Below are 243793 nucleotides of genomic sequence, written 5' to 3'. Positions count from 1 at the left end.
CTCACTAACAAAGTAGCACTGATTTACCTGCACTAATTTTTGTCTCCTTACTTTATGTCATCTAACCATGGCCACACTATGAAATGCCTTGGCCAGGAGAGATGGAGGCAGCCTAAAACTCAATGGATTTAAAAATAAATATCGTGGCATGAAGAAGGATTGTAGTCGCCTGTTTTCTGAGAACTTGTGCCTGCCGGTTTTACCTGAGCTGCTATAACTCATTGGTGAATCTTGGGTACCCTGTCTCTGCCACATCCTTGGTGGCTCCAGCATTATTGCTTCTTCTAACCCAAAACTGGGGCTTTTAACTGAAAAGTAGCTTTACACTACAGGTGATTCTTCTCCATTCCTGGAGTGCTGAGCAAATAACGGCTGCTACATTTTCTAGGTACTCTTTTTGGGCAAAATTCACTTTATTGCAGGTAAAAATAATAATTTCAGGCTGCACTGTGTCATGTTCAGAGGCATCTCCAGCAGTGTGTCCTTGCCAAAGGAATTTCTCTCCCTTTGAGGTTGCTGCTGTCAGAATAATGGAAAAATTTGATTAAAAAAAAGACTTCTGTCTGACTTCACCTACTCCAAGCCATGCTCTCTACTGGACTGATTTTAGGTCAGGATGCTCAGAACCCTTTTGAATCCTCCAAGGATGAAGACTGTATAACCCCTCTGGGTGATCTGTACCAGTGCCTCCCCTCTGTCATTATTACATTTTTTCCTCTCTTACATTCCTTACATTCCTCTTATGTTCCTTATTGCAGCTTGATTTTCTTTTTGGTCCTTTTTCTTTGGCTGAACACCTGGGAGGTGAGTCTGGCTCCATCTTCTCTATTATTCCCCTTTCTAGGTAGTTGGGAAGAAGCTCTTGGGTCACTGTCATGCTCTGACCTTTCAGGCTAACACAATCCCGAGCCCTTGGCCCTATATTCATACTTTTTATGCCCCATATCTGAAACCCTATTGGTAGCCCTTCTCTGGAGCCTCTTCAGGATCCGCACTTGGACACAGTGCTCCAGATGTCTCATGCATGCCAAGCAGAGGGAAGGGTCACTTCCTTTAGCTGCTGGCCACTCTCTGGCTAAAGCAGGCCGGTGCATGGTTAACCTTTGCTGCTGCAAGGACACACAGCTGACTCACATTCAGCTTGTCCTCCACCGGCACTCATCCCCCAACCAGCTCCACCAGCAAAGCTGGAAAGTCTTGAGCAGTTCCTTAGGAGACCACATCCTTCTTCCTTCAGTTTGCAGATGCAGCCAAACTGGAGGAAGAAGGAAGGGAATTTGCAGGTGCTTCCTTTACAGCACCCACTTTATTTTTTTTATTTTTTTTTTTAACCTGATTTCAGTGGTCTGCCTTGAAAGCCCAGCTCTTTGGCACATGCTTCAAAGCCTGAACCTCTTCCCAACTTCAGGAAGGAGGAAAAACAATTGTATGATTGGGGTAAGTAGAGAGTGGGACTACTGCAAGTTGAAACATTGAACTCGAAACATCCCTTTCTCTTTAAGCAGAGGAGGAGGGAGCTTGCTGTTTTTCAGCTGATCTGTATCTGATAGGTACAGGAGATGCCTGGGGCACAACTTTGGTGCTAATTAACAGCATTAAAAAATAAACATAACCAAAAAGCTATTAAATCCTGTAATTTTATTGTATATAAATTTGATGTTGAAATATACAATAGGGAAAACAATCCCTAAGTTCACGAGTCTGATTCTATTTACACATTTAAGGAATGCATGGTGATAGAGTGCTGTAGCTGAATCAAATTTCTGTTCATTTATGAAAATGGGGGTGCAATCTTTTTACAGACAATTTGTTTTTGGGCAACATATACAATTTTTTTTCAGTAAAACAAATTTAATTGTTTACAGAGCAGTGTTGGCTGTGGAGTGCTTGTAGTACACTTTCAGGCTCAATAGCAGCAGGCAGGTAATGCATTTGTTATGCTTCACCTTTATGAATATTAAGATTTTGCATTCTGCCTTCTGTGCTCTTAGGTGAGAACTCCCTTGTCAGTTCTCCCTTGCTGAGCCCTTGGCTTCCACAGACATGTGGTGCAGGTGGGCATCTGAAATTCCAGCTTCTCAGTCGGGGTGGCCCGAGTGGAATAATTGTATTTGTAATAATGGAATAATTGTATATGTTGTTGTAGATGTTCCTCTTACCTTACTAATAGTTGGAATTACACCTGAAAACCTACTTCATGTACTTCACTGAGGAAAGTAAAAGTGTGAATAAAACCACATTGAGATTTATGCCCTTCAGATGGGGATAGTAACTGCTGTAATCAGGCTCTTCTAGTCCAGAGCCCAGTCTGGGTTTTAACACAGTTTTCATCCTGACACTGCTTTTTAAAACAAGTTAACAGTGTTTTTTCCCGCCATTAGGTCTGTCGTCACAAGTCATACTTTTTTCTACTTTTTGGAAATGTAGATTTCCAAATCTCCAATGTTTGATCTATATTTTGGAAATACAGTGGCATTTTGGAAATATAGATCAAATTATGGAAGATGTTTTTTACTGAGGCTAAAGCAAAGGAGCAGAATTTGTGATAATGCTTCACATTTGTTTCAGTTTTAATTGATGGACTGTAGTAATGTTTAGAAAGTTTGACTGCAGTAGCATTTCTGAAATTTGACAGCATTACAGAACTGGTCGTGGTTCAAACTGAAATGTGCAAACCTAGTAATCTAAAATTAGGGTTCTAAATTCGTATTTGGGTATTCAGTTAAGAACTGACACATTTACCTGCCGTTGAATTCACTAGAATTCAAAAAATAATGTGGAAAGACAGTTTACCCTTGGCTACACTTGAAGTTAAACTGAGTTCAGTACCAGCTGTAACTGCTTTATCAGCAGTGGGTAAATTTGCTGGAGTAGACAAAGCTTCTGAGTTTCTGGGTTTTTTGCTCAATAGGAAGCAAATTTATGAACTTCTTTTCGTGTTTGACTGTTACAACTAAATCTATTTATTTCTGTCTCCCAGATGTTTTTTGGAAGCCAGGAAAGATTTAGCAGTCTTAGCAAAAAAAACAATAATCGTTTTGGAAACATTTCACAATCCCTTTTCCAGTCAAGATTTTGTGCTGCACAGAAATAAATTAAGCGGTGTTTTGGGGCCCCACGCATCCACTGTCCAGCTGTTGCAGATTTTAAGATGCACTGCAGTTCATGTTTTTGGATAAGGCTGGACATAGTAAGTTTCTGGCTGGGCTCTGTGAGGTAAAGGCACCAGAAAGGATGGGCAAGAATAGCTGCTCCCTTCCTTCTGAAAGAGAACAGTAGGAGCTGATGGTTCCTCTCTCACCTTCACTGCAATCTCCTGCTTACATCAGTGGCACTGTGCCCAAGAGTGCTCAGTGCTGCAGAGGGACATGTTTGGTGCCCCTGCTGGCATCTGGGCAAAAAGGAAGAGTGCAGAGGGCTGTCCCCCTGCCTCGTGATTGGGGTTGACCCCTGGGTAATGTCTCAGTGTGTAACAGATGGACTGGGCTGTGGTAGCATGGACTTGATTTGATACATGATTTTTCTTCCATTTGTTTGCACTTGTTTGAGAGGAGTCAGCTTTTGCCTTGACTATAGCTTTTCTTCAAGAAAACTTCTTTACTGCTTTCTTTCTTGCCATTTTCATTTGCTCTATGGTGCCTTGGGGTGATAAGTGATAATTTTCTCTCCTTTGGGCTTTTGATTCGAGCTTTTCTTGTACCGCCTGTGTTTTGCTCATGGCTGTGGCAATAAAGATCTACAGGACTTGGGCTGAGGTCTTGCCTTGCTCGATTTACCAGCTCATACTACTTAAAAAGCCAGGATGCCCTTATCTGATACCATCTTCACAGTGGCTTTCCCCGAGGTTCTGCTGTTTGTTTCTATTTCAAGTCCTCGAATTGAACAGCAGTGTGCCTCAGAAAGTATGAGCTGTTCTTATACCTTTAGCCACATGTGCTTATCTGGAATTAAAATAAAATCAGACATTTGTTCAAAGGTTTTTGCTGTGATTATCAATCAGCCTCCTGGTTGCCATTGCTAAGACAGAAATTTCTGCCTTTTGGGGATAACTAATTAATAGGATTGTGTTTGTTGTCTTATCCAACAGTGAACATTTGAAAGCAAGTAGAAATGTAAAAATAAGGAAGTCTTGAAAAACAACTATTCAGGCTTATGCCTGGTGGAGAGTTGATTGATGTTAGTAATGAAAACAGTTTGTCAGTTTTGATAATGAGAATCTTTAATCCCAAATCTTGTACTCCTTTAAAATAGCAGTCAGCAGGATACTTTCCATATAATGTACTTTGGGAATTCAGCCCTCACAGGTAATAAACTATTAGAGTATTATATTACAAAATGCAGCTTTGATAAAAAAGCTCTCACCAAACCCATACATTTACAAGTTTCTTACAGAAAAGAAAATTATATACATTATTTGGGAAGGTTTTTTGGTGAATTTGCATTGAAGACACTGATCCCCACAGCGCAACTGGAGGTAAATTATGAAGCTGTAGAAAAATTGTATTGCCATTGCTGCTACCATGGCAGGAAAAACTGTGGGTCTGTTCCCCAGGGAGACCACGAAAATGCAGGTTTCTGTAGCCAAGAGCACGTAGTCATGGTTGTTTCCCATCCTCAGTAGGGCCTGTGAGACAAAACAGTGCTGAAGAGGGGTACCGGCCAAAGGAGAAGCCGTCATTCCCTGTGCTCCATCCTCTGTGTTGATGTCCTCCAGTTGCCATATACAGGCAATTAAGGATATATATATATAAATGCTTCCAACATAGAACATCTCTTTTGGGTTTTTTTCAGTTCATTCAGAAAGGAAAGTTGCACTTGCAAGCTGATCACACATCATGGTGCTGCCAGCTGCTACAGTGAATTCCTGGGCTGAGGTCTCATGCTGGCAGCTTAATTTTCAGTCCTGTTGTTTCAGGTGCTGCCACCTCCTTTCCTTTGGGAAGGTCAGGGGACAACCTTGCTTTAGCACCTCTACCTTTGGCTGTGCTTTCAGGAATGTTGCATGTGGTGATGATTTCCAGCAAACTGGAATTGGTGCTGCTTCCAAGGGATCTCAGGTGTGTTGTATAAGGAAACTGTATTACTGAAGGCTTGAACCAAAAATCTCACTAATAAAAATACATATATAAATGTATATATATATATATATATATATAATAAATGCAGTGAAGAGAGACAAAAAGAAATGGCTCATCCTAAGTCTAGTGAAAGCAAGATCCAGGAGTTTTCCACTGGGCTTGTTATCACCCTGTTACTTAGGAAAATAAAAATACTGATTTGGGTAGGGAAAGTAACCTTTCTGTCTCACCTGATTTGCCATTTGAAAACCTTGGCAAGATGAAGTCAATTTGATCTTGAAATATTACTTGGGAGAGAAAATGAAAATGTTTGATTTAGAAAATTTTGAAAATAATATGGCAAATGTTTAAAATCTGTTTTGTTCATAATAATTTTTATAAAATTCATTTGATAAACCAGCATAAATTTATTAATGATTTGGATAAAATTCAATATGTTTTATTATTGAATAAAAATTAAACTATAACAGAAAAATTGCCTTGGCCTATGAAACCATAAGCTGTTCTATATTCAGTTTTTATAATTATACTTATAAAGGTATAAAATATGCAATCATGTAAATAATGAAATCATTAACATTTGTTGACTATAGAGACATTAAACACACTAAAACAGTGAAATTCTGGAAATGCAATAGAGCCACACTCTGCAAAAGCTTTTAATATCTTCAAATAATTTCAGTTTTACTTTTGAGTCAGAACTGCCTTCCTGCCACTTTCCAGTGTGTAAAAATTTAACATTTGCACTATCATCTCTTCTCTGCCTATGTTCTAATTGCTTGTCAGGCAGAAAGTTGTCTCTGAAGTATTGTCCTCTTCATGACAGACAGAGACGTTTCCACAGGATCTGCCAAAGATGAGATTATGCTGTAATTTCCTCAAACAGCTGTGTCTGCTTCATTATGAATAGAAGCTGTTGGGGACTGTATCCAAACCTTAGTTCTCACCCTTCCAAATCACATTAACAAAATTATCACATGCCTGGGTGAGCACTTTTCCATCACGTTTAATTAATTCCAATTGTACATTACCCACTCCAAAAGGTTTATTGCTTTTTTTTTTTAATAATATCCTAGTATCAGCTTTCAGCTTCTGTCACCATTAGAAACAGTTCTTCATGAAGATTTGGGCTTCCCAAGGAGATATTCCCACCTCCTTTCCTTCCAACGCTGTGTTTGTTTCATCTGTGGGCTCAGCTCTTGGCAGTGTGCAGTGCTGGCACTGGGTGTGGTGGTATCTTGTCTCCCAGAGAGAGCCCCAGCAAGGCTCTGCCTGGTTTGCCAGTTCTCCCCAGTGGCATTTCTTGGGACAATTATGCATATCAGGAGGCATCTGTTCATGCCAGTTTTCTGTAGTAACTGTAAAAACTGCATCTGTTTCCCACCTCATGCAAATATATCCCTCATCTTCTTTCATCCATCTCCCTGCATCACTGTGCTGGTCAGACAACAGGAGTGTCTTTCTCCTGGGCCAAGGTTTCTTCCTGAGGGTCTTTTTCTGCAGGAGTTTATCTGTGGGTGTTGAAATGCACCCAAGACTCTCATCCTTTGGATGTGTGCTGCTTGTGCAGAGGGCAGCAGAGCTGGAGTTTGTGCTCACCCCTTGTCCAGGATGTTCCAGGCATTTAAGAACTTGGAGCTTTTGGTCATGACAGCCTCTGAGTGAATGGGCTGGAGATTTCTCACTTTGTGCTTTGAACAGAGTTGTGATCAAGCAGTCGTAGCTGCCTTCTATGACAAACACCCCATCAGACCTTCTGACTCCTCTCTGAGTCACTGCCAGGTGGGCTGGTGCACAGGTTCCCCCTATGTATCATAGAATCATAGAGTGGTTGGGTTGAACAAGGCCTTAAAGATTTTCTAGTTCCAACTCCCTGCCATGGACAGGAACTCTTTCCACTAAATCAGGTTCTTCAAAGCCCTGTCCAACCTGGCCTTGCACACTTCCAAGGATGAAGCATCCACAATTTCTCTGGGCAACCTATTCCAGTGCCTCACCACTCTCACAGTAAAGAATTTCTTCCTAATATCTGATCTAAATCTCTCTTCTTTTAGTTTAAGACTATTTCTCCTTGTCCTATGAATATCTGCTCATGGAAAAAGTCATTCCCCCTCCTTTTTGTAAACCCCCTTTTATTTCTAAAAGGCTGCAATGAGGTTCACCTCTCTACTCCAGGTGAACAACCTGCTTCTATAATCCTATTTTTTGGGCAGCACGACCCAGTAGCCCATTGGGCTGAGAGCATTTACCTTGCAGGAGTGGGCAGCTTATGGAGGATGCTGGCCCAGGGCTGACTTTTTGCAGACTGCTGGCTCTGCCCCAGCAATTAAAAAACCCATTGTTTTTTGTTGTTTGGGTTTAGTTTGGTTTGTTTTACGGTAGTAGCAAGAGGCATCAGTTCAGTGGCAGATGGTTAATGAAGTGTTCAGGTGTTTCTCATACACATTGTACTGAAGGAGCAGTCAGTCTAAGCCATGAACAGTGTTACTAGAACACCCAGATGTTTTTAATGTACCTTGCTGTAAAAATTCTGGTTTTAGACTCTCGGTACTGGGGTGGGTAAGCAGCCGTAACAGCCTTCATTAGGAAATTTTTAAAAAGAAGGTAAAATTCTCAACATGTTTCAGGTTTTATTTCTTTATTTCCATTTTTATTTGTACACGTGTTTTAATAATTCCCTTGCATATTTCATAATTATTGCTGTTCTATTTTTGTGACAAATTGAAAACATAACAAACAACCAATTGTCTGGAATTCTTCAGCATTTTTCTTTTTTCAATTCCTATTGAGGATAATAATATTTCTACACTGCTTGATTAACCAAAAAAAGCACCTCTGTTATTATTCAGAAGCAGTCTGCTGCTTTCTTTTTCCAGACAGTTTTATTTTACAAACTGGAGCTCTGCTGATGCAGTCCCTGCTGCATGTCCTGGGGCAAAAACCATCCAGCTCAGCTTCTCCTTCTTCCTGATGTCTCCAGAGGTTAGGGTGAGACCTGCTGGCCAAATGTAACTTGGAGAGTAGTGGAGGAACTGCAATATCAGATGGGAAGAAACTCTTGTAGGCTTCTTTCCTAGATCATCATTAAATGGGCTCAGGTTTAAAATAGAGTCTCATAAGAGATAAACATCTTAGAAGGAACCTGACACTGCTGGAGTTAAACAGAAGTATTTAATTGTGTTTCTGGCTCCTTGAACTTTTCTTCTCCCTGTGGGATTCATAGCTAAACATAGTCTGGTGGATATAATTTTGTTTTGCTGTCTAGCATGTTCACATCAGTTTGTGATGGGTTTTTGTTTTGTTTTCACAAATACAGTTATTGCATCTTGCCAAGATGCTGTGACATGGAGAGCTATGACTTCATTTTCTACTCCCAGTGGTTCAGAGGGGATATTTTTACATTATACAGTATAAAGAAAATTTTATCCATACAAATCCTTACATATACCAAGTGTAGTCTTTAAGATGGCAGATATATTTCTTGTCCAGAGTCCCTAGTGATATGCTGCTAAGTGATGTAGTGTTGTCTTTGTTAGGCTTGGGACTCCTCTTACTCCCTTCTCCTGTGCTGAGAAGGGCATCTGAAGAGTAAGGAAGTTCATATCCCTCTCATCCCAGAGCATTCCTCCACAGCAGAGAGTGACTTCAGATGTGTGTATGTCAGCCAATATCAATCAAGAGATATGAGTAATAAAAAATAGAGGAAGAGCCAGCAGAACCCAGACACAGCTGAGTCTTTTCATCTCACTGACTCCAAAGAGCATAGTGAAGTTGAGCCTGGACAGTGCCATTTAAAATAAAGTATCTTGCAGAAAATCCAAGCCAAAGCTTCTTAAATAGCAGCTATTTACAGAAGAACGATCAAATCTAAGGTCCCAAATGTAACACTAAACCATGTATCCTACTTCCAGATGGGCTTATCACAATATGTTCAATCCATTAACTGAACCAAGCTCCAAAGTTTGTGTTCCTTAACAGGGAAATAGATTATATTTTTATATTAATTAAGTAGGAGTCCTGTATGTTCTATGGCAGAATGGAACCTTGTATTATTTACAATCAGAGAATCATTTTTCTGTGTAGTTATTGTAATGGTAGTCATAAAACACGTTACAAAGTCAAGCAGGCAATATTCTGCAAAAAAAAGAAAACATCTTTGGGTAATTGTATGGATGTCAGTTGTAAGAATGTAATGGGTTCTTCAAGTCTTTGATATCCCTAATCTGAGACTGGATCTCATGAGAAGAGATGAAATTGGAATGTTGGGTGCATAGAGTCCATATTGTCAGTTTTAAGGGGTTAGTCTCAACTGGCAGCCTACTGAGGTTGAGCAGTGCCCCGTGTTTGAGAGGAGCCAGGGCCGACCTTCATGTAAATAAATTTGTACTAGCTGCATTAAGCCAGAGTACTCGGTCTGGTCTCTGAAGCACACCAGCATGGCCTCTCTACACACTGTGTGTGAAGATGCTCTCAGTGAACACAGGGACCCAGAATGGCACCCAGGTACTCTAGACAGAGCGCTGGACTTACTCAGCACTTCTAATTAGTGCCCCTCTGAGCCCCTGGCTAGAAACCCAGCACAGCTGGGAGTATCACAAATGCTTTGAATTCCAGCTTCTGGGAATTGTGGAGCATGCTTCAATTTCCAGTGTCCATGTTTCTTTATGATGAAGGGTATGAACACACAGGGTACAAGAAACAGAGAGTAAATTTAGGCATGGAAAATAGACAGAAATCTCACCTTCATCTTGTTGGAAGTGATAGAGGACAAAATCTGGGCTCCCGAAGGCACACGTGTGAGGGAGACAGAAGGACATGTGCTGTATTTGGATCGGTATATCATCCTCTCTCTGTACTTAAAAATACACACATTCATCTGTCTCAGAAAAAATACTTTTTTTACTTTGCAGGCTTCCAGCCACAGCTTTTGCTTTCTTGGAGTCTATAGATCTGGCTAAGAAATGTCAAAGGAGATGGGGTGTTAGCACAAGAATGGCAGTGATTTCTACAAGGCAAGAAGAGAAACCCATAAACAACTTCTGTGGACCTAGAATTTTATTATTTATGGCTAATCTATACAGTGATGCTTTAAATGCTTCAGTAGCCACTCTTGATGTAATAAGTGTTGAAGCAATATGTGAATGTTTAGACCCTCAAGACTAGATCCCACCCTTACCTGGCTATTTTTGTCTTTTTCCAGTTGTAAACCTGTGTGTCTTATAAACAGTAACAACCACTCTTCTAACAAGGACAGTTTTTGCTGTGTAACTTCTTGAGTCAGAGATCTGTGCTACACTAAGAACCTTTGCTGGGAGCAAAGCTGTGACTGAAACAGCATTTAAAGTCTTTGAAAACACTCTGTGCTGGGGTTACACCTGGGACTGCTGTTGATTTTAACTTTGGTTTAGTTAGCATGATTTCTGACATCACTGTAATGTTATCTGTTTGGGTTTTTTGTTTTATTTGTATTTGGGTTTTTTTTCCCCCTAGGTTGGCTGGATTAACTGGCTCTCATTCAGAGGGAACTTGGCAGATCTATTTTGCTTTTGTTGAACCTCTCTACAGCACATCATAAAGATTTCCTAGGTCCAGAAGCTGCAGAAGAGACATCAGACAACTGAGCAGCAGAAAAATGTGACTCTGAGAAGAGACTTCAAGCCTTCTGATGATGAATTTTCTACTGATCAGTTCTAATTTAAATATATAACTGAAGCATGCATAAAAGTTAACCTGATAGGGAAAAACACCTTCTCATTAATTAGAACTGCCAAAACCAAAAAGCAGTCACCTGAAGCTTCAAAATGAGTGCCCCACTAGTTCCAAGCAAGTCATGTTATTCCCAGCTTCAGGACAACCGCAGTGAAATAAGAAACAATAATGAAAGCATAGTGAGTGTTGGGGATACCAATGCCAACCAAATTGTAACAAAAGTTAGAACCACTGACGGGGATGTTAAGAAACATGATTTGACAGATGAGAGTGGGAATATATACTCTGGAGGAACAGGGAAGGTGACTCATCTGCCTACAGACCAGAATAAACTTCTGACCTTCAAAGACTCTCGAACCTGTCACACCAGTGCACAAGAAAGTAAGCTGCCCTCTACCACAGGCAGGGAAATTGGGAAAGATTGTAGGACCAGTGAAGCTAAGGATATATCAAGGCATATCAGGATTAGCCGAGGACAAAGTCTGTCCAATTTAAAAAGTAGCACAAATGATGCCAGCCTGGAGGTTGTCTCCAAAGGTGATATTGACTTCACCCAGAACTTTCCTAAGGGAAAAATGTCCAGGACTGTGGAGGTGGAGAGAATAAAAAGGCTTTCTTTGGGAAGACCAAGTAAATTTTCTCCTCAGCCTGAAACATTTGTAAAAGATGGCGTTGGCCGCGTGTCATGTAAACGTCTGCTCTCTGCATCATTGGACTCCATCGACAGGTCTCACCACTTGGTAGGAAGTACAGAGAAATCCCAAAAAACATCCACGGATCATTTTCTTGGGATGGTGTTTTGTCCACTTGACAATACCTCAGAGGAAAATACTGTATTTTATTCCAAACCATCTACCTCAGGGAACAAGAAAACAAGTAAAGCAGAAAATGTACCAAATGTTAGCATTGAAAGCACACTGCATACTTCTCATTCTCAACATTCAGCTGTTAAGCTCAATGAGGTTGCTAGTAAATCAGAAGCACAATTAGGTCAGGGTGATAAAAGTAAAAAACTGGAGCTTAGGACTGCACCATCTCTACAATATAAAAATGCGTGTCCACAAAAGATAGAGAGAATTATGCTAGTAGAGTTCCTGGGATGTCCAAGAGCTGAAAATACAGCAGTGCAGGAACAGAAAAACTCTGTGTCTGACATGTCAAAATTTCAAGTATCCCATTTTCAAGACACCTGTAATAGAGTAGAGGACCCATTGTCAAGCCAGGTAGTAACTCACCCTGATGATAAATTGCAAAATGATAACATCACCGTCAGAGAAGGGAGAGGAAGCAATGACAGTGACAGCAGGGCAACCAGCCAGGCTGATGAGGAATATTTTACTGATGAGGAAATGGAAACAATATTTCCACTCACCTGCAGTAGTAAATCCAGCGTCAAAGTGACACTGAGGAAAAACAAAAATTTGCATGAAGTTGACACAGGTTGCACTGAAGCAGTTGGTGAACAGATATCTCCTATACATGATATTAATCCACCTGACAGCAAACCCTTGAAAGTTAATGAGAATAAACTGATGCTAGTAAAAGAAAGCACTGAGGATGCTGTTGTGCCTGCTTCTGATCCCTCAGATCATCACAGAGCACACAGTGCAGAGACAGTGTCAAACCAACAACCTGACAGCCACAGCAGTGACGTGGAAACCTCAAATGTTTCAGTTTCAAGTAAAGAAACAGCTAATGTACAGAAAAATCCTCCAGAGGAAACACCAGAGAGCTGTAACATTCCAACAAAGGCTGATGTCTTTTTATGTGTCCCTACTCCTGTGCGCCCGGTGGCAACACCAGATGTTGATGGTCAGTCCACGCTATCAAACAGTAATTTGAAGGACCTTTATGCACTTCATGATGACAAATTGTCACCCTCCTCAGTCCTACCTCCCATTGACAGCACACAGTTGTTAAACATATCCCCTAAAGTGCCTATCAAGACTGCTTGCAGCAGCGCCATCCCAAAACCTATCCTGGTCCACCCCAAGGGCTCCCCCACAGAAAAGGCTGGTGTGGACAGTGACTGCAGTGAAAAGCTGGAAGAAGGCTTTGAGATAAAACCTGCCATCCCCCGGCCCAAACCTGTGAGACCTAAAATCATCACGTACATTAGGAGAAACCCTCGCTCAATAGAGCAGCTCGACCCTTTGTTCGCGCCGGCAGGGCTGCCCTTCGACGGCCCCCCGTGCAGCGTGCCCATCTCTGCGGAACAGAAGGCGTCCAACGGAGGAGAGGCAAAGCCCACCAGCATCCTGTATGACAAATTTAAGCCTGACCTCCAGAAGCCAAGACTCTTTGGTTCTGGACTAGTGGTGTCAGGAATTAGGCCGCCAGGTCATCACTTCAGTCCGATGAGCGAGAAGTTTCTGCAGGAGGTAAGTTTCTGCAGCTTAGACAGCTGCTTTTGTATGCCAGGTGGTGATCATTTGCTTATTTGCTGATGCCAGAAGTTAGTTCTCAAACCTCAAATAAGATAAATCCTAAAACAATGTGTGATCATTAGGAATAAACTGTTTCTGGCACTGACCCTGTTGTGATATCTTAGCTGTTACTGGAAGTTGTCACTGTGTTCTTCCAGTATTTTCCAGAAACTTGGTCACCTGCTAGTATTATAAATAGGGATATTTAGAAAGAAAAATACATGCTGAATTGAATAAAATTGAATAATTTTTTTTTTTTTTTTTTTTTTTTTTGCTTCCCAGAGAATAGCTTTGGGAAGCGATTATAATTTGCCCATACAGACTTTTCTTTCCTAATGGGAAAGTTGGCAGGATTTTGTAGACAGAGCACTAGAGGTCTAAACTAATTCCATTCTGTTTTGCTGTATGGAAACCTAGGGACTATCAGAACTCTTTGGATTATACATATAATACAAAAGAAGATTTAGTTTTGACTAATTTAATGCTGTTTCTTACACTGACGTGCACCTCAAAAAATATTTATTTTCTCTGGAAAGCCATCCTGAGCAGCCAAAATGTGATGGAATTCCCTCTAGATGCCTCTGGCTCCAGATATCTCACTGTGTTTCTGCCTTGCTAAACTGGGCAGGAGCCTTGGGTTCCCAAAATCCCCACTGGGAGGTGAGCACAGTGGAGGAAGGATGCTCTTGCTTGGTAGGTAGAGAAAGGACAGGGAAGAGCAAGCTGTGTCATGTGCTCTTGCATCCACTGCTTGGGACCTGTGGTACTTCAACAGCCAAGCTTTTCATATAAACACTAAAGATAACAAAGGTGATTTTATTTGAATGAGTCTTTAAAAAAAAGGTATGTTTTTTGCTCTGTGCCTTGTGCTGTTATTAAGGCTATTTTACTCCCTACCTCTTTCTACATATGCTATAGATCCAAGAAACAGCATTGAAATAAATTTAGTGGCAGTATTGGCAGTCAAAACCTGGCAAATACCCAAATTATGATACTGTGTGTGAGAGTAGATTGACCCTTATGGCGTATTTACCAGACACCTTCTGAAGTGAGCAAAGATTATAGTTATTTCTCATCACAAACACAGAAAGAACAGTGCTTGCTTTTGTCTTCTGACTTTAACTTCAGTTTTCAGCTCTGTCCCTTATATTTTATGTCCAGAGAATGAATTACTAAAGTAGTTGGGAGATTGTCTGTTCCAGCCATCATTATTATATCTTCACAGTCGCCTTGTAAGGTGAGGGGAAATGGTTGGATTATTACTGTTTAATGCTTGGCAATGGAATGAAAGCTAAAATGACCCAGACTCTGCACAGGCTGTTTGACTGTTTTTAGGTTGGCATGATCCTCTGAAGACCACAGGTGTCTGTGAGAATTGGGGTTCAGATAATCAGGCAGGTTCAGCAGACACATCTGTGACCCAAGGACAGATTTCTGAGCACTGCTGAGGACTGTTTTTAGCACAAGAAGAACTCAGGATGTGGCAAGTCTGCAGTGTGATTTTCTCTAGACTAGGTTTAGAAGTAGGACACTTATGGGCTGCAGAGGATACAAAGCATCTTCCCCTGTTCCTCCAATATGACCTTTGGTGGGTATTTCAGTGGGGGAATATCTGAACCCAAGCAAGCTGCTTCTTCAGAGAATCTGGAGTGACTGGAGAAGAGACTGAGAAAAAAAAGACAAACTTGCACTAGGAGTTTGCATTAGCCCAGGAGTCAGGAGCTAATAGCAGATGGTGGAATCTGCTTTCTTGGACTGCCACCTTAAAAGCAATTACCTGGTTGTCCTGCCAGCTGGAGGAATACAAAGGGGCCTGATTTGGCTCAGAGAAAGGAAAATGATCAGTCCATGGAGGTGAACAGATGCTTAAAAGAGCAGCTGTGCACAGTATGGGCTAGTAGCAGATGAGGGATTTGTAATCCAAAAGAAACCAATTAGGGTGCATTGAAATAGATCAAAATCACTGAGCTGAAGGGAGAGTGTGGAAGACTCAGAGGTTTTGGAGACAATGAGACTGTGGCATGATGGCCGCTGTCTTGGTTAGAGAAAAAACATCCTGGACTGACCTATTTCGCACATCCAGTATTGTCTTTGGAGAGCTTTGATTAGCATTTTGTAGCTCCTTATATAGCTGTGACAGTGTTAATAGATGTTGAGTCAAACCTGTAATCTAAGCATCATTCAGCTAAGTGGTAGGAACAATTAAATATTAAATATTACCTCTGGGTGCCAGGCATAGAAGAATTAGGAAGGCGCCATCTCGGACAGGAGACTCCAGGAAAAGGCCTGGAGAATCCTATGAGAAAGACACAAGGGCTGCCTCTGTGCAGTGGGAAGCCTGCAGGGCTTCTTGAGCTGCCTGTGCCAAAGCCCACTCAGGGCAGCTCAGACAAAAATCCCAACTCTAGCATGAAGGCAGTCCAGCTGTGCTGAGGGGTTGGGTCCATAGCAGAGTGGAGTTAAGGCTGAATGGGCAGCCTTGCCTGTGGAATTGGAAGCTCCCCCCAGTGCTTTTCTTTAGAACATTGGCAGAGTGAGTAGATAGATCTTTCATGCCCATCTCCATCAAAAAAGAAAAAAAAAAAAAAAAGAAAACTTCTCAAGGGGAAATGCAAAATGCTTAAGAAAACCAGTCCTTTTCCAGAGGAGGTCACTGCTGTCCACATCCTTCATCACAACGTGGGCTCCCCATCTCATTGTGGACCTCACCCTCTTCTAGTCAGTGCCAGCAGGTGTTTGTGGGCTCTTTGTTCTCCCTCTTGCCTCTGTGGGAAGTTACAGAGCAAATCAAGTTACAGGGACCCAAAGTCTGTAGCTGTCCTAGTGAACTGAACAGTGGGATGGCATGGCCCCAAGGCTCAGGAGAGGTTGTCTGTACTGCTGGACTGGGAGCATGCTCCAGCTCAGGATCCAGCTCTACCAGAGCGCGCTCACCCAGAGGCTGCTCTCAAGGACCAGCATGGATCAGCCTGGAGTGCAGACTGAGTTTACCTGTACAAGTACAGTCTGTGCACTGTCAGAGAGTGGTCACTGGCCATTTTCTTCACTATTTTATGGCTGCTACCAGGAGCCCTGATCTGGTGAGGGCCTGTAAGGAGGTCTGGTGATCACCAGCTCTCCTGCCTGCCTCACCAAGACTGTGCCAGCCCTGTTCAACCTCCTCTTTGGGTCTGTTCCCCAGCACAGACATCATTGTGCTCCAGAGAGGATGGAATAAAGTCTGTTGAAACAAAAAGCCTGCTGAAGTAAAAAGGAGTTAGGGGAGTCGTTTTATATATAGTGAAAACAAAATTTTCTCCCCTTGATCCTGTTATTTGAACTGCCTGAACTGATGTTTCCAACTCTTTTCCCAAACTCTTGCCTGAAGCAGGCACTTGACAAACAAATTATTCCTCGAGGCATTAGTGTTTGATGATGTTATAAACAAAGTAACATGAAGGAAAGCGTTGGGCATCTGTACCTGCTGGCCACGCTGCCAGCTCTGCTCAGGAATACACAGCCTGCGGAAATTCCTGTATTCTCAAAGTATTTGTTGCAAACTTTTCTGGCTCATTCTAACAAATTCATTCATGGGTCTATGGGTAATGAGGAGACAGCCCCACAGAAGAAAACTCTGGGCTGGCCTTCTTGGTGGTCAGGCTGCAATAGATCATTTCCTAGAAGTCCCTCATACAAAAATCCAGTACAGGGTGCTAGCAGGGATCATACTAATCCATATCTTTCTGAAGCACTTTAAAATGGCAATAATTTTATACAATTCTATTGAGACCAGTTGAATTTTACCTTTCACGGACTCACAGTTAAATAGAAAGGAAGAAATAGTGTATCTTCATAACAAGTTTATGTCCTTCAAAACTATGATCTTCAAAAAATAGCATCTGATTCTTGAGAGATATTTGGGCAAATTCAGTTGGACTTAGTTATCTTAAGGGTCTTTTCCAATCTAAATTATTCTATTCTAAGTCCTTCTCACTTCTCTCAGCTTGAGGTTTTATGCTTGTGATCTATTGGTTTTGTGTCCATGTTTGTTGCCTTTCTCTGTTACTCCTAGCATACTGTCAATAAAGAAAAAGAATTGGGGTGAGAGAAGTTTTGAATAAACTGACACGGTTTATTAAAAATGCTTATTTTCTATATGTAAAGATTTTCTCTTTTCCTTACACTGAAATACTTGGCACTGGTGTTTAACTTTCATTTAAATATGAAATGATAGTATGCATATTGTAATCTGATAGAAATAAATTTATCAGGGAGACAGAAGATAACTGAGGCTTATCCACAAAAACAATCTCATGTCTAGAAGCTGAAAGTAAGAAGCTAAACATCTGCAGTCCAAGCCTACAGAATCATTCATACTATACAGCAAAAAACTGCATCCTAACTTAAAATAGGTCACAGGAGTATAATAAAAAAGGAAAGAGAAAGATCTAACGACAGGGAATAGGACTGCAAACAGAGGAAAAAATATAGGGCAAAACTATAAAGCTCAATGTTTGTTGCATCTGCCATCCTAGTTCCTGTGCAAAGGCCTCAAACATTCTATATTTCATAGTTTAAGGCCAATCTTGTCTCTTAGCATATTAAAGATTTGCTAAATTAGGATTAAAGCTCTTGAAGGAGCTAGGATCAAAGCTTTTATAGCCAATGTTGAAGTGCATATTCTAATGCTTATAATTGCTAAATAGAAATTGATTTGGCATATTATATGCATCATAACTTACAGCAGACTTAATTAATTGTCAGTTACATTTCTTCCTAGGTAGCCTGTGGCACTTTTTGATTAATTTTAAAGAAATTTAGTTCAGATTTTCTATTTCCTGTGCTTTTTTTTTCTTTTCCCATGGCCTAAATGGGATGACTGAGAAAATATTCACAGGTCCTTTCTACATTATGATGATACTGCTTTTTATAAGAAAATGGTGAAGAAGTTGGACTCTACTCAGAAGAGCAAACTGTTCTTTGCAAATGTAAGAGATGAAAACTCTGCACTCTTGTCCTGAGTCATGAAGCAGCACAGAAAGATGGGAGTCATAGCCCAGCTTGAATGCACAAAGACGCAAGGGCTGAATCATGGAACCAGGTCATTCCTCGAGTGCAAGCTCAGTGCTATGAGCCAGCTATGAGCTGGAAATACTTGCAGCTTGGGACTCATTCTGCTGTTCTTACAGTAAATGCCCATTAAAATACTGAGAGATTTTTGTCACTGATTTTAACAACGCAGCGTCTATTTGTGATAAATAGTAAATGTTTCACATTTGCAAATCCGATAGTTTTTTTTCTCCAATTCACACGGGCAGATGGGTTTTATAGCTCTGATTTGGAATATTCAACAGGCCTCTGAAAGCATAAGTTAGGGAAGTGTGCTCATGTCCACAACCAGTTGTCTTTCCGGGAACTAGAGAAGGACAGATTACAATGAACATTTTGCAGTGAGAACATACTGTGAGGCTTTTTTTGTCACAGAAATTATTTGGCAGTACAGTTTCTCTGATAAAATGTACCCAAAACACCTCCAGCTTTATTTTTAGCTATCTAAGTTAAAACCAACTTCTCCCAGAATTGGGCAAGGATATTTTAAATAACTTTTAACAAAAGTTCCACTTACACACTCTCTTAGTGTATCTACGTCTGTAAATAATATAGCCTTTCATGACTTAATAGTACCCTCATTTTCATTAATTGAAGGTCTTTCATTTGTCCATTTTCTTTTGGGGAAGGCATCAGTTCTTTATTTGGGTGTAGTTGCATATTGAGAGTGTAATATGCATATCCTTGAAGAGCAGTTCATAACTTTTGGAAAGTTTGCAGTGCTCTGAAGACTAGATTCACAAGAACCTGGGAAATTTAGCCTTTATAAGCAATTTGGAGCTCCATGTTGTCTGGGTTTATTGATTTCTTGTGTAATATCTGTGTTGTTGATTTCTCTGCAGGTTGGGGACAGGCCTGCGAAGGATGAATTTTGCCCTCCACCGTACAGTCACTATGAGGTGCCACCAAGCTTTTACCGATCTGCCATGATCCTGAAGCCACAGTTAGGGCTGGGTGCGGTGTCCAGGTTGCCCTCTGCCAAGAGCAGGATTCTCATTGCCAGTCAAAGATCCTCAGCGAGTTGTCTCCATCAGCAAGGAGAAATAACAAGTGCTCCCAGCCTCTACCATCCTGATGCTTCAGGTAAAGAATGACCTTTCCTTCCTTTCCCTTTACTCCAGTCACCATTAAGATACCTTTTCTTTTTGGAGACAAAAAAATTGCAAAATGAGCAACATTTTGACCTGATACTACAAAGCTCCAACAGCACTCTTTGAGGTGCATCTTTTTATCCTTCAGCAAGGCTGACTAGGGAGTCTGGGACTTGTCCAAAGGTTGTTTAGCAGGTCATTGCCAAAGAAAGAGAATAGTTTTCAAAAATAATTCTCATTTTTCACCTCTTTATCTTCCTCCACCTTGTAAATGCTGAAAAATCTTTGGATTTGTTCTGGGGAAGATAATGGGACATTTTCTTCTGTCATGAAGACCCCCTGTTCAGTCTGGATTTGACATTCCCCACCATGTTGTACTCTGAAAACCTGGACAGTGTTCAAATGTGCCAGCAGAGATCTTGATTCTCTGAAGGCCTGGTGTACACCTCTTTGGAGACAACACTTCTAATACCTTTATCTTCCTAGCTACTGCCCAGCTCAGCATGACCCTGGGCAGAATTACAGGGGAGGGAAAAGCACAAGAAAAGCTGGAAGGAGAAATATCACAAGAAAGAGACAGTAATTACTTCTACAAGACACTCCTTAGTAGCCTGCAAAAGTGTGGAGGTTTAAAAAATGCACATTTCAACAGAAGCAAGTTCAGAGACAACCGAAAATCGGTCATTGCCAGTGAAATGTAGCAGCTGTTTAACAGCCCAGAACACTGCAGAGATTATTAAAAATGGTCATAAGGGCTAAAGTTAATTCATGACTTAAGGTTATATGATCCCTCCTCTTGGCCCCGGATGGGATTCCTTCTGACGTATGCTTATTTAACCTGTTCATGAGAAGCTATTTATAAAAACCTTCAATATGAGATCTTGGAGCCTCTGAAAGCAGGACTACTCCAATGCATTACCTATTTCCAAGTTAAAAGTGTTCCCTTGTGTTTTGCCTAACACCCTTTGTTACACTTTGTTTTTTCTTTCATCTGGAGTGGTTGTGGGGTCTTTTCCCCCTTGCAGGTATTTGAAAACTCTTACTGTGTCTCCCCAGCATCTATTTCTCCATACTGAGAAGCAGGAGAAATTTAGAAAAAATTAGAATGGAAATGCACCAGAGCATCTTGACTTTACCCTGAGAGGACAGCATCAGTAATACAGGTTGACAGGATTTGGGGTTTATCAGAAAATCAAGGTTCTCTGTAATATGGTGCCTCTTGCCAGTCTCCTTTACTATCTGGCCCTGCATCTGGAGTTTATCTTTGCTGATGCTATTAACAGAAGCTGACCAAACTCAGCTGTATGTTACTTCTGAGACTCCCCAGGATTGCAGGCTGGGTTGTAAATACCATTTCAGCCCTGTGACTTGAGTTCAGTCAGCACTGAACATGGGAATCCAGGTGCAGAAAGTAATTGGATCATAATTTCCATTTAAATGAAACTGCAAGAGGGTGTGAGTTCAGGATATGAGTAGGGTAAGCCCTTGTGTTACAGGAACCAGTTTGGGAGATAGATATGAGAGAAAATGCAAACAGGATCCATTTTCAAAGAAATGTTTTTTTCTGAACCTCAGAAATTAATACAGCCTTCATTTTTATTCATCCATCACCTATCCATTTTCTACATTATCCTGCATCATTGATGCTAGCAGACATGACTTTTCTTTAGCCACTTTTAATACATATGGGAGCTTGTCTTGCATGTATTCATTTACTATCTTCCTATGTTATGTGACATTCTACAATCCAAATAGGATCACCCTATCAGTCCCATTTTTTGTTTGTAGTACTGCCTTTAAAAAAAGCCAGTACATGGAATTGTGTATGTAAGTGTCCTGGTTTAAATTGCATGAGCTGTTACTGTGATTCTATTCCACTAAATTTATATTTCTTAACGTTTTCATGTTTCTCAAAAGTGTGGGGTTTTGTTATTTTTTATATTTTTAATTTTTTTTTTTTTTTAATCACAAATTATTTTTTGGACCTTTCCTGCTTTGGAGGTCAAATTTAATTAATGGCTTTCCATAATTTGCTTCCTACAACTGTTGTTTTGCTTGTTTCTCTCTAGTCTATTTATACCTCGCTGTTTCAGAAAGGGTATTAAAGATAACTCCTGGTAGACCAATAATCTGTCTATCATCTCTTTCAGGACCCCAAAGTGTGTCTGATCTGGTATTTGGGCTCTGACTGTTTTTATGGATTTTAAATTACACAGGACTTGTTCTGAAGAGGTTGCTAATGTCTCCAGTTTTTCACTGTCCACCTCAGGACACATTGGTTTCACCTCTGGCATCTCGCCTTCCATTTTCCTTGCAAGATGAAGAATGTGTTTAATTTTTCTGCAATACCTTTTTCTGTTGAAAAGTACTTTTCATTGTTTTCCTTTGGTTTAATGCCTCCTCTTACTTATCTTTCATGTACTTCTGAAATCTTATGTTTGTTTCTTTACATTCATTTATTTTTGGTATTTTATTTCCCAATGATCCATTCAAGATTTTCTTATAATCACCTTTTCCTTGACTAAAACATTTTTCCATGTATGCCTCAAATGACTTAATCTTCCTCTCAGCAATGTATAACTTCATAGGTCAGCTTACCAGACTTTTTGTCTTTAATACTTCCTTTTAAAGAATTTCCTATTAAATTAATTTCCTATTAAATAATTCCTTTCAAGAAGAATGAGTTGCTCATGAAAGAGGCAGAGGTGACAGAAGGTAGGACAAGACTGGTATAGGAGTGCAGAGGCATCAGAGGACTGATTCCTGTGCCTGTATCCACAGCAGAGCACACATGCAGACCAGAGATGTGTTGCTGGTTGCTGTGGAGGGGATGGATGGGACAGCAACCCCTGGCATGCCGGAGGTGTTGGGGTGTTAATTGGAGGGGCTCATAGTAGGTCCAAACACCTTTTATCCATCTGTTTTAAGGTACCAAATGCCATTTTCAACCACTTTCCCTTAATTTGGCTGTTAGCTGTAGTATTATTTGCAGTATATTTGATCTGCATCATTGGTTCTGCTGCACTATTTGAAAAACAAGACTAAACACAGCTTTGATGGAGTCTGCAAACACGAGCAAATGACATGCATGAGCATGTGGTCAGCACCTGGGATGCAGAGCCAGTAAGGCTTGATCATGGGTGTTGTGGGGTGTGAGAGTTAGGGTAGCCTCAGCAAAAGCAGCTAGGGACTAGAGGGGTATTTTTCTGTCAGGGATACCAGGCCTGCCTTCAAGATTGCTAATCAGCATCTCTTGCAGCTTGATCCTGAGCTTTTAATCCAGTTTCCAATCCTAATGATAGCAGTCCTGCCCTGAGGTAACAGAAGGATCTAGCCAGTTGCTATCCCGTGACAAAGTGTGCAGGACTTTTAAACTGAAATCGCTGTGGCACAGTATCGAGGACAGCAGCAGTGCCTCATAATGAGGATTTTATTCCCCTTTGCCATACCATTCATAATACAGCTGTCTGGTTAAGCAGCACTGATAAGCTGAGTGGTTTGGCCCATGTTACAATACTAATCCTCATAAAACTGACTCTGAAATAATTGATAATTAAATCCCTGAACTGCTGTGATGGACTGCAAGTATTATAAGTGCTTTAAAAAGGGTTTTGTTAGTTTTACGTTACGCCAAGTAGAAAGTAAAATAATGATGAGTGCTCCCTCAAGTGAAACCTCTAAGTGATACCTAAAGTGTAGTTAGATCAACAATCCTTCTTCATCAGTAGAGTATAGGACATGTGGTGGCAATGGTAGCATTAAGCAGTGCTGCTCCTTCAGGGATGCTTTGCCTCAGGTGGGTCAGACAAGCAGCCTGACTGTAAGAAAAAGCATTCTGTAAAGTAGGTAAAATAAGAAGTCATTTAATTATGATATAGGTGCCATGGAGTCTCTGAAAGCTTAATATTTGTTTATTTTTATGCAAATAGACTCTGTTCTTTCTATGGGAAACTTGTAATTCAAAACAAGCGTTGAAGCATACTGTGTCTATAACATGTAAAATATTAATATGTTTTCCTTGGTTATAAAGACTTCTTGAAGCAAGTGTGTTAGGATTTGCATTCATTAGCTGATTATTTTGATGGAATTAATGTCTGATTTTGAAAAGTGTAACAGAGATCTCATCATTAAAACTTCACTTTAATTATGCTCATTAATTTAACTTAATTCTACATTTTTCAGCAGTGTTTAGGGTATTTTTTTCTCACATAGAGAGTTAATAAAATGTTACTTCCTTATCACCTCTCTGTGTATTAAACTTGTCAGTCCCGAGGGTCTAGCTGTTCCTCTCATTTCTAAGCAAGTCAGCTTTCATTGAAGTTAGAATTTACCCATAATTCAAGACTGCAATATTTCTCATTCCTTGGACAGACACAGATATATGCATTTATTTGTGTCTTTGCATATGTATAGTGTATTTCATCTCAAATGCCACAACATGTACACAGCTTTCTCCCAGCAGGAAAGCTTTATTTTCATGTTTATTCTCAGGAATAAGCAACCCAAGAGTGGCCTATTAATTGAACATGTAAATTAGATGTGATGATAGAAAAGAGGTTTTGAGGACACTTCCTGAAATGCTGCCTTACTACTACTCCAGCTCTGTCAGTACTTGCAGTCTGAGGTACGTGAGTTTGAACTGGCAAGCTTCTTAAACATTTAAGGAAAGAGGGACAGTGGAATAGTTCGGAGAGGAGAATGTTCTCTGTCCTCCACTAACCTGCAGTGTTGTCAGTTGGCACTCTCTTTTTTCTTCGAGAGTGCAATCTGACTGAATTTCATTTTAAAAAAATAAAAACTAAGTTGCAAAGGGACACACACACTTCCTCATGAGTTTTTTAAGGACATTGTCATCTTACTTGAGATATCACCATCTGCCACCTCTCTGCTCCAGTTACTGTGTCTTCAAGGAACTAAACCTCATCATTTCAGAAGGGTTGTCTCTATGACAGTGGTGCCAAGCTGTCATTAATAAGAACAGTATGTGGAGCAATCTGGGTGTAGGAGCAAGTAAATATTTCCTACCTTGCCTCCTTCCTGGTGAGAGGCAAGGGTTGTCTCTGGCTGGACATCCACAGCCCTTCTGAGCAGCCAGTGAGCAGCAGCTGGACAGATGAGATGAAGCTCCAGTGTAGAGAAGTGTTCTGGCTGCTCTGGGCTGCCAGTGGAAAGTGCAATGAGTGGGACTCACGCACAGATGATTCCTGTGCTGCACGGTTTTTGAGGGATGCCATGCTTTTCACGTTAGCTGCCAAGCGAACACGGACATTTGCAGCTTGAATGAATTGTGACATGACAAGTTCTTGGGGTGTTGAGAATGTGCTAACCAGCCTTGGTTTGCCTGGGAGCTGGGAAGGCACAGAGCAGTTTTTTGGTGCTTTTAAATCTGAATCACAAGGAGGTGAGCATTTCCTACCATATGACGGTGGACTGACCCTTCAGAAATTAATCAATATTCTGCAGTGACAACTGTTTGGCCTTCAGAACTGAACTGTCCTAGACTTGACAGTATTTGGATGAGAGACCATCAGGGCAGCTGGGCCCAAATTGCTCACTGCTGTTTAGGTGTGAATCATTAAAGCCTCTGTTTCAAAGCCCCTTTCCTCAGTTCTTCTTCAGAGGGAAGTTGTTATGTCTATACAGGGAAACCACAAAGGTAGTGGCAGACTAGGTATCTCACTTTTGTGATTTGTTTTTAATCTGCAAAGATACCAGTGTTTGGGTTAACTCTGAGCTGGGTTAACTCAGCTTGTATTATCTCTGATGTGGTGACATTGGAGGTAAGTTTTTTACCCCAGATTTCCCAATATGAAATGAGAATAGTGATGTTCAGATTGTCAGTAAGTGAGAGAAAATGACATCTAATGATTAAAGTTTTAACAGAAATGCTGGTTAAAAAAAAATAAAAAATAAAGGGAAAGCAAAGAAAACAAAAAACCCTACCAGATAAAAAACCAGATAACAAAGACTTGCCAAAAGTCCCTGAATTACAGAGTTTTAACATCTTGAACTGCTACACTTCTTCATAAGAAGATATCTGTATAACTCATTTCTTTAATTTTTCATTCATTTCAGCTAAAACATTTTTCAGATTTGACAGAGAAGTTACATGAAAGTTGCTTTTTACCCATGCACGAAGATGCAATTCTGCGTGCAGTGGGGACGCATAAGAAGTGAAGTTCAGACTTTTATTAAGTCTCCCCAGGCACATCTACTTTGTGTCAACTCAAAATGTTTTTATGTTTCTGGATGGGAACAGCTTGAAGTGTCATAGAAAATCACTTGTGTGCATACAGACAACAATACTTAATTCAGGCAGTGAGACAACTAGAAAGATTTTTAAGCTTATTTTGGCAGATTTTTATTAAAATAAAAGCTGCTCATTAAAATAACTTTTGTTTTGAACTCACAGACCTTGTTTGCAGGAGTACTTCTATACTTTTAAGGAACAGAAATAAAGCAAAAAACATGCATGACAAAACTTGATGATGTTTAGAATAGAAAATGCATACAATAGGCTGATGTCTCATGTATTTTAATGAGAAAGAATACACAAAATTACTTAGCTTTAAGGATTTGAATGAATCCCTAATGAGGATAATGTCCTGCCCCCAGGTCCTCATGGTACAGAGGAACTGGATTACAAAGAAGAAAAGTGAAAAATAATTTAAGGATAATGATGAGTTCAAGATGCAAAATATTGTTAGTTCAGAGAGAATTTGAATTGAAGTTATAAACTAGAAACACACAAAAAAAGTATGAGAAAAAAACACTGACTCTTCTGCCCATGTCTGGAAGAATGACTTTGAAGGAAAAGTAAAGATGGTTGGGCAGTTTGTCACCAAAACCCTTCTGGTTTTAAGGAAATTCTTTCAGTGACACTTGTGCTCAGTTACAGAGCAGAGAGTGTGCAGAGAACAATCAGTCTGGGGGCTTGATGTGGGCATCCCTGTGGTTGAGCTGGGGACCTGGGAGTCCCAGGTGAGCCACACTGCCTTAGGCCATGCATGTCTGAAATGAATAAAGCCATTTCTAACTTTATCCCACTGTCCCAGTGGAATTTCCCCTATTTTGTTGCAGGAGGTCTGTGATATTTATAGTTTGTTGCTGTAAAATGGAAATATCTCTCCCTCCACGTAAGTTTTCTCTAAAGTTTTCAGAGATGCTTTAGAAAAAGAAACCTCAGCTTATGTAGTCTAGGTGCATTTTTTGGAAACCTGTAAAACCCACGAGAGACAGCCCAATACCTTCTCCCTGCTGCCACTGAGCTGGGCAGGTTCCTTGCACCTGCAGCTGCTCACCACAAGTACTTGGCTTCAGACCTGGAGGGTGCCTGGGCTTGGTCCTGTCCCAGATGCAGCACATGGAATATTTTGCAGTGAGTAGGGAAGAAGTCTGGGTGCTTTGCAGCTAACCATAAATTAGCTGTAGTAGGCCACTGTCAAAGCAGCACTGCACAAACCTGGAAAAAACTGAGGGTGACCATCACTGGTTATGTCTTCTCTGTGCTAATGTGCCTGCTCTGCCCTTCACCTGCACCTGGAACCCATGGCTGCCTCTGAGCCCCTCTTCACAGTGTCCAAATGAAGCCACATTCAGGATCATAGTCCAAAATTGCCTCTGCTGGTGCCAGAAAAGTGAATGGGGACTTTAGCAGTCTTCTATTGCTCACTATAGATATTAGTTATTTTTATCTGGGTTACTCTGCACAGCATGTACTTCTCTGGGCTGGCAAAGGTAGACATCCACCTCCTTGAGTCTTAATAAAAGCCTCAGCCTGGGAAAAGTGGGTACAGAAATGCATTTTTAAGAGTCAGGAGTATATAAATTGTTTTATTTGTTGAGCAAGAAGCATTTTTTTACATCTTTATAGGAATGTGTTTCATAGGAGAACAAAACTCTTTTCAGCTTGGTGTTTCACCTATTTCTGTAAAGGCTCAGTTACGTTAAACAAAGCTTAACATTAGTATTGTGATGAGGTACACAAGTATCTTTCAAAATCCCTGTAACATTTTACTGCTCAAAGGAGTTAATCTTGTTTTCTCTAAAGTCTTCTCAAAGTGAAATGCTTCATTAAAATTAATAAGGCTGTGACCTACATAGTTTACAAAAGAATTAAATACTGTAATAATATGACCATATTCTTACTGTGCAGTTAATTTGTATTTTTCTTTATATTATGAATGTTCACTTCTTCCTTTGAAGTTTGTGTCAGGCTAGTGTACAAATAGTGTTCACTGAATAAGAAAGGAGAAAGGGTGACTTTGTGGCCTTTTCTGGCAGAACACATTGATAGCTTTTAATGCTGCCTTGTCTCCTATCCTGCTGGTCCCGCTTAAACACTCTAGCATCAGGTTTTGGGGAGTGTTGTTAATGTTTTTTTTAAAAAATATGCATTTTTGCTGCACAGCATTCCACAAGCAACAGGAATCTGGTATTCTCAAATCTAGGAAGCTTTGTCCAAATTTTTGTATACTTGAGGTCTGGAGTCACTTGGTATTCAGACCTTCCAACCAAAATCTTTGGTCCTTGACCTTGAAGGCAAGACTGCCATGATCATGGACCTTTGGCCTGTGAAGGAAAAGAGGAATATTTAAACCTGTGCTCTGTATTTGCCTAGTAAAATTTACCTGAGCAAGAGCAGCAGAGTAGAGCTTGGGACAGAAGCTGAAGACAGATGAGTGGTTTGTAACCACAGGCAGACACCACAGCTGAACTGCTGCTGTGGTCTAACTTCAGGTGTTAAAAACCTTCTACTGGCACTTGCCTGAGACCTGGTGGATGTCTCTCACATGGGCTGATGTCTTAACAAGGAGAAGTCCATCACTGGAAATGGCCAGTGGTATGTTAAAAAAGTAGGACTTTACAGGTCATGTCCTTGTTCCCAGGCTTGGCACAAGAAAAGGGAAATTTTTTTAGTAGAATTTGAAAGAAATACTTCAAGGAAGTGTTTTCTTTGATGAAATACAAAGAAGTCCTGTGTACTTGAAGAGGATTGTTGCTGATCTACAATACTTTCCAGAATTGGAGGTTATGCATAGCGTGTTTGTCTCTGTGAGTTTTTTTAATTGGCACATAATAAATGCAAAATTAGAAAGTGATACAGCATTGAAGAAGGTAACATTGAAAGAAATTTGTACCAATGTTGGACTATGTTACCTGGCTGGAAGTTTGAGTTATGCCCCATAGGTACTTGACACATTTCACCTTTTAAAAATGATTGTGACTTGTAATTTTTCCACCAAATATCTTTTCAATGCAGCACAGAATAAGACATCATTGCAGTCTGATCAGTCGTTAAAACTTGTGTTCAGTCTTAATGCTGCCTTTATGTAGCTGGGAGATACAGGTAATGGTCAGCACCTCCCAGTTAATTTATTTAACAAAAATTTCATTCTTTTTCCTTCTTTCAGTTGATCTTAAGAAAGGATCATGTCCAAGTGCTGCAAAATCAAATCTCCCCAAGCCCTGCCCATCTGGACTTCGTCCTCCAGGTTATTCACGGTTGCCAGCAGCTAAGCTGGCCGCATTTGGTTTTGTCAGGAGCTCCAGTGTGTCCTCTGTCTCCAGCAACCAGTCAAACGACAGCGCTCAGAGTGACCAGAGCAGGACAACCAACCGTAAGTCCCAAAGGTGTTCTTCTTTCTGGGGGGATAGTGAACATGTGTGTTCCAGGATTGTCCAGACTGTAGTTTCCACATAGTTCAGGACTAATGGAATCTGTGCAGTGCTAGCTAATCTCTTTTGTGCTACTGACTTTGGTTTGGTATCTTGATTGCCCAGTGGTTTAAAAGTAGTAATAATAATTATTAAGTATTAATAAACAATCACTAAATTCTAACAACTATTTAAAATATTAATAGTAACAGATAAATAGGGCCTGAATGGTGAAGAGGTTGTTTCCCTGCTATGGAGAAAATTCCATTAAGAGCGAATCTGAGGCATTCTTTCTTGTATTTTTTTTTTAATCTGGAACATCCCTTCCTACAAGCTGAAACTGTAAATAAACAGAGTGAACTGTGTTTGGCAAGTAAATGGCAGCCAATACAGAACAGGACAAATATTATCTAAAATAAGAGATATAGTCTTTTGCATCTAATTTTCTTCTGCTTCTTAATATTCAGTATAATAAATTTAGTTTAGAAAATTGATCAAATAATGCCAGTGATATGAAAGGGGTCAGGACTGATATCATAGTACATCTACCAGACTTTGAACAATCCCTATTTTCTGTAGAGGCTGTTAATTTTGTTAAGTAGAAAATAATACCCACTGGATTGTGCAGTCCTTGGGAAATGTGTTCACTCCTTGGGCTCAGAGCAGAAAGGGGGATTGAGGGATTTTCATGCCCATTTTTCTTTGAAGACTGGATTGAGCCTAAACTGTGTCAATATCAAAGCAAGTGGTATCAGCCCAGGAGGGGAGCAGTCAGGGCTGCCAGGTGACATGAAGCAGCAGAGGAGACAAGATGCTGCAGGCTCCTGAATCTTTCACTGTTTGTATTAATTTCAAATTAATTGCAATAAATACAATTAATATAGTTTAAAACCCTAAGGATTTTGTCTTTCCCCTTAACATGGGGTGATTGAAATGCAAAAGACTAATGTCTTTAGGGACTTTTAACTTTTCCAATGCTCCCAAGCATGCTTGTATCTTGTTTCACTGTTGGACTGATCACTCATTTTTGGTTTTTTCCTAATAAACTTTACTTTGAGGTTAGCCAACCCCTTTCACTTTGTGCTTTTACCCTACATTTATGCCTTTGGAAAACTTCTCCTTTTATCTGGTGTTGTAATCTTTCAGTCTTTATTTATATAAAACCTGTGTTAAGGACAGAATTACCTGATATCTGATTAGATCTAAACTACGTCTCTGCAAGTAATATTGTTTAGCAGTTTCAGGTGGGAATCTGAAAAAAATGGCATCTGTAGGTACAGCACTATCCTTGAACACACTGAATGTATACAGGTTCATACAAATCTAAAAACAAAATACTCCAAGCTGCTGAATTTAAATCAATTTATTTATATTTAAAAAAAAACTGTGGAAGAAGCATTAGCAACCTCAGACATAGAAAGTTAAATCTGATTCTCCAGGTCCCTAGAAAGAAATTGATTTCATTTATATATTCTGGTGTATTTTTGTATTATCTTTGTACATTAAGCCCATAAAAAGTGAAACCACATTCCAATCACTGGAAGGATGTGAAAGCATTTGGTTTCAGCTGACTCAGCTGAGGATGATAGTGCTCTTTAGTGTTGGGATCAGGTTGTTGTGACCAGCTTGTGCATATTTCAAGATCACTTTTGATGGGTATGGAAATTACCCAGGGGAAGTGTTCTGCTTGTACAAATTCATGTAGAGATGAGCTCAGCCCATTACCTGATGAAAAACAGCACCTATAACTTTGCCCTTGCTGCCAAGTTAGATAACTCATGGAAGCTGTTGTCTGGTTTCCCTCCACCTCCATGTGAGAGCAAGAGAATGAGCCCCTCCCAAGTGTCATGCCCTCTCTCCTGTGACATGCTGTCTGGCCCAGAAGTCTGTTCTTTAGTTCCAAAAGGATAATGCTTCATCCTGGACAAAGGTGAGGGAAGGAGAAGGTGTGCTGCCAAGCAGGTGAGGGCACATCTGGTGCCAGCCCTTGGTAAGTCATGAAACAAGGTGACACCTAACATCACCTGCTTGCTTTGGACTCCTGTTCATGGGCCAGATAGGCAGGATGAAAAAATGTTTCCTTACTGTTAGTTTATTAACTTTCATAGAAATGTTATTGGTATGAAACTCTACCTTCTTTTTCTATTTATAGTCTATGTGCCAGCAAGAGTTAAATTAGTTGCCCAGCACCCAGGGAGCACAAATTAGTTGCTTTCCGTTCTACCGCTGCTTATTTAACACAGAGCAGCAGTGCACTTCAACATGCACAGAAAGGATGTAGGGGAGAAGTATTAGCTCAGGAATCTTAGCATGACATATTATTTCATCCCTTCACTGTCTGCTGGAAGAACAGTTTTATTTAAATTAAATAAATAGCTGATTCTGTAGCTACTACCTGAGATCGTGTCTTTGACTAAATCAGGTCTCCTGGAGGGCAAGAAAAAGTTTTACTGTTAATTTCCTAGCTCAGTAGGGCAGAAAAATGCAAAATTATCTAGCTTTAGAAGTCTTCAAACACGCATAACACAATTTTCTATTTAAGCAGCATCTCTGCATGTCACAGAGACAAAAGTAGTTGATAATATCTTACAAGTGTGAATTTGTTATAAATAGAGGAGCTGCTACTGTTGTAAATCAAGGGGCTCGTTTCAAAATCATGACATATTGTAGGTTACTAAAAAGCCAATGACTGTGGCAGGTGAGATGAAAACACTGGTTTATTTTAGGGATGGAGTGTTTTAGGATAAACAGTGATTCTTTAAGGGACCCTGGTGAGATCCTGTTCTTGCTTTTCTCTCCTCTGCCAGATGTCTTGTGGTGCTAGTTCTGCCTAATCACATTTCTTTTCAGAAGTCCCAGCTAGTGTCTCTGTCTAGGGAGTAAAGCCCTCTTGTTTAGAATAAGGAGACATGATGTTTGTGTTGAGGGGAAGTTTGTTAATGGAGCTGCGATGTGGAAGTTTTGCTCTTCACCAGATTTCTCCCTTCCTGTGACCCCTCTAAAAGCAGTAAGCCTGGATGTGCACGGAGCCTGTGCTGTGCTTCTTGGTTAACTTCCTGGCAATACCTCACCCATTCAGATGGACTCAATTAACTGGATTTGAAGCGGAGGGACTGTTCTCTTTTCCCATGGTGAGACAGGATACACTGCTCAGTACTCGTCTGCTTGTCCTCGGGTCTTTCCTGGAGTTCCATCCCGGGATTCTGACTATCAGCCAGGCTCCTCTTTGCCAATAGCATGCCAACAGCAACAGTCTTGCCACCAGCTGCTAACCAGGATCAGTTGCAACAGGGCCCTGCTCCTATGAGGTGCTGCCCTATCTTGTGTTGAGACTGAAGGGGCAGCTCTGGGAAAGCCCAGGTTGAGGTTCGGCTCCAGGTCCTGCTGTGTGTACTCCACAGATCTGTTCTGTGCCACAGATAGGTTTGTCCACTAATATTCTTGTTCAAGATTACCTGAAAAATTCAAATTTAGCCCCGTCTCTGGTGTACTACTTTTAAGGTTTTCAAAAAATGCCTGATATTTTAAACCATTATTCTTTATTTAGAAAAAGGGGGTTTTGTATGTCTAAAAACCTATTGCTTGTTTATGGTCTAAATTGACTGGAATTGAAAAATTGAGATACTTCAGTCTTAGAGGAGTGTGAATGTATTCTGCAAGATATGAGAAAAAGTGAATGACAAGAAAGTCATGTTAAAGTTGAAACCACTATGATTTGGAGTAGAGAGAAACAATTGTGTAAACAGAAAGAAAAACTTCCAATTTAAACAACTTATAACTTTAGTAATAACTAAAGTTATAAATAACAAAAAGTATAACTTTTTGTATTAGTAAAATACTTTACTAATACAAAATACTTTGTGTATTTTCCTTTGGAATTTTAAATGCACTGTATGGAAGCTCTCCCTCTGTCTGCCCCAATAAAACTTGCATGAGAGGTTCATGTCATCCACCAAAGGCCCACAGCTGTGGTTCCCAGTACAAGATTCCCAGTATTACCTTGTGATTCTGCAGTGAGGTTACACCATCCTCAGAGTGTACATTCTGGTTTACTTCTGTTTTACTGGTTTAAGGGGCTTAGAGTCCTCTCGCTTGTATCTGCATTTTGAGTGGTCAGCTGAATGTCCTGCTCACACAATTAGCTCTGTGTGCTTCATCAGCATAGACTCTAACTTGCTGCAAGTGCCACGAGGGAAGGAGTTTGTCAAGCACTGTGGAAGAATGTGATGTGTGGGGGATTGGAAGAAGGGTGGATTGTTTTGAATGAGTTAAGGTATGCTAAGTGCTGTGAGTTCAAATTGAAGAATGTCAGTATAATGTTGGGAAATACTTCATAGTCATAAGGTCTACTAGTCTGTTAAATAATCTTCCAACTCAAGTAATGAAATCTCTTTTGCTTAAGATTCTTTAAATAGAACAATAGCACAGTGTTAGAGGCAATTCTTCTCTGTCGACGTGCTAGACTAAAAGACATAATGCTATTCAATACCTACCCACAGCTCTGAGTGCTGAAGCAATTTTTTTTGAGACTGAACAAGAAAATGGTGATGAATATTTCAAAACTTGTTTTAGTATCTCATGACAGCTATTGTTTTGTTAAAAATTACAGAAAAATGAAACTGCATGTCTTATTGATGTAAACCTCCATGATCCTTCCTTCAGTATATATATTTCTCACTGGTTTTCGACCTTGCATTGCTTGATCTTGCTACATGTTGAATTTCCATTCTAACAAACAAAAATGTCAAAGTGTCAGATTCAGGTGGGTGGAGAAATGAAGAAATTAGAGTGAGCACAGAAGCCTAGAATAGATCCTAATTGCCTCCAAAATGGGTAAAACGTTCAAAATTGTCACATGGTAGACAGGTATACCAGTTGTTCTTAAATACATAAGTATTATGTAAATATGAATTTTCCTGCATGAAAATACTTTCCAATCATATTTCTATGACTGATTTTCTGTTCAGTTTTCTACATGACAAATTCAATTTTTTTTTTCCTTCTCATCTTGTTCTGATATTAATGCCTTGATGGAAGAATCACTTTATGCCATCATTTCACTGTGAATAGGACTAAAATAGAGCAGTATTGAGATTCTCAGCTTTGTGGGGTGAAGCATCTGGAAAAGTGCAGTGTGCCAGCCAAGAAGAGCAAGGTCTATAAGACATTTTAGCTGTCTTTACTGAGCAGCATTTACTTTTCATACTCTAGTTGCTAATGATGGGGAGAAAATAAGTTCAAATACTTGGGGGTGTGGGCACAGGGGTTTCTCTGTTTGTAGAGATTGAAACAACAGTGCTGAGGTGTAAGTTGGCTGTTTATTTCAGGGGCTTATGGTACTTGTAACAGTATTTTAAATGTGGTATTATTTTAATAGCTTAGATAATGTCTTTGCTATCTCCATTATTACCTCTTCCCCTGGCCATCAGAACACATAGCAGAGGGGAGCAGCTCCACACTGGGAGGACCTTCACCACCCCTCGTAATGAATAAGTAGAGGCAGGAAGATCAAGCCGGTTTGGAAATGCAGAATTACTTTTATATAAAGAAGCCAACCTGAAATATTTAAAGAGGTTTCAGTTTTGCTGAGCTTAAGTTTGTCAAAACTGAAGAAATCCATGAAACTCTGAATTCTGCAAAGCTTGCTTTTTATGACCAAAGAACTATTGAAAGAGTTTTGCCAAGCTCTCATGCCAGCTCAACTTGAGTGCTTAATCATCGTGTTTGTTATTTTTATAAAGTGCCATATAAAATCTGTGGTTTTAGTGTAAGAAGTCCAGTCTGGGAGATTCTGTGTCTGTGTTCTAAAATTGTCCTGGCTCATACGCGGCAGCTCCAGTTCCAGTTTTTGGCACTTATTTCTGTCTGGCTTTTAAAAAGTGGCTTAAATTATCCACCTCACTTTGCTGTCCGTAAAATGGGGTGGGAGAGTACAAATGTTGTGCATGTATTGGGTAACGGGACGACGAGGAAGAAGCAGATAGTGACAAATCCTCTTTCCTGGCCCATTTCCACACAGGATTATTTGGCTGATTATGCGCACCTAATTTAGTCATGGCGACTCTCAGTGTTTAATCTGCAGAGGATAAAAAGTAGTTCAAAGCACTTGCACACCAGGCTGCCAGACACCAGTTTCACTGGAGAAGGCAGGGCATTGCCCCAGGATAAGATTATTCCCATTACAGACACCCAAGGTGTCTCCGTCCTTTGACTCTGTGGGAAGATGTTGATTCAATAATCAGTGTCGTGAATGTCGCGACTGTGGGAACCTGCTCAGTGCCCCTATACTGGGAGGTGTCATCAGCCCCTTCTTTGTTTTAAAGGTGTCCTGTGGCTGATTTTGTGCTTCCCTGGTTAATAGGAGATCATGACTATGATTAACTTCATTAATTTCTTAGAGGAATGCAAAGAAAGCAGTGAAGCTATATCTAAAACATATTTTTTTTTTTTCCCCAATCTTTATATCACATTTTTTTAAAACATCTATTCTTCAATTATCCTGAAGGGTATTCCCTCTGGTAGTGATGTGAGAGAGACATGAGGAAGAAGAGAGTTGACGGTGCAGTGTGAATTTTACAAGGAAAAGCCTCAGTCAGTCCAGAGCCAGTAACAGGCACAAGCACAACTCTCGTCTTTCTGGGGACACTCAGCACTTGCTACAGTGGCACTTAAAATGTCCTCTTGAAAATGTGAAGGCAAGCAGCAGCTGGAACATGTCTGTCACATCCGAATTAAAACCCCTCTTAAGAACAGAAAACTCACTATAAATTGTCTCCTTTTCATACTCTAATCTTCCTATTCTATCTGTTGAGGGGGGAAATACTCATTTAAAAGTGAACCCTGTGGGTATTCATTGAAATGGATTAATCTTTTAATTTAGCCCAGAGAAAAATTAAGGAATAAAGCTTTGAAGAAATGGGAGCTCATCCGTTACTCTTTTTCTTTTTTCTTTTTCTTTTTTGTTTTTCCTAATTTTTTCATTTCCCCCCCCCCTTGCTTTCTAGAGGAATCACAGTTAAAATATTCATAGTCTCCCACTAATGAAGTATGACCTTGCAGGACTTTTGAGAAACTTTCTACTTCACCATGTCCCTCGCATGCATTTTATTTTAGTTTATAAATCAATATTTAAAAAGATTTAATTCTGGATGTCTAGCTGTGGGGCTCATCACTGGCATATTCCATTGACTTCATCTGCAGTTCTTGTGCTTTCTGAAATTAAAGCTTGTGGTAATCTAGATGCATTCAACTCCACAAAGATACATCTTCAAAAAGCACCACATATTGCTTCTGGTTCAGTTCTGCATTTTGTATTGTCTGTGAGGTTGAAGCTAGTGAGCCCAGTGAGGCCTTCTGGCTTTGAAATCTTTAAGTAAATCAAACAGTTGCCTGACTGAACCAATTACTGTCAGTGACAAAAATCATTACAGACTCTATGATAATAGGCTTTCTTCCAAAGACTACTTTTTTTTTCCCCAAAAATATGTATTAATTTAAAGATACAAGAAGTTTTATATAGTAGTTATGAGCCAACTTTGAGTCACAGTGAGACAAGGGAAAACATCTGTGTCACAGTTTGGAGTTGTGCAAATTTTGAAACGATTTTTTAAATTATGTTTTCCCTTGTATGATTTCTGCTTAAGGTCAGTGAGGCTGTTATCTTGTTTTCCTAAACAAGAAGGAAATAAGCTTGAGGTTCAGTGTTTCTTTGATCTTTTGCAACAAGGACCAAATTTAAAAAGTGAAACTGAGATGATCTCCTTGCAACCATATTATTAATAGCTGTAATCAAAAGTAAAATCTGTGAATCTGTCTCACGCACAGTTCAATCCAATTGCCTTACCAGCAATAAACAGGACTGAAGTTATAAGTACTGTAAATATTACTGGCAAATCACATTTAGACCAAAAGGTTTCAGAAAACAAAACTGGCCTCCTTATAGAACATGAAAAATCAATTAACAAAATGGTATGCTCTTGCAAAATGAAGTGTGGATAATGAACACAAACAAATGGGGATTTGGAAAGAGCCTGTAAACTGTCCCTTTTGGGAGGGAGAGTGACTGATTAGTTGAGGAGAACCATGGTGGATTAGTGCAGGTATGTATTAACAGTGGAGCAAAGGAAGACAAACTTCAAAGATGTTTCTAATCTTTGATCCCATTAGGAATCCTGCAGAAGACTTGTGAATTCTAATTTAGTAGCGTGAGAAGTGTTACAGCCAAAAGAGTGCAGCACTATTTTTAGAGGAAGAACTTTTTCCATGTAGAGGTTGCACTGGAATATCACTCAGGACATTTTTTTCCATCATACTAAACTAGTCCAAAGAGGTTAAAATTGAGGTCATTTATGTAAGTCTTCCAGTTGCTTTTAAGAATATCTGAAATAAAGGAAGGAATAGAATCTTTTGCAGCTTTCATTATTGCCATGAGTCTGTAAGCTGTGATCCAAGAACTTGAAAATTGCAGTTTAAACAGCTTCCTTCTGGCTTGATGCTTGACAATCTCTAGAGGCCCGGACAAGATTACATGAGGCTGTAAACAGCTCAGAATGTAGTGGTTCTTTGTCTTGTGACAGGTGTGAGACCATAGGCTCCCAACCTGAGATTTCCAGAGTTAATATAAATGCTGTAAGAAAGCTGACTAAAGTCTGAAGCAAGTAAAACCACCACTGGCAGAAAAATGACAGCCTGAGACCCTGTAACCAAGAACTGAATAAAACAGGAACAGTTGCACAGTCATTTCCTCCAGAGTGGGAGTTATCAGAAACTGTGGGCTTCTGGCACACAAGACGTCAGTGACACCACCATCAGCAGCAGCAGCAGATGTTCAGTCCCTTGGAGATGAGCCCAAGAAATAATAGTATGCTTCCCATGAGGCAGCTTTAAGGGTCTACCTGTGGAATTGATGTGGTTGGAGGAGAAAGGTGCTGCCATTTCTGTGGCTTACAAACAAGCCTTTGACTCTCTGTTCCCTATGGCAAGGAGTCAATTAAGCTGGGCTACATGGTGTAAATCTTTAATGTACGTTCTTCCCAACTTCACAATCTGCTCCTCTGTAAGGAGGACACAATGTAAGTTGCCATCACTACCACAGAAGGCTAAACAGCCAAAAATACTTATGCAGAAATATGAATATTTAGGATGAGAGAATAAAGTGCCCTGATTCAGAGGTGGGAGCTGGACCTGGTTGGAAGAGCTGTCCCATATAAATCTTGACACTGGATGGTGTGTCAGTGGTATTTGTCTCAGGATGGGGCGCGTCACTCACTGTGTGCTGATGCACCAGTCGTAAGGGCACTGTTATTTCAGTGCACACCGCCTGGGTTGGGCCATTAGGCTTTGAGCAGTTGAGCAGTGTATGTTTCTATGTAAAAAGGTAAAAACTGCAAACCAGAACACAATGGAGATGGATGCATACACCAGCCAGCTGCTGGACTGATGCCAGCAGCAACTTCTAGCAGCACTAATGCTGCACAGTGGACCTCGGTGAGACAAAATGAGGCCAGATCAGTTTGGTTTTGTGTGTCACGAACCTTTCTCCAGCTGAACATGACACCAGTCTTTTCTATTTGTTTTCTTATTTAAAGTAAGCCTCCCAAAGAAGATGAATTCCATTGTAGTCCTTAATTAAACTACCACAAAGAAAGAAAACAGCTTCTAATTTGCAGAGAAGAGTCAGGAGACACCCTTCTACCTCACCACTAAGAGCAGAGAATGAAGTTAAATGAAGGTAAATGAGTTGCCTCGTACCAGTGCCGTGCATCTCGGAAACAGTGTGCATTTCTGGTGCCCTGATAGCGAAATATTGAAGTTTAGTCAGTGGTTAACTTCCTGTCTGTCACACAATTGCAATTACACTGTGCTCCTGCCAGCCATTCCTGGAAAGGTATGCACAACCTCCAGAGAAACTAAGCAAAACTGAGTGAGGAATGCTGAGTTTTGAATAAAACGGCATGTCTCAATCAAAACAACTTATGGCCAAACCTCAGAAACTCTTGTATTGTCTTCCCCTGCTGCTAAACTGTATGGAATAGTGTAGGCTGGAGTTCAGTCTGTGCCCTCAAGTGTATGGTATGATTTTGTGGGTTTAAATGAGAGAATTAAAAATGCATCAATTTTAACCAGAATTCTTCTCCTATAATATATATATATATATAATTTATTTGATGCTTTTTATAAACTCTTCTGCTCAGTTCTTACTGCACAAGAGACAATCTACAAATTAATACTACTTTTGTAATCTGAGGAAAGGGGATTTCCCAATGAATGTTATTGCAATACTTTTATTTAAACTGAAGGCCTATTTTTAGATGCTTGGATGTGTCCTGGGATAAAACATTCTTTCTCTGGCATGTTCTAATGTTGACTGAATGCATTATGTACTGCATCTAGGTATCTAAGGAATTTTAATTGTCTCAGAGGTACACAATAGTGTTTTAGAATTAGGATATTTATCACTTGTCACAGCTTGTAAATTTAGATACAGAACAGGCCTGTACACTGTCAAACTGTGTGGGAAAGAAGAATAAGAGGTAGCGTCATGGTCTCTGTATGCCTTCCAAAGAATATTTTGGAAGTATGTTCTAAAAATGTCTAAGATGTATTTTAAAAAGGTGTCGTTTAAAAAAAGCTTAAACCTGAAGGAAAGATGCAAGAAAATTTAAAAGAAAAAGAGCTGATGCTAAGAAACTGTCTCTTGTGCACACAAGTCAGTCCCACTTCTTTGGCAAAGCGATAGCTGCTCTAAGAAATGTACTGAATTATGTATGGCTTACCAACAGTTCTGCTCTGGAGCTCAGTTGTGATGGCTTTGGGGAATGTGTGCACTCCTGAACTGCCATCTCTCTACCCATTGTGTGAATCAAAAGCACCTGCAGATAAAAAATTCAGATTAATTGAGAAAAGCCTCTGAGCAGCTCACTGAGTGATAGAAGCTTGCTATCAGTCACAGCTGGAAGATAAAACTGTGGACTGTCATGGTAAACAATTCACAGCTACGATTCATTTGGTATTCCCCACTTTGAAACATGCCAGCTATCATGTTTATAAAAAAAAAAAAAAAAAAAGCCCAGCTTTAGACTTTTAGACTTTTAGACTTTTAGTAAAACTAGTCTAAAACATCAAAGACTGGTACATTTTAAATCAGACTGGCTTTTTTGTGGAGCCTACAGTTTTGTAACTGTAATTTCTGATTTTCTTTTTCTTTTTAATTGGGTTGATGGCAAATGTTTCCCTGAGTGGTATCTCAGCAGCTGTTGTAAGGAGATTTCTCTCTTAGCCAGGGTGGTGGGAAGCATCTTGGCAGGGTTGAAGCAAAGCAGCAAGGTTAATTTATGACTTTCCCCCTGCCCATATAGCCACGTATTTGGGGTGATTTTCCTGCTAAAATACAGTAGATTGCCAATTTATAGCTCTTTAAATGTGGCAATTCTCTTAGTGTTTGATTCCAATATGCCTGTGCACTATCTCTGTTTTGCTGTTTTTCTCTTATGGCTGTAGACAAGGAACTCCCTTTCATATTGGTGCTGCCCATCACTTGCATGGCACTCAGTGATGATTTGGAAAACTGGTCCTAAATAAGAATAGTGGTAACATTTGACTCTATTACAGCAGACACCAAGCTTCACCCTGCTTTTTTTTTTTTTTTTGCAGTTTGTAATTAGCTAATGAAATGTATATGTAATTATCTTTGATAATGCTTCCAGGAAAATACTGTATGCTTATTTGCAAGTTTACCTCACTGTATTTTAGAGGAAGTTTTTTGGGGAAGGAAGCTCTGCTGGAGTTTTTAGATGTTTTTCACTGGGTGGATTGTAAAGAAGTCAGGGTTTTCCCTGGACTTGGATTTCTGAATTTTTTGCAACTTCCATCACCAACTCAACATCCTCCCACTGCCTGACATAATGCCCCATCACTTGGAGCCAGGCTAGGTGTGCTGGTATCTCACATTGGTAGCGCAGGCTGGCTGAACCAATTGTGGTGGACAGTGTGCTCAGTCACATTAGCCCTGGGAGCGTGCACAAATCCTGTCTGTGGCTAACAAGATGCTGCTGCCTCTGCCTGTGAGTGTGGGGGTGAAGAGCCAGCTGCTGGTACCTTCGGACCTTTCACCTCGTGCAGCTGCAGCACACGGAATCTGGGGGTTTCACTGCACCAGGAGTGCAGCTGAGAGCCAAACACTCTCAACTTGCTTGATCCCTGTCCTTGGCTTGGCAATGGACCTGATAATATTAATACAATTTTGCCTTGAGAGTGGGACATGAGATGTAGGAACCTACTGCAGTAAAATGAGCTAGGTCGGTACAGCACTTAGTGTGTTTTATGTCCCCCAATATGTAGTACATATTCCTGCATGTCAAGTTGTATGTTATTGACAGCATTTTGTTACACTTAGAATAAATACATTTAATAATAATATATAATTATATATATTATAACTTATATATATATAAGTTATAATAAATTTCACTTCTGTTCAGCATTATCTTGCAGACCTAGAGATAAATAAGCCACAGTTGACACTACGCTTCTGTCTCATTCTATTCTGCTTAGAAGATTTTTAACTATTCAGTTCTAGCAACATTTTAGCAAAGATACATGAACCAATCATGTTCTATAAATTATTGTTCATCTGGTAAGGGCTGGGGGACTTTAGGTTTTACACTTTGCTTCTTTTGCAGTATTGTCCTGGAGATGAAGCAGTTTTTCTGGTAGTGATTCAAAGGAAATGGATACATGGTATAAAAATTGTTAGAGCAATCTGCAAGTGCTGAGAGATGGGAAGGGACAGCTTAGCTGTGGGTGGTCCTGGCACCCACCCTGCATCAGGAGTCCTAAACTGCCCATGAGCCACGAGGGTTTTCAGCACAGGTCTTCAAGACAAACTCTCCAAGGACTCAGAGTGATGCATGGGAATTAAACAGTACAAGTACAGGGAGTAATTAAGGGCTTAAGGATCACTTGCACTCATACTGACTTGAATAATTGTTTTCATTGGCTTCATAAGGTCTAGTCAGCGCCGTAGACCTTGGAAGGAGAGGTCTCCAGCAGTCTGCTGCAGCACCAGCTGGGAATTCATATCGTCCAGGGAACTTGGGGACAAGGTGTTTCCACTGTGAGTGCAAGTGGGAAATCCAGCAATAACAGATAAAAAGCAACCTACATTTTCAAATATCTCACTTGTGTTTAAAAAAGCCCCCACAACAGATTATTATACACTGGAAGGTTAATCTGTTTACAGCTGTATAAAGAGCTCCAGTTAGCAGAAATATGGAGAACCTCTCTATATGGTAGTGCTAGTACCAGCTCCACCGATTCTGTAGAAATTGCCTGCTGGCTGAAGGGATGCAGTGTGGCGATAGATTTCTGTGTTGCATGATATGGCTAGACACAGAAACCTTTATTTTAGGTGGAAAATTCTGTTCAGTCAATTTTTTGGCTCTTAAGCACAATTTAACACATTCATATTTCTAAAGAAATTTCTGTCAAAAGCTCTTGGTAAATGATAATTTGTTTTCTTCCAGAAAACTGTTGGGAGGCAGGCAAGTGTTGCTTGCTATCACTGCCCTGTGAAAAGGAGGAGCTCTCACATGAGCCACCTTGGAGCATGTTGGAGGGTTTAGGTGGGATATTTGAAGCCCAGGTGCCTTCAGCTCTCTGAACCTGCTGTGTCCCACGATACAGAGACCCAGAGATGGGCTTTCTGGGACCACAACAGGGAAGATGGCCACCAGCTGTGGGAACAATGCACTGGATGAGAAGTTCACCAAAACCATGTCATGGGGAGCATGATAATGCTTTGAGACTGTGTTAGAAGTGTTCTGACACAAATGTCACACTTAGCCACTTGTTCTCACCTCCAGTGGAACAAAGCTCTGCTTCCTGGGGAAAGTTTTAGGAACATTTGTGCTTTTATATGATGCAGTGATGTCCCCTTCAGACTTCCTGAGTTGGAGGAGAACTTCCATGGGTATGTTTCAGCAGTGAAGTAAATATAATCCTTCATCTCTGTAAAGCTGGCTTTGGCATTTATCATATCAAAGTATTCAAATTTATGAAACAGTTTCTTGGAGCTCAGTTAGTCCCATGGGTGACTTTTTTACAGAACCAGCAGCTGAGCTGCCTCCCTTTTAAAACTGCACAGGGAAAAGAGAGCACTGTGTCATGTGAACTGCAGGGAAATTAGAACAAGCTAATCAAAAAATTGCAAAGATGGAAGTTAGATGTTAAAAGTACTTTCATATAGACCACGAGACATGAGCCTAGAAGCATGGTCCTAATGTGTACTAATACTAAATACTAATAATACTAGTAATACTACTAATACTAAACTCTAGTGCACAAGTACAAGTATAGCTGGAATGCAGCCAGAAAAGACCTTATTTGATAAGATCCTTTTCCATTAAAAAATGGTAATGAATATATGTATATATATAATATATATACACATATATATACGTATATATAATATATATATATATGCATATATATGTGTGTGTATATATATATACATATATAATGAATGTATATGTAAGGCCTTTCACAAAGCCTTCTCAGGGAGATCAGAGATGTAGGGTCACTGAAACAGGGCAGGGGCAGCATGGTGAGAAGTCCTTGTTCTTGATGGCTGATCAGTAATACTGAGCATGATTTGGGGCAGATTTTCTCTACTGTTGTTTATCACGTGTAAAGGATGGACCTTGACTAGGAAGCTTATTTCTTTTATATTTTTTGAAAATAACTCATGACATCTAACCTAAATTTCTCTTGGAAGAGTTTATACCTGCTTGTCTTGTTCTATCTGAGGAGGATGCAGAGAATTGCTTCTGCCCAATACACATGCAGAGAATTGTTTCTGCCTAATACATATTTGAAGACTCCTGTCATGTCTCATCTCATTTCCCTTCTGTAGAAATGACTCAATCCATGTGCTTCAGCTTTTTCCTATACCATGCTTTCAAAGACCTCTGATAATTTTCTATTCCTTACCTTTGGAATCTTCTACTTTGCCTGATTGTGATTCCCTAACCTAGAATAGTTACAGAAAACTAATATAAATCCCACTTCTTAAAACTTTTTATAATGGAAGTCAATCACCTGTCAAGGTCAAGGAAATTAAATCTTTCAGAGCTGATATGAACTTGCCTAAGGATACCAGTCAGAGAACAGGTGGAGTCAGGAAGATGACCCAAGGCCCCAGCTCCCTAGCCAGTTCCTGTGAAGACTGGCAAACACACTACCTGCTAGCCTTTCCTTTATTTCCTGGAGAAATATACCATATGGAATCGCTAAAAGATCTGGACTGCCCCCCAGACTGGTCCTTTTTCTTGCAAAATGTGAGATGTAGAATACAGATGCCTCTTGTATTTATGTGCTGACTACTCTTGGTATGGCATTCACCCAACTGAGCTCCTACAGCTCTGGTCTCTTGCAGGTTGAAGGCATGACAAATTAAAATGTGCTGTATCCTCTTCCCTCTCACCTTCAAATATTTCCATATATGAAGATGAGCATCCAAGATTAAGTTCTGTTCAGGTAAATTTGTACCTTTTAGTGACAGATTAGAGAAAAAAAAGCAGAACGTTTTAAAAAAAGAAGAGCTGGTATATGCTGCTTGCTCTAACCAGAGCTCACTTCACCAACACAAAAAAGTAAAACTACAAGTATCTCTAAGAGGTAGTAGGAGAGGTGGCCCAGCTGCAATTGCAGGAAGTTATTTATTTCTCATTATTGTGCAGTAGTGAGTATATTAAGATGTTCCACCTTCTCCTTAGCTATATGATGTTTGCTGAACCACAGCACATCTCAGCCACACTGAGTAAACATATGCTTATCTATCTGGTTTAAAAATGTTAAAATAGTCTACCTGTTATTCAGCTGATCTATACATCTTACCTTTGTAATGGCTTAGGCATGTTTACTTTTTTTTATTGTTTGTTTGGGTTTTTGTGGTTTGGTGTTTGGTTTGTTTGATTTTTTTTAATAAGATACATTTATTCATTTTCTTCTCTGGTCTATTGAAATAGTTTAACTGTAATTTAATATGCAGTAACTTTGTTACTAGTGAAAATCAATGAATTAATTTGATACCATCAATTCCTTTAACCTACCCAAATCCAGAGGGACCTGAGTGCAAGAAAGGGTGTACTAATACTTTATGAACATGCAGCACTTGCACCAGCACACTGCTGATTGAAAAACACAGGAGATTTTTCTTCAAAGGATTCTGAATAAAGCCTTTGGTCCTGTTTCCACACGTGGGTTCTTTTTTTTTTTCATTGTCCTAAATACATTTGTTAGACTACCTCATTTTGAACTGTAGCTGAAGCTACATTAGAGAAAAATTTTGCGTGCATTTAATACATCACTGAGAACAATCGAAAGTTATATATATATATATATATATATATATATATATTTTACCTGATAAATATCTCAGCATTTAAAATCCTTCTCAATCCTTGGATTGTGCTACTTAATCTCTTAAACATGCTTTTATAATTACTTAAGAATCCACACACTGGAGATCTAATGACCCAGTTGTGCTCTGCACTGCCTTATGTGGCAGTTGATTTGGGTTTTGTTAATCCAAATAATTTTTGAACCCTGTGAACATACTCAGGACTTTGCAAGTGCTAATGAGCATTGCTTGCAAGCTGACCAAATGGTGTTGTCAAGCCAGAAGCTCTATGATGGGTGCACAGCCCTGTGCTGCACACAGTGGTGGTGAGCTCTGCCTTAAAAGAGCTTTTAAATGTAGCTTAGTTACTAGGAAATGTGTGTGCTGGAATATGCAGTGGTATCAGATACTGAGGCGAGAAAACTGACTGGAGGTTGCCTGAAAGATTTTAACTCAAATAATAGGGCTTTTTTTTTCAAATGTAAATCTTCTCTACAATACAGAAGAAAAGTAAATGCTTTTCCTGCCTTTGAGGTACAGTGGTGGTCTTAATGTGACTTAAACTGCACTTCAGGGTAGTTGTGGTCTCTGAATGCTTTATTAGTATCACTAGTTACAACCCCTTTCTATGACCCTTTACCTGTGAACTATTTTTGTCCAGAGAAGGAGGAAAAAATTATTATGATATATTAATTAATTTATGTCTAGTATGTATCTCTCCTGAAGTAATAGAGGTGTGTTTATTGGTATGAATGCACCAGTATAAGTCATCATAAACCCCACTGTATGAAACTGTTAAAAGCTATTTGTTACTGGTAATAATATGTAAAATATTTATCAGCACCTTTCAATGTTTTAATGTCTAGCCTCATAACTAGCTGGGCTTAGAGAGATACTGCCAAGTTAAATGTTCCTTCTCTATGTTTCAAATGGTACATTTGGTAGTTGAAATGAAAGAATGCAATAAGAAAAGGAGTTGAACTTACTGTTTGGTGTTGCTTACAGTAGTCCAGCCATGTGGATTGATTAGTTGCCATCTAAGCAATTTAATTTTAAACATCCTATCAGGGCATTTCTGAGATGTGCCTTGCACAGCAGCAGCGCTGTTCGGGTTTCTGTCCATCCTCAAATCCATTGCTGTTTGCTTAAAAAGCTCTTCTGTTTTCTACACCACTACCCCATTTACCTGCTTCGTGCACACTTTGAGACCCAGCAGGTCACTCACCCTGTCTCTGAGTCCTCTTAGCACTGATGTTTTCATGCCAAACAAGTATCCCAAGCCACTGCTGGGAGAGATGAAAGGAGCAGCATTGTCAGTAGTGTGATACTGTTTGCATAGACAGCTGAAGGAGTGCTGGATTTTCGAGGCATTTTGGGCTCACCTTATCAACCTGTCTGCATCAGCAGATGGAAGGCAGGCCTTTCTAGGAGCTGCATAACTGGTGACTGCTGCTAATTATCATACACTGAAGTGAACAAGAATTATTTCTGGAGAAGCAAAATGGTTTGTTTCCAGGTCTCCAGTGCAACTGACTGTGCTGGACTGAGTTGTGGCGCTGCTGGTAAAGCCCACCATGATCTGTGCTTGCCTGTTGTGAGCTGCTGCTGGGTACACCTGCAGTAAGGGCACACCTGCCCTGAATATTGCCCTCAGCTACTTCCTCCTCTGAAGACACATCACATCCTCCTCCTCCTCCTATCCACTGCAACAATGTCATTTGAGGTTCCTCCTTGAGGTCAGACCAGTAGTCCTCACTGTCCTGTAGCTCTTGCACCATCTGGAGCTGAAGGCCTCCTCAGAGAGCACTGACTCACCTGCATAGCACAAGAGTCATGACTGTCATTCCAACTTTAATGTACTCTTTATGTCAAGGGTAACTAAACCTGCTTTCTTCTCCCATAAGTAGGGTTTGGCAATGAATGAGCCCTTTAAGCTAGTTTGCAAATAACTGCACTATAGGATAGAGAATTCTTATGGAGAAAAAGGGGAGTTTAGCTATATTTACATACAGATAAACTATCAGTTTTTCCTAGAGTCTAATTCAGAAACCAGAGGTAGGGCAGGGTACTCTGTATTAATTAGACCAGCTCAGTTTGCTCATGAGCTTTTCTTCACTCAGAGAAAGTCAGCTCCTTCCAACACTCTCTGAAGTCAGTCATAGTGTGGTCAGAATAAATGGAAGTACAGCCCCTTCCCTTGCAAGAGCCTTGGGGATCTTGCCACAGCACAGGGGGCATTAAAAAACTCCCATGTCACTTCTTGCCTTCTAAAGCAGCTGAAATGTAGGCAGGGCTTCTGTGCCACAAAGCTCTGCCCTTAAAAATACCATAAACAAAAATCAGGACTGTGAACCTGTAGTGCCTTGGAGATCTGCCTGTGAGTGCCAGAGACAGGAGGCTGCTTATACTGGGCAAAACACTGCCATGTCAAAGGCATTAAAATGATATGTTTACTCTATAAAATGAACTTGAAAGGTTCAGCTTTCCAGCCTCCTGCTCAGGTCTGGCTAAGTATTGTCTGAGAAAGCCTGGTTGGGAAAAGATTTGTTTGGATAGGGTGACTGAGGGATAGTTTATTAACCTCTGAGAATAAACGTATTTTCATTGTGGAAGACTTTTCAGGGTTTTGTTATTTGTTTGGTTTTTTTGTCCAGAAAAAGATTCCTACCACAAATGAAATAGATGAGCTGTATTGACCACATAACGAAGAGTAAAAGGCACAAGAAGATGCTCTGAGGGGGATTCATTTGTGTCACTGTAGGTTTCTTGTGCTGACTTGGGAAGCACAGGAGATCCCCTCCACCTTGTTTGACCGTATGATGTCTCCAATGCCGTGCAGATGTAGCAGGGGCATTAAGATGTCTAAAAATTACCTTTAGACACCTGTGATTGCATGGATGAATCTTATCTCAAGGAGAGAAATTCAGATATGCAGATCCTGGCACTTGCAACGCTCCCTGTGTGCAAGCTATTTGTGGCTCAAGCAAGAGGAGACGTGGTTCAGTAATGGTCAGAGAAACCTGCCAGAGCTATGAGCCTCCTCCTGAAGTCACTGCTGGTTTTAGGCCTCCCTCACTTTGCAGGGCACTTTTTTGTTTTATCTTGTACGAAGAAAGCAAGTGAGTAGTAAAGGTAACTAAACTTACTCTCTATTGAGACAGCTCTGATCCATTCGTACCTTTAATCCTGATGGTGTGGCTTATCTTTAAAGATGAGCTATAGATATTGGTTACTTTTGATTTGCCTGCTTTCCACTCTGTTAGCTTTCTGTCTGTCATCATAGATGATGCACAGTTCTCTCCAAAATTTGTTATTCATCTTTAGCTGTGCATGCTTTAAGGCTGAATCTATTATTTCTTGTGCTACATGGCACATCGGAGATAGAGCTTTCCTTGTTATGAAAACAGTCACTAATCAAGTGAAGATTAATGGAAAGATTGTTTCTGTGCATATCAAGAGTTCCTGTAACATGATATTTTCCATGTTAATATATTCAGAAACTGGATTGCAATACCCCCAACTCTGGTATTTTTTGTCCTCTCTTTTACACCCATGTACAGGTAATGTACTGGGCTGTCACCTCCCCCCAGACAGTTGCTTGTAGTAGCGGCATCCTGAACCTCTGTACCTGCACATGATGCATCCCACTTAACCAACCCTTCATGAATCATTTGTCCTTTAAAGCATATGTTTTATTCTAGCAGAACATATGGTCTGCCTTGATCTGCTTTACATTCTATTTGAAGCAGCCAAGACTCATTCCTAGATGTTTTCTGCCTTATTAGAGTCATTATTGTCTTTACCTTTTTTCAGAATGGAGTCCAAAAATTTATGTTTTTTCATTCTGAGTATGCTGCATCCTTAACAATTATTTTTGAGTCAGAGGTGTCCCAGCCTCTCTTAAATTTTCCACCATATGTTGCAGAGTGAGGAAGAATCTTATCAGTTCTCAGGAGAGTTTTCATGCACTTATGCCCCCAAATTGTGCCACTGAATCTCTTGGGTCTTCTGACATGGTGTGAATAAAATTATGAGGGCATGTTTTCAGTGGCTAGCCAGAAGAGCAGCTGAGGGCCTTCATACAGTCCTCCCTGCTGCAGTGAAGGGCTCTTACATGTCTTGTTTTGTTGCCCCCTCTCCTGTAAATGAAAATGCAGGCAGCAGAAAATGGTCAAGTCTTCACAGGTCCTGGGCATGGATCTGGTGGGGAAACATGCACAGGGATGTGATTTCTTGCTGAATTCAACAACATGCTCTGGTGGACTAGAGGGACATGCTTGACTTTATGCTCACACTTGAGCCAGAGGGACAGCTGCTTGCTGTGGAGATGTTTTTGCCTATCTGTGCACAGGCTGCAAGCACGATGTGAGAGCCATGCCGAGGTAGCACTGGATGTCTTTGGAGGACTTTGAAGCCTCTTCCTCAGAGTCTTTGTCTCTATCAGTAACATCAGTCCCTGCTCCTCCTTTTCCTGTCTGACTTTGTAAAAGATGCCTACATTTGGTCCTTCACTTCTGTTGTGGTGCTTTTACTAAGAACACCCCAAGTGCAATGCCATTTTGATTGTTCACACAGCTGTGGAAACATTTTTTAAAGCCCAAAATGATTAATCTTGTTTAGCATGTGCCACATACATCTGGCCATACCAAGGCAACCTGATACTGCTGCAGGGACAGTGCTGCAGTGACTTGGGGGCACCAGGAGGCCAAACTATTTCTTTCAGCTACATAGATTACACAGTAGAAATTCTGCAGTAAGAACCAACTATTTTTCATTTTCATTTGTTGTTGTTGTTTTGAACTCATTTGTTCTGTCTACCTGCCATAGTAACAATGTGCACGAGCAGTGCCTCACCTGCTTGGGTATGCCCTGAAACCACTGTTGACTTAGTCTGTCCCCACTGTTCCTCTTATTAATTTATAGTTTATTCAGAAAACATAGACATTTGACTTAGGTGCCTTTGGGTCTTTTGGCTGGCTTCTAGCCAAGTTTGCGTGTCAAGGAGCCTTCCTTTTCCTCTGGTGCAATATGTTTGTGCTGGTTGCTAAGCAGATTACCTCCCAGCTGCATATTTAACAGGAGTGAGAATGGTAACACAGAGTTCGTGCTGGAGAGCAGCATGGATTTATTTTTTGTGTTAAGAAACAGTAAATAAGGGACTAAAATAATGATAGCTGCTGTTTCCCAGGATGGATTTTTTATGCATGAAGTCCTTGAGATTCTAATACTTGCTCTATTTCGTGAGGTGTCTTTGTTTCTGTTAATGGCCAAAAATGTTTGCACAGGCAGCAAGAAAGTTCATCTGAGGAAATGTAAGTAATGTAGAATTTGTTATAAAATAGATGTTTCTTAAAGGTTTACTATTTCCCTCCAACATCTTTTAGGCAAAATCCTGTTGGCACCTGTGCCATTTTATTTCCCCTCTTTGTGTAACCCTTTCTGTATGAATGCCTTCAAATATAGCTTCCTCTGCTGAAGAATTAGCATGTTCTCTAAGCAAAGAGATTACTGATCTTCTCATTTCCCATTCATGCTATTTCTGTATAAAAATGTGATTATACTGATTGCAGCTTCCTAGTCCACAGGGCTCCTCTAAGATGCATATCATGGGGCAAGAGGAGATCAGGCAAGGAGTATCCTCAGGCTAATCTTGCTGTTGAAATTGGTTTGAGGAAGAATGTTACCTTAAGAACCCATAATTTTAAGTACTTTGGGTTTGGGGGGATTTGCCTTTTAATGTGCCTAAGCTCTGGTCAATGCAAACACTTAGTAATTTATAATATTTAGTCCTTATATTCTTGTATTCTTATTTTGTTTCTGCATCTTTTATTTGATGCTACAAGACATCAAGGGCAGGAGCTTCTTTCAGCCCACTGGAAGTTCCAGCCTAGTACACACATAGCTGTATAAATCACTAGATAAGTTCAGAGTAAACACATATTTTCAAGTTGCACTTCTAAAAATGAGGAACTTCTCACTGAACACACTGGACTCCAGCAAGGCCTCTTGTATATAGGGACTGATAATGATTTGGTTGTCCTTGGAGGAAAATCTGCTGGGAAGGGTAACAAACAGCCTGAATTCATCTTGCCACTTCTTGTCATGCTCTCTGAATCTCATTCCAGCAAAAGGGCACTTGTGAGGGAGGCAGAGCCACAGCACTTTCCTCCTTGCTTTCTTTAGGCTGATGTTATATTGGGATTTTGGGATGCTTCCAGTGGCCAGCCTTCTTCCACTTCTCCACAGAGTGGCCTTACCATGTGCCCTGCTCTTCACACAAAGCTCAGAGGTGCTGTCACTCACTGCTGCTGCTGCTGTCCTCTGCAGAGCACAGCTCTTGCTGCTTTGCCTGTGGCACAGCTAATGATGCACATCCAAAGGCCACTTCCAATTTCCTCAAGCGGGGATTTCTCTGTCATACATTAACGGTGGTGCATCCAGCTGAGTAAGAAGCATGTGCTCTGTACAGCTGAAATCAATTTATGCCAGGGACTAAATTGTCATGTTTGGAGAGGGAAAGCAGGATGAGCTCCAGTAAGTTTTCCGGTATCTATTACCTCTGCCTGCAGGACTGTCTGTGGGACGACCATGGCAATCATGCATTCCCTGATTTATTGCTGCCCATGTCTGGCCTCAGCAGTGGTGGCATTGTTGGCTATTGCTGTTCAGCTAAATCAGTCAGTCTTGGCACTACAAGCAACAGTGGGAGACACTGCTGGCCAATTTCCCCAAATAAAGGGGCACTTGCTTGCTGATGAGTCTGGCCAGTGTTTTGGTGGGTCACATATTCTGGACCAGTCTTGAGGGACCTGCATTGCTCAGGTCTGGGAGGGGTCAGCTCTGACCACACAGTCTCATCTTGTCCATGTGTCTTATTTCCAAAACCAGTGGCACTACTGTTGGCCAGATCCAACCAAACTCATCAGAGATCGAAATTTCATCACAAAACAGCTACAAATAAGAGGTAAGATCTTACTGATGCTCTTACTGAGGCAAAGCCTGCAAAATGAGCTCATCATCTTTAATAGCAGAAAAACCTCACAGGAGAATGGCAGTGGAAGTGCCCCAATCTGCAGAAACCTTCATTAGAAGCACTGTCTCTCTCAGACACCAGAGGGTCCAGCCAGAAGACAGGAGGCACCAGACTGCATTAGCTACAATGCTGATAAGATTTGTTTCCATTTCACTTGCATTTGGAATCACCTAATTGCCACCAGCTAATGCTCTAGTCTTCAAAATCTTGTTCCTTTCATGCATTTGAGAAAGCTGGAAAAAAAAAAGTCCATCTCTTAAATATATACAGTCTCAGGAGTTTTACCCTTCCCTGTTCTCCCTCTGAAAAGTGAACTATTGTTTCACATGTATCCAAAACACTGAACAAACCGATAGCAGACACTGAGAGGAGAGAAAAATAAACAACACTTGCACAGAAAACCCTTTTTCTCAATTACCTGTTCTTATCACACTGAGAAGAAGGTAGACAATATTATCATCATTGCTAGCATATTTCTCCCAAATGTGCTGGCTAATCAGCAAATACAAAGGTGAACAGTTTTACTTACTAAGCATTGCCTCGTGCCTACCTTCATTAAAATTTATCCACCATTGTTTCACCCAATAATCCACTTTGATTAGATCCTCCTGGAATTCCTCTCCATTCTCAGTCATTTTGTGTAACTTAAATAATTCTGTTCCCTCAGCAGATTCAGCACCTTGCATACTGTTTCCTTATCAAGCATATAAAAAAAGTTGTTGAGTTGCAGAGATACTGAGAGCACCTACAACTTCATCTTGGCAAGAAAACAATTTACTCTTCCTTATCACTTCTTTTCTCTTTTTCAAAACTCTTGCATTTCCACATACAATTGCAAACTTCCATTCATGTTCTCCCATGGGAGACTTTCCCAATAGACTTCAGTAAAACTAAGCAAATGTATGGCCTAGTAATTTTGTGCCTTCATAGAGCTTTTCCAGCTTTATTGCAGCTAATGTATTTTGACAGAAATTTTGCTTTTATTTTTCTGGGTTACTTGTGTCTTCAGTGATCTTTTTTTTATTTTTAGATGACTGTATTTTACAGTGTAGAGTGAAAAAAGGTGTATTGCAAAACAATGAACAGATTCCTATTTATACCCCACAATACAAATATTTAAAAAGACAAAACTACAGTGTTGATGGCCCTCACCATTCTTTCTGTAAATGAATCGGGCATATCCATTGCTGCAAATGCTGGATTGTATTGTTGCAAATCCAGTTAGCAGAAGTCCCAGATACCCTCATTTACAATGATGTCTTTGTGTCTTTTCTCTTTTCAAAGAGTATTTGTGTTATTTGTAATTTGTTGCCTACCACGCATTTAGCTGTTCGTGTGGTGATTAAAGAATATTAGCAGAGTGCAAGTTTAGTTAATGTTCTATGAAATGAAACTGGGCCAAAACTGTCTGAGGATACCCAACAATGTCAAGATACAATTTTCCTTCCACATATATTGTTATTTTAGATGGTGTACAAGTACTTTAGAATTAGAAAGTACTCCTCCTCAGTGATAGAGAATAGACATAATTTTAAGTGAAAGAGGTACAGAAATATGGATAGGCTACTTGCCAGTTGCACTAAAGGCAGATTAATACAGATGAGTTTGTCCTGTGCTGGCTTTCAAAGCTGTTGGTGTGACCTGTTGCGCTGTTGGTTGCATTTGTCTCATGAAAGTTATCAAAGGCAGGTCTTAGATGTGCAAAACAGAAGAGAAAATAATCTTAACCTCCTAAATGTGGAGCTGTCAGAGCAGTGGTGCACCAGCTGTCCCACAGCAGAAAGAAATCTTCAGGTCCAAACTTGAGAGAATTCAGGAAACCACATTAGGGTAAGTTTTATTTTCTTAGTTCTGTGCATCTTAGCTGTCAGAAATAAAAGGCTACTGAACTGAGTCACCCTGCTATGAGGGTGTATGTTGCTTGTGAGTGAAATGTTCAACCAGAGGAAAGCATCCCATCCCTGGCAATCTTTTAATATTTCTCAACACAAAAAGACTAATATTGAGAAAGTAGAGCCTACCAGCCCCTCAGTTAAAAGCCATAGGAGAACCAATACTTTAGATGGTTCCAGCTACTTTGCTAGGGTTGTTTTTGTTGTTTTTTTCTTTGTTGTTACCTGTGTCAGTGAGCACCATAATATAATATAATATAATATAATATAATATAATATAATATAATATAATATAATATAATATAATATAATATAATATAATATAATATAATATAATATAATATAATATAATATAATATAATATAATATAATATAATATAATATAATATAATACAATACAATACAATACAATATATAATTATTTTCTCATCTGTATGTTCATCTCTGAGGAAGTTTCCTCAGTTTGTTTACTGGGCTGTTTTTGAGAATCAGCCACAAATGATTCCATGCTGGCTCAGAAATATGCCACTTCAGCACTGTTCATGCTCACAGTGGTTCAAGTAGCTACCATTTAAATGCAATGGCAAATAACTTCTCAACAGTCATGCAAAAAACAATCACCATCTGAAATATTGCTACCTGCTCTGCTTGTAGACTATTTTGTGCCTGCAAAATAAAGACAGCCTTAGTATGTACCTGTAATATCTTGTCTGTAATAGCGAATAAAGGGAGGGTTTGTGTTCACTGATTGGTGCTTGTTCATAACACTTGAATGTGATCGGCCTCACACTTCTTAAGAAAAAAAAAACTATGAAATTGTTTTCAGTTGGTCTTGTTCTCCCAGCCTTGTCTGTGCAGTGTTTTGTGGGTTAGTTTGCAGCAAGGTTTGATATTATATGATTATAAGTCTTACAAGATTAAAAATAATTCTTTACTTCTGACTGGAGCAAGTTCAAATTGATTAACTGATTATGATAAGTTATGTCATCATTTGGAATGGTTTATCAGTGCTGTCAGTATTTTTTTGAAATAAATCTGCAGCATTTCTACCTGTTCCCACGCCAGGAACTGAATGTGTCTTAGAAATCACAGTAAGTGAATAAACCAATTTAAACACTTAGCAAGCCATGCTTCTAATGCCAATAAGATCGAGCTGTTAAAAAATGAATGGGAGATGTGTAGGGATGTCCATGATGGTATTCACAGTCCTTGAAAAAGATAGGTTTTGAAAGTACTGTTTATGTTAGGATTTCTGATCCCAAGACTGAGGCACATCTTATTTTTGAATCGCTCAGCTGTTATCTGAGAGGAACTTTAGTGTTGCTTCCTACTCAGCAGCTCCCAGCAGAGCATCTCACAGCTTCCAAGCAACTATTATGAAAAAAAGCTTCCCAATAACTCCTCCAGCGTACTGAAAAATAGAAACTGTAGAAGCATAACTTTGTCCCATAGGTTCTACGGTGTGTGCTGAGGAACAACAGGGTCTTGGTCTGTTTGTATAATTAAGATCTGAAATTCAGGTCTGTTGGGTTCTGCCCTCCTGGTGCTTCATCATTGTCTTTGGCACATGTACCATTAGTACCTAATCCTTGGTCCTTCTGGGGCATCTGGTGATTTATTTGCTTTCATTTTTGGATTCTCCTTCTTTCTGGCATATTCATTCTTGTCAGCCCCCTGCATTACTGTATTGATCTTTTACTCATTATGATTCTGTAATCTGTAGCCTTTTGCTTGGAAGCTATACTCAGAAAAACTTTTTTAAAACTGAATGGTATTTGTTTATCACTAGGAGTAAAGAAATTGCAGAGAAAAGAGTTAGGCCCATCAGCCTTACCAGACAAAGCCAGCACAACATGTTTTCCTTCTAGCTGTGCCCCAAAAATAGGACCCTGTCTTTTGGAAATCAGGTAGGTGAGGGCTTTCTGCAGCAAGAAGATGGGACCAGACACATTTGACAAGTTCTGTGGAAGGGGAAGTTGAGGCAATATGTCTTCTATCCTCCAGGCATGGAACTCTTCCTGCAGTTTCATCTCTCAGCACATCATGCTAACCAGACAAGCAGAGGCCCCTGTGGTACATATGTGTGTACAAAAGAGAGGAATAAACAGATATCCCTGAGGTCTTTATGCTTGGAAGCTGTAAATCTTAGAAAGTTTATTTTACATGTCAGCAAGATCATGTTCTATCTTTAATAAAATGAAGGCAAGGATTACTTCAATTTCCTTAATGTCTTGTGAGACAAGCATCTAATTACCTTCCTGTCTTTAATTTTATTTTTTTTTTTTAGTCTGCTGATGAATAGAAGTAAGGAAATTCTGCAAGGTATTTTCCACTAATTTTTCTCTTGCTATCTGGATATCTCCTTTGCCCATCCATGCCTTCTTTGTGCATTCACTTGAGGAGTTGTTCTACTGTTACAGTTTTAATTATTCCTGGTATTGTAAAACACTATCTCTTATTTTGTATCTTGAATGCTCTCAATTATAAATCAGCATTATTGTTATGAGAATCACTTGGCACTCTTTATGTTCATCTACAAATATTAATATGAAAGTATAAACAGATTCTCTTCAAAAGTGATTGTAGATAATATATTGTAATTCTCAATAAAGCAAGGTATGGCAAAAAGAATCCTTTCCTTCCTGACATTAGCTGTTGAAAGAAAACTGGAAGAGTTTTAATTTCCTTGTAGTTGTCATAAAGGGAAACCATTGGAAGCTATGTAATCTTAATGTGATCAATTTGTATGTCCCGGTTTATTTAGGTAATTTGTATTACATCCACTACTGGAACCAAATGGAGTAACTTTTGTATTATGGGAAGGGAAAAGATGCTGTAGTTTGTACACATAATGATCTAGCTAGGGGAATTAGACCTGAATACATCTGTCTTCATAAAGATGGAGCAGGTCGAGGTTGCAAATGCCCTAATGTCTGGACTATTGCTTTTAAGGACCAGAAGATGAAGAGTTCTCCAACCTGCCAATCAATCAAAGACTGTTCTTTGCAAGATGACCAATAGCTCAAGATGAGCAAAGAAGGAACAGGGAAACAAAATTAAGTCCAAGATGGATCCTTTTCACCCACCTCCTCCTGCATGTAGTTTGCACCCATTAAAGAACTCTGCATGTCGTATCTCAGGGGATTAATAATTAATGCATTGTTTTTGAAAGGCTGCTGTGTCACTGCAATTATTTTAATTTATATTCTTTTCCTGAAGGGATTAATTTCCAAAAAAATGTTATAGTTCTTTTGGACTTCCTGTAGCTCTTGTGGGAATCCACAGGAGTGCTATAACCATTAGCTTAATTTCAGAGCTGAAAAAGTTGAGCATCTCATAGATATGCAGGAACAATGCCAGTAGTTTGCTTAAAAGTACTCAATCTAGATGTAGGTCAAAATATTAAGCAGAACTTCATAAAATTCTGTAATATAATGCTTAGCTGTCTTTCCAACCATCCCTCATTATTTTGCAGTGTCTATAATTAGGAAAGTTCAGTTTGTGGGGATGAAGCCAGTCTGCACTTAAGGCAGGAGCACAAATCAGTGAGTCAGGGTCAGGATCAGGTTTGGACACCATAACCAGGGACAGGCCCAGCTCAGTGACCTTCAGGCAAGCCCATAGTGATGAGGCAGGTGTGGTCAAGCCCCAGGTGACCTATTGGCTAGAGTTGTGCTCTGTACCAGCTGCTCCACGGTCAGGGATGGGCATGGCTGTGACGCTGCTCTGCAGGAGCTCTGGTGGAGACCCAAGGCAAGAACCTCATCATGGAGACAGCTCCAAGAGGAGGAGGGCAGCATTTGTACAGGATTCCTCCAGCCCTTTTTTCACAGGATCCTCACTGGATGTAAATCCAGAGGAATGAACAGAAGAATGTTTAGAGTTGCTGTATATCATTGGATTAAACTAGATGTTTGGAGTTGGATGACGTGAAAACAGTAAAAAGGACAGGAGGATACTAATCATTGTCCACAAGTATGAAAAAAAGAACAAAGCATTGTGTCAGGACAGTAGAAAAATATATGTAACTTCCCTAAGGGATATAAGCAACCTTATAGAAAGAAAAATAAAGGTGGCAGTCAGAAGAGATAAAATCCAAGAATCACACACCTACAGCCACATAACCATCTATGAAGGAGGTTATAGAAGTCTGTGGCTCAGAACATTTTTTAAGTAGCCTCAGTGAAGCTTTCTACCTCCTCTGCTAAGGGTGAATCCCTGACTGAATATAGCCTCTCACCATTTGCTCCTTTGTTAGAGCTTTGTTAGCTTTTTTAGAGCTCTGGACAATGATTTCCGATTTTTTGTCAGACAACTCAAAATATTTTTTACCACTGAAGCACTGCAAGAAGAATCTTTATGAAATATTGCTGGGGTTTGAAAAATGTTTCCACTGTGTACAGCCTCCTATTAATTTCCAGAGTCAGTAACTAATGGACACTAACTGAAACCAGGAATCTTATGTCTGCTATTTGAAAACATCAGTGAATAGATATTTTTATCTCCTCTTCCTCTTCCAGTTACAACAAGTTTAGTAACTTAATTTCTTGTATTTTGTTATATATACAGCCATAAATTCCAGAGATAAGACAGAGACAATAGGAAGCCTTACTTAGTAAAATGAGCCTACAGGCATACAGATGAGTGCTTTTAATGAATTTCTTGTCAGTATAAAGAGAGTCTGCAAGTAAGTCTTGAAACTTGTGTAGAAATTTGTGAAAAAGAGTTGCTGAGTGCAGTTAGTTAACATCAATTATTATTATTATTATTATTATTGCTCCCAAATCTCAAAGGCCTGTATTAATTGTGCATGATTAAGCATACTAGTTTTGTGTTACTCTGTCATAGTAAATGGTGTAGTCTGGTGGCATTGTGCTGGTAGGACAAAATACTATGTTTTCAGTTCAACCCATCAGTGTTTTCCCTTTCTCATTGCCAACATCAGTATTAGCTGATTTTAAACTTTATAGAGTAGTAGAATATCCTGTGTTGGAAGGGACCAAGGGTCATCAATGTCCAACTCCTGGTCCCGTACAAGACCATCCCCAAGAGCCACACCATGGGCCTAGGAGCATTGTCCAAACACTTCTTGAGCTCAGCCAGGTTGGTGCTGTGACCACTTCCCTGGGGAGCCTCTTCCAGTGCCCAAACACCCTCTGGGAGAGGAAACCTTTTTCCAATATCCAACCTAAACCTCCCCTGACACGACTTCAGGCCATTCCCTCAGGTCCTGTCCCTGGCACCACAGAGAAGAGATGAGAGCCTGCCCCTTCTCTTCCCCTCACAAGGAAGTTTTGGAGTGTCGTGAGGTGTCCCCTCAGTCTCCTTCAGACTGAATAGACCAAGTGACCTTGGCCTTTGCATCTGATCAACAATCAAATAGATACTGCTACCTTCCTCCTGCTGGTACAGAAGGGCTCTTTATTGCTTGATGACACTTCCTGAGATAAGGTAGAAACACTTCTGTGCACTGGATAGCAAATATGTTGGGAGTCAAAGCACCTGGTAGATCATTTTATTAAGGAGGTAAAACTAAAATTTCTGTTCTCTCATTTCTCATCTATAGGGTGAAATTAGTAGTATATCTTTATTCTGTTGAGAATGCTTTCCAGTTAGAAAATATGAGTGTTCTGGCAAAAAGGTTTTGAACTGTCACTGGGCAGAAAGAAGAGGAAAGATTCTTCACTTATTCTCACAGTATTGTCCATGGAGGCTGTTCTCACTGCTTACACTAGCTTCTGACTGTGAATAATTGCTTTGGTCCTTTGGGGATAAAAATCCCTCACATCTGCCTGATCTTTCTGCTGTGGTGGAGACAAAACACTATCCAAAATACTGAGTTTTCCCATCTTGGACTCCAGTTTCCGTGTAAAGGCCTCAGCATTGGAGCTATGTAGTTCAAAGTGAGATCAAATAAATAAAACTGCACTGCTTGCATTGACTGGTGATATCTTGTTAGCAAAAAATGAAGTGTCTGTAATGGCCATTTTACATCAGCCTGACACCGCTGGCACAGTTGGTCCAGGATATTTATATTTACCAAAAATGTAAATTCCAGCAGAAACCTGCAGGGATTGTTTTGAAAGGTCTCTTTCCTTTCAGAAACAATAATGAGAGGTGGCGTTACACAACTATGTACTCACACTTACAGAGATTTTCTATTAATTACTTTAGGCATCTGTCTTATCGCTTTTCCCCTACTGTGTATTTTGCTTCTTCACCTTTTATCTTCTGCGTAAATGAGTAAGCTAAATAGTAGGTATTCCTGTATAAAATCATAGGAAAATTTCTGTCTACCTCCCTGCTGAGATTTCATGGTTGTGAACATTTAAGGTAAAGTGAAATTAAAAAAAAATTAACCCAGAAAGCTTTAAATGTTTATTCAGCCTTTATAATTCTCCAGGTCCTTAATGATTTAATTCAGAATGTCATTGACAGATACACCATTCTTATTTGTCTTAGCAATTCTTTAAAACAGCTCTGTAGCTGAGAAGGACAAGCAGTCTGAGTGATAGAGTATATGTAATGCATTTTTTCCCTCTTCTTGGGAGAATTTACCATTCAAAGTGACGATCCATGTTTTTTGCACTGGAGGAAGAGAATGCTGATAATACACTACAGAAATGAGGGGATGATGTAGCATTCAAACATACTAAAGCAACATTTACTTCCTCTTAAGAGCAAATCTTTTCATGGACTCTGCCCCACATAGACCGTGGCTTACCACTGGCTTTTACATACTCATGAGCTGTTCACAGGTAATTCTTGTGGCCAAGGCCCTGGTGTTTGGTCACTGGGCAATCAGCATCTCTGTCTGGAGATCTAATGAGTGGCAGGGGTCTGGGAATTTGACACAATATTGAGTAAACGGAGGCAGGGACTGACCCCTGTCTCAGAAGTCAATCAGTGTGAACTGGCAATGTGTTACTGGGGACTAGTTCCCTCTGTAGCAGAACTGTGTTGGAGACAAGTCATTGGAATAGCCAAAAAGCGTAGTTAGTAAACTGAACTAATCATTAAGGACAATCAAGAACCCAGTGCTTGAGTTTGGTCCTTGGTACTCTTTTCTTTTATTCTTTAGAGACAATTCCTAAAACCCAGGCAGAGCCCGTAGGCAAGGTCTATCCCACAGAGAAGGAAAAAGACCTCTATGAAAGCATCACTGCTTCCTGAATCAGTATTATTCCTGGAGCTCTCCCTCTTCTTGCTTCTTTGATGTATGAGATTTTATCCACCCAGAAATTCTGGGATGTACCTCACAGTCAGGAAAGTGATTCAGTTCAGATTTATGCAGACTGGCCTTTCTATGTAACAGCTCAGGGCAATATCTACTAATCTTTGTGGGAGCTCCATCTCCACATATTGCTCTCTCAAGTCCTGGTGTAAGACAACAGCACTCAGAAGATCAGAGCAAAAGTAAATCCTGATATAGAAAGTATCAGGATGCACTGTTGTCAGAAAATGTCTTCTCTGACCAGTTAAAATAGATTGGCACAGGCTGCAGTCCAGGGACAGCACAGAAACATGTTCAGCTGATCATGTGTTGGTGTCTTCTTGAGATGAACAGCCCACTATACTCCTCCGACCTGTGTTTTCCAGGTTGCTGATGAGGTGCTGGTAGCACACCCAGCTCACAGAGACGCACTTGCTTTGCCGTAGCTACGTACAGGTGCCTGACCTGGAGCTGAATTCCATCCTTCCCTCTCTTGCAGAGTAAATCTTTGAAGACCAGATCATGTCTATTTTTGTGTTCACTTCCAATTGCAGGTCAAGGACACTGGGATTTTCTTTTGAGAAGGTCATATATCTTGCTTGTGGTTCCAGCAGTGCTAGCATTGGACACGTGGCTGTCAGGCAGATTGATATGCTCAAGCTGGCTGGATAATCATCACACCAGCCCCGCTATTAGATTGTATCTGTCTCAGACATGCATATCAGCCACATCTCCCAGCTGCAGCACAGACATATATATCCATCCACAAGAGCCTGGAGGTAGAATGTGGGGGCTTAACTGGGGTATGGTTCAAATGAGCTCTCCTCCATCAAGGCAGTTTCACGCTCATTGTTATGGCTTTTGTTCTCAGGCGCTGGTCTGCTGGCACAGGTCTTCTCTGGGGAGCTGTCACTGACACTGTCACTGCACTTGCTGTCAGTGTGGCATTTGTTAATTTTGAGGGAAATCTGGGCACACACGTCTTTCTTTTCTGTGTTTGATTCCCATAGCAGTCACTCCCTCGACTCCTTTTTTTAAGAGGCCAGATGTTTTCCTGTGTCTATTTAATTACCCGAGAGGCATGCACCATTTACTTGGCATAATGTGCTTTGGTTTTCCTGTACCACGTGTTGGGGTGCATGCTTCTCTTCCATTTCTTTTTACCTCTGAGATTACTGGAAACCAGTTTACTGACTACAAAAGGAAAAGGGCCTGCCTGTACTTTGAATATTTCTATCCTTGAAAAATCTTTCACATGCTGTAAGCAGTAGTGTTCAAGAAAATCAGCGAGCCATCAAAAATAGAGCAGCAAGTAGTGCGCTCCATTTATTTTTGTCTCCCAGCTCCCCGTGCTGGATTAGAAAACATTAAACATTCTAAACTTTGGAGGCAAAAAATGAAATCTGGGCTCAATTCTAAATCCTGACTATACTAGAAAAAGATAAATCAAACTTGTATACTATTTGGTGATGCAAAAATACTCAGTGTTGTTTAAAAATGCATAATTTGACATTGTTTTGAACTCTCTTGCCATTAAATTAATTCAGCCTTGAGGAAATACTTTAATAGCTGCTTGAAGCAGAGAATCCAAAATACTCTAAAATTTCATGATCCAAGTCACTCTCAAATCTGTTCCTGTTCTCTCTTTCCCCCTCCCTTACATCAGTAAAATGTCACACGTTAGAGAACATTTTCTGTTTTCTTTTGAAGTAAATAACCTATTGAACATTCCATGAAACTAAGTTGATATCTGAAAGATACTGTTTTAAAAAAATGTATCATGAGGGCTTCATGGCACCAGTTCCTGTGGTCCTCAAAAATGTCCATTAAAGCTGATTCTTGATGATGTTTATCCTCATCTGTTTTTTTTGCTGTTTTTTTTACTCAGCCCACACTCTGGTTATTACCTATCACAGCTGAAGGTTCACCCCTTTGTGCTGTTCCTTCACATTGCAGTTGCTGTACAGTGTCATTGGGGTTGGAGTCTGCCTTTTTCTTTCAAAGGGAAAGAAGTAAAATTGAAATAAAATACATCAAAGAGCAGTTCTGCAGAATGGAGGCTCAATTTGTTTAAATGCTGATATGGACTAACTGCAGTTGTTATCCCTCACTGCTTAAATGAAAACATTTCTTTCTGTTCAAAAATGTTATCAGCTCCACCACAGCAGAATACTGGCAATAACTATAAGGACAGCAATAACTTGTAGCCAGTGTGTAATCTGTTCTTGATGTGTGTGTAATTGATAAAAATTGCTTTCAGTTGGTAACAATGAAAGAATACACCATGCTCCATATATCTGTCAGGATAGCTTTGTACCGGCTTTTGATGATCTTTGGAAGTGTTGCAGTAAGACAGAAGGTCAGTGCACTTCATTCTTTTTAAATGAGTTTCCATATGGTCTTTAGTGTGTAATATGAAGGGTGAAGGCACTCTGGGCTTTCTGAGGAAGCATCATTTAGGTTAAGCTAATGCTAGCATGTAGGGATTGTTGTGAAACTCTAGTCTGGTTGCTTGTATAAAGAAGGCTATCAGCTAGTACTCAAGTGATTCTTGTTTGAATAAATCTTCTCTGTCAGAAAAGGAAAAAAAAATCATGAATTAAAGATGAAAGAGCCAGGATGAGTGAGCATGTGTGTGATGACAGAGTACTCTGTCTTACTGGCAAGAAAAAAAAGAGAAGGATCAAGGGATCAGGGTCTTCAAAAAGGGTGGGCAGAGAAACATCCCTGAGGGAGTCATTTAGGTACAGCAAGCAAAGGGTAGGAGTTATATTCCCGTCTTCTTCTCAAGGTCCTCTCTCCCATGCAAGGAGCAGCTCTGACCTCCATTCCTGCACTGGTCTTTGTGGTAGGAGCAGCTGTCTGCAAGAGACATTGTGCTGATTCCTTCCCTTGTCATCTGGGAAAAGCTATTCCTCTTGTTTTCACACTGACTAAGATGGGGTAATGTTATTCCATGTGTTTCTGGGACAGGAGCACACTGGGATATCCATGAGAGTCAAGTTCTTGTTCCTGGCACTTCCTTTTAAAGGGGTCATTTGCCTCTTTGGTAAGACAACAGAGTCTACAGGCATAGGATATGCCAGCTCCCTAAACTGCTGGCACAATATACCTAAAAAAACTATTGTTCATCTGGAGAAATCAGGATTAGTATACAAATTGAATTATTGGTGAGGAACTGGCCAGATAAAAGGCAAGGTCAAGTGCCACTGGAAAAGGAATTGTTAGGCTAAGGTGAAGATATTAATAGAGTCCTTCTAAAACTGATTTGGGGACTAATCTTATTTAGTATTTTAATTTCTGACCTTGGTGTGGGGGTTGCTAATGAAATTTGCTGACTATCTCAGGTGTGAAAGCTGCATCAATAAAGAGATTTGTTTATCATGCAAAGAGTCAGATGACCTTGAAGTCTCTAGTAACAGAAGTGGGATGAAATTCGATTGTACAAAAATACAAGTTCCTGCACTTAGAAATTAATAACAGGAATTTTTACTATGAGCTAAGAGGATCAGCTGGAAAAAATGGGAAGATCTGATTGTATTTCGTACCCTGTGACCATTAAGATAATCAATGCTACATGACTCTGAAAATATCAGAAACAATTCCAGAGATTAACAGAAAAGATTGTTTCAGCAGATGAATATGAACTCTGCCTCATAAGACTTTGTCAAGACTTCCTTTAAAATGAATCTTAATCCAAAGAGATTATCTCCAGCTGGGACAAAGGTAGAAAGGCCTGCTGGTGGCAGGAAACTGTTCATAGCCACAAGTGAGAGGAAATTCCCATGTCTTCTGATAATTTGGCAAAGTGAAAGCCCAGAGGAGGTATAGCCTCCAAGTACATGTAGGTAGCTATTTAGTGACCAGTGATGGTTGCTTCATTATGGTGGATCTATTTAATTTCACTTTTTGAGTACTGTATTATTAGAAAATACTGTAACAGAGCACTGCAGTTACAGCTGAACATTTAAGCTGGTGTCTGGAGAGAAGTGTCCACAAATTTTCTCTGGGTTTGCTTTTCTTTCCCCTGATTTCCAACATAAATGTGTCCTTCACCCCAAAGATGCAGAAAAAGGGCTACTAAAGCAATCAGAAGAATGAACAGCCCAATATATAAGATAAAACATGAAAGGTTTGTCTTGTTTAGTATTAAAAAGTCATGTGTATAAATATTGTGATGGGAGGATACAAGTGAGGATAAGGAAAACATTAAATGATGGACCATGATGGCTTGAAAATATATGTCTGCATAGAAACTTAGACCTGAAATTTTAATAAATTTAGAATTTAGAAATCAGAAGGTTCTTAATATAAGAAAGAGACTTGGGAGGAACTTCTATGTAAAAATAGCTAAAAAAGCCCCACACTTTTTAAGCCTGTGATAATGTTCCTAACCATATCAGGACAGTGAATTTCAGTACACAGATTATCCATTCAGTCTCTGTATTTTGCTATTTGTTCCTACCAAGGTTCGAGACACATAGTTAGGCCAGAACATTTTTAAGTATTATAGGATATCTCAGCAGCATTGTATGAACAGAGATTCTCCTGCTTTGATTTTTATACATACATAACAGTCAAGATGATTTCATCAGTGCTTTCATTCATCTTAACCTACTCAAATATAATGGAAGCTGCCTACGTTTAGAAAGCCTCCTTTTCAGAATCACAGATGTTCCTGTGTATCGTAATTGTAACTCCATTCCTTGTCTTATTTTTTCAATGAGTAGAAATAATAACACATTCATAACAATTTTTAGGCTATTGCTGCTTATGTCCAACTGTGTCAAGGTGGCAGAAAACTATTGCTGTTTTTTCCAGAAAATGTGAAAATAATTGTATGTTCGTCTTTTCAAAGCCTCTTCCTTTTAGCCTTTTAACTTTTGGATTGATTTTTTTAATTAGTATTATTTTTACTGAAAGGGAAGGTAAAAGGAAAAAAAAGATAGGCAGAGAGAGGGGAAAAAACCCTCAAAAGATTGAGATCCTGGGAAGTGATGTGTATTCCACCTGCACCACCAGGTTGCACAGGGGCACGGAGCATTTCTTGCAGGCTCCTGATGACTCCTAGGGTGGCTGGAGGAAGAGACCAGCACTGTTCAATCCTGAAATGTCTCTTCCTCAATAAATACTATTAAACTGGGGAGAAGTGAACACACACCCCAACAGAAAAAATACCCCAAAACAAAGAAAACAAAGCAAATCAAAAAATCAAACTTCAACATCCTTTCTTTTTCTGATTTAGTCTGTCATGTATACTTCAGTCACTTATTTGTAATAGCAAGATTTATCGTTTGTTTATTTTATGATGCCCACAAGTTGGTATGCAATTTGTTTTGAGTACCCCAAAAGCATCTCTTGGCCAAGTTCTCTTGTCTACAGTTCAGAAGTCTGAAGTTCAGGGAGATCTGAAGTTATGAACTTGTGCTATTTTATGGGAAGAGATGTTTAATAATGCCTCAATGACTTGGGCAACAAAACAAGAGCTCTGACTGAAAGCAGCAGTAAACACAAAAAACACACGTTTTTTTTTCTTTAATGCAGAGAAATGCATTGATTTCTGCATTAAGTTTAATGTTTCCAGAGATAGTTTTCAGAGGTAATTTAAAATAAAAATTGTCTTCTAGCCATATTGGCCTGTAAAAGACCTGGTGGACGTTATAATGTTATTGTCAGCAGCACATTAGACATAAACAGAGGGTGTTAAGATCTCTGAAAAAGAAAGGAATGCTCCTTTCTTCAACCGAAGAGCAAGTTATCACTACAGAATACAATGAGGGAAACAGCCACCCCCTTTGGAACAATCCCTTTGAGGCAATGTACAAAGCAGATCATGCAATTCTGAGATCCACTTTGGTGATAAGTTACTGTTCTTTAGAGACTGTCCTATCTCTTACAAGCTGAGCGTTGTACAATTCAAAAATGTGCAAACTGAAGTATAAAGGGGCTGATAAGGAGTGATTTATGGAGGGAGATTGGCAGAGTTCAACACATTCACATCTTTTGAGTCAAAGACTCTAGATTTGATAGTTGCTGGGGATTTTTCATTGCTTTCTCCCCAACTGAAAATCTGTGTAAAGAGCAGGCTAAATAATTTACACATGGTTAATATTGAAGTAGCGAGTTATTCCTTCAAGGCCAGCATCTCCTGGCTGCCCTTTTATGCTCGAATGGGTTCCTTTTCACACACTGAGAAGCCTTCAACAAAGCACGCAACCAGCAGTCCCCCTTAGGTCTGGTACCATCTAAAACAGAGACATAAATCTTTCCCACAACCTCAGCACATATTTCCTCACTCTTCTCTTCCTTTCTCATTCATAAATACAGTAACTGTTCACACCATTCATATTCATCACTGTTTCATTACGAGTCACACTCTATAAAACAGGCAGAAAGTGGTGTTGGACTTCCTAATGCTTCCCAACCGGTTTTACTTCAAATTATAATTACAAATTTCTGTTAGTTGTTTTAATATTTCATTTTGTTGGTTCAGTGTGAAGGGATCTTCTGGCCAGTCTTGTCAGAAAGCTCTGTAAGCTGTGACAATAGTACAATGATTAATGGCTTTAAACAGAAAGAGGGCACATTTAGATCGGACATTGGGAAGAACCTCTTCACTGTGCAGGTGGTGAGGAACTGGAACAGTGTGCTCAGAGAAGATGTGGATGCCCTATCACTGGCAGTGTTGAAGGCCAGGTTGGATGGGTCTTTCAGAAACCTGGTCTAGTGGAAGGTGTCCCTGCCCATGGCAGCGGGGTTGAAGCTAGTTGATCTTTTGGTACATTCCAATCCAAACCATTCTACTATTTTGTGAAAATAGTTCTTCCACTTCCTGTATTTGTGATTCTTACTAGCAAATAATTTCCAATGCCTGCATGAGGAGCTACTGAGAAGATGTGACACATCATTTGGATCATAATACAGATGTGAAGAGGAGCTGTAAAGCGCGTATGTTGCATTCTGTTATGTGTAACATGGATTTTAAGTATACAACCACCAACGAAGTTACATGTGTGCCTGCATGGACTCATGGACATGTGAAAGGTTGTCTTAAACAGCCCAAAGGAAAAAAATCCAAAACACATACATATGACTGCTCTTTGAGCTGCCCCAAGCTGGTGTTTATGACTTTTTAGTGCCCTGCTTTAGTAAAGCAGAATGCTTTATATGACAAATAATTCTGTAGAATGGATCGGAAACTCTTACTGTACATCTTTTAAGTAGTCATAATCCTGATTTATAGAAACATGTTTTGGCCTGCACCAGCTTAATGCAGCAATACTAGTGTCTAATTTCTCCTGGGTGTAATTTTCATTTGCTATAGGAGAGAAGTAAATGCACAAAGGAATGAGTGAATCCATTCAACAAAAATGCATTGTACATGAATACTTTTACTGGCTGGAGAGTTTTCTGCTGTGTCTAATTGGCCATGTCATATTGTATTACAAATTTCCTTGATTTCAGCAGTTTTCATAGTTCTATGAAACTCTATTTGCTTGAAGATTTTTCTCTTTTGTTCTGTATTTCTTTTTTTCGAAGTAATTTTCCCTACTGGCTCTTAGTTATAACTTGTCTTCTAGTTGCATTCAACTCATGATGCTCGATTACACGCCCGTGTCTATTATCTGCTAAATAATGCATGCACACACATGCACACAGAACCCACAAGCCTGCACATACATGGAAAAGCAGAAATTATTCTGCAAAAACTTATGTCCTGAAGAGACATGTTAAGAGGGACTGACAAAATGTGCTAGTTGTCTGCAATTATGTCTGTTGTTCTATATCGGTAATTGTTTAAAGTTCTGTTATCTGCATCAGATATATACCTCTGTCTGCCCCTCAGTTACTAATGACTTGTTTGGCTGAGAGCCTTAGAAGAGAGAGCCCCTTCCTGCTACCTTCCTGATAATGGCTTCCCTAGATGAGTACTTACATGTCGGACAATCCCTGGCTGTGCTTGTAGAGTGTACGGAAAGCTCTGACTGACTTCATTCATAAAACAAATATATTATCTGATATCCACTCAGGGTATTTCCTTGTTTATCCTTGCCATTGATCTTCAGCTTAATTATTTCTGTTGAACTAACTCTAGTTTCTTCCCAAAGAAATTACATATTTAACTTGTCCCTTCCAGCTATTCCTAGTCTTTCTTGTGCAGATTCCCAGTCCCTAATGAGATATTGCCTTCTTCTTGTACAAACACTCCTATAAATTCACAATTTGCTGTATCCATGTGTGTATTTTCTTAATTCTCTCTGAATTGCTGGATTATGTGTTCCCAACTTGTCTTTCCACGCTGTACTTTGGATAACCTGTTTCTGATCAATCTGAGAAAAATTGGGAGGCAAATTTCTAACATAAGTTTTGGACGTTCCAGTTTTCTGTCTTCACCAGCTTTGGATATGTCCTTCAGGCTCAACTTTAAGAGCTCAAACATTAAACCCTGAGCTCCTCAGCATGAGTGCCTGCCAGTATGAACCAATAGGCTGTTCCAGAAACCTTTATAGGCGTTCCTGGTTATTTGGTTGGTAGCCTACAGGCAGTTCTATGAAAAATAAGTGTCTGAGTGTAACAACACACAGTATTTTTAGATAATTATCCTATAAATGGCACTGAGATTAGCTCGGCTGTTTAGAGCATGATGCTAACAAAGCCAAGGTTGTGGGTTAAATCCCCATATGGGCCATTAACTTAAGAGCTGGATTCAATGATCCTTGTGGGTCCATTTCAACTCAGAATATTCTGAAAATAAAAATTAAATTTAAAAAAAATAATTTTTTTTTTAAAGTTATCTTTGTAATGCTTTGTCCCTGTTATCACTTGGTGGACAGCCTGCATGACCACCACGAGAGACAGGAGGTGAATTGGTACTGAGCTCTCACTGCTCAGTGAGCACCTCCAGGATGGTTCCTGGCACCCTGTTGAAACCGGGATCTGAAAGGAGCAGTGGAAAACCAGGATATGGCTGTGTAACTAAAGATTGTATTTGTAATCCATTTGCACAGGAGGATATAATTAATATTTCCTTGGCAAAGTTTTCTGCAATATTCTTCATTTTGCAAATCTAAACAGCTTTTTGGCTCTCATGTTCCAATTACTTGGTGCAAATATGTTCTTTTTTCTAAGGTCTTCTTTGTTGTTAAAAAAATGTATAAATCAAATGGTTTAATTTAGAATGAAATTTTCTTTAATATATCTTGGTCTAAACACTGGATTTTGAGCAAGACTTCCATGACATTTGCAAACAATTGTAATAGTTTGGAAAATAAATATTCATCTTCAACAAAATACTTCTAGTGAAAAAGGAGAAAAGTGGGGTCTTTCTCAGAAAGAATTGTTTGCAGACGCAAGTTGAGATTTTGGAAACCTGGCTATAAATGGCCCATGCCTTTACAAGGTAGAAAGAAGCCAAGTTCACAGAAAAAAATTAAAATAATGAGGGAAAGAAATGTTTCTCACTACTTGCAGTCCATTGTTGTGAAAGAATAATCATAGTCTTTCTAAGGAAATGTATGTTTTGCAATTAAAATCTACTTAATATAGTGATTTAGCAGCACATCAGCCTGTAATAAGCAGAAAATAGGAGGGAATTATCTGTCTTCTCATTGTTAGGAAGCCTTTCTTTCTGTACGTGAGAAGCGTGAGAAATTCTGGGGTGACTGCAGAGGACGGGTCATGTTTAGTATCCCATTCTGCTGCAGGCACCAGAGATTAGCTGACCTCCAAGGTCATATCTGATATTCTCAATAGACTGGAGAAAGATGCCCTGGCTGTGTAAAATGCTGTTAGTTATTGATATCTTCAGTTTTGGGGAACTTGGCATTCAAATAAAACAAATTGGCCGATGAGAATCAAGGGTGAAACAGTATTGTGCAAAACATCATTTTCCACCACTAAAACACATCTTTTTATGCATGAAACCCTTGCCTGGGGTGGTGGTCGAGGAAGCAATTGTATGATAGCCTCCTTTTATCAGACAGCTTGCTTTCTAGCATGGTCAATTTTCCATAGCAATCCATCACACTGAAGCACTGCTCCTCTGAGCCCCACAACACCACGGATAGCTATGGCAGCAGGGAACCTAATATGTAATTACTACAATGACATCCTCCACCAAATTACATGAGCTGGTCACAAAGCAAGGTCACAGAAAATTAGTTATGTTCTTGCTGCCACAGTAAAAGGAGCTCCAATGCCTGACACATTTTGCATTCTAAATCTTAAGCTCTGCATCTCCCTCTCAATCTTTTTTTTTTTTAGTCTTCCAAATTAAAGTAATATTTTAACTACAGGGCTTTGAAATCAAGAGTTTATATGTTGCCTTTGAAAATATTAATGTACTTAAATGAGAAAAGCACTAAGAGGCACAAAATCTGTTTGTTCCTGTACATACAAAAAGTACATGAAAGCCTTTCACACAATTAAGTAGATTTATTGTTGTTGCTGTTGTTGTTGTTGTTGTTGTTATGTGTTTTTTTCTGGATAATAAAGAAAAAAGAAATCTAATAAGGGAATCAAACAAACAAGATGTTCTTTATGAAGAGAAGCTGATAATGATTGCTTGAAGACTTCTGTTTTCTTTTTTTTATATTGATATGGAACAGCAGGTGATTTCTTTTAACTGTGAAGAGTACAGTAAATTAATATTGCCAAAAGGCATTGAGGAAGACACATTCCACTACTAATAAAATATTGATAAACATGTGAGTTTTTTGTCACATTAAATATTCTTCATATTTGCTACCCTAGAAGAAAAGCTGAGCGCACAGCTTTTAATCCAGCTACCATCTAGTAACGAAATCTCATTTCAAGGGTTGAAAACAGTTTGGAGCAGAGGCAATTTTTAAAAGTTGCATATCCTTCTTCAGTCTTTTATGCAGAGTATAAGCCTACTTGTTTGGGTGTGTGACTGTATGAGAGCACACCAGTTATAGAGATGAGAGTACTTGTAGCTGTGCACAAAAAAACTGAACCTGTCAGAAGAAAAACCAAAAGGTTTAAGCTTCAAAGGCAAAAGAATTCTTCACCATTGTAGGGTAGTTTCCTTGTATAATGTGTGGGCTCAATCCTTATCCACTGTCTGCTTTCCAAATCTCTAATGAATTTGTAGCAAATAGCTGTAGCCAGCTCCAAACACAAAAGCAGGAAAATTTCTCTTTATCACTGATCTTTTCATTACTTGCTGGAAGAACACATCTCACTGACTGCTTTAAAGAGACACTCTTCCAAATATCATATCAGAAGGCCTTGTGTGGGATGCTCATAGGAGGAGGGATATGCAAACTGCAACCATTTGTAAAACATTTGGTTTGGGTGATGTACCTTTCTCCCAAAGTAAGGGATTTGGTTTTGCACTCCGGGTGACTCTCCAGTGCGGCAGTCAGTTGCCTTAACCATAAAATCATTGTCCTTTCTCATCCTTTACTCTCCTGCCCTATTGACTGACAGCCTCCCAGTAGCATTGGCCAACCCTCTCATCCAGTGGAGTGGTGGTAGACATGGGTTTTCCACATCTGCAGCAAACCCTCAGAGTTCTGCACGAGAACAATATGCTGCAAAGGGTTGTTTCTCACTGCTCAGCCTGGATTTATTGCCTGAGCATGATCCAGCCTGTGGGCTGAGGGAGGCAGTGCTGCTGAAGTAAAGAAAAATACTGAAACCTTTCAGTTAAAAAGAAACAGAGAAATCTAATAAAGTGATGGGGGCGGGGGGGGGGGAATATTCTAAGTTATTAAAGTGTATTTATGTGACACATTTATGAAAGTGGGATTTTCAACAGAAAGTGTCTGCTCATCCTCACTAGCAGTGCCATCTTGGCCTATATATCACTTTTCTAGTTGAGGTGCAGTTGGGTTGGAGATGTCCCTCTATCCCTCTGAGAGGCTGCCCCCGAGTATGGATGTAGCCATGCCTAGACACACACAATTAGGCTCTGGTAGTGTCTCATAACCTCTTGCCCATCAATCATGGGGGTTACCCTGGTGTCACATCCTCTGGAGAGCTGCAAATGACTGCAGTGATAGAAAGAAAATAACTTGAGAAAATGTGCTTCCTCCGCAGGCTGAGCTGGGCTTTGAGCAGGACGGCTTCCCTCTCTCTTTTCAGGGATCAAAGAGGGCCTGCCTACTTTGTAATCCACTGCTTCTGTCGCCTTGAGAACACAGACACACATTGCTTTGTGATTCATAAAACACACAATATCCAACCTTGATTGCTTTTCTCTGTTTCTGTGGTGTTAAGCTCAGAAGAATGCCCCACAGGGAACCTGGTTTGATTCCTGGGTACAGTTTACATGTGGCATCTGGGACAAGTAAGCTTTCAAAGCCCAGCTCTTGCAGTGCAAGCACAGTATAGTGAGTACCCTACCAAGAGTCCTGTGTGTTGAACTGGGCTGTTTTTCTCTTCATGGAAGATAGGAAAGGGTTTTCAGAGCATAATAAAACATTTGAAAGCTGGAAAAACCACATCTGTTTAAAGAACACCTTTTCCTAGTAGTGCCTGAACCGTGAAGATTGACAAGTTTGAAATCCTTACTCCGGAAATATAATTTCTTTTGTCATACATTCCCTATTTGTACCTCTTAGAGGTTTGATTTTGTCACACATGAGTTATTTTCATGCTCAAAAAAATTTTTAAGAGATTTGTTCAAGATTATGTAATAAATAATTGATTTGTCCCTGATACTGTATTTTTAATCTAGCTGTGTTTGGAGCACACCAAATACACATTTTGAAAAAGCAGCAATCATTTTAACCTACTGCTGAAAGTAGAATGAATCTCAGCTTTTTGTGAACTGTATTTTCACTAACCAGGACAACAAAGTTACATTCCAATAGTGACCAGTCTCCTGTAGGGCATTTCAGAAGAAAAAGTTAAGGACAACAGAAAGCAGTATTTCATCCTAAAGACTGGGAGTGATACAGCCAGCCACTCTCACTGACTACGGACCTTTTATATTTCTCTTCCACTCCTTTAGGCTTGGATTTCCCTTATTATCAGGGGATACTCCACAGATTCTTTACTGGTAACCAGAGAGGGAATGAGACATTATTGATGATACCCTTTTAAAGAAAGTGTGAGGAGAAAGAAGAAAAAGCCTGCTATTTTGTTGGGGGTTTTTTTATTAACTTTTGCCTGTTTTTTTAAAATAAAAACATTTTTCTGTTTCAGACAGAAAGCAAAGTGGACCCAATGGTATAATATCTGGAGATCCTATCGGGCTTCATGTAATACTAAAGCTATAAACCTATCTTTGCTTTAATTAAACTACTAAAGCAGTTAATCTTTTAACCAGAAAAATTGTTGCTCTGAGGTGAAAGAAAGGAAGGAATCATGATCAGTTAAGTCCCTCATCTTTAATTATTTAGTATGCCATAGCATTTATGTGAAGTTTGGAATTTTTACATGTCTGTATGTCAGAGGACTTGTGAGCTATGGCAGTGTGTTGGGGGCTCAAGAAGAGGACGCAGCTCTCATGTCCCTTTGGTCTTGGCTTTCAGGCTCTGCTTTGCTGCATCCTCCTTCCAGAAGGACTTCGCTTTCTTGGTGGTATGGAATGCAAAGGTAGCTCAGGTTGCCATGGAAACCTTAATTTTGACTTCAGTGGATGGTTTGTTGGTTAAGATTTCCATCTTTAAAATTACATTAATTTTTCAAAGTGTGGTTATTTACATAAAGATATTTCTTTTGAAATGTTTGAGCAGTTCAGTAGACATTGTAGGAATCTAATTCTGAGTAAGAGTTTCATGCATTTGGGTATAATGATTAAAGACAAACTACAGAAGGTGACCTCTATTACTCTTGATTGTTTGAAGGGCTACATGTTGGTTTCTCAATATATTTTCATAATTAGGTGGACACCCATGGATTTTCCTTCAGGTTGGTGACATCAATGAAAATCTAGAGAATTTTGCCTGTCATCAATTTTATACTTGTTACAGTTTTGACAGAAACTGCTTTGAAAATCAAGCAGCTATACAGCTCTCAAAAACAAGGCTCAAGTGAAATATTTTTCACAGTTTCAAGAGATGCAAAACTGTGACTTTTGGTAATTTCTCAATGCAATGTTTTGTATGGTAGCAGCATGACCCATGTCCCAGTCACTAAGAATCACAGAAACAAAATTGCTGTGGCATTTTGGAAATGCAAAGATTAGACCTGAATGTTGGAGTCTGAGTTACAGTGTGTGCCCTTGTTTCTGATACTTAGTTCTAAGATACAGAAAAACACTGAATTTCCTATAACATGAAATTCTTGAGCATGTTTTCATGGTGATACATGAAAACAACTCTTAAAATTAGATAGAAAAAGCTTAAAGTGTAAATGCATACATTAGAAAGTTTTCTTAAGTCACTGGGTGAAAAAGTTAGTTTAGAGAACAGAAGACCAGATCGAGGATTTAGGGTGTTGTCTCTTGTCCTTCTTCTTTCTTCTTCATGTTCTTCTTCTAGAGGTTTTTGGGTAATAGTAAGTGATTGGTTAGAAAATGCCACAGTGTAGCACATAGATGATGGGTTATTGGGTCATTAAGAAAAATAATATACGTGTCTATTGTTAATTGGGTAAAAATAGGTATAAAGGTAAAAGAACTGCGTATTTCAGGGCCATTTTGTGCATCAGACATGAAGTGAGCCACAAGGCTTTGTTTGTACCATCAGAAAAAAGAAATGTACCAGATTACAAACATATAACCTTGTGTAGCCAGCCTGGAGAGACCTGTTAAGTTTTGTGATGACCTTCTAATAAACACGAGAAACAAGATTCTAATGAGCTCGGGAGTTTTATTCAAATCATAAGAACTGAAATAAGCAGGGCTCCCCATGAGGGAGGATCCCAAAAGAATTCAGTCCAAAGGAGACTGAGAAATCCAGGAAGAGAAAGAAAAATACAGAAGTGCAGCAAAATCAGAGAAAGAGAAAAAGGATTTTTTAGAGAAAAGTTACACCTGAAGAGACACAAAGTTCTCATTTAAATTCAAAGGACAACTAGTAAAAATTGTCATTTTTTTAGATCCCATGACTATTTTTTATGAAAACTGAGTTTCATCCCTTCAATTGAGACAGAAAAGAGACAAAAATTCAACATCTATAAAAAATAAGACTGACTTCTTAAATATCAGCAGTTTGTAATTTATAAGAGGCCATACCTATCTCCAATACCACTCATCTAGGTGGTACCCACCTATAAAGCAGCACCCACCTTCCTTAGAAACAGAAAAAAACAGGAATCAGAAAAATTGTGGAGTGAAAATAAGGCTGGAGGGAAATGGGGAACAGAGCTAAGAGGTGTGAGATAGTGACTCATTTGTCTAAGACGTTTTTAAGGTTAATTCTGTGTGGACACTCAAATCCTGTTCAATGCATGATTGGAGGCCATGAGCCACATCAGCACAAAGTGGCTTTTCAAGCCTCAGTCATGGGTTTGACTGAACACACTGATCTGGAAGGCCATGTCACTGTCAGACCTATATTCACTGGAGGTTTGCAAAAAATGAACCTCTCCTCCAATACACCAAGTTGAGAATGCTCATTGCTCTCACTTGCCAGTGTTTTTTGGTTGGGAATGTCCTGTAGCACTGGATATTTCTATAATCCATCCATCTGCATAGCTGGCATCATGTCTCATTTTTGTGCCTTCCCCACTTTATGTGCATTCTCCCAGCTTGCATTTGGAAATTTAAGAGCAGGCTGTGTGTGTTCTCGGGAATGCATGAGTGCATAATCTGTGTTTGCTGTATTTCTAATGCTCCCTGACTGCTTCTCATGTTAACCTAGTTTGAAGCAAGTACTGCATGTCAACACAAAACTGGTGACTTCAATGTCAAAAATCTGTAAGGACAATATATAATCTCCAAATTCACTTCTGAACTACAGACTGTGCTGTAAAAATCAGAGGGGTTATATGAAGTTTATTGAAACATAAGGGCTCAAAATCCCTAATAATGTGCACAGACTGTTGTTGATATTAAGTGAAGTGGCATATGAGCTTTATTAACTTTTGCATAACAACAGCCCTCTGCCACAGCGTGATCTTGCAGACTTACCTTCTTCTCTGTCATCACGTGTTTATGAAATTGTCACGGACATTCTTCCCCCGAATCATATCATGAGCCACCAGATGAAAGATTATTGCAGGAAAGACGATTAGGAAAGGAGGATCTTGAGTAGTTTGTATGAGCCATGGACATTGTTGATAAGATTTATTTATATTGAAAATAAATTGTCTTTACTTTCTGCAGTCTTACTAAAACAGACTCAAAATGATTGTGCTGTTTAAGTTTAGATAAGTAGGTAACCTTTTTTAAAACCACAGTTGTGTAATGGGTCCTACACTGAAGTTCCCTGTAAGTGATCAAAAGGCTGAACAAATTAAATACTATTTTCCAGAGGACTGAAATGTATTTAAATTTCAGGGAATTTTATTGAACCTAGTGTACATTCTTTTTCTTCCACTCTCTAAGCACAGGACTTGGCAAAAAAATAACTGAATTGTTGACTCAATGGACATCTGATCTAAGAAATTACTCTTTCTCTTGTTCATGGCCTTGGATTCACTAGTTCATGTCTACTTAGACGCAAGAAGTGATTTAGAACTGATAATTAAGGGAATGTTTTATAATCTTAGAGTAGACCTGTCTGGTGGGACAGGCTGCACAGCTCTGACAACTGGTACCTATGACATTGATTGGCGTTGCCAGTATATGTAGCTTGAACTGTCTTGTACTTCGTAGATTTTCAAATCTCCATGTGATTAATTTGATGCCCCTGACTGAGGCAGGTGAGGGTAGGTGACCTCACTGTTGCTGACCACAGATCACTGCAGTGTTGGTTTGGTTTGGGGGATTTTTAGAAAAACTGTAAAAAATTGAAAGGATAACTGGACGAACTGTGGCAATGTGGCACGGAGACCTTTTCAGTCTGGTGCATAAAATGTACAAGTGTGGCTGTGTGAGGTGGAAAGATTTCTGAATAATATTGTGGTGTACCAGACCTGTGCCCACATAGCACAGCTAGTCATGGATGGTAAGTTTTTTAAAGGTTTTCAGAGCCTGGCAGAGACTAAAACTGAATTTGCTCTTTAAATATTGAAGGGTCAGAGCTAGGGAATTGCTGTGGTTAAATTGTGGTATTTTTTGAATTGCAATGCATTTGGGAAACTAAATGAAGCAATACACCAATATCAGAATTAGTTGTGTAATTTTTTATAATTGCTTTGCTTATATGAGAAGAAGGTTTAATTCAAATTATATATTCTTAAGAGAATCCCCTGAGGCAGCTACTGGCAGAGACCTCCACTGAAGACTGTCAGTGTGCACAATACCACAGGAATTTTGAAAAATTTGTTCAATCACTGTGGTTTTTCACAGGACATATAATATTTTTTAAAACTAAATAACTAGCATATTTAGAAATATATGAAAAGCAGTGGAAATGGAGTCTTCACACATAGGGTGGCAAAGACATTAAATAGAAGGAACCATGTTAAAGTGGGAAAAAATAATTGTCAAAACTAAGACAGAAAACAACATTATCTTTGACAAAATTAACAACAGTTAATTATTAACTCATAGGCTGTAATGCCCCGACAACATTTTTTGTAAAACCATTTTCATTCTCCATCATCTATTTTCACTTGGTGTGAAAAATGATGCATCATGAAAAATGGTGGAGTCAGAAACCACCTTCTGATCTCAAACATCTATCTGATTCAACCCAAAAATAAAAATTACTTTATCTATTTATTTACTTACTGCCCTAGCTACATTGCTAGGTTTTTCCCCAGTGCTATTACCTGGTGTCAGCTACTGCCAGAGCTTCCCCATGTCCTCAGCACTCCTTGAGGCTCCACAGACAGCTTCCTCTCCCTCCCTTTCTCTGCTCTCGAAATTTGGGAATGACAAGTTCTCACATTGTGTCCTGAAAGCTATCAAATGCTATTTAGTCAGAGGTCTGGCAGGCTGAGGCAAGAAATGTGATTTAAAAATAAAAGAAAAAAATCCAGGAAATAACTCCTGGCTATGCAATCCCAGTTATACTGCGAAAGAGCACAAGGTTTTTGGGAGATGCTTGGCTGGTACCTGCTCCACACAGCTGCCCCTGAGCGGGGTACACCAAGCCCTGGCAGTGATGACAGATGTTCAAGGGCAAAAAAAATCCCTGGAGATTTCAGGGGAGGATGAAGAACTGTGGAGGTCCCATGAAACGATGAGGGTCACCAAGACTATGTTAATAAGGGCCTGTGCCAGCAATCTGGGAGGAGGTGTTGGACTCCCTGCACAGGACAGGTTACACTGGTGGGGTTTGGGGATTTAAGAAGCCCCCAGACACATTTTTTTCTGAAACACACAAATGTGCCCAGCTTCTGAGTTGCCGCTGAAATGCCTCATACACAGCACCTCCAAACCCAGGTCCCGTGCCAGGAGCATGAAAGGCCCCCCAAGACAAAACTGAAAGGGGAACAACACGTGGCAGGTCACAGTTTGAGCTGGGGAAGCAAGGACAGGCTTGGAAAGTCTCAGACCTTGTAGTCCTGTAAGATTTCCCTGGTGTTTTTATGGAAACAAGGTGCTCATACTTTTAACTCTATCTGGGAATTATATGTTTTGCTACAGATAAGTAGACTGTTGTAAAACAAATCCATCTTTGAATCCAGCATGCATGCAGGTTTTATAGGATCTCAAATTTAAATAGCCATAGCATGTATTCCCCAGGCTTTATCAAATGTGAGCAGATCCAAAATAATTCTCATTTGCATGATTTTATGTTTTGTAAATGAAGATGCTATAAAGCATTGGTGTTTCTTAAAGACTAGGTGAATTTTTTTGAAAACACATGATCCGGTGTTTTGTAAGCTGAAATATTTGTGTATTTGTGTTGTCATAGCCATGGGTGGTATAAGGATATAAAAAGGCAAAATATTTACAGGGAAAAGGAACGTTATGTGTGTGTGCATATATATGTATATATTATTTATTAGAATATAGATCAGAATTGGGGGAAAAAAATAAGCAATGTTTCAGACACATAAGATCTTCCTCAGGGCTGATATACATGTCATAAGCTTTGAACTATATTTAAACTACTTTGAGCTTAAGTTGATTATATTAATAGTTAAATGATGTAAAGGAAAAAAAGTCCTTGGTACTTGAATACTAGAGGTTTATCTTAGATAAGTGAGACCTGAAAAAGGCATTAGTTCTTCTAGGACAAAGAAGGAAAAGTAATAACCAGCTGTGAAACAGCAAGCATCTATCTGGGAGTGAGCGAAATTGTTATGTGCCATAAAGTCACCTTCCTCTCCAAGTGCATAATTTTAAGTGTCCACTTGAGTTATGAATTTCAGTTCCCAGACTCAGCTTTTGAAGGTATTTTTAAGACTTTTGTGGGGCCATGGACTGAGAAGTCCGAGATGGAGTGGCTATTCTGTGAAAACAGATTTCCCACTGACAACTGGGTATTTCTGTTCTCTGTCAATTATCTAGAGCATCCTTCTTCTAGTGTAGAGTGGCTCATTTTTGGGAGGGTATCCAGTGCACTGGGTAAAAGGAAGCAAATCCAGGGCTGTAGGATGCCCAGACTGTTACGTTTTTGGTGTGGAAAGCAGTTACTGAAAGATCTACTGAAAGATCTCTGGCATCATTCTGATGACATTGACAGATTTGAGGTTTAGGCGATCTCTTACATGGTGCTGCACTTTGGCCTTCAAGGAATTTGTTTCTGATGTTAAGATTGACAAGTTGAGAGGGTTGCCTGGTTGCCAAGAAAGGCGGTAGTGGGAAAAGTTAATTTATGACTGTCCCAACTATTTGTTGATTTTCCCCCTCCCTCCTTTCCCAGATGTTTTGTGATGAATAGAAGCACATAACCATTGGGGTTTACATTTTGTATTCTGTTTGTATGTGCACTGTCCAAGCTCCAAAACCCAAGTGCTTGTTGAGAGTAGGAGCAATTTTCTTCAGAAAATTTAGATTGGTGAGGTGCATGTTGCCGGTGTCCTCAGAGCAAATCAAGGTTGATATAACCATGACTGGTTTGGTGTATTTGCAAAGCCTCTTGGATTTGTGTAGGTTGGACTGCTGCTCTGTGGTGGCTGAAAATGTTTAAGCATTTGATGTTGTGGTAAAACTGACCCAGATGCAAAGCCATATATACAGTTGGGTTAGAAAGGAGCAGAAAATTAATTGGGAACAGCTGCCCCACCTACAGTATTTGTTAATGACAACATAAGAAAGTCTGAGAAAGAGCTGGGAAAGTCTTATTTCTTAAATCCCACACCTTTTGGCCTCCTTTATAAAAAGCTATGTTTGTTTTTTAACCTGTTTTTATAGTTCAGTCCTTTTTTTTTTTTTTTCCCTAATCTTGGGCTCAGCTTCATTGTCCATGAGAGCTGTTTTGTCTGTGTGTCCCTTTGTTAAGTGCAAACCAGAAGTGAAGTGGATAAAGTTGAGATCAACATAGGTGTCATTTCAGATTACCACTTTCAGTGCTGCCTGTAAGGTTGCACAAAGAATAAAAACAAAGTTAAAAGTGTTTGAAGATGGAATTGGGGGACCTATTTTGGCAGGGTCACATTTAAGAATAAATGCTGTAGAGAGTGTCCTGAATTTCAGCCATTTCTCATCTGCTGTGATATGGGGCCAGACCTTCCACTTCCTGTCAAAGCCTACAGTGGCTCTCCAGTGGTTAATCCCATAGGTGTCTGCCCAGCCCCTTAACTGCAGCTCAACTTCTGGTCTCCCAGAAAGAAGCATTTCCATTGTATCTCTGTTGGAAGACATTTGCTTCTTGCTTTCTCCAGCCATGAACAGCTCACAAGAGGTACCACAGGTCCTGCTTCTGTGTGGAGGTTTCCCAAAAACAGTGGTCTCCTAATCAAAATTTCTCCTAACAATGATTCATTTAAACCTAGCAGTCCATTTGAGGACAACTTAAACACACCAAAATTGGGAAAGATTTATATTGAGGAAAACCTCTGACTATAATGAGCCAACCTCTGCCTGTAAAGCATTCATAAAAGAAATTTAAATACATGTCAGCAGCAATACTAAATATTGTAACTGGCATTACTATTAGTGTAAGCAGAGCTAGTATGTATAAAAAAAATATCCTTTCTGCTATGGTGGGCTAACAGCCTTTGTCTAATTATTAATATTTTCAGTTGAGGGAATTTTGATATGATGAATTGCCTATTACTTGATAAGACACTTTGGATGCAATTTAAATTCAATGTCAGTTCCACTTCAATAATAGGCTATATTTTCACCATTTTTTAAATTTACCTACTCGGTCCTACACATTTACTATAACGTATGGCAAGAACAATAAAAATCCAGAAGCTAATCACACCCTGGACTACTGCTACTGCCTAAAGCTTTGTTACTTGTCACAGCTGGCATGTTATATATGGGATGAACTAACAGCAGTCATAGTGCCAATAATTCTCTATTTAAAAAAAGTAGGTATTATGCAAATAATTTGTTTTACTCTCTAAAATGCTCCCTTTTGCATTATATCTAGGTTATTGTACCTCATTGATACCCTGTTCTTGTGTAGATGCAGTGTTCACTATCTATCATTTTAACAAATATATTCAAAAGTCTACAAGATCCATGTGGCTCATATGAGTCCAGTCCAGCCCATGAACTTCTGTTTAGTTTCTCTTTCCACCTCTGCAAGGGTTTTGATAATTTTTTTCTGAAGCAAAAATTATTTGTCAATTTAAATAAATTTTCTGATGTCTTCCAGAGCTTAGCAAAGGACTTAAAATCATTCTCCTAGGAGAGTGACCATGGAGAAAATAATGATGTGGATATTTTCTAAGACTGTAAAGAGTGGTTGCATTTTGTCGGTAGTAATGCAGGGGGAAGAGAATGGATTGGTTAAACAAGGGGTATGTTGTGGTCAAGTGAAAGAGTGGTTTATTCTCAGTATAGCCTAAGATAGAAACAGATGAGACTAGGAACTAGTACAAGTTTCCTTCATGCTTGTGTACTTGATTAGTCATAGAGAGGCTGAAGAAGTGCTGCAGCATGGGATGAGGTGCTATAATTGCGGTGGGTAGCCCAAGAGGAGGAACAACTTCAGACAAAAGCTGCAATATCAGGAAAAATAATGCTCTGTGTTTTGGAACATTTAAATTCTGTGCTTTTCTGATGCAACTGCAGATTGTGTTATACCTGTGGCTTCAAATGTTTCCTGAAGGAAGCAAGGACTGAGCACAGGGAAGGGAGGCTGCTGCCAGGTTTCACTGCAAGCTGCAAACAGGACTAACCTGGTCCTGGGGGGCCAGCAGCACGCTTCAGCCTTGGAGCAGCACTGCTTTCAAGGAAAGCCCTAGGAGGATGTGGGGGTTAAGCATTTAACCTCGCAGCTGGGAGGCTTTATTTGCCATCTGGCTGCACAATTGGGCAGCATTCAGTTTGTCCTAAGGCAATAAACCTCTGGGGAAAGAGGCACCCTGAGGTATTGCAGCAGGAGGAGAGTTTTGTTGCCACAAGGGCCAGGACCTGCTGCAGGGACAGACAGACAGTGGAAGTGGACCACACTAGGATCAGAGTAGTGGGGAGCCTTGTTGAACCTGGCTGGGGGGAGCAGGAGGGACGAGAAACTCTTTTTGCCCTGCTCAGCATGGCTTGTGCCCTCTCCCTAGCCGTGGTGCAGGTCTGGTGGCTACCTATAGTCTCCTGCACGCTGCTTCCACAGACAAGCCTTGCACTGTGTGTGCCTTGAGCACAGATGCTGTTTGAAAGGAGCCTGCTGGAAGGTGGAGTTTTAGCTTTGAGGTGTGGGTGTCTGCCAGCTCAGAGTCAACTCTGATTCACTCACTGTCATCAAAGCAGTGACTTTTTAACCTGTTCTAGACTAATTGAACAGAAAACATAATTTCTAGACTGCTTTCACCAGCAGAAGATGACTCGTTGTCTTATGAATTTAGGACTAGGGTGCAGTCAAATTTTTGATGTTGTACCCTTAAGAGGAATACACCTTGCTTTGGGACTGCACACCTTCCCTCTGCTTATTGAACAGGTGCCTGACTCGATAAAGGATTATGACTTGAGCCTCATTTAATTCCAAAGACTTGGCTCACAGATAAATATACTTATTTGGCTGTGTATCCTTTACTTTTATCTCTTTATAAGATCCTTTTTCACAGACAGACCATCTTCCTGATAACACCCATGCTTTAATTGCAAACATGTATAACAGGCAAACTGAGGAGCACTGTGCCGGTGTGAACCAAGTGCAGTATCTGAAGGTCTAATCATTTTCTGAAGAAGCTTCAGTCCACTGCAAAGGTCAATCTATTAACACATTGACAAGTGCAGGGCTTGACAGAATCCACAGCAAACTAGGGATTTGTTCGTGGTTCCCTCCCAGCACTGCTCTCCACACTTACCCATCCACTGACTCCACAACCCTGCTCACTGTGAGCAGAGGAATCACAGCCAAGCCCTCAGAGGGGCCAAGAGAAGCACAGCAGTAGTGTCATGGGCAGCAGCAGTGGGGCAGGCAGTGCTGTCACAGAGGTGGCTGCCTGTCTGGGATCTACCCAGGAGGACAGGAGGGGCAACAGACAGGGGAATGTTGCAAGTCCAGTTTGAGCAACTGGAAGCATGATACCCTGCCAAGGAGGTGCAGACTCTTCCATAGCCACTGTCCCTTTTCCCTACGAGCATCTGTGGATCTCAAACAGCCCTGCAAGAAGCAGATGACTGCACAGGTTTGCAGCTCCAGGGCAGCCTGTTTGTCAGTGCAGCAGTGCTGGTGCTCTCAGGTCACCACAGCACCAGGCATTGCGGTGAGACCCTTGGCTGCCCTCCTTACTCCAGCGCCTGCTGCTTCAGCAAGACATACCAGGTATTGGAAAAAGTGGCTGCATTTAAGCCTGCAACCTGGCACTTCAGCCTCAGGAGATAGAATTTTAGGGATTTTTAGGGATTTTAGGGGGGTTTGCCTAAGCAGCCGTTGCACCATTTTTTGCAGGAATGTGTTGCATGCACTGGTTTGTGTGCACATACAGCACCACAACCTACTGGGCTATGAGGGAACTGTGGGGCTGAGTTGGTACCAGGTTACACTGCCAGAGGGTGACTGAGATGAGATTATATCCTAAGACCCTTTTGGAAGTCTTGCTCCTACCTTGTATTTGCTATGAGCTTTCCAGCCTCCTTGAAAAATAAGTGGATGCTAATTTTATGTTCCCCTCCTGCTGTTTGAGTGATGCTGAGGTGCTGTGGCAGGCTATGAATGGGTGCTGGGTTCAGGAGGGCTGGCAGAAACTCCCTAGAAGATTTGCTTCCTTTGTTTCTCTGTTGTCACAACATTAGCTTTTGTCAGAAACCTGCTTGTTCCAAGGTTTTAGGTTGCTAAATATTGATGATGTCTGCACATTTATGGTGTTTTGAAGCGTCTGGGCTCCCAGCTCCCTGCTCTGGAAGGACTGTCACTGCTTTGAACCTTGCACACAATTTAAGAAATCAAACAAGAGTGGAAGAGTCATGGCAACAAGTCACTAGACACAAAGGTGGTAGGATCAAAGAGAATCTCTCATCTGCTTTCCTGCCTATGACCTCACATAAACACCTCGCTCTTAGATACTGGCTGCACAGACGCGTAAATTATTCAAAGCAACAAACAAATTAGATACTGTACATGCCAGAAGAGGAAGAAAGTTAACAACAAAAGCCCTAGCTTTGAGAATTGTTTGGGGCAATGGAAGAAATGGAAGTCAGTAAAACAGTTGGTAAAAACAGATATCTAGCTAAGCTAATAGATACAAATAGAAACCACATGTAACTATGGCCATAAGGACCCAAATGCTGTGCCAGAATCCTGTGCAGAAATCCCTGCTTCTGCAGAAGTTAGTGTTGAGCTTTCTAGAACATGATTTAATCTCCCAGCTTTTCACAGGTGTAATCTTTGCTGCTTTTGGAAAGGAGGATGAGGGAGTTAAATGCAAATTGTGCAAATGTGAGGCATATCCACCTGAGTGTGAAGAAACAAAGTTGTGCCAACTAGGCCAAGGGGACTGTGAGGAGATGTAGGAGGGGATGACACTGTAGGTATAGGAAGGCATTCACAGGATCAAAGGGTGTTCCAATAATTGATTCATTAACTAATGAAGCCCAAATTAACACCACTCTGCATTAGGTCCGTGAGACACAAGGGTTTAGCCCATTGCCTGCAGCAGTCAAGCAGTGAGCAAGGATTCCCCCATGCACCCTGCCAGCCACCACTGCCTTCACCACACAGCTGGTTGTGTGCTTGCTTTCTGGGCACGTATCCAAATCTGCTCTCTCAGAAGTGTTAAAGGTGCCAGTGCAGCTTAATTCACCGTGGATGCTGGCCTGAAGTGGCACAACTTCAGGACACGAGTCCTGCCATAGGTGACTGATCAGTCCCCCGGGTCCAAGTGATAATTAGATGTGAAGGTTTTCCTCAAGATCCAACTGGAAAAGCCCCTGGGAACTAAAGGCAGATTGGAGCCCCTTGCCACAACTGCAGACATGGGATGGCTCCATGGTGTTTCCTGCTCTCCAGTTATGGCAGTCCTTCAGCTGAATGGAGAATGTGGGTGCCTGCCTCAAGTATTGGGGCTCACTGTTAAGGTGTCTGGGTGGCATATCTCTAACATGGCTGGCATCAAATTAGATGGGCCAGAGGTCTGTTCCGGTCTCAAACGTTTGCTCAGCAAATTTGGTTTGGGAAAAGTGGTACAGAAGGCCACAGAACTGAAATGCAAAGCAGCATCTCCTGTTCATTTTTCTTCTGTTTGTCACTGTGTCATCTTTAGATTTTAAAACTGGATGAAATGGGCTTCTATTGCTTGTCTTGCTGGACTTCCTGAGTTTTGAGTCGAGCTGTCAGTCTCAGCCCTCATCAGAAATATTTTAAAGTCTTATATTTAACTGCAAATTTGGAAGTCTCTACTTTTCTTCAATTCTAGTTCACAAAAGCATATGATGGCAATTTTTTCAGAACAATTGATTTCTGATTGCATGAAAAGTGAAAATCAATCACTTGCCCTAACTAACCTTTTAAATCAAATCGGGTTTCCTAATATAGTAATCTTTTTCAGATCATGGTTTGCATATTGTCTGCTTTAAGCAGTGCTTCTTGAGTGGTCCTTATTTTAAAATAATCCACACTCCACTTGCAGTTTTCTAATGTGAAGCCTTTTTTTACTGAAAATAGAAAGGCTAATGATTTTTTGGTTAAATTTAAAACATGCATGCAGCCTGAGATTCATGCTAGTGAGAAAACCATCATTAATATTATCACTTTCCAAAGAATGCTTCCCTTTTGGAAACTTTCTTTTGTTTACCAAATGACCCAGTTTATTAAATAAACTTTTTTTTCCTTTGCACAAAATGGATACCTTCCTCTGTAAGTTTTGTAAGATTTGCTTAGGTTCCTATGCTTCAGAAAATGTTATAATTCATGAGTTCAGCATACAGTGACCTGAAATATTCTTTACTGTGTCACATCCTCGCTGCAACATTAGCTACTTGTACAGTACATTTTGTGCAATGTAAGCATGAGCCTATGCCCTCAAACAAACACGAAGGGTCATACCAGATGTCCTGGACCTTCCAGCAATTTATGTTTTACAATATCATATTCTTAGTCAGTGCTTAATCATGAGTACATAGATCTTAGATGACCTTGAATTACTTCCATTAAAAAATAATACGTAGTTTATTAGAGTACATCCACCTCAATGAAATATAAAGCCAACTAGTTAATTGTTGTCTCAGGCTTTTGTGTGTGGCTAACAGTATCTTTGTTCATGGTTAATTCCACCGTTCTTTTTTGTGTATTTAATGGTTTGGTTTTTTTCTCGTTGGTATAAGTTCTCCAGGCAGCTAGAGGTTACCATTTCTGCAGGTGGAGAGGGCACATCCACCTGAAATGGCAAGGTGCTGAGGACAGGAGAAGTACCTGAGGCCACACACATTCCCTTCGGCCTGACTTCCTACGGACATGAGTCTCAGACAGTCACACGTGTGTGTCGGCGGTTCTTGTAGTTCCTTCGAACTCTGAATTTGACAGGGGGTTAAGAACTTTTAAATCTCTGCAAATTTCCTGAAAGTAAACATCTCTGTAGAGGGAGAGCTACCCTGTAAGTGTTTGAACAGAGAGAAAGAGAAAATTATGAGCTCACATACTGTTAGGCACCAGATGATCTGCGTGGGACAGGGCTCTTAATAAGTATCCCAGCTGTGAGAAAATGTTGCGCTTTACTCCATCACTGCAGAACCAGAGGTGCAGAAAAAACCCAGTTATCCTCTCCTTTGCTCACGAAATAGCATCTGTTGTAACTATGACCAGTTGTGATAGCTTTAGTTTCAACTTACATACAGAAGCTTTCTTTTGGAAGGCAACAAGATTCATTTTTTATTAATACTTATTTTATGCATTTCCCAGTTTGGCAGCAGAAAATGCATATTCATTGAGACTACTATAAGAGGGAAAATTGCTTATTTTATCTTTCAAAGATTAGATCCCCTCAGTCAATCAGATGATTGAAAATGCATGCTTTTTTGGGTTTTGTTTTTTTTTTTTTTTAATCCCATAACATCCAATTAATTTAGTTTAATATCTTGCATCTAATCATACGATGTATCTTCCTCATGGGTGGAAACTAATTTGTGCTTTACCAAAACATGAAAATAAGGGGCCAGTCATTTCATTCTACCCCTTTTTGTCCTAAAACACAGCTGGTGCTCTTGGTCAAAAATTATATTCCTCCCAGTTGAGATAGCAGTCAAACTGGTCAGTCACAAGAGGCCTGTTCAGTATATTGTGCCTGTTCAGTATATTGTGCCTGCTTTCATAGTTTTTGATTCATAGCTTCTTTCATAGCTTCATTTTTCTTATTAAATATTTATAGTTAAGAGAATAGACTTTTAAAATGAAATTGCTTGCTGTGATTTCACCTAATGGCTTCATGCTTTAAGAGAATTAATCCATGAAATATCTTAGATTTAGGGAAGATTGTCTCCTTAGGGTAAAGCTCAACTCTTGTGAATTGCATTTGATAGCATCAGGGACTTATAAGTCTTGATAAAACTTCTGCTTCAGAAGCTTTCTGACATGGAACAAGCAGACCTTGTTTTGTCAGACAGAATAAGTGATGAAAGGTTTTTACTTTTACAGGGAGTAAATTCCTGTAAATTTCTTACATCAAGTTATGATATGCTGATATCCTCCGAAGACGTGACATTTTATCCAAATCTGTACTTTATTCATATACATGTATGAATAAAAGTCAAGAAATCTACAGTTAAACTTGTCAAAAATCATCCAGAATAAGTGGGTTCTCTATGTACAGTGACATCACAGTTGTCCTAATTTTTCTTACCGTGACATGTACCTACTACAGTTGCATTATTATAGTTGCATACAAACCCAGATGGAGCATCAGCCTGACCCACTGCAGCAGATCCTGTATGCTCTTGGAAATGTAGTAATTTGAAGGTCCAGTCTCAGGTTACAATCCAGCAGAGCAGTAAGGCAGCACTTAATTGTCCCATTTAAACCATTAATTTATTTGGGCATTTATATCTAAGCATGTGCTAAAGACCTAAGTATGTCCTGAGCTGGAGGAGGGCCTTCTGATGGTAGATTATATTTAGTGTTAGTCAGCCCAGCTTCAAATAGTGGTATCAGCAGCACATATTTATTCTGTTTTATTGGCACTTGGCTGCATTCTAGTTTCTTTGTTGCTTAGCAAAACAATGAGATCAAATATTGTAATACTTCATGCATTGCTGGATCAAATGGTGTTTTACAGATGAATAGAAAGCTATGTTTTGTCATCTCTGCATTAAGTGTCATTATCATTGTTTTTATTATTATTGCCCATTCTATTATTTTGCAAATGAGATATTAAAAGCCCAAGGAGATTAGGTTTGAGATTCATCCATCCTAATTAGGTATCTCAAAGTTAGACTGCCTCAGTCTGCAGTACTCACCATAGGTTTCTTTTCTTATCAACAAAGAGGAGCAGGCAGCTTTTGAAAACTCAGAAGAGAGTTTTGCAGATATCTCCTCTTCTCTGCTGACCATGAAGAGATTGTGGAGTCATTCCTTCAAATTGGTAGTCAATTTTTCAGGGAAACATTTTTGCTGAGTTCACAGTGGTCACAAAAGTGTCACTGGCAAATGTGAAAACTGAATTCAAATTTGGCTTTCTTCTGATCTATGCTTTGGACCCCCCCACTGGTTCCTGGGTTTCAGGATATTTCATTTCAGGACTCTGACTTGGTAACTTTTTTCTAATTCAGATTGGACATGAATGTCCAATGCCACAAAAGACCACAAACTGTTATGAGGTGTCAGTGAGTGGTACTTTTCTGTTGGCAACTTTAGAGATACCTGAACATAAATAAAGTTGGGGAATCTTTGGCTGCTTGGTGCACATCTGCTCTAGATGACTACAGCTGGATTTATCAGTATCAAATATTTGTGAATTTTGTAATCCTTACTAAAAATCTTGATTATGCCAACTAGTATGAGATAAAGCTTGGTGCTCCAGTGCTTTGTTTTGCTCTTGTTTATGTGATTCTCTTTGTTAAACATCATTTTTCTGATATATAGAACAAGGAAGCAATCTACTGCCTTCCTCATCCCCAGGGAAGGAGATGGTGGAGTTGCCAAAATGGGTTTTCCTCTGTGGCAAAGTGATGGTGAAAAGCTGAATTTGGAATTAGGGGTTTCTCCTACCAGACTGGGAGACAACCACTGTCCCCCAAACCCCCTTCATCTCAAATCTTGCAATGCTTAAAAGTTGATCCTATTAATTTGAGTAATATTTACAGTTAGTCACTTATTGCCTTGGAATGGAGTCCCATCATGGCATTACAATAAACTTGGATGTGTCTTCTGACTCTTGGCTCCTCTCTGGGCAGGTTTTTTATTTCAGCATTTTTTCATTAGTCCAGGAAAAGCTGAAGACAGGGAAATCAGTGAAGGTCACCTCTTTTGTCTCCTTCTCTCTCCTGTTTCCAGGACCACAGGGAAGTGCTCCCTTTAGATGTAATATGATGTTAAAAGCAAATGAGGTCTTTGTGTGTTTTCATGGAATCACAAAATCATCAAGGTTGGAAGAGACCTTGAAGATCCAGTCCAACCATCAAACCAGCATAATCCTCCGTAAAACATATTCCCAAATGCCACATCAAATGCTTCTTGAACACTTCCAGAGATGGTGACTCCAGCAGTCTCCTGAGCAACTTACTCCAGTGGCCAGCTACTCATTCAGTGTAAAATCTTTCCTAATACCTAATCTGAACTTCCTCTGGCACAATTTAAGGTCATCTCCTCTCATCTTTAACTTGAGACAGGTCAGAAGAGACTGACCCCCACCTCACTACATCCTTCTTTCAGGTAGTTGTGAATTTTGCTCAGATCCTGCTGAGATGTGGGACAAGTGAAGGGAAATGTCACCTGGCAGTTAACCTGTGCAGGGACAAGGGCAGCACTGAAGCAGTTACAGAGGTGTGGGGCAAGAAAAGTCTAGCATCCTCATCACAACCTTCCTCCAAGCACTGCTGTCTTTCCCACAAAGGAAGGTCATTATAGGTCACATTTGTATTTTATGGTGTCGCTGCACATGTTGTTGTTCTGGTCTGAGGCTTTGATGACTGTGCAGCAGCAGAATGAAACATGTAGTTTTTTGACAGTATTGATTTCCAAAAATAAAAGCCAGTCACTGACCCATGGCAATATGCTTTTTCCTTCACTGCAGTGTGCTGCACTGGGCCATGGTCTCAGTTCTTGCAGGACCATTTCGTGCTAGAATACAGAGAAGCTCTGAGTAAATGAGCAAAACTGCAACTGTGTCCTGGTTGAATCCTAGTCAGAAACTAAGCCCCACGCAGCTGCTCACTCACTCCCACCAGCAGGATGGGGGAGAGAATCAGAAGGGTAGAAGTTAGAAAACTCATGGGTTACCATAAAGGCAGTTTAATTGGGAAAGAGAGAAAAACACACACAAGCAAAGCAAAAAAACCCCAAGGAATTAATTCACTGCTTTCCCATGGGCAGGGAGTTGTTCAGCCATCCCCAGGAAAGCAGGGACCCATCACACTTAGCTGTGACTTGGGAAGTTAATCTCTTCCTCATTCGGGGGCTTTATATACTGAGCATGATACCACGTGGTCTTGCATGTCCCCTTGGTCCATCAGGGTCACCTGTCCTGCCTGTGTCCCCTCCCAACTCCTTGTGCACCCCAGCCCATTCACAGGCAAGGCAATGCAAGCAGAAAAAGCCTCGATGCTATGCAGGCACTGCTCAGCAGCAGCCGAGGCATCCCTGCGTTATCAACACCATTTCCAGCACAAATCCGAAACACAGCCGAAGAAAATTAACTTTACTCCAGCCAAAACCAGCTCAGTCAGGCTAATTATTTCCTGGATCACTGGATCAGAGAGATTGAACAGATGAATGTGTTTTGGTTTATTTCCAGAGAAATTATTTTCTTTTAACCCTATTTTTCATATCTGACAGCTGATATCAGTTCAATGAATGACTCCTGTTTTCTTTGCAAAACTACGAATTTACAGTGTACCTTGTAACTAAAGAACAATTTTCAACATATTTGTAGAACACTCCCACTCCATCAAATGCTGAATTCAATTTCACTGGAAACAGTTCATCCTCTAGCATTTTTGCCACGTTTGTTATTTTCTTATTCCATTATCTAGGGTAAGCAGACTGACAAATTTTCATCTAAATATTTTCCAGATGATATGAATAATTAATTTGACGAAATTACAAACACACAGGCAGAAGCAAGTAGCAAAGCCAGAATTTAAGTACCCAGCAGGAAAACAAGCAGTCCTTTGTTTGTTCTTCCAGCTCAGGTAAACTAAGATGTCAATCGTTCCCTTGTGCCTGGTGCGGTGCGTGGGAAGCAGCGATCCCGGAGGATGCGCGGGTTCGGCTCGGGCTGCCTTGTCAGGACCGGCGCTGCCCTCCCGTGGCCGCGGCCCTAAATCGCTGTCCTGCCCGGGCACCCGCGGCTCGCAAACTTTTTTTTATACTTTTTTTTTTTTTTTACTTTTTTTTTTTTTTTTTACTTTTTTTTTTTTCCAAGGCGAAAGCTTGCAATAAAACTCCCCGAGTTAATTCCTGATGAGCATCGATGTGTGCGGGTCAAAAAGGAACGCGGGATCTCGAGAAATAACTTTTCTCTGCGACTGGGCTCTGTGTATCCAGATGATTTGTGTGGTTTTGCTTAGGCTGGTTGGTTCCCAGGCCATTTCCAATGCAAAGGTCTGTTTTTCTTCTCCATGACTGAAGTCTGTATGTAGCATGGCTCAGTGAGGAAAGCAAATGACTCATCCCTCACACTCAGCACCCCTCCACAGCACACATATGCCTTCACACCAAGAGAGCTGAGGAGAAAGGATTGAAGAAAGTCAGGGGAGACCACCCACCCTCTCTCCATCCAAAGCCTTTCCTGGTCATTAAGGCTTGGTCTTTATATTGGACTCCCTCCAACTGCCTGGGAGCCAAGCATCTTTCTCAGAGAAGAAAGAATGCATGGGGATCAAAATGTAAGTAGAGACTGACTGCATAAATCAAATACTTCTGTGTGATGTGTGAACTGGCTGCACACTTTGGCAGAGATCTTAGGAAATGCCCAGATGCCATTTAGCTACTCCTTTGGGATATTCCTCAAAGATCTGTTGTCCAACGGGTGCTCTTCACTTTCTGAGGAGCCAACACCAGCACGTGCTCCAAACTGAAATATTTGTGCTGACTTCAGTGTCAGGAAAACACATTCCCAGCTGAAAGGTGGGAAGGAGGAAAGTGGGGAGGCATTGGGGCCAGGAAAGGGCGAGCTCTGGGGCCGAGCAGCAGTGGGCAGGGTGCAGGCAGAGCAGCACCATGCTCCTCATGTGGCTGAGCCGCCTGGAGGGGCTTGTGCAGGTGCCAGCCTGCCTCCATCTTCAGCATATTCTGTTGAACACAATTGCCTGTGTTTGCCTCATCATCAGAGGCGTGCTGATTGTACACTGAAACGGCAAGATGTTCAGAAGTGCAAAAATGTGGATACAGAGAAAAAAAAGGAGGGACTAAAGTGTGATGCTGCTGTGGTGAGTGCTAAAAGGTTTCATGGGCACAAAGAAAGACTAGAGAAGCCCATAGAAGTGAAAGCCCTCTGTGGCTCTGCGCAGATAAAGCATTTTTGAGGCTGGAAAAGACATGGGAAGAGAGGAATTTCACTCTCTTTTGCTCTGTTTCTGTGTTCTTTCTTTATTTCTCAGTCTCTGCTGCTGATCAGTGAAAACAAAACTGGGTTAACTGGGTGTGTTGTCTGCCAATAGGGCTGATGTTTTGTTCTCGAGTGACCTCCCCAAAGCCGGGGCTTGATGTTCTAAAGATATTCAATTATCTATTGTTGCTCTGCACCCATACTGCAGGGATGAAAAAGAAGCACAACCAGTTTCAGCCTCGTTGTGCTGAGGGCTGTACAAACTCAAGAGCTCTCACAGTTCAGCTTTGTTTCTTACTAAGGTGTTTGCTACCTTTGAGTGCTCCTATTTAAAACTATGACATAGATACACTTACACAGTTTTCAAAGAATTGTTGTTGCCACAGTTGTTTCTAGATATCAGATATCTCTGTAATTGTGACTCTTTTCTATCTCTGTTTCATGCTGTGCCTCTGAATTGTTTAGAGGCAACCCGAATTATTTCCAAGCCCTGCTAGGGAGGCCCATTCTAGGTACATAAAAGAGCTTATATAGACTGCTGTGTTTGCAAAACCACTTGATGTGTAAGCAGTCTATGTGTTTACATAAAGGGAAGCAATAAATAAAGCAAACTTTCATCTTGAAGGTTAGCAGTTGTCAGATGTTGAGTTTGTATTAAATATAGTCTGGTACTACTTATTTATGCAATTAATAGGTGACATCTGATCTGGATGGTGGGAAGGACAGTGGCTGTGGACCAGGGAGTCTCTTCTCGTGTCACTGCTTGGCTAAGCCATGGCCATGTTGCACCCCACAGCAACCAGCTTGTGGCTGTAACCCTTGCCAGGTGACAAGGCTCCTCCATATGGGGTTAACCCCATGTGCTGTAGGTGTCCCCCTGCAGCCATCCTGGCTGCAGGCAGCTGGGAAATTGGCTTGCAAACCCAGTGGTGATTGCCCAATACCGAGGGACCCAGCTGCTCTCCCTGCACCTGGAACTTTGGGAAGGCCCAGGAAGGAGAACCTGTCAGCAGATCTTCCTCATCCCTTACTGGACTTTCTTCTACTTCTGGGGAGCAAATGGAAAACATAACCCCGTATGAGTTCCTTGTATGCAAATGTTTATGTGCAATGCAGGATGCTGGGTGGCCCCGGTTTTGTGAGGGGAGCCCCCAGGGAGTCCAGGCCTTGAGGCTCAAGTAATCTGACTGAGAGACTTGTATTTACCTTCTGAAAAACAGTCAGAAGTGATTGTTCCACCACATAAAGAGTCTTACAACAACTTTGACAGATACAATGGAGGTTGACATTGGGTCATAATCACATTGAAGGCAATCATAAGGCTTTAAATTAATAAGACGTGTATTAAGCATAGTCTGAAAGCACTCCCACTTCACTAATCCACTCAGAGTTACAGCTTTTGAAGGAATCATGTAGCATTTAAGTTAATAATTTAATTCTTAAAAATAGTTCTTTTAATAGCAAATGTGTGACAGCTGAACTTATTGTCCAGCCTTCTAATTTAGGACTATATTCCTGCTTAAATTGAAGTGTCTGTATAGCATTACAGAGGCTTCCCACAGCTTACCAGTTGGAAAGCTCAGATCCACGCTTCCTTTCCAGTATCAGTGCTGTCATTTTGACAGACACAAGGAAGGGATTTTCCTCCTTCCCCTGGGTCTCAAAAGCCATCCTTCTTGTCCCAGGTAATGTTTCACTTCTAAATGTGATCACAGTGACTCAAATGTTTGGGGTTTCTCTCTCAATTTAGTTTCTTTTTCATGATTTCCCAAGTAAACAAAATCTATGCAATTCAGTGGGATTAGTCCTATATCAATTCTCCATCTCTCCTGCATTTTGAACTGCTCTGAGGGAATTCTCCACCACCAGATTCTACAGATTTCACAGAATTAGCAGCTTACTACAGACCAAGAATCCAAATTAGTACTTTCAACTAAGAAAACTCCTATCTTGTGGTGTCAGTGGTGCAGAGGCTTTCTGGCCTTATAGAATAAAACCTGCCACAACACCAGAACCTGAATATGAGTTAGAGGCCTTGACAAGACAGTGAGGGTTCTCTGTGTCATTTATGAGACCTTTTCAGGAGGGAAACACTGAAACTGCAGACACAAGGAGGATCCACAGGTTGGGGTTCATGTTGTAGCTGATGGGCAGCTGTGAGCGTTCTGGGAAATAAATGGCACTTGGGTGTGCTGCCATCATCAGTGCACTGGAGATGTATAAAGCACACAGCACAAAAATTCAAAGGAGAACAGATTACATTAGTCCTCCTATTCACAGAGCAGACTGTTAAAAAATAAGTAGTTAGGCAGAAGTTAGCGATGATACTGGCATTGTTAAATAGGGATGGTCGTCCAGACCAAAGCACAAAGAGCTTTTTGATTTGTTGCAGCTCCCTGCATTCTGTTAACAAGAACAAGAAGATGAAATACTGTTGAGGAAGCACCAACACCACCTCCAATTTACCTAATTTAGAGGTTTTTCAGCAAAATGTTACATTTCCAAACTCACAGGAACCCTTTTTTAAACTTATTTTTTTCCTAAATCTTAGAGAATAAAAAGAGGATAAGAACCCTGTGCAGCAGTTAAAATTTCATTATGGATTTGAACAAAATCACAGACCTTCCAGAGAAACCAGTGATATCTGTTGTGCTGATTAATCTGAAAAAATCCTCATTGTTTTTCAGCCTTTCCATTGTCTTTTCACTGTATAAACAAGAACACAAACCAAAACGAACTCCAGAAGAAGTTCATGAAACTGTGTCATGTAAAACCTGAAGAAAAATTTGTTACCACTCATGAAAGATGAAGCTGTTTGCTTTTTTTCCCAGTTACTGAGAAGCCACTGACTGTTTTTGAGGTTGGGATTCTGGTGGAGTGGATTTTAATTTCTAAAAATGGCTATGCTTCACTTAGAAGATGTACGGTCTGTAATATAAAATATTACCTCCATGTGTGCCTTGTGGGGCTTGTAGTCTTTCTTTCTCTCAGACAATATTTTTTATCCACCAGGACCCCCCAAGTCTTTCTCCTCAGGGCTGTTCTCCATAAGTTCTTGCCCTGTTTTCCAATTTTGATGTAGTAAAGAGTAATATCCTTTCTGCAAAGAGCCTCAGCGGTATCTTCCACTCTTTCCTTCATCTATGGGACTTTGGAAATTTGGAAGGAGACAGATGGGTATGGTGCACTGTCTTGTTTCCCATATCCTAAGGCACTTACAAATAATATACATGCAGTTTTAACCAAAATTGGCTTTTCTGCAGAACAGTAAAACTGCTGTCTTCTCTAAGAGCTTCCTTCTTTGTCTTCAGTATCAGTGCCCAAAAGCTGTACCACCACTCACGCATTTAAATGTCAGGGACTAAGTCTCAAGTGTCCTGAGATATCTGTTCATGTTTAACTGAGAGAAGGAGGAGCTTTTCAAGCACTCCTTAGGGCAAATGCACCTTTAACCACCATGTCATCAGAGTAGTGTGGTGTGATATCACTGCTCATGCTGTTTCAGAAAAACCCAGGATATTTCTTTAGAAGGAAGATCTCGGAGATGCTCTCAGGCTACATGTAAGTGCTGAAGAAGGAAGTAAAAAAAATAAAAAATGGAAGCATAGCGTAATCATTTTATTATTCATATTAGTGTAATTCTTTTACACTAACTGAGATTTTTATATAACCACTTGCCTTCAGGATTCAGGAATATTAGAGAAGCACCAAGGGCCACATGAGGGTCCTGTCAGGTTTTGCCATCATGGAGGAGAAGGAAACTCTGCAGAACCAGCGAAAGAACTCAAAGGAAGATCTACTACTTAGACTTCCCTAGGGTCTCTGCCAGTTGTTAACAGGTCTAAGAGCTATCAACTCCTCCTCCAGGGTACGAGGCTTTGGAGACCTTTTCCTAAAACTGAAGTACTATCACTTCAAAATTCACTTGAATTACAATCTTCAGTAGACAACACTTTGGTTTAATATTTCTGCACTTGTACTATACATGCAAAGTTAATTAAATGTGCCTGATATACAAAAGGTTATTATTTGTGTTGGTATAAAATACTACTGATCTCCTAACTGTACTTCTTGCCTCTTTAAAATAATTTGCATTCATTCACATCCCTACCCACTCCCCACATACACAAACCTGTTCTCAATCCTGTGAGTAATTCCAGGTGTCTTGAAAAAAATACTTGCATTTAAAATGGTACAAAATGAGAAACTGTGTTTTACTCAATAACCCTTATACTACATGTATGATTAAAAAGCTTTTCTTTTGGTAGTCCCTTAGAAGTCTTAAATACAGAACAATTAATATGGAGATGAAGTTAATAGGATATTTCTCATTAATCCCGCAGTTACATTTCCATGCCAGAGATGGGCATCCTGTTTAAGAAAAAGAGAAATGGTGAGGGTACAGGTAATTATTTCTCTTCTCAAGGATCTTGCCCTTTTAAAAGCAGTGGATTTAGAGGAGCTATTTCGTCCAGTGTTATCAGGTGTCCCAGCCAGGCCAGGAGCAATCCACACAGTATTATATCATGCCAAAATGGATGTTGCAGTCATGGATCCAGCCTGGCAGCAACTTGCCCACTGATGCAGAAGACCAGGAACCAATTCATTATTTTTCTATAACTTGTTTAATTTCAACAATACCATGATGTAACCTGCTGACATGGGAAAACACAGCACCTGCCCACAAAAGCCGCTCAGAGAGGGCTCCCTGATGTCAGAGCATGTGGCAAGACCACTGAGGTGCTGCAGTCAGATGGGGAATTTCATGCCTGGCTGCCCAGGCTGTGTTTCCACTCTGAAGAGCAGGTTTTCTGAGTAATCAGACAGGTATCTTTCACATTTACAAAATCAGCAAGAAATACATATCTAAAGCATAAATATGCTTTATATGCAAAATACCGTAATTTATATTTAAACTGTCTGACCAAATAGTGGTGTATAGTCCTTACTTTAATGCTGGCACTGGAATTCGGGGTCTTTTGATTATTCCCTTTTCATAGAATCGAAGAATAGCCCATGTTGGAAGGAAATGTGTAGATCATCTGGTCCAACATTCTGTGGAAAAGGGAGCCTATGTGAGACCACCTAGCACCCTGTCCAGTCACATCTTGAAAAACTTTAGTGATGGGGACTCTACCACACCCCTGGGGAGGTTGTTCAAGTGACTGATTGTTCTTGTTGTAAAATCATTGCTCCTTTTGTTGAGATTAAACCTCTCCCAGTGTAGCTTGCACCTTCGTCTTGTCTCCATGCGGCTCCTTGTGAAGTGAGAGGCTCTGTCCTCTCTGTAGGAGCCCTTCAAGTACTGGAATACTGTGATTGGGTCCCCCTGAGCCTTCCCTTCTAAAGCAGGTAATAGCTAATTCCTTCAGCCTCTCCTCATAGGGCAGGTTCTAGAGCCCTTGATAATTTTCACAGTTCTCCTGCGAAACTTCTCCATTTTTTCCATTTTGTTTTTGATCTAGGGGACCAGAGCCGGAGACTCTGGAGTATTCCATGGCTCACTTTCTCTTTTACAGAAAATGTATCTCCATTTCCTCTTCTTCTCTTTATATAATTCTGAAGGAGTTTGTAGTCATCCACTATGGTTTCCTAGTCCTGAGAATTTTCCCAAGTTTCTGTAATTCCTATCACATCATATATCTCAGAGTGGTCACAGAATTGCAGTTCCTCCTGTTTGTTGCACAGACAATGTGTGTATTTGCCTTTAGAAAGACTCAGGGAGCATTCCACAGTACTCTGGTACTGGCTGTGCCTGTGGAAATCCAATTGTGCATGCTCCAGTGAAATGGTCTTACATTTTATTTCTTATCAGTAGCATTTATTATAATGAAGAGAAGCCATTCAGTTTGATTCTGATCAAACAGATACATTCAAGTATGAAGGGGAAACGAAAACTGTAAAAGGATCAAACTAACCAAAGTTTTGATACTTTGTCAAGTAGAAAAGTTAAATGACTTTTCTGTAAGGTCACTGTCATTTTTAAAGAATCTACCTCCTCTATTTAACCTTTGTGGTTTTCAACAGAATTTTAATTTTGCATACTTTAAAGAGCTTTCATTTTGTGAAATAAATGCAATTAACTGTCTGTTCCCTGCAAAATATTATGGGTCAAGATTGGTTTAGATTACTTCAGTTCATAGAAATATAATCATAGATAAAACACTTTGAAAAACTTATTTAGCTGCATCACCAGGTCACTGCATTTAGTATTGCTAGTTGTAAGATTAGTGTATTGCAAAATAATTGAATTTTGCTCAAAATCTACTAAAGGCACTGGTTTTAGTAATCATGGGATAAGGAAAAATTTTAACAGTCACATCATAAAAAATTTATGTTTATTCTTCATGGATAATGCCATTTATAATAGAAGCCTGTTTTGTTTGTGTTTCTCTCTCCTGATGGTTTTGAAATGCAGTTTTACACCCAGGCTCCTCATAACTGACAATATTTATTAAAAAAAACCAAAACACTGTAGTTTGATTGAACAGGTTAAGATGTTTTTTGAGGAAGACATTTAATCAGCAGAATTCTACAAGTCAAACTTATTTTTGGAGTCTTAAAATATACAGTGTAGCCAGTGCTTGTGTTAAAAATAAAGCTTTCCATTGAAAAATGTTTCCTGACTGTTGAAACTCTAGACTACACAAATAATTTATTTTCCAGATTTATATTTTGCTATAGGTTTGGGGATTTTTTTCTGTATTACATCCAAAATAACCACAAAACACAGACCTAGACAGGAGTCAGCCCAGAGAAGAACCATACATGTTTTGCATTACTTACACAGAAGTTTGTGAAAATTAACTGGGAAAAGCAAGTTCTCATGTTTTTTTCTTGAAGAGCATGTTGTCCAATAGGGTGAACATGATGCGACCAAAACAAATGGCTGCTCTGAACGGGTTAGAAATCTCCCTGCCTATTTCCAAAGCACAGATTTGGTGCCTATCACCTCCTTTGTCCTCCAACCAAAGCCCTGCTCAGCATTCATGGGAGGTTCTACTCAGCTGCTTGCATCCTTCATACTCTGAAATGAAGACATCTGTGGGTTTGAAACTCCTTCAGGGCTGAGATGGTGATTAAGAATAAGCACAGTGAGTTAAATTTGAATGTGAAATGAAGTAGGAGTTAAGATCCTAAGCAGCTTTGAGGATCTGTGCCTGAGCTCATAAAATGCAATTAATTAGTGACTAACTGGGGACTCTCTAAGGCTTTTCCATCCTTGAGGTTTCGGTATGACATCTCCCCTCCTTAGCCTGTGTCACATGCTCTAAAGTCATCATTATGCCACGTAAGGAGTCAGACACATTTACCAGCTCTTTGATCTAGTGTAATTCCATGTAAACCATGTGTTGTTGTGTGTTTGGCAGGGAGGGAGCAGGACTGAACGCTACCAGCCTTAAACACTGACAATTGTCAGGGCATTGCTTAGCCTCTCCTAATCTGCTGAGCTGTGGCAACCAGCATGGGTTGCTAAAGCTGGTGGAAATTCATTATCGCTATTGGAATGTCATTAACACTTTCCCAAGGATTATATATACACCTTTAAGTGTCAAAGTACTCCAAGCCAGTGCTCAAGCAAATTAAAAGAAGTGATTCCAGGGAAGAGGCATTTATTGATGACAAAATGCTATGAGGGCCAACAGATGTCAGTCCTTATAATAGGGCAAGTGGCTCTAATTTGGCACTTCTTGCCATCAGGAGGAACCTCTTGCAGAGCAGATGTCATTTCTAATCCTGTCTTTCATGGGTGCCTGTGCCCTGTAGGAATTGATATGCCAGCTCAGAAGCAGGCTCAGTGTCATGAAAGCAGATGGTCATGAGCACAAGTCATGCTACAAAACTGGTGCTTCTACAAGTGTGGGTGCTGAGACCGAAGGACTACCCAGGAACATCAAAATCTTCCTACACAGGAAAATTCCCTCCAAGTAGGCTGATACATGCCATTAGTATTTTACTGGTAGTAGAAAATTGATGTTATCTGTATCTTTTTTCTGGTTATTTTAATTTTTGGCCAGCCTCTGGTGATCCCAGAGGTCATTCTGGCAGCTGAGGGCATCGGATCATACATGTGGCTTTGGCAAAAATCCCTCAATGCTTGGTGTTACTTTGAGAGCTCTACAGTGGCTGGGAATTTTGTGGTGTAGGGGACTCCCCTGCTGGGCAACAAGGGGGAGAAGTGGCACTTGGACATATATTCGTCCATCTCCTCTTTAAGACAGTGCATGACTGTGTCAGACAACACCTGAAAGTAAATCGGTGCTCCTATTTTTCTTCACATGCTTTTTGCTTGGTATACATAGTAGTCTTTTGCCTAAAACATTCAGCCTAAATCAAAATTTTGTTGTACCAAATACCTCAGTTGCTCTCACTGGGATCAAATATTGGTTTTCTTACAAATTCAGCCTTCAATAACAATTAATTTCAGTAGATTTAGTGAACACAGGATCCCAGAAACCCTGTTGCTTGGATATAGCTGCTTATTTACTCCCCTAAAATGAACCTTAGAGGAATTTAAATATTCAACGGATATGTAATATGCTCTTAACTTTTGTCAGCAAGGAGAGCTTCTAAAACATTATGAGTATGTGCTTGCCTTCAAGTGTATCTCAGGTTTTAAGAACCAGCCCTTACTACAGTTAATTGATAGTAATTACAGAGTAAGATCAGATTAGTCTGATCTGATCTGTTAGAAATGTTAATCCATCTGTCTAGGAGAAGCTTACAGCAGGTATGTTTCTCTCATCTCAGTTAGAGAAGCAAACATTTCCCCAGTATATAATTCTACTGTGTCAGCTCCTCTGAGCACCACAAGGGACACTTCAGTGGAGGATTCCTGACATGGGATGTTTCTTGTCACTGTGATCAGAGTCATACACTGAATGAGGAAAGTTTGCAGGGAATATTTGGTCATGAATGACCTTTGATGGCTCAGCTCCAAGTAGTGCCAGGAGATTCCTCTTAGAGAAGGCAGATACGCAGTGATTTCTGAGTCCCATTTTAAAATGTCTGTGCAGCCCAGGTATCTTTGGCAGGATTTGGCAGACAACTTATATTATCCTTTCTGACAAATATTACAATTGATCAGCAAAATACTATGCTGTCTTTGCTCCATGTCCTAGGGGGTTTTAATCAGCCAGCCATGCAAAAGCTCTCAGCTAGCCAAGCAGCTGTAGAATCCATCAGTGGCAGGCAAAGCCACCACCGACATACAGACTTTATTACATAATAAAATGCTCATCTTTCCTCATAGAGATGCAACACTTCATCAGAACCCAAATAAAACGGGTTATGTGATTCCAAAAGTCTGGCATAGTCAGTGAGTTGTCTGCAATTCCCAGTAACACATACAGAAATTTTACTTTGCAGTGAAATTTTCACCTTGCCCAGTGAGGCTTGTAACACTTCAGGAGGGAGCAGCACGTGGATCCACTCAAGTAAGAAATGCATATAGCTGGATCCTAAAATATATATTTTATATGGTGATGTGAAATTAATTAGTTAGCATTGATACAAGGAGGTTTATCAGCAGAAGGCTGTATTTCTGCTATCTATTATGTATGAAGGGCACTGAAGATGGGTTTGTGCCAGAAAGTAATCTAGATTTCAAAAAATCAGTGTCATCAAAACCAGTATATCATGTAAAGGAAGGGGCTTCAATTCCACTTGGCAGAGGCAAAACATTTCCACTTTTCTTAAACCCACTTTGATGTGAGACTAAGTTGAATGACCTCCTTTGCCAGTGACATGGAGCATACATGGCCCAGCTCAGTGGATGCTTCTTAGCTGCAAGTCCAGCTGTTCTGGTGAGAAAGGGAAAGCCTGGAAGCCAGGCTAAGCCCAGTCTCCTGATCCCTCACCCTATTCTTCACACTTGTGGCCATGTTTTTTTCTGCTCTAACACTCAGGAAAAGCTGCTATGATCAGCCTGGGTGGTGTCAGGATGAGACACTATTTGGCCAGCTTTTGTTTAGCAGTGTAAATACAGTCTGATGGACCAAGCCTCAAATAAAGGCCATGTCTGCAAGGGCATCCTGCTGGAAGTAAGATTACCAGTGCTACCCTGGAAGCTCAGCTGCCACCTGAGTTAGGAAAGCACAGCTTGAAGAGGCGGTGCTTCCCTCTGCCCTACCAGAGACACCACCTCTGTCTTTTGCTTGCCTGGATCAGCTGCAAGTGCAGGATACAGCCTTTGACTGCAGAAGCAGTCAGGGCAGGTGGAGGTGAAGGAAGAGCCTGCCAGTGCATCTGCACAGAGCTGCTTTTGCAGCTCTTCCAGTGGTGGTCAACCTTGCAAGGCTCTCACCCTTCAGGTGCCCAACAGCTTTCTGCAGAGCCGGGTCCAGGGGCCCCAAACCATCTGACAGCAGGTGACACAGGAGAAAGATGCTTGGCTTTAGGACTGGAGGACATGAGGAGAAGGATGGACGTGCACACAGGTGTGCTACAGGTGTGTTAGTGTACAAAAGCCATGGCTGATCACAGTTGTCATTAATCATTACTGATGGCACAAAACTCTCTCCCAGTCAGTGAGAGGGCTGCCTCAGAGGTAATCACTGGCAGTGCAGAGACCCAAAGCTATGTAAAGCTGCTCTGAGAGGCTCTCTAAAGCTGTGCTGAGAGGCACTGCAGATTTGGCTCCTTATTTTGGTGCAAATTATTAACCTGAATAATTAACCTGAATTCAAAATTGAAGTTTCATTTTTGAATGTAAAGACTTCTGAAAAATCAGCTTTTATGAAGGCACAAAATTAACATTTTACAGGGAATTATTCCTCAAACATCTTTGTCTGAGCCAAAAAAAACCAAAAACAAAAACAAAGGCAGTAGGAAAAAAGACTTTAAGCTAAGTAAGTTAGGCTCAAGCATTGTATGGACATCAATTCTTAAGCATCTTCTTTTCTGGATGGAAAGGAAACCTGTCATGAGCTAGTGTCTGATCTCTTGCATATTTGCCTGCTAGGAAATACCAGGCACTGTCTCTCTGCAGAGACAAAAAACCCAATGAGCCAACTAGTAATCTTACGTGCTATCAAAACATCTTAATAACATGGTTAGCCCTCATGATCACACCGTCCCTCTTGGTCCATAGCTTAGTTTCAGCTTGAGCTACAGAGCTCAACTGTATGTTCAATGGTGTGTCTTGAAAATTACACTGTGAAACCTCATATTGAAATATACCATGCTGGACTTCAAAACAGCAGCCCTTAAAGTAGTGAAATAAAAATCTCATTTGACAGGTTGTCTATCTGGTAATCATCCTATAAAATTTGCTTACCACTTCACAAGTAACAATCAGGAATAAAGAATGGGAATTTCTTGAAGGATGAGAAAATGTCCCAAGTTAGTGAAAAGTGTGTCTTGCAGGTTTTGGTTTTAAATGTCACCTGATTATTTCCAGCAGTTTAGGTATTTTTCTTATCAGATCATTCCCCATGGCAGTGGCTTTAATTTCACTTTGTGCTTGTACTTCTGCTTGAAAACTGGGGCACAAAAGTGCAGCCTAGTAAAACCCAGAGGAATAATACATCCCAGTGTTTTGCAGGTGAAAAAAAGTCATCTCGGCCTCATTTATCATCAGGTTTTCTGCTCACTTCTCTGTCTCTGCTGTTTCTTTGCTGTGAGATTTGGACAGTGGCTCAAATCCTTTTTTAAAGTTTCTTCAGTTCTGTGACTGGGAAGTGATTTGGAATTGCCAAGTGGGATCACTGATGCAATAACTAGGTGTAACTTCCTTGTCATTAACTCGGCATCGAGTAGTGTCCAAAGATCTTAATATTGGAAAGGCTTTCCTATAACCCTGGGTAAATGCTGGTCCTTCACTGAACATGCATGATGCCAGCACGTTCCCAGTGTCTTGCGTGCGATTACAGCTGTGGCAGGAGCTCTCAGCTCCAAGCCTCCTGCCAGCACAGGGAATGCTTGACCTGCTGTGAAGAGCTGGAAACTCACTCCATGTCTATGAGTGTCATAGGCTGCACGCAGCAGCCCGCAGGACAGGGAGCCACACTCATGCTCTAACACTCCTCTGCAGTTTGTTTGTCAGCAAGACCTGTAGGCATTGTCAAACGATGCAAATTCTCCAACAAAAGGAGACTTTATTGCCCTTGATTGCAGACAGGGAAATCTGTAGCTGTGGGGTTCCAGAACACAGCCCTTCCTATCATTGTCTCCTCTCAGATCAAGGCCTGCCACACAACACGGCCTAATTAATTTCTCATCAAATGCAGAATTCTCCCCATTCACATTCCTGCTAGTTCTACAGTTATATATATTATCATATGTTATTTCTGTCCTTTTTTATAAATATTTGTAAATAATTTCAGAAAAGGAACAAGAGGCACAAACTTGTAGTGGCACATACAAGAGAGCCCTTCTTTTCTGAGGGTGAGGTGCCCCAGAAATGAGCTTCAGCCAGATGGTAAAAAAGAGTGGTAACAGATATTGAGAAAGAGTGGTTCAAAGACATCTAGGAGCAAGTGGGCTTTTGGTGATGGTTTTCTTCAAATATGCAGCCCACAATTTGTTCCCAGCCCTAATTTCTCAGTGTCTACTGGCAAACAAATGTAGGGGAAGAGTGGCTGCAGCTGGGACTTTCCAAAGTAACTGCAAGTCTTCAAAGGAATATTCTTCTTTTTGGTATTTTTTTTATTTTCAGAAGCAGAAGAGTAGGATTCCTTGGGGCTTATAGTGAGATGATAAAAGTGAGACTGAAGGCCTTTAGCCCCAGCAGAATGCTCTACTGCAAATTCAGCAGTGCTGCTCCTCACAGAGCACAGAATCTGCAAAAATGCAAGGCCTTTTATGTAGCAGCCCCCAGACAACTCACCAGGTGCTTCAAAGGCAAGCAGAGTCTCCCCTGGCTTAGACAGAATGCCAGAGTAGAGTAGGAGAGAAGAAGTACAATACAACAAAAGATGTGGTCACCTGGAAACTGTTCACCCACTGCGCATCTTGTGTTTCTCTACAGGCTTTTACTGAGAAATAAGAGGTGGTATCATGGAAGGGCAGAAGCTACTGATTCACCTGTTGCAGATAATAGTGGGAGGCATTATTTCATGAGGGACTAACAGATGGACCATCTGATGAATCATCTTTCTGATTTTCCTTTAAGTTTATTCCTTAAAGTAAATTAAAACCTTTCTTTTCCTCCTAGATCATGAGAAATAGGCATTCTCCTAAGTCTTTAATTTAATTACTTCTTTGAATGCTATCTGAACTCTGGAATCCAGCACTATGTGCAGCAAGGTGAAACTCACCTACCTCTGCTCCTAGGGAACTGGATGCTGCCCTAGTGATATCCATGGAAGCAACAATGCTTGTTGGAGCATGTTATACACACATGTGTTGTTGTTTCCCTCTGTCTCTTTCCAATTTCCATCTATTGTGAGTGAAGAGAAAAGTGGGGACAATGTCTCTTAAGTTAAACATTGACCTTATCTCAGCAAATCCTAAGTGTATTGATATTGCTGTTGTGGTGAGTCGACCTTGGCTGGCTGCCAGGCACCCACCCTGCCTGATAGTGAGTCTCACTATCTCACCTCCTGTACAGGACAGGAAAAAAAATAAGGTAAGACCACAGGTAGAGACAAAGACATGGAGATCACTTACCAGCTGCTGTCACAGGGAAAAAAAATTGACTTGGAAAAAATTATTTAATGTATTGACAATTAAAATAGAGTTGAAAGGTGTAAAACAAAATGAACAACTAAAATAGCTTTCCCCCACCACTTTTTTCCAGTCTCAACTTCACTTCCTCCTTCCCAATTCCTCTACCTCCTCCATCCCATATCCCCATTGAGCAGCACAGCGGGAGGAGAATGGGGGTTGCAGTCCATTACATCTCTCTGCCATTTCTTCCATCTCACACTTCTTCCTGCTCCTGCATGGATCTTTACCCAGGGCTGCTCTCCCTCAGGATAAAACTGATACAGCGTGGTTCTCATGTCCAGGCCCACAGCTTCTTCCAGGGCCCTGCTCCTGGGAGGGCTCTCCATGGATGCAGCTTCCTTTGGGCCATGTCCACCTGTCTTCCTGTGTGGAGTTCTCCATGGACTGCAGTGTGAATATCTGCTCCACCATGGTGCAGGGATTAAATACCTGCTTCCCCATGGTCTTCTCCCTGTTCTGCAGGGAGCACCTGCTCCCTCTCAGCCTCACACTTCTTCCCTCACCACTCACTGTAGGGCAGAGAATGAATGTTGAAAATAAGAATAAAGGGTTTCCATTAAAGAACACTTGAACTCTATTTCTCTGCAAATAATGAGAAAAATTTACTCTTCAAGGTTAGTGCTTCTGCAATGGAAACTTAAAAACAGCTGAAGGAAAAAAATATATTTTCTACAAGTGGTGTTCCCCAAAGTGCCTGAGTAAGCATACATATGAGGCCACTTCAGGAATAGCCTCAGGAGCGTGGTGCAGACAGCCTGAGGTGGACACACGTGCTGCAGCATCCCCCCGGCACCTGGTGCAAGAGGTGCCCTCGTGCACAGCTGCAGAGGAGATTGGGCTAAGTTGGGCCAGATTTTCTGCTGTTGTGACTTTATGGAAGCCAGCAGTGTTTTGTCACAGTTAATTCAACACATAAATTTAAATGTTTGTTACACAGGTGAAAAATCCATGTAGTTTGGATATGCAACACCGACCTGATGTGCTGAGGGGTTGTTATGTGCAGAGCTGTGTAAAGGTGACAAATGCTTCAGGTCTTTCTATTCCTGTATAGAGTACACTACACTGTTTTGAGTTTTTAATGTGGCTTGGGAAAGGTCAAATATGTTTGTAGAAGTCCATTTATACTGCAGATACACACTTTAAATTAAGAATTATACGCAAGCAGCCTCAAAGACACAGAAAAACTTAAAGCTGTTTTCTCAGAGCCAAAAGGTATATTTTTCCTTTATCAGAAAGAAGATTTTCTTCTCCAACTTGCTTTTTTTTTTTTTTCCTAGTAAATTTTCAGTAATAAAGGGAAAAATGTAATCTTTACTTGTGTACTTTCAAGAAGCCTATGTCTTAAAAATACTGTGGACTCGGACATGCCAATTATTAAGATAATGCTATCGTTTTCCTGCAGGCAGTACCTAACCAATATTATATTGTATCTTTGTAAAACAATTGAAATAAAGATTATAGGCCTTTTTTGACATCTTTTGTATTTCTTGCACTATCTCCACTCGTTTTTTCAATCAAAACGTTCATTCTTCTGCAAATGTTCAAGTCCAGATCTTTTGCTCCTCTTAGGCCTTGTAGACAGATAGGTAAAAAGAACACTCCAACTTTGCCTTTCTCAAATGTTAAGAAAATATTGTTTTCCTTATGTCTACAAGGAACCTAGGATGTCATTTTTCCCTAGATGGTAAATGCAGGAGGAAACCAAACCAAATAAAAGTTTTGAAAGAGGTTAATATAAGGTGAAACACTTGGCAACCTAATATTTGGTATGAGAATATGACTGAAGTGGATGTAAGAGTTCAGGCAGAATTTTTCCTCTGTTTTTTATCTTATTATTCAAATGTCTGAGTGTGATCTGAGGGACTCTTTGTGGGAAATCTCCACCTGAGAGGGGAATTTGAAACTTTGCACCACTGAGCCCTGCTATTCCCCTCCATTTCAGACACCAGCAGCTTCCAAGTGATAGGGTGAATGTGTGTTGTGACTCCTCTAGCAGGTACAAAACCATAAACTCATCCACCCTTATATTTAGGAATCCCTTGGTTTCTTTACGAGTGTTGTAGCCACATACCTGCATAGAGGTAGACATAGAGAAAGTCATAATTTCCTGTTGAAATCAGACTGTAACAGCTGCCAAGACTTAGCATTTAAGTCTTTGGGAACTCTTTATTTTTACCTGAGGGTTTATACTGGAGACAGTCTGTGTAACTTAGCCCAAGCTGCAGTGAGAACGTGTCACTGTAGATTATAATTGCTGATAGAAGTTTGGTCTGTATGCCACAGTTCACATACATTTTTTATGGACTTGTAATTAGTGCAATTCTGGTCTCCTGCAGGTTCCAGCTTCGGAAATGAAGATCAGCCCACCCCTAGGGCATCTGCACCTTCTAAGGATGCTCCCAAGGGGAGCAGCAAAAGCACGACACAGGTATCGAGCAGCACAGCGACTCCACGCAGGAGCTTACTGCCAGCACCAAAAACTGCCGCAGCACCTGCTGGTAAGTGCTCCAGACTTAAAACACCACCTGCATTAAGCCAAGAAATGCAGAAACCTTGCTGGGATGCTGCTTTACTTCTTGCTTTTAATTAATTTTCCTGCCATCCTTGGGCCCATTGCCGGTGTGCTGATTTGGCTCATAGATCTGTATTTACTGCAGACTCTTTGTAACACAGTCAACAACACAGCTATAATCTCATTTTGTGAGTTATGTGTAGAATTGAAGGCATTTACTGTCCCTAACTACACATGCCAGACATTTAGTGTATATATTGTTGGTTCTCAACAAGCAGCTATTTGAAAATACTGCATTCCTTTAGAGACCAAAACATTCCATTGAGCAGATAATTCATTGCTAGGTATGTTTGCAGTGATGAGAATATTGGCCTCTAGGTGTGAGTAATCTTTTTTTTTTTTCACTCAGAGAGGCAGAAGGAGGCAAACAAACAAAGCAAAAACCCCTTAGCCTTGTTTCTAAATTGTTTCCTTGCCTGAACTCTCCTTCTGCTCAATTCAGTTATGTCTCAAATGACCAGTTCCATCAAGTTCAGATTCCAAAATAAATAATTTTATCCAGGCTGGCTCTTACTCAAAAGTGTTTCATCTCTGTGTAAGTTCCATTTGGTTTGATAACACATTGCAAATGGAGCTGGGAAGGAAAAATCAGTGCAAAATATGAGACAAAGACGTTATGAATTGCTAGTTCTTATCACCTGGTTTCAAGACAGATTTACCTGTTGTAGTGGTTTGACCTTGGCTGGACACCAGGTACCCACCAAACCAACCACACAGAGGGAGATAAATACAGTAAAAGGCTCTTGAGTCAAGATAAGGATGAAGGGATAGCTCAGCAGTTACCATGTCATAAATTTGCCTGTTTTATTCTGGAAGGAAAGTAAACATGGAAGTAGGATTACCTGCCTGTGTTATGCAAACAATCAGACAGTTCCTGAACAGGGACACCTGACAAGGTTAGGAAGTTGTTATTATACACAACAGACAGAAGCAAAAAAAAACTATGTTGGTCCAATGTTCTGGTTTAATTTTTTTTATGAGCCAAATTAGCAGCATATATCTGTGGCCAATTTATGATTTTTTAAAATTTTTTATTTTTTTAATAAAACAGTGTCATGGTTCCTCAAAATGCTAAGTATTTTATAGGAGCAAAGGTTGAAATAAATCAGAGAAATTATGAAGACAAGGTGTTTTTAGCAGTTCTAATCTTGCCTTTCTTTCAACAGCATATGAACACTGGGTGCAGATCCCAATGTGATAGAGACACCTACAGAACGTAAACTTTTCTGTTTAGTTATCCTTTGGAGAGTGATTTCTATAGGCTTGATGTGGCATATATATTTAGCATCTGACCAACCTCCTGTGCAAGACATTGCAGTTACTAAACTGAAGTGCTTAGAGCACTCCAGAGTTACAGCTGAGGAGCACAGGCACTATGTGTATTGCATACAGCATATTTTATGAAAGGAAGAAGGAAAGTACTTCACAAAGAAGATGGCAGTAATTTAAATCTAAATAGCATTTCTGAAAGAGTGCAATATCAGGTAATATAAAAGTTGCATTAGTATTTCAGGGATGTACATAATTTTATCTATGTATGAACAGTAAATTAATTCACAAATGAAAAAGTATACCTATATTAATGAATCAAAAATAGCCATCAAAATCAAAAATCACATGAAAGCTTTCTTGCATTAGATGTCACTTGAGAAGACCTGTAATTTTCACTTGAGAAAACTGTAAATTTTCACTTAAAAAAAACATAGACACAACTGCTTAAGAGAGATTATATTCCTGATATTTCAATAAAAGTGCTTCTGAAATAAATTGGACTGCAGGGAATAAAAAAATATTTAATTAATGAAAATGGACTCCTTTAGCTTCTGTTGTGCAGCGGATGATGCTGTGCTTCAGATGATCAAAAAAGAATTCTGGCATGGGACAATAGCAGTGGAAGATTGTTGTCATGCAAATTGTTTTGCAGACATGAACTGATGGCCTTTCAACTGGTCTGTGAAAACAGTGCACTTGATTAGGTTTCAGTGCATTGCACAGCCCTTTTCATATTTACATGTCTGTCAGTTTATAGAAGAGGAAAAAGAAAGCATTTACTTGACTAGAAAAAGAGGGGTCTTTCAATTTCAATTAAATGCATTAGCTACTTTGGGAAGTACAGTGATAACCTAACTAAAACTTGCCATTTCTATATTGCTTCATATTTTGTTTAACGAAAGCACTTCTCCATCAGGAACTTTGCAACTACAATCTAGCTCTGAAATTCATATAAGCTTCCTCTTTCCACAGATGTTGATTAAAAGATATAGTACTTGAAACATACATATATTAATTTTCTGGTTTAAATTTCCCTTAAAATGGAGGAATATCTGCAGAAGGCACTATTCAAAGACTTAGTTCTGTCTGCCAGGCAGGATCTGCCACCAAACTCTCTATGAAATCAGAGAGCTGTGGGATTTTATATTTTCTATGCCCTGTTATGGATTTTGAGGGGTGTGTGTTGGGGGATTCCAGTGTCTACTTGGTTATTATTTAATGACTGTTGTCATCCATAAGAAATATCCTAATTTGAGTGCAATGACAGTGGCAATAAGGTATTCATTTGAGCAGCTTGTTCCTACTTGGCCCCCTAAATTAAAGACAATCAAAAATATTGTTCAAAAAATTTACCTGGTCAATTCTTTTGCTTCTAAAAGTACCAGTAAATCATATATAACAGGACAGACTGTTAAATGCAATCAGTCAAGATGAAAAATGGGAGGCCAGTGTTATCTCAGCTCTCACCAGCAATCTTATAGTGTAAAATGTGCTTTTTTTGATCAGATGCTGCAAAATCCAGACAGCACAATGTCAGCAGGAAGGAGAGGGGTGAGCTGAGGGCACCTGAGGGGGGAGGAGTGAGCCCCAGCACTGCAGGGATGAAGGGAGAAGAGTCTGCTGCTGCTTTGTTCCCCCTTGCAAACACTTTCCCTTCAAAGCTGAGCAGCAGTGTGCAGTGGGTTACATTCATATTGTTCCTGTACTGAACACAGGGATATGCAGCACTACCTTACAAGTGAAGGTGGGAGTTCATCTGCAAGTTTTCCTGTCTTTCTTCTGGGAACCACTCTTAAACATGCCATAGTACAATTGTGTGAGGAAGAGACAATAAAATGCCATAGGATCCATGCAAAATGGCAGAAAGAGGAGTAGTTGTTTTAACTCTGCAATTAACGTTGGATGTTCTGAATCACCCTGAGATTTTCTGTTAAGTCAAAAAAATGACACATTTTATCAGGTTTATTTTTCACTTTATTTTTTTAAACACCAGCTAAAGAGACTTTTCTTTTTTAATACAAGAACAAGGCAACTGTTTCCAGACAAGACCATGAAATAATTGTTGTCCTTTCTTTCTTATCAGATTGACTTTAAATTTGAAACAAACACAAAGGGAAAAGCACAAGCATTAGCAGTTTCTACTTCAAGAAATACGTAGTCTTTCTTCTACATCTACTTATTTATTCAGTCTTTCAGTGTCTCATAGATCACAGGAAGTAGAGAGTCTCTAGAGAGAATTAGACTGCTCTCATTCTACAGAATCCATCATATTTCCAGCTTTGCTCATTTTGTCTCAAACAATGCATGCAGGGATGCGTCATTACTCACCAAGGACATGACTAGTCATGGGTATCAGGGGAAAAGGCAGAAGAAAGCTCAAAGGGGCTCCCTGTGTCTGAGTGACTGAAGATATTTCCTTGGATGTTTTCTTGGTTAACTTGCAGACTGCATTAGTTAACTTGTAAAATACTCCTGAGAACAGCTGGAATCCTTCTGAATGCAGTCAGTCCCATTGAATTGTTAATGATGTCTATAGCATGTTAGGATTTGTTTTGGGATAAATACTCAATGTACAACTTGTTAGCAGGCTTTCAGTCAGAAGCATGAAAGCAAATTGAAGCCTATCCCAGCATACTGGCTTTTGAAGACTCAAAAAGGTACAGACAAATACAAGTGCTGATTCTGCAGTGCTTGAGATGTCTTGGATAAGGTGTCTTTTGCTCTGCTTCCTAGGCCAGCAGTCAGCGCTCCTGGGGGAATGGAGAAGTGGCTTTGTTTGTCTGCTCTTTTCCTAAGTGATTTCTGGAATGTTTTGCCTTGTGTTTCTAATTATTTTGCATTTGCTCCTTCTGTTTCATTTGGAGCAGGCTGTATATGTTAATTAGGAAATGTAAATACCTTTACAGAGCTGTGTGTTTAGAGGCCTTTTTCAAAAGGAAATGTTATAAGCACACCAGTGGAAAATACAAACAAATATTTATGCTCATTGTTCTCTTATGGCCTGAAATATTTCTTTACACAAGTACAGCTTTTAAAAGAGGGGAAATGTTGAGAGATTTCTAACCTAAAATGGAATGTAGATTCACCTAAAAATTAATACTTTGTGGCTTTGATTACTGGCTACCAGAACCAAAACTTGTCATTGCATGAGCTCTGTCAGTGGTAGGCGTTGGGAGAGCCTTGGAAACTGTCCCAGGAAGCCTAGAAATTAATGGTAGCTCCAAAGATGTCAGGAGCTTTTTGCTGGGAAGTTCAGAGCCCTGGTTATGCAGCTAGCAGGAATAAAGCTAATGTACAGGCATTTAATACAGAGCTAATTGGAATTCCATATTTCTGGTCTGTGGGCAATAACATTAAGAATTTGAAGTAAATTTTGTTCCAGATCAGATTTAATATACATTGTAAATAACAAATTTAGAAGAACATGAAAAAAAGTGTGCAAGTTCAAGAAATATGCACTTATGTTGCTTAATTTCCCTTTGTAATTTTGTGTATTTTTTATTATTTTATGATTGCATACATAACACCTTTTGACATTTCAAAATATGTATGACAGAAAACTATTTGAGGTTTTACATGTGTTCAGGCCTGTAATAACAACTGAAAAATGTTTGTCTTGTTTCCTGAGTTTTCCTGGAGCATCAGATTTTTTTGTGCGTTTTAATCTTTGAATTACTTTTAGTACAGTTCAAGCTAGAAAAGATCAAACTTTACAACCTCCTGCTGCACCATATCCTGTGCTACTGCACATTATGCTAATTACTACACCAGTGCTTTCCCTCAGATTTTTTTTTAAACCTGAAATCCTATTTTTCTATGAAACGACAAATTCTGAGCCCAAACACTTGTAATCTAAAGATTTATTTTCCCTGCAGGAAATCAACATGTTTTCCTAATGTTTCTCTTTGAACCATCTAACAGCTGCTGTTTCAGAAGACAAGAACAAGCCCCATTTTTAGAAAAGCATTCAGCTCAAGCTCTTATATGAGGTCTGGTGCCAGGGATGGCTCTTGCCCTAAAATTTCCCTGTGGGTGATGAGCTTAGCAAAACGATAACACTTTGTTCCCGCAGACCGTCCTTCCTCTTGCCTGCTGTGTGCTTTCTAAATCCCTCTCCTCTAAGAAGGGCCACAGAGAGGCCACCAGGGCCCTTCTACTTATGAAGGAGAAGTTGAATAATTGCTATCTCCACGTGTCCCTGGCCCCTTCCCAGCAAGGCTGTGCTGGGCGCTGGCGCTTCCCTTGCGGCACAATCTCTCCTCCCCTGCCCGCTTGCTGCACCGCTGCCCCACCAGACCTTGGGAGCTCTCCTAGTCTTGTAAACTGAACAAGGGCACTAGTCTTCCTTGGTATTAGTCCTACTTGTCTTTGCTTGCCCAGATATCTGTTTGCACCTTCTTTCTGCCGGTTTTCCACTTTGTGGAGCCAATGTCCTGCATGCAGCTGTACCTGCAGGGCAGCACCCATACACAACTCCCACGGCTTTCCACAGACCCTGCCTTGCCCTCTGCTAAATTCTGGGCTTCTTTGCTCTGTTTTCTTTCAACCAAGCTCAAACTAGGGAGTTGATTCTCATTTTGTTCTTAAGGTCAAGGGACTGAATGAATTCCCCAGCTGTTCCTCACTGAAAATGTCTCAAAACCAAAAGTAGTTAATTATTTATGTGCCCAAGGAAGGCATAAGGAAAGCACACACTTTTCTCTACTGTTGCCCATGTTTGGCATCTGGCATAGCAAAATTTATGGAGGAGGTCAGTATATGGCCCATTTGTGCATTATATTTTTATTTTGAAAGCCCCAGAAAAGCCAAAGCCTTATTAACATGAAAAAGTGATGCTTCAGTCTGTAACTATATAAACTATGTCTTATAAAACAAGCCCTGGTTTTGTCTCACAGCTACCATATCAGGCTGGCCCTTAGTAATGAAAAGGCACCATAAACTTATTTTATGTCTTACTCTGTAGTAAAGTGCAGTGTAATAGGGGGCAGGCACGGGCAATTTCTATCTTCAGTCACTTCACTGTGAGAAGTATTAATCACAAATGAGAATCATAGCCTCAACATGTTGTATTTATGGAGAGCAGAGAAAATGGACAAAAGTAAAGGTGTGAGCAAGTGTGCAATCTTTACAAGCTCCTGGCAGCTGATGGTGTCATTTGCCTGTGAAGAGTGGAAGAATCAAAGAGGGTTTTAGAACTTGTCCCATGCTTCCCTCCCACAAACAGTTGGACATGCAGGTGCATGTGCTCTTTCCAGAGGCACTCTGCAAGCAAATGCTGAGAGGCAGTGCTAGAAATTATGCAGCTCAGCTTCTGGTGTGTGACAAATGCTGCATCTGCAGATCTCTGCATGCAAGTCCTGATACAGACAGAAGTGGAAGGGTGAAAGATTAATCAGAAATAAACCTATATACTGCAGCTGTGACTAGGTGTGGATTTGGAGGGAGCAGAAAACTAGTAAACTAGTAAATGTCCCTGAGGATTATGATCCCCATATAAAATTATCATTTTTCTCCGCTGCTGAAAGAGCCAGGTCACATTTGTATTAAGCAAGATGGAAGGTAGTGTTAGCTTTTGGACTGCCACTGTCATTAGGCACCACCAAGAAAATCTGATTTTGTTTTCCTGCTTTAGATATTTCTGTGCGACATTTTCCTATAAAATGTCTGTGAACATACTGGTAAGAGAGGGGAAAGTCAATAAGGAAAACTTTGATTTCCCTCTGTAGCAAGTCATTTGCCTTAAATCTCTCTGTTTTCCTGTGTATCCAGGGGCTGTGACAGCCCTTCAGGCTAAAATGCAACCCTCAACAAACACTAATGGGTAAAAAAAGAAAAGCAAACAGAAAAATACATTATTGTCTCAGGGCTTTGCTTTTTATTGCTCCTTCTCCTTACTTCTTTGATGAATGTTTTCTGCTTGAAATCCTGTGTGTGTGACTGTCACACCATGGTCAAACAAGCAAGGCAGGACCTCATGTTAGTGCTCTCAGCGTGGTCCCCACAGCTATTTTGATGGGAGCTGTGGGTGGGCAGGAGGAGCTGAGCCTGGGTGGCCACTCTGGCTTTCAGAGGAAGTCGTATCTCCCTGGTGCAAGAGGCAGTTGCCAGCTGCAGAGCTCTGACAGCTGGCATTCCGTCCCAAGGCCCTGGCCAGGGAGCTCCAGCGGTGGGACAAATAACAACAGACACTGAGCTGCCTCTCTCGGAAATGTTCCATGCCCTGTTCCGTCCCACACTGGCACAGTGTCTTGTAGGGCTGTGCCCTGAGTGTGCTTGCCCTGACCCTGCCTTACTGCACAGAGAGCCACGCTCGTGTGTCCTGGCAGCCACATGCAGCACAGCTCTGACACGGGCTGCCTGCTGCTGGTTCTAGCCTCTCTCTTGACTCATCTTGGGAAAGCCGGTCTCCAGAAAAGGCAGCTTCCTTACCTCTGGAAAAGGTGGCAGGGTAGGGACTTGCAGGTAATTTCAGTCAGCTTTGCACAGTCCTATTCCACTTCTCCAGCAGCCCAGAATGAGATTGCACAGCAAGGTAAAGAGACAGAACACAGCACTCAGAACAGATAGGATGGGTTACCTGTGTAGCTATTTGTGCCTTGATGGCATTTTTCATGGTGCAGGTGTCTGGAAAGCCAAGGTAGTGTGTAAGGCCTTCTTGTGTCCTTCTTTAGTGCTGTGCATGTCAGCTCAGCCACATGTACACAGCCATGGTTGCAGACACGGCAGGCTGGCATCCAACCTAGAAGTGCTGTGTAGCATCATTCTGTGTAGAGGCCAGAATATGTATTGGTGAAATACATTTTGATGTGGATCTTAGTGACACAGTTCTGCACAGTTACAAATAGAATTATAAAACAGATGTCCTTGTACCTTTGATTTTTTTTTTTTTCTCAAACAGGTGTGAAGAAAGAAGTACAAAAAGATCAGGATGCTAGCAGACCAGCTGTCTCATCCCCTAAGAAATCAGCAGTAACAGCCACAAAACTCCATTCACCAGGTATTTATGAGCCTGAAAGCACTGTTTCAGGAAAGATTTAAACTTGTTGACTTTGCATCGCTTGTTAACACACTCAAATCTGAGACATAGTATTGCTAAGTGAGAGTTGATTGTGTCCAAGGTTCATTAAGCTGGCTACAGCAGGCTTTATCATACCAATGCATGGGTTGAATAGACTTTTGTTCTCTTTGTTATAACCATGCAATCATCTCTCTTTCAAAACAAAGAGCTGTTGCTATTACATGTTTAAGGGCACAGGAACATTTTTTTTTTATCATTATAATTTTCTTACAAAAAAGAGGACAGATACATATAGCAAAATAAAAGACACCTCAGACAATTGCCTAGAGCGATAGTGGATTTCTCAGAATCTACTCTTACTTTTATGCAGAAGGACTAAATTTTCTGGGCTATTTCTGTGCATAGTTGGAAAAGGAATTATCTATACAAATAACCTCCAAAGTGCTACTGGGACATTGTCAGCTTATACCTCAATATTGGGCACAAACACATGGTTTTAACATTTCTGAAGAATGCCTTTTGTTATTTATTAAAATGAAGAGAACTTGTTTCTATTTATGTCTACTGGGTGTACACTAACAAATGGGTAAGGTGCCCAAAGGCTTTTGTGAGGCTGGTCTTTGGTTGATCTAAATGCTTCTGAAATGAGTGTGCACGGTCTCACTGATTTCATTGTGCTTGAAGTTTATCTTCTGTTCCCTCATTTTTCAGACTCTGTTTGAATGCTTAAAATGTCATCTCTACATCTATGTGGTATATATACTTAAGTTATAACTGTGGGGGATAGAACCCCATGTTGCTTCATTTGGTGGCAAAATATAAAGCATGTAGAACAGCTTTCCAGCTCCTATAAATTGCACCAAGAGTTTCTCCATTATTATTAAATTTAATCCCTACTTTTCTTCTTCTTCTCGACCAACAAAATCAAGAAAATTGAAGGGTAAATTTAATCTTCTCAGGCACCAACAGGACACAAAATTCTTCTCCTTACAAAGACAATAGAGTAAAAAGATGAATTTAACACTGTCCTCTGAGTCATATAATTTACAGGCTATTTTGCACCTGATGAGATCACAGAGAGATCCAAAGAATTTGTTGCAGAGAGTGCCAGACCAGAAGCTCACCAGTGTTTATAACGGTGGGAGTCCAGTTTAAGCATCAGCACAGATTCCGGCTGTGGCAGCGTGTTACAGCACAGCTGATTTGCTTCCACTAGGATTACAAAGCAAAATGGAACACTGGAATATTTGTACAGTGTATTTGTGTTGTCTTAAGGAGGTCTGCATTTCCACGGGTGACTTCATAATTTTCAAGGTTTTGGTGTATCCAATTCATGAGGGCCCCAAAGGTTTTTCATTCTCGTGAGAGGCTGAGTAACTGACCTCCATCCATCAGACTGATTTAGAATTTGTTCAGCTTGCTTGTCTGCAATTAAGCCAATGTAAATTTGTTTATCACTCTAAGGATCAAGTAGGAAAATAAACCTCATCTTCATTTATTGTTTTTTAGAGTAGCCTTTGGCCTTCATTGAAATAACTACAGCAATAACAAAGCAATAATGACAATTTTTTCACCTACTTAACAATTTAAAAAACTAGCCAAAGCAGCCTTTGAAGAGGACACATGGTGTAGCTGATGCTAAGGGTCAGTCACAGACTTTCCTGCATCAGAATCAAACTCCTGCAACGTTTACACTTTTTGATGGGAGAGAATGTATCTCACAGGTAATTCCACCACAGCTGCATCTGGCCACAAAACAGGTCCTAAAATTTCTGAGTGCTGTTTCTAGGTTGTATTTGCCTGTTACTGGCCTTCTCACATTCAGTTCCTTTCAATCAGTGCTGGTTTTTGACTGCCATACACAAATTTTTTGAGCTTTGAATCTGAAGACTTGCAAGGGAGTTTTGAGATGCAGAGTCTTGCAGGGATCTCAGTTTTATCTTTTGATGCAATACTATTACTGAGATCTGTGTATAGGAACAGGTGTCCATAGATGCAAGTGCTCTCCTTCCACTCCATTTTAGAATGGTGCCAACTGCTTCTGGCATCTGTCACTCTACAGAATGCTTGATATCAGTCATCTCTAAGTAATTTACTCACTTTCTTTACCAAAATGTCGGATATTGGACAGTTAAAAGGCGAATAAATTGCATACCCCCATCTAAATCCTCATGGACAGTGTTAATTATGAGTATATACTTGCTATGTCTCCTTAGTTCAAACACTCACGTAGATAAAAAAGACTTGGGAGTTTTGAAGTGGATCAAAGGGGTTCAGTGATTTCAGCACACACTGGGTCTGCCCCTCTGGTCCCACCACCAGCAAAAAGGACACTGAGGATCAGGGCCAGCATCATTAATATATACCCTGTTTTGTGCAGAGCAACAGAAGAGAGACATCAATGGCAGAATAAGCTTAGTAAGCTGCCTTTCAGACCCAAATGAACCGAGAAATTCAGATTTATCCCTGAGGAGAATAGCACCGTTTAATTTACAAGGACAGCTTATAATACCGACAAGGACAACACAGATGTGCACTTCAAATCTTCCAGTGAACAGGAAGGCTAGAAAAATATAAGACTAAGCAACCTGATGGGTTTCTGTTTTAATTAAAACTGAACTGATTTCAAGGGTTTCCCCTACACTTCTCCCTAAGCCTTCTGTTGTAACATCAACATCTTGCTTAAACAACCCGAGATTTTTATGCTAAAAAGACAGACCTTTACATCTTTAATTTCTTATTTTGTGGTATTACCTACTGTACAGTTAAGAGCCCCTTGACATGAAGAGTCTGTATTTTCTTTTTTCTGCACAAAAAGGCTGACGAGCCTTAAGTGACATAAAAATGGATAGAGGGCAATAGCTATGCTGCTTGAACTCTCTTAATGACAAAAACTTCTTGTGCTGTATTATTTAGGTCTTACAACAACATGGCATTAGTCTTGAAGCTGCAGAACATGGTATTCTTTGTCACAAATGCAAGTCATGGACACAAAGCGTTTCAAAGGGTTTTTTGCACTCATGGCTCATTGCAGTTGCACCTTGAGATGCTTGGAGACGTGAGGGAGCATCTCTGCTGGAGCTGGCTCCCTGTAAGCGTAGCTTGGAGCCAGGATGTAGCTGAACAACATAGAAGATACACTCCCAACAGCTCCACACAAGCTGGGAATCTGAAAAAATAGGAATATGCTCCTGGGGTATTGCTCTGTGGAAGCCACACTCTTCCCCTGCCTGCTGTAGTTAAACTGCCTTCAGGATCTATTTGCACACCCAGACAGCGGTCTTAAAGATCTAAAAGATCTAAAGCACATCTGACAAAATTATCTCTGGAATTTGTAATGCTCTACTTTACAAATTGGCTCAGATTCATACCAGAGACATCTCTGTGGAAGGATTCTTTGGCTTTCTAGGAAAGGTATAGGCAATATTCACAGCAGAAGACTGTCCCCTATTACACTGATTGCTGGACACTGGCTGAAGACATGGTTTCTGTATTGTTTTTCAGGGACTGTATAATACAAGATCATAAAACTACAAACTGTCCCCTTTTTTCATATTCTTACACACACAACCTTTTCTACTAACACAGAATTGTTCCAGATCCATGTTCACCATCTCTGTAACACATAGAACAAAGGTGTCTGACTCATATTTTCTCCCTTTTTCTTACTGACTTTAGCTTACGGAGTAAAAGTCAGCAAATAATGGGAGGATCTGTTGAAGAGGTTCCTGGCCAGTATTCAGGAATCAGCTAAAGAGCATCAACTGAAGGGTAGCAAAAAGGTAGCAAAAAAGACTGAGGGTAGCAAAAAGTCACTAAATGTCTGCAAAGCTGATGCCCAGCTGGCCATAAATGTTTGCAGAGGAGAGTTCTCAGAAAGCAAAGAATGTAAAGAGAACAGATTTTCCAAGTGGCTCAAGTGGCTTGAGCAGCCCGATAATACCACAACACTGCCCTTTCCTGCTTCATTCTCATGACTGGGTTATACCCACAGAAATGGATAGTTGACTCAAGCAGGATGTGAACTTAGGAAAAAAAAAAGCCCCACTGCCCTGAAGTGGCTGATCATGAGTAAGCTTTAGTTCTGGTGCCATGGATATGAATATAACACTGTATTTATACATACCATAAACACAAGCTACACTAGTTCTTTCACACGTTTGTACAGCATCAGGCTTGCTTCAAGCCAACTTGGAGCACATCAGAGGAGCCAGAGTCTGTCTGGGCCTAAATTCTGCAGGCAAACCATGTAGTAATTCTGGTGTGATCGATGATGCTAGAGAGCAGCCACACAGAGCCAGTGATGTAACTCTTGTGCATTGTGTGGCACTTGGTGGCTCTTCAGCACATATCTGGTAAGTGCTGCAATTTTAGACACATTATAAAGGTGAGAGCAAGGCGAACTCTCAAGGCAGACTGCAGTATTGTAGATAAAAAAGTGATATCCCAATGGCAAGCAATCCATGCTCTGTTTGCATTCAGGGAGGGACAACTCCAGCCCCACATGGTCCTGTGTAGAGGCTAAACGAAATCTGTAAAGACAAAGGAAATCTGGCACTTCTGTTGAGTCACCAAGCTGGGGGTCCATGTGAACAAATAAAGTACGTGTAGAGTAGAAATGTCACCTAGCTGTTCTCCACATCACTGACAAGGTGAATCCTGACCTGGAAGTGCCCATTTCTCTCACTCCCATTTAAAGGAGTCCAGCACCACAGATGCAGACCTCTGTTCTTGTAGATGTCTAGCAGAGGTGAGGTGATTCCTTCCTCCAACAACCTCAGTTCTCAGTGATACACTCTTAGGACAGCTCTCCTCAACTGGTAGAAGACTTTCAGTCTCAGAGCCTGAGGTGAGATGACTGTTAAATAGCTTTGAGATTTTACCCCTAAAGAAACATGCTTCACTGTGCTTTTGTTTGGTTTGGTTTTTTGGTTTGGTTTGGGGTTTTTTGGGGTTTTCTTTGGTTTGGTTTGCTGGGTTTTTTTGGTTTTGTTTTTGGGGTTTTTTTTTTTTAAAGACTGAAAATTCTGTGTGAGCGCTACAGACCTTCTGTTTTTTTGTAGGGATGAGTCCCAAATGCCATAGAAACACATAAATATCATGTCTGTACATGTAAACTAAATGACCTGAATGGTCTTTTCTTCTCTCCTTTATAGGACATCCCAAGCAAAGGCCAGCCACCCCAAAGAATGGATTCTCCTCCAAACCAGGAGAGGGGCGAGACACTGAGAAGCAGTTCATTCAGAAACTGAAGGAAAAGTGTGAGGAGCAGTCTCGGCAATTAATCAATATCCAAAATGAGCTTAAAAGGGCCAGCTGTGGCTTTGATGTCTTTGCTATAACAACACAGTACTTTTTCAGGCAGGTAAGTGCAATGGGTGCTTCTTACCATCAAAAAGATTCTTTGCCTTTTTACCTGTCACTTGCCCAAATTTATTCCATAGTCCCTGAAAATCTGTTCTTGGGACCAAAGCATGTAATTTATTTACAATTATTATTATGAGAAGGGAATTTAAATTTCATAGAATTATAGAAAGGAAAACTGGAATGACAAAGGAAATCTGGCACCTCTGTTAAGACACCAAGCTTGGCGATTGGGTGGCCAAAGAAACTGTGTGTAAGGTGTGATGTCATCCAATCTGATAAGTTTGATGTCATATATTAGAAAAAAGAGTTCAGGAACTTGGAAAAGGAATAATTTTGAATGAAGTATTTATCACAAGCAGGGGATTTTAGGAGTAAAGGAGATGCAGAAACTTAGAAGCCCCAGTCTCTGATTGTTAGAGCTGGAATGGAAAGTGTAACTGAGATATTAATACTTGCAGGCAACCAAAGCTGTTAGATGAAGGAAACTATTTGATTTCCCTCAATAATTATCTACTCTTCCTCTTCACCATGAATTGGGCAGGGTGTCCCTGTTACAGGGCTGCCAACTCCTGAAGATGTTGGGATAACATTACCTCAGCATGTAGACACTCAGCAGGTATAGAGAAAATAAAGAAAATATTTCTGGTAATTAGAGAACATAATTTATTCACTCAAGTCAAAATGAAAAAATGTTAAGACAACCGAAATAACCATGAAAGACTTGAAGGTATTGCTTGTTTCAAAAGCTGTTTAATGATCTAGAAAATGTAGCTGGGCTCTGAAGCCCAGGCCTGGTTCACACCATGCCCATGTATTTTATAACATCCCAGGTTAAGCTGGTGTCCTGGCTACTTTGTAAAATAGGCAATCACCAGCAGTAGGACCCAAGGTTCAGATAATACCCTTGATTGCCTGTTTGTCTACTTTTGGAAGAGACAAGAATAAATTTTCTGTGTTAAATGAGAGAAGGAAAAGCAAGGAAATAAAACCTAAATTCAGTCAGTCTTAAAAATCCTGAAATACTTTATTTAGTTTTGGGGCTTTTTATAATAGTGGGAAAGGTTACCTTTGAATAAATAGCCACGGTTCACACTGTTCCTTAAGTAGGAGCTGATCTTGCCAGGGAAGATTAAATGAACTGAAAAAACAGGGAATTTTTAAAATGCCCTAAATATTTTAAATACCTTCCCAGGAGATCTTTTCCCTCTATATTTGATATTTGTGTATTTTAGGACTTATTGGGTATTTCTAAATACTTTTGGGTGGGTTTGGGTTTTTTTGTTTTTGTTTTCGTTTGGGTTTTTTGTGGGGTTGTTTTTGTTTGTTTGTTTTTGTTTTTAGCTAACTGTGGAGTATCCTTGTTTAAATCAGAGGGAAATAAAAAAAGGCAGATCATTGTCAGCTCAACTTTGTCTGTGCATTGTCCACTGAGGAGAGATTTTTCATCACATGCCTCATTCACAATTTGCTGAAGGAACTCTGGAATCTTGGGCATATCTCTTTCATTTCCTCTGGATATGTTTTAAATGAGAACAGCTGCTGCAACTGAGCTTTGAGATGACTGTCCTGCTGTTGGTACACGTTGTATCTGTCCTGAAAATGCGTCCTGCATTGAACAAGTCAGGTGTCTTTATTTAATAGCATCCACTCCGATGGTCTCTGAGTCCTGGCCAAGCATAGCTGCACAGCTTGTTCCCAGCTCCTCTGTATTTATCAGGCCAGCTGAGGATTGCAGTAATGCTCCTCTTAGTGGCTGGAGGTGAAATATAACACACCTGTAGAATTCAAGCGCCTTCAGGTTTGGGCAGGACTGGATGTAGATTTGTTTCAGATCCATGCAGATGTGGTACCTCCTTTGGGAGTATGGTTTGCTTTAGGCTCCATTTTTGGTGCCTGCAGGCAGGTGAGCACTTCATGAAGACCATTTAAAGCATCAAATACCTGAATTTCTGCTTGAGTTACTCGCCTGTCTTGTCTGAGACTCCCAGGGAGCACTACAGCTGCTGCACTCTTAAATTCACTGCTTAAATTGAGAACCTCCATACAGTGGGACAATCTGGGACTACTCAAGGAGTTGTGTAACTGGGCAGTCATTTGTCTTGCGACATAGACACAGGCTTACAAGCTTTTGAGTGTCATTTGCAAATACAATATGTAGACATTTTCTGAGGTGGCATTATTGTCTGAAAGCTTGAGCAAAATTGAGTTGGCTGGCTTTGAGTTGGGGCAGCATGAAACCAACTTTTCACATTATAAAAATAATAGTTGGGTGTATCTGAAAACCCTGCAGCAAAGTGGTTGAGGTCTGAGTGGAACTGCAGTATGGCAAAAGAAAAACATTCATTCAATAAAAAGGTTCAGCCTTATTCCAGAGAGGTTTAGGGTTGATTTGTCCAGCTAGCAGTTCCACTCTTGTTTAGCGAAGGGCCCGATCCTATTTTGGTACAAGGGACCCTCTTTTGGGCTGATAGTCATTTGTGGCCAATATGTCTCTCTTTCCTTACATCACAACCAAATAATATTCAAAACATAGATTTTTCTCAGATTTTGGTGTAAATTATGTTGTAAAATGTGCTCCTAGGCAGTGAGGACAGGACTGAGTCTTGAAAACAGCAAGTAGGAGTCTTCCCATGCCTGTGACTCACTTGTCTTGCTCACGTTGTTTCTGCTCTCTTTCCAGAGCTGGGGAAAGCGCCAATGCAAGTGGTCCTACAGACATGTTTAGCTGTGTAGAATAAGAGTGTTGGACCACACCAGAAGTTCCTTTGAGTGCTTTAAGATTACATGACCATTTTCTTATAATTTTTTTTAATTTGTTTTCTGACTATTTCAGACCACTGCTGAATGGTATCCTGGAATCATCTCTTCCTTAGTTGAAAATGCTTGTAATTGGCAAGATTCTTTTAACTGGCACCTAGAAGTGCACAATATGTATCAGTATTTAATACAGACCCATTAAATGCCACTTAAACCAACTTTCTATCCTTGGGAAAAGCCTAGGCAATCGAAGCAGGTGATAACTGAGGCAGTAGACATAAAAAATATTAAAGCAGTGGTTCTGACATAAGCATGAAAAGTAATGATTGCAGTACCTGTGCAGAGCATGGCTTTCAATCATTATTTAATTAGCAGATGTATTAGCTTAAGACCCTCATATATGCACATGACTCTTGTTGACTTTTGGAACTGCTTCAAATTAATTCTGAAGAGGAGCAGATTAAGTTTGTCCTTAATGTTGTCAGATGTTCGTCTTGCCGACACAGCCCTCGTGCTGTGCTGGTATTCCAAAGTGAACAACTGGCTAACGGGAGCTGGAGTGATACCAGGAAGACTTTTTAGAACAAGTATCTCCAGAGCCCTGGTTTGCATCACTCCTGACCTGCTCTGGCTTGTTAACCCAGTGACAGTGGCAGTCCTGGCCCAGTTTCAGCCCTGTTCAGCCAAGTGGCCAGCAGTCATCTCTTGGAAGTGCTAACAGTGCCATCTAAAGGAGAGTAACCCAAAGTGACAAATCCGGGAGACAAAATCTTTCCGGATATAAAAAGGGAGGAAAACATATAAATCCACTTTCGTGTCTCTAGTACACTCATAGAAGTGTTGTGTTGAGGGCTGTTGTGGCCAAACTGCACCAAGGCTCTGCAATCCAGCCTGCCCCAGCAGGCAGCAGTGGAGTCCCAGTTCTGCCTCTGAAATTTCAGAGGAGGACTCTAGAGCCACAGTGCATGTGAGGAGAAGGGATCCTTTCTGGGCTGCAGGCCTCAAGGGTGGGAGCAGGTCAGGGAAAGGGTTATGCTGGAGTAGCCTGTCCCATACTCTGCTTAGGCCTGGAGATGTTTCCAGACCTGCAGCATGGCCTCTTGATATGTTTTTCATCATGGGGGAATAACTTCTCAGGACAGGTCCCAGCATGAGCGCAGCTGGATCAGCTGGGAATGGAGGAAACACAGAGATGTCCTGAACAACAGCTGGGACAGCACTGCAGTACTTGATGACATCCCAGAACTCTGTGTCTGCCAGGACTGGGAAGGGCACGTCACCAGTGACCAGAGTGTGTGTGTCTGCACATCTAATCATGGGCATACAATACTTGTATTCCAGAAAAGTAAACACACCCAGGCATATCCTGCAAAATCTAGGATGGGCAAGGAAAACCTGTTCCCTCATTCAAATAACAAATTGATGTGTGCTGGGGTGTTTCTTTCAGAGGAATGTTCCTGTGAATGGACAATATGCCACCCAGCATCACGTAACATCCTTGGCCAGATGTTAATGACCACCTGTACTAGGGGCAAAATTGGTCATGCTATAAGTCACCATTGCCCAAAACCCCACCATTGCCTCCAAAACATTAATTTGGGCTAACATTTCAAAGGATTATCTCAGGCTAAGCTGAAAATGGTTTATTTTCACAGTCATCTCAGAGAATGAGTTCAAGAGAAATATATCTATTGTTCGTGCCTGATGCTGGCAGAGTGGTAAGAAGCCAGCACTCATCAGAAAAATTGAGTTTCTGGCTTTCAGGGCAATGCTTTCCCAGCATTTGCAAAACATGTTTGAATTAGGCCCAAGAATTGTCCTTAGAAAAGTGCCATTCCTCCCTCCTCACTATTACAGTTAGGCTGCATGTCCTGTATTGAGCAAGTTCATTCTTTACGATGCTCCTGATGAAGACCAGAGCAGTCAGAGCAGCTCAATATTTTCATTCTGTATCCTGAAAAAAAATATGCTTTGGACTCGTCAAACACTGACAGTTTAGGGTTATGAATCAAAAGCATTTTATTGCAAGGAAAACAAAATATTTTGTTTGCTTGGGAGGAAAAACATAGAAAGAAGCTCTGTCATCATTTAGAGCTTTCTAAACTGCTTTTCAAGGGGAAAGGTACAAGATTTGGTACGTGGGGCTATTAGTTACAGTAAAACAGAGCAGTAAGAATCCAGAGGTATACTCCTTTACTCACAAGCATTACAGTGAAGTCTCTATAGTGCAGATGTTATGGGACCTGCAGGCCACTCAGACATGGTCAGTCAACCCAAGGAATAGATTTGGATTTGTGAAATTAAGGAAATCACCTTCTGCAGGCCCCCTGCTTATTTGCTGTGTATGCTAAAAGTCAGGCAGTGAGTAGGTAAGATGCTATAAGAAAAGAAACCTTAAAGCAGCTCAGTGTCTCTCCCTCCCTCATCCTTTGGGTACCTGGATCTTACTGCTTCCAGAGAGTACGGCTAGCCCTGCTTCAGGCCTTGCAAAACAGAAGGAAAAAGGTGTAGGGAACCTCTTGGCTTCTCCCTGTGTCCTCAGTGGTCCTCTTAGAGACACTGCTGTGACAAAATTACAAATTTTAGTTTTGAAAGGTGGAAAAATATGCTTCCCTGGGGAGTGCTGGTTTAGTTACATGGTCTTATTTTGAAAAAAACAAAACAAAACAAAACAAAAAGACCAACCAACCAAACAAACAAAAAAAAAAAAAAAAGAGCCAAATCAGACTATATTTGTATCCTTGGCTGGAGAAGAATTTTGTTAGTTACACATAAATATTTTAAATATTGAGATAAGCATTCTAATGGTCCTCTTGTAGAGGTTTTAAATGGCCATTATAATTAAAGACCTCTTTATTTACATGTTGTCCTTGAAGAGAAATATATTTAGGATGTGTGCCAAGCATCAGGTAAAAGTGGATTTATTTTCTTCTTTTGTTTGTATTATCAATCTCTGTGTAAGCAACTTTGAAGGCCTTGATTTTATACTGCATTCAGAGGAAAAAACATTTAAGAGTCAGAAGTGGTTTTTGTGATGTTGGCAGCCTCCAAGCTGGGTATACATCTGGGCTTGAGGGATTTGGCAACACATTGGAAGTGGTGTGAAAAGCAGTGATGAGTAATAGGGTCCAGTGCTGTTGTGGCCTCTCATCATGCAGAGGACAGGGAAAACCCAAATCACAGTGTTTTCATGCTGTTCTTTAAGATCAGCAAAGGAGGCAATGGAAATTTGTACCTCTTTTAAATTCCATGCATTTTAAATTCCTCTCTTAAGGCAAAGAGGCAATATCCTCAGATCAATCATTGTTTGTTTTCTGGTGTTTTGTTTTTTGGAGATTTTTTCTTTTGATCGATTAATTGATTACTCCCCAGAGACATTCTACCAAGATTTCTAATAAGAATGTAACAGAACAAAGGCTTTACAATTTGGTGTAGATCAATAGGTGCAAGGTTTATGTATGAAAGTATTAATCACACCAGAAACAGGAGAATTTTTCTGTTTCCATGCAAAAACAGAAATATTTAGCAAATTAAAATTTATAAATACCTTTCAGGAAGTGAATAAGGAAACCATAACTCTCACAAGCAGTGGGGTGGACAAGACCTGGCCTGCCCAGGTCAGAGGGATCCCATCTTCTCTTTGGGAGTCAAAAAGCAGAGCCTCCCTGCAAAAGCAAACTTCTCAGAGCATCTCTTGTTTTACACGTATGTTTTTGTGCATAAAATATTTATGACAAGTCCAAATGTCACTCTTTAAAGTTGGTGTTAAGGGCGAGGCCATGCCTCAACTCACAGATAATCTTCAGAGCCATTTCAAAATGAAATTTTTTAATAGAAGTCTAAGGAAGGTTGGAATCAGCCTAGGGAGAGGTCAAATACTGAGTTCCCTTCCCAGAAGAAGCAGTGACCACTGAGTAACTTGACACATATTTACATGCTGCTGGTTACTTTTCAGTAACCTGTCCCTCTGGCAGATCCACGTCCTTCTTTCCCATGAGGCCAACCTCAGGCATCACCTGATCACTCATTCTGTGGCTGAAGCCTCACCTGGAGATTCCCATTGCAGCACCCCAGGAGCTCTCCTTCCCCAGATACACACCCATGGCCTTTTTCCTGCTTGGATTTTCACACCTCTGGCAGCAATACTTTTGTTTGGTGATTTTACATCCCCCTCAGGTCAAAGTGGCACGGCTCCATTAATATAGACATGTCCAATAATGACCCATATAGGCATTATAATAATATTGGCAGCAATGATCAGTGCAATTGATCTTCAGATTTTTCAAGTGATCTTAGTACTGCTACAGTCTAAAAAGAGAAACAATTTATTATCCATAACAAAGGTCTGGCAATGCTAAATGTCCATCAAACCAACTATGTGCTAGCTTTTTAATTCGGGAATACTAGGGTTTTGGCCATCACAAAACATAAAGCATAGCCTCACTTAGAAAATCAATTTTTATCTTCTTATTTACCAGTGGAATACAATCTGTTTAAGTTAACATTAGCTTGTGTTTAACCAGATTACACAGAACAAAGAACAAAAAGATGATGGGATTGAACTGGGTTTGTTGAAAACAGAAAGCACTTGGCTGACTTAATGTATTCCTCTTTGTTAATATTTGAGCTTTATACAGCATTCTTAATAGAAATTAAGACATTAAAGTTTTTGTTATTCTACAATTATCTCAACGAGTGCTAGACACCTCAAGGATGACACAAAGATGATGTCCCAGTCCTGGAGCATTTAGCATCTAAATAGGCAAAAGCCTGAATAAAACTGGTGTGTCAAAGTGACTGAGTCTGGAGATTACCCTATATTTAGTTTCTTAGAGGATTTGTATGGGAAGATAGACACATGTTTGTGTGTGTGTGTGCATGGATACACACACCTGCAGGCACTGAAGCACACTGTGCTGCGTGTTCTGCTTTCAGGTATCCTCTGGGAAGAGGGTCTGTGTTTCCAGTGACTGTAGAGAGGATAGGGCTAGAGCACCAGAGGACCTGGGATCACCAACAGGGTCACAGTGATAGGCATGAGGATTGGGCAGTGAGATGTCCTGCCAGTGCATCACCCAAGTGCAGTAGTGAGGGCAGCCAGGAAGTCAGAGCAAGCCCACATACAGCAGAAGGTGCAGAGACAGCAATGCTTATGTGTATGCAGCTCTGTGAGCTGTCAAAGAGAGCCCAGTGAGTAGTTTCCCCTCTGCAGACAGGGATACTCCCACTGTTCATGTTTATTTACACCAAATAGGTGTGATGAATATTTTACATCCCACACAGGTTCGTCCCATCTGCCCTTGTTGGTGTTTCCCGTGGCGCAGCACACGGCTCCAGGCAGCTGCAGAAATGAGCAGCAGGACGTGTCCTCAGTAGCACTGCTGGGCTGATGGCTGATTCTGAGACAAACAGGCTCCACAGTTGTTCTTATTACCACACTCTGGTTTCATCTGTGGGGGGAAATTAGCTGTATTTCTTCATTGTTTTATGTTGGTTTTCTTTAATTGATTGGTGCACTAGAGTCAATGAATAGACCCAGAGGGATGCTTCTCCTCATGGGATGTACTGAGTATGTGCACATGGATTGTACAAGAAGCACCTTTGCTGTGCTGGCTGGGGAGTACCAGGGTCCGTCACCATTTACCAAGAGGTGCCTGAACTTGGACATTACTTGAGGCTGGAGATGCCTTTACACACCTGAGATTTGGTACCCCAGGCACTTGGCTGCATGCTGCAGGAGGACCCTGCAGTTCTGTGCAGGGTCTTGGCTTCCCCAAGAGCAGAGAAAGCTGTTTTCCCCCTTCATTTGCAATATTACCTCATCTGGCACATGGGACATTCTTCTTGTGCCCAGCAGGGGCACCTTGCTCAGGCTGAACCTTAGCCTGGGGGAGTGGTCTGACCACAAGACAGTTGTGATCCCTTCAGCAGCTGGAAGTTGGCTGCATTTCTGGAAATGGTTTTTGAAGCTTCCTGGAAAAACTTGTGTCATGCTGAGCTGCCTGCTTTAAGCTGCCTCACACTTAGCAGCCAGGCAGGAGGTAAGCACCAAGGCAAGTCTCTGACAGGCAAAGCTCCCCAGCCCTCCAGAGAGGCAGTGACAGCCCACAGATAACTTGCAGGGTAGGGAAAGACATGCTTGATAGGTGAAAGTGTCTGCAGAGTTATTCTGCCCTGGAAAGTAGATGGAAAATTTTTAGGAGGGACTGGGTGTTGTCCAGATATCTCTGCATTTCCAGTGGGATCCATGTTGCAAAAGAAAAAAGGTTTTGGGATTTCTTTCTGCTCTGACTGTAAAAAACAGAGATCACCTTCTGATGTGTTACAGGTTTCCAGATATTTGGCCTGATTTTTTTATGCTTTCACCTCTTGCTTACTGGTATTCTTAAAAACAAACACATTACAAAGGAGCATCACATGCTCAAAGCAATGGCTAAATACATGAAAAGGATTATTTCAGAAATAAACAGGGAACAGTTAGGTATATACCATATATTTATGTAGGTGCCATTCATATGACTATAACGCTTGAACTTCTTTCCCATAGCCTTGGAATATCTTCTGTTTCATGTTAAACTTAATTTCACCAATCTTCAGTTAAAATGCAGTACTAGAAGTTACTGAGTGTTAGATGCACTTTAAAAAAATGTTCTGTCTTCTTTCCCCTGCCCCAAAGGCATTTTTAAATGTCATTTGTAGAAAGACTTCAGATTATTTGCTGTGTTCCCTCACCAATGCATACTCCTAAGCTAGAATGCTCTGCTGATACAACTCCCTGTCTCTCCAAAATTACTGTCGCATTCCCAGGGGGTGACAGTGTAAATATCGCAAGTTCTCTTATGTAGATCCATCAGCAGATGCATTCAGAGCTGACGCACAAGAGGGGCTTTGCAGCAGTCTAGTGGAACTTTCCCTGTTGATCAAAATTCCTGGCTGATGTGAGGTTGTTCCAGTGCAAAGCAAGGCTTGAAAATACAGATAGACCATGACAACTATTTCACCTCCTGTGGTTCAAGACTGTGTGCCACATCTGCAAAAACCTCTCGTATAGACATGCTGACAGAAATGCAGCGCTTCCTTTATAAGTGAAGTTCTGATGTGATCTTCAGTATTTCAAGTATTTCTTATCCCATTTGCAGTCCATGTGGACACTGGTTACAGATTTAAGCAGCTGGAGAGCCACATATTTGATGAGTGGACTGCAAGCTGCCTGCACTTTGGAGCATATAAAACCAACACGCTCACATTCCCACTGCACTGGTTTTGAGTGATGGATGCAGAAAAGCCAGGCTGAAACCAGCTCTGCCTGGAACTGTGGTCTGTTTCCATCAGCTGGAAGGGAGTAACCCAAGGAGCAATTAGAGCTTCTGGTGTCAGCACAAATCAATGTGAGCTTCCACTGTGAGCATGTGTCATGAAAGGCTGTCAAGATCTTTGGGTAAGTAAGCAGAGATGCAGCCAGTAGAAATGAGGCAGTGACAACACCTGCACATTCAGCACTGGGGAGATTGATACTGAATATATGACATTTAGCACTGATGCTCACACATCTTCACAAGACAATGAAAAATGAGGAGGTAAAAGAAGAGTAATAAACAACTCTGAGATCTGGAAAAATCCCTTTTTGTGAGAGACAGCAAAGAACTGTTGACTTCTTTGTGAAAAAAGACAAAGTGGCTTGAGTGCAGAGCAGAAAAATTCTCAAAAGGAGGTACTGCTGTGTACCAGAAATCAGGAGAAAATTTAGCAGAAACTACTGCTAAACTTTTGCAGAAGTTTCGCAGCTTCAACACGTGAAGGAAGCACAGACTTTTAGGGCTAGAGATGATCAGTTATTAGAAGAAACCACTGTGAGAAGAGAAAGCAGATCCACACCTTCATGTCAGCAGCTGGCCAATGGTTGCCTTTATAGAGGGGATGTTTTCATCAAATGTTGTTATAGAACAGCAACTGTGTGAAATATCATGTCCTGTGATAAGAAAAATCATACTATTTGATTGAACCATCAGTTTGTCCTTTGACCTTAAAGTCTACTAAGATCAATAGGTAGCAAGAATATCTGGGCATTTAATATTTGCTGGTCCAATACATGTTCGAGGGGAGATGCCTATTTTGAGGTTGAAAGCATTTTTCAGACAATGTTGAGTTTTCCATGCAGAACAGCTTTTCATCACACTCTCTAATGCAGGGTAAATTGCACCTTCTTCTGAATTTTCTGGCAATAATTATGGCTCGATGCAGGATCTGGATTAGACAGACCATGACTCAAAGATATATATAAATGGTAATTATTGTGTTCCAAGGACATTTTTGCCTTTCTTTCAAGTGGAAAGTGTATCTCCTTGATAACTCCTTCTGTGTCCTTACAGCCATCCAAGAGTATGTATCTGCACTTTTGAATCAAATACCCAACACACAACCTGTCTCTCGCTTAAACCCCCTTTCAGGTCTGAGCTATCTGGTTCCAGAAATGGACTCTAAAAGGTTTCAGCTGCAATTCTCCTGAAATTCTCTGGCTTTGCTCTCGCCCCTGAGATCTAATTCACATGCAGCTTCCTACAATCACTTCTCACACATCATTGCTTCAGAAGGTGGTGGTGTGGTTATTATAACGTTTATTATGGTTCTTCCTTAAAACCAGCTCTAACTACAGATGAGTTAGTATAAAAGATGTGTTTCTAAAATGAGTTCTAAAAGTCATCTGAATTGGGTTTTCTTTGGGTAAAAAAAACCTCCCAAGCCCACAACTAATTGTTTGAATTCTCCTCAATGGTAGTAAGTACTGTTCCTCTCAGCAGAGCACTGAGAATCTTTCCAATAGGAGAACCTTGGTCAATGTAAAGCTGCTGGAATTTTTTGTCAGTGCCATTGCTGTCATAGAATGTCAGCACTTGTGCCTTGCTCTGCTTGGCCTCAAAGTACAGCAGCTTGAAGTTGTCATTGGCTTTGGGCCAGAGCAACTCAGGAGTGGAGGAGAGGAGATTACCTGTTTGCTGGGAGAAGGGAACATTTCTCTGCAAAGCTGATTTAAGAAAATGGCCATCTGCTTGCAGCTACTCAGAGGTTTGGAATTCAGATATAGCCTTGCAGGGGATGTATTCCTGGGTAGAGGGCAAGTGAGGAGTTCAGTGAAAATCTGCATTTTTTCTTGTGATCTTGGTGCATAAATGATATTTCATATGAAGAAACATGAATTCCCTGACAGTGAGAGCTAGTTCATTTGGAATGCTTACTTTGTACTGTTCCGGCCATCAAGAACTAGAAAACATAGTAACCAAGCATTGTTCTCTCATGAATTTTAATCCATGGCCTTGCAAACTACTGACACTAAAATAAATGTAAGGCTACACTAGCAGAAATAACAAAACTCTGAAGGAATTCTGTTTAGATCCTCACATTCTTTTTATATGATAAATGAATTTAAAAAGGAGTCATCTGGCTGGGCTCTCTCACTTGAGAAACAGAGGGCAAGTAGTCCGTGTTAATTCGCTAAATTCTATAGTAAACATTCTATTCATCCAAATATGCAATAGCATAATTGTACAGTTGAAAAACTAGATTAAAAAACACTTGCTTCCATATAAGTTGCCTGAGGATCATTAAAACCTCATGGTACTGAGTCATGCACAAAATGTGAAGCCTCACTGTAAATCCAAGGGAAATTGCCATTCTGGGGCCATCTGGCATGACTTTCAGCTAGCTGAGTCATCTCACTGAAACTCATTGCTGACTGCTCATGGCTTCAGAAATCCCCAAATCACTGTATTACATTTTCTGAATTTTTTGTTGTTGTTGTTTTGGTTTTTTTTAAGTTAGGCAAGGACAAAAGTAAGAACCCTAACCTGGAAAATAATCAACCATGTGTGTATGTCTGAAGAGCAATGTGGAGAACTGTGCTCCTGATGAGAGAGCTGTGTCAAAACTTGTGATGCACCTCCAACAAGGAAAGTGAGGTGTAATACTGAATGTATTTGCTTTTCTTATTTCCTTGGGCCACTGTAGTTTTCAATCTGACAAGATTAGGGTTCAGGGTCTTGTGAGGATTCTCCTCCTGGCTAACAGCAGAGTGTGGATTCCATTCCTTGTCCTGGGGAAGCTGGTCCTGTGCCAGTGAAGCTGACTCTCCCCAAATTCACCACTTTACCCCTGCTTTAGTTTTAACCTCCATCTGATTCAGTGCCCAAACACTTACGGGACTATAAGGAAGGAAGCTGGGACAAAACAGGTGACCGGGAGAGGGGAAGATTAAAACAATTCCTCTGAGCAGCACTCATCTTCATTGGTTTCAAGCACTCACAGAAATACAATGTGACTGACAATTTCAATAAGTGAAATTGGAAAGAGAATTTACGACTAGTTGAGACTGTTGTCAAATTATACTGCTTGCAGAATTGAAGAATTAAGAATGCTGACAATAAATCAGTTTCAGTCTTTGAGGCCGATGTTTGTCTTACTGAAAAATAGATTGAGTTTACCCACTTGTCTGCAACTCTGTCAGTATAGTCAGCTGCCCTCTTGTAGGTGTCAAAATTCTGACAAAGTCCACCTGCATGTTGTGTCACACAAACTGTAACAGTGTTTGAAGAGAGTACATGCAGGGAAATAGGTTGTGATAATCACATAAAATGTGCTGGATGTCCCTTCTCCTTGCCTTGCTCTCCCATCTTTGGCATGCCACTCAATCATTTTCTGAGCCCCCTGTTCAAAATGCATTGCTGGAATAGCATTGCCCTATTCTGCCTCAGCACTGCCTCAGACAAAATCCTGCCCCCAGTGAATGCTGCCAGCCAGACTTCTCCTCCTGCCACCCTCTGGAGGTGTTCAATGTCGCTGTCACGCTCACCAGCCGCTGTTGACTGCAGAGAATGCCAGGAGGCGGCAGCTGCCGATAACCTGGCTTATCCATCACTCTCCAGAGCTGGGACACTACAGACCTTGCAGTGTCTCGGCTGTGCACCAGGTCCTCTGCATCTGGCTGTCACATCTCATTCCCGCAGTCTCCTGTTCCTTGTCTCCCTTCACCACTGCATATCCCTTTGTCCTCTGAAATGCCACCTGCAGAACAATCTTTCCTTTCACCCTAGTTTCATCTCTTTTTTTTTTGAATCTGTACTTTTGTTTCTTTACCAGGTGAAACAGTTTTTGAACTTTTGGTTTGCCCCACCTCAGCTTTCTCTCCCGATTACCTCTCTCTGTATCCCCGTGGTGCTGTCTTCAGTCTCCCCCACCCCTAACCACTGTCTCCTTCAGCTTTCTCCTTGCTTCTTTTGTTTATTTCCATAAGCACTGGATACTGCCCTAACAACTTACTCCTACAGCTGGCAGTCCTCTTGCAAACAAATTTGCATCCCCTCATATTTCCTGCATTGTTTTTTGCTGCTCATGCCCTCAGAATGTTATCTATTCGAATTTAATTGAATGTTTGTTTGACATACTTCACATGCTATGCCCGTCAGCAAGCCTTTCCAGTGTTTCATAAAGGATGAATAATATGCAGGTCCCTTGAGGATTCTCCTGCTCTGTGACACACATAGCACTGCATTACTACCTTTATCTGCCAGAGCTTCCCCAAGACTTTGGTTCTGTTTCTCCTTCTCCATGGATCTCCATCTTCAGTATCCTTACACTGTGAAAATCCAGGAAAAGCACTATATTTCTCCCAGGAAGGTTAGCCAGCCTCCAAAATATAGGGAAACATCAGATACTGATGTAGATGATGATCAGATAATGGGAATCCAAATCTTCTTATATATGTCAGAATATATGTATAGAACCCTGATAATCTATTCTTTATTCTCTACAGAGCAGAGTGATACACTGATACATAGAGACCATTATGGAGCTAAAGAGAATAATGTGCCCCATTTGGGGATCATAGTAAATTATAAAATATGGCAAATGTAACCCTACCTCTCCCAGTTTAGTCCAGATAGATGTAAAATACTGGAATTGCTTGGACAGTAAATAGGAATTGTATTATGTGCATCATGGAAGAAAGCATTGATTCTGTCACTGTAGGGAAAAATTGCTGCCCATGGTGCCCCTTTACCATTGGAATAGGTTGTTTAAGACTGGGCCACTCCCCTGGGACATTTAGGAACATGTAGGTATCCTCCTTGGCCTTTAATTACCTAGGAGCCTTACCCTGTCTGGTGCTAACTACATTGTGTTTCCACTGAAGTCAATAAATATTGTAAAAGATACCCTATTAAGTCACTTGTTTTGTGCAATTACTTTAATGGTTTAAAATCTAATTTTATCAGACTTATTTCTTCTTATATTTGTTGCTAATCCTATACATAAGGAACTTTCTTTGTGGAATTTATCTGTATTTTCTCTTTCCAATAATGAAACAAATAGACAACTTTCATGAAGAATGTTTTTTTTACTAACAGTGCAGGTTTTCCCAGCCCGTGTTGATCTCTGTCTTATCCACAGACTTCTTCATTCTGCCTTGAAGGGAAATGTGAGCCAGATCTGTTGGGACAGAGTTCCATGCAAAGCAGTTTGGCAGAGGCACATTCCCATTCCGGGTGTGGACCATCAGCAAAATCCATAGCAATATATTGGTGACGATGCAAAGACAAGCAGTATTGCAGGGATAGGAAAAGCTAGCAAAGTTCATTCTGGGTCATCAAATCCCGACCCTCCCTGTTGCCAAATCCTACCACTTCTTCCCTAAAATGTTCGACTTTCAGCTTGAAAGCCACTGTATTTTCCTCTGTTTCTACCAGAGGACTGTTTCAGACTCTCTTGTGGCTTAGGTATGCCCAAGTTCACACCCTTTTATCCTTATGTAAATGCATTTTTTGACCTTGAAACATTTCTGCCTCTCTTAGTGCTCTCCCTTTATTTATAGAAAGGCTGTAATTTTCAAATTTTACTGCTGTTTTCTTAGAAGAAGCAGATGTGTATTTACATGGCACCCCTCCAGTGGTGTGGGCTGTCTATTCCCTGCCTCAGAACTGCTATCCCCCAAACATGGGGGTGGTTTCAGGTGAGACCTCTCTGTGACTTTTCTTAAAGCATTTAAACTTCCCTCTTAGTGTTTCCTAGAGCCTAAGGTTGTATTTGCTTTATTGAGATATGAACAGTAGACATTGTTCTTATTCATCCCATGACTGGATAAGCAACACAGGTTTTTGCTGTTATTTCCAGCTGATGAGTTTCTATCCTCTACTTGAATTTCCTGTTATTTGTCCCTATGATTGGGACCTTGGACTGCTCAATAGTCTATATTTCTTATCATGACCACTCCTATAGCCCTAAATGGCATCCAGCTTGAGAAGCGTGGTGTTTTAACTCACCCCTTGATGGACAGGGCATCCCAGCATCACATTAGCATTAGCATTCACTAATATTTGACCAGGGTCAAAAGTGAACCATGTGACTTGTCCCCAGGGCTGATCTTTGAACAGCTCTATTAATTATCCCCACTCAGCCCAATAGTTCCATTTACTGCAACTCCTTCTCCTCTTCCCCCAACTCCTTCTCCTCTTCCCCCTCTTCACTCCTTCAGCAACTCCCAGTCTTTCCTGGCCTGATGATCAGTGTGGTTGGCACCACATGGTCACCTGGTCATGTCACATGTAACATGGGAGTTACATTTACCCTTATCTGAAAATATCAATTATTTCGGTGTACAGGGGCAGCAGTCTGCACTGGTGGCAGATCTATCTGCCTTTGGTGCTCTCTTGTGCTTAACAAGGTGTTTTAAAAATATTATTCCTCTCAGTATTTGATCTACATGAGCCACATGCCACTGAAATCAGGCAGACAACTCTAGCAGATCAAAAGTAGCAAGCAATAATTTAAAAACCTTGTTTTGAACCTGCTGTTTAAAGTGCCAGTTCTCACAGAATGTGGCTGTAGGGGCTGTCCTCTCCTCTGATGTGCCTGCTTTGCTGAGTGTTTTGCTCCTGTCTCATTTATGTCCATTTCCTTTTCTATATCCTTAATTCCCAAGGTATTGCTGCCCTCAGGTGTGTGCTCAAAGTCCTTCACATAGTAACCTACCTGTCAGCATGCTGCCACCACAGAGACCCCTCCTAAATTCTTTCTTCATCCTCCTCGTTTGTACCTTTGACTGAGGAACTGCTCTTTAAAATAGATCATATTTTCCACTTGCTTTCTTAACTTTGGTCTTTTCTCACCTTAATGCTACACCTGCTTGACCTGAAAGACGAGGTTTAATTCAAACTGAGTTTGGTTTTACTTCCTCCAAAAGGATCTAAGCTGACCAAAGAGCCCAGCAGCTCTCCCAATTACATCCCCTTATCAATCCTAAATCCACCTCTGGGACCTCAATCCACCCTTGCCAGAAGGACAACAGACAATTTCTGCTTAATTTAAGTTCCACTTTAATATTTTTTCTTCCAGTTTAGTGCTTAAGTGGTACTAAAGTCATGCATAGACCTTGCTAGCTAATCTTTACCTTAGATTTATAATCACTTGTAAACAGCAAATCCCCCGTTCTTAGCAAAGCAGTTGAAGAAGATGAGTACTTCATTTTAAAAGCACAACAAAAGGAATAAAGGCTGGGTTTTATTTTCCCTGCCTGACAGTCAGACATGGATCTAAATACTGTAGTTCTAATAGCCAGCTCAGAGAAATGGCCATAGTAATTTGTCTACATGTGGTTGCGTAGGTTTTCTTCTATGGCAGTTAGAAAGTTTCCAGTTGGGTTTTGGATTGGAAAAGATCCCAATTACAGACTTCAGGTTGTGTGGTGAAAAAAAAAGCTCCTACAGTGAGGATGAAATTATTTCACCATAGAAGGAAGACTCTTTTTACCTCTACTCTGTAGCTGTTCAGTAGCCAACCAAATTAATTTTCAAATGCTGTAAAGAAAGTTAAGTCTTGAACAGAAATGTTAAAAGACATGTATTTGGAGTACAATTTTAAATTTTGTTTGCTATTTGGGTTTGATTTTTTGTTTATTTGTTTGTTAGGTGGGGTCCTTATGTTGTTGGCTTTGTCTGTTTTCTTGTTTTTAATTACTTGACTGTGATATTCTAAAACTTTAGTTGAAGTCCTGGCAGGGCTAAGGAAGAACGAGAGAGAATAAGAAGTTAACACAAAACACAATTTCCTGAGAACTTAAATGTAATTTAACAGTTTTGTTGGACATTCTTGTTGGTTCCTACCATTTTTTAAATCACTTTGTGCACCACCAGTTGAACATATATTTAAACAAAAACACCTGTCCAGAGAAGCACAGACCAGAGCATCTTTCCCACCAGAAGGCAGAGCTGTTCAGCAGTAAGGGCAATGTCACTTTTCTTATGTTTGGTAGTGATTTGGCTTTCAGGAAGAGAGTGGTTTTCAGGTTTAAACAGTGGACACAGCACAAATACCACCTTGGGTGTGAGTCACTTAACCCTTTTGCCTTTTCCCAGCAAATCAAATTATGTTAATTGTCTAACATAAATTATTAGAGAAAAATGTGTCACGTCAAAAGCAACAGCCCAGGAGAAATGAGGCTGCTGCAGCTTCATGTCCTGGGTCCGGCCAAGAAAATGTGCTCCCTGTAGGCAAACTGATACAGACCAGACATGCAGCACACCCGTGTGTATATGCAGGTTAGGGTTAGGTGGTTGTTGTATCATGTAAATACATATGTATACATGGCCAAAAAGTTAGGCCTGCCCTTGAGAATTACAGAAGTCTCCGGGCACGTTGCACACATCTGGTTTTGTCATGACAAGAAGTCGCCGAGGTCCAGTGGATGTTGGTCATCCTCACGATTTAAACAAACGATTTCACGAAAACTCCTTTCAGGGCGATTAGAGCGTCTGGGGAGGCTGGGGGACACCCGGGAGTGGGGGGACACCCCTCACGGCCCGCGGACGAGCCGGCGGCCGGTGTCGCAGCCTGGAGCGAGCCGCTGGCAGGCAGCGCCCGCCGCCGGGCCCCGCGGAGCCGCGCAGCGCTGCGCTCGCCCCGGGGACGCGCCGGCAGAGCCGCGCAGAGCAGTGCCGAGCCGCAGAGCCGTGCCGAGCCGTGCAGAGCTGTGCAGAGCCCTGTCCAGCCGCAGAGCCACGCAGGACCGCGCAGATCCGTGCCCAGCCGTCCCCAGCCGTGCCCAGCCGCAGAGCCCGCAGGGCGGCCGGGAGGGCCCCAGTGCGGCAGAGCCGGGAGGGGATTTGGGAGCGCTGCGGGACAACAAGCGCGGCGGCAGCCAGCCGGGACACAGCTTAGAGGCACCATCCGAGCGGGAGCGCAGGACGGGGACTACGGTGATCGGTGGCTGTGGATGCGGCACGGAGAAGAGAAGCCAGCGGCACCCCGGCTGAGAGCCCGGTCTCGGATTTCAGCGCCTTTGGGGCTGTCGCTGCGAAGTTTCCAGCCCCGTCCCGGCAGCCGCCCGCCCCGGCACTTCCCTGCGATGGCGCTGCTGGACGTGCCCTGCCGTGGGCAAGCCTTTGCCAGCCGGAGCAACATTTTTCGGGAGAGGCCGGATCCAGCGGGCGAGCAGCGGTGCGGCGGCAGGGCGGGGAGCGGGCAGCGCTTGCCGGGGGGCGAACCCGCCGGGCTCCGCGGCACCGTCCCTTCCCCGCATCCGCCGGCATCCCCCGGCATCCCCTGGAGCCCCGGGAGGCATCAGGTTGACAAGTCCCCTTGGCCGGTCTCGGCGCGGGGGGACGTGACATCCCTTTCTGACAGTGTCACCGCCCGGGGCTGGTCCTCCGGCTCCGGGCCAGGCCGGAGGCAGTCCGGCGGGTGTCGGTCCGGTGGGTGGCTGTCCTGCCAGCATGGGCAAATGCTGCTCCACGTGTTTTCCCCCCTGTCTGTGCGAGGACGAGACGGTACTTTTGCCTCTTTCTTTTATCCTTTAGGGAAAGGGAAGGACGGTAGCCTTGACAAAGCCTGTGCTGCTGCTTCTCGCTGGGGTCGGTGGCGGATGCGCTTCCCGGGTGGCGGAGAGGGGAGCGATGCTCGGCTTGTTTGCAGTGTGCTGATCTCCCCTTCACCAGGGACAGGTCTAAGTGTCGCTTTCTCATGCACTGCAGTGCCTTACATAAGTTTATCCTGCAGTCTAAATTGAAGGGTTGGATGCTCGTGAAACAAGGAGGGACTGCTGGCATCTTCTGTAGCAACAGTCGGTTTGATACTTTGTTCTGCTTTTCTTACATTTTCAATAGCCATGTCGAGTACAAGTTATAAGGGAAACTTGCAGAGAGTTTTAAAGTTTGAAGAGATATTATTCAGCCTATAGCTGTCCTAAAGTTTTACATCTTCAACAGAGGAATGATCTTCCGGTCTAGGAGAAGTGAAACAAGACAAAACTACCTGTTTTCTTATGTTTCTGTGAATCGAAATTAAACACATTCCTAGGCACCAAAATGGGTCGTGTAAGAAATGTAAGTAAGTAAGTACACATCTACAGGCAGCAGGAAAATAGCATGTGTAAGAGTTGTTGTGGGACGCTTTGAACACATAGCTTTTCCCATTATTATTCTAGAAATTTTCCTGGGTTTTATGTACAGAAGAGTGAGAGAATGAACATATACATTTAATTTGATTAATAGAAAATATCTTGGCAAAAACACATGTTTGTGCAGTGTATTCTGTTAGAGTTTGCCTTTATGATATATTCATACAACTCTTATAAAACTGATTGTGTCTCCCATTTACCTAATAATAGTTCAAATATAGCTCAAGATATGCTACTAACCAGGTTAAGAAAAAATGTGTGGGTTAATATAAAACTTGGAAAAGTGTAGTCACTGTGGAATATCTAAGTGCTTGTAAACTTTAACCTAAAGGGTGTTATGAGGAAGGATTACCTGACAATCAGCATGATTGAACAGCACTGTTAAAACACCTCTTTTTAAAGGAACACTGTAGGTAATTTTGAATATCAGCTGCAGTGGGATTCAGTTATTGCTTCTACAAGTTTCATCTGAAATATTTATTGGTACAAGAGAATTCCCAGTGTATATGTTTCTCTTTTCGATTATAATATAACACCTTGCCACAGGGAAGCCTGAATACATCACAACAGTGACTAAGCACCATTTGCAGGTCAAGGATTTTTTTTTTTTTTAGTATTTTGAAAGCTCTGCATAGAAGACTGGAGAAACTGGGGGAGCAGTTTTCATAGCAAGTGCCACAGAGCATCTCAGCATCTCCTGATATTTTAGGAGATACTGTAGAGAACTGAGAAGTGTTTGTACAGTGGAGACACTGTACATGCATTTGGATCTTAGAATATAAACAAACAAGTTGGCAGGGTGGAGAGTCTTGTCAATTTGGGAAGATAACTCCAGGCTCCCAGGTTTGTTTCCTAGCTGCTGCTGATTTTCTTTGTGGATCTGAGCAATTTTCTGGCATTCCTTGCCTTATCTGACCCATTTGTACTTACTATTACTTACCTATTGTTAAAAAGTACCTGGAGGTTTACTTAATTACTATTTCTAATTCATTTGTACCTTTCAGTTAGGTTGTAGCTCTCAGAGGAGAGAGACTCTAAGACAAACCCCAAATCTACCTCCCCATCCCTCAGTTATTCCTGGTCCAAGGTAAAATCTTGACTTGTCTCTCTGATGATGTGTCCTTGAGGATATCTACCTGTCATCTGAAGCTCCATGCAACTAAAGCAGAGCCTTTCATAGGACCACAGAATTACAGAATAGTGTGGGTTGGAAGGGATCTTTAAAGACCATCTAGTCCGACACCACTGCAATGAGCAGGGACATCTTCAATGAGATCAGGTTGCCCAGTGCCCCATTCAGCCTCTGCCCACAATTCATCACTACCTCCTCTCTTAATCTGTTTGAACAAAGCCAGCATCTTTCCCATCCTCAGGTCCGTATTATGACGTCTCCTACCAAGTTATTTTCCAAGGTCCTTGCATGTGGTTATATTCAGCTGATATTTTTCTGAGCTACACTGCTAGGTTTGGCCACTGTTACTTAATTGTACAAATTCCTGTTCTCTTCCTACTCCTCTGCCTTGTTTTCTGGAGCTCTTGCACCAGTGTAGGTCATGCCTCAGTCCATCCTCAGGATGTTTTGAGTTGAATGGAGAAGTCACATGTGCCATTTTCAGTGTCTGTTTCACTTGCTGAAATGCTGTCCAGTATCAAGCCTTTCACAGGAGAAATATTAGGAGGTCTGTATGCTATAGAGCTGATGATAGGAAAGAGTTGTTACTGTGTCTTTTATTCAACAGAGCAGTAGGGCAAACACATCATTCTACCTCTTTTATTCTACTTTTCTTTCTGTCTGAGGAGATGGGTCATATTCCAGTCACAAGACTTAATGCTTATGTTGCAGAGTTTAGGAATGAGGAAGAAGTTTTTTTCATCTCCATCATGAGTGTAATCTTATTTTATGAAAATTACTTCACTATCAGAGTAATTTCTTGGGATAGAGCCAACAGAAGACCTTTGTCATCATTTTTCTGAAAAGTAATGCAGTCCGTCATTCATTAAAAGTACATGAAAAGTAAATGCAACATTTTAATTTGTGCTAAACACACTGTTTTGATTTCACATTTTTGGGCATAAAAAAAAGAATTCCAGATCACATCAAAGAATTTTTTTCTTCCTTGCCATTTAACTGCTGCACTGGAAATTTGCACAATCCCTTTACAGGATCTTTGGTCTTTTCACCTACTGAAAACAGGTGTGTACAGATGATGAACCTTATTAAACCTAAGTTAGATTTGGCCCTTGGATGCTCACCCTCAATGGCTCAGCTCCAAGTGGTGACCTAGAAGAGAATCCCTACAAAGCTCCTTTGAGATGTTGAGCCTTAGTGGACACAAAACTCGGTGGTAGACAGCTGCCTACCCTGCCTTCTCTTTCAAATACTTTGTTGAGATAAATATTAATGAAGATTGATTAACCCAGTGGGACATCCTCTTGACTCGGTTTCTTATCCATTTGTTTTGGGGATGTTTTTCCTTGTGTGCTTGTGAATTTTTGAATTGCTGTGATGTTCTGATGGTGGATGTAAAGGAATCTCGGCACTGAATGTGATAGCTTTACATTCCAAAGTCAGAAGATCCAGATTTGCTCTACTGTAATCTTTGGTTTCCTTAGTGCTGGCATTCCCAGTTCCCTGGCTACACTGACAGGGGGGTGCTGGTTATCTGCAGATACTGATGATAACAAGCAGGGGCTTTTTTGTTTTGCATTGCTGTCGTGTTTACACTGTCGCTGGAGCACGTGCAGTCCAAACCTATCATGTCACACTGACAAAGCAGGTTTCAGTTACAGAAGATTGTCAGGGTTTTGTGAACTCACTGCACATCCAGGAAACCATGAGGCTGATTTCAGCCAAAACTACACCTCACTTCTCTTCCACAAGTAGAAGATAAGCACTCATGCTGTTGCTCTCTAGAAGAACTCTCTGAGTAAGAGGGACTTCTTGAAACCTTGTCAATGAGGGCCTTGCACATCTGATCTCCCAGGAAGCATAAGTGTGAAGTCCCAAAGAGCACACAGGAAGCTCTGACCAAAATAAAACACAATGCAGGAAGTATTGGCAGAGCAGTAAAATGACAGTGAAGGCATCTGAGCTGTGCTGATCTGGCTGCCCCAGGTAGCCCCAGGGGCTGCTCTGCTCTGGAAACCACAGCCCCATTGTGGTGAGAGGCAGACATCGCCCCTGCTGCCCTGGTGGGTTGGTGTCCATGCTGGAGCTGGAGTTATGAGATAGCATTTTTAAGCTGACACCATGGTAATTCCCCCCATTTTTGGAGAAGATCCCGCCACCAAGTATCCTTAAGGATAGGAAAAACCTTATCTAAGATAAAACATCATGTAAAATGTGAAACCTGTAATATTACTTATGGGGCGATCAAAAATTTAAACACTTTTTCTCCAAAAAAAAGTAGTTTTTTTACTTGCTTTTAATTTTCTTAATGTAAAGAGAATAGTAACAATCCCACTGAGTTCTGCTTATCTATAGGTGCTGGTAATGATTTGTGCACAGCTCTCTTGCTTTGAGTGGCTTTTGTTTCAAAGAATGAGAGCTGGTAATTTGAGTGGGTGCTCCCTATGTGCAAGTCCAGCATCCAGTATATCCCTGTGCCTTCAAGGGCACCAGGCCTGGCAGTCTGTCAAGAGCACTTCTTAAATTAAGTCCAATGAGTTAAACAGTATGGGCAGATGCAATGGTATTCTCCAAAAGGGGAAATCTTACTCTTGTAAGGCTGCTGGTTTGGGAATTCTGTGTGAAGCGATCTGGTGTTTTAATAGATCAGGCTCTATTTACCTGGAGTTTTTGGGTTTTTTCCCCGTAACTTTTTGACTAATTAGGAAAAAGAAATCCATAAGAAGGCACATAATTTTATTCTGAGCCTAATGCAGGTTGGTCAGGACTGGATAGTCTGCAGTCCTGGCACGCAGCCCCCTGTGCATTACTCAGCAGGGTATGGAGGCAGGAGGAGTCACTGGAGGAGCCAGGCCTTGCATTCCTGGCTTCTTCCCATCACTGAATAAGAAAGATGCCCACATCATTTGGGTCTCCTCAAGCCTTCAAGGCTCTCAAATCAGTTCAGTTTATCACTCCATTTACAGCAAATTTTCTGGGAAGTGTGTCCTTTGGATCTGGTGGAAATCATCCCAAAAGGGCAGTATGTAAAGGATTAATTCAAATTCCAGATTCTATTATTCTGGTATTACCAGAAATAAAGTTGTGTCACTTGTCTTAACAGAGTTAAAAGGTAGGTGCAGGAAAACTACACAGAAACATTAAGTTCTGAAATATTTTGGGTTTTTTCCACTTCCATTTTTGTAATATAGAACTGACTTGCTCTCTTATCTACTGTGTATCCTGCAGCCAAACTAATCCTGTCTGTGCCCTAGATTTTTATTAGCCTTGCTTGCTTAATATGGAAAGATTTAGTTTTTAGGACTCTTTTTAATTCAATTTACTACTGTACTGCTTTTTCTCTTGAATATGATTTCTCTGTAGTGTCCTTTAAGGATTCTTGACCTTTTCTAACCTGGAACATATTTATAGTAACCTGATCTAGTTTTATTAATCATTAGTGATCTTCCCAGCAGGGTACATTCCTTTGTCTTCTTTCTAATATGATTCATGATACATCCCAATTTAAAGTGCCCATATGATTGAACCACTATGCTGGGATTTATTGTACTAAATCAGACTCCAGTGGATGGAGACAAGAATTTTGTTTGTCAGTTTGCACAGCACTAGTCAGATAGATATCTGCTGTCAAAGTCCTTGCATTTTGGTAATAACACCTTAATGTTGCTCATGTAAATATGTTTTCATTTTCCTTTAGCCAATTCAGTTGTTTTACTCCTTAAATATTCAGATTTCTTTTGAGACTAGTCAAGGCAAGGAGCCCTAATAAATAGAATCACAGAAACAGATGTGGAGATAGACATGAACATCAGGCTATTAGTGGCGTTTGTATGGGAATGTTCACTGGGCATAGAATGGTGTGAGTACAGCAATCTCCTCTCTAAGTTTAACTCTGTGAACGTATTAATAAGATTGGAGATGGTTAAATGCAGACTTAAATACATGAAAAAAAATTAACAATTTTAATAAATCCATCTTGTACATGCAGTCCAGCCATAAATGGTATGCAGGCTGACCACAAAAGTATTAAAAAATACAGATGTCTTTTTAGATACATAGGAGTAAATAGAGTATTCTGCACTGTTGTGTGCATGTGAGTTTGTGTACATGTACTCCTAGGCATACAAGGTATTTGTAGGCAATGAGTTGTGGCTCCTAAGCTTGATTTAAAAACTGAATGAGTTCATTATAATCCCACTCCCCTCACCTAAAAGAAAAAAAAAAAAAAGAAAAAGTAGCATGAGGAATCAATCTAATCTGCTTTACTAAATGAACACGTGAAAGTTCTTATCTGGGATAAACCTGGCTACTATACATATTTTTCTCTCTTTTTCCTTAAACAGAATGAAAATGCCCTTGTGAAAATAAAGGAGTTAGGAGTCGAGCTTGCAAAGATCAGGGAGGAAGTTGGTAAGTAGTACAAGAAAAGTAACAACAAAGTGATTTTCTCACTTTGCATGAAAGCAGATGATGATTCCCTGTGACCTGACCCTGGGGAAATTCCATACATGTGATGAAGTGTTTTCTGAAGCCCAGTGGCAAAGGGTTTTGTGACTTTGCAGGGAGCCTTGATTTCACCTCTTTGCTGTGCAGATGTGTTCATTACCACACACACTGCAGCCAGTTGTGCATCATCTTTGCTAAACAAATTGTTCTCCATAAATCCGTAGCGTCTGTCCTAAAGCACCAGCACTGCCTTGGAGAAAGTACAGCATGATGAGAAGTGGGAGCCTGGGACCACTGCAGTGCACAGTGCCTGGGAATGCATCACTGAACTTAGGAACATTGCTGTGTTTTGCAGTTCAGCTACAAACCAAAGGACACCAAGCTCAGAATTTGCTTGTTAATGTCTCTAAGGTCTCTTCCTTGTTGAAAGATAGAAAGAGCAATGTGTCCCATTTGGTTTGTGTATTCTCTGTATATCTGCATGCTCCTTTTCCTTCTTAGTTTCTGACCTAGACAGGAGAGTGTAAAGATACTGCCACTCCTGAGAGTGATGGGCTTTTGCTCTGGCTTCAGGCTCAGTTCTTCTGGGCTTAAATCTCTCCAGAATGAGTGTGATGTTGAGTTCATCTACCCCAGGGCAAATGGAGAGCAGGACCACTGTGTCAGGGGACTCCTAGAGTACCAAAAGGTGTTGGAACCACTGATGACTGGAGCTGTGAATAGGGGGAACTCTCAGCTTTCCCTGTGTGTGGGCTCCTGGGTCACCCATTAAGTAGACTGTGTTATGTGGCCAGAGCATGGCGTGGCCAGCAAAGGGAGGCTCCGGCCAAACCCTCATGGGATGGGCAGAACTGCAGATCCTCCCTCTGCTTTGCCTTCATCTTGCCCATGACAGCCCACTTCAGAAAAGCTGAACACAGCCCTTTTCAGATGCCTGGCATCTTTCTGCTCCCTGCTTTGCACCCCTGAAATTCTTTGGCTGATTGTCATTTCATAGAGAGCTTTATTGTCCCCATGGCCAATGTATACTGCAGCAATAGCAAAATAGGTTTCCAGTTATTTCCTGATGCCTGCCTTCCTCCATCCTCTGCATCTCTAGGGCTCTTACAGAAGAGTTGTTGCCACTGGTGCTTTCTTCAGGTAGGGCACATCTGAAGTTCTTGGTTCAATAGCCACTACTCATCTGAAAGCCCTAGCAGGTTGGGTTTGCACATTTTCATGAGTGCTTTTTTATGTGGAGGTGACATGGGAAAGAAAGAGAGGTTTGGTGCCTGAGATAAGGAGCTCTGCTTCCATTTACACCGTGTTTGTACAGCTGGAGTGAATACAAATCCCTGGTGGTTTTGCTGGAGAAGAGAACTTTGCCATGGGTGTAACTGCGTGTCTGTTTGGGGGGTCACAGAGCAGCACGCTCAGTAACAGGGGATCGCTGCTCTGCCTGCCCTTGCCATCACCCTTGCACATGCAGCAACAGACACCTCCTCTGCATAAAGCTAAGTCTTGGTGGCATATGTAGGGGCAGTAAGAACCACAGACACCCCAGAAAAGCAGCCTGAGCAGTACTGCTATAGAAGGGAGATAAGCTGTAGATGCGTATGGGCTTTCTTCCTCAGAAAGGGAGAAGATGGTGTGAGAAAGTCCTTTCCTCAGTGGTCCTGTGGGCATGTGTAATGGAGAAGAGTCATTACAGGCCACCTCCTGCTCCCATCACTCTGGAAGACATGGAGATGCAAAGCAGAGGCTGTTTGTGAGTGACACAGATGGCTGGTCACCTGCTTGGTGAAGGTAATCCTCTCTGTGCAACCCTGACATGCAACATGGCCAGCTAGAAGCACTGCCAGTAGGGATGAACAAAAAGATGAACATGTGCATTTGTTGCACTTCAGCAGACTGTGAAATAATTCATCAGCAATAAAAAGCTTAATGTATATCTCTACATATTGAAGGTAAGTGACTAAGCTTTTTAGTAAAAGTAAAAAATTGCTGCGCAGTCTGCTTTCCTTTGGTATAAAATTACAAATCTTACTTTTGTGAAATAAAAAAACTGTGTACTGTGAAATAGTAAAACTGTGGACAATGTGAAATAAATGCCATGTACATGAGAGCATTTCTCATCAGTGCAGTTCTTTGCAGTGTCTAAAGGAGTTCAAGCTGAGGTTATTACTGGAGACATGAGGGTGCTACTGGAGACATGCAGCCCTCCTGTGCTATAGGAGGATTGTTTTGGTCTCACTATCAGATGAATTAGTGTGTGGTACAGCATTGTATGTGATTTATGCAACTAAAGAATGAAACAGTCCTTTATGTGGCAACAGCAATCTTGGGTCATTCTATGAAGAAATTCAGGGAAAATCAGAGTGTGTTATTTTGACTACAACCAAGCTGTAGTTCTGACTTGCCTCCGTCACTTTAAAAAGTAGTTTTTCATTAATTTAAAAATAACTAGTTAAACAGCATGGGAGTTGGTCAGAAATTCCTGATTTTTCATGTATAAATTCACCATGTCAGACTCACTGATATAAATGCCCGAATGAATCAGTAAAACAAGGCTGGACTAGCCAGTTTTGATACAAGCAGTGGGTCCAACACTTAGTTGTTCAGGCAATAGCTGTAATTCAGAGTTTGGGTGCTGAATGTGCTTGGTTTTTGCAGCATGCAGTCTTTAACTTCAACAGAAACTACAAGCTTCTGCTATGCAAAGCAATGAAACTGCAACAGAGAACCCACTCTTCAGAAAAGTAAGAGTATATGTTTAAGGAAAATTCTTGTGGTAAATAAAACCACTGCTGAAGCAATAGCAGAGATGGACCACATGTAAAAATAGCTTAGGGAGACCTGCATCCTTCTGGAGCCAGGCAAAATATTGAGGTTCAGACAACAGTGTCCACTTTTACCCCCAGCACTCCTGTGCAAGTATCACACTGCATCTGAAACCAGCATGAGTGAAATAGAAAAGTGATTCTCCCTTCCCAGTCCTGGGGAGGAATCTTGGCCTCTATAAACACTGAGGGACTTGTTATTTAAAGCAACAAGTTTTGCTCATGTCTTTTGCTAGAAATAGCAAGGCTAGGAAAACATGACAAGCAACCATTCTACACTCAAGACACCAATCTTTATAAATTATAAATTATAAATATAAGCACTTTTCAGCTGCAACCCTGAGTCTCTTGCAATAAAGAGGTTTTGAATGCCAGCTGTTTCCCTTCAAACTAGTGGAAATTAAATGTCAAAATTACCTGCTCCTTTACTGTCAGACCAGTGATGTGAAGTGTGTTGAGAGGAGGTATGGAGATGCATAAAAACCAAGATGAAGGAAAGGCAGTGAGATGTCAAGTTTAAAATTTGTATTATCTGTGTTCTCAAAGAGTTTTGAAGCTTTTGTGCCATCTCCTCCTGGATATGCCTCCCAGTCAGAGGACACTTAACCGGAGTGTGGTGGCTGTGATTTGTCTGCGATTTTGGGGACAAGGGTCAGGAAGAAGAGCCCACTGGCATCTGACATTTCTCATAAGGAAGGAGGAAGGAAGGAAAAGAAGGAAACAAGTCCCTCTGTAAGGCCACAAGACACAAGCCCCCAGTTCCCACAGAAGAATCCTGAATACACTCCTGAATGCAAAGTGCCCGGGCTAGGGAGGCTGCCCTGTGGCTCGTACTGTGTTTGGTGGGGGAAGGAAGGTCAGTCCAGTAGTGGCATCCACCTTTCCCTCACCTTCCCAGCCCAGCCTGAAGTGAGTTTTGCTCATCTGTTGTGCACTTAGTGCAGTAGCTGGTCTCATTTTACCCATCACACTGTCATCCCAGGAAATGCCACGTTGTGTTGGAGTCATTTCCAGGCTGTAAGCAGCAATGGAGATACCTACAGAGACGGAAAAAGAAAACTCTTCTTTTTCAGGTTTAACTCTTCACAACAGACCAGTAATAGTTATGCTCTGCTTATCTTGTTCCATGTCAGTAATACATTTGTGTAACTTTTCCGAGTCATTCTTCCTTTTTTCCTACAAGAGTAGCTCACTTTAACAGTATCCTTCTCTTGATGCCTGAAAGCTAAATTCACAGTTTTCCAGCAGCATTAGCAGGTGGTCTGTTCAGGCATCTGTTCTGGGGTCCCTGCTGGAGATGACACAGCTGTTTCACCAGGACCACAGGCTGAAGGCACAGCTGGCTCCAGCAGGGAAGGCTCTCCCACATGGTTCCTGCTCCCCGGGCAGGAGAGCTGCAGAGCCTTGGGCTCCATGGGTGCTGCGTTCTACTGTGTCTGTCCCAGGAGAGCCAGGCCCAAAGGTCCATCTCCCTACTAAGAAGAGATTCCATTTTTCCTCAACACTTCAGTCCTCAGCCTCATTTGTCTTAGTCTGAGAATTATGGTAGGGATCACTCCTTCTCATTAGAGGTGTTTAATATTCTATATAGGGTAAATTGCCTCATTTTCTGCCTCCAGTGGCCTTGTTAGGTGTATGGGGATCATACCATGCAAGCTCACTTTCGCTGCTTCCCTCTTCCCTCCATTTTGCACCTGCATCAGGGTCTGATTTGTGAACAGTCTTGTATTTCAGATTACAGGATGTGTTTCAGATGGACTTTCTTTTGGTTAAAGCACATTGTTTCATTGCCCAGCCCTCCCTGTGTGCTGGGTAATCTCATTAGAGAGGCTGGAGAGAGATGGGGCTCATTACATCTCCTATTTAAAGCTTGAGTAAGTTTGAATTCTACTGAAGGCAGAGCTGCAAGCATAGCCCCTCCAGCTCTGGGACCACTTGACATGCCAAAGATAATAAAAAATCAAAAAGCAAGAGAGAGGTTTAGAGCTATAATCCAGACTTCCAGGAGACAAGACATTACAGCTAATGTACCATTCCATTCTGGATTGAAGACAAGTGGGAAAGCTTTCTATGTGGTGCCACTGAGGTGCTAAACTCACTGGTTCACTCTCTTTCCGTAAGGAGCAGAGAGCTTGACAGGAACAGAGTCCCTCACAGTGCCTCAGAAAGTATCAGGATCAGAACAGGAGCCCAGTGGTGTTTATCTGTCTGGACATACTGACCAAGTTTGGATATTGATGTCCAGTAAGTGTGGAAGCAGAGCTCTGAATGGGGTGAAAAATAGCTATGTGGGGAAGGGAATGGTTAGCTTGGGTGTCCAAACTACCTTGACATGGGTGCACCTAACATAAACTGTGGGGATAGCACTGGTAACTTGGACAAATTGTTGCTATCCTGGGAAAAATAAGCACAGTCTGACACCCTAGTAGAAAGAGGCAGGAAGATACAGATATTGAACAAATATGTTGTCATAGGATAAGTATGGGTTTGAAGCATTCAGCAGGGAGACAGCTGCTCCCAATCCCGACTTACAGTGCCATACAGGTCTATGCATGGCACATGCATTTTGAAAGGCAAGGGAAGAATAAGTATGCAGTCAGATTGTTCAAAAACCTGATCATCTTCCTAAACCAGCAAGAAGATCTAGCAGTGCCATTAGAAACTCATTTCTCCTTCTCTAGTATTCTGAATGTTATGGTCATGATGATTTTAACCACTTCTTACCTGTTAGATCTTTACAAGTGAGCAAACTTGCTCTGTAAAGGTATTCTTGTGGATCTTCTCTAGCTTGTATCAAGTCTTCAATATCTGGATTTTTGCAACTGTTCTTTAGCAAAGAAAAAGGCTGAGGACACAGTGTTTGTGACATTGCTTTCCTGGGACCTGGGGGACAATAAAGGTGAGGAATCACATGGGGAAATGGACAGATTTTCCTTGACTAGGAAAACAGAGGTGTGAATTTTGAGACAGTCACTGGGTTAGTTCACTAGAGTAAAAATTTCATACTTTCTGATGGCCCTCAGTATCAGCCTTTCATTGTACTCTGATGCCTGAAGCACACAAGATAGTGGTTTGAATACAAAAATATTTTAAGCAAGTGTTCATTAATGGATTTGAATGATCCTTGCTGGAGCTGGAGACAGGTTTATGGGATGAGCAGCTTTGAACAACTCAAAATCAGGATGTATGGGGTACAAATCCTTCTGGTCAAGTGGTCAATCATATCCCTTGTATGAGTGGGAGAGAAGCACCAAGCTCATTGCTCTACAAACAGGTCCAATGCCACTGCTCTGTGCTGGGCAGTGTGAGGACTGAGTGGTCTTGTCTCCACAGACCTCAACACGGCGAGATGGAAGAAGCTACTGAGCGAGAAGGAGGAGCTGGAGAGGCGCTTCGAGGAGGAGGGGAAGCAGCTCCGCCGGCAGCAGCAGGAGGAGATGCAGGCGCTGGAGCAGCGGCTGCAGGAGGAGTACAAGGCCAAGAAGGAGAGCCTGCAGGAGCAGCACAGGCTGCAGCTGGAACAAGCCAAGTTGCAGCACCAGGATCAGGTCAGCCTCCACCTGTTGCCTTTGAAGAGTAGTCCATGCTAGTACTGATTGGGCTCAGGTAATGAAATGTATTGAACACTCCAACGTGAAGACACTGGTAATGAGTGGAAAAATGTAATCCTGAATAACTTTACTGCTCCTTCTCCCTGTTAGTTCTACTGTTTTTTTCTACACGGTAGTCTGTTACATTGCCATGTCTTACCTTCACATGTTTGCTGATGTTTTACAATAAAAACACTAAGATTAGCTCTGCTGCCCACACATACTTGCTCCTCAACCCACCTATACTAGTCAATTTATGACTAAACCAAGGGTTATAAGAACCTGTTCCACACAGGTAAGGCCAGCAGGGCCAGCCCATTGCTATTTGCGAGTTAAAGGGCAGTGAAGTGATAGCACCCATGGAACACATGCAGCCTAGACAAGCATGCAAAACACTCTGGGTCGCCTGATTGATGCCCCACCACTCAGTCTGATCTCTTGGATTGTGCATCCCAAGTGCTTCTCCTTGCTTTGCTTTCTGTGTGTAGACAGGAGTATCCTCACAAGCAGTTCTTTTTGTCTGGTTTTGTCAGAACAAATACTGTAACTCAATGCAACTGGGCTGTTTTGTCCCGGACAAAATACCTATTTTTGTTAATGAACTGATTCCTAAAGATGTACTAGAAGGTGCTATCAAAAAGATTTTCATGTTCTAAATCAGATTTTTCAAAATATTTCTCTGTAAATGGTTAGAACCTACGCTGAGCCATGTCTTCTTGTTCTCATTTCAGTTTATGCAAGTTGGTTTTCTTGCAACGCCCTTCAAAATTTCTGCTTTTCTTTCTGATATGAAAGAGGGGTCGTGTTCCCAAAAGCCTTGACAATTTTTTTTCCTTGCACTGAGTCAGTGTGTCAGTCTGCCTGGTAGAAGATGCTGGCTCTAGCTGCAAAGGCTCACCTCTCCTGGATCACCCGACATCAGCATTTGTGAAGGAATTTGTTAATTTTTTGCTGAAATAGCTTATAGTTTAGCTCTGCTACTCTTTGAAGTGCTTCTGCAAGCTCTCAGGACCACAAGAACAGATGTTGGTTCTTCTCCTCTCAAGCTGATCAGTGCAATAAAGGGTGATACAGGTCATTGTAGAACTTCACTAGAAGTATGCTTATTTTTCTCATGTTTTCATCTGTTGTGACCCTATTCATCATCACAGAGGAGCAAGGGAAACACATCTTTCCCTCTGCGGGGCAAACAGTTCTTGTTTTGCTCCAAAGCTCTGTGTTTGCTGATTACTGAAAATAACACAAGCATTCCTCTCCATTGCTTTGAAAGTGTAGCTGTGACCCTAGTATCTCAGAGTTTTAGCCCACATTTTCAATTCATAGTTAGTTAGCATGATGAGTTTTAGCAGGTTTTCCCTTTGAATTCCTACTCTGCTGTCTACCCATGCTATGTTGGGTGCTCTTGGATCAGTGGAGGCTGACAGGCCATGCTGGAAAGGTGCTCACCAACAATGTTTCTGGGCTGAGGAAATGGAGCTCTTACACTGTACATGAGAAAAGCCTTGTCCTTGAGATACCCATCTGCATGAGGGGGACTTGAATTTGCATTCTTGAAGGCAATAACAATAGCAAAATCCTTCTGACCATGGATCTGCATCTATTCCTCTATCCGTAAATCTAATTTGGAAGATACCCATCCCACTTTCATGGTTTCCAGTCATAGCTTAACCTTCCATGCTGCATTGCTCTAGTCACCACTTAGTTCACTACCAGCAGTTATTTGTTTGGAGACACAGTTTCTGTGTCAGCTTTTAGAGGTTCAGCTGTCTCTGAGGAGGTAGCAGAGCATGAGAGACAAACTCCTCACAAAGTGATCTTGTGTGCCAGTGCATTCTCACATCTCCTTGCAGCTAAAGGAGAATTGCAAAGTAAAGGCTGTGATCTGTCTTGCCAATGTTTCTCACTTGAGGTGCTCAGCTCAAGCTGTTTTGTCCAGCAGCTTACTGAACTCCTCCCACTGGAGTTCCTCTTGATTTTACTTTATTAAGCCTTAAAAATCCCACCTGAGGTACCTTCCACAGCCAGAAATAAACATGACTTGTGTTAAGTGAGGTGATCAAGCCTGCAGAGTAAGTTATTAGCATCCAAGAGAGCTGCTTCCCAGTGCCAAGTTGACTATCTGCCATGAAAAACTGCAGACAGGACGTCACACTGGAAGATTAAAGAGAGTCATTTGTGTTGTGGATATGAAACACACAGAAGGCAAAAAAATCCCTAAAGATAATTTGAGACGTATTTAATTGGCTTTACAGATAAATAACTTGCCAAGGATGGTGGCAGTGAGAGGAGACCCCTTCACCTTTCTGGGGGTGTTGGCATTGAGGATAATCATCCCCATGGGGTGCTGTTCAGTTGAGAAGCAATTAGAGTACAACTCGAGGCTTCAGCAAGGGTGAGGAAAAGAACATGGCCATGCTCATGAAGCTTCAGCTTACAGACATCATATACAAAGGACACTGTGCTCTGGGAAAGACCAGGTGATAGCCCTTACCCCATTAGTAGCCCTTTGAGTCATCTGCCCCCCACCTTTCTCAGCTCTGTCATGCAATACATCAGAAGGCCGAGTACCCATTATTTTGCAAACAGTTCTTCACTGCTGAGTTATGACCCACATTATTATGAAAATGAATTTGAATAATTTTAAATTCCATGTTAAATGCCCCACTTTCATTCTGAGAGCACGTTTTCTCCAATATGGTTGGAAATTTGGCTTTTGGTGGGTTACTTAATACATATGTTTGACAACTAAAAGCAATGCAATAACATTTATTCCAGTCAAGGCAAACTCAGCTGTAGTAAACTTCTACCATTATGTACATAACTGTGAGCAAATAAAGCTGTTTAGTGTCAATTCACTTAGCCAGGAACAGAACAGCTGTTTCACTGTAAATGTGAAATAGTTTGATCCTCTGCCTTGCCAGATATCACAGATAATATTGTGTTAAATGTAGAGAATAAAATCACTGTGGTTACAAACCCCAGAAAAGCAAACTGATGCATTGCATTCAGAAAGTGCTCTTAATCGTGATCAGGATTTCTTATTGCAGTTCCTTGAATGATTCATATAAAAAGGCCGTCATTAGGGATCTCACTTTGCCTTTAGCCAAGTCGAGTAACAAGCAATGTACTGAAGGACTCCCAAATCCATAGGGTGCCCACAACCATCTTCCAGCTCCCCTCCTCGCTCCCATGATGGCCTGTGGTCATTATTATAACTTAGATTAATGGACTGTCAAGACTTCTGAACATTTAATGAGCACATCTCCACCTAAGGGCTTTTTGGCCTTTTGCTTTCTTATGTACCTCTTCATCACCATTAAATTAAAAGAACAAAAGAACATCAGCAGTGACTACACGCTACCATTCAAGGTATCCACGTGACAAAACTGGCTCAGGTGCTGGGAGTGTCACATTCAGTAGATCCCTTTGCTGTTTCTCACTCACTGGAGCTCTCCAGCAGTGGTTTGTCAGTGTGCCACAGTCTGTCTAACCATGTGTCCATGTTGTTGGAACAGGTGGAAGATCTCACAGCTGTACATGAAGCTGCAATGTCACAGTTGGAAAACAACCACATAGTGGCCATTACAGTACTGCAGGATGAGAATGACTGCAAGATTCAAGGTAAGCCAAAGACAACCCAACAGCTACACAGCTGTTCCAGAGCAGGAATTAATGCTGTAGTGACACTGTGCTTCTTCCTCCAGAGTAGATTCCACAGAATTTGTGTTGGTCTAGTGCTTTCACGTGGGGTGGACCACCAGGTTCATGCTAGGGCAGAGGGAGAGATGTCTTCAGTCTACAGCATCTAACTTTGACCTGAGATTATCTGAAGGGGGGGGGGTCTCTGGGTCAAAGATAAGGCTTTCTCTATGTGTTGCTGAAAATAGAATCCAAATTCCACATCACTTTGCACACATGCTTTTTCAAGAGCCTAATCCTCAGATGTTCAGGAGGATAGATATATCTCGGGATATCTCTGAATTTAGGTGCTTAAATACTCACAGTGCTTCTAAAAACAAGACTCATTATTTCCAGTAGTAAATGTCTGGCCATGCTGAGCAGACCAAAGCCTCTCACTGGTACAAATCTGCATCTCAGCACTGCTGCCTTTATTTTGTTGTTACTGTTTGGCCACAGGATTGATGCTGCAGACAGAGCTCTTCCCTCTCTGCCAGTTCAGTGTCTAAACATACGCCTTTGTGCATGCTTTAGCTGATATTAAACAGTAATCTGTACAATCTCCCTATTTTTTTCTAAATTTTAAATATCTCTAGTAGGTTTTCCCACGTTTCCCAGACCAAGTCATATTGCTTAGCTCTGCATTGTGTCAATTAGAGAGAGACATGGTCCAGAGCATAATGTGAACTGAGAACAGTCTATTCCCCTCCCTTGTGGGCAGAGAAGGTATCTAGCACAGCATTTGTAAATTAACATATGCGATTTTGAAAATAAATAAGTAAAAAACTGATTCTTGCTTGAGAACATTCTCATATCTCCGTGGTTTTTTAGTACTTTCTGATGATAAAATTCGGTTGCGGTTCATCAAGGGTCTGGTGGGCAAAGTCTGGTCTCCCTGCTCCTGGTCTGAGATGCCCTCCTGTGCCTGGAAAAGGCACTGCAGCCGCTGCGGGCGAGCGAGCCCGGCGCTGGAGCGATGGAATCCTCGCTGCTGTGCCCGTGGCTGCTGAGCAGGGCTTAGGGGGCAGAACCCATGGCCTTGGGGGGGAAAACACAAAAAATACAGTGCCCGCATACTAAAAAGCTGCTACTACTGCACTGAGTGATGATTTTATGCCGTTGCTTTAGAGATTAAACTTTATTTCACTTAGTTTAATGAAATTTTGGTTATTAGTATGCCCAGGGTGTTATTCTAGCAGAAAAACCTTTAATCAAGCTTTTTGTCTTCCCTTGTCTCACTACTGGAATAAACCTCTTAGCTCATCTACCACAGCCTGGGGAGAAGCACTGTTGTTTGCATTTTTGCATCTCAGGTGGTGGCCCTCCTCTCTATCCCCCCAAAGAAATTGCAACCCAGGCTTTTAAATGTATCCAGTTTTAAATCCTTTGATCTAGGGATAGTCACTCTGAACTGTCAAATGTCCCATTGTCAGACTAACTCTCTTCAGATCAGAGTGCCTGGGAACTGAGAATTCTGAGCAGTTCTGGAAAATCAGAATCTGGTCACATAGAAACGGAGGTATCCGCAAACAGTGGAAAATCAGGAAATTCTGATTTTCAGAATAATTTACCTAAGGTCACAGAGCATATTGCTACCAGTTTCCTGTTCCATATCCATGTCCTAAACCTGCATCCCAAATTGCTCTTGGTTCACAATATGTGTGCTCTGGTTTGCTGGACTTCACTCAGTAACGTCATGTCTGTGTCACTTCTCCAGAACTGAATACTGCTCACAAACTGGAAAAGGCACAACTAGAAGAGACTTTTGAAAAGCTGCGTCTGTCACTCCAGGTTAGTAGTTTCTTTATTTCCCACCCTGTAATGGTGCTGGGGGCAGCCCCGGACACACCGCCCGCTGCCAGCACACCACGCTGCTGCCTCTTACCTGCTCTGGTACCTCTTGTGCTCTGCCTGTCCTGGGATAGAGCAGCAAACCCTCAGGATTTGTCCTCCTCCTTGGCTGGTTCACAAGAGAGAGAAAACTTAAAGGGACTCAAAAGCATCTGGATAAAGAAAGAAATGTCTTTGACCCTGCTGTTCTTCCCTGCTTGATGGGGAGGACTCTGGCACCTGCAGTGGCTGTGAGCATCACCTGCTCTGCATGGTATCCCCCCCAGCTGGCACCCCCAGGGCGCAGAAGGGGGACCCCTGTGCAGCCAGGCTGTGGATGGCCAGGGTCAGCCCTGCACATCGCAGTTCCCACATCCCACTGCTTAACACCAAGGTCAAAGTCATCTAATCCTTCTAAAAACTCCATGCTGTTCTCGCTCCCTAGATGAAGAAATCACAAGGTGTGGAGGGCAGAACTGCGCCCCTGTGACACAAACTACGTTTGGAAATGTGTGAACAAGTAAAGATGCCACAGCAAATAATGCAAGCCCTGTTTGATTTCACAGGCAGAGATTAATTACAATTTTTAAATGCCCTGACTAGCACATATTGTTGCACTGCTGCGACAGCTCGAGGCATGTCAGCAGTTTTGCAATAAGGACTGATGTAATGTTCCAGACAAGAAATCACAACTGTGAAAGATAAAAATACCATTTTCACAGCAACTGTGGATTTTACAGGTGTTGTATAGATAGAAATGCCTTTGATGGTAACAGAAATACGATTGCTTAAAATAACATGGTTTTTCCCATGGTTTTTCTCATCTCTGAGATGAAATGATGATCATTTAAATCCCACACCACTAACTCATCTCTGCTTGTTACCGTGTTAGAAGCTTAGAAAGGGGGAGGAAACAGCTATCTCTGGCCTCATTTGGACTTCAAGGACCACACAAATACATGTAATATAAATGTGATATAAATTATGTAAAAAAGCTCTTCCAAGGAAGGACATGTCTGTTCTCATCCAGCACAAGGTGATGGGGTGATTTAGCATCAGCCACAGGTGTTACAGGGATTTTGTGATTCCCTGGGGCTTGTCAAATACCCCGTTCTATGTTCAAGTGGCCTTACACAAAAAAATATCACCTTACAGGGGTGCCTAAGCTTTATTTAGCTTCCCTGGTAGTTTGGCAGTGCAGACTGACCAGTATGAATGTAAGTGGGCTGACAACACAGTTGATGTGTTAATTGGTGTGTTTCCCTCCCAGGACCAGATAGACACCCTCACCTTCCAGAATCAATCTCTTAAGGCCAAAGCAGACCGGTTTGAAGAGGCTCTGAAGAAAAACACTGAGGAACAGCTGAAGGTAGATGACCATTCTAACTATACAGGCATCAAGATACATATCTTAGTATTACACATTACCCAATTCAATGGAGAGCATCTCTCCCAGCCGAGATCCCGAATATTGAGCTCTGAGCAAGAGTCATGAATCTTAGCCAAAGGGGTGTCAAGGAGACAATATCAGGGGTCAAATGGGCTCCAGAGGACCAGGTCCATGTAGTTTTCATACCACTGATTCTTCTAAACCACAGGGTTATATTAAGGAGTCTCTCTCTTGTGGCTGAAGATGTATGTGTGGCTGACATATCCAAATCCCTGATGTATTTCCTAGATTGTGCAAGCTCCGTATCTACACTTAGAAAAAGATTTGAAGAGCTTAAAGCACGTTCTGGAAATGAAGAACCTCCAGATTCACCAGCAGGAGAAGATGATTATGGAGCTAGAAAAACAGGTGAGTTGTCATTTTTCCTACAGAGGAGACATCGCAGAGGTAATAAAGGCAGATGAACTTAAAAGAGGCAAGTACACACAAGGCTGGGGAAAGACAGAGTCAAAGAAGTTCACATCCTTCGATCTGGATTGCTCCTTCATACAGCACCTGCTCATAATGTTAGGTTAGACAGCAAGGTGAGTGATGGAGGCAGAATGGAGGAAAGGGAAATTTGTGGTAGTCCAGGGTACATCAGCCTGCACCATATGCCCCTACAGGAGTCAGGTAGCCTTTAGGGCTGGAGAGGGCACGTGAAGGAAGACGAGGCCATGGTGTGTCCTGCTGCTGCTCCTTCAGGCATTTAGTGAGTCATGTGTGGATTAGCAATACTCAGCAAGCAGTCCCTAGAAAGGTTTACTCCAGAAAAGGTCTCTCCAGCCCTCCAGTAATACTTTTCTGCAGTCTGTGCTGTTTTCTCATCCTTTACTTGTGGGATTCCCTAATGCAGAACTCCCCAGTTCACCATCAATTACATTTTCTGTGGGAAAGGGGATTAATTTTGTACATCATAACCTGCAGTGACAGTAAAATACAGTGTGGAGACAGGATGAGGCAATACCTCAGCTGGGAGCTGTGGCAGCTGGTTCAGCACAGCATTCAGCAAGATTTGTTCCCATTTACAGGGAAATTTGAGAACTCTGATGATTATTTTGCTGAACAGATGCTTTAGTAAGTGGATGTAGAGAAAAGAGCCTCTTTGCAACTGAGGCTTATTATCTCTGCTCCTTCCAATGTGCTACTCTTGGAGCTAAGCCAGCATTTGGAAATACTGGGAAAAAGAAAATCCCAAACAACAGCCTATATAATTCCTGGTAATTTAGCTGCTTTTGCTCATTAACCACATACAAGTGCACAGTCCTGTTCCTGCCCTTCATCACAGTAAAACAGTGGGTCTGCTGTGTCCCAAAGGCACAACTGCTTTCCATTTCAAGATATACCTTTGTAAGTGCCAGAACACCTACAGGACATCTCCAAATTCTCTGGGGTGTCACAAGGGAGCAAGAGGGCATTTCAAACACAGGGTCAGCCTTGTCTCCTTGGCAGCTGAAAGGGAGGCTGGAAATGAAGGTGACATAGCTACTACTTGTGAGAAGTATTGAAGAAGCAGAGAGAGAGCCCATGATGGTGATTCCTCTCTCAACATTTCAAAACAGGGCCAGAATCTATGTGCTGCTCTAACAAAATAAACTGGGACAGACCAGAATATCTGAGAATCATGAGTATCCTTTACATTTACCTGAATAGACCACAAAAAACACAACCTAAAACTGATGTCTCCACCATTAAGTGTGAGTTATTGCTATTCCCGGTGCACAATATTTTGGTTCTTTATTAAAGGTTGGGAAATTCAATAACCAAGCTCACACAGAGATAAGGTTACCCTGCTATCTTGTTTTCTTTCAAAAGTGTTGAATTCAGCAAAATTCAAACTGCTGGAAAACCAAGGACTAAGGTGATAAAGTATGTCAAATTCAAAGCTTGGGGAAAACACGGCACCTGAGGCTGTGAAACAGGCCTGTAAACATCTTACTGATGTTCTAATACTGATGTCCTCAAACTCTGCCCTTGAACTGTGCTGAATAAAAGCTACCTGTGCTTGGGACAGGATTAATTTCAATTAATTACAGCTTAAAGTTGAATGTCTGGTTTAAGCCTGTCATTTAAGGCGACATTGTCAGCAGAAGTGAGAAGAGTCTCCAGAGGCCAGTCTACCTCAAGAGAATGCAGCTGCACTCTAAGGCTGCTGCTGGGCATTATCTGCCCTGGTGGGTGACTCTTTCCTTTCCATAACCGAGGAATCATAATCCTAGAGGCTGGATGTCAGGCTGTAATGTCTGGAAAATGTACGTCATCCCATCTTGCACTCCTCCTTCATCACTAGACTGATCACTCATACCACAATGCTGGGCAGCTTTCTGTGCTGGGTGCTCCTCAAGTGTCACCAGCACTTTCTCTAACATCTGGTAACGCTGGCTCCTTGGGGGACAAAAGTTGTGGGAGCACCACTGAGGAAAACATCTATTTGTGCTGAACAAAATTAAGACCCTCCTCCTCAGTTATAAGGAAGGGCTGGTTCAGCTCTGCCCCTGCTCAGTGCTCTGCTGATGGCCCCAGGTATTTCACCAGTATGATGTGGTGCTCTGAGTCAGATATCTAAGTCACAGCTGAAGTCAAGAAAACTACCTCCACCTATCCTCAAATTTTAGAAGATGCTCCATAGACTAATAAAGAACAAATTATCTTGGATAAGGTGCTGAGTGTCTTTCAGACTTAACAATCCTTCTTTTGCTGCAGGTTGAAAAGAATTTAAAACTGGAAGAAAAGATCACCATGCTGCAACAGCAGAACGAAGAACTCAGAGCCAGGATTGAGCAAAATACTGTCATAACAAGGTTTGTGCTGGTATTTGTAATCTGAGCTTGAAAGGAGGCCCCAGGTCTTAATTGTCAGAGGCCGACACTTACTTCAGAAGGGAAAAAACTTATTTCCTCCTGAAAATGTATTTGTGTTCTGCTCTGCTTGTTTTATTAAAAAAATATTTTTATATTGGGGTTTGCTTCCTTTAACATAAGGAAGGCCATGTATATCTGTCTGTGTATTTCCATGATTTTGACATGCTGCTGAGAACAAGCTTGCCAGTGGTTCTGATCTCAGTATCAGTGCCCTGAGACCCATTAGTCAGTGGGTAATGAGGATGTGAAACGGGGAAGTCTTAGGAAAGACATCCTAATGATGCCATTGTCATGCAGACAGGATTAACCTTTGGCAGATTTGTTCATCAGCACTGCATTTTTGCAACCCTGTCACAACGTTACAAGGGTGACAAGGCTCCTCCTTAGGTGACATATAAACAGCAGGGTAGGACAGCACCTGTCCCAGAGTTTATCTCATGCCATAATGCTGGAGACCGCAGTTGGAGCCAGGAAGAAGGGGTGCCAGAGGGACAAACTAGAGCTGGTCTTGTCCCAGCACTGCAGCTACCTAGCTGTCATCGCATCCAGAAACGATGCCACGGGCCAAAAATTTAATTTTTAGCCAATTTTATTAACTGTCAGTGTCTCATCTCTCATTTTAGTTTTCGTCTTTCTCATACCTCATTTCTGAATGACTCAGCCTTTTGAAATTGTCTCCAGCATGTAGATATTCTTAAAAGGCAGCATTGCTTGTACTAACATTCAGGTCAGGGTGAGGATTATGTTTTCTCTCACCTGATTGTAAAATACCTGTAGTACACATCTCACTGTCTGAGGTGGGTGTCCACAGCATTTCTGTGCTGGGGGAGGAAAAGTGGGTATTTTTAAGGTCTGGTTCACCAGACCGGTTTGAGACACCTGCTTTTGGGCTGGGTGAATTGTGGCCTGGAAGTGGCAGTGTCTCTCCACGCCTGGCAGCAGCCAGGGTGCCTGGTTCAGTGCTTGGCATCTCTGCATTGCAGCTCCCTGTCTCTGGCTGGGAGAACAGCACCCTCCCTCCACTCCCTGCTGGCATCCAGCTGCAGCACTTTGCTTGTTGCCTGCAACTGTGTAGGTACTGCCTTTCAAAACACCTTTTAGGAGAAATTCTGAATTCGAGGTCAGCCTGGGAAGTCAACTTCAAGGAGAATAATTTTCAACAAGTGACTCTTTGGGGACAGCTGTGGGGCAGCTACAGGGACAGCCAGGGCTTTAAAGTTGGAGCTCTTAAAGCATGCATTTTCCTGGCACCACCCCGACTGCTGATTTCTGTTGTGCTGGCACCGCCTGGGAAGCGCAGAGTGAACCAGCTCAGGGAGCTGCCCCGGATTAGAGCTGTTTCTGCCAATTTTCAGTCTGGGTGCCCAAGAGGCTGTGGCAGCCCAGCAGCAGTGAGAGAAGGGAGGGGAGACAGAGCAAAGCCAGTCTCTGCAGCACCGTCAGGAGGATATTCCAGAGACACTGGGGTGTGCGGGGTGCACCACAGAGATATTTCCAATTAAGGACAAGGGCAGGTACAAAGGGAAGGACAAGAGCCTTTCAGGTAGATCATGACCCAGTTTTGGATGCGGGAACTCCACAGAGCCCCTGCTGGGACTTCCCCAAGCACTTGAATAAATCATCTGATCTCCCGGCATTTCAGATCCTCCCTCCAAATCAACCAGCATTTTTTTGGTCCTTCGGACTGGGGATGTCTGAAGAATGATAATTTCCAACACCCAAGAGATCAAAGCAACTCTGCTAGGCACTGCTCCACAGTTCAGAACTTTTGGGGACTGGGAGAAGAAAGAGAATTATTCTTGATTACCTGAGCTACCTTTCTGTAGGAATTGAGGCTAAAAAAAGCAGAAATTCTTAAAAAATGTCTTTTAAACAAAATCAGAAATGCCAACCCCACCCACTCATAGACTTTTGGTGAGTGGACCAGCAGTCCATGACATGACATGCTACAGCCTTCAGGCTACACCCAGAAAACCAGTTGTACAGAATTTTTTGTATGCATCCAAAATCTACACCCAGCTGCTGCTGAACACTGAAAACACCTAGGGGAAGGTTAGGTTCCTCCCTGTTCATTTCTATAAAAATCCTAAATTGCTAGTAAATCAGGTTAGGTGCCTGCCAGAGCTGCCTCAGGTTGAGGAGCTGGCTCTTGCCCAAGCATAGTGGGGCTGCAGAAGCCTGGTGCTCCTGCATGCATCCTTTGGGACATAGGTGTTGTCAGCACATGCCCAAAACACATCTCGATCAGGTCCCAGAGCCTACTTGCTCTGTCCCATTTGTTTCAAAACCAGTCACCTGGTTGATGAGTGCAGACTCACTAAGGCTGTGGTGCCCATAGGAGATTTCCATGCCCCAGCTCCAAAAAAGCCACTAAGGTACTGGTAATTCTGGGGAGAATCACCTCCCTGGTCATTACTGGTGAAGTTTCTCTAGTGTTGCAGTCAGGAATAGAGGCTATTTTGGGACCAAGGAGAAAGGAGCTGGAGAAGGACCCATAACCTCATGATGTTTTAGAGAGTAGAGGGAAAGCCTCAAAGCTGAGCTATGTCCTGCAGCAGGGCATCAGCTGAAATTCAGAGCATGGAAAGACCAGACTGCTTTTCCTTTGCATACCGTAACAGTGAGTAGAAAAACCATAGAAGCAACTGCTGCTTCCCCTTTTTGCACTTACTCTGACACTCCACAAGTGCCACAAGGCCAGAGAGAAAGGCTGGGGCTCATCCCACCTAAGTTTTGGCAGCTGAGATGCCTCAAAGAGATGTAGAGCAAAGACACAGATGCATCTGGAAGCAGAATCAGACACTGGGGGAAGCTGTGACTTGTGGAGATGACTTTCTCACCCAGCAGTGAAAAGATCTGGGGACAGCTGTGCCACAGCTTCTGCAGCTCAGCTGCAGCCCTAGGGGCAGGGGCAGGGGCAGGGGCAAGGGCAGGGGAGGAGGTGCTCAATGTCCTGATTTTCCCTGGCTGCATGAATGCCACCATCTTTGCCCTGGACTGCCTTACATGTTGTCCTGCTTCTCTCTCCAGGCAACTGTCGGAGGAGAATGCAAATCTTCAAGAATATGTTGAGAAAGAAGTGGAGGAGAAGAAGAAGCTCAGCAGGACTAACGAGGAGCTCCTCTGGAAGCTGCAGGAGGGAGATGCTGTGAGCCCCGTCAAACTCCCACCCGCACCATCCACTCCTTTTTATCGCTGCTCATCAGGGAACTCCTCTCCAGCAAAAGTCAGAACCTTGAGGCGATGAATCGGCAGCCGTGTGCCAACAGCTCCCTGCCTTTTATGCATTTCCAACCTACAAATTGTTACCATCCAAGGAAGTACTACCATCAACAGGTGCCCAGGGTTCATGGCCGCAAGCATGTTCAGTAGCTGCATAGCTTTACACTAGGCAGGATACTCTTACAGTCTCCATATAGAAACTCTTGGTTCTGACATGTTGATTAGGGTAGCAAAAAAGATAGCCAAGAACTAGAACAGCAGAAAGTTAGGATAGCAAAAGGTTTAGTTTGATGTGTGAACATTTTAAGTACGGCTAGAGCCAAAAGTTGGGAAATGCTCTATTAGTGGTTCATCAGAATGAACTTTTGCTGCAGTATTTCAGGTTAGTTACAAATATAGTTCAAGTTGTGAATATTTCTGTATATGTGTCTGTGTTTATATACATGTACGTATCGTACCTTTATACCTATATATAGACGCACACACATATCTATCTAGTTGCAGATGTTCTGAATTACATTTTTTATATTATTGGATACTACTAAGTGCTGATATATTTTCATTACAGTCAGCAGTTTTCTAACTCGTGCCTAAGACTTGTATCTAAACAAAATGCATTTCTGTTTAGCCTCCCAGGAATATTTATACCCAACCTAGAAGAAAGTTAAACCGAAGTAGAAGCGCCTTCCAAGTGACCACCAAGTGGTACTCTATGTAACATGAACACCAGCGAATTTGAAATTCTAAGACAGTACTGCCTTCGAAACCATCACCTTTGCATTGAACACCAGAAAATATATGCATACCATCCACTGCTTTTTAACTCCTAGCATTGATATTGTAAGTGGAGATAGGCTAGAGATGAGAAAACTGAGAGTTTTAGCAAATTTGGTAGAGGTTACTGGTTAACATGGTTCAACTTTTGTGTCTTTATTTCAATCCTAGTCAGATCTTACCTTGTTTTACCTTGTTGTGGTTAGGATGCAATCAAAATCTCTGGCTGTAGGTTTCTGTCCATTTTGTTTTATTTCAAGTCCCAGAAGCAAGGAGAAAGTAAGTTGTTTATCCTTGGCCTTTGCCGGATGAGAGTTTTCCAATAGTAAGATGAGATCCTGGGCATTTGCTAGGGCTCTAGCTTCCTTCCACCTCAAATGCCAAATAGAGCATAGCTGACTTCATAGATGCAGATGAGGTCAAAATTTCTTTCCTTCCACACATCTGCATTATTTCACATTCCTACAGCTTACCCAGAGTTACAGAGCACTTTGAAGATTCATGGAAATGAGTGGCTAAACTACCTTTAACTTTCCCATCTAGAAGCAAAAATGTTCACCCAGGCTTGGGGTGACCTCCCCCCCGAGGGGATGGTGAGGCCAAGGAGTAGTTGGGGTGACACTGTCTGCAGGGCCCTCATGGGCATTGCTAACAAGATAAAAATATCCCTGAGCATAATTTTAAAAAACAAAGAGGTCTGTGGGATGCTTTTCTACCCAGCTTAGGTCAAAGAGCCTGCATGCAGGCCTGCTCTGTGCACTGGGGTCAAAGTTAGCAGGGCGACTGCACCTGGAAGAAATCCCTGAGGTGCAGGAGTGCTGCAGGGAGGGTCGCTTTCTCACTTGGGTGTGTGGTGGCACCAGCAGGTCTTGCACCCACAGGGGTGGTATTGCATAGCCCTTCCATCTTGCTGGAGTGGGAGCTGTGCTTCAGCTTTCCTGGGAAATACTCAGGATTCACAGACTGCAGCTTAGATACAGCTCCAACCACCATCAAAGCACCTGTGGCTTGTTCCACAGTGTTAAAAAGAAAGATGATTTTTTTTTCTCCTTTTTAGAGAAATTTATTTTTGTAGCAGCTTTTGCATGGTACTGTGATACTGAGTAAATTGAGCATCTTGTTAGAATAGATCATGCCACACCAGCTACTACTGTTGGAATGCATTGCTAGATTTTAGTGTGTCCAGCAAGTACAACCTTAAAGATAGATACGTAGCACACACATGCACACAAAGCCCCTTCTTGCCAAGTACAACTTTAATCATTTTGATACTTGCTAACTGCACAGCTATTTGCAACACCTACAGCATTGTCATCTTTCATTCCACCAATTCTGATTAGAATACAGAACATCAGAATCCAGTAATTCTGATACTGTGAGATCACAGACTCATAGGGTGGATTTGGGTTAGAAGGGAACTTTAAGACTTATCTAGTCCAGTCCCCAGTGCCATGGGCAGGGACACTTTCCACTAGACCAGGTTGCTCAGAGCTTCATCCAACCTGGCCTTGAACACTTCCAGGAATGGTGTATCCAAACTTCTCTGGGCAATCTGTTCCAGTATTCTACCACTCTCATTGTAAAATTTCTCTTCCTTATGTCCAATCTAAACCTGTCCTCTTTCAGTTTAAAAGTGTTGTCCCTTGTCCTACCACTACAGGCCCTGGTATAAAGTCTCTCTCCATTTTTCTTATAGGCCCCCTTGAGGTTCTGGAAGGCTGCTAAAAGATCTCTCCTGAGCCTTCTCTTCTCCAGGCTGAACAACTCCAAGTGTCTCAGCCTGTCTCCATAGAAGTGGTGCTCCAGCCCTCTAAGACCTTTGTGGCCCTCCTCTAGACCCACTCCAAGATGTTCATGCCCTTCTATCCCCAGAGCTGGATGTAGCACTCCAGGTTTGGTCTCACAAGAGTGGAGTAGAAGGGCAGAATCCCCTCCCTTCCCTGCTGGCCACACTGCTTTGGATGCAGCCCAGGATACAATTGACTTTCTGGTCTTTGAGCACCCTATTGTTGGTTCATGTCCAGTCTCTCATCCCCCAGTATTTCCAAGTCCTTCTCAGCGGGGCTGTTCTCAATCTCTTTATCCCCCAGCCTGTATTCATACCAAGGGTTGTCCCAACCTAGGTGCAGGTCCTTGCATTTGGTCTTGTTGAACCTCACGATGTTCATATGGCCCCCACCTCTCAAGCCTGTCCAGATTCCCCTGGATGGCATCCCCTCCTTCCAGTGTGCCAACTGAACCACTCACTTTGGTGTCAACCCACAAACTTGCTGTGGATGCACCTGACCCCATTGTCTGTGTCATTTAAGGTATTACACGGTATCGGTCCCAATACTGACCCCTGAAGGACACCACTTCTTACTGATCGCCATTTGGACACTGAGCTGTTCTGGATGCAACCATCCAGCCAATTCCATATCCAGCTTCTATCCATCAAAGCCATGTCTCCCCGGTTCAGGATGCTGTGTGGGACTATGTCAAAGGCCTTGCAGAGCCCAGGTAGATGACATCAGTTGCTCACCCCTCACTCACCAACACGGTCACACCACTGCAGAACATCATCAGATTAGTCAGTGACTTGTTAGTAGTTTCTAGGATTCTCCTTTTTTACCCTTTGTAAAAATGGTTGAGATGTAAACTGGAGTTGTTACCTTGATGCTACTCTAAATGCACTAAAGCATATTATTGACCCAGGACAGTCTGGCTGGACCTGTTGTAATTTGTTCATCTTTCCCCTTTATATCTGGTGCTTTCCTTATCACTTTGTTGGTTTAATCTCATATTCAAGAGATGCTTCCAGCAGTGAATTGGGAGTGGGGCTTTTACAGTGGGAAAACTGGGACTGAACCCAGCTCCTTCATCATTTGGTATCATTGCAAATCCCTTTCCCATCTGATTTTTTGCCTCCCAATCCTGCCTCTCACTGGATTCTTCTTTGACACACCCTCTGGGGCCTGGCCAATCACTAGCAAAGCTGCAGGAAGTTCTGCCTAACCAGAGGGACCCAGCAACCCGTCCCTGTAGGGAGTGTGAAGAGTGGCTCCTTCTGGTGCATGCCCAGAAACAGACTTTTTTCCAGAAAAAAGGTTATTCCTTTTTATACTTTTCTTCTGTCCTTTCTTCGCCTCTGCATGCTGAAGTAGGTGCAAAAGAAAAGCCCAGGTCACTTGGACAGTGGGAGGAAGGGACCAGCCCCTTAATGGGGTAGCCATTCCCAGGGAATGAAGATCCCTGGATGCATGGCCAAGCTGGTAAGCCCTGCTCTTGCCAGGGAGCTCCAACCATGCCAGGTGAGCTTAGCATTCCCAGCATGGTAGGGGCCGTAGCTCTGGTCCATGCACCTTGGCCATCCCTGTTCAAAGACAAGCAAGGGGAAGTGTTTGCTTTTGCAGGGCTGGAAACTTCCCCAACGCCATGGCCACTGTGGGGACTTTCCCATTTAGAAATAGGATGGCCTTTGGCAGTAGAGGGAATGTAGCCAGTGCTAAGCAGAAAGGGTTTTATAACTCTGTCTTTAAGGAAGCAGTTTGATTTTGTTAATCTTTACTTAATGCAGAGAGTGTAGCAGCAATAAAACCAGTCTACAGCTGCTCCCAAGGGGTTCCAGAGACAAGCACTGGGAGCAGGTATCAGCCATGGGATGGCAGGAGAGCCAGCAGCAAGCAGGGGGGGCATGGAAAACTCCTTTTTATTGTGGGAAGGTACCATTTCGCCCTACTGGGATTGCACCTCCAGTGACTGCTGGCACAGGTGGGTCGACTCAGTTGATGCACAGCAGCAAAGGCTTGTGGTGGTGGCAGGGGGGGGGAGGAAAGAAAAAACTATCAAGTGCAAAATCAGGTATTTTGTCTCTGCACTGATGGTGGTTGTGTCCCATGGACACTCTGAGGAGCCTCTGTACAGTTTCCCATGCAGCAGGAGCTCTGTGGTCCCGTTTATTATGTGGCTAATGGTTACAGGAAGAGTTTGTATTATTTCAAGTATGATGTACAGATAAGTGTAATATATTCCTGATAATAAATCCGTGCGCCAGTGCACCTGTGGGCTGACGCATACAGATCAGCAGGTCCTGCCGTGTTGTCTGTGCACACAGAAACTGGGATGAATGGGAAACAAAGCAAAACCCCCTGCATTAGAGGGTTACCCCATTAAGGTAAAGAAGCTTCCTGGCAGCAGGGCTGGTCAGCTGCGCTACATAACAAAGGCTCACATGCTATGAGTTTCCATGGACTCATTTTCTAGGATGCTTCCCATATGACTGGGGCTCCCAGAACAGTGATTGTGGTCTACAACGTTTCTATTAAAGTGCCATGCTGCAGCATATGGTAATGGGAACATTTCTGCCAGTGATTCAGGCTCATCAGCAAACACCTGAACTCCTCAATGTTCCAGTTCACTCAGTTTCAACATCCCATCCCCTGCCCCTTTCACCTTGCCCTCCTGCTGAGAGCCACAGAACTTCTCAGGCTTTGCCACAAGGATTAAAAAGGGACCAGGTCATATACCACCTTGGGAATGTGACTGACAACATCCTCCTGAAAGACTTTTCACCAGGCTTGCACAGCACAGATGAAGCTTTGGCAAGGACACAAGCTTCATGTTTTCATTGAACAGAAGCTGGTAGCCAGGTAGGAAAAACATCCTTATATTTTCAGTACAATATGAAACTTTGATCCTGCCTTAGTTTTCATCTTGTTGCCCTCCCACCACATTTACAGTGCCTTTTGGGAAGCTGTGGAGTGTGTTGACCTTGCCTGTGTTTAAACAAAATAGACTTCAACTTAATGGCTTTTAATTTCTATATTCATCTCTCCCTGCTTGAATAAGACTTTGTATATGCACAAGGAGCAAAGGCGTGGTGGATGGTCAAGACGCAGCGACTGGAGCAGGCCCACAACTTCATTCTGTGGGGCAAGGTGCACTCAACACACCCTGAAGTGCAGATCAGAGCAATGAACACATTGCCTTCACTTCCTCAAATTCCAATCCTGACAAGAAGAGCCTCCCAATGTACTAGAATTAAAAGATTAAAAACCTTCAGTAGGCAGAAAAGCTATAAAGTCTCTTGGAAACATAAGAAATGGTCCAAAATCCAACCATGTAATCCAGGAGATAGTCTGATTCCCCCTTCTGCTGCATCAAATGCCTGGTGAGACCCTGGGCAAGTCATGCAGGGGTCTGTTCAGTTTGTTCAGTTCTCCAACTCAATTACAGGTACAAAAGCCTGTTGCTTCATCAGCAAGAGCCATGCTGACAAACAAATTAAAGATTGTCCAGTGTTCAGAGGCAGTAGTATGAAGGACACCTAGGAAAGCATCCACTCGCATCGGGAAAGGGGATTTCTGCAGCATCTATCTGGGATGCTCTGACCCCAGAAGTATTTGAGAGCAGGTTAGACAGAGTTTTGAGCAACCTGATCTAGTTAAAGATGTCCCTGTTGATGTCAGGTAAGCTGAACCAAATGATCTTCAAAGGCCCGTTTCCAACCCAAACCATTCCACAATTCTATGATTTGTTTTTCAGTACAAGCTGAAGTGTTAATTTAGATCAGTGGCATTACTTGGGCATGGCTCACCTTCACAGTGCTTTAATAAGCCTTTTTAGGGTAATGGATTAATTTGGCTAGGGAAAGCTATTAGAGAGAATTAAAACAAAAAACCACCTTACAGCCCAAGCCAAGGCATTGCCAATCAAATACAGACCCTGGTCTCAACTCCAAGTTTCCCACCTTTCACTACAGGCAGGCTCTGGAGACGATCCCCAGCCCCAAAGGGAAAGCTCCCCTCAGCATATCAGACCCTAGAGCTTAATGGTGTTTTCTGGGCTCTAGGCTCTGCCAGGACTGAGAAGCCTGTACACAGTGCCACAGCTTCCCCTGGGCAGGGGGCAGACACCATGCATTGCTCCTGTAAGAACCTTGTGTCTCTGAGGATCCTCCTGTGCTTCCCTTCCCAGGGCAGGAATGTGCCCCACCCACCAATGCCAAACCAAAGTTGCTAATGCCAGGCAGCCAGCACACAAAACTGATGTGGGGGGAGGAACAGAGGGCTCCACTTTCTGTCACAGCTAGCTCAGTTCTGCTGGCCACCCCCACCACTACAGCCACACCACTGGTGATTTCTGAGGCAAAGAGGCAGAACTGCTCTTTGGAGACACCTGTTGTTTTCAAGCCTTTGCAGTACTTGCACCACATGGTTTCCTGACTAAAGTTGGAAATTCCTCTGTGGAGCATACAGTTGGGAGAATCACCTGCTGATGTTACCTGTGTGCTGGCAAGCAATCACTCACCTGACAATCAGCGACCACAAACCTTGCCAATGTTTCACAGCAGTGACGTGCTTTAAAGCACGTGAGCATGTAGCTAAAAAACCCAGTTAAATAAAACAAAAAAGGTAAGACATACTTTAAAGAAGGCAAATCTTGCAGGTGCTTTGTTAGCCTGGTGAAATATAGTGTTTGGTGAGAACCTTTTGTTTTTTTCTGTTTGTATACAGAGGGTACAGCTCATATAAGGTGAAGGATGGATCCTGGTCTATGCCTGACAGTAGCACTGCAAAATCTGCTCCATGTATAATCAAGTAGAGTATCTGTGGGGAGGTAATTCCCGGGACTACTGAAAGAAGGATATTTGTGAGGCCTGGTTTCTTAGCAGCATTTGCACACAGAAGCAGTTCTCTTTCTACACACCAGGGAAAAAAAAAACAAAACAGGAGAGGGAGAGAGGGAAGAGCCCCACATGAGCTGCCAGTGCTGCTGGGAATATGCCAGAGTTGTGTCTTTTTATCTTGTGGTCCCTTTTAACTGTGCTGCTAAACAAACTGCAGGCTGCAGTAACTGTTGGGGAGGCCTGCATTCCACTTCCTTATTCCTGCATAACTGATTACAGGTGTCATCTGGTTTGGGATCGCCACCACAAAGTTTCTTTACTGCAGCCATTCTTCCAGTCGCCCATAAGCCAAACAGTCATTTACAGCTGTCTGAGCCAGTGTCTGTGTTTCTCTCCACTTCTGCTGAGGCTGCATAGCTGGCTTCCACACTATGCCATATTCCATAGGTAAAGTAGATGATAAAGCCTGTGGAAGCCAAGGGAGAGGACATTGTTAGCTCTGTAAAGAAACAGAAACCGCAACTCACAGCCACTGACACAAGTTACCCAAGTGTTAGCAGAAAGCCACTATCTTCCTTAGGGAAAAGAGCCATTAACACAGGCACCAGTCTTTAAAAGTCAGTCTATCCCAGCCCCTAAGGGGATCCTGATTTGAGCATTTCAGCCTTACCTACATGGCTGCTGGGAGCATCTTGGGATGCAGCTCAGCTTCTTCAGCTCCAGAAGCACAAGCCCCACCACCTGGACAGCAGCGCAAGCCCAGCCAGCAAGAAATGCTCTATGATTTCTTGTTGGCAACAAGACCCATAAGATGGTTCATGGGCTGTTGTTTTGTCTACACAAAGGCTTCAAGACCCTTGAATTTGAAAGTAAGCTTGTTACACGCTAGCTAAATGGCTTCAATCAAGTCACAGGGTTGCCCATGGATGAGTGCAGAATCCCTCCCTTAAATGCTACAATAACTCTATTGTTAAAATCTAGCATAGCATTTTTCACTCTTAACTCACCTAGGAGCATCCAGATTGCAAACCGAATCCATGTGCCTGCATCTAGCTGCATCATGAGGTAAACATTCACAAAAATACTCCCAACAGGAAGAAAGGGCAAAAAAGGTACCTGAAAAAGAACAGGAGATATGTGACATTTACAAGGATGATTAATGAGCAGGAAAGAACATCACATCCCTTTTAAATGGCAAGTGATGGTTGTTACCAACTCTTCAGCTGCCAGATCTGAGAAAAGGCAAGGTTAAACCCAAAAGGACATCAGTCCACCATAGGAGGGGGATGTGAACGATGCTGTTCACCTGTTTTAATAGCTTGTTTTGTGGTCTAGAAGGAGGCAGGAGAGAAATTTTAATGGCAATACTAAATGCTGGGCAAAGAAGAGAAGAGTAAAAACCAAGGACTGTATCATGACAAGCTCATGAAGCTTCATCAATTGAAGACCAAGAGATGAAGGTAAGGGGAATGTCAGAGCAGGAACCTGAGGAACTTCATCCATCAGGTACCAAGGCAGTGAAGCAATAGAGAGCACATTATCCCAAAGCAAAGAAAATCAGCAAATACTGCAAGAGATGACTAGAGCTGTACCAAGAATGCCTTAGTGGCCTGAGAATCAAAGATGAATGAGACAGCAAAACCAAAATGCAAAAATAATACAAAAAATAGCACTGCAAATATAAAATCAAACAAGGCAAATTATAATAGAAAAGTTTTTGAATATGGTGGAATTAAGTGGAAAGCGAACTTCACTCCTAAGAGAAAAGGAAATTTACGAAAACAAACAGGCTGAAATGTGGGCCTTTCTTGATTGAAGCTTTGCAAAAAAAAAATACGTAAAGTAGCTGCTCACATCATTAGAGAAAAAGGATAGGTACACAAATTAGAAAAGAAGACTATTTTTCTAAATTTTGTAGAAGTGATCTCTGAACTATTAAATAAGCAACTCTGAGAGCTCTTGGTAGACTGGCAATGTCTCTGAAGACTGGAGAAGGTAGAAAAATTACATATTAAAAAAAATACAGAAAAACAACTGGGAAACAGATAGGTCAGCCTTAGATCTCCAGAGTGATTTTGGAGAAAAATCACAGTCAGGTTGTAAATGCCCAAAGAACAGCAAGGAGATAAGAAACAAGGTTGTCCAGCATTGGAACAGGCTACCCAGGGAGATGGTGTAGTCATCACACCTGGAGGTGTTTAAAAGACATGTAGATGTGGCACTGAGGAACACAGTTTAGAGGTGGACTTGGCAGTCCTGGGCTAACAGTTGGACCTGATGATCTTAAAGGTCTTTTCTAACTTAAATGATTCCATGATGTTATGATTACAGATTTAGCTGTGACAGGTATAATCTTCATTTTCTTGGACAGAGTAGTGGCCAATAGGGGAAAAAAAGGAGGTGAAATATCCTGAGTCAAAGGTGAACAGACCTCCTCAGAAGCATTTTCAGAAAATAAGATCTAGATGAGAGTTCCTAACTTTTCTGCTTCCAGACATTTTTGTTTCCACCTTTGGGACTATAACCCCAAAATGAGCTGCAAACACAACCTTGGAAAGCTCCGGTTGTGTTAAGTTATTAAAATCTGTGAATTTACTGAAAAACTTTAATTGAAGAGCAATTGAAATGAAAGCAGTTTAGAGGATGGAATTATAATCCAAAATTAATGTAATACATTAAGAAATTGTAATAAACCTGAAATCAGTATGATAAAGCATGACTTGTAAGGTTACATGGGAAGAAAAGTCCCATCCCAGTGTGTTTAATATAGAAAGGATGGTGTGCTTGGAGAGGACAGGAAAACAGCAAAGTTCCTCATACTTAAGGCTGTTTGAGAGAGAATGATCATCCCGTAGCCTCCATGGGGACTAAGGAGGACATGGAAGTGCACTTTCTCAGAGCCTTAGCTCTTCAGAAACAAGTTTACTTCTTGTGTTCTTTCTCCTTTTGTATCCATGGTCTGACGTGGCCCTTCACAACCATCCCCTTTCCTCCAGTCTCTGTCTCTTCCCTGTCCTATAACCATCTACTTTCAAATGCAGGGTCCTGCCCTTCCCTTCCAGCCACACCTCTGCAGCAGGTTCTGCCTTTCCAGCATCTCCTGGATAGAAAAGTTCACATCATGCCTATATTATATGCATGTCCATTTGGCCAGTGCCCCCCTTCTGATATGGGCCAACACATGCACTTCCTCCTCCAACCACCTCCCAGACACCTCTTTTCTAGCTACATGTCCCAGGACATTCACCTTAAAGGAGAGTTTGGTTTTGCTTTCAGGCTGTTTCCGTATAATGAAGATGATAGTGACAACAAGGATGGCAGCAATAATCTGTACAGTGTTTATCAGAATGTTTGGCTCAAGGGAAGTCAGGATACAGATACCCACAATAAGGAAACCTGTGAACAGACACCAAAGGTTACTGATTTTTTTTTTTTTTTTTTTGGATACAGGGAAAACCCAAGAGCAAATTATAAGCAGGCAAAGCAGAATCTGAAAGCTCACAACAAAACAAAACAGCGACTCACAAAAACCCTAACCATAACAGGTATACCTTTCCCACTATACACCCCCACACATTCCATCTGTGGATTTATTTTTAAGTCAGAAATTTAATCTTCAATTATTCTGGCCATTACAAGAACTCATCAAAATCACATCAAGAAGGTGAGTTTTCCCAGCAAGGTGAATACAAAGCCCTACCACTAACTCACTGCCCCAAAGACACACTGCCCAGCACTTACCAATGATGAAGGTTGAGACGTTCACCACCAAACCAGAGAATTTGGAAGGATCTGAATCTGTGGAACACAGTATGGCTTTGATGGAAAACTTCTCCTCTTCCTCTGGCAGAATCCCAGCCTGCGATTCACTGGTGCTCACAGACTCATTGTTATCTGTCTCCTCTGTTGACCTAGCCATCTGGTATGCCAAATTAGGCTGCTCAGGCTGGTACCTAGGAAAAGGAAATGACACAAAGAGCTTGTTAGTTTGACTTTTAAATGAAGGTACCACTAATTTAAAAGCCACACAGATAGTCATGGCTGCAAGCCAGACCTTTACAGCACCAGAACAGGCCCATGTCACATCTATACCCTTCTGCTTCAAGGGGAAATTTGAGGAATGATGTCATCATGATGTAAGCAAATATGGCCAGTTCTTATCACCTACAGCTTGGTTGTAATATAACTGCTTTATAATGGACAGTGCTTCCCTTTCATGAACTCTGTCATTCATGTCACCAAGATATGACTGAGTGACAGGAGAAGCAAACAGCAGAGGGACAGACTGATGGTCATAACCAGGCCATTGTGTCACCTGCAGCAGTTCAGCTCCTGCATTTTGGCAAGGAGGTGGCTGAGCTAACAGCTCTGAAGGTACCACACTCTGCAGCAACATTCCTGGTGTCCCATACTCCTCCACCCCAGGCTTTCTGCCAGCTTGTCTGCTGCTAAAGGGAAGAAAGAGCTGAAGCAAGATTGGTTGTCGCATGTGTGGACAGCACATTCAACAGTGCTGTGACACACAATGTGGATCCATACACTGAAAGCACTCTTCCAGCCTCAGCTCTCTGTTACAGAAGGTTTTGTCAAGTTACTTAGCCACAAGTCTGACTAAAGGACTGGGCCACTTTGAAAGTCACCTTAAAACTGTTCCTGTGGGGATGCATTCACAATGAGGCATTTGCTAAACATTGAGAATTGTGAAATGCAGTGAAATCCTTGTGTCCAGCTACAGAAATAAACTAGTGGCAAGATCTTACAGCTATGGAAACAATTCAACTGCTACATCATTAAGCCATTAAGGGGCAGACAAATCAGCTGCCCAGGCCACTACAAAACAGGCTCTCGGCTCTGCCAACCCATGATGGGGGAAATGCCATGCAATACGTACAGCAGCTTGCAAAAACTAATTCAAAAGCCATCTTTAGCTCTGAGAAAAAGAGTAGGCTGGGAAATCAGGAAACTTAAGATGGACAAAGCAAATCGGCAAGAATTTTCAAGGGGCAGGGAGGAAAGCACAAACACAAAGCAATGGTACTACCAAACAGCACCAGCCCTTCACCCGCTGCAAGACTGTTCTTAGTTCAGTGCAGTTGCTGTGAAAGCCTCCAATTCTGAATAAGTCATTCAACACACAAAGGTATTTTTCAGTAATATGATCTTCAGACATTTTTTTTCATTAATCGAGTGCTGTTGTCTGTAAGGCGCCAAGAACTGAAGACCCGAGATTTTTAGCTTAGGTTTAGGAAGCTGTGGGAGTTCAGCACGTCTAAAAGACACACACTGGTCCTGAAAACACATGCTCTGTTCTCTTCCTGCTGCTAGACTTCATCTCAAATCCCTTTTCAAAAGGAGGACAACCTGAAATGATATCCCCACTGGTGGGGACAAGAGTGGTCTAGGAATCTGAAGGCATTCAGGATCACACATCTTTCCTCACTAACCCTTGGTGCATCTCCTGGGGCATTTAGAGCTGACCACAGCAGGACTGGTACGGAACAAGGGTTAGCTAGTTCAAAGGACCTCCCTGTAGATCCAACTAACACAGTCCCCCACGAGCTTAAAAGAAACAAGTTCTTCACATGCTTGTAGCTGGAGATGTGCCCACAGAAACTATGAAAACATCTGACTGCTGTGTGGAATTCTCTCTGTGTGCAACAAGAGACAAAGCTTCTACATTCTTACCTCAGTACCAACACACAGGCTGCTACCAAGGAGTAAGCCAGGAGGGTCCCAATGGACATGAGGTCCACAAGATCTTTCAAGTCAAAGAGAAAGGCCATAACAGCTGTAGGAGGAGAGGAAGGTAAGAGAGAAGAAAAATCAGCAACATGGCAGAACATGCACATTTCAGGAGCATTAATAACGATGCAGCACACATGACTCTTGCTCAGGACTTGGTAGGGGAGCTCAAGATATCTCAAGACAAGGAGAGGCAGGCCTTGCTGCATGAATACCCTAAGACTCCACAGGCTGTCCCAGCCTCACTAGCTGAAACAACAGAAAATGCTTACTAGGTAAATTCCAGCCTTGTCCACAAATTCTGGTTCCCACACAGCTATGTTCGCCCAACTACCAACAAAAAGCAGGGGTTTAAGCCACAACTTCATTGTTAGTCCCCCAGTGGAGCTGCAACACTCTTTAAGTCACAATTATCTCTTGGAAGTAGCTACAGGGAACAGAGGATGGGCAACCCCTCGCCCTGGTGTCTCAATTCAGCTGGGGTGAAATCAGGCTTGAGCAAGCAATGGAACCAAGCATCCAAGAAGGCATCTTGAAGAAGCAGATATCATGGGGATTTCCAGAAAAAGGCTGCCATTCCTTAGGGATTACCCTGCTTACACACCCTCACCAGGTAACCCTGGTTGTACGAGACTTTGTGTAAGGCTTTCAGAAGGCAAGTAAGTGGATAAAAGACACACAGTCAGACATCAGGTGACACCAACAGTCATATGAGAGTGCAGGGACCTCAGAGCTGAGCCTGGCCCAGGCCAGCCTTAAAGCACAACCTGGAGCCCAACAACTAGCCCAACCTTCAAACTCAGCTGGCAAATGCTGTCCCTGCAGCTTCATGTTTGTTTTAGTCATAAACACTATGGACCACTTGGATGAGACTGCAAAGCTTTTTTGTATTACTTTATATTGCCCTTTTTCCTACCCCATCATGGTCCAGAGCCAAGAATACCTGAAGAGGAAGTTGTGGGAGAAGGAAGCTGTGAGGAGACTCTGTGAGTCCCAGAAGCAGGAGCTGAGCCCTTTCACAGGAGGACACAACTCCCCACCAAAGGTGGCACATTCTCGCACCCACGGCTCATCCTGCATTTGCAGCAGAAGGTAAAGAGGAAACAGCAAGGCTCTCCTCTTTGCCAGGTGTCATGAGGAAGGGGGAGGCTGCAAGAACAGGGTAAGCTGCTCACCCTTGCTGTCTGGGAGGTTTAATTCCCATATTTCTAGGGGGCCAGGAGAAGGAAGAGGAGAACAGGATAGCTGCCAGCTGTGACTGATTAACAAATGCCAATGGCACAGGGGCCATCTGCCAGTCTCCGGCTGCTCTGGCATCCTCTGCAGAGCTGCCACCCACGGGCGGTGCCGTGTCTTCGGCCAAGCCAGGCCAACAGCCACAAGGATGCTGGGGCACCACTGGCTGCTACCTTGCAGGGAGTTAATTACTTTTAAGGCTGGCTGAGCAGATAAAGGTAGTTCCTGGCATGAGACAGGATGGCAGCAATGAGCTCTGAGAAAAGAGGGACAAGCACACAGCAAGCTACTCATGCTCACCCAGACTCTCCAGGGCATGCCCTGGAAATCCAGGACACCCTCTGGGATGCCGTGTTCTGCAATATATCCAATTAGTAAGTGGGCTAGAGTCAGGTGGACTTATCTGCCCTTAAGATGAGCTTAATCTCCTTTTCACAGATTCGTGCAAGTCTTTGGATCTTACCTGCAGTAGCTCCTGATGTCACTGTTGCAACTAAAGGAGTTTTCCTCTTCTCATTGACTTTAGCCAAAAATTTAAAGAGAAGTCCATCTTCTGCCATAGCATAAATTATTCGAGGCATCGGAAACATGGAGCCAAGGAGACTGCAGACACAGGAAGGAGAAATAATCTACTTATGTCACCTCCTGCTGAGAACAGGCACACAAGTGAAAGCAAGTTTATGGCAGTGTAACTATAGAACAGGTGGCTTTTGTTCTCTCCAGCTTCTCCTTCAAGGGCTCCCTCTGAACACCCATGTTACTGATAGCTGGTAACTGAGGTGCAGCTCTACAATTTTGGGTAGCTGAACTTAGCCACGGGGCATAAACCAGCCTGACTTTCAGGCAGTAAAAGAGCTGTAACTTCTATAAGCCTCTGCGAGTTGCTCACCTAATGGAGAATGTCTAAGCTGATCTGAAATAGGTCTTCCAAGTTCAGGAGGTGACATGTTCTGCTTCCAGCCTGCCCTGCTTCCCATCCAGATGGCTGTCCTGCAGGTAATCTGCAGACAGATGGCCCTGGATATGGTAAGCCCCATGAGCTCCTGAAGATGTACCCTGCCTTGTCTGACACAAATCTGCTCTCCACTGAGCAGGCCAGGATGTCTTGCACCCAAACCATGCTTGCATTACACAGTTGCCTCTATGACTTAGTGACTCAATCCAGATTTATATTCCTGAGATGCACCTGATGGGTCTTCTGCTAATATGGAAATTTCTGAAGTGATACTGGTCACCTGCTTCTCTGGTACCTACCACAGGGTGAAATCCCAGTCCTTTTGAGGTCAGTAGCTCTGAATTTCATCCCTGGTCTCCGCTCCATTTCTTAAAGGAGGTGGAGGTACATGTTTGCCTTGAGAGATACAAAAATGAAGAGCAGTGTCTTACCTCGTAGAAAGTGCACACAAGGAACCGACAGCCACTGCATAATTGGCTCCATCCCAACCCACATATTTAAAGGCATTGGGTAAAGGGCTATTGGTATCCAGCTGGTAGTAAGGCATCATGAGCGTCAGGGCAGCCGACACACCAAAATAAGCCACAAAGCAGATGAGAAGAGATGCCACAATGCCAATAGGAATGGCCTTCTGAGGGTTTTTTACCTCCTCACCTAGAAGAAAGGAATTTAAATATCAGCTAAATGACAAGCAAGACCTTTATCCCAGCCTAGGGCAGGTGTGCTGGCTGGGTCTTTCAAAGGTTTCATGGGCATAGAGGTGCTCTTTGACCATGATGCTGATGGCCTGCTCCATCCACTTGGGATACCACAGCCTGTTTGCTCCCATTTCTGCTGCTCCTGCCACTTCTTCTGACACACATTCATGGAAGCCTTGTAAACCCAGGCACAGAAACAATCTGGATTAAAAACAGTCCTTTCCTCAAAACATCATCCTTTTATCCTACTCCTTCTATCCTACTGATGGTGCAGACCCAAGAAGAGTTCAAGGATCACAGATGATGGAACAAGATATCATTGTGCAGTTGTAGGGGAAATCTGTGGATGTCCATTTTAGTAACATCTGCCACTTCCAGAGAAAGGCAGAGTGCCTGAAAGTCATATGGATCTTTGAAAATGCCTTTTAACAAAAGGACCCCCTGTAGTTGTTATGGAAAATTTTCAACAACCAAAAAAGTAGGACAAAACGTGTATAAAAAAAACAAAATTCCTCAAAATTCAGGCACTGATCAATTACGGAACAGATTTGCGCTTTCCTAGTCCTACAGAACTTCTCTGAAAGCAAAAGCTCCGGAGGAACAGCATTTCAGCGGGATGAACTGATAAACACAGATCCATACACCTACAAGTCAAAAGCAGATGAATGTTTCTCCCAGGAGAGGCTCAAGGGTTAGGTGGAGTAATGGAGCCAACACTTCTCCAATTCCTTGCTTGGAGCAAGATGCACTAATGCTTTATCTGTCTGTGATGATTCCCTTCTCCCTCTGCTTCAACCCTTCTTGTCAAATGTGAAATTAAGGATAATCCTTTCTTCAGGGAATTAAGATTCAACTTAGCCCCAAGAAATATGACTATGCTGATGCCTTCTCTCTCAAAATGAGACCTCTTAACCTTTACAGGTAAAAACTCCTGATTCTGAGGCACAGCTCTTGGGTGCCATTGACTCCCCAGAGGCTTCCTCTTTCTCTGGATCTTTAAAATACTCCAAGCCATCAGAGCTCTTTCAGCTGAAGGCACTGAAGAACTCTGTTCCAGAATAACCTGTTGATTAAAGTTATCATCTGGAGTTAGAGGCTCAAACCCATATCAGGCATGTGAAACTGGGCCTTCCCTGTTTGCCTAGCTGGTAAACCTGGACAAGTTTTCTGTGGAATTTGACCTGGTTAGTGTCATCACTGACCATCCACAAGCTTGGGCCCTGTAGGCAAAGACAAGAGGAAGCTCATGATTATATAGTTTATCCATGTGCCACAGCAGCTACAAGTCAGCACTCAGGCACTCAAGGACTTCAACAAATCCAGCACTTTCACTATTAGAAGCAGCTGAGCCAAAAGCCTATTTTGAGCAGAGGTTCAGAGGGACAACAAATGCAGTGTCCTGAATTCCCTGTTATCTGTGCTCTGCAATGTTACTGAAAGTCAATCTACCAGCAGCCAGGTTCACAACCAGAATGAAGACATCTTCCTCTTACCTGTAGTAGCAATACAGTCAAATCCCACGAAAGCATAAAAACACGTGGCTGCCCCTGAGAGAACTCCTTTCCATCCATAGGGCATAAACCCTCCAACACCGTAGAGCTTTCCTTCCTGTGTTTGACTGAAAGGCATGGCACTGGGTTAGAAGTGATCGGGTTAGAAGTGATCCTGCCTAGCTGGGAATCACAAAGCTATTCACACAGCTCATAACCAAATCCAAAGCCAAAGTTTGTAGAAGCAGGCTCTCCCTTTCATATGCTCACACACAAATACCAGGCAAAATGCTATGTCCTACCCACTGCTGAGCTTTGGACCGGCCTGAAAGAGCCTGGGGAATGCATGCAATAAAAATGGTTCATGGCTTGTTCCCACCACCTGTTTTGTGCAGTGGATAAAAATAGCATGAATATTAAAAATCCTCTCCTAACATTACTGCATGTGTGTAGTCACATACATTCATTTAAACAGAAGCTTTTGGAAAAGCTGAAGACTGAGAAACATGTGAACCACCCACTTTTTACTTCAGATGGACTCAGATTAAGGGTAGGTGAGCAGACACAGAAGTGGAATGCAGGGTGCCATGATTGTTTAAAATCCACCCCATCTTCCATTCTCAACTTCCAAATTCCTTGTGCCAAGCTCATACTCAAACCATGCCTGTGAGAGAGAAGTGGAGCATGGATTCCTGACACACCAAATACTTTGCTGAGCCTTATTCAAAATTCATTTAAGTCAACAGACAAACACAGGCAGATCCCAGTTCACTCTGGATTGCGACCCCAGATCCATGTGCCTTGTGTTGAGTGACATATAACAAGCATACCCTTCGGTTCCAGTGACTTAGGTCACTTTTTCAGTGAAAAGCCTTTGTAAAGATGAATTAAGGCAGTTAAGTAAGTCCCAAATCTGCAAGTCTTCTCACGTATAAGCATCTGAACTCTCTCACAGAAGCTCTGCTGAGACCTAGATGAAAACTGGCCTATAAAAATAGCACAACCCAAATGTGGATTACTCTGGAAATAATGATAAAATAAACCCCAGACAGATTTTACAAATATAGTACGTCCTACAGGTCAAAGAGCTGCACTCATACTTTGAAACTCTTGCAGTAATTTCTCCTTGCATGGGAATAGCAGGAGGGAAGGACAGGGAACCTGTCCTATAGAAGCAATTTGTTTGCAGCAGGTTGAATTTTGAAGAGAGGATCAAGAAGCTTATTTTACACAAGATAAATTTGACCCACACAACATTTATGAATCTCACCAGATTTTGCCCAACTGTGCTTCCTTGCAGACCATCATAAAGGGTTTAGGTAGCAAGCCGGGACTGAGCTGATATATGAGGAGACATTTAAAGGCCCTTATTCTGTGTGGTACAGTCTCAAGCAAAAACTAATAGCTTTGTCTCACTAGTAAGCCTTGTAAGCGCCTTAATTTTGATCTTGTGTAGGATGACAGAATTTTGGCCAAGCAGCAAAATGTCATTAAAAACAGATTTATAATATGCTTGCTGCAATGCACTAAAATAATCTGCAACTTGCCCTCATTTTATTGAGGCATTTGGGACAAGGTCTCTATGTGGTATAACCAAGCCCTAAGGATATTGCCCAAGTGTTCAAAAAAGTACACAGCTATACTTGGACATGGCTTCATAGAGGCACTAGAGCCGGCCTGGTGCAGACTTGAGTAGGACACTGTCTAAAGAGCTCTTTTGTCTCAACTTTGGATGCTATACTGGTTATAAGGCTAGATCTGGTCAGTCCTGCAGCAGGGCCCACGATGACACAGCTTACTCCTGGCACTTTCAGCCCATCAGCAAAGCCTGCTTTCAGCAAACACCCACCAAAGACAGCTTTGCCTCCAAGGTATCTGGCAAAGGAGGCAGCCATCCCACTCATTGGTTTTCTAACTCAGTCCAAAACCCCCCATTTAAACTTGCTTTTGAAAATGCACCAGCTTCTGAGATGAAAAGAAAACATCCAACCGACTTGTCTTTGAAAATGCTGTGGCTGGTGTTGTAAACGTCCTGTTCGGTCAGGTTCCAGTTTTTAACAGATCCTTTCACAAAGCCGGAGATCATGACAAATCCAAGGACAAGGACGTTGATGCAGGTGAACACTTTGTTCACCAGGGCAGATTCTTTCACACCAAAAGCTAAAAGCCCTGAGGAAAAAATGGCACAGGTCAGGTATTTCACCATCAGCAGCAGGTGCTGCAGACACACAGACATAGCTCAACTGTGTTCATGCTGTGCTCTGCCCAAATTATCACACCTTATTTCTTCACAAAGCCAGGTAGCTCAGGATTAACTCACCCAGAAGTAGGATGAGGACTCCAGCTCAGACATAACTGCAGAATGTGACACACCTTCCCACCCAGCATGCCCATGTGGACTGTGTCCCTGGTGTGCTTTGCTAATACACTTAAACTACTCCCACGGCCTCAAACTCCATACAGAGACCCAGAGAAAGCACAACAAGTGGTTTTAAATACAGGAACATTGTCTTAGAGGTCTTGGCCAAATGCAGAATTTATGAACAACACCCAACTTTCCTTAGAAACGGGAAAATATGAGCAGGGACCAAATCCAGAAGTATTCCACTTCTAATAGCTACTTCTAGAGCTGAAGACAAAGAAGAAGGTGGCATCTTGAGAATCCTGCTCCCACTCAAATCAGCAAGAGCTTTGCCAGTGAGTTCACTGAGAGCAGGATTTCAGCTTGGTCTTAAGATCATCTGTCCGAAGAAGATCATGGCTACAGGCCTTAGCAAATGTCACTGAAGCATAGCTTGGCTTCTCAGGTCAACAAGCTCACTTAACTTCCTCTTCAGGTCTCTGATTTTTAAGAACTGAAACTTTTAACTCAAATTCTAAGGCTGAAGGACAAGTTAAAAAATTTCACATGGGCCCAAGGGAGAAGTGTTCTTTTACTGCTACTCCGAGGGACTTCAATGAGAGAGGAGCATCCTGTTCACTTACCTTTCCTTCTTTTAAAATAGGAAATAAGCTGAGACAGCCATATCAGAGAAGTGTTTGATAAGACTGTATACCAGCCCACAAAAACTTGTAAGGTACTTTTTAAAAATCTGAAGCTCAAGGCAGTACAAGCAGAAAAAAACTTGTGGTGATGATATGCTCTTTCAGCAGATTTTTTTTTTAGAAAAGAATGGTTTACCTTTTTTATTAAAATCCATGGAATTTGCTTCATGTGGGAGCATAAAGCCACCTTACTATAAAGTAACCTTTGTAATTTTACACCTCAGCAGTGCTAAAGTAAGGAGTTCTAAATTTTGTAAATTCTATCCAAGGTGAAAGACCAGATTCTGATTTGAAATGAGCACAATTCATATTACATACAAATGAACAAAGAGGAAAATCTCTCCCATTCAGATGTAATCCTGAAAACAGAGGGCTGCTATTAGCTTCAGCAGGCCTTGATGCAGTCCTAGCTCTGAATGCAAACCCAAATGCCAAAGCATCCCTTGCTTATGAGGCCGGTCCCCATAAGCACAGCTCACACTGTGAGAAAGCCATTCTGATCAGAAATGTCAGGATAACCTCGCTAGAGTGACACTGCAGCTTCTGCCTGCTGGAAACCACAGACGAGTATGGAAGCATAGTTTTTTAAATTTGCCTAAGCTTGGTAATGCTTTGCAAGATCCAGCTGGAGTAGAGGTAAACATTCAGAAGAATTTTGATCTTGCAAGTTGTCAATTTACGATCAAAGGCTTGGCACATTTTTAGAAAAAAAAAAAGGAAGCGCTGACTGTCTATGACACATTTTTTTTTCTCTGGAGTCTTGTATTCACTTCTGCAAACTGAAGCTCATATATATTTAAAAAAACCCAAAAACAAAACAGTATAAGAGACTGTAACAAAGTCCTCTTTCTGTTTTCCTCTCACTTTCCTGGCTCAAGGCATCAAAAATTGGCAGATTATCAAAAGGGTAGTAAGTTTGATAGACCAACTGCATGAAATTCTTGTGTAATAGGATTTGTGGAGGGAAGGATTAAACTCCTATACCTGATTGAGGATAACAAGTCATCTTTTCTTTTCCTCCTTATATAAAATTTGATTGAAGATTTTAAAAGTGGCTCAAAAAATATTGAAAATGCTCTCCTCTAATTAAAAACCTTGTAAACAGTCTGTGCCCTGTGCTAACTCCACAGCAGCTATATAGGTCATTCCAACACTTGTAGCAAAGAAAGAGTCTTGAATATGTTGTTCAAAATAAATCAGGACTTATTGCTCATTCCAAGAGCAACCAATGAGATTACAGAAGAAGGAGGTGCAAGACCCACAAAACCCTCCAGTGACCCTCACCTGTCAGGATGATGATTATCACCACAGCAAAGATGTCTGGGTATTTTGCTAGCACTCCAGGAGCATCCATCGTCATGTATTTAATACAAAATTTTTCAATGTGCTGCCCTATGATTTCATCAAACGTTGCGCTCCAAGCTCTGGCCACGCTTGAGGTTCCTGCCAGAGGATAGAAAGGACAAAGATCACCCTGTGTGGCTGGCACACATTACAAACCAGAGGGAGCCTTGTAAGGTTTTTCAATACCGAGGGCCTCAAAGCAATCTTGCACGTGCTCCCAGGTGCTGGGAATAGCCTTTCCTCTCCATACCAAGCCCACAGCCTGCATTCATGCTTGGCATCTGCTCTGATGGTAACACACACAGGTGGAGGGCCTCAGACTCATGCTAAGCTGACAAGATGAGAAAAGTCCTTTTAAGTCTGACTTCTTTGCAAACCTCAACTTTGCCTTAGGTACTGCCCTGACTGACCTTTTCTTTACACCCCCAAGGGCCTGACCTGTCCCCAAACCTAGTAACTTCTGTTACCAGAGAGGTCCAAATGTAATGCTGGAAGAAGTCCCTGGCAGCCCCAGTTAGGTGACTGCAGCCCAGGTAGAGAGACCTTACAGAATCCAGCTGCCCTCCGGCAGTGCGATGCTGGAGCACCAGAACCTGGACCACACCAGTGGCCAGCTCTGCACTCTGGCAACACTCAGGTCTGCTCTGACCTCCAGTGCTATAGCATCCAAGCAGGAAAAAGACTCAGATACAATTTACATGCTATCTGAGCATAAGTCAGCCTATTGCAAAATGCTGGTGATGACCACAGCAAGTAGAACAGCTCCTGCCTGCAGCAAGTGCTCAGGCTCCACCCTCTGGCGCTGCTTTTTGTTTCTCTTTGAGTGCATCCAACTATTTGCAGCTTGATGGGGTGAGGACTGAACCTGGGGTCTCAGGACAAGCAAGCTGGGGACAGTGTCTGGGCCATAAAAGTCGTTTTAGAGAACTGAAACAGTAACAGCGAAGAGCTACCACCAGACAGTGACAGCATTTTGTAAAATAAGTAGGCTTGGGTAAAAGCCAACTTCTGTGTTAATGTGGCTACTGTGACACTCCCAATGTCTTAGACAGTACATACACGATATATAACAGCACTTAATTGCATATCATAATTATTACTGTACATAATTACCTAGTTAAAAAAAGAGCTTGGCTTAGTTTTGGCTTGCAGAGCAGTTCTCAGAGGATGCCATCAGGGGCCCCTTTCCACCCAGAACAGTCTGTCCTGCCACACTCACCTGTGAGTGGGTGTTCAGGTCCCAACTCCGGCACCTGCAATCCTGTCAAACAATGTCTGTGCTCATCTACAGCCAAATCCTCTGCAGCAGCGGTGGGCAGCACCTGCAGCACAGCTGGGAACACTCACCTGCCCAATCCAGCTTTGCAACAGCATAAAAATTTAAGCTGCAGAACAGACCTGCTGGGAGACTCTTCTGTTCACCAAGACAGAAAAGTGCACAGTGTGAACACCTTTGAAGAGTTTGGACATCACTGCCATCAATTCAATCTTGAGAAATTGCAGAAGTTATCGTATACCACATTACAATTTTTTAGGTTAGCTTTGGCACAATTTGAGGAAGGAGACTATTTTAGTGCTATTTTTTTGTCCTAGTTCTAATATTTCACATTCTAGGACGGGAACACCCAGCTCCTGCATGTGTTATATTAGATGCCAGCTGCTTGGATGCCAGTTCCACATAACTAACAGCCATTTATCTGGAACTCTCTGTAACCACCAGGCCTGAGGGAGCAAGGGGACTCTGACATTCTTGCAACAATGCAGACACCTGGCTAATATCTTGCTGTTATTATAGAGCACAGTGCAAAGACATTCAGCTTGTACCCAGGAGGATTTACTAGTTCTGGGTCAGCACAGCCTCACCAGAGCGGATTTGGCTCCTGCTTAAAGCACACAGCTCCCAGAACTGCAGAGCTCGGGTGCTGGGCTCACTGCAGGAACAGGCACAGGCACACCACCAGGTGCCAGGAAACCCCAGCAGCACCTACTTTCCAGAGATGCTATTACTCATCATACTACCAGCTCCCACCAGTTTCTAGTTCCTGAAATGCATCCCACAGTCTGGCAGAGTTCTGCAAACCCACATCATCCCAGAATAAAATTCACATCAGATCCTGGTCCTGGACACCTTTCTCCTCTCTAGACTGTAACTGATCAGTTGCACACCCATTTTTTTCTCATTACCCACCTCCAAGACTCCACATGAGCTTTCCCCCAAGTCAAATCACTTCAATTAATTAATAGCTACTAGCCACCCATCCTTGGGACCCCAGGATTTCTTTTTCCACCTCATACTTGCTGAGCCAATGTCTGAGAACCTCAACATGAAAACACCAAGCTGGCCGAGCCCCTTAGAGATGCACATTTTCAATGCACTGCTTGGCATTTTCTCAGCAAGATTAGAAAAAAAAAATTGGTTTTCTGCCCCTCTCAAGCCCTGTCTCTGAAGAGCAGCGTGTGCCTGCCAGAGACGGGAAGGACTGATTTCTTGAGACATTTAGGGATGTCTGTGTGTGTGTCAGAGAGCAGGCCAAGCTTTGCCCTGGTGAGGCAGTGCCCTGCCCCCAAACCCCCCAGCCTCTATTCCAGCCCTGCATTGGCACACAAGGGGCAGGGTGCCACTCTGCCTAACCCAGCTCCTGCATGGCCAAATGACCAGAAGTCCCACCTGGGGGCAGAGCCCATGAAGGCCCTGGGGCTTTTAAGGCTGAGCATGAATGCAGCACATCTTGACCCTACCTTCTTTTTGAAGTTTGTATCTGAATACTGCTGGAACGCAGGCATTGGTAGCTATGTGTGCTTTTCTGTATCTTCTCTGTCCTTCACTCCTTCTTCTAATTCCCTCTTCTAGGACCATTTACAGTAACTTAATAGAATGTGTTTAAAGTGTGCTAAGTTTGATGGGCTAAATTAATGCTGTGAGAAATGCTTTATATTGATCAGATGTTGCACTAGGTCTTTAGCCAAGGTTTCCAGCTTTTTCAAAAGTTTGCCAGTAAACTTTTGTGTTATTTTGACCTCTTGAGATTATCTGGTCTGTATTTCTCCCATGTGTCTAACCCAGAGTACAGGAATCATTATAAACACTTTCAAAAGTCTCATCGAGAGAGTTGACTGGGGATCCAACATTTCTTTCTCCTCCACGCCCCAGAAGCTCTTGGGAGCTGTCCTTGTTCACAAGAGGGGCAATTAGCTCTGAGACAAAAGCTGGGTAAGATAAAGAGAGCTCCTTTACCTCATATCCTCCCCCAGTGTTTTGCCACCTTAGCCACTCTTTCTCACAAGTGATGAGAAAGACAGTTTGCAAATACACATTCTTGACACAGGACTGAAAAAAAAGTAAGTTGTATTTGAACACATTCATGCATAGTATCTACTTATTTTGTACTGAAATTTCTGCCTTGTGACAATACAGTGAGCAGCCAACTTTGAAACAAGAACTGAGGCAGTTGTTCAAAATCCATTATGAAGGGGGGAAAAAAAAAATCTTGGAAATACCACTCTGAGCCCAGATCTTCGGAGCAGAACATTCAGTAGGCAAAACTTTTCATAGTGCATTTGCAGAATCAGGTTTTGGGACAGCAACCACGGCTATGTCACTCATTTTGGTCGTCCAGTATCATGGTAGGAAGGGCCCCAAAACGAACTAGATGAAGGGCATGAAGGAGACGATTTATCATTTAATTTCTGGAACAGAAGAAAAATTACCAGGAAGTCTGTTCAATTTTTCTACGTGTAGCCTAAGCAGTGTCCATCGCAGAAGTCTGGAGGAAATTATACGCTTACTTTTTTTAAAAATTATTTTTATCTACTCCTTGCAGTGAATGTAATTCACAAAATAGCTACAGGACTCTGATTTCTTAAGGAGAGGAGTCTAATTGACTCTGGTTTTTCATCTTCTCTCTCTCTTTTTTTTTTTTTTTTTTTTTTTTTTTTTTTTTAGAGAAGGAAGAGGAGAAAAATACTTCAGGTAACACACAGAGGAAAGCCAGCATGGTCTGGCAGGCAGCTGCTATGCCACTATGTCGTTCTTGATATGATCTTACCCTCCAAGCACCATGGAAACTAAATTCCAAGGTAATGCTTACAAATCTCATAAAATGCATTTTAAAAAAAACCAACTCCCTTTAGTAATTTAGCATACAGTTTTCAGTTTAACTAGCAAGCTTTCAGTCTCAGCTGGTGAGTGTTGCAGCCTGAGAGGCATGATAACAAGCAGCCTGCCCAGAATGTGCTTGAAAAGACACGAATCTTTAATTAGCAAAGTGTGGCTAAGTTTTAATGCATCAGCTGAGTTGCACAGCGCATGCTCTGAGCTTGATGCAGGGCGTCTCCTTGTGGGAGTCAAGGGCTTAGAAGGGATTTGGTTTGTATTTTCCAGAGACTGTGAACCTGAAGATCATCTCAAGATTAATTCTGCAGCAATTCACAAGACAAAACTCTTATCTCCAGATACTTTGGACAGATCCCAAAGGGACCAGAATTAATCCTTGATCAGCTGTGAGTACAGATGCTCTGTATAAAAACATATTTCTGTGAGCAGCTCCTTTCTCAGCAGAGAGGACACTCTCTTGTGCCCTAGCAAGTGTGCAGCAGCCAGGGGATGCCAGAGGGACGAGGTGGAGATTCAGAGGAATTCCCAGCAGCAATAAGCCCTCAGCCAGCAGCACACCACTCACCTCAGCAGCTGGCAGGAGCCATCAAAAACACATCCCACTGCTGAATCCTGAAATCCTCGGTGAGTGCAAGAGCAAAGCATCTATTTTGTAACAGTAACACAGGAACCCAAACAAGGGTGACCTTACAGACCAGGCTGCCAGCTTGAGCTAAAGCTAGGGTCTTGCACATACACACCATACTTACCAATAACATAGGAGAGGATCAGATTCCACCCTGTGATGAAGGCCCACAGCTCACCCACAGTCACGTAGCTGTAGAGATAAGCTGATCCCGTCTTAGGAACTCGAGCACCGAATTCTCCGTAGCAGAGTCCGGCCAGCACTGAGGCCAAGGCGGCAATCAAGAAGGAGATAACGATGGCAGGTCCTGCGTTTTCCCGTGCCACAGCTCCAGCCAGTACATAGACACCTGCACCCAAAGTGCTGCCTACACCCAGAGCCACCAAGTCAAATGTGTTAAGGCATCGCGAGAGGCGACTGTCTTCTCGAGTGCAGTCCACATTTTTCCGACGAAGAAGCTGGTTTCCGAAATTGGTAATTTTCTGACACTCCATCTTCCTGTTTGGGCCTGCAAGAAAGATGCTGCCATCATTATCCAGACCACAATACCCTCCTGCATCAGCATCACTGCACAGGTATAATACTACAGCCCTGTTACATTTCAGCAAATGAAATGTTCCCATTTTCCACCTTTTTACAGGGTGAAATGCCTCCTTTGGCATTTTATCTAGACCTACCATGGAGAATTAAAATAAACACCAAAGCATTTTCTGCTTCCAACTCTCAGTCACGCAAACCTTGTGCAATCCAGGCAGAGAGGAAATACTTCAGTCCAGCTCCCAGCCTGCTCCATTATCACAGCTCACATGCAAGTAGGTAAACTAAAAAATGCAAATTTTGTCTTTCAGATTTCAGAGGGGTTTTCCTGTTCTGGGGAAGAGAGTACTTTAAAAGTGAATGTCCCAATTGCCCCACTTACCACACTTTGGTACACAATGCAGAGAGCTTGTGGAATGCCCAAACCCTGTACTACTGGGATGAATTTAAACCCGAGGACCTTGCAGGGGTGTATGTAACACATCCCAACCTAATGGGTTCTCAGCCTGAGGGAACAGCTACTCCAGGACAACCTCCTCTGTAAGATGTGTTGTGCAGACATCAGATTTTCTCTGCTTTGCTCTACAAATCTACAGGCTGTGTGGCCACAGTCTACAAGGATGAACCTCATCTTCCATCTCAGATTGCATCCTCTAGCTCCAACAGCCTCACCCTAGTACTCACACTGCACCATTAAGCCTGGCTTTAAAAATGGTTCTTCATTAATTATGGAAAAGGGAAAAGGTTCTTCTATTTAGATGCAATGCTGGATTGAGGCATAACACTTTCCATCAGTACACACTGCACACAGACATCAATACTGTACTGAGAATAACATGCATGCAAAAAATACTCCTAAATGCAATTTACAGTACAGTTCAGTGAGACTGGTACTTTATCATCTCCAGCTAAAACCTAGTGTAAAAGGTGGGAAAATACATGCTAAGAAACTTAATTAACTGAGGCAACTGTTAAATCCATGCTTCAATTTTGTCACCGCAGCATCAACTACAAAACCAAAAATCCTCTTCACTTTTCCAAGACAACGATCCGAAGTCCTGGCTTAAATCCCTTTCTCTTTGCTTTACACTAACTCCCCTACTATGAGAAAGTAATTACAACAGCAGGAACTAGGGCTGAGGATTTACAAAACCCACTGTGTCAGGAACTGTACCCCACCAACAGCTCTCAAACATGCTCCCAACAGACATGGATTTAGACAAATAAAGAAAGGCAGGTTACAGGCCAATACTACAGAAATCTTGTTTCATTAACCATGGGAGTTCCCAACACACAAAGAGTGTTCTATCTTCCTATCTTCTCCCTTCAGCAGGAAGACAGACCTAAGTCTTTACCTGTCGCCCTGAAAACTCAGTTTTCTGAGCTTGCTGACATAGTTTTCTAAAGATTTTCCCAGGACAGTAACTGTAAACATAGATATGTATACATTCTTTCTGATACACATCTTTGATGGCCATCTCTCACGGCCAGTGCGGTTGGGAAGGTGTTACCCTGACTATCCAATCCCTGGCTGTGGTCAGAAACCTATAAATTCTGAGAAGAAATAAAGCTCTCTCTTCCTTTCACCATACCTCGAGCTGTGTTCGTGTAACCTATTCATGTCCAACAGCAACATTTACCTAAATGCATTCATATGTCAAATTGCTCACTCAAATCTCCTTTCCACCTGAACCAGGATTGCTTTTGGCTGGACAACTGCCCACCTCCCTAAAGCTGGGACAGGGCAGTCACAAACTCTGAACTGGGTGAAATGGACAAGAAGACTGTGGCACTGGAGTATCTCCTATGAATTCTGTTGTTTTCTAGGATGCTACCTAACAACAATGGTAGACCTCTTACTTCTTGCACAGCCACCTACCTTAACAAAATCCGGTATCCTGTAAAACAAACATAACTTAGCAGTTTTAATTCTGCACTGAAAATGAAGGGGTAACTGGTCCCCAATTCCCTGCCTTGTCACAGATACACACATCATGACAAATCACTTCCTTGGCAAAAACAGGGTTGGCAAGGGGCAATGTCCCCAGGAGAGGAACAGAGCCTTGGTGCAGAGATGGAGGATCAGGGTGAGAACTTGGCAAGGTCCTAGGGGGCAGGGGGACATACAATTTATTCACTAAAAAAATTACCTAGTGAATTATTTCAAGTTTACGTATCACTCAAGAGTATCCCAGAAGAAAAGTATTTCAAAGTAATATCAATTGCAAGCTCCCTTGTGCCTATCTACAGGTGTTCACAGCTGTACTATGGCCATCAAGAATAAAGCAGAACTGCTTTTTATGGATAATTTGCTTAGAAGAGGGGCTATTTAATTATGACAGCCCTGGAAATTAAGACCAACATCCTGCAATTGGCTTAATGCCAGCAGAGTGCTCTTCCAGATGAACTCCAGATCAAGATATCAACTCCCTCTTTCCCAAAAAGCATCTCAAAGTCCGAGCATCTCTGTTGTGAATAGAATACTTCCTATATCCTGCAGGTAATAAACAGGGAGCCTGCAATGCAGCCATGTTCTGTGGCCCTCACACACAGCACTATCACTCATCTCACAGGCCACTGATCACCTCCCTAAGCATCTCTTACATGTTTTCTTTGCTTTTGAAACAGCAGGTATCAAAGCAACCTTTCACTTTCAATTATATTCACTGTTTCTTGACAAAGAGACCTTCAATGAAGATAGGTGGGATTTTTTTCAGGAGAACAATCTTTCGGTTTAGCAGGATGCAGTACAGAGTCATTACACCTCTGCCCAAAACCTTCTGTGTATCATTTGTTATCTTTGCAAGTGTATCAAAGGGTGATTTTGGCGGAGATTATGATTTTTCCCCTCCTTAGAAGTTGGATCCAGCTGTGATTTCGCCTTCTCAAACAGTCATCCTTGACTTTGAAGTGACCCTTTGTTCTGGGCTGGTTCCACTTCCAACCTCACTTGAAAAGATGAGCCTTTTTTTTTTTTTTTTTAATGCACAGTCAGTATTCCTGTGGCATAATGAAGACCTGATAACATAAAACAATATAAATTATTCCATAAATGTTACCAGATGGTACCTAGCCACCTTCAAGATGCAGAAACTTCAATCTGAATGAATATAGATTATATTAGTTTTGTTCTGCAAATGCCTAGCTCTCACCCCTCCCTGCCTTAGCTCTGGTTTCCCCAATGAGAAACACTGAGCTGCAAGTCCCAGACACTCAGACCCTGTGTCGGAAATGGCTTCACCCCAAGGCTCTTCCATGTTTTGGCTGAAGCAGAGGTCTTTGGGAGCAGTGGGAAGCAAGGACACACCCAGGTAGCCTAGCAGGGTGGACCCTGAGCCAGGGGCCACATCCTTGGGTGAATCCTGTCCCACTAAAGTGATGGCAAAGCTCCCACCAACTTCAATAGTCCAACTGCTACTCGTGTTTTATTTACAGTGCATTTTATGTTTATTACTTTTGTTCCCTGTCCAACTTTTTGTGTCTTGACTCTATTGTATTTTCAAATAAAATAAGATATTCTTCCTCCTTTTATCTAATGGTTAACATACCTATTATATCAGGTTGATAGATTTCCTTCCCCAATCCTCAAAACAAACCCATAAGAAAATAAGCAATCTGCCATGTGGTTGACAGCAAAAAAGTAAACCATAATAAACATCTGTCCAGCTAAACATAAAACACCATGTGTAAAAATAAGCTGACAGGACACCATTTTACATAAGCAATACTATCACTTCCTCAGCAATTACAACTTGTTTCAACTTCTGAAATACCACTCCTTACCTATTTCAAGGCACTGCTGTTACTGAGAGTTTTCTTCTCCAATTTGCAGAAGAGCATAAAACTAAAGCTGATTAAGCAGAACAAGGAGTTTTCTACTAAGGAAAGAAGAAAACCTAAGCCTAACCTTGCTGCATGTCCAACGAAGTCCCCAGACATCTCCTTGGAAGGTGAGTGAGCTGAAATCCTCCTTCAACATTGTCCCACATATGTTTATATCCATTTTGAAACACATGGAAATGTCTACTGCCACCAGTACCCTTCTCTCACAACAGTTATGTCCTGTGGACAATCTGACATTTGTTGAAGACCAAAAGGATGCTGAGGAAAAATATGCCCCATACAGCTGTATAATCACTGCTACAAGTCTGCAGAACAAAGAGCTTGTGGAACAAAGAGCTTGTGCTCGCACCATGCTGATATATTTGAAAATGTGGAATGGTTTTCACCCTGTATTTTTAGTTCAAACATGGTCCCCAAACAAGCACGTAGTGATGATGCCAAGCAGTTGATCAACACATAGGTACCAACCCCCTTGGGAGCCCTTTTCAAAAGACTGATTTTGCTGCTTCCATCCCCACGGCAGCATCATTCACCTGGAAGTTCTGTAGAAGAAAAGAGGTGGAAAACTTCAATTCCTACTACTGCTATTAGCATTACAGGTATTTTGGGGGTGTCAGATTTGACTGCTGACTCCTAAATGCAAAAGGTCATAAAGTAAGGGACCAAACCAGATCTCCTGAATGTTTTCTGAAGCATAATTCAGAAAACCAAGTTACCCAGGCACATCAGTCCTGGGTGTGATCCATTCCAGTATAAAGTGAGCATTGTGTGAGATATGTCATTCCAAAATGTCTTGCCTTAAAAAACTCCAGTGTTTTATGTTACTCTGCAATAAGCAATGGAGCAGTCAAGATGGCTACAAAAGCTACTGAACCTTCCCAACAGATATTTGAGCACCTCTCTCTAGACTTTTAGAAGCAAAGGATGTGGCATCACACCCTAAGCTGCATCTGTCTGTGTCCCTGAAGCAGCTCCAAGTGTCCCCCATCAGCTGTGCTGCAGAAGGCAGGCAGTTTAGAGGAGATACACTTGGGACAAATGCTGAGGACCGGCTCAGAGACTTTGACTGTAGCCATTTGCAGACGCAGCCACCAGCAAAAAGGCCAGTGAAAGAAAAGGCATGACCAAGCATTATGCAAAGCTGGAGGTTATCTCACTATAGCAGCAGCAATGGCAAGGAGTCCAAGTCAAAAGCCACCAAAGTAGCTGCAATTCTTTGCATTTGTTTCATTGTGTGTGAAGAGATGCCGTCCTACTGAAGTATTTTAACCAGAAAAGGAAGGTATTGTCTATGTGCTGTTAAACTGTTCCCTGCTTGTTTATCATTATTTTTTTTAGTATGTGTGAAAATGTATGCACATACCTCAATATATTGTTAATCTAGATTTCATCTGAGTGTATACATTTATCTATATATGGACATTAATGTTAAATTCTTTGTCAATTTTATCATTAAAAATCATGATCAGCCATTTGCTACTCAAAAAGAAGGGAACCAGGTAGTTAAATACAAACAACACACTAAACAAAGATATGGGCACACACAGGTGTGGGTGTGCAGTGTACACAAACCTCAATCTTATTCACCTGCTTAAAGGCACGCTGCCCATCTGAAGGGGATCATATTACTCTCCTTTGCCGAGCAGATCCTTTAACACCACAAGGGAAGTGGTGCTTAGGGACCAGCCCGCTGTCACGGACAGCTGGGCATACTGCATGTTTCTGCTCCTCCATCCCCTGAGTATTAGGATCATTTTCAAAGCAGCATGGCCCACTCCTCCCCAGCTGTCTCACAGACCTGGAGGATTTATTTCATTGGAAAAGGTGCAGTGAGGTGCTCTTTATAATCGCTTTACCACCCACTGACCAGCAGTCAGCTACTGAAAGGTGACCACCAAGTGCCAGAGGACATGAAGAAGGTGCTCAATTACTGCCACGGGAGAACACCAGGCTGCTGCAGCTCACCCAATTGCTTTCCAAAATGTCATGGCTACTGTCATGACTGGTACCAAGGTCAGAAAATCCTCTAATCCCGAGGCAACTTCCAAGGTGGCAAAGACCATCCTTTTCCACAAGTTCAGACAGGAATTCTCAACTTCTCCATAATTTCAAAACAGGCAAACGTCAGTGTTTTGTCTCAATACCTGCAGGAGAGTCGATCAGGGTTATTTGTGACAATACAAAAAATCCATTTTGAAACGAGCAGTCATTTCTGACCAAAGCAAAGGAGGGAGGTTCCTGCTGTTGAAGTCATGAAAAGAGTACTTCAGATATCCAGAATACAAGCTTCAAAATCTCCAAAATGGAAATTGTACTGCCCTTTCTTCTGCACAAAGCTCTAGCTGTGATTATCATCAAATGTGGCACTCAGTAAGCCATTCAACAGGGAAAAGGTTGGATAGACACTAGTTCCCACCATATCATGCTTAATTTGCAGTTGGGAATTTGATGTTACAATCACTTTCCAGCTGCGCGCACAATGAAAGGTTGGGACAAGGTACAATATCAGATCTCTACCACCCAAGTGCTGCAAAAACAGGTTAGAGAAATAGCTTTTGGACTCCAACTGGATATAGTGCACCCTGCCTCAAAACAGGGAGAACAGGTGCAGCCAGACAGTATGTTTGTTTTGGCAGGGTTAAATCATGAAATTGAATCTTCCTCTCCCCAGCCTACTGCCTATCAACCCATAGCTGTACCAGAATAATCACCTGGGGAATCATGCTGAAAACCACCACCACTGAAACAACCTCAACACTGTGACTACAGGGGAGGAGAGAGAGGCGAGAGGGCAGAGGGACGTGACACTTTCCAGGATAGATTCCCATCTGAGAAGCATCATCCAGTGAAAGGTCCCTGCAGCAACCTCAGCCCTTTTAGCCAACACCTCAAATTTCAGCTGGTGAGGACCCTGTCAGCTCAAAACAGCATCCAGATGTTTTGAGGAGGACACCAGTCCATTTGCCATCCACAGCTCCTGAGAAATAAAAAAGTTAAGGAAATGTCTTCCTGCCTAGCCATTAAAGCCATCACACCTCTCTAATTACATGAATCACTATTTTCTGATGAAAAAGCATCTAATTGAAAAGTCTCCCACCAGCTCTGGTACAGTCTCCTCAAATAGTTCCTCAGCATGACTTCAAATTACACCTTGCAAGAAAATCGCTTGATTTAACTCCCTCAATTTGTCCTAACACCAAAGGGGATCTCCACTGATAATTAAACTTCCCAAATGAAAGCCTGAATGACTGGCAGGGATTCACTTGAAAAAACCCATCATCCATAATCTGCCAGGGACTCAGCCTTGGTATTGACCAGAAAAAAATTAATGCCCTGGGAAACAATATTAAATAAGTGATCTTCTGTCTCCTTAAACCCAGATAAAACGAATACTTAGCCAAAAGCCCTGGCCATGTCATTCAGCATAAACCAGTCGTGATCCTTGGACAACGGTGCTTGGAAGAAGGTGGGAAATGTCCCTCGGGATAAGGAAGTAAGTTAGACAGCAGCAGAAGTTGGTTTGTTATTAAAACAATAGTGAGGAAACAAAACATTAAGAGCCCCAACCTTCACGCAGAACAAAAAGTATCCTGCACAGACATGGGACACATCCAATCAGACTGACAGAAGAAAGGAAGACTTCCCCAAACACCATTATTTCACCAGGATGAAGGGCACAGCTCAGCTGGGACTTTCAGGTGCAGACAAGGGGCAGATCAAAGTGGGTATAAATAATTGGACTTTGCTACATCCCTGAGCAGCGGGGAGCAAGTGGAGGCCTGCAGGTAGGTCACGGAGAACAGTGGCGGCTCCAGCTGGAGGCAGGACCATGGGGCAGCTGCAGATCCTGGTGACCCTTGCCAAGCAACCCATGAGCATCCTGCCTGACTGATGGGCCGGACCACAGACCTGTAGCCACCCCTGTGGATCAGCATGTCTGTTGATCAGATGTTTCTCAAACAGGCATGCTCTCAGCACTGCTGCACCAATTAAAAAATAGTTCCAATTAAAAAAATGCTGTCCCAATTAAAAGCTTCCTCCATTACCATAAAGGGTACTTTCCTTTGCTGGCAAAGCAGAAGCGTTGTTTCTGTGAATGAGCTGGAAGAGTTTAAATAGCTTTTTCAGAGAAAACACTCCGTAACAAACCTCAGAGGAACTGCTCACATAAGGGAGAACTCAGCCTGTGCTGGACACATACTCATTCAGGGAGGAAGGGGAACAGAAATTGTATGTGGTCAAGTCATGGGGCTCCTTGCCTTATGCAGGAGATTGCAGGTGTCTGAGGAAGGTTTTGCTATCCCCTAGGTAACTTTGTGTATGCAAATTAATCATTCAGAGTCAGGATGGATGGAGCTTTGAATAACCCCATGGGAGGTGATTGGACTGCATGGAATTTCAAAGGTTCCTTCCAATCCCAAACCATTCTAGGATTCTGTGAAAATCCAAAATATGCTACATCACTCCTTTAGGCTTCTGCAATCAAAACAAAGTCATTAGCAAAGTAATTAGAACACATTTTTGTTCATTTAGGAGTTTCCACTGGTTTGCAGGCCATTGAAGGGCTTGCCCCAAGCAGAATTCTAAGTGCGATTCTGCCAGCCCTGCACTCTGGTGTGGCTGTTGGAGAGAGACTCAACACAGTGGAATAATTAAGTTTCCCTTTTCTGAAGAAACTGAAGTTAATTTCCCATTGAGCAAACCAGCTGAATTAAAAAATATATTACAATCTTCTGAGGGCTCTTGCATGACTACAGAACTAATGCTAAAGCTTTAGCAACTATGATTTACACCATACAAAAGAGACTGTGAAAGGAGTTAAAATGTTTGCTTTTAGATTCAGTTTTCCCACATTCCAGCCATAATTCAAGGGCTGGGGAGGGATCAGCTCCTTCCAAACATCACATGTTCATCATTGCAGGCACAGACAAGTACTTCACAACTCTTGGCTAGTGTGTGCAGTCACATCCTCTCCTGCAGCAGAGAGGCTGCTGCATGCCTGCAGTTTCAGGGGTGGCTCTTCCATGTAAGTCCCACCGTAAAGTTCTTCAGAAACACCTTCCCCTGATAGACAGTGCCCTAATGCACACTAGAATGAAAGCAATGACTAAATCCTACCATCTGATCCAACTAGTACTGCCCATTGATCAGACCTACCCCACTGACCAGAGTCACCCAGTGCTGAAGGAGACAACAGCGCACGCTGTCTTGGAACAGCATGAGAAGCTCACACACTAGGAAGCCATATATGAGGCAGCCTGGGTAGCCTGATCGAAGGCAGAGAGGCATGATAAGCACCAATGGTGTGGCCACACTCTCAGTGTAACTGGAATATAGCAATGTTCCAGCTTGTTGGGCCAATAAATGACTCCCCTTCCCTGCCAGTCCATGACACGTGCCTCACCAGGGATCGTCGTTTTGGGATGGGAATTGGTTGTGCAGGCTGGTCACAGAGCCTGGCTGCCAGGACTACAGGATATGCCTACATCAGGGTAGCCTAGACATACACACACAGAAAAATGGGAGCTGAGGATGGTGCAAGGAGGTGGAGCAGATGAGATAAAGCATGGGGCCATATGGAAAAAAATTCAGTCTCATAAGTCTTTTGCATATTATCCTACAAGCCATCGCTGCAAAGACTTCACAGCTCCTAAACTGATGGATTTATAACAAAATGCCTCAGAAAACTGCACCCGTTTTAGGCATTTAAGTCTAAATTAAGTACAGAGCACAGCAAATCATACAAGCATGATGTTTGATTAGTATGTCAGTGGGGTAACCAACCATTCCTGTTTTCACACACAGGTATCACAGCCTAGTTTTGATATATTCTGCTTAAATAAATCTCATCAGAAAAGAGCTGGAACACTGACGTAGAATTAAATTTCACAGCGAGGTAGATAAGGAAGATTTTTTGCTTTGGGTAAACACTTTTTTCTTAGGCACACGTTCACGACTCAGCTCTCTCCTGCTCCAGGACAGGAGAGCTGTTTAAGTAGAGTTTTGCCTCCACCTAACCCAACTGTAAATGGCTGCTAGGCTGCTGATAGGGAAGGACTGGGGAAAAGAGGCATCCAAACACATCCCATCTCATATTTATCTCAGAACTTCTATCAAAAGCATGACAAAAGACTTCCTGCTGCTTTTTCGGATCAAAGCAAGACTTGCTGAAGTTTGTGGGATTTTAAGGAGTTTTTTTCCCTCAAAAAGCAAAGATGACACTAATCAGCCAAACTGTGAGGCAGATCACAAGCCACATATATCACATCTCACTGCTGCCAGTGTCAGGCAGAAGGAAGCTGCACAACCTCAACACAGGGCTGCACACTGGCCAGCACCAAGAGGGATTTGGGCAGAAAGCTTCTGGATGTGATATGCGAAGGAGAAGTGACAGCAGGGACAATACAGTGATACCAATTATACCTGAACCTAGCCATAAGGCCACTGCAAAATGTGCGTTTTCTGCATCAGTGTGGCAGAAAACCAGGTCCTGCAACCCACATCTCTCCATGATGAAAGCTTGTTCAGGCTCCCTTGGAAGCACAAGTCAACTTAGGGAAGTAATTAATTCCCATGAGCAAAAAACCAGATTTGTCATCTACTTTTTATTATCAATTCCATCAGCGTAGTAGCTATCCAATCCATAGACTAAAATCTTACTCAGTTTTCTGAATGTATTGGAATTGCCACCTGCACCTCCCTGCCCTTCATGCAGAAGCCTGGTCTGCCCCAAAAAGTGTTCCTGCAACCCAGTGACAGCGGTAAGTGAAGCCACCCAGCACATAGCCCTGTCAAGGGAAGTTATACTGCTATGCTTAAAAATAATTGTGTCTGTATCAGCAAAATACAGTGCTTGGAGTAAGTATACACTTTTTATTGGGAGAAAAATTATTAATATCATCCAGTCTGCTCAATTTTTTAAAACATTATCATATTTTTCCACATCATCATTCTGGCATCAAAGGAAATCATTCCTAATTATGTTTATGGGACTGGGGGAATACATAGAGAGACCTAGATATGACAGTCTTGGAGAAGTATGGTGAAATTTATAATGCAACACCTCTCAGAACACGTACAGTGCCATCTCTCCCCGTGTCACTTACCTGTAACAAGAAACTCTGAAGTATAATAAAGTTCTGCCACTGCAAGGTGCTTTAAGCGACAGCAAGAAGGAAACAAACAACTGGCTGTAAATATTCTGCTTGGCTCCCCTGTGCTGGGACTTGCAAAAGAAAATAGGTGGTTTTAAAGCAACGTAAGTGAAACAAATGATAATTACCATTTCCCCAAGGGTCTGAACAGGAGCATAAAAAGCAAAGCACTGCTGTTGTGTTTTTGATAGTGCCCTACACCATGCTGTTCTGCTCTCCAGGTACTTCCTTCAACACAAAAAACAGGTTCAAAAGTGCTCTAACATCTGCCATGGTTTATCTGGAGCAGCCAAAGCACAACTGCAAGGCTTCATCACTTGTATAAGTTTGGTTTTTTTTGATCATCCTTGTGTTTCTTTACATGCCAACCAGGTTATGAGGGGAAGGATTCCTCTTGACTAGCTTCAGCCCACTCCAAAGCAGACATGGGGACTTAGGGTATCATCTCACCCACCTCTGTAACCAACAGGATATGACAGGCACCTCCAGGCATGAACTTCTCCCTTTGGTACAAAAGATGGGAGCTATGGCCCTACGGAATTACCTGCTCTCCTTATCTACTGCAGTACTGTAGCAAACATCTACAGAAACTCCAGCAGACAGATGCACAACACAGAAGACAGGACTGCACCTAAACCCAGCTGAAGCAACCTTGACGAATTTTAACTGGTCTTTCTGTGGACACTTATTAAGAGGTGAAAGCCTTTGAACAGTCTTAGGGGTTTTAACAACTCAGACATGCACTTTCCTCACAAGAGCAACAACTCCTCCTTATTCTTCCTTTCCTCAAAAATAATAGTGTTTTCTGATGAAAACCTTGGATTTCAGGACTGTCCAAGCACTGATCCTGGCACTTCCAGAGCAAGCATAAACATTTCGCTTCAGCTCTTCTCCAGTTACTTAGCTGTTACACTTCTCACTGTATTGCTTGTGTTGGTACCTTTCCTGAACTATAAAGCTGCTAGCAGCCAAATTTCTGTTCCTGGCTCCCAGAAGTTCTCACTTCCAAAATCCCAACAAACACCCATTGTTTTTCTCCTCCAAGATGTAGCACCTCCACCCTGATCCATCAGTCAGCTGATGACTTCTGGGTGTTGTACCTTCATTTTGCTTGCAGTGCCAGAACATTTTGCTCCTTTTTTCCAGCCAACTGCACAGTCAGAACAGTCATGCCTAATGTACCTGTAGTCAGCACAGACAGACAGGCAATGGTACAGCACTTCTGCACTTCAACCTAGATCAGCCAAGTGCTGTATTCTTCTCAAGGGCCTTCTCTCAGCTTTTGGAAGCTATAAGCACACAAACCAGCCTGTCCCTGCAATGTGAGACAAAGAGCAAGAGTCTTCACACCACATGTGTTACAGGTCACCCTGTTTTGTGTACTTTTTTGAGGGAGAGAAACAAATACAGTGGCATGCAGCAGCATCCATTGCTTGGGATGATCTCACATGGGTCATCAACCAGCTGCCAGGCAGCGTGCAACCCCAAGTGAAGTTTAACCAGAAACCTAATAATAAAAGACTATATTCTGGTTACCTCAGATAACTAATTCCCTCTGGAATATTTTCTAAAGATACAACACATTATTTACTTTGTTAGCTGAAACTGCATTATAAAGGGGTCACTTCAAAACAATCTAGTTCTACAAACTCAGCAATGCATTTTTGCCAACTAGTTTAAGAATTTGTCACCAAGCTATTCTTCAGCTTAAGGAAACAGTTCATTTATCAAATCACAGTAATTTCTTGTACAGCATTTACTCCTGCTGCAGACACATCCAAATAAATCTCCTATACCAGAATTCCCAAATGAAGGATGGGGAAATATAGGTAATGAAAATAAAGTAGGATAGAGAACACCCACCCTGGGTTACTAACTCTGGGTCAGAATTGACTGCAGCCAACCCTAACCAACTCTGCCCAAAGCACTCAAGTAGCTCTCCACACCGTGCAGCCTCATGGTGCTGATGGTCAGTAGCACTAGGTTCTCCACATACAGAGTTAAGTCAGCAGCACTTCATAGCTCATCCTTCAGGAGCGGCAAAAGGGCTGTGTCACATCCCCATCTGCCTTTGTCACCAAGATGGTAGAGCCAATAAATCCCATAAGGATCAACCCAACATCTACCCAGCACATCTGCAGACAAAGTAACTCACTCTTTTAACTTTCTGTCCCACTCTATATGGGTCAAGAGAAGAGCATTAAACTTGCCGCTTTGTTTTCTACTCACTTAAAGATGGGATACAATTGGAAGTGACATTTCTGAAAGGCTACCGAAGTCTCATTAACCTGTCCTTAAGGCTGAGGAACTTGCTAGATCAAGAGTGAACTAAAGGTAGTGGAGGCAGTAATTACAATAAGACCCCTGCCCTCTTTCACTCAAACCGTATTTCTCTCTTTCATCTTTCCCATCTGCTTTTTCCTCTTTTTCCACCACTCCTTTCTTCCCCTCCCTCTTTCACACACCAGGCTAGCAACTGTGCTCAAGACCAGCTAGATTGGAACTCGCTCCTGTCATCTCAGAGTCATGCTATTGTTAAGGTTGGAAAAGGACTCCAAGACGACCAAATCCAACCATTTATGTGTCACACAACTTAAAGCAGAGACACAGAGCTCGGGCACACCAGCATGAGAATAAACACTACCTGCCATATGGCAACAGATTACACAGGAAAAAGGAGGGGGGCAAAAAAAAAAAAAAAAAGAAGGGAAAGAAGAAGGAAAAGAAAAGGGAGTGACAAATCTTTCAACGATACACCTCGGAACTGGTTTCTCCAGAAACTAGTTAAAGAGTTACTAGCTTCCTCTTCTTTGAGCCAATTCCTTCTGTTTAGAAAAAAATATTGCAATATACTCCATGAGAAGGCAAGAGCATATTGCGTCTCACCCATACTCACAACTGAACTGCCTGAATTAGAAGCCTAGCTGGCCTCAGGTTTCTGTTACAGCCCACTCAAAACAAGAAGTGCCTTCTGCACACACCTCCTCGCTGTTAAGCACAGCCCTACAAGCAGCAAGGCTCAAAATTTTACAAATACCACCCAAGTGGCATAAGTCGGAGACTAAACACCCATTCATTCCCCTGCCCAAGAAAGCGTTTTATTTCAAAGCCAGTGTGACCATCTAAAGCATGCGTGTGATGGAGAACAGTCAAGGTCTGATCCTGTCAGATCGTTCAAAATGCAAGCTACTTGAAGTACTTGAATGCAAAGTAACTTCCAAAGCCTGCTCCTGCTTTCTGCCAGGGTCAGCAATTGCAGCTATGGAGCCTGTGCCATTACACAGTCTTTTACATCATATGGAAAGCTTGTCCAAAAACCATGTCAGATGGCCACTGAAGGCAACAGAAGTCCACAGAGTACCTGACCAGAAAGATAAATTTCTGTCTCTTCTTTCCATGTTTTCATTGTATTTGCCTCTAACTTGGACACATCAGACAGTCAAGCATCAGTGAGCAAACGAGTGGTTTCAAGAGGCATTGCTGTGCCACTGCAGAGGGTCCCACATGACACTTGCATTGCCATCTGGGACCACCACGTTTTCACCACTCACCCATGGCTTAGCAGAGTCCACAGAGATGGGCAAAGGGAGGCAGGGTATGGTATCCGCTAGTTCAGCTGATGTTTGGCTCACCATACTGTTGTTGCTCAAGCACAAAGTAACATTTGCAAATGACCACAGGCAAGCGGCAAAACCACCGGGCTAAGAGCCAGCTGACTCATGAACCTTCAGCACCATAACGCCTTAGCTCTTCTGCCCCAATCTGCAGCCGCTGTAGAGCTGCAACTGCCTTTCTGTCACAAGTCTATACAGCACCTACAAAAACACCACCTTGCTCCAAACCTAAGGGCTTCCAGCAGCTGATAATAGAACTAACTAGCAGTTCGCTATGGAGTCTCAATCCTCCTCTCCAGCGTTAGCTACTGACAAATTTCCTCATCAGGATTTTTAGTGGGTGCCGCATGCTCCACCCCATCTGCCACCCACATTCACACATACATGTGCAAAAAAAGAGATGAGACCCATCTGTTAACCAGGACAGCTGCCTGCAAAACGCTGACAAGCCAAATGGAGATAATTCCGTCCTGGTCACAGGAGCAGCAGGTTCGGGAGCTCCAGACTGCAAGTCCGGCACTCAGTAAATTCTCAGCCTCCTTTTCAGCCCAACGAAGGAAGCAAAGCACAACACGGCAGTCCCTCGGGAGCAACCCTGGACATGGAAAGGCCGTCAGGGACACGGCCCAGGGTCTCTGCTCGGCACTTGGGCCTTCACCTCCAGCAAAGCATGTTCCCTGCGGCGCTGCTCGTACCCCAGAGAAGACAAGCAAAAAAAGGGATTAGCTCGAGAACAGGCACATACGGATGTATGCTACCCAACCCTGCCCTGGCCTTCTCCATCCCTGGCAGAGGGCAGGGGGCGGCTCCGCGGGGGCACACGCGCCGGCAGCGCCAAGCAAGGCCCTTCCCGCCGGCATCCCGGGGGCGGCAGAGGGGCCGCGGCACGGCCCCGGCAGCCGGGGGTGAGGGTCGGGCGAGGGGAAGGCAGGGCAGGGGAGCGCTCCGGCAGGGACGTGCCGCGGGGGCCCGCAGGGGCGGCAGCGGGCCGGGAGCGCGCAGCGCCCGCCGCACCGCACAAAATGGACGCACCGCGTGGGGCCCCCGCCCGCTCCCTCCCAGACTCACCCAGCCAGGGGGCCCGGGCAAGCGGCGAGGCAGGGAAGCGGCGGCCCGCGGCTCCCCGCTGCCGCTTTAGATCTGCGGCGCCGGCCCGCCCGCGCGGCCCTAGCTCCCAATGAATGGGAGGCTCTTCTCACGTGATGCGGGGCTGGGCCGGGGGCAGCGGGAGGCTGGGGCGGGAATGCCTGAAGTGCAGACCCCGGCAGGGAGAGCATGGCTGGGGGGCGGCACACGTGGAGGAGAGGGCACCTCCATCAGGCAAGGAAGGGGCTTCACAGGCCGGCCACCTGCAAACGCCTCAAGCCGCTCGTTCGCCGTGGACTGAAAAGTTCCTCGGTTTCTCTTTTTCTCCTTACGCTCCCTGGGAGTGAAAACTGAGGGGTTGGGCAGAATGATCCATTCACCTGTAACGCACACCTTGCTCTGATGGGTTCTGCAGAACATGGTTGAACAAGAGATGCCAGCGTGAAATGGGTGCAGTGGATAATCATAGGATGGTAAGGGTTGGGAATGGACCTTAAACATCACCCAGTCCTAAACTCTCTTGCTGTGGGCAGGGGCACCTTCCACTTGACCAGGTTGTTCAAGGCATTATCCAGTCTGTCCTTGAACACTGCCAGGGTTGGGGCATCCACAGCCTCCCTGGGAAACCTCTTCCAATGTTTCACCACCCTCACAGTAAAAAATTTCCTAGTATCTAACCTAAGTTACTCCCTTTTCTTCTTGTCTGTGAAAAACAAGGTTCACATATTTTTTATAGAATTTAAAAGTTTAATAAAAAGACAATTAGGAGATAAATATAATGTAAAGTATACAGATATGGCCGGGTGTCTTTGCATTCAGCCAAGAGAGCACACCTTACTAACAAAGGATTGTCCCTTAAAAACAGAATCCTACTGCATATTCATAAATTCTCATACATGATTCAAACGTTCCTCTTAAGTTTTGGATGTTTCTTTGTTTAGTTTTTGACTTGCCCCCTTCTCGATAAATCAATCTTCTTGGCTCCACCAAGTTTTACGTTCTCAGATAACAGAAATGCAATAAATACCTCCCCCAGCACTCTGGTCACTGCTGTCCTCATCTGGACAAGATAATCTAAGAATGGAGGGGGGTCTCTGACCATCTTTTTCAGTCTTTGGGTTATACAAACAAAAGTAGTTTTTATTTCAGTACTATGCCATAGCTCAACACATATGTATATTATACTGCTATTTCTAAGTTTCATCAATAACAGAAATAGAAGGAAATATATTAATATAACAAAGTTTTCTAACCTTATACCTATAACATTAATTTTAATATATGCGAAAAGCCAACAATATAATATGTACCTATAACATTGTCCTAACACTACAGCTCCTGACAAGGAGTCCCTTTCCAGCTTCCCTGTAGGCATCCCTAAGATACTGTAAGGCTGCTATGAGGTCTCCACACAACCTTTTCTCCAGGCTGAACAGTCCCTGATAAGAATGGCAGAACAGCATTTTACTCACTTGATAAGGATAAGGGAAAACATTTTACTTCTTACCAAGGACAGCAGAACAGAACAGCACAGCCTTGGAGAAATAAATAAAGATGTAACTTAGGCAAACAGAAGTCATTCAAAACGCAAGCAGGACACCAGCTCAGCTCTGCAAGGCTGAAAAAGTAGAAGTGAAACAATGATACTGTACTTAATCAAAAGCAGGGGTCGAAGAACAGCCCCCTAAAAAGGACACTGCACTTTGGTGATGGACCCCAAAGAACCATAGAAGGACTTTGATAAGGGATACGACTGTGTAAAATAAAGCCAAGGAAGCGGAGAAAGCTAATGAATATGTAATCATTTATGATATAAAACTCTACACCTGACACTTGGGGCATCAATTAGAGGAAATAGCTTCCAAATGCCGAGCATGTTATAATAAAGGATACCTGTTATCTATTCAGAACTATTCAGAACTGTGCTAGAAAGTTTCTATCTGGCTAATTTTGGTATCACCGCAACTCTCTCTATCTGTCTTCACAGGAGAGGTGTTCCAGTCCTCTTATCAACTTTGTCATCACCCTTTCGACTTGCTCCAACAGTTCCATGTCCTTTTTATGTTGGAGACACCAGAACTGTACACAATATTCCAGGTGGGGTCTGACAAGAGCAGAGTAGAGGGGGAGAATCATCCTCAGCCTGCTGGCCATGCTGCATTTGATGCAGCCCAGGATTCAATACTGGTAGACACCGGTGGGCTTGGATTAGGCTTTTGACATTACCTCCCATGAAGCACCATGCTCCCAATCTGGAAAATACACTGTTGATGAAACTTCCACAGCTGACCCCAAAGCTACAGCAAACAGCCCAAAAGAGCTGTGGATGTTGAAAGAACAGCATGTGTCTGTGCCGCGCTCAACAAGATCCCATTTCCATTACCATTCATAACAGACCACTATGGGAAAACTGTCCAGTGTGCTGCAGGATGAGACAGCATCTGAACCTGAAGCTTGAAGAAATGCCAAGATTCAAACTGTGAATAAATAAAGTGGAATTCTAGAAAGGAGGAGAGTGATGGTTAAGGAAAGAAAACCAAATAAGCAGTGAAGAACATCTGGCTGAGCAACCAATTCAAATTGCATCAGAGGAGGTTTAGATTGGATATTAAGAAAAGCTCCTTCACCAAAAGGGTTGTCAAGCATTGGAACAGGCAGTCCAGGGAAGTGGTGGAGTCATTCCTGAAGGTATTTAAAAGATGTGTAGGGACACTGAGGGCTTAGTGGTGGACTTGGCAGTGCTGGGTTAATGGTTGGACTTGATGATCTTTTGCAACCTAAATGACTCTGTTTAGAAAGAGATTGGGAGATTACAGTGAATCCCAAAAGCCATGTGAGACGGCTGCATGGGACAAATGGTACTAATGAAACAAAATATGCTACCCAAAAGAACTATCTTTCTAGTAGAGCACCTTAATTGAAACATATGTTGTACACGGAAAGTAATTACGAAGCTGTAATCAATAGCACTGAAACTTTAATACAGTCCTTATTTTGACATTTAACCATAAAGAAATACATCTACTTGGTGGAATCATGAAAAAAATGCTGGTAGGAACCACATTCATTAAATAAAATGTTCTTTTTTAGGGCAAAGGTAGAGCAGTAGAACAGTCCTTCAGTGATTAAGAGGCAAAGGCATAAACACTAAAGAAATAAAGAAGGAAATTGTTTAATGTCATTTACTTACCCACTGGAGAGGCTGGAGGACATTTTGGGGGTAAACATTCACAAAAACCCCTAAAACAATGTTTTACTGCTGTGTTTCTTCATCAGCTACTCCACGTGAGATCAACAACTATACCTGTCATGTTGCCATCTGCTTCTGCCTATCACTTCCATAGAGCCCTGGTTCATCTCCTGTGTTATTAATAGATGTGGTTGCATAAATAGAGGGAGCAGTGGTCTGAGATAATGGCTCCTAAAATTGTTGTTCTGGAAGAAAAAAAACTAACCATCTTTTATGCCAAGCTGAAGTACCCAAGGACACCAAGTACCAATTAATAGGAAAAAAACCCCAAGCAAACAATTGTTCTGAAATTTCTCTTATTCTTGCTAGAATTAAACTCTGCGTTCAAAAATAATTTGTTGCACCTTAATCCTTCCTTGACCTCAAGCCAGTCAGCTTGTTCTAGTTCATTTCAATCTGTGGAACCCATCCATACCAACTAACAGTATCTCAAATAATCCTTAAACACGAGCTGTCAGCACAAGCCTGTGGCCACTCCCTGTTTACATGCAAGCACCCTATTTTGGAGGGTAAGAGGATACAGTAGTATGGGCATTAACCCATTTTCTGTCTTCAGCAAGCTTAGTAGACTAACAAAAAAGCAGCCAGTACAGCTGTTTGTGGAACAGTGCTTTGGGACATGCCCTATGTTTAACTACCAAACACAGATGTGGGCTGGATGTGTGAAACTAAGTGTGAGATTAATACTGCCTTGTCTACAGTAAGGCCATGATAGATAAGGCAGTGAGGAGGGCAGAGCTGCTTTGACTTAAGGAGTTCAATGTTTCCTGTAAAACTGATCAAGCCAAATGTGAATGAAAATGTAACAAAATGTGTAAATGGAGAAATGCAGCATTTGGCTACCAATTTAACCAAAAACAGTTTCCAGTGGTTAATGGCCTCTAACAGGACATGTCTGAAGTCATCCAAGATGTCCCAACAACATCTGAATCATTTGTATCATCCCAGTCTCAGAGGCTAGACTTGTGTTACTAATGAAGGTGGGCTTGTTCTCTGTCTTTGAGGGTACGTGGCACAGCACAGCTTACATCCATACAACAAAACCCTCTTCTCCAAAACAACTCCACAGCAGGGTGACCACCTCCAAATGGCTCACTGGGAAGAAGAATCTGATGCTATCCCATAAACTGTGCACAGGCATTTCCTGGGAGAGGGTTGTCTTGACCATACCTGCAGCAGAAACTGTTTAGCACCATGGGCAGTTGAGGACTGGTACACCATCCTGAGCCCTCACTGTTCTTTATTTGCTGGTGATACATGATACAGGTGTAGCCAGGGAGGCTGGAGCTTTGCTGTGAACTTAGAACCAGAGAAGATGGTTTTGGACAGGTGACTTTGGCATTTCCTCATGAGCGGCCCAGACACCACACCAGTTATTGTAGATTTTAGCCCCCAGAACATGATTCATTTACTTGCCAGAAGAATAAGACATCTTCCTCAGAAGATTTTGTTCCCAGAGCTAAATTAACTTCCTGGCATTACAAGCCTGGTACCCCCCACTAGGTCTGGCCCTTGATGATCCAAAGAATGATCCAAATATTGTGTTTGATCTCAGAATCTGTACACAGCAGCTCCACTTCCTCCTTTTTAAATTTTGTTTCTATTTATACAGTTAACGAACTTTTCCGCATTCATCTTCATTTTCATCATTCATCAGTTTTTGACCTTCAAAACATAGCTGCTAGATCTGTTCCCATAGATTGTTTACATCTAGCATCCTTTCTTGAACAGTCAATTATCCAGGTAACTCTGGAGAATGTCCCTGCTAGTTTTCCCTTTGTTTAACATGCAAATTCCAGAAAGATTTTCTACCTCTGTTGTAAAATCTCATACGCTCTCATATGCAACCCCAGAGCTTGTCAAATTGATTAACTCCAGTCACTACTTTTCCTAAATTTCTTGATGTTTTCCCTGTGGAAAAGCAAACAAACAAACAAACCCCAGAAAAAAAAGATTTTTTAAGCTCTTCCCTATTCCATTGAAATGCTATCAACATTCTAATCCTTTTTTTTTTTTTTTTAACTGTAACTAGCTGTTATATGTTTACTACCAAAACTACATCCCAAAAACTACATCTTTTTTTGTTTGTGTATACACAAGTATAATGCCACATCCCTTTATTCTTGAGCTTGCACCTCTGACTCACACTGAGCTGTTGCCCATCATGAACCCCAGATCCCTCTCTGCAGGGCTGCTCTCCAGCCACACCTCTCCCAGTTTATACTTGTGCCTGGCTTTACATCATCCCAGGTGCAAAGTCCAACATTTGGACTTGTTAAACTTCATGCTATAAATCATAGCCCAGTGTTCCAATCTGTGTAGATCCCTCCGCAAAGGCTCCTGTTCCTCACAAAAGCCAAAAGCACCTCCCAGTTTGGTATCCCCAGCAATGGTGCACTGCACTCCTGCATGCATCTTTGGGAAGTACAAGAACAGGGCTTGATATGCGGATAGAAAAAGAACTCTGTAACTCGCAGAGTAGTTACAAGAGTAGGTATGAATTTATTCTGCACTGAGGTGCATGGGGGATATCTCCTCCGAAAAGCATGCACACTTTTGAGCTTTGGCTTTCTCTTTTTATCCTTTACAAACCAGGGTTACACAATACGCCTAATACATATTCATTTCTTAACTTCGCCTGTCTTTGCTTCATATTAAAATTAGTTCCACACCCCTTTGCGGCTGCGCACTGCTCGTTTTTGGTCAGTTCGGTGGTCATCTGGGGGTCTCTGGGATGAGGTCAGCAATTTTCTCCTTGGCTGAACTTTCACCTTGTCTTCTTGCACAAGCTCTTTTTAGTCCTTTGACCACTTTTGGACTTCGATAACTTTCCGGCATAGGGGTCCAAAGAATCTCTTTATTCTGTGGTGCCTTTGTCTTTGCATTCTTGTTTGTGTATTTTAGCTCTTTATCTTATCTTACAGTCTTGCTCCTTTCTTGCTCTTGTCAGTTCCCCCTCTCTTCTGGTCAGGCATTTCTTTATGCTTAATTCTTAATTTCTCTGTTTCAGGCTGGCCCTAGAACTGATCCCTGAGGAGCACCACTGGGGACTGGTCACCAGCTGGATGTAGCCCCCTTTAAAACTCTTTGAGCTCTGCCCTTCAGCCAGTCCTTCAACAAGCACACCATGATAGTTTTATGTGCCATGTTCTTCCATAGTCAAATCTTGTTTCTGTGGTCCTCTTACATTGCTCCTCTTACACTTGCACCTTCTTAACAGAATGGGTCAGGCTGGAAGGCACCACAGTGGGGCATCTGGTCCAACCTCTCTGCTCAAGCAGGGTCATCCTAGAGCACATGGCACAGGATTGCAACCCAATAGTGCTTGAATACTCTCCAGTGAGAATATTTTTTCCACTGCTTCTCTTTTTTCTTCCCAGCTTAGTCCTTGCAGTAATAGAGAGGTTTTGTTGTGCCTTCCTGCCTGAATTAGAGACAGTCTCTTCTTTAGCCAGGACCAAACTGTGATGGTAGGGCTCCATGTGCATCCTATCTACAGCAGGAACTACTAGCATTGCATCATTTCCAGTCTCCCCTGATAACCCAGGCAACCCGTGATAGCCAAATTCTTAACTCTCGCTCTGCCACTGGTCTAGGTGATGCTTTCTGAGCACATGAGCAAGTCCGGGATAAAAAAGCAGGCAAGCCACGCCACAAGCGAGGAGGCTGTGCCTGTGACCACCACCGCTAAGCACAGTGTAAACGATTAGACTTGACCCTGCTGGGATCAAGGGCGTGGTTACACCTTGAATCCCCAGGCAACCGTGAGGGACGAGCAGTCTCCCGCCCGGGGCCTATCCCGGACCCATCCCGGGGCTCATCCCGGACCTATCCCGGACTCATCCCGGGGCCCATCCCGGACCCATCCCGGGGCCTATCCCGGACCCATCCCGGGGCCCATCCCGGACCTATCCCGGACTCATCCCGGGGCCCATCCCGTACCCATTCCGGTGCCTATCCCGGACCCATCCCGGACCTATCCCGGACCCATCCCGGTGCCTATCCCGGACCCATCCCGGGCCTATCCCGGACCCATCCCGGTGCCTATCCCGGACCCATCCCGGTGCCTATCCCGGACCCATCCCGGTGCCTATCCCGGACCCATCCCGGTGCCTATCCCGGACCCATCCCGGTGCCTATCCCGGACCCATCCCGGTGCCTATCCCGGACCCATCCCGGGCCCGCGGCAGCAGAGCCGTCCTGCCCTGCGGCGCCCCCGTGAGGGCTGTAGGGGCGCTGCCGCCCGCCTCCCCCGCTGCCGTCCCCATTCCCTTCCCGCAGCGGGATCGGCGGGAGCCGCCCCCAGCCCCCGCCCGGAGCCCTGCTTGCTCGGCGGGGCTCAAGCCTCTAGTGGGTGTTGCTGGGGCTTCACCCTGTCACCCGCCGGGCCGCACCCCGGGTGTCCGCACCCCTCAGGGCCCCAGGGTTTATGGGGAGCTCCTGTCACAGCAATTACTGCCGGCTTGAAGGGCAGACCCTCTCTTCCCCGGCTTGATCTCCGACCACCAAACCTTCCTCTCTCCAAGAACGAACCAACCCACAAAGACATTTGGGCGCCTGAATCCTCTGATTTCAGTAGGATGTTGGTACCTAAATATATGTGTTGGTCTTGATTTCTCTCACATTCTCCAGGCAACGTGGAATTTCCAGCTGGGCTTATGGAGAAACTCCCCAAGAAACCCCCTAAAAACCCTCCTTTATTGATATAAAAATAAAGAGAAAATCCCAGCCGCCTAGCTGTGGAGCACCTGTGCTCCATAGATGTGGTGGTTGTGTTTCTCCACCAGAAATTACTTCCAACTGGAGGGGGAGGGATGACGTGTTATTTTTCTTCAGTAGGACTAATAAATTGAAGAATACCTTTCCAAACCACAAGCCATATATTACTCAGGATTACCAATTTGCCATCTGTTCCTGGCTAACAAACCTTTGTCGCTCTGAGCTTTTTTCCTGGCTCTTTTTATTTTTTTTAATTTTTGTCAGAATTCCCCCATCTAGACACTGCTGTCCATCAGAAAACTCTTTCAATTTCCTGAAAAAGTAGATCCTTCCAGGTCCATAGCCTGGCCTAGCTCTCACAAAGAACTTCAGGTCAGATCCTCTCCTTCAGGTGGCTTGTTTTGCCTTTTCCATCCTTTCAAACACAAGTGTTTCTTCTGTATTCAATAACCCTGCCACGATGAGACAGTTCAGGCCTGTATCTTCTCTGCTTTAGAGTCTCTCTGGTGCAGGGTAGACTGGCGAAACTGGGGTGCAGCCTGAAACCAGCATTTCCCAAGCCAGCATCTTTGAGATTGCTTCCTTCTGTTCTGTTCCTTCCCTCAAGCTGCACCATAACAAGGCAGTGAGAAGCAGATACGGACATCTTTTCCAAACACGAATGTGTTTCCAGTATCTCTCCTCACTAACTTTCCAGCAAAATCTGTGCCTTGTGCTCGCTCATGGGTTTTCCCCAGCCCCTGTCCTTTGTCTCCCTCTCCTGCTCTGAGATGGTTGCCTACAACCAGGAATTTATGAATGAACTTTTTGTGTAGTCTTCAAGGAGAAAGGACTGTCCTTGCAGGAAATTTGAAGATGACAATGAAAATGCAGCATGGAATTATGTGCATATGGTGATTCCTGTTTAAGCTTGCCTAATGTGGCCCATTCCTCTTTGGGCATTCTTAGTCACTTACTACTCTCTCCTAGGTTTGTAATACGACTTTCTTTTAATGCACATACCTTGTGTGCAGTTCTCTAAGACTTCATGGGTTTTGGCTGCTGTTTATGCTTCTTTTTTTCCAGAAAAGTAATTATGTTCCACCCCAGTTGTGGTGCCATCTAGAAATTCCCCAGCCTTTCCCTCCCACTGGTAGCCTTTGATACTTGTCTCCAGAGCAACATATCATCCTCCAGTCTCTCAGTAAAAAAACATGTGTTTGAGGCAAAACATCCGAGTAGCAAAACCAGAGGCAGCTCTGATCTTCGTCCTGTCCTCTCAGAGCCTTGCTGTCTCTGAAATGTAGCAGCTTGGTGTTTGCTGTCTCCAACTTCTCCCACTGTGTTTTGTTTCTCAGGTTCTGGCAGAGTTAAATTCAGACAGAAAATACCTAATCACCTTATGCAATGTTTTCACCCCAAACAGGACTGGTTCTCCTGGTATTTGGAAGCCAGGGAAGTGTTATGTGAAAACTTGTCTCCATCACTGGAAAAACCCAGGCCCACAATTTGGCCCGGTGCCTTGACCTTGAGCAGGGTTCACTGAGCCTGACAAGACCATTACTGTCTCTGTTGCCCTATGGCACTCCCTCACCGTGAAGCCACTGCATTCCTGCCCAGTGACACAATGACTGGGATGTCCTGGGATTGCTGAGGCTCATCAGAGCTGAGATCACTGCTCAGCAGTGCTCAGGAGGAGCACCAGGCTCCCACCCTTCCCAGTCACTCAGAGAGGGGTGGTGGAGAATTGCTTGTAGAAATCAAGAGTGAGTCCCTCTGCCTGGGGAGGAGATGGGTGTTTACTGTGACACCCTTTCCTCAGAGGTAATGAACTGATTCCTGGGAAATACAGTGTTATCAGAAATAGTAGCAATTTTCCTCAAAAACAAGGGAACAGTTTGACTCTGTCCCTGCAAATGAGATACATGACCTACTGCCCTGGAAGAGGGAGCACAGTGGGAAAGCAAGTTTGGGAGAGCCAACTGAGAGTGCTCTGGGTCTGGAGTGCCACATCATGAAAATCAAAACAAGTATTACAGGAGCATTAATAGTCACAGAGATCTGTCTTTTGCCCTTCAAGGGAGAGAGCCAGGCCAGGAGCACTGGAGCTATTAATTGAGTCACAGAGCAGTCATTTGTACATTTAAATAGTAGAAAGCTAAATATGTTCTGCAGTCAGTCCTAGCAAAGGACACTGATTGGGACAGGCTCCTTTCAAAACCTGACATCCAGACACTCTGGGCTGCCTGACACAACTCTGTAAGCACAGCTTTTTTTGCCTGGCTCTTACCAGGCTTCCTGAAAGACAGCAGTTCCTCGCATCTTTTTCTACCTCAAGCCAAAGGTAATAGCAAGTAAGAATTGAAATGGTCATAACACATAGCTTCCAGCATAAATAAACAACCTCAGTGATTTAAAATGTCCTATTGATTTTCGAGGTGTGTGTGTTAGCATTTGTGCTGAAATATCTGCACCCTGGACAAATCTATCCTCTGGCTCTGCCCAGAACTACCTCAGCCAACCAAGTGTTGCCCTTACAGCAGGACTTCAAGCATTCCTTCAGTTTTTCCCCCAGAAAGAGATTTGCTTCCCATTTTTTCAGTCTCTGTATTGTGCAGCTTCAAGGTGTTGCTTGAGGAAGATGAGACACATGTTTTTCGGTAAACCTTTCTCTCTGGCAGGACAAGCATATTGCAGCTGTCTTCTATTATTGTCACTTTGCTTTAGCCCAGGTGCTCCAGCTGGTGTCAGACCAACTTGGTGTGCTGGCACAATCTCTGCTACTTGTTTTCCCATGCCTTAGTATATGAGATGCAGAATTAAGGGGCCTTGTTTCCAGTTCTTAGCCCAAATGCAGCACCGTCTTTACCAGCACTAAGCCAGATAGCTGTTTGCTTGAGATGCTCTTGGAAAGATCTGTGAGGGCAGTCTTCATCCCTCACCACAGTAAGAAACGATGGTTGGTTGGCCTGTTAAAAACTCTGAGCTGCTGAACGCAAATTAAGCAATGGTTGGAGACAAGAATATCTCTCAAACAATGCAAAATAATGGTGCTGTCTTTTTACAGCCTTACCAGAGACCTGCTGATGACGAAGTGTAGAAAAATGTCTGGCATCAAGTGTAGCTTAAAGAAAACCTTCCCTTTGCATGTAGTGAAATCACTCCCTTCCAACACTTTTACAGGAATCCTTTAAAATCTCTCCATCAGAGTTCTGATCTCTCCCTACTTTCAGTCTACTCTTTCTTTGGTGCCCATCCCTTTTGTTGAAATTCAGCATGTAGGATTTCCCAAATAACAAAGAGACTCTGTTTCCTGCACATACGTGTGTTTCACACCCTTCCTTTTAAAGATCAGTTTGTGTAGTCTTTAGGGTTTACTGCACGTCTTGTCTTATCTGTGGTGTTGCTTCCAGTGTTGATAAAACTGTTTTTAGCACCACACCAGTTTGGGCATCTGTATCCAATTTTAAATAAACAAACATCCAGTTTGGTTTGGGGCTGATTACCCATGTGTGCTCTGGCAACCTCTGTCAATGCTGCAAAATGTTGGAGCCACTGAAGGTTTTGCATCTCCTTCCAAATGACAAACATCATCTCTGTTAGTGGTGTCTGCAACAGAGCCTGCAGGTCCTTGTGCTGTGTCTTTTTCCTGAATGGCCTCCCTTTTTCACTGGGGGTATTCTCCATTTTATTTCACATGTGGTACCTTGTACTGTGCAGTAACCACGCAGGATTAAGGCAGCTGACAGAGGCTGCTCCCTTCAGCATCACTGGCTTTTGAGCACTGTGTAGCAGGAACCTCACTACAGCTGCACAGCATGTCCTAAGTAGCTCTGGCAAAAGCCTCTAAAACACTGATATTGCTGAGGAATGCCCAATCACGAGTCTTCTCTTGTTATTATTCTCTGTGTGTTCCTGGGATTCCTTCCCCCTTTGCAGTAATACCATCTTTGCTCCCTCCTGCCAGAGGGTGCTGGAGTGTGGGCTTTGATTTATTGGCTAGTGGAGAAGGGGGTTGCTGGGATTTTTCCCAGAAAGCACGGCACTTCCTCAGTCTAGTTTGCTAAAAGCTGAGTAGAAGCACGCTGTGGAGACCAGAACAGATGGGCAGCTTTTATTTAAATGAGAAAATGCTCTACGGTGACAGGAGGGGGAAAAACTTGGGAAGAGAATGAGAGAGTTCTCTGAATGTTCTCTGCAGGAATCCAGCTCTAACAATGGCCCTGAGGTCTGGATGCTCCCACTGCCAGATGCTGGCTCCAGAACAATTTATTTCAAGGCTGGGGATGATTAGACAAAATGGAAAATAAGATTCAAGCAGTCTAGCCAAGGATCAGGCTGACAAATTCTCAGAACAGCACTGCTCTGTATTTGGTGGACCAAGAGCTGAAAATATGTTTTCCTTCAAGTGATCACTTTGAAAATGCAAAAGCCTAGAATGCTGAAGCTGGCAACTTGAATTAGTATTTCATAAGAGATGGGATTTTTTTTCTTTTTTTGTACAAGATTGATTCTACTGGCAAAGTTTTCACAGTCCTGCACATCCCAGCACAGCACAGAGAATTCACCAGCAGGTCTCATGATTAAATGTTACAGGAATTATTTTTAATTTTTGTGAGAGATCGCTGGGTGTCAGAGAGGCTGTAGCTTGACAGTGATTTGATGCCAGGGAAAGCAATTACAGCAGATACACAAACCAAGAACTCCAAAAAGCAGCAGGCGACATTGCAGGGTCCAGTAGTCCCCTAGGAAACAGCAAAACATGTTATTACTTGATGCCAACAGTTAAAGAAATATCAGCAATAACCTGCACTGCAGCAGCTTTTCTGAACAAGCTAAAAGCAGTCTGTACTAAGGAAGGCAAAATCAGTTTTGTATGCATCTGGTGCAGCAATAGCTGCTTATTCCAATGGCTGAGGTAATAAAGGACACAAGGGCCATTAGACACACATCTGACTCCTGGGAGAAGAGGGAGTAGGTCACTGAAAAAGAGAGATTTCACACTGAGAGAGTACAGTCTGTTTCAAGACTATGATAGGAACAGATACTCCTGAGAAGATGTACAAATCTCTTCTGGCTCAGCACACGCCCCGCCGTGTTGGCAGGCAATTATATGTACCAAAGAGGTCCACACAGCCAGAATCAGTATCCAGGACACCAGCATGGTTTGAGATGGTGTCCACAGGAAGACATCTGTTGAGTTAAAACCTTTTAAATAGTGCTGCTGAGCTGTAATTTAAGTGAAGAACTAGCCATGACGGAGGTTTAATGAGAATCCCCATTCAAGCTGAGAAGCTAAAGGCAAGCCATGGCTGGTCAGCAGGCCTCATGCAGCCCCAGTTCCTGCAGAAGAGCTGCCTTACAGCACACAGCCCCATTCAGAGCTGCAATGTGGTGTTTTGTTGCCACAGGACTTAAATCACTGACACCAATGCAAACAGACATGCCCAGCTGTTTCAGTGGCACTCGGATTCTCTTCTCTGCTCCTGCCTCCACTTCTCACACAGAGGACTCAGAAAAAATGAGGGTAACTATCCTTTCTTTGTAGGTTATTTCTTGTGGAAGCTTATCTGATATTCCTCAAAATTAACTCTGCAAAATAAAGCTTGGGAAATGGGATGGGCCATGGCATGGTCCCAGCTGGTGCATTTGTTGTGTGCCTCCTGGCTGGTGGGTGCATTCATGCTGGTGGCAGAGTCCTCAGGATATGTCTGACAACTTAGAGACCAGGAAAAGCTGGAACACAGCCTTTAGCTAGGCTAGCAGCCAGACATGCACTTGGCCAGGTAAACTTGGTGCCAAGAACATGCTAAAAGGAATGGTATTTTGTGGGTATCACTCTCTCATGTCTGAGCTGCTCTCCAAACACACGTAGCTGCATTTGAAGGTGCAAGATCAGATATTTACTCTTTTAAATTTCTTTTGCATCTAAGACATTTGGAAAGACAATTAGCCTTCCATTGTAATATTCATAAGCATGACCTTCACCACATGGTAGTGCATGGCTTTATTGTCCGGATGCTTTGTGATCATCTGACCAAAATGCCGTGACTGTTTCAAAAAGCTGGACTCATCTGAATGCAAGCAGGTGTGGATTCACAAGGGAAAGCATTCATTTCCATATCCAGTAGATCCCTGGCAAGAGCCAGCTGAGGACATCTACAGAGCATCACCATGGAGCTGAACTCTCACCTGGGTGTGACCAATTTATTGGGAAAAAAAAAAAAATAAGGGTATCCCAAAATGGTTGGTGCTTGGAAATATTTGAACTGTGGTACTGGGACTGAAGCGCAGAAAAGGAAGTGATGGTGGGCATAGGAGGAATTATGTTACAAGATGATCATTAGCTCTATTTAAAACTCAACTCTTTTCTGCCAGCAAAATGTGCCAATGCCATGACATTGAAAGAAGAAGTCTTCCACTGAGAAAGAAGGATATGGTGAGACTGGGATGATGAGATATGCCTCAAAAATGCTGTCCCACAGAGAGAAAAAACATCACCACAGGCTCCCATGTAGTTCTCACTCACAGCTGACCACAAGCAATTCTTCCTGTCAGGTTGTCCCAACTTGCTCTCACAGGGAATGCAATGAATCCAAATGTGAGGCAATTAGCTTGTGGTCCTGGCAGCCCAGGGGAAGACTCTTGCCACAGCAGGTGCCCTCTCAAGAAGCCCATTGCCTGAAGCCAGAAGCTGACTGATTGCAGAACTGACTGCTGGCTTATTAGGAGTGTTACCAGAGACAGATCAAAAGTTGGCTGAAACCTGCTCAGTAAAGCAGGCTGATGAAACATGATCAAAGGAGCTCTGCCCTTCAGGACACTGAATGAGTCTCAGCAAGGAATGCAGACAAAAGTTCACCCGTCCTCCTGGAGAGCTGACAAAGACATACATTCTGCTCATCCAAGAACCGTGCAGGCTGAAACATTCCCGTGTCCTTGTTAAAGAAGAGGAGCTGACTTGTTTCACCTGACCAGCAAATAATATTGTTTCATGTCTGACCAGTAGCACACAATTCTGGGCCAGCCACAATTCATGAGGTTTATCATAATACTGGTTTTAATCCCTTAAAGTCCATCTTTGGATTGCCAGAAGAGAGGCTGACATTTCCCAAAGGCTGCAGCTTTAGCCTTCTCACTTGGAGACCTTCCTGTTTCACAGAGTGCATTCATCACAGTTATGAAGACTATGAAGGATCGATCTGTCTAGCAGGAGCTGGTTGCACACACAAGGTATTATTGACTTACTGTGTCCTACTGTGACTGTGTCCTTTCTTACCAGCACACTTATTCCAGTTTATCAGAAATTTGTGCTACATATCTATATATTTTCATCAGGAATCTGAGAGTAGACAGAATAGGAAAACATTGTGGACATTTTGGACACCACAGCTTCTTGAGAAAATCTCTTCTTTGGTGATGGTATGTACCTTTACATACTAGTCAAAGAAAATGTCAGGATTCCATTTGTTTTATTTTGTATCTGAAAACTATATACTCTTCTCCTTACTATAACTTGCCTTGCCTTGCCTCCTTCCAGTCACCCTCTTGGGTTCGTAAGAAACAGGACCAGACCAGATGCTGACCTATCTGCCCTCCTGCCCCACACTGTAAGGAGGGAAGACAGTGTTTTTCAGCAGCTCTGCTTTCCCAATGTGTTCATCAGAGACTGGCACATCTTTGTCTGGTACCTTTGTCACCATTCAGAATAGGGGAAATCCTTGGGAAATCCCCTCTTCATAATTGCACCAAGTGGGAAAACAACCAACACAGATGTATCCACCCCCACAGTCTAACAGTCTTCAGTGTGAGAAGCAGATGCACCAGTAACTCCAGAGCCTTTCCTTGCAATGGTGGTTCTTGAAAAGCAGATATTCTCCTTCCCAGGGTATCCACTCATTGCAGTTTGCTTGGCAGGGACAGTACCCTATCCTGAATCTCTCTCCTGACAGACTTGGTGTGAACAGCTTTCATGTCCATGCCTTTCTTTCTCATTCACTGGCCACCAAATTAGGAGCTCCTGTGCCCAGAAAGTTGTTTTCCATGGTTTCCTGAAAAATGAAGGAAGCTTAGAACTCTTTATTTTTGTTCTGCATGCAAAAAAGGTCCAGGGCAAGGCTGACAAACAAAAAAATAAAACTGGAGTCAGTTGTATTTTTTCTTCATCTGGCCAGTGACTCATTTGGCACTGCTGTTTCAGCTCAAAATTAAAACTTAGATATGATCCAATTTTCAACCCATAGAAGGAGGCATTTTTCTCTCAGTTCCAGGATTCTCCCAGTAGGCTACAAAGGGTTCAACAGATAGAATGTTTTCTGTGCTGCGTATAATGAAATTGTATTCACCACGGTTTCTACTGGGAGTTTTTGAACTCCAGGTTTATTTCTTAAACAGCCACCCAAGATTTTATTGCCAGAACAAATAATTAAAGAGAGAATGGAGAACCTTGTCTAATGGATATATGTATCTCAGAGGAGATAAAATGATAGGTTTTAGTCAGATAATTTCTTAGGGGTTGTATCACAGAGATGATATGATCAATTATAGAGCAAATTTATATGAAGCAAAGGTTTTTAAAAGTTATGCCTGCTTACCCATATCAGAAATTCCTTAAACTGCTCAAAAATAGAATAATCATCCATTAAAATAATTATAACTTAGAAATGAAGCATTCAAGAAAGGTAATAGAATGTGAGCTGTCAGCCTATGTGATATATGTGTCATTGACCTCTCTGGATGGATCAATTTTCCAGTTACAATGAAGCTGTGCTAGGAGCTACCATTCTTAGACTGATTTTAAAAGAACATCCAAATATAGCTCTATTATTCCATATCTATTTCTAAAAAAATTTCTCAGCTAATTCACTAGTCTCGAGGGCAGTGATTCTACACAGGCTTCAGACTACCTGTGCTTTGGAGAGTCCTGCCGAGTATTTTTGGTACATCAAAGCTTGAACTCTAAATTTGAGAGCAACTTGACAACATTAGGAAATTGAGCACTTTGAGATGGGGAGTGGCTCCATAGCAAGAACAAATATAACAGTCAGGAAATCTTTCCCCTTAAGGAATTACATTCATAACCAGAATGCAAAATAAATCAGCTCATGAAAAAGTAGAGCAATCAGCTCATTCCCCAGCATACAGATAAATCCAGTCCCATGAACTATAGCTATGTCATCCAGCTGCATTCTCCCTGTTTTAGGCACCTGTGTGTGAGGAAGGACAACCACTCACAAGAGCCAAGTTCTGTCCTGGACCTCTCACAAGGGACCACTGATAAATGGCACTGGTAAAGCCATTACTTTCAGAGAACATTTTTCTATAGTAAAAAGCCCAGAGTCCCATTCTAGGAACTGATATATTAAATAAGGTTCATGTCTTCACTTCATCAGTGATTCATGTAAAGAGGTTTTTTAGGGCTCAGAACCAATCATTTAGCCTCTGTTTAATATTTTAAGCTCAGAGAAGAGCTCATTTTTCTCTTCAATTTCTTTTTTTTCTCCTTAATGCTTAGGTAAACATAATGCATAGCAATATTCATGTTCCAAAACCAGTTTCGCTTATCAGCTCTCCTCAAAGCATGTGTCTGTCAGAGACTTCAGCACAGGACCCCATGTTCAATTACAGCTTCTGCCTTTCAGTCGTATTAATCAAGACATGACAGAGATAAGTGTCTCAATGCATCTTCCCATCCTTCACTTCCTTTCACATCAGCCACTCTCACCGCAGGAATAGCTGCAAAATTGGTCAGAGTTGTCCAGGTTATTCTCCTTCCTCTAAGTTTACTGGAAAACACTTGTTGATTTGTGTAGTTTCACAAAGGTCATTTAATGCACTTCATCTGCAGAAGTGCCAAGGATCTGTTTGTACAAAGCCTTCTGTGTGTGGAGCTGCTGTTGACTCTGGTCAGCTACAGAAAATTTAAATACTCAGAACTTCATGAACTCCACACAGAAATAGAAGTGAATCTCCAAGAAACGAAGAAAAAACTCATTTTGGACAATTCCAAAAGAAACATTCCAGTATCTTGACTCAGTTGGAGAGCAATTAAGATAATCTGGAAATTAGATTCAAAATCTAGCAGGAAAGAAAGGCTCCCACTGCTAAGAGAAACAGGATGTTTCTTGCTTGCAGGAGATGCTAATACATAACACATATTCTGGTGTAATGGAGAACACCTAGATTGTTACTGCAATACTAAATTCTGTTTTAGTATATAAACCCTATATTTTCACTCATTTACAGCTCTGCCTGCTTTCTTTTCTTCTTTCCTTGCTTGTCATTGTCCCCTCATGCACATTCCAGGCAGGTCTGCTGTAAATCCTTTTCATCACACTGTCACACTTACTGACATTTCAAGGTCATTTCATTTGAAATGTTAAGAAAAGCAGCACTTTGCAGCCTTCCAGGAAGAAGCATCAATGACTGCCAGCATAATGTTGTCCCATCTCCAGCAGGACCCAAATCCTGAGAAGCAGCATCTGGAAACAGGAATATCAGAAAAACTTCTAAAGGCCACCATACAGTTTGGGTTTACCTGTGACACCACTTCATGGCAGCAATTAACTCACAGATTAGTGCTGCAATTTAGCACAAGCTGCCTCATTAATTTTGCCTGGCTTGTCTGTAGTTTTACCCTTCCACCTGCGGTTGTGCTGATTCTTGGCATCCCTTGTTGCTTCCTCAGCATGCAGCTCTCCCCAGTTCCTCTTCTTCCATTATTTTTCACATCACAAGCTCACTTAGAAGACTGCATTCAAAAATTACTGCTTTTGTAAATGACCAGCAGCAGATCCTCCCCTGATGTCGTTTATAGTAGTCCTTGACAATTAATGCTAGAGGCCATTGAAGGTGTTGGAGGATACAACAGTTGGGCTGTTGTCAAGCTGACAATGTTCTTTGAGATAGGAACTACACTGCCAATAGGTAAAAATATGTATCCATAGATAAAAAGATGGTGATAGTGTCAATATGGAGTCTAAAGAGCAAGGAGAGAAAAGAGGAGCAGCCCTTGAACTAGAAGACATTTGGCAAAGAGCATAACCAAAGATGACCTCGGGTAATGGAGTGTGTGGTGTGGGGCTTTGAAAGGTTTGGAGAAGATGGTAGAAACCAGATGGTAGAGCAGGCCCTAAATCTTTGTAGTCACATGGATGGAGAAGGCCAGTGCAGCTGTGCACAAGTGGAGGCCCGTGGGGACAGCTGTGCTCCTCTGCACCTGCTCAGCACCAGGGCTTTACTGCTGAACCCCAGCTGGGGCAACGGGTGGTTCTACGTGAACGAATGGGTTTGTCATACGCTGCTTTCTCTATTCAAGGAGTACCATTTGCAAAACAGAAACATGATACGGCACAGAGTAAAAGCCCTTATTCACTTTTAATCTGCTGGAACAGCAGTATTTAGCAATGGAAAAGAAGAAAAAATGCCACTGCAGACTAACTAGATACCTGTGTCTCTAGTTACTATTTCTCTGCTTTAAAATAAACACAAACCAGACCAAGTACGGGATGCAAATTTTCTTGATCTGCTCAAAAGTAATTTCCCTGATGATGGATTTTTCTTTCCTATCATATCCTCTTCTGTGTCAATGAGTAGCACCAGCTGTCGTGGATATCAGAAAGGAGTGAATCAAGGACTGGCATTGTTTCCTCACTCTCCATCACTCTTCCCTCAATTGCTTTGTTTCTTTTTTGGTTTGAAAAAGAAAAATCACACAATCGATGATATGCCAACATGAGATTAGCTTTGCTACCCACCCTCTAGAGCTGCAGTGAAATTGTGAAATCATGGTCTTCAACAATATGTCATTGATGGCCTTTCAAAGTGGGACAGAAAAGTCTATAAAGTCTCATTTCTTCAGAATGACTTCTCTGTTGTTTTTTCATATTTGCCCTGTGGGATGTTTGGCAATTTGTCACACAAGCACACATAACCAAGTTGACTTATCACACACAGTTCTTTAAAATAACACTGGAAGAATTCAAGAATTTTACTTAACACAATATTGTGAAGAAACACATCAGGATTCTGTTTGCATTAGCTATAATTTCCAAATGTCCCAGTGGGTTTGTTCAGCTGGAGCTTGCAATTAAGCTGAAGTTGTTTATGCAATAATTAAGTTTTTAATCATGGATATCTTTTAGAGCTCTATTTGTGGAAAACCATTATTTAAGAACAAACCTATGTCCAAGATCAATGGTTGTCTTGGGTTAGACAAACGTCTCAAAAAGTGACTAAGACGATACTGAGGGAATTTTCTATGATACCAACAATTGTCACTGGTGCCTCCTGTGCAGTCTACATTTGAGAGAGTAATGAGCAATTCAAAGCCCTATTTTCCAGCATGCCCAGACCCTGCCTGCTTATGTGTTCTATGAAAAGAAGCCACTAAAACACCCTAGGGAGGGGCACCATAGAAGACTATGGTTTGAACACAGGCCCTGCCCCTCACAGTTTATACGGAGCCAACACTGGAAAGTCTGACATCTAAACCACTTTTTTGGATATCAATGTCATAGGAAGCATCTGAGCAGGACACTTAAGGGTTCATCCACCTGTTTTGTTAGTGCTTAGCCTGTAGTAGCACTATACACTGGACAAGTTTGTTCATAAATAACCATCCAGGTTGGTTTTATTGCAGATTGTTTTCATCTACTGCCTATGTAGAGCAGGACTCCAGTGCCACAACCCTCTCCAGAGAGTGAAAACCCTCTCTGTTGGCCTCCAAAGTAGTTCTACATTGGCATGAGGTTGTGAGTCCTCAGCATTCTACACCTGGTGCAGCTCAGTCCACATGATTTGCACTTCCTGCTATGGTGGTGCTGGACACAATATTTCCACAGCCAGCAAAACAGTGATTCATGTGCCCCAGAAACATTTGATCCCAAAAGTACCCCCCAAGGCTTTTTGTATGGGAGGGATCTGTGTTCCTGTGGACAACTCTCCACAGCATCGGCATTAACTGTGCAGCAACATCACTGGGCCATATCCTCAGCTCTTGCTCAATCTCTCTTCTGGTCTTGTTTACCTTTACAAATAAAGAGCAAGACAGAGACAACAAGGTAGAACAAAAACAGTCTCTGCCCTTTCTTTGAACAATGCATGAAATCATAGTGACCTCACCCTCACTGAAGGCTTTCTGGTGTTGCCTTAATAAAAATAATTATCCTAATTGCTTGCTATAAGTATTCCAGGTTGACAATAGTTGTGTCTTATAAATGAAAATATGAAGTAAAAAAAAAAAAATATATGAAGCAACCAGTCTTATGAAGAAAAAACCTAAACATTAAATCCACATCACAGTAAGACATGAAGAATGTGGCGGTAGCATCAACATAAAACAGCACAAGTTAGAAGTATTTCTTTAGTACTAAAAGCTTCATCAGTTTCACAAGCCTTTTGGTCCTCTTTGTGACCTGGCCTCCCCTGAGAAAGCCCATGTCTCAAAATTAGGGCTTTCGGGGTCCATGTGCCACCTTCATAGCACCTGAGGCTGATTTTAGTACCAGGAGCTATCCACATCCAGTGGAGAATATCCATTTCTTTGAGTAAAACACTTACAATGTGCAAAATTTGGTGATATAGCTCTTTCAAATGGTTATTTTCTGCCAAAATCCTGATTATGTCCTGGGATTGTTCAGCCTGGAAAAACTGAGGCCCAGAGGGGACCTCATTGCTCTATAAAACAATAGAAGCCCCTATCTAAATTTCATCCATTACAAAAATTTTAGGCCACGACATACCTTCAAGAGCACATAATTTTATAAAATTGCTGATGCTCTGATATGAGTCAGTCCATGAATCACAGGAGATACACCTGAAAACCCCATAGACCATATTCTGTTCTGTATTGTTAAAGAATTATTTTCTGCCATACAAATGACTCTATTCTTTCAGTTTGCTACTTTTGCCCTTCCCTCACCCAATTAGTTCCTTTTTTGCCTTGTAAGAGTTGCTTATTTGTCCCTGGCTGGAGGCACATCCTGCCACAGGTCCGTGTGCCGGTGCGTTCCCCTTGTCACTGGGCTCCGGGGTGCATGTGGGACCAGTGGGAATGCTCTCAAAGGCTGGGATCCTCTTGGTTCTCATGAATGCTTCAGGAATACCCAGAAATGCTTGCCAGGACTATGTAAAAATTGCATAAATGATACAAGTATGCTTTTAAGAACTTCATTGTGGAATCTCAGCTGGGGCTCTTGTGCAACCTTTTTCTCATCCTAAAGGGAAGCTTCATGCTGGAATATTTTGCTGCAAAGAGCCTAAAGCATGTCAAGGAGTAAAGTATGAGTGCACCATCATGCTGAGGTGCACAAGGACTGTCTGTGCTGGAGATCTGTGGGCCATGAAGGACATGTGCCCTTGTGGCTGCATGCTGGGGTCCAGACAGGGTGAGCCCATGCAAACCCACATCTGGAACAGCAAATTCCTGGCCAGGGCAAGGAACTCTGTTGCTCATGAGAGCAGCAAGTTGATTTTCCTGGTGGTAAGTATTGTTTTTCCGTGGAAAACAGTTCTCTGTGTGATGCTGGAGTGTGGAAACCTTCAAAAGATAGAGAAAAAGAAAAGCACTAGGGTTGGGAAAAACTTTCTCATGATTTTTTTATCCGGTGCTAAATCAATTTACATCCAGTTCTCTTCTGACCAAGTTGTCAAGATGAATTGGCACAATCACGCTGGGGAGGGAGAAAAGCAGTTTTCCCACAAGTGCTTCAACATCCATCTTTCCATCCCTGAACAATTACCCTAACTGCAGAGTGGAGGTCAGCTTCAGGAGGAGACACCCAGTGCATTAGGTAGATGTAGGTGTCCAGGTAGAGAAGAGTTCACTCCTGCCCAGGCACAGGAGCCACCTAAACATACTCCTGCCAGGGACAAGCCCAGGTGGGACCGGGCTTCTCTCATGCTGCAGCTCCAGCAGGACGTTCCTCTTCCATTTTTGCAAACAATTTGCCCAAACCTGAGTTCATTTTTCCTGCAGGTTTGGAGGAGGGCTTTCCCCCTCAGCAAGCTGTCCCCTCCAGTGGCACGAGCACACTCCCAGCCGTCATGACCACATTCAGCCAAGCTGCCAGCCCTGTTCTCCTTTCTCCTTGGATTGTTTTTATGGGCAAAACACAAAGAAGCATGGGTACCTCTTCCCAAGCTGGATGAGCTCCCTGTCTCTCCTCACTCTGCTGAGCTGGTGCTTTTCCCAGGCTGTGGCTGCAGAGGGCAGGGGAGGGGGCAGGCATGGCTGGGCAGCACTGGCTGTCTCTCATGTTTGCATCATGGTGTCCAGGGAAGCAGAGGGAAAACAGGGAGTGTTCAAGCCAGAAACTGCAGCTAGTGAGAGTAGCTAGCACTGTGCAGGAGCTGGAATTTCCATTTTTGTGGGGAATTTCCCAGTTTTGCAACAGGCTACTATTCTTTGCTGGATCAAAACCAGAAAGTTTTGGAATTTCATATAAAACTAAGCTTGGGAAAGACAAGTAGATCCTTTAAAACCTGTCAAGTGTTTGTTGTCATTTCAACAACTGACAGGGCTTTTTTTTGTATTTAATGAGTTTCAGAACACGTAGCCTCACAAAAGATTAAGCAAAGTATTTCACCATACAAGCGTTGAAGCAAAGTAATTTTATTACTTTAGTGCAATGGCTTCCTTCCTCGCTCCCAGGATTTATTCAGTCTTTTTCTCTGGAAATTCCCTTAAAAATTTCCCTTAAAATGATACCTTCTCCTGGAAAAAGGAATGATACTTCTGTTTTACTACTGCTAACAAAGCTAAGCAATTGCAGCCATAAGTGTGTCTCTGGCACTTCCTGAATCTTGAAAAACAGCCCTATGGAAATAAACCAAATGCTTTTTCCTTTCTCCTGGGTTTTCTTGAGTGCCACCTGTCCTTGGAGAGGCTGGAGGTATGCCCTGGTGGCACCTGGGAAGGGCACCAGCACCTGCCCAAGCTTCCCTCCCATTCCAGGGTCCTCACCAAAGAGAAATAGAGATGCACAGACAATCTATTGAAGGGCTACAACAACTATTCAAGCTGACTTAAAATTTGATGACTGTAGGAGCAGAAACAAAATTCAGGCTCTGAGCATCTGCCTTTGACAGGCTGACAGCTTAATCTTGGAGAAAAGCAAGCCCTGATGGATCTGTCAGTCAGGCCAGCTCTGCATATGTATTTAGGCTACATGTTCTCAGTAAGAAAAATATACAAACACTTTATCCATGGCCTTAGTTTTCCATAAATCATGATCCTCCTGCAGTGAGGAGGTCCTGCAAACCCAAGTGCCCACACCATGGGGTGCACCTCACTACTGGTGGGAAGGAATGAGGTTCATGGGTTTGGGGTGTATTCCCCAAGGCAATTGGTAGAATGAGATGCATAGCTTGCATCAGCTTGTGAGGTGCTGCTTTTATTAAATGAATTTTAAATAACCATGTTTGCACTTGATGCTCTGCTTCCCATCCCAGTTTTCCCTGGTAGCTGGGCCCAAAGGCATGGTCCCCCTCTGGTCTTGGTGGGCATGAGAACCACTGCCATGCAAGCCATCCTGTTGGAGAAGGAGCACTCCTCCAACAATGTAAACCAAAGTTCTTCCTTTCTTCCTTGGCCATATTTGTTACTTCAACTAAATTGCTCCCCTCTGAATTCCTGAAAGCCAAATGTCCTGACCTACATAAGGCACGTTTTTAATCTTAATGAGAAAAGTGATGAGATAGTTTCTTCATATAGGTGCCTTTGTGTTTGTACTAACTGCTTTTCTTCATTTAAATTATTCATTTAATATCCACTGCCCCTTTGCTGCTACCTGAAGTACACTTCAAAGCTCCAAAACATGACCTAGGTGCATATAAATTTCAGCATAAATCAAAGCAAAAATGAATCTCAGAAAGCCATAAAAGAGTTGCATGGAGAATCTTCCTTAACTATCCCCACTCAGAGCAGGCAGCTGTGAGCCCCATGGTTCCTCCCTGGGAAAAAAAAAGCTTTGGAAGAATGGTGCTCTTCCACTGCCAGTCCCACTCCAAGGATTACAGTGGAATGTAGGTACCTAGACAGTCTGAAGACTGTTATTTCTCAGGTTTCAGTAAAATATTCAAGCCTGTCCATGAACAGTGTCCACCAAACATACAAGGGACCATGAGTGCACTCTGGTGTCTTGGCTGTGAGTAGAGCTGGAGGAGAGTGCTGGATCCTAACCCTCTCCCCAGGGTGTGACAGCTCCTTCCAGTTCCCTCCCAGTCCTCCCAGGGACCAGCAGCACCTCCAATGCCTGGGTGAGAGGTGCTCTTTGGTCGGGTCGAGTTTTAAACCCTTCTGTTAATTAGCTGAACCAAGAAAATGACGATGGCTTTCTATTTTGTTTTCCTAGTCCATCGTCTCACTAGAGGTTTCCTTCTATCCTGTTGTTCTTGGAGAAGTCTCCCTTGCCTTCAAACCATTTAGCTCTTTAGTTTTGCTCTTCACTGCTTGCCCTAGGCTCAGCGTTCTTCTATTCCTAGCATTCCCATGTGCATTGCCATGTAAGGTATCTTTCAGAAGACATTCCTGGCATGCATCAAAGTCTTCTCAGCTGTTTTTTCCAACACTTCAGTGACAGGGCAGCTTCTCCTATTAGCTGTTTCCCTCATCACATCATCTTTTATTTTCTGCAGCTCTAGCCCAGCTGGCTTCTCTCTCTGGTCTCCATCCCTGCGTTGCTGCTGTTCTCATGCTCCACATCCTGACCCATTCAGTGAAGCCATCTTAAACACACTCATTCCTGACTTTGGCAAAATGTTGGGAGTGCACTCCAGCCCTTGGAGTTTCTAGAATTGTTCCTCTCCTGGTGCCAGTTTCACAGCTCTAATCACTTCCAGTAGTTCTCCACCAGGTTTTTCAGCTTGTCTTCCCTCTCCACTTCCCATTTCAATCTTTGCCTCTTCCTGTTGGTTTCTATTTGACATTATTTTCACCTGCATGCTGAGCCTCTGTCCAAGCTTTCTGATCTTTCAGTCCCACCTTGTCTGTTATTCCCTGCAGGCCTTCTTCTATCAGTGGTACCAGGTCATCAGGAGAGCTGAGCTGGGAAAGTGGCAATGAATAATTTATCTATCTTTTGTGTGCCATGGCATAGCCATGAGCAGCTTGTGTTTCCCTGGACTGCTTCCAAGTCCTAGCCCCATTTAGAAGTCTGTTAATCACAAGAGTTTTATTACTCATTCACAGGCTCATCGGCCTGGGGGAAGCCAAGCCCTGGCTCTCACCGAGTCCCACCAGCCCCTGGGTCTTGCCCCTGGCTCCAGCACTGGTGGCTCAGCAATTTTCCCTCTGTAGGTGCCTCACTGCTGCTGCCTGCCGCTGGGAGAGGCATTTGAGAGATTGCCCTGGGGGTGGAAGATCTGGTTCCCACACACCTGTGGAGGCAGCATGGCCATTCCTGATCACTGAGCGTGTTGTGGCTGGTCCGGGCGAGCATGTGTGGCAGCTGGCTCCCAGAGAGATTTTGGGAGAACATGGGGCCAAGGGGCTGTTCGTGGCACACAGCTGGGAGCCTCACCCAGCTCCCATCATGGGACAAACTCCTGATATAGACTGAAAGGGCTACCAGGTAATTTTAAAATCTAATTTCATCACCAGTGAAGTCAGAAGAAAAGGTTGTCAGGAAGCTGAATAGCATGGGGAAATGTCTGACTCTCAGAAATGTCAAGGATTATTTGGGGAAACTTGTGTGCTGGCCACTTCTTTCTGAGTATTCCTTGCAATGAAAAATGGATCTATAAACTGAACCCAGCCCTTCCTCCCCTTGTAACCTCAGTCAAAACAGACTGACAGACAGACAGACAGAACTTATGCCAGTCAGAGAGCATCACATGTGTAGCTAATGGGTTGGCTTCATTCCCTGCAGGAATGGGATTTTATTCCCTTTTAGCTTCAAGTGCTGCCTTTGCACGGTGGACTGCAGTGGTGATTAATAGGAGGAAGAAGCCCATTGACCCAAACAAAAGCCCATTACAGTAAATGGATGCTGCCCATTGATTTTTCTGCATCCTTCCTCCTGTAGTCCAGTGAGAGAGGACGTCCCTAGAGCTGGTCTGCAGCTCCTGCTGCTGCTTGGAAACTGCCTGGGTTGGGAAGGTGGGAAGTGAAGGATGGTTCAGATCCCCCCACCTTTGCATCCCCACTGGCCCAGTGTATAGTGAGACTGTTTGCTCTGAAACTGTGGGTATGTACAGTCACTCCACATTACCGAAATCATAACAGTGATGAACAGCCATGGAAGAGGCTGTGCAGGCCCCAGGATGGGGGTAAAGCTGGGGATAGAAACCCCCTGGATGTGGTAGGGTTTACCCCAGGGCTCTGCTTCACAGCTCACTGATTTGGAAAGGCTCAGGAAGGGAAAAAGGCTCCTGAAAGAGCAAGTCCTGGCAGAGGAAGGCTGCTCCTCTGAGGGGTCTGAGGGGAGCACAGTTACATCATGCACAGTTAACTCCATCAGCTGGGGTCAAAAGGACTTCCAGCGTTTCAAACCTGTGTTTTCTGGCATACCCTAATCTGGTTCACAGGAGGTCACCAGTCAAAAGCTGGTCATCTTTCTGCCCTTGGAAAGCTTCACTGTTCCATGGAAAAGCTTCATTGTCACGTGGGAGCTTGGAGTTCCCTTCCGTGTCAGCTGGCACAAAAGCTACCACTCCAGACAAGTATGAGATGTATGCAGTCTCTACATCATTGCAGACAACAAACTGCATGCCTGGATATTCACAAATTGGAACAGACGTAATGTTAAAAAGGGAAGTAAAAAGACCAATGGGAACAAACACAAATGCCAAGCAACAGCAGAAAAAATACTTGAAATATGCTGAATACCATCCTGGGGCTGTTTTCTCTCCAGAAGAAAATAGCTTTCAAGTCTCTAAATATTGGCTAGATGTTAGGATACAGAAAAATGGCATCTATAAGTCAGAGTACATTACTTTTCACCTGGGATCTGTTAAAAATGTTATTGTAACAGTCTAGAGAAAGTTAAGGCTAATAAGCCACTGGCTCTCGGAGCTCAGTCTGCAGCACAGTTTTATTCCCATAAAACCAGTGATGTGGCAAAGCAAACCCTAGTAATAGCTAAATGTGCTTCCCCCTGCAGTCTCACCATGAGGCTTATGATGCTTGGCAGCTGAATGCGTAGTGTATTTGAATTTATGAGATTATGAGATATTTCAGGGTCAAATCTCACAAAGGTTTTTTTTTTTTATTTACTCTTTTTTTTCCTAAAGAAGCCCACATGTTTAAAAGGTTGGGAAAAACAGAAAAGAGGATAAATGAGGCAGGATTTACTCTTAGTTATTCAAAATATTGAATTCAAAATGGAAAAACCTTTCCTCACTGCACTCCATCCTCCTGCAGTGTGGAGTCCAGGAACCCAGGACGCCCTGAGATCAGAGAGCACATCCAGAGGAGAATAAAGGAGCATTTGTCTTCTTGTTCCATGCCAAGTGGTGCCCTGGCCTCTGTCTGCCACGCATTTGCGCTCACTGGCAATATAAATCAGGATTTCCCAAGCTGTGGTCGCAGCCTACGCAGTAGGAGTTGGAATACTGAACATGTGGCTGCCTAAAGGCAGGCAGAGCCCCGCAGCAGGGGCAGACAGGGAGGGAGGTGCAGGGCCTGGATCCTCTGACCTCACAAAAAATGCAAATGCAGCGCCCTGATTTGACCAGAGGGAAACGGGGCCCCCCCAGGGCCAGCCCCAAGCAGCTTCTCCCCCACCTCTGCCTTTCCTGGCTGTCCAGCTCAAGCTCCGCTTTGCAGGCACTGCTTTTCCTGGGGATGGCAAAGAAAGGACAAATTTCTTTGAGAACTGGGTCCAAAATCTTATCACAGCAGAGCTCATGTCCTATTTCCACCTCTGTCCCCAGCTGGCATCCAGTGGCAACTCCAGTGGGAAGGAGGCCATCTCCATGTGCTGGTGTCATGTCCCCAGCTCCTTGTGTGGCCATCAGTGAATAGATGAGCTCACACTCCTACCTTCCCTCTCTGGGTCTCCAGACCTCTCACCCACGCAACCATCTATCACTCCTAACATCACTTATATGATCTTCTCGCTGCTGGGACCGACACCTGCCTGGCAGATTGAGATAGAGTTGATCAGTGGCATCAGAAGCTGCTGACAGCAAGCAGACCCAGCTTGGGTGCCTGGCTGGTGAGACAGAAGCCTTCTGTGAGTGATTTTATGGACCTCATTTCCTCAGAAATCTAAGCTCAAATTAAGTGTTTGTGCCATGAGATCAGTGGTTTATATGATGATGTGAAAAGGTTGCCCTGGGCTCACTGAATGTCCTGGACAGCTGAGAGCAAAAGGTCAAATACATATACCTGGCAATAAAGAGCTCCTGTTAACACAGACTTTCTTATTTTTATGGCTGAGAAGGAAATCCTTCCCCAAGCACAGAAGCAGAGTCACAGAAAATAAGCATGGAAAAGCCTTTAAATCGGAATTCGGCCTTGTGCTCCTCAGCTGGCACCCAGGGCCCCAACCCAGCCTCAGAGTTGGGGTGTCTGACTGCTGCCCACTGACTGTGCATCCGCCCCCCTCCATGCTCCTGGTGGCTTGGGGAGCCTTCCAGAGACATCCTTATGGCCAGCAGGCCCCTCAGTCAAACAGCACTGGGTCCCAGCTCACCTACTGCCCATGCTTGCTTAGCTTCTTTGAAGAGTCAATTAAGACTTATTCAGCTGAGCCTCCCTTGCAGAAAAACCTGTGCTCCACCTGAGTCCAGTACAAAAGCTGTTCTCCCAGTTTTATCTATCTTATCTGGGAGAGGAGGGCACCAATGGCCTGGAGCAGTAAGGCTGGGGTGCAAGAGCTGTCCATCCCTTTCTAAGGGACAGCATTGCTGCCTGCCAGGCTCATGCCAGGCACTGTCAGTGGAACGTTTCTGACTTCAGGAGAGGAGCAGTGATCGTTCTCTTGCTGTGTTTCCTTCTGCTCTGCCTGGCAGCGCTCACAGCAAAACAACATGAACAGTGTTCAGGTGGTGCCCAGCCCAGAGCCCCCCTGAGCTCTCTGCAGCTGCAGCCTTCTGCTTTTCTCCTCTCACCCCCCTTGCCAGGACAGAGAGGGACACCCAAGGCACTCCCCAGAGAGCACACCTACAGCACCACTCAGCAAAGATGACATGGGGCCCAGGGGAAGAAGCCCATCACCTCTACCCCAAGGATAACTTATGCCAACCCTGCCTTTTCTCTTTGGAGGAAGGCACAGGAGGCTTTGCCCTACGAGGTGATGACAGCCTTTAGATCTATGTCACTAAAAGAGATCGAAAAGCAAATTAAAAAACACGGTTCAGAGACATGAACAAGACCAGCATCTCCTGCATCCAGCCACAGGGTCAATAGGCCAGGGCAGGAAGAGGGATGCTGGGGCTCTGCCAGGAGCAGCAGGCAGGGAAGGGGCCAGAAGCCCCTCTGAAACTTGCTTCTGGCAACTTCAGTTCAGTGAAAGCTGTTCAGGAGCCCAAATGCCTTCTTTTCCTCAGAGCTCTCTTTTCTTCAGTGGCTCTGGGCAACTGCACAGAGATCTGTTTCAACAAAATGTTCTTTTAAAATAAATGGGCAAAACCCAGGGGTGGTTCCTCAGGCAGGGAAGGGGTCACTATTCATCCCTCCTTTGCTTTCCTGCAGCCAGCATGCTCAGCACTGCCAGGGATGTGTGCAGACTCCCCTTTTTGTCTCACTGCAGTCTGCTGGTGCCAAGGAGGCAGCAACACTGCACAGAGAAACAGGGAACAATTTCCTTCAGCCACTGCAGCCAACCATGCCCTTCTCTGCAGGCAGAGCATCAGCAGCCAAGCTGCCCTTCTGATTTGGAGCAGTCTTTGCCATCATGAAATAGCCAAGAAAGTTTTGCATATAAGCAAAACGCACCCCAGGATGAATTTCCGCCCATTTTCTCCCTCTTCTTCGTGGTTTATAGGAGATGAAGCACATCCTGTACCCTGACACTCATGTGCTGCCTTCAGGATGCTCTCCCATGGCAGGAATAAGCCCATCAGGGGCTTTTCCTACGAGGACACACTAACAGGCTTTCTGTGTTCCTGAAATCACAAAAGAA

General features: G+C 42.3%; 2 protein-coding genes and 1 non-coding gene across 3 annotated transcripts; 2 read left to right on the top strand and 1 right to left on the bottom strand.

Annotated features, from left to right (window-relative positions):
* Positions 1 to 1360: 1360 nt before the first annotated feature.
* On the top strand, positions 1361 to 171457 carry MTUS2 (microtubule associated scaffold protein 2). The gene is made up of 15 exons (XM_088052304.1): positions 1361 to 1437; positions 10569 to 13168; positions 19144 to 19384; positions 28806 to 29012; positions 110822 to 110983; positions 119228 to 119326; positions 124504 to 124712; positions 150381 to 150447; positions 156636 to 156850; positions 160408 to 160513; positions 162288 to 162361; positions 163671 to 163769; positions 164079 to 164198; positions 166533 to 166630; positions 169721 to 171457. The coding sequence occupies exons 2-15, from the start codon at positions 10880 to 10882 to the stop codon at positions 169935 to 169937; spliced, it is 4203 nt and encodes a 1400-aa protein (XP_087908430.1). The 5' UTR covers positions 1361 to 1437; positions 10569 to 10879; the 3' UTR covers positions 169938 to 171457.
* On the top strand, positions 4851 to 4967 carry LOC148184873 (Nuclear RNase P). The gene has a single exon (XR_015772089.1).
* A 176-nt stretch (positions 171458 to 171633) lies between the features above and the next one.
* Positions 171634 to 212855, bottom strand: SLC7A1 (solute carrier family 7 member 1). The gene is made up of 12 exons (XM_005516293.3): positions 212759 to 212855; positions 196667 to 197050; positions 191744 to 191902; positions 189409 to 189583; positions 187418 to 187542; positions 185658 to 185880; positions 184735 to 184874; positions 182979 to 183081; positions 181035 to 181246; positions 180541 to 180689; positions 178301 to 178409; positions 171634 to 177759 (listed from the first exon to the last, which is right to left on the bottom strand). Exons 2-12 carry the CDS (start codon positions 197034 to 197036, stop codon positions 177650 to 177652), a joined length of 1875 nt encoding a protein of 624 aa, XP_005516350.1. The 5' UTR covers positions 197037 to 197050; positions 212759 to 212855; the 3' UTR covers positions 171634 to 177649.
* Between the last annotated feature and the right edge of the window lie 30938 nt (positions 212856 to 243793).

Source organism: Pseudopodoces humilis, chromosome 2, assembly GCF_049639895.1.
Source record: "Pseudopodoces humilis isolate 2021_Gansu_Grassland_sample_001 chromosome 2, ASM4963989v1, whole genome shotgun sequence".
Taxonomy (NCBI): domain Eukaryota; kingdom Metazoa; phylum Chordata; class Aves; order Passeriformes; family Paridae; genus Pseudopodoces; species Pseudopodoces humilis.
This window is presented reverse-complemented; position numbering and strand designations above follow the sequence as displayed.

Bases quoted from the DNA above. Each gene is read 5' to 3' on its own strand.
- MTUS2 (XM_088052304.1), top strand. From the start codon at position 10,880: ATGAGTGCCCCACTAGTTCCAAGCAAGTCATGTTATTCCCAGCTTCAG. The intron at 164,199-166,532 runs GTGAGTTGTCAT...CTTTTGCTGCAG, and splicing joins TTATGGAGCTAGAAAAACAG to GTTGAAAAGAATTTAAAACT. The intron at 166,631-169,720 runs GTTTGTGCTGGT...TTCTCTCTCCAG, and splicing joins CAAAATACTGTCATAACAAG to GCAACTGTCGGAGGAGAATG.
- SLC7A1 (XM_005516293.3), bottom strand. From the start codon at position 197,036: ATGGAGTGTCAGAAAATTACCAATTTCGGAAACCAGCTTCTTCGTCGG. The intron at 178,410-180,540 runs GTGAATGTCCTG...GTTCTTTTTCAG, and splicing joins AAACCAAACTCTCCTTTAAG to GTACCTTTTTTGCCCTTTCT. The intron at 177,760-178,300 runs GTGAGTTAAGAG...TGGCTTCCACAG, and splicing joins TGCAATCTGGATGCTCCTAG to GCTTTATCATCTACTTTACC.